Source organism: Lontra canadensis, unplaced genomic scaffold (genome assembly GCF_010015895.1).
Source record: "Lontra canadensis isolate GAN:19392208 unplaced genomic scaffold, GSC_riverotter_1.0 scaffold101, whole genome shotgun sequence".
Lineage (NCBI taxonomy): Eukaryota > Metazoa > Chordata > Mammalia > Carnivora > Mustelidae > Lontra > Lontra canadensis.
Window position 1 is genome coordinate 2,372,285 of NW_022631095.1, and position 288,358 is coordinate 2,660,642.

Here is a 288,358-nt window from a genome sequence, read left to right on the forward strand (position 1 = left end):
GAGGTTCACGTAATCATCCTCTTCTAGAAATGGTGTTCAACTGGATTGAGGGATAGTCAAGGACATCATTCATAGGACATTATATATTGCATCTGAAGAATATGATTTGGAACATTAATCCATTTGTCCAGTTTGTGTTTAGCATATACCAGAAAAACATCCTTGAATTATTCTTTCATATAAATTTAATAAGCTAGGTATAGTTGGTGTGCTTTTATTATTATAGCGCCTATTAGATTTTTTCTTCTGTTTTTTTTTTTAAACTTCTATTTTAAATATTTTTTTTCAGTTGAAAAGCTGGTGGGAGATATTGGTAGAACAAGCTCTTTGTGTTATAACATTACTAAAATAAGAATTTTTTTAAATGATGGATATCTAATGGGTTGTGCATGTCAGTAGACTCATAAGTCTAGATTTCTAAATTGGCTTGGGGGAAAACTAACTACAGTTAACCTTTGAACAACATGGATTTGAACTAAGCAGATCCACTTAAAATGGATTTTTAAAATAAATATAGTGCAATACTGCAAATGTATTTTCCTTATTACTTTCTTAATAATTTTTCTTTTCTCCAGCTTACTTAATTATAAGAATATAGTATATAATACATATAAAATATAAGGTATGTGTTAATCAACTGTTTATATTATCAGTAAGGCTTCCAGTCAACAGTAAACTATTAAGTAATTAAATTTTGTGGGAGTCAAAGTGTTATACGTGGATTCTGACTGTGTGGGGGTTGGCAACCTTAACTTCTGTGTTGTTCGGGGGTCAACCATATATTTAAGAAGTGTGTTTCACAGAGTAGTAGGAAAAACCTACTTTACATTCTGAAGATATAGCAGAGGTAAGGAAAGGATGGGAAGAGTAAAAGTATATCACTTATTACTGAATTATCTCACTAATCTTACTATCTATATTATTTTCTCTGTCAATAAACCTCACTAAATTTCTCTTTAATTTATTATTTTTTCTCTAATTCTTTTGGTTAGAGGATTAGAGATTAATCTATAGATATAAAAATTAGAAAAGGGTCCCAAGAATTTTATTTTGACTTTGGTAATAAAGAGTATAAACATAGACGTTTGGTAGATATTTCTTTCTTACTGTTATTTTGAAGGAAAGAGGAAGAAACTTTCATTAAAAATTAAAAAAAATAACTTTATCAGGTTGCATTTTATCAAAATGAAAGTATTATTTCCTTATTTACTTAGATCCAAATCACAGGAAAGCACCCCAAACACCTAACAGCAGGTAAGTACATTAGGAGCTGTCCCTAAAATTGAAACAAAATTTATAACCTATAATTAAATCCTAGGTATTTATTAGGTAGATGAATTAATTAAGTACTATATCAGAAACAATATATTAATCTTTACTAATCTTGCTATTAATGAGTATTTATTCATTTAGTCTTTTTTCTTCAGTTTAGTAAAGTTCTGTTGGGAACTTGCTCTTGTGGACAGAATGGAATTAAAGAGTTTGAATTCAATAAGATATCTAATAAGATATAAGATATAAATATGTAAATTAGTCTATAAAATAAATTCATAATCAAGGCCACTTTATCCATTAGGTATTATAGGCATAATATTTAAGGCCTATGAGTTTCTAGCTGCCAAAAACAAAACACTGTTTATAACATGAAAAACCAAATAGATTAGCTCCAATATATGGAAAAAGTAAAATTAATAATATATTTCAATTTCTAAAAAAATGCCAACTCTTAACGGTTACATTCATAAACACTGTATGTGGAAAAATGTAAGTTTTTCATTTGCAATACTTCTGATTAAATATGATGCTTCTCCAGAAATCGGGAAATTGTAGCATAAACATTAATCTCAGGCAAATAATTTCACAAGTAAATTGCAAAAAGTTTTTCTAGAATGCTTTTTTCAGACATTTGAATTTTTTTGCTTGGCAGTACCCCCAGTTGTTTGTATATTTTACAGTGGAGGGGAGTTTATTTCCTGTCGGTACCTTAAAAATATGTCTCTTTTCTTTTCCATAGTAACTAATAATTCCTTCAGAGGACAATGGATATTACAGAGTGTCGCACTGAAATGAAAATTCCACCTTTCCTCCCTTGGTCACAGTCAACGGAAACAATAAACTGCATGTGGAACTATTTGCATGTGCATCTGTATTTCTTTCTTCCTCTACCCTTGAGGCTTCAGTTCTGTCATATCAGGTCCCTTAACTGAAGATAGATCAACTCAAGCATCCCCATCCCAACCAGACTCACTGAGCTCTTTTTCCCAGCTCTCCTACCACCCACTGCTGCTTTCCTGCCTGGGGCCCCAGGTGCTGGAAATCTGCATCAACTTTTACTCAGGAAGAGCTCATGGGTGGTGGGTAGTCCATGGTCCTCCTCCTGGTATTTCTCACCAGACTTGACTGGGGCATACAGATCTCAGTTAATCCGATATATTCCCACCTTACCCCCCCAACAACCCCAGTCTAGGCTTCTGAAGGAAGCTGTGTTCACTTTGAGGATTGTACATTACCGTCCAGGATTCTTGCTCTACCCACCACCCTTCCCTTGTTCCTTGACTAGGTGATCCACAGGATGAATCCCAGAAAACAGAAGGACCCAGAGAGCTTGGACTTGGATCTCAGGGGTAAAGGTTAACCTCTATCAGAGTTTAGTGACAAAGTTGATGAACTGAGTTGGGAAAAGTTTCTGTCATTTTCCATTTTCTGAAAGGTTGTATGAGGTTGTTTCGTTTTCCAAATAAATATTTGATAAAATTCACCAAGGTAGCTGGAGTTTTCTTTGTGAGTAGATCTTAATTATGGATTCAATGTCTTTAATAGAGGACTATTCAGATTTTTTCTGCAATAGTTTTTTCAAATATTGTAATCTTAAAGGAGTTTACCCATTTCATTTAGTGGCTGATCTTTGGCATAAAGTTGTCCTTAATAACATTTTTTAGTGTCTGTAGTTATGTCCCCTCTTTCTTTCTTTCTTTCTTTCTTTCTTTCTTTCTTTCTTTCTTTCTTTCTTTCTTTCTTTCTTTCTTTCTTTCTTTCAAAAGATTTTATTTATTTATTTGACAGAGAGAGAGAAAGAGAGAGAGATCACAAGTAGGCAGAGAGCAGGCAGGGTGGTGGTGGGGGGAAGCCGAACCCCTGCTAAGCAGAGAACCCAGGGCGGGGCTTGATCCCAGGACCCTGAGATCATGACCTGAGCCGAAGGCAGAGGCTTAACCCACTGAGCCACCCAGGAGCCCCTATGTCCCTTCTTTCATTCCTAATCATAGTAATTGTAGTTCTTTTCTGATCAGTCTTGATAACAGAATTTTCACAATAACGAATCCCTTAATCCCTCAGACCACCTCTTGTCTTTTTTTTTTTTTAATTGCCTCTGTTTTCTGCTTCATTGATTTCTGCCTTTTTAAAAATTTGCTCTTTTCCTGGCTTTTGGAATTGGAAGTTTAGATAATTTATTTTAAACCTTTTCTAATTCCTTTAAAAGTATAAATTTGTTCTATGTACTTCTTTAGTTTCATTTTGTGAATTTTTATATGTTGTATTTTTATTATTCTTCAGGTCAAATTTTTTCCAGTTTCCACTTTGATCTCTGAATTATGGATTACTTAGAAGTGTGTTAACTTCCAAATATTTGGATATTTTCTGTTTAGTCTTTTCTTATTGATTTATAGTTAATTCAGTCATGGTCAGAGAATATACATACACAATTTCAATCTGTTGAAATTATTGTTTTGCTTATGGTCCAGCCCTATGGCCTATTTTGGTGAATGCTCCAGGTGCACTAAAAAATAATGTGGATTTTGCAGTTGTTTAATATATAAATGTCAAGTCAAGTTTATAACTAGGGTTTTTGAAATCTTTAAAATTTTTTTCTGTTATTTTTCTGTTATATTTCTGTTAATTTTTTCTGTTATTCCCTTAAAGAGATCTGTTAAAATTGCCTATTATTGTTGTTGATGTGTTGTTTTGGTATATTAGTGTTTCATGTATTTTCAAGTTATATTTAATGCATATATCTTTAGGACTGGTATGTTTCCCTGATGAACTGACCCTTTGTCATGATATAATTCTTATTATCTCTATTATATTCTTAGTTTTGAATTTTACTTTTTTCTGGTATTAATATAGCCATGCCAGCATTTTTACAGGTATTCTTTGCAAAGGATATCTTTTTTCATCCTTTAACTTTCAGTGTATCTTTCCTTAAATTTAAGATGTATCTGATGTAAACAACATAACATTTGAGTCTTGCATTTTTTTAAATCCAGGTGAATGTTTTTAAATTGAAGTGTTAAAAGCATTTACATTTAATATAATTTCTGATACTGTTGATTTTAAGTCTGACATTTTGTTATGTGTTTTCTATTTTTTCCACATTTCTTCATTCTTTCCCTCCACCTCTTTCTTTTAGGTTAATGGATACTTACTCTGTTTTTCTTCCCTATTGGCTCTTCTGGCTGTCCTTTTTACATTATTAATATTTTTGGTGGCTACCCCAGAGATTATATTATGCATCCTTCATTTATCATAGTCTACCTTGAATTAGTATTATGCTATTTAACAAACAACAAAATACTTTACAACAGTATAATTTTTGTTACCTCCTCCTGCCCTTAGTGTTACTATATTTAATTATACACATTTGACCTATTTGTCACTGTTATTTTCACATGAAAGAATAACATGAAATAATATTTTCAAAAAATTTAGGCTTTTATATTTATGCACATATTTAACCTTTTAGGTACTAGGTATAAGAGTTGTGCTTTCATATGAGATTACTTCTCACGCTTGAATAACTTTCTTTAGTATTCCTTGCAGTGTGCTACTGATGGTGACAAATTTGTTCACTTATTTTTTTGTTTGAAAAGTTTTTTTAATCTTCATTTTCTTAAGATATGTCTAATTGCACATAGAATTTTTAAATTGTCATTTTTTTTCTTTTAGCACTTTTTGTATATTTTCTTGTGGAATTCATTTTTTTTAAAAGATTTTATTTATTTGACAGACAGAGATCACAAGTAGGCAGGCAGGCAGAGAGAGGAAGAAGCAGGCTCCCTGCTGACTAGAGAGCCTGATGCGGGGCTTGATTCCAGGACCCTGGGATCACGACCTGAGCCAAAGGAAGAGGCTTTAACCCACTGAGCCACCCAGGTGCCCCATGGAATTCATTTTTTATTTAATTTTTATTTTTTATTTAAATTCAATTAACATGTAGTATATTATTAGTTTCAGACCTAGCTTTCAGTGTTTCATCAGTTGTGTATAATACCCAGTGTTCATTATATCTTATGCCCTCCTTAGTGTCCATCACTCAGTTACCTCATTCCACCATTCCTCTCCCCTCCAGCAATCCTCAGTTTTTTCCCTATGGTTAAGAGTCTCTTATGGTTGTCTCTGTCTTTGATTTCATCTTGTTTTATTTTTCCCTCCCTTCCCCTATGCTCCTCTGTTTTATTTCTTAAATTCCACATATGAGTGAATATGATAATTATCTTTCTCTGATTGACTTACTTCACTTAGCATAATATCCTCTAGTTCCATCCACATCATTATAATGGCAAGATTTCATCTTTATGATGGCTAATATTCCATTGTACGGGTATACCACATTTTCTTTATCCATTCATCCATTGGTGGTCATCTGGGCTCTTTCCATAGTTTGGCTATTGTGTACATTGCTGCTATAAACATTGGTGTGCAGGTGCCCCTTCAGATCACCACATTTTTATATTTGGGGTAAATACCTAATAGTAGTGCAATTGCTGTGTCATAGGGTAGCTCTATTTTCAACTTTTTGAGGAACCCCCAACTGTTTTCCAGAGTGGCTGGACCAGTGTTGCATTCCTACCAACAGTATAGGAGAGTTCCCCTCTCTCTGCATCTTCGACAACATCTGTCATTTTATGATTTGTTAAATTTAGCCATTCTGACAGATGTGAGGTGGTATCTCATTGTGGCTTTGATTTACACTTCCCCGATGCCGAGTGATGTTGAACATTATTTCATGTGTCTGTTAGCCGTTTGTATGTCTTCATTGGAGAAGTGTCTGTTTATGTATTTTGCCCATTCCTCAGTTGGATTATTTGCTCTTTGAGTGTTGGATTTGATAAATTCTATATAGACTTTGGATACTAGTTCTTTATCTGATAAGACATTTGTAAATATCTTATCCCATTCTGTAGGTTGTCTTTGGTTTTGTTGACTGTTTCCTTTGCTGAGCAAAATATTTTTATCTTGATGAGGTGCCTGTTTCCCTTGCCTTTGGAGATGTATCTAACAACATGTTGCTGTGGCTGAGGCCAAGGAGCTTGCTGCCTGTGTTCTTTAGGATTCTGGTGGATGCCTGTCTCACACTGAAGTCTTTTATCCAATTTGAGTTTGTTTTTGTGTATGGTATAAGGAAATGGTCCAGTTCCATTCTTCTGCCAATTTTCATTTTCTTTCTTCTTCCAATTTTCCCAACACCATTTGTTGAAGAGACTATCTTTTTTTTCCATTGTATATTCTTTCCTGCTTTGTTGAAGATTAGCTGACCATAGAGTTGAGGGTCCATTTCTGGGCTCTCTCTTCTGTTCCATTCATCTCTGTCTATTTTTGTGCCAGGGCCATACTGTCTTGATGATTACAGCTTTGTAATAGAGTTTGAAGTCTGGAATTGTGATGCTGCCAACTTTGTTTTGTTTTTGTTTTTGTTTTTCAACATTCCTCTGGCTTTCTGGGTCTTTTCTGGTTCCATATAAATTTTAATATTATTTGTTCCATTTCTTTGGAAAAAATTGATAGTATTTTCATAGGGATTGTGTTAAGTGTGTAGATTGCTTTAGGTAGCATAGACATTTTCATAATATTTGTTCTTCCATTCCATGAGCATGGAACATTTTTCCATTCTTTGTGTCTTCCTCAATATCTTTCATGAGTACTTTATAGTTTTCTGAAAACAGATTGTTTGCTCTATGGTTAGGTTTATTCCTTCGTATCTTATGGTTTTGGGTACAATTGTAAATGGGATTGACTCTTTCATTTCTCTTTCTTCTGTCTTGCTGTTGGTATATAGAAATGCAACTGATTTCTGTACATTGATTTTATATCCTGACACTTTACTGAATTCCTGTAGGAGTTCTAGCAGTTTCAGAATGGAGTCTTTTGGGTTTTCCACATAAAGTATCATATCATCTGCAAAGAGTGAGAGTTTGACTTCTTTGCCAATTCGGATGCTTTTATTTCCTCTTGTCTGATTGCTAAGAGGTACTATGTTGAATAGCAGTGGTGATAGTGGACAGCCCTGCTGTGTTCCTGACCTTAGGGGAAAAACTCTCAGTTCTTCCCCATTCAGAATGATATTTGCTGTGGGTTTTTCATAGATGGCTTTGATGACAGTGAGCTATGTACCCTCTATCCCTACACTGTGGAGAGTTTTGATCAAGAAAGAATGCTATATTTGTCAAGTGCTTTTTTGTATCTACTGAGAGTATCATATTGTTCTTGTTCTTTCTTTTATTAATATATTGTATCACATTGATTGATTTGTAGTTGTTGTACCAACCTTGCAGCCCAGGAATAAATTCCACTTGGTCGTGGTGAATAATCCTTTTAATGTACTTCTAGATCTTATTGGCTAGTATTTTGCTGAGAATTTTTGCATCTGTGTTCATCAAGGATATTGGCCTGAAATTCTCCTTTTTGAAGAAGTCTTTGTCTGGTTTTGGGATCAAGGTAATGCTGGCCTCATAAAATGAGTTTGGAAGCTTTCCTTCCATTTCTATTTTTTGAAACAGTTTCAGGAGAATAGGAGTTAATTCTTCTTTAAATGTTTGGTAGAATTCCCCTGGGAAGCTGTGTGGCCCTGGGCTCTTGTTTGTTTGGAGATTTTTGATGAGTGCTTCAATCTCCTCTGTGGTTATGGGTCTGTTCAGGTTTTCTATTTCTTCCTGGTTCAGTTGTGGTAGTTTATATGTTTCTAGGAATGCATCCATTTCTTCCAGATTGTCAAATTTGCTGGCGTATAGTTGCTCATAATATGTTCTTATAATTGTTTGTATTTCTTTGGTATTGGTTGTGATCTCTCCTCTTTCATTCATGATTTTATTTATTTGGGTCCTTTCTCTTTTCTTTTTGATAAGTCTGGTCAGGGATTTATCAATCTTATTAATTCTTTCAAAGAACCAGCTCCTACTTTCATTGATTTGTTCTACTGCTCTTTTGGTTTCTATTTAATTGGTTTCTGCTCTGATCTTTATTATTTCTCTTCTCTTGCTGGGTTTAGGCTTTCTTTGTTGTTCTTTCTCCAGCTCCTATAGGTGTATAGTTGAGTTGTATACTTGAGATCGTTCTTGCTTCTTGAGAAAGGCTTATATTACTATATACTTTCCTCTCAGGACCGCCTTTGCCATGTCCCAAAATTTTGAACAGCTGTGTTTTCATTTTCATGTGTTTCCATGAATCTTTTTAATTCTTTAATTTCCTGGTTGACCCATTCATTCTTTAGTAGGACGCTCTTTAGCGTCCATGTATTTGAGTTCTTTCCAACTTTCCTCTAGTGGTTGAGCTCTAGTTTCAAAGCATTGTGGTCTGAAAATATGCGGGGAATGATCCCAGTCTTTTGGTACCAGTTGAGACCTGATTTATGACCCAGGATGCGATCTATTCTGGAGAATGTTCCATGTGCACTAGAGAGGAATGTGTATTCTGTTGCTTTGGGATGGAATGTTCCGAATATATCTGTGATGTCCATCTGGTCCAGTATGTCATTTAAGGCCTTTATTTCCTTGTTGATCTTTTGCTTGGATGATCTGTCCATTTCAGTGAGGGGAGTGTTAAAGTCCCCTACTATTATTGTTATTATTGTCAATGTGTTTCTTTGATTTTGTTATTAATAGGTTTATATAGTTGGCTGCTCTCATGTTAGGGGCATAGATATTTAAAATTGTTGGATCTACTTGTTGGATGGACCCTTTAAGTATGATACAGTGTCCTTCTTCATCTCTTATTATAGTCTTTGGCTTAAAATCTAATTGATCTGATATAGGGATTGCCACCCCAGCTTTCTTCTGATGTCCATTAGCATGGTAAATGGTTTTCCATGCCCTACACTTTAAATCTGGAGGTGTCTCTGGATCTAAAATGAGTGTCTTGACGATAGGATATTGATGGGTCTTGTTTTTTTTTTTTTTTTTGTATCAATTCTGATACCCTGTGTCTTTGTATTGGGGCATTTAGCCCTTTTGCATTCAGGGTAACTATTGAAAGATATGAATTTAGTGCCATTTTATTGTTTTTAAGGTGAATGTTGCTCTATATTGTTTCTGTTCCTTTCTGGTCTGTTACTTTTAGGCTCTCTCTTTGCTTAGAGGACACCTTTCAGTATTTCCTGTCAGGCTGGTTTGGTGTTTGCAAATTCTTTTAATTTTTGTTTGTCCTGGAAACTTTTTATCTCTCCTTCTATTTTCAGTGACAGCCTAGCTGGATATAATATTCTTGGCTGCATATTTTTCTCTTTTATTGCTCTGACTATATCATCCTAGTCCTTTCCGGCCTGCCAGGTCTCTGTGGATAGGTCTTCTGCCAATCTAATATTTCTACCATTGCATGTTAAAGACATCTTGTCCCAAGCTGCTTTCAGGATTTTTGATTTGTTACTGAGACTTTGTAAGTTTTACTAGTACATGACGGCAGGTGGACCTATTCTTATTGATTTTGAGTGGGGGTTCTCTGCACCTCCTGGATTTTGATGCTTGTTCCCTTTACCACATTAGGGAAATTTTCTACTAATTTGCTCTAATATACCTTTTGTCCCCTTCTCTCTTTCTTCTTCTGGAATCCCAATCATTCTAATATTGTTTCATCTTATGGTATCACTTATGTCTCAAATTCTCCCCTCATGATCCAGTAGTTGTTTCTCTCTCTTTTTCTCAGCTTCTTTATTCTCCATCATTTGGTCTTCTATACTACTCATTCTTTCTTCTGCCTCATTTATCCTAGCAGTAAGAGTCTCCATTTTTGATCGTACCTCATTAATAGGTTTTTTTATTTCAACTTGGCTAGGTTTTAGTTCTTTTATTTCTCCAGAAAGGACTTTTATTTCTCCCGACAAGGTTTCTCTAATATCTTCCATGCCTTTTTTGAGCCCAGCTAGCACCTTGATAATCATTATTCTGAACTCTAGTTCTGACATCTTACTAATGTCAGTATTGATTAGGTCCCTAGCCATCAGTACTGCCTCTTGTTTTTTTTGTTTTGTTTTGTTTTGTTTTTTTGAGGTAAGCTTTTCCACCTTGTCATTTATCCAGATAAGAGTAGATGAATGAGAGAACAAAATACTAAAAGGGTAGCAGCAATCCCTGAAAAATATACACTAACCAAATTAGAAGAGACCTGAAATTAGGGAGAGAAGAAAGGAGAAAAAAAAAAAAAGAGAAAAATATATTTTAGATTGGTGAAGGGAACAGAGCCATGCACTTGATCACTTGAGTTTGGGTGTATTTTTGTGTGTTAGAAGAAACTGCTTCCCAAAATTTTAAAGAAAAACTTATATATACATACAAAAATAAGGGTAAATACGATGAAGGATGGAATATGGCTGTAAAAATGAAAATTAAAAAAGATTCTAAGAAAGGTGTTGATAAGATAAGAAGTTGGTCGGAAAACAAAAACAAAAACAAAAAAAAAAAAAAAGGAAGAAAGAATGTGATTAGGCTGGAGAGTAGAACAAAGCCATGCACTATATTTAGGGTATATTTTGATCTGTTAGAAGAAACTGAATCCCAAAATTTTAAAGAAAAAAAAATATGTGCAAAAAATAAGGTTAAATATAATGAAGGGATAGAATGTGAGTATAACAATGAAAATTTGAAAAGATATTTTAAAAAGATGTTGATAAGATAAAATACTTAAAAATGTTAAAATCAGAAAGGAAAAATTAAAAAAAATAGCATAAGAAAAAAATATAATTGAAAAAAAAATTAACTTTGAAAGACTAAAGAATCATGTGAAAGGAGCCATGAATTCTATGTGTTGCATTGCCCTAGCTCTGGAGTTCTATGGTTCCCATTGATTGGTGAACTTGGTCTTGGCTGGATGTTCTTGCTGATCTTCTGGGGGAAGGGGTCCATAGCAGTGATTCTCAAATGTCTTTGCCCGAGGCGAATTGCACCTCCCTTGCCAGGGACAAGGCTAAGTAATCTGCTCGGGTTCACTCTTGGGAATTTTTGTTCCCTGAATGCTTACCATAGCACTTTAGAGGACAGGAATGAAAATGGTGGTGGCCCAATCTCTAGCCCTATAGGAGCTGAGAGCTCAAACCCCCACTCCTCAGTATGCCCTCAGATAAAAGCAGTCAATCCTCCCATCTCCCTCATCTCTGGCTGCGCTCCATGGTCACCTAGCTTGTGACAGAACATTTCTATCTCTGGCACATGGCCCTGTTTGGAGTCTCCAAATCCAGCAGATTCCTGCAATGTGCTCCCATGCCACTCCCCCTGGGGGAGGCAGGTGGGGATCTCCCCAGATCTGCCACATTTGAGGTCCCTGCTTGGAGAGCAGTGCCTTGGATCATGGTTTAAGGTAACCTTGAGCTGAGAGTCCACTCCTTGTCTCCATCTTTGCAGCCGGCTTCCCTGCTCCAATACCTGGGAGCTCTGCCACACTAAGACATTCCTGGTCTTTTTGTGACCCCATGGATCCTGAGACCAGACTGTTCCTATGAGGGCTTCACCCCTTAGCCTCTGGAGCGACATCCCTCAGTGGAGCAGACGTCTAAAAGTTCCAATTTTGTGCTCCTCTGCTCTCTCACTTGCCGGGAGCTGGCCCCATCCCCTGTGGTCTCTATTCCCATATATCACCTCAGATTTACTTCTCTGCATGTCGTACCTTCCAGAAAGTTGTTGATTTTCTTTTCCTAGAATTGCTGCTCTTCTCTTATATCTCCTATTGAGTTTTTAGGTGTTCAGAATGGTTTAATAACTATCTAGCTGAACTCCTGGGACACGACAATATTCAGGGTCCTTTGCCATCTTGCTCCTCCCTCTGTAGGAAGAATTCTAAAGATGTTCCTCCAAAATTCCTGTCCCCTAATTATTCAATTAAACATTAATCTAGGTATTGCTGCAAAGGGACTTTGCAGATGAAACTAAGGTTGCTAATCAGGGAATATTAAGATTGAGAAATTATCCTGGGCACATTTTTTAATTCTAAAATAACCAGTAAAAGAAAAATGTAAAAAGTACATAGTTGTCATGACAATAAAAGAAAATGGAATAAGAAAGAATGATCAATCCAAAGGATGGCAAGAAAGGAGAAAAACTGGCATAAAAGGGACTAGGCAAGCAGAAAGTCAATAGGAAGATGATATGTGACAACCCAGCTATATTAATAATTTCAAGTTGACTAAAAGGCCCCCTTAAAATACAGAGATTATTAATATAATTGCAAATAAATATAAACCAAATGATATTCTTTGAAATTAGTTGGAATATTTTAAGGCCTAGGACATGATGATTTTGTTAATGTTTCATGAATGGTTGGGAAGAATGTTAAGTTCTCTATAGTCAATTTAGAATTGTATGGATGTTTAATGCGTCAAACTTATTTGAGTCATTCAGTTATCTTATATTTTTATTATATTTTGTCTGAATTTTGACCCATCAATAATTATAAAAGGTGTGTTCAAATTTCCAACTCTGGTGGTGCTTATGTCATTTTCCCCTACATTCCTATAATTTTTGTTGATATATTTTTAGTATACTTGGTTATATAAGCATGTGTTTAGAATGAAACTGAGGAAATTGTTATTTTGACATCTCCCCTCTTCAGGACTTCCATAATATTAATATTGGCAAATACTGTTAAGTTAAAATTTAATTCTGGGTTATTAGAAATACATACTGTCATTGTTTCATTTAGTCAATTTTTCCTACATTAAAAAAATCTTTCCCAAGATATTTGATTATGATTACTTCCAATGTCATTTACCAGTATCTCCTATTTCCCTTATCATTTGGTTGCTTCTGTGAAATACCTTTCCAATATGGATCTTGATGTCAAACCTTCTTTGAACTTATATACTTAATAAAAAATTTAATGGACAGCCACATGCAGCTACATGCAGAAGATTGAAACAAAACCTCTTTCTTACACCATATACAGAAATAAACTCAAATGGATGAAAGACCTAAATGGAGACAGAAATCCATCAAAATCCTAGAGGAGAGCACAGGCAGCAACCTCTTTGACCTCAGCCTCGGCAACTTCTTGCTAGACACATCTTCAAAGGCAAGGGAAACAAAAGCAAAAATGAACTACTGGGATTTCATCAAGAAGAAAAGCTTCTGCCACAGCCAAGGAAACAGTTGACAAAAAGGCAACCTACAGAATGGGAGAAGATATTTGCAAATGTCTTATTAGATAAAGGGCTAGTATTCAAAAATCTATAAAGAACTCATTAAACTCAACACCCAAAAAGCAAAAAAAAAAAAACCAAAAAAAAAAAACAAAACCCAGCTAAGAAATGGGCAGAAGACATAAACATTCTCCATAGAACATATACAAATGGTTAACAGACACATGAAACAATGCTCAACATCACTTAGCATTAGGGAAATACAAAAAACAAACAAACAAAAAAAAAACAAAACCCAGCTAAGAAATGGGCAGAAGACATGAACATTCTCCATAGAACATATACAAATGGCTAACAGACACATGAAACAATGCTCAACATCACTTGGCATTAGGGAAATACAAAAAACAAACAAACAAAAAAAAAACAAAACCCAGCTAAGAAATGGGCAGAAGACATGAACATTCTCCACAGAACATATACAAATGGCTAACAGACACATGAAACAATGCTCAACATCACTTGGCATTAGGGAAATACAAATCAAAACCACAATAAAATACCACCTCACACCTGTCAGAATGGCTAAAATTAACAACTCAAGAAACAACAGATGTTTGTAAGGATGTGGAGATAGGGGAACCCTCCTACACTGTTGGTGGGAATGCAAACTGGTACAGCCACTCTGGAAGACAGTATGGAGTTTCCTCAAAAAGTGAAAAGTAGAACTACCCTATAACCCAGAAATTGTACTAATAGGTATTTATCCAAAGGATACAAACACTGTGAGTTGAAGGGGCCCCTGCACCCCAATGTTTCTAGCAGCAATGTCTAAAACAGCAAAAATATGGAAAGAGTCCAGATGTCCATCAACAGATGAATGAAGAAAATGTGAAAAATATATACATAGTGGAATATTACTCAGCCATCAAAAATAATGAAATCTTGCCATTTGCAACGATGTGGGTGGAACTAGAGGGTCTTAGGCAAACCAAAATACGTCAGTATGAGACAAATACCATACGATTTCATTCAGATATGGACTTTAAGAAATAAAACAGATGGGGACGCCTGGGTGGCTCAGTTGGTTAGGCGGCTGCCTTCAGCTCAGGTCATGATCCCAGCATCCTGGGATCGAGTCCCATATTGGGCTCCTTGCTTGGCAGGGAACCTGCTTCTCCCTCTGTCTCTGCCTGCCTCTCTGCCTACTTGTGATCTCTCTCTCTCTGACAAATAAATAAATAAAATCTTAAAAAAAAATAAAACAGATGAATATAGGGGAAAAGAAGAGAAAATAAAAGACAGAGACAAACCATGAGAGTCTCTTAAGTATAGGAAATAAACAGGGTTGCTGGAGGGGAGGTGGGTGAGGGGATGGGGTAACTGGGTGATGGACATTTAGGAGGACACTTGATGGAATGAGCATTGTGTATTATATACAACTGATGAATCACTAAATTCTACCCCTGAAACTAATATATGTTAAATTGAATTTAAATAAAAAATTTAGAAAAGAAAAAAGTTTAATCATGTCCTGGCATTTGAATAATATTTCAAAGTTCTTTTCAGTCAACACTTTGAATAACCCACTGATTTCACCCATCCAGTATGGCTCTTGCTGTCAGTTGGGCTCTTTTTCCTTGATAGGTGATCTCTTGCAGATTCCAGAATTTTCTGTTCACTGTCATTTTCAATTTCGGATTTGCTTTTCCTTTAATGCCCCATTTTTAACATATGGGTCCTTTCTAAGGTCATTTTCTTATTTTTTTAAATCTTGAGAAACTTTCCTATTATCCTTTTAAATATTTTCTTCTATTTTAATTTTTCTCTCCTTCTGGAAATGCTAATATCTAGATAATGACAGTTCTACTCTTCAACCTCAATTTTATTATTTCACTTTCTATTTTTTTATTCTTTTTTATTCTTTCCTTGGAGAGTTTGTCAATCTGCTATTACAAGTTGCTAATTCATCAAGTAGTATATATCCATCCTGCTATTTTCCTATTTATTGTGACTTATTTCTTGTTCACGTGGTTCTTTTTAAAGATCATTTGTTACTGTTGTATTCTGCAAATAGCTTCCCTTAGTTTTTGGGATAGTGAAACAATTTTAAAGTGAATTTACAGACATGTTTTTGACATATATTAGAGCAAAATTGTACTTAGTGTGGGGTGTGGCTGTAATGTTTTTACTATCATGTGGGTTAGAATCTGTGAAGGAAAGAATGCCTATAGACTCCAAAAATCAAACTGTTCTTGCTCCTCATAAAGGCAGGATGCAGTAAGGTCTAATCAAAGGGGTAAAAACTAGGGGCTTCTGGAAAACTAGTGTGTCAATAATAATTAGAGATAGTAAAGGAGATTGTTTGGAAGAGTCTGTATTTGACAAGAGATTGTACTGGGGTCTTCTGTATTCAACAGCTGTCCCATAATGGCTTATCGAACCAATATGAGTTTATTAAAAGGCAACTTTTTTTTTTCCTCCAAATATAAACATTTCACTTGTTTGGATGATATGTATATGTAATAGCAAGAGACTAACTTGCTATCATTTTAATCTTTGTTCTTTCTCTTCGCTGAAGCTAGAAATTACTTCAAAAATCGTTGGTCTAACTACAATATATAAACGAAAGCCTCAATCAGGCACGACTCTAATCTGAGAATCGAAATTTTCAGTCTTTTCTTCCTTAACAGTAAGCCCAAAGAGTGTGGGCGTTAACAGTCGGTCCTTGAGCTCTCCCTGGTCGGCCGGCCGTTGCAGGTGACTGAGCTAAGCCACCTCCAGGGGCAGCAGAGCGAGCGGAGAGCCCTGGGCTTTACAGAGGCGCCGCAGGCGCTTCCCTCTCCGGGAGCGCACTGGCCCCCGCGCTCCGCCGTCCTGCGCGAGCTGCGCCTCCAGCTCCGCAACGCTTCAACTGTTGTTACAACGCCAGCCCGACTCCAAGACAGCGAAGCCATGTTCCTTCTTCTGGTCCTTCTCACCCGACTTGGAGAGCTGCACGCAGATCCCGGTAAATCCAGATGCTTGTTACCTCTTGCTAGCCAGGCTTGCGGGGGGCTGGGGGCGAGGGCGGGGGCGGGGCGGACTGCCTTCGCTTAGAGACTATATGCTTTAGTCCAGCCACAGGCCCAGACCTTACCCCGGCCCCACGCTATCCCTACCCACTTTCTTCTAGGCCCTCTTCGGCGTCTATGGCCAAAAAAGCAGAGGTAGCCTCCAGGCAGAAAATATTTTCACGACTCTGGGATGGTATTCTTGTCTATAAAACGGACAAAAATGAAATAATGGGGTCATTAACACAGACAGAATTTTGCTATTCTGGAAATAATTGAATCGCCATAAAAAACCTATTTGTTAGTGATTCCCTGATTTGGTGACTGCTGTCCTCCACCCGCTCCATTGAAAATTGCAGATGACTATTGCATTTGGTATCCTGTATCTTTACCCTGCAAACCATCCCATTTTCTTGAACCTGTGTTTCTCTTTTCCACACCTCTTTTACAATATCATAATTTGTTATTCGGTGTTACCTAGCCAAACTGTCAAAATTGCCTAACTGGGGGGTCTCTCTCTCTCTCTCTTTCTCTCTCTATGTGTGTGGGCCTATCTGTGTGTAGAGATTGAGAGAGAGAGAAAATAAAAACTTGACATCTTGACGAGGGCCAAGAAATTTGTGGGTAAGAACAACCAGATCAGAAATACAGTGGAAAAGAAGGGTAGATACATAGACTATACCAAAATATTTTGGTAATGTAGAAAAAAGAAATGTGGGATTGAATTTAGAAATGGATAATGTAGGAGTAGGTTGAAAATAACTGCCTATTTTTATTTTAGGTCCTCATAAAACATTTCTGCAGACCACAGTTCCAGAGAAGTTCTCATCATTTGGTACAAAAGGAAATCCAGAAAATAATGTAATTGGGAAATGTTTTTATATCTTAAATTGTGTTAAGTTGCCTTTACTATCAAGACCAAAGTTTCTGAATGGAGGCAGGAACAGAATTCTTGGAGGTAGAGCTGGCAGCTGGAACTTGGTTCACAACAAGGAGCAATTTGAAGTGTATGAATATGTGTGACTTTCTATGTGTGTGTTTCTGTAGATGTGAAGGATTTTAAGGATAGGATCCATCAGGGCCAGAATGAGGGAGAAGCAGACAAAGCACTTGACTCAGAAAATTTAAGGGAATGGCAAAAAATGAATTTCCCCAGGACCAGGATTAAGGTATAGCCAGTGGGGTAAGTCAGGGTCAGATACTGTCTTTCTTTAAAGCTTGATAACTAGTTCATCATGGATTTTTTTCCTCTAATTTTGATTGTCTAAAATATAGTATTGAAATAGTATTCTTTTTTTTTTTTTTTAATTGAGTTTTGCGGTCCTCTACTCCTAGCCCTCATGATTTCCTTCAACTATTTGCCTCAGCTTTCAGAGTCTGTGAGGAGCCTGAAAGATGATCTGTTAATTAGCTCATAGAGGAGCCTGGATATTATTCTTCTCTATTTCCCCAGGAAAATCTACTTCTCACATGGTTCCTTCTACCATAGGATAATCTAATGCTAGTCATAATTGCAGGTCCCCAAATTAATTTTTTTTCTTTTTCGTGGTTTTTAAAACCTTCTTTCTGTGTTTTACATAAGGATACACTGTATCAGGGTTCTCCCTCCCCTATTATCTCTAGTTCTCTGAAGGTAAAACTCTCCTCCCCATATTCTATTTCTTTACATTTTCTTTCTGAGTAGGGGGTTTTAATTACCACCCACCCTCCCCTGCCCCCACCTACCACCCACCAAGTGAATTCTCAGTCATGCAAAGTATATGAGTGCCACTCCAGGGGGTTTTGTGTTGTTGTTGTTGTTGTTGTTGTTGTTTGTTTTTTTTCTGATTGGAAAGAAGGAGCTCCATTGTACTTCTTGTTTAGTTTCCTTCTTCCTGTTATTAATAATCCCAACCTTCTCTCTCTTTTATTTATCACTGAGCACAGATGATCTTTGAGTTCACCACTTGTCCAATCTCTAGCATTTTTAAAAAGTAATTTAATAATATGAAAGTTCAATGTGTTTCTTTTAACTTTAACAATTTTAAAAGCTTCCTTTTAATATTTTTGCAACAGAAAAATATTCTTAATGTGGAATGTGATTGTATTTTAATATATTCAATATAATATGAGGGAGGACCTGCAAAAGTAAGAATGCCTGGAAGGCACTTAGAGACCTCCCAGATTTAAGAAATAAGAACATGGGTACCCAATTACTGAATTATTTCTAATTGCCTATGCATATGTACAAAAAGATAAAAAAGAAGTATTGCATGGGGCATACTAAATAATTTTAAATACTAAAAATTATTTGTTGTTCGTCTGAAACAAATTATAAGTATTGTTGATTAAGAAAAGAGGTGGAATTGAACCATAAGAAAAGCATTTATTTGGGGTCTCAGAATTGCATTTCAAGAAGCACAGATTCAGTAGCAACCCAAATTGTGTCCCCCCAGGGAACAACAAAAAAAGGGTTTTAAGACAAAAAGGGGTGCTCCTATATGTTGTTGACAAAGAATTTTGATTAGTGTTAATGACAGAAAACTAATCTTGGCTGAATAGAATTGGTTGCTAAGACCATCACTAAGCAAAGCCTCTTCCTACAGCAAGTGTTTGATCTGAGTTATTGGAATATCAGCAGTTTGGCCCTGTTCACAGCTGTGGCCTAGTTCAGACATTCATGGTTCCACCCTGTGAAGATATGCATAAATCCCATTTCCTTAATGTCTTCCTGGATCCATTTTAAAGCCCCTTGACATAAGTGACTCCATTTGATTTCACCTTTCACAGTATCTAAATATGTACTTCTTTCTTGAATTGTATTTCCCTGATGATTTGACTTGCCTTATCAGTTCCTTGTTTTACAGAATTTGCTTATAAAACTCCTTGAAATTATTCCATTTAAATTGTAACATAGTTTCTACAGTGGTCACATAAAATTTATTTCATTCTTTTTCTCAATGAACATTTAGTGGTAAACAAAACAAAACCCACTGGGCATTAGCACTGTGAAGTTAACAACTCTCATCATTGTTCTTAGCTTGCTTTTGCATTCTTCACCATTATGTTGTATCTCTTAATTTTAAGACAATCTTTTAAAATGTTGCCTATTGACAAAACCAGAATATTGTCATCAAATTTTATTGCCTTCTTCTTCAACACTACACAGGATGATTCTACTTCTTCCCATGCTGGAAAACTATTTAATAACATCCAGATAAAAGAACTGAGTCCTTCAAGGGATTAGAACATTTCCAAAGATAGAGCAAGTGCCGTACCAATTATCCACTTCAAGTTGGAGTTTCTCTTCCTATTCATAAAGAATATTTTCCCTTTTGAGAATAGACTTGACACCAGAGGGATGCATTTTGAGGACAGGGCTCAATTCTTTCTTCAGCACAATTTTATACAGGGGAACACTCCAGTATCACTGTTTGCTCTTCTTTCAGTTTGCGAAATCCTATTGCTAAAGAGATAACTCTGAACAAGAAGGACGTAGGCCTCACTCACTGAGAGATTATTTTAAAACTCAACAAGAATATTTTGGGCCTTGTTTTAGAATTAAAAGCATGATTTCAGTGCTTCAAATAAATCGAGGATTCTCCCAACTGCAATTGTTCAAGAGAGCCAACAGTTTTGGTTAATGCAAGAGAATTGAAGAATATTGAACATCAGCAAAATCATATCATAAAAACCTTTCACTAACTTCAAACAGCATAGATGATGAAGCAAGAGAGCAATATCTTGACAATAACCTCACTGTCAAGGGAAAGGGCATCAGGTGCTCTTTGATATGGCAAGGACAGACAGCACCTTAGAATCATTCATGTTTTCCTTCAGTTTCTCTCTCTCTCTCTTTTTTTTTTTAATTTATTTTTGCAAGAGAGAGAGAGAAAGAGAGAGCATGAGAGAGAGCACGAGTGAAGGGGAGGAGCAGAGGGAGAAGAAGACTCCCCGTCAAGCAGGGAGCCTGATGAAGGACTTAATCCCAGGACCCTTCCTCGGTCATGACCTGAACTGAAGGTAGATGCTTAACCAACTGAGCCACCCAGGTGCCCAGCTTCAGTTTCAAATAAACATTCTCTGCATATTTATACAAACACCCACAAAGTTGTTTTTTGTTTTTTTGTTTTTTTTTTACTTATATTACCTCCACAAAAGCAGTACAGTTTTTCTCATTAACTCAGTAAGGGAGTCTCAGCAACAAGTCTCAGCAACAAGTTTGCTCTTGTCTTTGAGTTCTTCTTTGGAAGGGATTTTACTTTCAAATAGCCTTATAAACAGGCTCTGTTATCCTTTGAAAAATCCTGCACAAGCAAAGGAAACATCTTTTCTGCATTGTAGTTACTTGCACCTGAGGCTGTGCCCTAACAATTAATGTGTGTAGATCTCTGATGACTTACATAATTGCATGGAAAGCCATTATAATTCTTTAATTATCACAGTGGATTTCAACTGGGCACCTGAAATTTTGCTTGCAATTTTGGAGTCAGAAAATACTTCTGGTAATTATACATTCAAATAGTCATCTAAGTAGATAGATTGATCATACACTGTGTGCAAAACCATTATAGTGTATGTTGCAATTCTTGTATCTTTCCAATTCTTAACCCTCAAAGAAGGTGTTGTATCACCTTCTTTGATACTATATTAGGAAATCACTCATCTCTTTTGCTTAGCCATTGGTATGTGTAGGTTTATATTTGACTTTCCACCATTTTTTATGTTAAACACACTTACGAAGAACTTCAAAGGGACCCTTTACCCCGTTGATAAAATTGTATAGAATTTTGGCATTTGGGATTTAAAATATACATGAAAAATAGATAATAGTCCAAGATATTTAAAAAAGAAATGAAAATATTGAATTTGATGATCTCACAGCTGTGCCAGTGAATCTGTCACAAGTCCAAATTCATAGCTAATCATAAACGAGTTGAACCATTGAAAGGGTTGCAAACTTGTAAAACAGACAATACACTGAACTTGATATGATTCAAAAAAATAATGAGCTTCCAGTTTACCTGTAAGGGCCAGTTGTAAACATAGCCTTCCTGAACAAACCCAGAGCTAATCTCACAGAAGGTTTGGAAAGGCTCATTTTCAGGGATTAGTGGGCTTTCAGAAGGGAGAATGTTTAGGTATGGACATGCTCTCAACTGTGTTAATGTACTTGGTGGAGTAAGGCTCTTGTTGATCACATCTTCAGGGGAGTGAGGCATTTACTGGATGCTTCCCTAGGGTCTAGGGCTCTTACTGATTTGCTGACTTCCAGAAGCTAGTTATTTGTGTGTGGCTGTTGGTGACTGGCTGGTTTTCTGATTGTGTGCTCTGCCCAATTCTAACAGTGTTTACTTGTCCACGACTTGGGACTTTGGCCAAAGAAAGCCTTTCTCTTTCTTGAATATGAAAAACAAATATTTTTAATTCTGAGTCTCTCCTTTTGGATTTCCCTCAGACAAGTCTACATGGAGAGTTGAGAGATCACATAGGTCTTTATTTCTGAAGGGATGATTTTTGGCTTGTATTGCCATTTAAATGATTTAAACACCAGATATTGTAGTGGAAAGATCTCAGACTATGAAAGTTTTATAATTTATTGAAAAAAGCTGAATATAGAATATTTCAGGTGCTCTGACAAGGTCAGTACAGAGCACAGGATAAAAATTGTTAAACTAAGGACATATCCATATGACAGGATGCCTTGCAACTCTAAACACACACCAAGTTCTATTTAGGAATGAAAAAGAAATAATTTACTTGCACACTTCTGAGTGTCCTAAATGATATCTTTGAGTTAGATAAAGGAATTAACGGCAGCCAAGGCTTGTTGTTGCAAATCCTCACATGATTTGATCAAATAGAACACTCATCACCAGCTGTTACACACACTAAAAAGGGGCCCACTTAGTTGAGTGGGCAAAGAAAGAAGTAATACTAAGTGCTTTTCCTTTTGTTTTTTCTTCCTTGGTTTCTGGGCTGAAAAGTACTAGGGTAAAACATTTTGCCCTAGAAACTTATATTAATAACAAATGTTGGTAAAATGATGATTCCTTTTAAAGCCCAACTTGACTGAGCCATGGGTATTTAAGGGAACATTGGAACAGTAAGGTAGAGTCGTAGGGTGTTCCCCAACATACCAAATGCACGCCAACCGAAGCTGCTCTTTACAGCCCCTTGGAACTTGATTTCTATTAATATTCTTTGGTGTTCATGTCCTGGTATCTTATAGGGGTGGTGTAGTGTTTACATGTTGCTGAGTTTTATTTACATAATAATGTTTGGATACTTATTCCCACCACAACCACCAGACTCCTTGTTCTATTTTAGATGAATTTTGTGAATGATGGTGATATACATAATTCCTTCCACAAGAACAACCAAAATGAATAATATGAAAAATCTTTTTCATCATTCCTGCAACTATAAGTTTTGATAATAGAGCAAACTAAAGAAAACATATCCATGTACAAAATATGACCTAGAATGTTTTTGAGATCCTTGCATCCCCCCAACCACCCTGCCCCCATATAAAAGAGTGAAGGTGGGAAATTCATTAATTTCTGCTTAGTTAGGAACAATTATCAGTGTGCTGCAGAATGTCTGCCAATTCCTTCTGGCAATGATGTAATATGTTCATAAGAGGGATTTATATTTCAGTTTCTGTGATTAATTTGATTGAAATTTAGTGTTTTTGAAATACTGCAGAGAGGATGTTTTAGTCCTTAGGCACAGATGTATACTACACTCCTTCAATTTCATAGCACACTGTGATTAATGGTCCCATCAAGCCCCTTATTAGTGTAATTTTTCCCTTATTCCTGGTCCCCCTTCCCATTTCCTTTTTCCATCTAATGATAACCATACCTGTGTATCTGATATATTTCTTTATATCTGTATATACATTTGTATTATATTGCAGTAGACAGAATTCTGAGATGTCCTTCAAGAGTCCTACTTCTTGATGTGCACCCTGTATAATTCCCTCCTCTTGAGGATCAGTGAGACCTGTAGATATGATAGGGTGGTCATTGCATTTGTTACTTTTTTTTTTTTTTTTTTGGTGGGAGCTTTATTTATTTATTTTTATTTGACAGACAGAGATCACAAGTAGGCAGAGAGGCAGGCAGAGAGAGAGGGGGAAGCTGGCTCCCCGCTGAGCATAGAGCCTGATGATGCGGGGCTCCATCCCAGGACCCTGGGATCATGACCCGGGCTGAAGGCAGAGGCTTCAACCCACTGGGCCACACAGGTGCCCCTTGTGGGAGCTTTATATTCCTTGTAACATTTAGACCGTGATCTATCTGGATTTTTTTTTTTCCTATCGTGAGATAGAGAAGTCAAAGTTCATTGTTTTTTCCGTATGGATACTGAGCAGCATGTATGGAAGAGTGTTTATCCTCCTCAGATTACAGTGGTGACTTTACTGAAGATCAGATAAATACATATTTGTGGCACTTTCAGGATTTTTTATTCTGTACCATTGGACTGTTGTTTAAAACTTTGGCCCATATTCCACTGCCTTAATTACTGTAGCTTTATTAAGTCCACACAGGTTGGTGTAGACACCTCTACTTTTTTTTTTTTAAATATATTTTTGTCTTGACTATTCTAAGCTCAGTTAACTTGTTCATATCCACAAGTGACCTGCTATGATTTTACTGAGTTTTCATTGAATCTATGGATCAACTTAGGGGAAATTGAACAATTTTGAGTCTTCTAATTCATGTACCTGTATATCTTTCCATATATTTTAGGTTTTCTTTCAATAAGTCTTAGTAGTTTTTGGTGTAGATGTCTTGAAAACCTTTTGTTATAGTTATTCTCAGGTTTTTTGGACATATTTTAATGCTGCGACAAATGGTGGTGTTTCTTTCATTATTTTCTAATTGCTATTTATCTATGAATATAAGCTGGATTATCAAAAGTTGATGAGAATTGTTTTATTATCCTTCATGTGAGATATTTTGATAAATGTTATATGTGCATTTGAATATTTATTTTTCATTGATTATGTGTAGTGTTGCATATATGTCAGAGAATATTAATTGACAGTGCTGTCCGAATCTTTGTAGCCCTACTGATATTTCTCTTGGTCCTTAACGTAACTGATGTAATTATAAAATCACATATACTTTTGAATTGAATATAATTTTTCTTAATTTCATCAGTTTTTGTTTTATATATTTTGGGGATATAATATTAATTGTGTGAAATGTTTAAGATATAGAATTTTAGCTTTTAATTAATGCTTTTGTCATTATAAAATGTCCACCTTTGTTTTTTATAATTCATTTTCAATTTTATTATTATATTGCTTGCTATTAATATAGCCACACTATCATTCTTTTGGGTATTGTTTGCATAGTAGAATTTTTAATCCTTTTATTTTCAGTCTTTTATGTTTAAAATGTCTCTATTTATGAAGTGTATAATAATAACAATTTTTTTAAAGGTTTGTTTTATTTATTTATTGGAGAGAGAGAGAAAGAAAGAGCAAATTGGAAGAGAGAGATCTCAAGCAGATTCTGTGCTGAGTGTGGAGCCCAGTGCAGGACTGGATTCCATGAGCCTGATATCATGACCCCAGCTGAAACTGAGTCACCTGCTTAACTGACTAAAACACAGAAGCATCCCATATAATTATTATTTTTAAACCCACTTTGTTTTTCTTAATTTTTCCTTTCCTCTGTTATTTATAATCCATGATGTGATTATTATCCTAATTTATCTTTTTAGGCTATTATTGATGCATTCTTTTATTATTCTTTTAATGACTACCCTTGTGATTAATAAATTTATATTTTTACCATTCCCTGAATAACTCATGGACCTTAAAACTTTACTCCTTATTTATGTTCTTTTTGTCATTTGTGCCATTATTATCTACTTTACAACTATGTATTTTTTTAATGCCAAAAGCGCTTATTATCACTATTTAAAACAAATGATATTCACTTAAATTTATTGGCAACTTATTTTCTCCTATGGTTTTCATTCTCTTACATTTTTCATGATTCTATCTTGAAGCAATTTCCTATTTATAAAAAGAACACAGTATTTTTAGTATTTCTTTCAGTGCAGGTGTGCTGGCAATGAATTCTCTCATTTTCTTTTTGAAGAAATATGTTTATTTTGCTTGCATATCTGCTGGGTATTTTTCCTGGATATAAGCTCTTGGTTGACTATCATTTTCTTTCAGGACTTTAAAGATGTCATTCCTTTGCCTGCTAGGTTCATTGTTTCTGTGGGAGACTTAGACATACTTATTTAAAAGTCTTTTGGAAATAATGTTCCCTTTCTCTCTTGTTGCTGTTTAAATATGTGCTTCTGTCTTTTTGTTTTAGTTGTTTGAGTATGATATGCCTAGGTTTGTTTTCTTTGTATTTTGGATTTGGATTAATAAGAGTAGGAGAGTGTGGGTTGATACCTTTCATAATAAGCTTTGGAAAATCTCGGGATTAATTCCTCAAATTTTTCTTTCCTGGTCTCTATCTTCTCTTGTTTTTCTTGGACTATAATTACATGAATGTTAGATGTTTTTAATGGGTTACACTTCTCTTATTTTCTTCTTGGTATTTTTTTCTTTGTACTTCAATCTGAGTATTTTCTACTTATTGGTATTCCTGTTTGCCAATTCTGTCTTCTACTCCATCTGATCTTCTGTCAAACCCTTTCTATTGAATTTTTAGTAGCAGGTATTACATTTTTTCTGCTCTAGAATTTCAGTTTGTTTATTAGATATTCTACCTTTCTGAAATTCTCCATATTTTTCTCGCAAGTCATGGTTAATATACATATTACCTGTAGCTTTGTTATAACTCCCTATTTTTTTTTTATTTGGTTTTTGGTAATTTGATCCTGTTATTGTGCATTTCTTATAATTTTTTATTGAAAATAGGTGTATTGCTTTCAAAGGAATGCTTAAAAAGTAACACAAGCCATGTGGCTTAATCAACAGAAATGTTATTGTCTCACAGTTCAACAAAAGAGGCTAGAAGTCCAAGATCAGAATGTTGGCAGGGTTGGTTCTTTCTGAAGACTGGGAGGAGGAATCTGCCTCAGGCATCTCTCCTTGGCTTATAGATAGAGTCTTCTCCCTGCAAATCTTCACATGGCATTCCCCTTTGTGTATGTCTGTGTTTAAATTTCCCCTCTTTATAAGGACACCAGTCATATTGGATTAAGACCCAACCTAGTAACCTAACTTAACTACTTCTATAAGGATGCTATCTTTGAATAAAATCATATTCCAAGGTCCTTGGTTAGGAATTCACAAATAAATTTGGAAGGAGGGCGACAATTCAACCCAAACATTTGGATGTTGTGTTTGAAACATTATAGAAGCTCTAGATGATGTCTTTGAAGTTTCTTTTCTCTTACTGACAATTGTTTTGTTTTGTTTTGTAAGCTATGTGGATTTAAAATTTTATTGATGCTATCATATTCCCTTTTATTTTTCATCATATTTGTTTAATAATGGTATTTTTAGAGGGGACAATTCTCAGGAACCTCACCAGATTTCTACAGTGTCATTCAAATTACTCTTCAGAATATTCATCTGTTGCAAAGAATCTTGTGGTGTTATAATACAAAGTTGAGGACCTGAAAACTTTTCAATGGCTATTTCTCTTGTTAAAATAATTTTTAAAAATTAACAAAATAAATAATTTTGTGAATCTTTTATTTTCTGTTGTCTTCTGGTGGGTTCTCTGGATATGTCTCTGCTCCTCCTCTTTCATCTCCTACATTCTATTCCAGAGGCATGCCATTACTTATGTGGATAAGCAAAGTGCAATGGTACTTTACTATGTTATATTGCTAGAGGTATAGTGCATTTCTTATAGTGCTATCTTTTAGGAGTATTTCTTCCATGGAGCAGTATTTCTTCCAATTTACTTTTTGGTAGGTCTGGGAGTAAACAAGTAATATGTTCTTTCAAGTGAGGTAGTATCTTTGGTATTTGCTTTGGGCATAGCGAAGGGTGATATATGTCTAAGCCAAAGGATAACAATCATCAGGCAAACTTTTCCCTCAGAAGTGTTAGGGTGAATAATAGGCCTGTGGGGACTAGTATGTAGTTCTCAATTTAGGGAAGCATATATAATGGTTATACAATAATTATTAATTTTATCAGTATTTTTTTAAAGCATAACTCAGAAAAAAACATTATTTGGGATAAATTATTTGCAAGTATTATTCTGATTTTTTGGATACTCATGTTACAGATTGCTTATATCATTACAATAAAAGGAAAGCCATATTTTGTCCATCTCACAAAACAGTAAGTAACTATTTTATCCTTTCAAATTTTAATTGTTTGGTTTCTTGATTTTTGAAAATAGGTATGAATAGAATCATTTCAATTCAAATGTGTACTGATATCTGTATATATGTGTTACTAATTGTATACTGATTTTTGGGTAAAAGCACAGGTATACAAAGGTAAACCATGGTTCACAGTGAATTTGCATATTCAGACAAACTAATGGAGAAAGGGGGAATTTTATTATAATATAGTATTGTAATAAATGTGTAAATAATATTCTTTGGAAATCAAGGAAGGTTTTTTGGAAAGAGGTAAAAGATAATTTGTAGCTTGACAGGAGATACCTTGTGAGCTCTGCAAAGAAATGAGGTAGTTTAGAGATTTCCTCTGTTTAGAGGAAATCATTTGCAAAACATGGGGGTTTGAGACAGTGAATTCTGTGGTGTGCAAGAAGTCCACATGAATTACTAAAGAGTGTATTTCTGGAGGATAGAAATAAGAGATTTTGGAAAATAGGCAGGAGCCAGGTTGTAGAAGATCTGTAATGCCATGATAAGGATATTGGAAGCCAAAAATGTTTTGAAGCATGTACTTTACAGTCTCATTGAGAGTTTAGGTGGTTTTTAAGGAAGCAGAAGTTGAGGTAGGTATCTGATTATAAACATGAGGGATGATGGTGGCTTGAACAATGGCATTGGTCATAGCACAGGAAAGAAAAATTCAGTAGACTTCAAAGGTGGATTTGTTAGAGTGATTGAGAAAAACTGTGGATAATTTAGTTGTTGCTTAAGAAAATGGGTAGTTTATAATTAATTAAATGAGAAACAAGTGAAATATATGTGTGAGGAAGGGGAGAGTTTGGTTTGCAGTGCCTTATAAGATATCCAAGCGGATTTTCTCCATTAACTATATGAATACAGGAATTTGAATCTCCGAGGAGAGGATGACAAAAGGATATAGATTTAGCAGTAATCAATAGTTTGGTTGTAATATAGAAAAAGAGTTTATAGAGTGCTTATAAATAGACTGGTGACTGAAGACTGAATCCTAAAAAACATCAATATTTCTGAGATAAGGATAATAAAAAAGAGTGGCCAACATGGAAGATCAAGCTGGAAGGGTTAGGGAGGTAAGAAGAGAAGCAGAAGAGTGACGTGTGATATAAATTAAGTGATTAGACTAACTGGTCAGAGTTTTCAAAATAATGGCTGAAGTCCAAGGCAATGATTTTAAAATTGCCTTTTGGATCTGACATTGTGGTGGCTTTGAATCTTTTCCAGAGTAGTTTCAGGGTGAATAAGAATTGATAAAGTGGAGAAACTATGTGTAGACTACTCTTTTGGTAGAATCCGTTGAGAATTGAAAATATATAAAAAACAGTGAGAGTAGGAAACAAGGTCAAGGGAGAATTATTTATGAAGGTAATGGTTTCATAATAAACTTTTTAATAGGATTAAAGTAAAAAAACAATAGAGAGGAATAGTTTGAAATAACAGGATTGGAAAAGTATATATTTTCAATATATGGCACAGATGGGATAGGTAGCACAAGTGTAAGGGTGTGCTTTCAACAACAGAAGTAGTTATCTTCTGGAAATAAAGAGAAGGAATGAGGATGGGTACAGGTGATCTGAAACCAAAGTGACTTGTAGGTTACATGGGATGATTGGCAGGAGAAGTGTCAAGATTCTGAATTGTTACTGAGGAGAATGAAGGAAAATCTGACAATGGTTATTGGGACCTTGGTACTTAGTTAAGCTTAGTGAATATGAATATATAGTAATGCCAAGAAAACCTTTTTATTTTTTTATTTTATTTTATTTTTTTATGTTGGAGCATTTTTTTTTCCTTTTTTAAAATTTAATTTTATTTTTTCAGTGTTCTAAGATTCAGTGATTATGCACCACACCCAGTGCTGCATGCAGTACCTGCCCTCCTTAATTCCCACCACCGGGTTTACCCATAACCCTCACCTTCCTCCCCTCCAAAGCCCTCAGTTTGTTTCAGAGTCCACAGTCTCTCATGGTTCCTCCTCCCCTCCTGATTACTCAAATTCACTTTTCCTTTCCTTCTCCTAATGTCCTCCATGTTATTCCTTATGCTCCACAAGTAAGTGAAACCATATGATAATTGACTCTCTCAGCTTAATTTTACTCAGCATAATCTCTTCCTGTCCCATCCATGTTGATACAAAAGTTGGGTATTCATCCTTTCTGATGGAGACATAATACTCCATTGTATATATGAACTATATCCTCTTTACCCATTCAACATTTGAAGGGCATCTTGGCTCTTCCCACAGTTTGGCGATTGTGGCCATTGCTGCTATGAACATTGAGGTACATATGGCCCTTCTTTTCACCAAATCTGTATCTTTGGGGTAAATTCCCAGTAGTGCGGTTGCAGGGCCTTGGGTAGCTCTATTTTTCATTTCTTAAGGAATCTCCAGACTGTTTTCCAAAGTGGCTGTGCCAAGTTGCATTCCCCCCAACAGTTTAAGAGGTTTTCCCTTTCTCCACATTCTCTTCAACACTTGTTTCTTGTCTTGTTAGTTTTGGCCATTCTAACTGGTATAAGGTTGTATCTCAGTGTGGTTTTGATTTGAATCTCCCTGATGGCTAAAGATGATGAACATTTTTTCACATGTCTGTTAGCCATTTGTATGTCCTTTTTGGAGAAGTTCCTGTTCATGTCTTCTGCCATTTTTTGACGTGATTATCTGTTTTGTGTGTGTTGAGTTTTAGGAGTTCTTTATAGATTTTGGATATCAGCCCTTTGTCTATAGTGTCATTTGCGAATCTCTTCTCCCATTCTGTGGGTGGCCTCTTTGTTTTGTTGGCTGTTTCCTTTGCTGTGCAGAAGCTTTTTATCTTCATTGAAGTCCCAAAAGTTCATTTTTGCTTTTGTTTCCTTTGCCTTTGGAGACATGTCTTGAAAAAGTTGCTGTGGCTGATGTTGAAGAGGTTATTGCCTATATTCTCCTCTAGGATTTTGATAGATTCCTGCCTCACATTGAGGTCTTTTATCCATTTCAAGTTTGTCTTTGTATATGGTGTAAGAGAATGGTTGAGTTTCTTTCTTCTATGCATAGCTGTCCAATTTCCCCAGCACCCTTTATTGAAGAGACTGTCTTTTTTCCACTGCATATTTTTTTCTGCTTTGTTGATTATTTGACCTTAGCATTGCGGGTCCATATCTGGGCTCTACTCTGTATTTTTGGTCTATGTGTCTGTTTCTGTGTCAGTACCATGCTGTCTTGGTGATCACAGCTTTGTAGTAAATCTTGAAACCAGGCAATGTGATGCCTCAGCTTTGTTTTTCTTTTTCACATTTCCTTATCAATTCAGAGTCTTTTATGGTTCCATACAAATTTTAGGATTATTTGTTCTAGCACTTTGAAAAATGCCAGTGGAATTTTGATCGGGATGGCATTGAAAGTATATATTGCTCTGGGCAGTATAGACATTTTAACAATATTTATTCTTCCAATCCATGAGCATAGAATACTTTTCCATCTTTTTTTTCTTTTTAAAAAATTTTTTCTATTTTTTTAAAAACATATAATGTATTATTAGCTTGCATTCCCACCAACAGTGTAGGAGGGTTCCCCTTTCTCCGCATCCTCGCCAGCATCTGTCATTTCCTGACTTGTTGATTTTAGCCATTCTGACTGGTGTGAGGTGGCATCTCATTGTGGTTTTGATTTCTATTTCCCTGATGCTGAGTGATATGGAGCACTTTTTCATGTGTCTGTTGGCCATCTGGATGTCTTCTTTGCAGAAATATCTGTTCATGTCCTCTGCCCATTTCTTGATTGGATTATTCTTTGGATGTTGAGATTGCTAAGCTCTTTATAGATTTTGAATACTAGCCCTTTATCTGATGTGTCATTTGCAAATATCTTCTCCCATTCTGTCAGTTGTCTTTTGGTTTTGTTAACTGTTTCCTTTGCTGTGCAAAAGCTTTTGATCTTGATGAAATCCCAATAGTTCATTTTTGCCCTTGTTTCCCTTGCCTTTGGCACTGTTCCTAGGAAGAAGTTGCTGTGGCTGAGGTCGAAGAGGTTGCTGCCTGTATTCTCCTCAAGGATTTTAATGGATTCCTTCCTCACATTGAGGTCCTTCATCCATTTTGAGTCTATTTTCATGTGTGGTGTAAGGAAATAGTCCAGTTTCATATTTCTGCATGTGGCTGTCCAATTTTCCCAACACCATTTGTTGAAGAGACTGTCTTTTTTCCATTGGACATTCTTTCCTGCTTTATCAAAGATTAGTTGACCATAGAGTTGAGGGTCTATTTCTGGGCTCACTCTCTATTCTGTTCCATTGATCTATGTGTCTGTTTTTGTGCAAGTACCATACTGTCTTGATGATGACAGCTTTGTAATAGAGCTTGAAGTCTGGAATTGTGATGCCACCATCTTTGGCTTTCTTTTTCAATATTCCTTTGGCTATTTGACGTCTTTTCTAGTTCCATATAAATTTAAGGATTATTTGTTCCATTTCTTTGAAAAAAATGGATGGTATTTTGATAGGGATTGCATTAAATGTGTAGATTGCTTTAGGTAGCCTAGACATTTTCACAATATTTGTTCTTCCAATCCAGGAGCATGGAACATTTTTCCATTTCTTTGTGTCTTCCTCAATTTCTTTCATGAGTACTTTATAGTTTGCCTCTTATTCCTAGGTATCTTATGGTTTTGCCTCTTATTCCTAGGTATCTTATGGTTTTGGGTGCAATTGTAAATGGGATGGACTCCCTAATTTCTCTTTCTTCTGTCTTGTTGTTGGCGTAAAGAAGTGCAACTGATTTCTGTGCATTGATTTTATATTCTGACACTTTATTGAATTCCTGTACAAGTTCTAGCAGTTTTGGAGTGGAGTCTTTTGTTGGGTTTTCCACATAATAGTATCATATCATCTGCAAAGAGGGATAGTTTGACTTCTTGTTTGCTGATTTGGATTTCTTTAATTTCTTTTTGTTGTCTGATTGCTGAGTCTAGGACTTCTAGTACTATGTTGAATAGCAGTGGTGATAATGGACATCCCTGCCGTGTTCCTGACATTAGCAGAAAAGCTTCCAGTTTTTCTCCATTGAGAATGATATTTGTGGTGGGTTTTTCATAGATGGCTTTTATAATATTGAGGTATGTGCCCTCTATCCCTACACTTTGAAGAGTTTTGATCAGGAAGGGATGCTGTACTTTGTCAAATGCTTTTTCAGCATCTATTGAGAGTATCATATGTTTCTTGTTCTTTCTTTTATTAATGTATTGTATCACATTGATTGATTTGTAGTTGTTGAACCAACCTTGCAGCCCAGGAATAAATCCCACTTGGTCGTGGTGAGTAATCCTTTTAATGTACTGTTGGATCCTATTGGTTATTATTTTGGTGAGAATTTTTGCATCCGTGTTCATCAAGGATATTGGTCTGTAATTCTCTTTTTTGATGGGATCCTTGTCTGGTTTTGGGATCAAGGTGATCCTGGCCTCATAAAATGAATTTGGAAGTTTTCCTTTTATTTCTATTTTTTGGAACAGTTTCAGGAGAATAGGAATTAATTCTTCTTTAAATGTTTGGTAGAATTCACCTGGGAAGCCATCTGGCCCTGGGCTTTTGTTTGTTTGGAGATTTTTGATGACTGTTTCAATCTCCTTACTGGTTATGGGTCCATTCAGGTTTTCTATTTCTTCCTGGTTCAGTTGTGGTAGCTTATATGTCTCTAGGAATGCATCCATTTCTTTGAGATTGTCAAATTTGTTGGTGTAGAGTTGCTCATAGTATGTTCTTATAATTGTTTGTATATATTTGGTGTTGGTTGTGATCTCTCCTCTTTCATTCATGATTTTATTAATTTGGGTCCTTTCTCTTTTCTTTTTGATAAGTCTGGCCAGGGGTTTATCAATCTTATTAATTCTTTCAAAGAACCAGCTCCTAGTTTCGTCGATTTGTTCTATTGTTTTTTTGGTTTCTATTTCATCAATTTCTGCTCTGGTCTGTATTATTTCTGTTCTCCTGCTGGGTTTAGGGTTTCTTTCTTGTTCTTTCTTCAGCTCCTTTAGGTGTAGGGTTAGGTTGTGTATTTGAGACCTTTCTTGTTTCTTGAGAAAGTCTTGTATCGCTATATATTTTCCTCTCAGGACTGCCTTTGCTGTGTCCCACAGATTTTGAACCATTGTGTTTTCATTATCATTTGTTTCCATAAATTTTTTCAATTTCCTGGTTGACCAATTCATTCTTTAGAAGGATGCTGTTTAGTCTCCATGTATTTGGGTTCTTTCCAAATTTCCTTGTGATTGAGTTCTAGCTTCAGAGCATTGTGGTCTGAAAATATGCAGGGAATGATCCCAAGCTTTTGATACTGGTTGAGACCTGATTCATGACCCAGGGTGTGATCTATTCTGGAGAATGTTCCATGTGCACTAGAGAAGAATGTGTATTCTGTTGCTTTGGGATGGAATGTTCTGAATATATCTGTGATGTCCATCTGGTCCAGTGTGTCATTTAAGGCCTTGATTTCCATGTTGATGTTTTGCTTGGATGATTGATTTCAGTGAGGGGAGTGTTGAAGTCCCCTACTATTATTTATTATTATCAATATGTTTCTTTGATTTTGTTATTAATAGGTTTATATAGTTGGCTTCTCCCATGTTAGGGGCAAGGATATTTAAAATTGTTAGATCTTCTTGTTGGACAGACCCTTTGAGTATGATATGGTGTCCTTCCTCATTTCTTATTATAGTCTTTGGCTTAAAATCTAATTGATCTGATATAAGGATTGCCATCCCAGATTTCTTTTGATGTCCATTAGCATGGTAAATTGTTTTCTACCTCCTCACTTTAAATCTGGAGGTGTCTTCGGATCTAAAATGAGTTTCTTGTAGGCAGCATATTGATGGGTTTTGTTTTTTTCTCCATTCTGATTCCCTGTGTCTTTTGATTGAGGCATTTAGCTCATTTACATTCAGGGTAACTATTAAGAGATATTAATTTAGTGCCATTGTATTGCCTGTAAGGTGACTGTTACTGTATATTGTCTCTGTTCCTTTCTGATCTGCTACTTTTAGTGTCTTTCTTTGCTTAGAGGATCGCTTGCAATGTTTCCTATAGAGCTGGTTTGGTGTTTGCAAATTCTTTCAGTTTTTGTTTGTCCTGGAAGCTTTTTACCTCTGTTGTATTTTCAATGATAGCCTAGCTGGATATAGTATTCTTGGCTGCATGTTTTCTTGTTTAGTGCTCTGAACATATCATGCCTGTTCTTTCTGGCCTGTCAGGTCTCTGTGGATAAGTCCGCTGCCAATCTAATATTTTTTTTAGTAGCACATTTACATTTTTTAAAAAATTTTATTTATTTATTTGACACAGAGGTCACAAGTAGGCAGAGAAGCAGGCAGAGAGAGAGAGAGAGAGGAAACAGGCTCCTCGATGAGCAGAGAGCCTGATGCGGGGCTCAATCCCAGGATCCTGGGATCATGACCTGAGCTGAAGGCAGACGCTTTAACCCACTGAGCCACCCAGGTGCCCCCTAATATTTTTACCATTGTATGTTACAGACTTCTTTTCCCAGGCTGCTTTCAGGATTTTCTCTTTGTTGCCAAGACTTGTAAATTTTACTATTAGGTGAAGGGGTGTGGACGTATTCTTATTGATTTTGAGGGGGGTTCTCTGCAGCTTCTGGATTTTGATGCCTGTTCCCTTTGCCATATTAGGGAAATTCTCTACAATAATTCTCTCCAGTATACCTTCTGCTCCCCTCTCTCTTTCTTCTTCTGGAATCCCAATTATTCTAATGTTTCGTCTTAAGATGTCACTTATTTCTCGAATTCTCCCCTCGTGGGTTAGTATTTGTTTGTCTCTCTTTTGCTCAGCTTCTTTATTCTCTGTCATTTGGTCTTCTATATCATTTATTCTTTCTTATGCCTCATTTATCCTAGCAGTAAGAGCCTCCATTTTTTTTTACTGCACCTCATTAATAGCTTTTTTGATTTCAACTTGGTTAGATTATAGTTCTTTTATTTCTCCAGAAAGGGCTTTTATCTCTCTGGAGAGGGTTTCTCTAATATCTTCCATGCCTTTTTCGAGCCTGGCTAGCACCTTGAGAATCATCATTCTGAACTCTAGATCTGACATATCACCAATGTCTATATTGATTAGGTCCCTAGCCTTTGGTACTGCCTCTTGTTCTTTTTTGTGGTAAGTTTTTCTGCCTTGTTATTTTATCCAGATAAGAATATATGAAGGAGCAAATAAAGTACTAAAAGGGTGGCAAAGACCCCAGGAAAATGTGCTTTAACCAAATCAGAAGAGACCCCAAATCATGGGGGGGGGGGAGAAAGGGGATAAAAATTTCAGAGGAAAATAAATTAAAAAAAGAAAACAAATAAAGGGAAAATATAAAAAAGAAAAAAATATATATATTAGACTGTTGACTAGAATAGGGTCACCCACTTAACTTTGGGAGAATTTTGGTCTCTTAGAAGAAACTACTTCCCAAAATTTTAAAGAATGAAAAACATATATAAGGATTAACACAATGAAGGGATAGAATATGCCTATAAAGATGGAAAAAAAAAAGTTTTTTTTTTAATTTTTAAAAAAGGAGTTGATAAAGTAAGTTGTTTGGGAGAATAAAGAAAAAGAAAATGGAGATAATTTGCTTGGGCTGGAGACTAGAACAATCCTTGAGCAAGATTTAGGGTATATTTTGATCTATTAGAAGAAGTTGTACCCCAAATTTTTTAGAAGAAAAAACCCTATGTGTATACAAAAAAGAAAGTTAGATACAATGAAAGATAAAATATGACTCTAAGAATGAAGGTTCAAAAAAGATTATTATTTTTTTTTATGAAAGGTATTGTAAAGATAAACTAGTTAAAAAGCATTACAAGAGGAAAGGGTAAAAGTTTAAAAAAATTAAGCAGAAGAAAAAAAATAAAATAAAATAAATTAACTGCAAGACTAAAGAATCACTGGGAGAAAGCCATGAATTCCATGCTTTGCTTTCTCCTCCTCTGGAATTCTGCTGTTCTCCTTGGTAAGTGAACTTGGTCTTGGCTGGATTTCTTGTTGATCTTCTGGGGGAGGGGCCTGTTGTAGTGATTCTCAAGCGTCTTTGCTGGAGGCAGAATTGCACCACCCTTACCAGGGGCCAGGCTAAGTAATCCGCTTGGGTTCGCTTTTGGGAACTTTTGTTCCCTGAACTCTTTCTGTAGAGTTCCGGGGGTAGGGAATGAAAATGGCAGCCTCCCAATCTCTGGTCCAGAGGAACCAAGACCTCGGGGCCCCACTCCTCAGTGCACCCTCAGAGAAAAGCGCTCAATCACTCCCGTCTCCTTGGCCTCCGGCCCCACTCCAAGCTCACCCAGCCTGTGACCAAGTGTCTTTGTCTCTGGCACACAGCTCCACCTCGAGTCTCTGAACTCCGCAAACCCCTGAGCTCTTCCAGGGTTGTCTCCCCAGATCTTGTGGGGACCCCACTCACAGAGCAGTGGCCTGTGCCACGGATTACAGCTCAAGGTAACCCCGAGTTGAGAGCTCACTCCTCAGCTCTGTCTCTATAGCTGGCTTCCATGCTCTAATACCTGCGAACTCTGTGACACTCAGACACCCCTGATCCTTCTGTGACCCCATGAGACCTGGAGCCATGCTGACCCCGCGTGGACTTCACCCCAGTTTAGCCTCTGGAGCGACGTCCCTCAGTGGAGCAGATTTTTAAAAGTCCTGATTTTGTGCTCCATTGTTCAGTCACTTGCCGGGAGCCGGCCCCTCCCCTTGTGGTCTATTTTCCAGTTGCTTTGGATTCACTTCTCTGCTGGTCCTTTCAGAAAGTGGTCAATTTTCTGTTTCTAGAATTGTTGCTCTTCTTCTCTTCAATCTCCTGTTGGATTTGTAGGTGTTTGCAATGGTTTGATAAGCTATCTAGCTGATCTCCTGCTACCTGATGTTGTCTCAGCCTACTTCTCTGCCATCTTGACTCCTCCTCCACTTTTCCATCTTTTTGTGTCTTCTTCAATTTCTTTCATGGGTGTTCTGTAGTTCCTTGAGTTCAGATCCTTTACCTCTTTGGTTAGGTTTATTCCCAGGTCTTATGGTTCTTGGTGCCATCATAAATAGAATAAATTCTCTCATTTCCCTTTCTACATTTTCTTTGTTAGTGTATAAGAAAGCAACTGGTTTCTGTGCCTTGATTTTGTATCCTGCCACATTAATGAATTGCTGTATGAATTCTAGTAGTTTGGAGGTGGAGTCTTTTGGGTTTTCCATATAAAGTATCATGTCATCTGTGAAGAGAGAGAGTTTGACTTCTTTGCCAATTTTCATACCTTTTATTTCTTTTTGTTGTCTGATTGCTGTTGCTAGGACTTCTAATACTATGTTAAGCAACAGTGGTGACAATAGTCATCCTTGTTGTGTTCCTGATCTCAAAAGGGAAAGGCTGTCAGCTTTTCCCCACTGAAAATGATATTCACTGTGGGTTTTTCATAGATAGATTTTATGATGCTGAGGAATGTTCCCTCGATCCCTGTACTTCAAAGAGTTTTAACCAGGAACGGGTGCTGCATTTTGTCAAATGCTTTTTATGCATCAGTTGAGAGGACCATGTGGTTATCCTCTCTTCTCTTATTGATTCTATCACATTGATTGATTTGCAAATGTTGAACCGCCCTTGCATCCAGGGTGCATGGTGGATAATCTTTTTAATGTACTGTTGGATCTTATTAGCTAGGATCTTCTTGAGAATCTTGGTATCCATATTTGTCAGGGATATTGGTCAGAAATTCTCCTTTTTGATGAGGTCTTTGCCTGGTTTGGGGATCCAGGTAATGCTAACTTCATAGAAAGAGTCTGGAAGTTTTCCTTCTGTTTCTTTTTTTGAAAGAGCTTCAGGAGAATAGGTATTATTTATTCTTTGAGTGTTTGATTGAATTCCCTAGGGAATCCATCTGGTCCTGGGCTCTTGTTTTTTGGGAGGTTTTTGATCACTGCTTCAATCTCGTTACTAGATATTGGTCTATTCAGGCTGCCAGCTTCTTCCTGTTTCAGTCTTGGAAATTTAGAGTTTTCCAGGAATGCATTCATTTCTTTTAGGTTGTTTAACTTATTGGCATATAACTGTTGATAATGATTTCTGATCATTCTTTCTATTTTCTTGGTGTTAGTCATGATCTCTCCCCTTTCATTCATAATTTTATTAATTTGGGTCCTCTCTCTTTTCTTTTGAATTAGTATGGCCAGTGGTTTATCTATCTTATTGATTCTTTTAAAGAACCAGCTCTAGTTTTGTTGATGTGTTGTACTATATCTCTAGTTTCTAACTCATTGATCTCTGCTCTAATCTTAATTATTTCTCTTCTAATGTGTGGGGCTGGCTTAATTTGTTGTTGATTTTCCAGTTCTTTCAGCTGTAAAGAGAGCTGGTATATTCTGGATTTTTCAATTTTTTTTGAGTGAGGCTTAGATGGCTATGTATTTCCCCCTTAGGACTGCTTTTGCTATATCACATAGGTTTTGGACTGATGTGTCTTCATTCTCATTGGTTTCCATGAATTGTTTAAGTTCTTCTTTGATTTCCTGGTTGAACCAAGCATTCTTGAGCAGGACGGTCTTTAGCTTCCAAGTGTTTGTATTCCTTCCAAACTTTTTTCTTCTGATTGAGTTCCAGTTTCAAAGCATCGTGATCTGAGAATATGCAGGGAATAATCCCAGTCTTTTGGTATCAACTGAGCCCTGATTTGTTACGCTGTATGTGGTCTATTCTGGAGAAAGCTCCATGAGCGCTTGAGAAGAATGAGTATTCTGTTGTTTTAGGGTGAAATGTTCTGTATATATATCTATGAGTTCCTTCTGGTCCAATGTGTTATTCAAAGCTTTTGTTTCTTTATTGATTTTCTGCTTAGATGATCTATTACTGAGAGTGGTGTGTTAAGATCTCCTACAATTAATGTATTCCTATCAATATGACTCTTTAATTAACAGTTGGCTTAGTAGTTGGCTGCTTTCATGTTGGGGGCATAAATATTTACAATTGTTAGATCTTCTTGGTGGATAGACCCTTTAAGAATGATGTAGTGTCCTTCGGTATCTCTTACTACAGTCTTTAGCTTAAAATCTAATTTATCTGATATGAGAATAGCTACTCCAGCTTTCTTTTGAGGCCCATTTGCATGAAGGATGCTTCTCCATCCCTTCACTTTCAGTCTGGATGTATCTTTAGGTTCCAAATGTGTCTCTTGTGGAAAGCATATGGACAGGTCCTGTCATTTTATCCAGTCTATAACCCTGTGCCTTTTTAGGGAGCATTTAGGCTGTTCACATTGAGAGTGATTATTGAAACATAAGTTTTTAGTGAGATCATGTTGCCTGAGAAGTCCTTGTTTCTATAGATTGTCTCTGTAAACTTCTGTTCTATGTCATTCTTGGGTTCTTTCTTCTTTTATTAAAAAACCCTTTAATATTTCTTGTAGTACCAGCTTGGTGGTCACAGACTTTTTTAAACCTTGCCTGTTTTGGAAGCTCTCTCTGTCTCCATCTATTCTGAATGTCAGCCTTGCTGGATAAAGTATTCTTGGCTGCATGTTCTTCTCATTTAGTGCCTTGAATATGTATTGCCAGCCCTTTCTGGCTTGCCAGGTTTCTGTGGGCAGGTCTGATGTTATTCTAATGGGACTTTCTCTGTATGTAAGGAATCTCTTCCCCTAGTTGCCCTTAAGACCTCTTGCCTAAAATTATGATTCATGAATTTAACAATTAAGTATCTGGATGTCTTTCTAGACTCATTGGTCTTGGGGGGTGTCCTTTCTGCCTCTAGGACATGAACACTTGTTCCATTCCCCAAATTGGGGAAATTTTCATCCAGAATTTGTTCACCTATATCTTCTAGTCTTCCCTCTTTCTCCACCTGCTCAGGGATCCCAATAATTCTGATGTTGGAATGTTGCATGGTGTCATTTATTTCCCTAATTCTATTTTCATGGCTTTTAAGCTGTTTATTCCAGGTGTCCTCCTGATCCTCCTTCTCTCAGTTTGTCTTCTAGATCACTAAGTTGATCTTCTGCCTCAGTTACGCTGGCTGTTAGAGTATTTAGATTCGATTGGATCTCATTTCTGCCCTTAGAGTTTCTATGTTGCCACTAATGGTCTTCTCCATCCTAGCCATTGCTTGGATAATTGTTACCCTGAATTCCCTTTGTGACATATGTTTATGTTCATATCCAGTAGTTTTGTGGCAGAGGGCACAGTCTCTGAATATTTACTGTGTTGGGTGTTCTTCCTTCTAGTCATTTTGGTGAGAGGTGTTTGAGGGGTTGTTTAGCTGAATATATCAACCACAATCTAGGCAAGGTGCACCCTGAAAAGTTTCAGAGTAATTGGAAGTCATCACCAAAAAGAAAGAAAAAAGAGAGAGAAAAATAGAAGAAAAAAAAGAGAAACCCAGCCAAAAGGATCTCCAAAAGTAAGATTTATAAGGTACATAAACAAAAATGAACAATTAAAAAGACTGACAAAAGTAAAAGACAAGAAAAAAAAAGGAAGAAAAATCCAGCCAAAAGGAACCCCAAGGATAATATTTATATAGTACAAAAACAAATACTAATACAGAGAAACACCCACAGAAGAATAAGATGGGAAGGTGGTTATAAACCCTTGATGTGAGCGAGGAAGGTTATTTTGGATCTTCCTGGATGAATATTGTTATCTTTGTTAAAGGACTCAACTTTCCATAGATACAGGGAAATTAAAACTGGTCTATATATAGAGGTAGTATTGAATAGGGAAAAATGATTACCTTGAAGCTTATGTCTATGTGTATTTAAAAAAAGGAAGAAAAACACAATATATGTATGAAAAAAGTTCAAGTTAAAAAGTTATTATGCAATGTGTTGTGTTAAACCTCTGGTTGTAATGGTAAGTAGGTTAAAAAAAATTAAAAGAAGTGTGAGAACTAATAAAAAAAAGAAGAAAAGTTGTATCTATGAATTATACAGCCATTGGGACAATACTGGGAGCTTAATTTATTGTTTTCCCCTGATGTTTGGGTGTTAACCATTTTATGGGGACCCTGTGGTTATTGTCTTCTTGTTCCTTTGGCTAGTTTTCTTGGGGAGGGGCCTGCCACATTGTTTTCCAGTCAGTACTGCTTGGCTTGAGTCACCCTGCCTGCTATCAAGGGACTGGGCTCTGTGGAAACTGCTTTTCAGGATTATGTTCTCTGGAGGGTTTTTTTCTTTGGTGGCTTTTTGTGACTTTTTGGCTTTTCAGAGGTTTAGTGGAAAACAAACTGTCCACCCCCAGATCTCTGCCTCAGAGAGAGGCCTCAGTCTGCTCCCCTCTGGATGGTCCAGAAAACACAGACTCCCTCTCTGCAAACTGTGCTAGACACCACAATCTCCCACTGGTTGTGCGCACCCAGCCACTCTCCCAGTGGTTGCCCAAGGCCCCTGCTTGTCTCTGCACCCTGGTGCCACTAAAACTGTGAGCAATATTGGTCTGGATGAGCCTGATTCCAGTTACTGCTGTTGCTGGGAATGCTATCTCCGGTCCATGCCAGGCAAGGTGCAGGTCGCCAAAGGCTGCAGGCTGAGAGACCCCAACCTGAGTTGGCACTGGGTTCTCTTAGGTGCGGGCTGGGTATGCTAAGACCCCGCGGTCACGAAGGTTGAGGAAGGCTGTAGGCCCAGAGGCCGCCCCCTGGTGCCCACACCAGGCTGTCTCAGGTGGGAGTGTGCCCAACCTGAGTGGTAGTGCAAGCAGCAGAAAGCCATGGGCTCAAGGGCCACAGATTGGTGGCCCCACCAGACTCTCTCTGGCATGGGTGGTCACCGGAGGTGACCGTCCTGGGCCCATGCCCTTGACCGCCAGATTCCACCAGTTGCCTCTTAAGATCTTTTGCTCTTTTTGAGTGCTTTTAACCAGACTCCAAGTTATTGTTTGTCCCCAATCACAGGGTACTTTCATATTGGGATTTTACTTTCTAATGTGTCCCTTCTGATGGCTCCCTCCTCTTCTGTTTATCCTCCAATATCAGTCCAAGCATTCCCACTCTGCTTTACCTCTTCACTGCTGTCTTCTGCCCCTGTAGAGATCCAGAAGTGTGTAATCTTACATCTCAGGCCGATTTCATGGGTGTTCAGAGTGTTCTGGTAGATATTTAGCTCACTTTAGGGGACCGGTTGAAACAGGGTCTCTTACTTCTCTGCCATCTTTCCCCTCCTCCTTAAGAAAATATTTTAAAATTTTGTTCTAACCCTTTAAGATTTAGGTTTAAGATCTGGAATCAGATTTAACACAATATTTTTAAACACTAAAATTTTTAAATTCTATGCTGGAACTTGGGACCTATATTATTTTACTATTTACTATTTCTAGCTGTTTTGGTTGTTCATTGACATGTATTTTAGTATTGTATGTTACTATAATTAAAATACTTTCTTCAGCACCTAGTTTATTGTAAAGGACAGAGAAGTATTTGGACGATTGACTATGTAAAGGTAATTGGCACTACAATTCCTCAGTGAAAGAAAAATTTGTATTATGAAGAATAATTTTTTCTGTGTTTTCTGTTTCACAACTTGAGCATGTTTTGTGATTTTTTGTCTAGATTATTTTTATCTTCAGTTTCTATTGTTTACTTTTATGACAACGATGACATCCAACATTCTCAGCCTTTGTTAGCGCAGGTAAGGCTGAGCTTTTTCTTACAGACTTCTTACTCTGGATTATCTTTAAAGATGTAAATATTCTGAAATTTCTAGAATATTATTTTACACATTCACTGAAATTGAATAACTTGGACTAATTCTTATTCCTACCTGGCAAAATTTCATTGGCTAATTGCCTATGCATGTTGAAGTACTAGGGTAGATAAAGTAATAAATACAAAGGATACAGGTGGGATGTCCATTTTAAAAATAAATTATCCATTTATTCTTGTATATTTTTTTTCAGGTGGATTGCAGTTATCATGGATATGTTGCAGGTTTTCCACATTCTCTTGTGTCACTCCATACTTGTTCAGGACTCAGGTTGTAACCTATTTAAAGATATTCCATTTGCCAGTATTGATCCTGTTAACCTGAGTTGATCCTCCGTTTATCTTTTCTAGTTCTATATTCAACTTTGTTATCTCAGTTCCCTAAGGAGTGACTCAGAATTACTGGCAAAATAAAATATGGGTCACCTTGGCAGCATTTGTCCCTGTTGGAAGACTACTTGTTGATTCTTTTTTTTTTTTTTTTTAATTTTTATTTTTTTATGTTAGTCACCATAATATACATGATGAGGTGGGGTTTTTTTGTTTGTTTGTTTGTTTTGTTTTGTTTTTAAGATTTTATATATTTATTTGACAGAAGGAGAGAGAGATCACAAGTAGGCAGAGAGGCAGGCAAAAAGAGAGGGGGAAGTAGGCACCCTGCCAAGCAGAGAGCCCAATGTGGGGCTCGATCCCAGGACTCTGAGTTCATGACCTGAGCTGAAGGCAGAGGCTTAACCCACTGAGCCACCCAGGTGCCCCACATCATGAGTTTTTGATGCAGTGTTTCACGATTCATTGTTTATGTACTTGTTGATTCTAACAGGATCTGTTGCTTGAGGCTTTGAGTGGCCTTGAGTGTAAAGGGTGTTTGTTGGTCTCTCCATACTTTAGTTTTTCTAGATTTTTAAAATTTTATTGATTTCTTAATTTCCTAGCATGGTTGAAAATTGTAGAATGCCTAGATCTGATAGGTATTTTAGCTCTGCTTCCAGTCATTTTTAGGCAGATAATATCTTCATTTAAGTCCACACAAAAAATGATGTGTGACATTAAGTCTCAGGGAAGAGTAGTTATCTCAAAAAGAAGAAAGGACCTAACACTAAGGAAGAGAGTGCCTAAAGATCTGACAAGCTGGCTTAGAAAATCTGTACTCTAGGAAGGGTTCCTAACCTGTTTAATCACATGGATCCATGCCACTTATATGCTTTCTTTAAGACAATAAAAATATTTCTCTTAGAATATTTGTAATATAAGGCAGTATGCATCCTGTGGTATTACTGGTTCAGTCTTGAGTTTAACACCTCAATGAATAAACTAGAGAAACCAAGGTGACTTTAAATGTAAGAAAGAATTTTTTTTTCTTTTTTTGCCAAAATTACTCCTTAGAATATTATAGTTTTGGTAGAATAATTTCAGATTTGTTTTGATTTTTTTAATACTCAGGGGAACATTACAGCTTAAAAACATCTCATACGGAATTGAACCAATGGAGGCTGTATCAGGATTTGTGCACATGATTTATGAAGAAAAATATGACATTGTTGTACCTCTCTTAGGAGAAACTAAGACTTACAGCTATAATAACATATATTATCATATCAGGAAAAGTTCAGAAGTAAGTGTTGACTTAAATTTAACTTATTCCTTATAATTTCATGAAATGAAAACTACTTTCAGAGCAAAATTTGATGACCTGCAGATTTAAGATTGTTTTCCTTTTTCATGAGGACCTTGCTTGACTTTTAAAATAGGTAAAGAATAAAATTAAGTTCCCCATTAAGCTTGTCATTAGATTAAAGTTTAGTAAAGACTTAGGTAATCAATCTTGGACACATGTGAATATAGGATTCCAGAAACCAAAAAATTAATTTTCGCATGTGGACATTTGAATAGCTAATGTAAATTACTCCTTTTCCTCAATTAGGCTGATAAATTAGGTGAAAATATCACATAATCTGCATTTCTAAGTTAAGTCTTTGTTTTAAGAGAGTTCAGAAATACTATTAGTGGCCTATATAAAGTACATGTAAAGCAATATGATGAATTCTTCTTCCACAAAGGCTAGTAAACTGCTTTAATGTCATAAATAGCATTCTTGGCTCCAGTGAACTGCCATTGGTTGTAAACTTCAGTAATATTTTTCTTAACTTTATTGTTTGCCAGAAGTAGTTTCCTAATAATTGGTAGCAGAAAATCTGTCCACATGGAAGACTACTATGAAAACTATCACAAGGGAAGAAAGAAAAGATTTATGTTGTAATCTTAAAATTTCCAATTGCAACTATTGCTAAAATCAACAGATACCTGGATTCTTATATAACTTGGGATCTCATTGAACACCTTTATTAACCACAGGAACTTTTTGGACTGGAATTTTCTGAATAGTACCTAAATTTTGTATTTGGATGCCGCTTTATTATGTAGTCAGTAGCACCACATCTCTCAGTTTCTGAATATAATTTCAATAGAAGGTAAATTTTTGGAAATTCCTCAGGACTCATGTTGTGTGTTTTCCAGAGAACTGAATTTTTCAAGTTACATCCTCAATATCTTGAAATATATATTGTTGTGGATAAAATTCTGGTAGGTCCTTTTTTATGTATTGCTATTTTAAAGTGATTTAACCTTTGTATTTAACTTGATTTCAATGATGTAATAAAAATTTTAAAACCATTTTTGATAAATATTTATTTTGTTTTTACAGTTAATAACTTCTTAAAAATTGTTCATAAGCCAAGTGAACATTTATTTTATATATGAATTTATATAAAACATTTATTTTATATGAGTTTCTCTACATGTCTTTGTAAAGCATTTTTTATATTTTTAAAGCTTGTCAGTCTATTTTTCTTTTTTTCAAAAGAACTACATCTGGGGCACCTGGGTGGCTCAGTGGGTTAAGCCTCTGCCTTCAGCTCAGGTCACGATCCCAGAGTTCTGGGATCGAGCCCCACATCGGGCTCTCTGCTCAGCGGGGAGACTGCTTCCCCCTCTCTGCCTGCCTCTCTCTCTGCCTGCTTGTGATCTGTCTGTCAAATAAATAAATAAAATCTTTAAAAAAAAAAAAAAAGAACTACATCCTCAGTGAAACCCTCAGGCCCCACATATAATGTTTAAATGCTTCAGCCTCATTGAAAGAATAGTCTACAAAACAAATATGCTACTTTTAAGTGAAGGGATAAAACAAGTTATCTGTTTTGTTCTCGATTTTAGATAAATGAAATAACAGAAAAACGAATAAAATTTTCATATTGAGGATTCATGATTATATTTCTGATCTTGTATGGGTTTAGGTTTTTAATTTGTACAACATGAGTAGTTAGGAGATTCTGAACTATGAGGCTACATTTATGCCTGGTTGGTAAGATCCAAGGGCACCTGTTGAAGGCAAAGAATATTTCTCTCTGTAGGAATGCACTTCAAGCAGGTATTCCCACAGATTATTTCCAGCCATATATGACTTCAAAATTCAAAAGAAAATTAGCTACCATAAACAATGGTTTGCAAAAAAATAAATAAATAAAGTAATAGATTTAGATATAGGAAACTTTCAGATATTAAAATTTTAAGATATGTTATAAAAATATTTCATTCCATAGGGTGTCTGTTGACTCCAGAAGAGGTGGGTATGAGGCAGGGAAGCTGAGCTAAGTATTAGCAGAGGTTACAAAAATTGAAGTCCATTGACTCACTAAAGAGTGGGAAGGTTTTTTTGTTTTTTGTTTTTTATACACATGGTTACGCTGACTTAGTACAATGCCAATACATATTCTAAAATCATATTCCTGTAAATTTACAAAGCAATTAGAAATAGGAAAACAGAATTTTAAGCATAATCAACAAAAATAAGTCAGTGAAGGGAAAAGAAAACATTATACATTAAATTTTTGTTTCATAGTAAGCTAAATTTAGCAGTTATAAGTACATAATTTGAAGTCAGAGAGATCTAGCATTGAATCTCAATTTCCTTCATTCTTTTTTTTATTGTGGTAAAAAGCATTTAGTATTAAATTTTCCATACTGACCATTTCTAAATGTATAGTTCAGTAGTGTTAAGTATTTAACAATTCACATTGTTGTTCAACAGATCTCTAGAATCTTTTCATCCTGAAAACCAACATTCTATGTCCATTGAACACTAATTTCCCCTCCCCCCTGCATCCCCTGCCCCACCCTTGGCAAATACCTTTCTACTTTCTGTTTCTATGATTCTGACTACTTTAGATAATACATATGAGTGGAATTATACAGAATTTGAACTTTTGTGACTGGCTTATTTTGCTTTGCATAATGTCCTCAGGTTTCATCCATACTGTAGCACACAACAGGATTATCTTCCTTTTTAAGTCTGTGACTATCCCATTGCATGTGAATATACCCATTGCATTTTCTTTACCCAGTCTTCTATTAACGGGCCTTTGGGTTTCTTCTACCTTCAGGCTATTGCGAATAATGCTCCAAGGAACATGAATGTGCAAATATCTCTTTGTGATCTTGCTTTGAATTTTTGGGATGTATACCCAGAAGCTGGATTGTTAGAACATATGTTAATTCTATGTTTAATTTTTTGAGGAACTGCTGTACTGTTTTTCATTATTAATATTTCTATTAATAAAGATTTTAAAGTTTTTTGTTGTTGTTAAGCTATAGGATTTCTTTTGTATATTCTACATATTAACTTCTTATCAGATATGTGGTTTGTAAATGCTTTCTCCCATTCTGTAAGCTGCCTTTTCACTCTGTTGATTGTTTTCTTTGATGCAGAAAAGTTAAGTTTAATGTAATCCCATTTGTTTATTTGTACTTTTGTTGCCTGTGTTTTTGGTGTCGTATCCAACAAGTGATTGCCGAATCCAATGTACTGAAGGTTTTTTCCTATGCTTTTTTCCAGGAGTTTCATAATTTTAGGTCTTACATTTATGCCAATTTTGAGTTAACTTTTGTATATGATTTAAAGTAAGAGTCCAACTTCATTCTTTGACATGTAGGTAGATGTAGATTTTCCAGTGCCATTTGTTGAAGACATTGATCATTTTCCACTGTGTATGCTGGCACCAGTGTTGAAAAACATCTGGCCATATATACTCAGGGCTTTATTTCTGGATGCTCTATTCTATTCCATTGTTCCATATATCTGTCTTTATGCTAATACCATATAGTTTTCATTACTATTGCTTTGTAGTATGTTTCAAAATTGGGAAATGAGGCACAGTAACATTTTTCTTTTAGGCTATTTTTTTCTATTTCTGAAAAATATGCCATTGGGATTCTAATAAAGATTGCAGTGAATCTGTAGATAGCTTCATCTGGTAGTATGGGCATTTTAACATTATTTTAACACTACAAAGTCTTCTAGTTAATGAGCATGAGATGTCTTTCCATTTGTCTGTATATTATTTGATTTCTTTTACCAATGCCTTCAGCTTTCAGTGTGCAAGACTTTCATCTCATTGGCTAAGTCTATTCTTAAGTATTTTATCCTTTTTGATACGATAGTAAAAGGGAGCATTTTCTTAATTCCCTTTTGTGATTGATCATGTTTGTGTACAGAAACAATTGATTTTTGTGTGTTGATTTTATAACTGCTGAAATTGTTTCCTAGCTCAAACAATTTTTTTTGGTGGAATCTGCAGGGTTTTCTGCATATGAAATCATTGGTTAACAGACATAATTTTACTTATTTCTCATTTCAATACCTTTTTTTCTTTTTGTTCTCTAAATCCTGTAGTTAGAATCTATAGTACTATGCCGAATAGTGTGGTGAGGGTGGACATGGTTGTCTTTTTTCCTGTGCTTAGAAAAAAAGAAGACAGTCTTTCATTGTTGAGTGTGATATTGTCTGTGATCATGTATGGCTTTTATTATGTTGAGGTACTTCTATTAGTTTGTTGGGTGTTTTTATGATATAAAGTGCTGAATTTTTGTTACTTTTTTGGGCATCAATTGAAATGATCATGTGGGGTTTTGTTGTCATTCATTTATTAATGTGTGGAACTACATTGATTGATTTTTTAATACGTTAAACCATTCTTATGTTCCAGGGATAAATCCCACTTGGTCATAATGTATGATCCCTTTAATGAACTTTTTGAATTCATTTTGCTATTATTTTATAAATGATTTTTGCATTAGTCATCACCAATGATAATTGATTTCTATTTTTCTTGTAGTGTCTTTATCTGGTTTTGGTATCAGGATAATGCTGACATCATAGAATGAGTTTGGAAGTGTTTTCTCCTATACAATTCTTAGTAAGAGCTTGAGGGAGATTAGTGTTAATTTTTCTTTAAATGTTTGGTTGAATTCTCCAGTGAATTCATTTGGTCCTGAGCTTTTCTGTATTGAGATGTTTTTGATTACTGATCCAATATCCTTCCTCTTTATTTGTCTGGTCACATTTTAAAAATTTCTTTGTGATTTAGTTTTGATATGCATTTAGTCTTGGTAGTAGTTTTTCTTTTCCTTCTTATAGGTATCCAATTTGTTGGCATATGATTATTCTTAGTAGTCTTATAATTCTTCTTATTTCTATGACATTAATTGAAATGTCCTCTCTTCATTCCTTTTCTTTCTTTCTCTTTTTTTTTTTTTTAAGATTTTATTTATCTGACAGAGAGGGAGAGAGCACAAACAGTGGGACAGTGGCAGGCAGAGGGATGGGGGGAAGCAGGCTTCCTGCTGACAGGGGAGCCTGATGTGGGGTTTCATCCCAGGACCCCGGAATCATGACATGTGCTGAAGGCAGGTGTTTAACTGACAGAGCCACCCAGGTGCCCCTATTTCTGTTTTATTTATCTGTTCCTTTTTTATTAGTCTAGCTAAGAATTTTTTTAAAGTTGTTAATCTTTTCAGAAAAACAACTCTTGTTTTCATTGATTTTAAAAATTGTTTTTCTGTTCTTTCATTTTTCTGTTATGTTCTTTATTATTTCCTTCCTCTGTTAAGTTTTGGTTTCAGATCTTCTTCAACTTACTGTGGAGCTATGGCATGATAAACCTATTGTAAGTTGAAAATGTAAGTAAAAAATGCATCTACTACACCTAACCTACCAAACGTCAGAGCTTACCCTAGCCTACCTTAAACATCTCAGATGGGCGAAATCATCAAACACAAAGCCTATTTTATAATAAAGTGTCTAATATCTCATGTAATTTATTAAATCTTGTACTAAAAGGGTAAAACAGAAAGACTGTATAGGTACAGAATGGCTATATATATGTATAAATTATTTACCCTTGTGATAACATGGCCGACTGGAAGCCATTGCTCACTGCCACTGCCTAGCATCACAGGGGAGTATGTATTCCCTAGAGCTAGCTTGGAAAAAGATCCACATTCAAAAATCAAAGTACAGTTTCTATTAAATATGTGTCACTTTTGCATCATTGTGAAGTAGAAAAATCGTTAGACAAACTGTCATAAATTGAGAATCATCTATAGTTTCTTTTTATGTTTTAGAGTTCCTCGAGGTAAAAAGATGGGTTATTGATTTGAGAACTTTATTATTTTTTAATGTAAGCATTTTCTCTATAAATATCCATATCAGTAGTGTTTTCACTGCATCCTTTAATTTTGGAATGTTGTGTTTTGCTTTCATTAACCTCCAGATATTTTCTTAGTCCCTTGTGATTTCTTCTTTGACCCACTGATTAGTTAAGAGTGAGTTAACTTCCATGTATTTGTGGATTTTTGTTTTCCTCCTGTTGATTTCTAGTTTCTTTTTATTGGGGTCAGAGGGGATACTTGGTATTTTTTCAGTCTTCTTAAATTTGTTGAGACTTGTTTTATGGCCCAACATGTAGGCTGTTTTGTAGATTGTTCCAAATGTCTTTTAGAAGAATGTATATGCTGCTGTTGAGTGTTCTGTATATGTTAGGTCAATTGGTTTATAGTGTATTCAGGTCTTCTGTTTCCTTATTAATTTCAGTCTGGTTGTTTTAGCTATAACTTGATCATGGTGAATGATATCTTAATGTGCTGCTGAATTCAGTTGCTAGTATTTTATTGTCAATTTTCCTTCAGTATTCATCAGGAATATTGGTGTGTACTTTCTTGTGGTGCCCTTTTCTGGTTTTGCTTTTGGAGTTCATAATGCTGGTTTTATAAAATGAATTTGAGAGTGGTCCAGCACCTTTTTTTTTTTTTTTTTTTTTTTTTTTTTTTTTTGGTGGAGTTTGAGAAGAACTGGTGTTAATTCTTCAACTATTTGGTAAAATTCACTAGTGAGGTCATCTAGTCTTGAGCTTTACTTCATTGGAACATTCTAAAAAATTATTAATTCAATTTCCTTTCTAGTAATTGCTTTATTCAGATATTTTATTTCTTCCTGATTAAGTCTTGATGGGTTGTATTTTTTTAATTGAAGTATAGTTGCCATACAATGCTATATTAATTTCAGGTGTACAACAGAGAGATTGGACAATTCTGTATGTTATACAGTGCTCACCATGGTAAGTATAGTGACCATCTGTCACCATACAAAGTTATTACGGTATTATTGACTAAATTCTCTAGGCTGTGCTTTTCATCCCCATGGATTATTTATTTTATAATGAGAATTTTATACCTCTTAATGCCCTTCACATATTTTCCCCATGTACTTTAACCTCCTCCTCTTTGGCAACTATCAGTTTTGTTCTCTGTATTTATGAGTCTGTTTCTATTTTTTGTTTGTTTTTTAATTTTTTTTTGATTCCTCATATGAATGAAATCTTGTAGATTTGTCTTTTTAATGTCTGACTTATTTCACTTGGAATAATACCCTGTAGATCTGCCCATGTTGTCATGAATGGCAAGATTTCATTGATTTTTATAACTAATATTCCATTGTTTATATATATATCACATCTTCTTATCCATTTATCTTTCAGTGGACACTTGGGTTACTTTCACAGCTTATCTATTTTAAATAATGCTTCAGTGAACATGAGTGCATTTATGTTTTCAAATTAGTGTTTTCATTTTCTCTGGGTAAATACCCAGCAGTGGAACTATTATGTGGTATTTCTGTTAATAAGTTTTTAAGGTTACAACCTCAATGTAAGCTGCTGCTTACATTCCTACCAACAGAGCATGAGGGCTCCCTCCACATCCCATAGCAAGCTAACACTTGCTATTTCTTATCTTTTTGATATTAGTCATTCTGACAGGTGTGAGGTGATATGTCATGGTGGTTTGATTTGCATTTCCCTGATGATTACTGATGTTGAGAATCTGCTCATTTATTTCTTGGCCATCAGTATGTCTTCTGTGGAGAAAAGTCTTTTCAGGTCCTCTGTCCATTTTTAAATCAGATTATCTGGTTTTTTTTGGTGTTGAGGTGCATGATTTCTTTATATATTTTGCATATTTACCCCTTATTGGATACATCATTGGAAATACCTTTTCCATTTGATAGGTTGCCTTTTGGGTTGTTTCCTGTGTTATGCAAAACCTTCTTATTTTGATGTGGTCCAAAAATTTATTTTTGCTTTTGTTTCACTTGCCTGGGGAGACAGATCTAGAAAAATATTGCTAAGGTTGATATCCTGGAGATTACTCCCTATGTTTCTTTCTTTTTTGTTTTTTTTAAGATTTTATTTATTTATTTGACAGACAGAGATCACAAGTAGCCAGAGAGGCAGGCAGAGAGAGAAAGAGGGGGAAGCAGGCTCCTGCTGAGCAGGGAGCCCGATGTGGGGCTTGATCCCAGGACCCTGGGATCATGACCTGAGCCAAAGGCAGAGGCTTTAACCCACTGAGCCACCCAGGCGCCTGCTATGTTCCCTATGTTTCTTTTTCTAGGAGTATTGTAATTGTACACCTTACATTTAAGTTTTTAATCTTTTTGAGTTTATTTCCATTTATTTTTATTTATGTGTATGGTATAAGAAGGTGGTCTAGTTTAATTCTTTTGCACATAGCTGTCCAGTTTTCCCAACATTATTGATTGAAGAGACTGTCTTTTCCCTCATTGCGTATTTTTTGCCTTTTTTGTTCCAGATTAATTGACCATATAATTGTAGGTTTTGGGTTTTCTGTTCTTTTTTTTTTCCCTTGCCCTACGTGTCATGTGTGTGTGTGTGTGTGTGTTTACCACAACCACAGTGTTTTGATTATTGTAGCTTTGTGGTACAGCTTGAAATCTGGTATTGTGATACTTCCAGCTTTGTCCTTTTTTCTCAAGATGGCTTTGGCTATTTGGAGTCTTCCATGGCTCTATACAAATATTAAGATAATTTGTTCTATTTTGTAAAAGATACTGTCAGTATTTTGATAGGGATTGCATTGAATTTATAGATTGCTTTAGGTGGTATGGACATTTTAACAATATTAATTCTTCCAACCCAAGAGCATGCTATAAGTTTCCATTTATTTCCTTTGTCTTCAATTTTTTTCATCAGTATATTATAGTTTTCAGAGTATGCAGGTTTTTCTTTTCTTTAATTAAATTTATTCTTAGGTAGTTATTTTTTTCAGGTTTTTATTTAAATTCCAATTAGTTAACATATAGTGTAATGTTAGTTTCAGGTAGAGAATTTAGTGACTCATCACTTACATACAATACTCAATGTTCATCACAACCAGTGCCCTCCTTAATACCCATCACCAGTTTAACCCATATCTCCCACTTCCCCTCCAGCATCCCTCAGTTTGTTGTCTATATTTAAGAGTTTGTTTTATGGTTTGCCTCTATTTCCCCCACCATGTTCATTTGTTTTGCTTGTTAAATTGCACATATGAGTGAAACCATACTTGTCTTACTCTATTTCATTTACCAAAGTACTCTCTAGCTCTATCCACATCATTGCAAATGGCAAGATTTCATTCTTTTTGATGGCTGAGTAATAGTTCAGTAGTCTGCTTTATCTACTCATTAGTTGATGGACATTTGGGCTCTTTCTATAATTTGGCTATTGTCAATAAAACTGCTATAAACATCAGGATGCAGTATCCCTTCAAATCAATATTTTTGTATATAATTGTATAAATACCTAGTAGTGCAATAGCTGAAGTGTAGGGTAGTTCTATTTTAACTTTTTGAGGAACCTCCATATTGTTTTCCAGAGTAGCTGCACCAGTTTGCATTCCCACCAACAGTGTGAGAGGGCATCTTACTCTGCATCTTGCCATCTGTTGTTTCCTGAGTTGTTCATTTTAGCCATTCTGATTGGCGTGAGGTGGTATCTCATTGTGGTTTTGATTTGTATTTCCCTGTTGATAATAGATGTTGACCATCTTTTCATGAGTCTGTTAGCCATCTGAATATCCTCTTTGGAACAATGTCTATTAATGTCTTCCCTTTTTTTAACTGGGTTATTCATTTTTGGGGTGTTGAATTTGGTAAGTTCTTTATAGATTTTGGGTACTTATGCTTTATCAGATATGTCATTTGCAAATATCTTCTCCTATTCTGGAAGTTGCCTTTTAGTTTTTTTGATTGTTTCCTTCATTGTGCAGAAGCTTTTTATTTTGATGAAGTATGAATAGTTCATTTTTGCTTTTATTTTCCTCACTTCTGGAGACATATCTAGTAAGAAGTTGCTGCAGCTGATGTCAGAGAGGTTGCTGCCTGTGTTTTCTTCTAGGATTTTGATGGTTTTCTGTCTCACATTTAGGTCTTTCATTTTGAATTTTTTTTTTTTTTTGGTATGGTGTAAGGAAGTGGTAGTTTCATTCTTTTGAGTGTTGCTGTCCTCTTCCCAGCACCACTGTTGAAGTTGTCTTTTTCCCATTAGATAATCTTTCCTTCTTTGTTGAATATTAGTTGATCATATAGTTGTAGGTCCATTTCTGGGTTTTGTAGTCTGTTCCATTGATCTCTGTGTCTATTTTTGTGCCAGTATCATGTTGTCTTGATGACTACAGCTTTGTAATATAACTTGAAGTCTGGAATTGTGGTGCTTCCAGCTTTGCTTTTATTTTTCAAGATTACTTTGGGTATTTAGGGTCTTCTGTGGTTCCATACAAATTTTGGGATTATTTTTACCAGCTGTGTGAAAAATGATGGTGGTATTTTGATAGGGATAGCATTAAATTTGTAGATTGCTTCGGGTACTATAGACATTTTAATATTTATTCTTCTAGTCTATGAGCATGGAATGTTTTTACACTTCTTTGTGTCATCTTGTTTCTTTCATAAGTTTTTAATTGTTTTCAGAGTATAGATATTTTCCTTCTTTGGTTAGGTTTATTCCTAAGTATCTTACAGTTTTTGGTGCAATTGTAAATGGGATTGATTCCTTGATTTCTCTTTCTGCTGCTTCATTATTGATTTATAGAGATGCAACAGATTTCTGTACATTGATTTTGTATCCTGGGACTTAAGCTGAATTTGCATATCAGTTCTAGTAATTTCTTGGTGGAGTCTATTGGGTTTTCTACATAGAGTATCTTGTCATCTGCAAACAGTGAAAGTTTTACTTCTTCCTTGCTGATTTGGATGCCTTTTATTTCTTTTTGTTGTCTGGTTGCAGAGGCTAGGACTTCCAGTATTATTTAAATAACAGTGGTGAAAGTGGACATCCCTGTCTTATTCCCAACTGCAGAGAAAGAGCTCTCAGTTTTTCACCATTGAAGATGATATTAGCTGTGGGTTTTTTGCATATGGCCTTTATGATCTTGAAGTATGTTCTTTATATCCCTATGTTGTTGGTGGTTTTCATCAAGAATGGATGTTGTACTTTGTCAAATGTTTTTTCTGCATCTATTGAGAGGATCATATGGTTCTTATCCTTTCTGTTACTGATGTGGAGTATCACATTGATTTGTGAATATTGAATCACCCCTGAAGCCCAGGAATAAATCCCACTTGACTGTGGTGAATGATTTTTTTTTTTTAATGTACTGTTGGATTCAATTTGCTAGTATTTTGCTGAGAATTTTTGCATCCATATTGTTCAGGGATATTGTTCTGCAGTTCTCTTTTTCAATGTAATCTTTGTCTGGTTTTGGAATCAGGGATTGAAAGTTGGAAGTTTTCCTTCTGCATTTATTATTTGGAATAGTTTGGGGGAAAATAGGTATTAACTCTTGTTTATATGATTGGTAGAATTCCCCTGTGAAACCATCTGGCTCTGTAATTTTTGTTTTTTAGGAGATTTTTGGTTACTGATTTGATTTCTTTGCTGGTTATCAGTCTGTTCAAATTTTCTAATTCTTGTTTCAGGTTTGGTAGCTTATATGTTTTTTAGGAATTGATCCATTTCTTCCTAATTGCTTAATTTTTTGTCATATAATTTTTCACAATATTCTCTTATAATTGTTTGTATTTCTGTGGTATTGATTGTGATTTCTCCTCTTTCATTCATGATTTTATTTATTTGCATTCTTTCTCTATTCTTTTTGATAAGGATGGCTAGGAGTTTATCAATTTCATTAATTTTTTCACAGAACTAGCTTCTGGTTTCTGTGATCTGTTCTTTTTTTTTGGTTGTTGTTGTTTTTTATATCACTTATTTTTGCTTTATTCTTTAATAGTTCCCTTCTTCTGCTGGCTTTAGCCTTTAATTTTTGTTCTTTTTCTAGCTCCTTTAAGTGTAAGATTAGATGGTGTATTTGAGATTTTTCTTAATTTTTGTGGTAGGCTTGGACCATGTTTTCTGCATCCCAAGTGTTTTGGACTGTTGTGTTTCCATTTTCATTTGTTTCCATGTTGTTGTTTTTTTTTTTTTTAATTTCTTCTTTAATTTCCTGGTTAACCCATTCATTGTTTAGTAGGATGTTCTTTAACCTTCATGTATTTATGGTCTTTCCAAAATTTTTCTTATGGTTGACTTTAAGTTTCATAGCACTGTAGTCTGATTTTATGCATGGGATGATCTCCATCTTTTTCTTGGACTTGCTGAGGGCTGAGTTTATGTCCTAGCATGTGATCTATTCTGGAGACTGTTCCATGTGCACTGGAAAAGAATGTATATTCTCTTGATTTAGGATGAAATGTTCTGAATGTATGTGTGAAGTCCACCTGGTCCCTTGTGTCATTCAAAACCTTTGTTTCCTTGTGGATTTTCTGCTTTGATGATCTGTCCATTGGATCAAGTGAGGTATTAATGTCCCCTACTACTATTGTATTATTATCAATGAGTTCACTTATTTGTTCCTCTGCTTCTTCCTTCCTTGTAGTCATTACATCCACTTGGTTTCAAATCTCAGTTACTGCATTTTTCATTTCAGCCTGACTAGTTTTTAGATGTTATATATCTCTAGTAAGGGACTCCCTGGTGTCCTGTATGCTTTTCTCAAGCCAAACTTGTATCCTTATGATTATTACTTTAAATTCTCCATCAGCCATATTACTTACATCTGTTTTGACTAGATCCCTGGCTGTGACCTTTTCTTCTTTCAGTCGGAGTGAATTCCTCTGTCTTGGCATTTTGTCTAGGTCTCTGTTTTTTGCTGTATATTAGGAAATCCTGCTATATTTCCTGCTACTAAGAATAATGGCTTTATGAAGAAGAGGTCATATACTGTCCAGGACCTGGCGCTTCAGGAAGTATCTCTGGTTTATGCTCTGTGCACTCTGCTGCTGTGTTTTGGCTGCTTTTTCCTTCAAGTCAGTTCTCTGCAGAGTTTTTCCTTATCTGCAGTGGGGAGTGTATGGACCTTATCCAGTATGTGGCAAGTTTAACTAGGTGTGCTTTGGTTTTGTTAAAGGAGACCTGATGCTATTTCCACTGGACCTGAAGCTTTGTAGAACCCTGTGGTCAGTAGACATGGTGCATGGGGGTGATTTGAGCCAGTCTGCTGGGGAAAGTTCTATGCTCTCCCACTGTGTTGGTTCTTATGCACACTTGCCCAAGAAAAGCAGCACCTGCAGAGTACAGGGGGGCAGGGCTGGTGTTACTGTTTTAGGCCACCACTCTTGTTATTGTGCTACTTACTAAAGTTAGTTTATACTGAGGGGCAAGGGATCGAAATGACACCAGTGTCTTTGTCTGTGGAGGGGAATTCATGCTCGCTGCTGTCTGGGAAGCCCTCCCAGAAGAGTGAACATTATCCCATTTTGTGTCCCAGGTGTCCCTCAGATCTCTGTCTTCACACTGTGTCTGGGCTACCTGCCTGCACAGTAATGCAGTACACCTTGGACTCTATCCCAGGCAGGCTAACTGAGTTTTCAAACTCCATTAGGGATCTGGCATGATGGTGACTGGCACTGGTCCTCTGGGGGACGATCTTGCCATCCTGGGACTGATACTGGTTTGCCCAAGAAGGGCAGTTGCACCAAAGCACAGAAGCATGGAGTTTGGAATAAAGCATAGCAAAAAGCCAGTGTCCAAGTTAGCTGCTGTCCGCAGATATTTCTGCACCTATGGGGATAGAAATGGCACTCACCAGCTCTTTTGTCCCCAGAAGGGCAATGCCACTTCTCTCAGTTGCATTCCAAGAAGAGAGAACCAACTCTCCTAGTGTGTCCCAGACATCCGTAGATCACACCATATGTCCCCAGGCAATCTGCATTCCTTCTCCACATAAGCACTGCGGCACCCTCAGGCCTCCACATTGGCCATGCTGTGGACCTATAAAACCCTAATCTTATAACCTCGCTGGTTGTAAAAACACAAAAATCAGCCCCTCTCATTTTCCCATTCAGTAACTTTGGGGAAGTGTTTGCTTTCTCCTGTCCCTGTGCCCTCCTTTCTCTTTCTCTAATTCTCTCTCACCTCTCTCAGTGACCAGGACTTCCTCCCTTCCACAGCACCTGTAATCCATCCCCCCCCCCCAGACCACATGTCTGCACCTCTTACCTTCCATGATGTGGCCTCTTCTCTCCCTCTAGTTGTGCAGTTTGTTCTGTCAGCCCTCAGATCAATTTTTTGGATATTCAGAATGATTTGATATTTATCTAGCTGTGTTCAAGGGTGGAGGCAAGCCTAGAGTACTCCTACAATGCCACAATCTTAGTCACCCACCCACCTGTATTTTGTTATTTTTGATGCAATTGTACATGGTTTTTTTTTGTTTTTTTTATTTGTTTTACATTTTTCCTTTTGTTACCTCATTATGAGTGTATAGAACTGCAACAGATTTTTGTATATTAATTTTATATCTTGCTGCTTTACTGAATTCACTTATTAATACTATTAGTTTGGTGGATCTTTAGAGTTTTCTGTAGACTATCATACCCTCTGCAAATAGAGTTTTACTTCTCACTTACCAGTTTGGATGCCTTTTATTTCTTTTTCTTGTCCAATTGCTATGACTAGGACTTCCAGTGTGCTGTTGATTAAAAGTGGCAAGAGTGGACATCCTTGTCTTGTCTCTGATGTTAGAAAAAGCTTTCAGTTTTTTGCCACTGAGTCTGCTATTAGCTGTGAGTTTTTTTTATGTATGACCTTTATTATGTTGAGGTATGTTCCTTCTATTCCCACTTTATTGAGAGTTTTAATCATCAACAGATGTTGAATTTTGTTAAATGTTTTTACTGTATCTATTGAAATATTTTTTGATTTTTACCTTACACTTTGTTAATGTGGTGTATCATGCTGATTGATTTGGTTTGTGGATCAACCATCCTTGCATCATGGAGTAAATCCCATTTGATTATGGTGAAAAATCCTTTTAATGTATAGTTGAATTCAGTTTGCTAATATTTGTTGAAGATTTTTGCATCTATGTTCACCAGGATATTGTCTGCAGTTTTCTATGTTTGTAATATCTTTGTCTGGTTTTGGTATTAGGGTAATATCAGCCTTCATGAATGAATTTAGAAACATCCTTTCTCTCCTTATTTTTAGAATAGTTTGAGAGAGTAAGGTATTATGTATGTCAATATTTGGTAGCATTCATCTGATCTCAGACTTTTGTCTGTTGGGAGTTTTTTCATTATCAGTCCAATTTTATCACTAGGAATTGGTTTATCAGATTTTATATTTCTTCCTATTTCAGTATCAGAAGATTATATTTCAAATTATTTATCCATTTTTTTCTAGGTTGTCGAATTTGTTGGTGCATAATTTTGTAGTAGTCTCTTATTATGCTTTGTATTTATGTGGTATAAGTTATTTCTCTTTTATTTTTTATTTTATTTGAGTCCTTTCTCTTTTTTTCTTCATGAGTTTGGCTAAAGATTTATCAATTTTGTTTCTTTATCAAACGTTAGTTTCATTGAGTTTTTCTTTTTCCTTTTGTAAGCCTTTATTTCATATATTTATGTTCTGATCTTTATTATTTTATTAGTTCATCTAACTTTGGGTTTTGTTCTTTTTTTTTGTAGTCCCTTTAGGTATAAGGTTAGGTTGTTTATTTGAGATTTTTCTTGCATCTTTAGTTATGACTGGATCACTATAAACTTCACTCTTTGTTTTGACTGTGCATGAAAGATTTTGAACCACTGTAATTCCATTTTCATTTGTCTCCAGGTATTTAAAAAAAATTTCCTCTGATTTCTTCATTGACACATTTGTTGTTTAACAGCAAGTTATTAAGCCTCTATGCATTTGTGTTTTTTTCTAGTAATTGATTTCAACTTTTACACCTTTGTGATCAAAAATAATACTTTATATTACTTCAGTCTTCTCAAGTTTATTAAGACTTATTTTATGCCATAACATGTGATTTATCTTGGAGAATGTTCCATGTATATGTATATGAACACATATATATGAAATACATATACATGGAACATTCTCCAAGATAAATCACATATATATACATGGAACATGTTCATATATATGAAATATATATGTGTTAATTTCTGTGTGTTATAAGTTATATGGTCAAATGTGTCATTCAGTCACTGTTCCTTTATTGATTTTCTGTCTGGATGGTCTACCCATTGATGTAAGGGGGTGTTCAAGTCTCCTATTACTTTTGTATTATTCTCAATTTATCCCCTTATATCTGTTAATATTTGCTTTATATATTTTTATTATTATGTCCAATTAGGGAACATATAGTACATGATTAATTTTTGATGTAGTGTTCAACAATTCATATATTTAGGTGCTCCTATGTTTAATGCATAGATTTTTACAATGGCTATATCCTTTTGTTGGATTGATACCTTTATCATTAAGTTAACACCCTTCTTTTTGTATAATTTCAGTCTTTGTTTGAATGTCTATTTTGTCTGATATATGTGTTGTGACCCAGCTTTTCTCTTACTTCCATTTGCATGGAATCCATCCCTTCTTTCAGTCTGCATATATCTTTAGATCTAATGTGAGTCTCTTCTAAGCAGCCTATAGATGGGTCTTTTTTTTTTTTTTTTATAAATTTTATTTTTTTTAAACATATAATGTATTTTTATCCCCAGGGGTACAAGTCTGTGAATCTCCAGGTTTACACATTTCACAGCACTCACCATAGCACATACCCTCCCCAATGACCATAACCCCAACCCCCTCTCCCAAACCCCCTCCCCCCAGCAACCCTCGTTTGATTTGTGAGATTAAGAGTCATTTATGGTTTGTCTCCCTCCCAATCCCATCTTGTTTCATTTACTCTTCTCCTACCCCCTTAAGCCCCCATGTTGCATCTCCTCTCCCTCATATCAGGGAGATCATATGATAATTGTCTTTCTCCCATTGACTTACTTTGCTAAGCATGATACCCTCTAGTTCCATCCACGTCATCGCAAATGGTAAGATTTCATTTCTTTTGATGGCTGCATAGTATTCCATTGTGTATATATACCACATCTTCTTTATCCATTCATCTGTTGATGGATATCTAGGTTCTTTCCATAGTTTGGCTATTATAGACATTGCTGCTATAAACATTCCGGTGCACGTGCCCCTTCGGATCACTATGTTTGTATCTTTAGGGTAAATACCCAGTAGTACAATTGCTGGGTCATAGGGTAGTTCTATTTTCAACATTTTGAGGAACCTCCATGCTATTTTCCAGAGTGGTTGCACCAGCTTGCATTCCCACCAACAGTGTAGGAGGGTTCCTAGATGGGTCTTGTTTTTTAAATCCATTCAGTTGCCCTATGTCTTTTGATTGGAGCAGTTAGATCATTTTCATTTAAAGTAATTATGGATAAGTATGTCCTTATTGCCATTTTGTTATTTGTTTTATGGTTGTTTTTGTAGTTCTTCTCTGTTATTTTTCCTTTGCTCTCTTTCCTTGTGACTTATGTCTTTCTTTAGTGTTATTATTTGGATTCCTTTCTCTCTCTCTTTTTTTTTGTATATCTATTATAGATATTTGATATGTGACTACCATTAGGTTCATATATAGCATCTTATGTAGGTGGTGGTCTATATTAAGTTGTTGGCTGCTTAAGTTCAACTACATTCTAAAAGCACTACATTTTTACTACTGCTCCATGTTTTATGTATATGATACATTTTACAGTTTTTTAAAAAAAAAATTTGTGAAGTCCCTTAACTAATTTTTGGATACACTTGATTGCACTACTTTAGTCTTTTACCCTTTATGCTGTCTTTTTAAGTGATTGTTCCACTACTTTTACCATATGTTTGCTTTTACTTGTGAAATACTTTTCTTTTATAATGTTCTAGCTTCTAGTTATGGCTTTTTCTTTTCCAATTAAAGAAGTCTTTTTAACATTTATTATAAAGGTAATTTATTGGTGATGACTATAACTTTTGTTTGTGTGGGAAACTCTTGATAGCTCCCTCAATTTTGAATGATAATCTTGCCAGGTAGAGTATTCTTGGTTGTAGGTTTTCTTCTTCCAGCATTTGGAATATATCATACCACTCTCTTCTGGCCTACAAAGTTACTGCTGAAAAATCAGCTAATAGCTTTATGAGGTTTCTCTTCTATGTAACTAGTTGCTTTTCTGTTGCTGCTTTTAAGATTCTGTTTTTATCTCTAATCTTTGAAATTTTAATTATTTCTTGATGTGGACCTCCTTGGGTTCATCTTGTTTGGGGTTCTCTGTAATTCCTGGAACTGTTTCTTCCCCAAGTTAAGAAAATTTTCACTTATTATATCTTTAAATAAGAGTTATGCTCCCTTTTCCTCTTTTCCACCTGTGACCTTTATAATGTGAAGGTTAGTGCATTAATGTCATCCCGAAATGTCCCTTAATTTACACTCATTTTTAAAAAATTCTTCCTTTTTACTCTTAAGCTTCATTGCTTCCCATTATCCTGTCTTCTGGATTGCTGATCCATTCTGCATCCTCTAATCTGCTGTGGATTCCCTCTAGTGTATTTTTCATTTCAGTTATTCTTCATCTCTGATTGATTCTTTTATTTTCTGTCTGTTTGCTGAAGTTCTCACTGAATTTGCTTATGTCCATTTGTTTAGTTCTTTTGATGAAGTGTTTTTTTTTTTCTTTTCTTTTTATTTTTTTTTTTTTATTTTTGGAGCACAGTCCTCTGTCTCCTCATTTTAGTTAATCTTGTGTGAATTAGGCAAAACAGCTACCTCTCTCAGTCTTGAAGGAATGGCCTTGTATGGGAATGTCCCCTGTATGGACTGCACTTGTCTAGCAGGTTTGGCTGCATTTCTGGACCTGTAGTGTATGGCTCATGGGATCTTGCAACTCTTTGCACTGGGACCACCCTGGCAGCATGGCTAGAAACTGATGGACATTTTACATGTAAAATTATGTTGTTTATTTGAGGTTTTTCAGTATTTTTGATGTATGCATTTATAGTTATAAACATCTGTCTTAGAACTGCTTTTACTACATCCCGTAATTGTGTTTCCATTTTTGTTTGCCTCAGGATACTTTTTACCCTCTTTATTTTTTTCTTTTATTTATTGATTGTTCAGGAGTGTTGTTTAATTTTCATGTTTATGAGTTTTACAGTTTTCTTCCTGTTTCTTCAAAACTAAAAACTCCTTTGGCTGAGAAAGTTTTTGGTATGATTTCAATTTTCTTGAATTCATTGAGGCTTATTTTGTGACCTAACATATGATCTGTCTTAGAGAATGTTTAATTTCTGTTTGAGAAGAATGTATATTTTGCTGCTATCAGAAAGAATATATTGTACATATCTATTAGATAGGTTTGGCCTATAGTTTTCAAATCTGAATTTCCTTATTGATTCTATGTCTGGATGGTTTTCCCATGGTTGAGAATGGGATATTAAAGTCCCCAGTTATTATTGTATTGCTGTTTACTTCCTTTAGTTCTTTAAGTATTTGTTTTATATATTAAGTACTCCAATGTTTGGTGCATAAATATTTAAAATTATTCTATTTTGTTTATAGATTGCCTCCTTTGTCATTATATGATGAACTTATTTGTCTGTTTTTACCATTTTTAGTTTAAATTCTATTTTGTCTGATATATGTTGATATCCCTGTTTGTGTTTTTTGTTACCATTAACTTCAAATTTATTTTTCTATCTTTTCAGTAGGTCTGTGTTTATAATGTAAAGCATATTTCTTGTAGGCAGCATATCGTTGGATCATTTAAAAAAAATCCATCAACCATTCCATTTCTTTTGATTGGAGAACTTGATTAAGTAATTATTTTTAGGTAAGGACTTACTATTGCCCATTTATTTATTGCATTCTGGCTATTTTGTGGATATACTATTCCTTATTTCTTATTTTCCTGTCTTCTTTTGTGATTTGATGACTTTTGATAAAAGTCCACTTTGACCTCTTGGTCATGTTCTTTTGTGTAACTACTACATATTTTTCCCTTGTGGTTACCAAGAGTTTACATAAAGTATATTAAAATTTTAACACCCTATTTTAAGCTGATAACAGCTTGATTTTGATAGCATTCCTAAACTTTACAGTTTTACTTTTCCCCTTCAAAGTTTAGGTTGTTGATGTTACACTTTACTCATTAAAAAAAAAAAAAAGATATATTTATTTATCTGATAGTGAGTAAGCCTGAGCAAGGGAGGGGCAGAGGGAGAGGAGAGAGAATCTCAAGCAGACTCTGGCTGAATGTGGAGCCTGACATTGAGGTCAATTCCACGAGCCATGAGATCATGATCTGAGCCAAAACCAAGTGTTAGATACTTAACCAACTGAGCCCTCCAGGTCCCCCACAGTTCACACATTTTAAATGCAGTATATCCTGTAATAGAGTATTTTAGTTATGCTTATATTTCATATATTTTTTTAATTTTTAAACTAAAGTTGTTAGTGATTACACTCCACCATTAACATGTTATGGAATCTGACTTTAAGGATATGTTTATCATTATCAGATAGTTTTATATTGCCTTTATATGTTTTAATGATGCTAATTAGTGTTCTTTCAATTGCACTCAAAGAACTCTTTAACCATTTCTTGTATGTCAGGTTTAGTTGTGAAGAATTCCCTCAGTTTTTGTTTGTTTAGGAAAGTCTTTATTGCTTCTTCATTTCTGAAAGACAGCTTGTCCAGTCATATTATTGGTTGATAGTTTTTTTCTTTCAATGTTTTGATTGTATCATTTCATTCTCTGCTGGCCTGCAAAGTTTCTATTGAATTATCTGCTATAGTCTTACAGAGCTTCTTTTGTATGTGATTTGTTGCTTTTATACTGCTTCTTTCAAAATTATTTCTTTGTGACTTTTTTTTTTTTAGTGTTCAGTGGTTCATTATTTCAATATAATACCCATTGCTCATTACAGCATATGCCCTCCTTAATACCCATCACCAGGTTATCCCATCCCCTTTCCCTCCTCCCCTCTGAAACCCTCAGATTGTTTCCCAGAGTCCATAGTCTCTCATGGTTTGTGTCCCCCTCTGAATTCCCCCCCTTCCTTCTCCTAATGTCCTCTGTGCTATTCCTTATGTTCCATGTATGAGTGAAACTTTATGATAATTGTCTTTCTCTATTTTACTTAGCATAATCCCCTCCAGTTCCATCCATGTCAGTGCCAATGTTGGGTATTCATCTTTTCTGATGGCTGAGTAATATTCCATCGTATAGATGAACCACATCTTCTTTATCCATTCATCTGTTGAAGGGCATCTCGGCTCCTTCCACAGTTTGGCTATTGTGGATATGACTTTTGACAATTTAATTATAATGTTTCTGGAGGTAACTCTATCTGGAGTCAACCATTTTTGCATCTTTTAGGCCTCATAGATCTGGATGTCCATTTTCCCAGATTTGGGATGTCTCAGCCATTATTGATTTAAATATATTTTCTGTCCTGTTTTCTTTAATCTTCTCCTTCTGGTTTCCTATATAAGCAGATATTTGTGTGTGTGTGTGTGTGTGTGTGTGTGTGTGTTTTAACTGTTCCCATAAATACTATAAGACTCTCTTCACTTTTTTCATTCTTTGTTTTTTTGCTCCTCTGGATAATTTAATATGCCCTATATTGTAGATAATTGTTTTTTTTTCCTTCATGGTCAAGTCTGCTCTTGGTGTTCTCTATTGAATTCTTCAGTTGTATTTTTCAGGTTGAAGACGTCTAATTTTTTTTTTTTTTGGATGGTTTCTTTTTGTTGAACTCCTCATTTTGTTAATGCTTTGTTTTTCTAATTTTATTTAATTATATGTTCTTGTGGTTCACTCAGCTTCTTTAAGGTGACTATTCTAAGTTCTCTTACAATTTATAGATCTCCATATCATTGTGGTTAGTTATTGGAGCTCTATTAGTTTCTTTTGGTGCTATCATGTTTTCCCAAATTCTTATGATCCTCAATTCTTTATGTCAACATCTGGCCATTTGAGTAAATAGTCTTTTTTTTCCAGGCATTACAGGTTTGCTTTGGCATAGATAGTCATTCACCATTTGGCTTAAATTGAGCTCTGCGTGTATCAGCTGGTAGCATTCTTGGGCAGGTAGTGTTCACTATCAGTGTCTATTTTTGGGTGAGGCTACTAACTGAGCTTTGAGGGTAGGTGCTGCTGGCTGAGAACAGTTGTATAGGAACACTGGCTTAGTTACTTGCCCAGGTGAAGCTTTAGGATAGGCTCTGCAGTTTCCTGGATTCTCTAATCAGACTTCCTAGATTTCAGGACTGGATATATTCTCAGTATTAGGCAAGGTTATGAATTAGGTTCTTGTCCTGGTGTGGCAGCAGAATGAGTCTCATGGCTTTTACAGCTCATGTTTGTGGACCCAAGTCAGGCAGCACTATGCCCTGGCCAGATTGGGCTACTTGTTTTGCTCTACAGATATGGAAGGCCAAAAGCCATGTTATGTTCTCTATTTAAGTGCTATTGTAAGCAGGGCTGTAGGATGGGTTATGTAGCATCTTGTGTGTTCTGGTAGATTCCTGGTTGGGTGGGATGAAGGCTGTATTCATCAGTGAGCTGGGATATGGATTAGTTTCCAGGTGTGGTAGTGTCCTAATACAGAACACAATTATGTTCTGCCTCTTGTTTGAGAATCAAATTAGACAGAAAAATGCACTAAATTCCCTGGCTTGATGGGCCACCATCCTAGCTATGCAGATGGGTAGGACCACAAGGTGGGCTCTCTGCTCAAGGGTTGTTCTAATTGGAATTGCAAGATGGGATACATGGATTCCTGGAGCTCCAATTATGTTTTATTCTCCGATGGGATGGAGACTGTATTCATATTTGGGGAGGGTGGTAAATTAGTTCCATGTCCAGTTTTGGCTGCAGACTCTGCAGGCTCTGTAGATGCAGAGGCACTTGCTGAGGTCTCTGTTCAAGTGTTGTTAATTGGGCCTGCAGGGTGGACTACCAAGATTTCTGGAAACTCTAGTTAGGATTTCTTTGTTAGCAGGGTTGTATGGAAGCTGTATTCAGTGATGGGTGGAACTACAGATTAGCTTCACTCTCTGGGAATATTATGTATTCAACATTAGATTTTAATATATAAATAATGTATTTGGTATTATTGAACTAATGTTTCTTGCACATGATAATGGTGTAGTGGGCAAACAGGTGAAAATCCTTATTTTTAGGAATGACATGCTGAAGTGTTTGCAACTTAATCTCAAAAAGTCCAGAAAAATGAACATTGTATGCCCAGATCTACCTCCATAGACAGATAAAGTTATGTATAAAGAAATGTGTCTAACATTAATAGTAGATTAATCTAACTGAATGATTTAGAGGTAGTCTTTTAATTTTAAGTTTTCTGTAGGTTGGGTTTTTTTCATCATAAAAAGTAAGTGGTATTTACCAAAATTAGTGACTTCTTAATGTAATCATATGTAAATTATACCTCAGTAAAGTTGATCTGAAATTTTTGGAGTATAGTAACGACAAATAGATATTTCAAAAAATCACTTACACGTATTCACTAAGTGAAAAAGAAAGAGAAAGAGAAAGACACTGCTACTCTAATCACTTGGCAGAGTGTGGTGTTGCCTCATTTTCATAGTCATAATCATCAAATTCCTAGTAAGAGTAATTAAGCATTTTAGAAAAAAAAAAAAAAAACAAAAACAGTTGAATCCTGTTAAGTCCTAGTCTGGAAATCTTTTATTTTTACCTCACAAGAAGTCTTGTGGAGGAGGGTCTTTTGGATAAAAATGGAGAAACTTGTTTTACAATATTTAAAAATATCTGAATATACAGTCTCAAATATGTAACTTTGAAATCAGTCCCCAAATATTCTCATAATAACAACAAAAAAGTCAAAAGGAAATACCATGAGGACATGAATAATAAAAAATCTATAGATCAGCTTCATTGATTACAGTAATGTGATTAGGTTATATATCTCTTTTAAAGTGCAAAGATTTTCAGAGTCTATGATATTTGTGTGAGAGCTTAAACAAAATGGCAGTGTTCAGTATAAAACTTTAAAATAAAACCATCAAAAATATGCCAGGATTGTTAAAAAGATGACCAAGATGGTATTACTAACAGATAAAGTAAAATTCAGGATACAAAGCCTAAAGTAGAAGAATGAGCTTATTTATGTAGAGAGACATAATTCATGTTGAAGATGCATTTCTAATAATGAACACTTAGTTAACAAGTGAGTTATGAAGAAACTATAAAAACAAAACCTCTGGATATGTTTAGAAGAAAGTAACAAAACCCAGAATTATAGTGGAGCACATTAAGGCATTTTTCTTAGCCTTTAACATATGGCAGAAAATGTTAACATATAAAGATCAAATTATTTATTACCCACTTTACTAACACTTATTTACCTTTGTATCTTCTGAACGGGTGCCACATATATTCAAGTATCTGAGGATGTCTATAGGCAATACATGCATGGGTAGTCATTTCCAGGTCACAAAGAAGACAACAGTAATTTTGTAAAAGTAAAAACCAATATGCCAAAACTCTATCATAATATACTAAAACAATAAGGAATAGAAAGAGATAAGGAAAAATAATAGAATAAAAAGTTTTAAATAAATACTGCCATGAATGAATTTTTCAAAGTAGAAACACAAAACTATAATTATAAGCTATTTAGAAATTAATGAATTCTATACAATAATTTAAAAACTTGAAGCATAAGTATTAATCACAGCAGGCTAGGTTGCACTATAATAAAAAATGATTTTTTTAAAAAAGTATTTATTACCTTTTTAATTTAACTTACTTAGTTAAAAATGTATATAACTTAATTTAATAATAGTTGTTTAAAAATTGGATTGAAAATTTAAAAATCAGCTGTAGTGAACCAGTACAAGCCTGCGATAGCATACTACTGGATCACTATAATGTCTCCTTTTTCTTTCCTGATTTTGGTAATTAATGTGGTCCTTTTATTTTTCTCTGCATTTTAAGAAATTATTTAAATTTTGTTAGTTAACACACAGTGCAATATTGGTTTCTAGAGCAGAATTCAGTAATTCATCATTTGCATGTAACACCTGGTGCTCATCACACTTTAATACCCATCATCCATCTAGCACATCCTCCACCACCTCGTTCCATCAATCCTCAGTTTGTTCTCTATCATTTGTTTCTTTTTTTTTTTTTTTTTTTTTTTCCTAAAAAGAGAGAACATGAGAGTCAGCACTAGTGTGGGGGAGAGGGGCTGGGCAAAGGGAGAAGGAGAAGCAGGCTGAGCAGAGAGCCTGCTGCGGGGTCAATCCCAGAACCCTGGGATCATAACCTGAGCTAAAGGCAGACATTTAACCAACTGAGCCACCAAGGCACCCCTTGTTCTCTATCATTAAGAGTCAGTTTTCAATTGTTTCCCTCTTTAATTTTTTTCTTTTCCCCCTTTCCATATGTTGATCTGTTTTCTTTCTTAAATTCCACATATGAGTAAGGTAACGTCTTTCTCTGACTGATTTAGCATAAATACACTCTAGCTCTAAAATACAGATTTGAAGGGGCACCTGCACCCCAATGTTTACAGCAGCATTATCAACAATAGCCAAACTGTGGAACAAGCCCAAATGTCCATCAACTGATAAATGGACATCTGAAAGAAGATGTGGTATATGTATACTATGGAATATTATTCAGACATCCAAAAGTAAAAAAAACAAAATCTTAATGCCTAAATACTGTTTATTTTTTATTCATGTGATGTTGGCCATGGATCTGGGTGACTCTCTAGGCAGCTGTCTTCCATGTGTTGGCTCAGCATTCCAAATGCTTAGGATTTTTGGTATTTCTATATTGATAGGTTTTCTCCCCCAAATTCTAAGCCCAGAGAAGAGCAGACCAGACAGGCATGAGTGACAGTAGAGAAACACTTCTTCTCAGAAGTGACATTTATCTCTGTCTTATTTCATTGTCCAAAGTGAATAAACTGGCCATGCCTATATTTAGAAAGAAAGGGCTCCTGAACTAGAATAGAGCTGGATATTGCTAAGTAGGGAGAATGCCTACCACAGAGGATAGTACCAAAACTAAGTTTTCATAAACAATAAGTAATGCCACAAACTGAGTGCATTAAACATTAAAATCATGTTATTAAATATTTTTATTTACTTCTTATATACATTAAGTTACAAATTGAGTTTATTAATTTTTATAAGTCATTATTTTACATCATTATTGATTTCCTAAATTTCAACTGGAATGTAGCCCTATGGCTATTTTAGAATATAGCACATTGTACATGTAAAGGGTATGTAGTATATTTTTGATGGCATCACTAGTTTCTAAAAATAATTATTCTTTTTCAGTTTGATTACATGGGCTCTGATGTAAAGGCTGTAACACGGAAGATTATTCAGATAATTGGTTTTGTTAACACCGTAAGTTTTTAAAAGGAATTTTGTTTATATATTTTGTAAAAGTATAGGTAATATGAATTGATGTGTATAGCATTTTGCTGTGCTGTTAAATTCTCATAATCAAATACTGAATTAAATATATGCATTTTTATGGACATTTAATAAAGTGTTCAAATTTATTTAAAATTTATTATTTTTTTTTAGATGTTTTCCCAGTTAAAACTGACTGTTGTAATATCTTCCATAGAAATCTGGTCAAATAAAAACAAAATTTCTACTACAGGGAATCCGAACAATATATTATCTAGATTTTTAGAATGGAAATACAAACATATCTTCCGACCTCATCAGGTTGCATACTTATTTGCGTGAGTACAGTATTGCATATTTGTGTAGCATTAAAGGAATAACACGGAATGATTTCATATGTTAGATATGAAAAATAAGCATTTAATGAATAAATACTATGTTCTATAAATTTGATAGATAGACACCACAGGATGGGAAAAACACATAAGTCAAAAGTCCTTGTCTTCAAGGAGCTAATGTTGGTCAATAGTTAAAAACTTTTGTCAACTGACATAAAATTACCTGATCTCAGTAAAACTGCATAAAAGTACTGAAAAAACTAAGGGAGATTAATTTTGAATGATATAATTTCTTTGATTTCCTTTGCTTAGAGAGTTATACTACTTGCTATCTCTACATTCTTGTCTCTCATCTGATTTTTTAATAACATGAATATATGGAATTGTTTCATGCTGTAGAATCTAATGCACAGAAAAATCTATTCATCTTTAATGAATAAGTGAATAAGGAAATCACAGAAAATTTAATTTTTAGGGCTGTAAATGGATAGGGAACCAGAATAAAAATGATAAGCATTAGTCCAATAGCCTTTTGCATAAATTATTAGACTTTATTCTTATTATACTTCCAGATGTTTATTAAATTTAAAATTTACAAAATATTGAAATACTTTTAACATTGATAGTTTGAGAAAAATGTATTTAGTTTAATTCGGAGTAGCATAAGGCTTAGGACACATTAATTGTTTAATGATGTTTGTTGCTATGAAAATGATTGTCATTAATTATATCACTCATGTAATTCTGAGGAAAATTATTATTTTTTAGCTTCAAGAAACATCCTAGTTTTTTAGGAGCCACATTTCCTGGAAAAATATGTAATAAAAATTTTGCAGTAGGAGTTGCTCTGGTATGTAATTATTTTCCAGTTCCTCATTATTTTAATGTTTCAGAATTTCCTAAATATTGTAGAGCATGAATAAATGTATTACTTATTCCACTTATCTTTTAATAGTTTTTTATATTACTAGTTTGGAGCATAAATATTAAACTGTATGCAACTGCTTTTAAAAATAGAACATTTAGGGGGCGCCTGAGTGGCTCAGTGGGTTAAAGCCTCTGCCTTCGGCTCAGGTCATGATCCCAGGGTCCTGGGATTGAGCCCCGCATCGGGCTCTCTGCTTAGCAGGGAACCTGCTTCCTCCTCTCTCTCCTGCCTGCCTCTGACTACTTGTGATCTCTGTCTATCAAATTAAAAAAAATAAATAACCAAAAAAAAAAAAAAAGAACATTTAGGGGCTCCTGGATAGCTCAGTCCATTAAGGTCTAACTCTTGATTTTGGCACAGGTAATGATCTCAGAGTTGTGAAATGGAGCCCCATGTTGGGCTCCAGGCTGTGAGGGGAGTCTGCTTGAGATTCCCCTCTCTCCATCTCCCTCTGCCCCCTCTTCCTCTCTCTCTCTAAAATAAATAAATAAATCTTAAAAAAGAAAAAAATTATAAATTGAATTGATTATGATGCCATATTTATTTTAAAAAACTTATTTGACCCACGTAAAAATTTAAGTGTTTTAAACAGTGACATGCTTGCATTCATATATATTGCATAACCAGTGTAATTTTAATGTTAATTATTAAACATATCAGCTTTTCTCCCAACATTAATAATTAGTATAAATTCATGTGCTTTTAAATTATGTAACTATTATTTTTTTCTATTTTAAGATAATTATTTTATTATTGCATTCAATACTGTATTATATGTTTGGGATGAGCAGACCATTGGAGGAAGAAACAGCCATTAAATATTCGTAATTACTATTTTCTGGCAAAACTGAGAATGAGCTTCTACTACAGAGTTATATTCCTTTTGCAACAATTTGTATAAATAGTAGGGAAAGGAACTAATTGAGGGTACTTGCAGAAAAAATGTCTGCACTTTTATTCTGAGCCAGGAATATAGTTGGTTGTGTTTTAGTAGCATGTACAATGAAGCAAATTGTTATTGACAGATTCAATATTTAAAATCAGTTCTAGTATGTGCTTGTTATGGTTCCTATAGACTACAAATTGATTGATTAGATAAATCCAAAACCAGTTCTGGGGATTATTACCATGGCTAGAGAACATCAGACATTTCATAGGGATTTGTTTTTATTATCAGTTCCTGCTTTTGGTCTTCCCTCAGCCAAAGTTTGAGGAAAGGCCATCAGAAATTGTCCAGGTCTTCATCACTGTTAATTCTTGAAACTACTGTTTCATTGTTGAGGACTAAGTTTTAGATCATGCCGTGTGTGTGTATGTGTTTGTGTATAAACAAATAAAGCAGGTTGTAAGAATTATTGAATATAAGTGGTTAGTATGTGTATTTTCCTGGTGACATCCTTAAGACTGGATCTTTATAATAGAAATTTATAATTATAAAAGATAAATATATGAGCTAAGCAAGAATACTGTAAAAATATCAGTATGAAATTAAAATACAAATGTAAAAATAAATTATTTTTGTTTATACCAGCAACAGTTTGAAGATTAGATTTCTGAAAGATAGCTACCAATCATAATATTCTAAGTGCTTTTTTTAAAGTGAAGAATTGAAAAAAATTAAAGAATTACTTCCTTGAATATGGTGGCTTTAGTAATATTAAATATCTTGAAGTCAAGATAGTTAAAGTCCTCCAACTTTGTTCTTTGTGAATATTATATTGTCTGTATATAACTTTGCATTCTCATATAGATTTTAAAATCAGATTTTCTGTTTATACGCAGACATACAAGCATATAGACACAGAGACCTACTTAAATTTTGATAGGGATGGTGTGTAATTTATGAATCAATTAGGGGAAAATTGTTATAACAACATTGGATCTTCCAGTGTCTACTAACATGATTTATCTCTCCATTTACTGATGTCTTTAAAAAGTTCTTTGTAGAGCTTTCACATCTCCTCCTAAATTTATTCATAGCTATTTTATATATCTTGATGTTATTGTGACTGCTATTGATTGTTAAAATTCATCCTCCAGTTTTTCACTGCTAGTGTATACATATGTGGTCTATTTATATATATTTTTGTATATATAACCTTGCTGAGTTTATATATGAGATCTATTATTTTTTCCAGATTTAATGAGATATAATTGACGTATAACATTGTTTAAAAGTACGGCATAATGATTGATATATGTGTTTGTTGTGAAATGTTTTCACAGTTAGGTTAGTGAACACATCCATCATCTCACACAGGTGCCGTTTGGGTGTGTGTGTGTGTGTGTATGTGATAAGAACCTTTAAGTTCTACTCTCTCAGCAGCTTTCAAATAGACAATACAATATTGTTAAGTACAGTCATTATGCTGTACATTGTATTCTCAGAAACTAGCAGATTGTACTCTTTAACCATTTTCACTCATTCCCACCCCTAGCAACCAACAATCTGTTCTCTGTTTCTTGGAGTTTGGTTGTGCTAGACTCCACATATAAGTGAGATCATATAGTACTTGTCCTTCTCTGCCAGACTAATTTGACTTAGTGTAATGCCCTCAAGATTCACCCATGTTGTCACAAATGGCAGGATTTCCTTCTTTTTTTGTGACTGAATATCACAATTCTTTATCCATTCATCTGTCAGTGGACACTTAGGTTTTTACTGTATCATATCTTGGCAATTGTGAATAGGGCTGCAGTGAACATGGGGTACAAATATAGCCTTGAGAGAGAGGTTTTATTTTTTTCCAGATATATATACCCAGAAGTGGAATTGATGATTCATATGATAGCTCTATTTTTAATTTTTTCAGGAATCTCCATAATGTTTTCCATAGTGGTGGTACCGATTTACATTCTTATCAGCAATGTACAAGGGTTCCATTTTCTCCACCAGCATGTATTATCTCTTGTCTCTTTGATAATAGTCATTCTAATAGGTGTGAGGTGATCTCTCTTGTGCAATGATTAGTGAGGTTGAGCATGTATCTCTCCATATATCTGTTGTCCATTTGGATATCCTCTTTAGAGGCATCTCTATTCAGGTCCTTTGAACATTTCTCTCTCTTTTTTTAAAGGTTTTATTTATTTGAGAGAGAGAGGGCTGGGGAGAAGCAGAGGGAGAAGGACAACCAGACTCCATGATAAGCACATCCAATATGGGGATTGATCTCACAACCCTGAGATCATGACCTGAGCTGAAATCAAGAGTTGGATGCCCAACTGACTGAGCCACCCAGGCCCTCCTTTTTGATAATTTCTTAATCAGTTGTGAGTTCCTAATATATTAAGAATTCTTAGTTGGTGTTTGGTAGTGAGTTATATGAGTTTCTAATATATTTGGGATATTAACCCCTTATCAGATCTATAGTTTAAAAATATTGTTTTCCTAATCTCTAGTTTGCCTTTTCATTTTGTTGATTGGTTCTTTTGCTGTACAAAACCTTTTTTAAAAAAAAGATTTTATTTATTTAGAGAGAGAGAGAATGAGAGAGAGCAAGTGAGCATGAGAAGGGGGAGGGCCAGAGGGAGAAGCAGACTTGCTGCTGATTAGGGAGCCCAATGCAGGACTCTATCCTGGGACTCCAGAATCATGACCTGAGCTGAAGGCAGTTGCCCAACCAGCTAAGACACCCAAGAGCCCCTGTACAAAACCTTGTATATTAATGAAGCTTTAGTTGTTTGTTGTTTTGGTGTCCTATACAAAAATCATTACCAAGACTAGTGTCAAAAGAGATTTTTTTCATTATGTTTTCTAAGATTTATGATTTTACTTCTTACATTTAAGTATTTAGTTCATTTTGAGTTCATTTTTGTTAAGTGGTACAAGATAGGACTCCAGTTTCATTATTTGCTTATTTTCAATACCATGTTAAATGAAAGTAGTAGGAATGGGACCCATGTGTTGTTTTTGATCTTAGAAGAAAAGCTCTCAGTTTTTCACCTTTGAGTATGTAAACTGTGGGTTTGTCAAATATGGCCTTTATAATATTAAGGTATGTTCCCTCTATATCCACTTTGTTGAGAGATTTTAATCATAAATGGATGTTGAATTTTGTCTATTTTCTATTCATTGTCCCTAGTTTCTTAGTTCTTTTTAAAATCTTCTCCTCTCTCTTTTTTTTTGCCTTCCGTATTTTAATTGTATTATCTCATAGTATTCCATTTCCTCTCCTTTCTTAGCATATCAATTATATTTTTAAAAAACTCCTTAAGCAGTTGTCCTAGAGTTTATAGTATACATTTACAACTAATTTAGTTGTAGTCTAGTTTGAATTAACTAGACTAATCTAACTGAATTAAAGTAGAACTAACCTAGTTTATTTTCATCAGGTATTGGAAGACATGCAGACATGGTATTGATTGTCATGCAGGAAGAAGTTTAACATATATTTCCCTAGAAACAGAAGGCATGTCTGCAGGGTCCATATGAGGGGTCATATGAGGGTTATTTAGGCAGCATAGGGAACATGGGGGAAACATGGACAAGAGCCTCTGTTATTTCTTTAGGGAGGGATTGGTAAGGCAAAGTAAGCTGTCTTAAGATTGGCTAGTTTGAATAATTTCAGCAAGCTTTCTTGCAAAGAGGCTGTACGTAGTTTTCTGGTACCTGTCTCTGATGTGATTTTGGCAAGTGGAGAGTGGCCTAGAGTATGTGAGCCTGATAAAAGGATGGTATGGCATATGGCTCTAGGTTGATTGGTTTGCATATAAAAGGCACACTTGATGGTAAGTTTTTATGATCTTAATTGGGTAACTCTGGGAGGGACAGACTAGCATTGGAAAGACCCTAGATATCAAAGCATCACAATATAGAAGATCAGAGGCATCATTAATACAATTAGCCCATTAATACAATTTGATTCATATTACCAAATTTTAGCGGTGATAAAAGAGGAGCTTTTACAGAGTAGGGCATAAGTTGTGCTAAACAACATAGAAAGCATTTTATTATGAGAGTAAAAGAAAGAAACTTAGAAGTATAAGGTATCCGTATAGGGCAGTACATAACTAAATTAAAGTACCTCATATATAGTGACTCTTTATATACAAGAAGCCAAGACATATCATGGATCATGGATGCCTTCTCTGAACTGTTTACTTTCCACCTGCTTACAGTGCTGAGCCTGGGTCATCAGGAATCTATCACTTTTTTAAAGACTTATTTTTTAAGAACAGTTTTAGGTTCACCACAAAACTGAAGGGAAGGTAAACAGATTACCCATATACTACCTGCCCCCACACATGAACAGCCTCCCCCATTATCCACATCCTTCACCAGAAGGATATATGTTTTACTAAGGATGAACCTACATTGACCCATCAAGATCACTCAAAATCCATAGTTTACCTTAGGGTTCAGTCTTGGTGTTATACATGAGTTTAGGCAAAAGATGATAGGTATCAATCATCATGGTATTATTTTATGAAATATTTTCACTGCCCTAAAAATCCTCTGTGTTCTGCCTATCAATTTCTCCCCTCCCTGCCTGCAACCATGGATATTTTTATGTCTTCACAAATTTGTTTTTTCTGGAATCTCTTGTATTTAGAATCATACAGTATGTAGCCTTGCCCTTTTCACTTAGTAATATGTTCTCAAGCTTTCTCCATTTCTTTTCATGACTTGATAGCTCATTTTTTTGTGTGCTGAATAATATTCCATTGTCTGAAATGTGCCACAGTTTATTTATCTGTTTACCTACTGAAGGATATCCTGGTTTCTTGCAAGTTTTGGGAATTAGGAATGAAGCTTCTATAAACATCTTTGTGTAGAAATTGGAAATGATCCAAAGGAAAACAGTAATACCTACTGAAAGTTATTAATTTTCTACTGCTATGTAACCAATTATACCAAAACTTAGCAGATGAAAACAACTCAGTTCTATGGGTAGGGAATCTAAGTGAGTGAAGTTAAGGTGTCAAGTAAGGCTATAGTTATCTCAGACTTCAATATGGAGAGAATTTGCTTTCAGACTTAGTCATTTGGCTGTGACAGACCTCCTAAAATCTGTTTCCAAACTTGTGCCCATGTGTCTCTCTACAGGCCTACTTCATGCTGTCATAGCTGGTTTCACCTAGAGAGCTTGAGTGAGACATAGAGTCCAAGAAGTCAGTCTTTCATTTTTTCTTTTAGTTTTTTTCTTCTACTACATCCCACAGGAAATTGAGAAGTCAGTCTTTTTATAATCCATTTTAGAAATGATGGCCATCTGTTTTGCTACATGTAGTTAATTAGAAGCAAGTCAATAAGTTCATCCTGTACAGAACGGAATAGGAATACCAAGAACATGAATGCCAGGAGGCAGATTCCTTGTGACCCATGCTAGAAGCTGCCTACTACAAAGAGAATATAAAATTGACTATTAAAACAGAAGGTTTAAGTCATTTTGTTTAAAATAACTCAAAGAAGCAATATAGTATGGTGTTTGAGACTATTAGATTAGTTAAAGTAGCTGGTATTGTCACTAAGTATTAGTATTTTGAAATTAAACTATTGTGTTCACTCATCCTTGTTTAATAATTCTATGATCCACATGCATGTACATAAGCTTCTTGGATGCCTTGATTTTAAAAAATGAGTTTTATGTACTAATTTTTTATTATAATATTATTTAGCATAGAATACACTAATTTTTTATTATAGTAAATTTATTATAGTATAGTTTGGGCTTCCTAGCTAACTCTTTTCTTCTTCCTTATATTTAGTATCCAGAGGGTTTATCCTTGGAGTCATACACTACCAGCATCGTGCAGTTGCTTGGCTTTAATCTGGGATTGAGTTACGATGATCCTGACACTTGCTATTGTTCAGGAGATGTTTGCACAATGTCACCTAAAGCAGTGTAAGATAATTTTCTTTGTTGTACCTATTCCTTTATTCTTTATTGTATCTATTCCTTTAAAAAGGTTTTTGTTTTGTTTTTGTTTTTGTTTTTTGGTTATGAGCTTTTATACTTCTATTAACTGAACTGAAGTAATTAAGCAATTACAGAACTCTATACCCAACAACTACAGAATACATTCTTTTCAAGTAAAATGGAATATGTGCCAAGATAGGTCCAACACTCTCCCGGTCCTCTCCACTGCTGGTGAAATTCTCTTCCCTCTTCCTGCATTCTGTAGTCTCGCTTCTATCTTTCTTCCCTGGCCAGATTAAAAGCAACCTGAAGGGGAAAAGCCGTATGAATTGTGTAATTTCAGTGACTTTGCATAAAGCTAAATGTTTTGATATTTGCATTTAAAACTGGCCTTGTACAATATAAGGATGGACAGTATAATTCATATTAATAATTAAATTTTTATTCAGAAAGACATTAAATTGTAAATAATTCCATGACCCATTGAGAGAGAGGCTGCTGAAGAAAGGCAAAAACTTTTTATTTTAGTGCCATAGTAATATATTTTACCCACTTTATAAATAGGGGGCCTATGTTTCCATTTTGCTTGGGTTCCCACAGATTATGTCACCAGTCCTGGTTATCCACACCAAGATTTGGTGGGCTCAGTATGTTCAATTTGAATAATTTTAATTGGTATGTAGTGTAGCCTTATATTGGTTTTACTCTGCATTTCCCTCTAAACTAATGATATTGAATGGTGTTGAACATATTTTCATGCTTAATAGCTTTGTATATCTTCTTTGAAGAACATCCTATTCAAAAATTTCCATTTTAAAAAATGAAAATAGAGAGTTTCACACTTTCACTGTGTTGTAAGAATTGTTTATATTTTCTGGCTATGAGTTCTTTACCAGATACATGATTTTCAAATATTTCTTCCTTATAGTGCCTTTTTTGAGAAAAAGTTTTAATTTTGATGAAGTATAGTTTATCAATTTTTTATGCATCATGGCTTAATAGCTCTTATATTCAGTTTTATGATACACTGTGAATTAATTTTTGTATATATATTTAAGTTCATTTTTATTTTTGCTATGTGGATTTCCAGTTATCCCTTGCAATTTTTTTTTATATAATTTTATTTTTTTATAAACATATATATATATATTTTTTTCCCCCAGGGGTACAGGTCTGTGAATCTCCACGTTTACAAACTTCACAGCACTCACCATAGCACATACCCTACCCAATGTCCATAACCGCCCCCACCAACCCCCCTCTGCCCAGCAACCCTCAGTTTGTTTTGTGAGATTAAGAGTCACTTATGGTTTGTCTCCCTCCCAATCCCAACTTGTTTCATTTACTCTTCTCCTACCACATTAACCCCCCATGTTGCATCTCCTCTCCCTCATATCAGGGAGATCATATGATAGTTGTCTTTCTCTGATTGACTTATTTTGCTAAGCATGATACCCTCTAGTTCCATCCACGTTGTCGCAAATGGCAAGATTTCATTTCTTTTGATGGCTGCATAGTATTCCATTGTATATATATACCACATCTTCTTTATCCATTCGTCTGTTGATGGACATCTAGGTTCTTTCCATAGTTTGGCTATTGTAGACATTGCTGCTATAAACATTCGGGTGCACGTGCCCCTTCGGATCACTACGTTTGTATCTTTAGGGTAAATACCCAGCAGTGCAATTGCTGGGTCATAGGGTAGTTCTATTTTCAACATTTTGAGGAACCTCCATGCTGTTTTCCAGAGTGGTTGCACCAGCTTGCATTCCCACCAACAGTGTAGGAGGGTTCCCCTTTCTCCGCATCCTCGCCAACATCTGTCATTTCCGGACTTGTTAATTTTAGCCATTCTGACTGGTGTGAGGTGGTATCTCATTATGGTTTTGATTTGTATTTCCCTGATGCCGAGTGATATGGAGCACTTTTTCATGTGTCTGTTGGCCATCTGGATGTCTTCTTTGCAGAAATGTCTGTTCATGTCTTCTGCCCATTTCTTGATTGGATTATTTGTTCTTTGGGTGTTGAGTTTGCTAAGTTCTTTATAGATTTTGGACACTAGCCCTTTATCTGATATGTCGTTTGCAAATATCTTCTCCCATTCTGTCAGTTGTCTTTTGGTTTTGTGAACTGGTTCCTTTGCTGTGCAAAAGCTTTTGATCTTGATAAAATCCCAATAGTTCATTTTTGCCCTTGCTTCCCTTGCCTTTGGCGATGTACCTAGGAAGATGTTGCTGCGGCTGAGGTCAAAGAGGTTGCTGCCTGTGTTCTCCTCAAGGATGTTGATGGATTCCTTTCTCACATTGAGGTCCTTCATCCATTTTGAGTCTATTTTCGTGTGTGGTGTAAGGAAATGATCCAATTTCATTTTTCTGCATGTGGCTGTCCAATTTTCCCAACACCATTTATTGAAGAGGCTGTCTTTTTTCCATTGGACATTCTTTCCTGCTTTGTCGAAGATTAGTTGACCATAGAGTTGAGGGTCTATTTCTGGGCTCTCTATTCTGTTCCATTGATCTATGTGTCTGTTTTTGTGCCAGTACCATGCTGTCTTGATGATGACAGCTTTGTAATAGAGTTTGAAGTCCGGAATTGTGATGCCACCAACTCTGGCTTTCTTTTTCAATATTCCTTTGGCTATTAGCAGTCTTTTCTGGTTCCATATAAATTTTAGGATTATTTGTTCCATTCCTTTGAAAAAAATGGATGGTACTTTGATAGGAATTGCATTAAATGTGTAGGTTGCTTTAGGTAGCATAGACATTTTCACAATATTTATTCTTCCAATCCAGGAGCATGGAACATTTTTCCATTTCTTTGTGTCTTCCTCAATTTCTTTCATGAGTACTTTATAGTTTTCTGTGTATAGATTCTTAGTCTCTTTGGTTAGGTTTATTCCTAGGTATCTTTTAGTTTTGGGTGCAATTGTAAATGGGATGGACTCCTTAATTTCTCTTTCTTCTGTCTTGTTGGTGTAGAGAAATGCAACTGATTTCTGTGCATTGATTTTATATCCTGACACATTACTGAATTCCTGTACAAGTTCTAGCAGTTTTGGAGTGGAGTCTTTTGGGTTTTCCACATATAGTATCATATCATCTGCGAAGAGTGATAGTTTGACTTCTTCTTTGCCGATTTGGATGCCTTTAATTTCTTTTTGTTGTCTGATTGCTGAGGCTAGGACTTCTAGTACTATGTTGAATAGCAGTGGTGATAACGGACATCCCTGCCGTGTTCCTGACCTTAGCGGAAAAGCTTTCAGTTTTTCTCCATTGAGAATGATATTTGCGATGGGTTTTTCATAGATGGCTTTGATAATATTGAGGTATGTGCCCTCTATCCCTACACTTTGAAGAGTTTTGATCAGGAAGGGATGCTGTACTTTGTCAAATGCTTTTTCAGCATCTATGGAGAGTATCATATGGTTCTTGTTCTTTCTTTTATTAATGTGTTGTATCACATTGATTGATTTGCGGATGTTGGACCAACCTTGCAGCCCTGGAATAAATCCCACTTGGTCGTGGTGAATAATCCTTTTAATGTACTGTTGAATCCTATTGGCTAGTATTTTGGTGAGAATTTTTGCATCTGTGTTCATCAAGGATATTGGTCTGTAGTTCTCTTTTTTGATGGGATCCTTGTCTGGTTTGGGGATCAAGGTGATTCTGGCCTCATAAAATGAGTTTGGAAGTTTTCCTTCCATTTCTATTTTTTGGAACAGTCTCAGGAGAATAGGAATTAGTTCTTCTTTAAATGTTTGGTAGAATTCCCCCGGGAAGCCATCTGGCCCTGGGCTTTTGTTTGTTTGGAGATTTTTGATGACTGTTTCAATCTCCTTACTGGTTATGGGTCTGTTCAGGCTTTCTATTTCTTCCTGGTTCAGTTGTGGTAGTTTATATGTCTCTAGGAATGCATCCATTTCTTCCAGATTGTCAAATTTGTTGGCATAAAGTTGCTCATAATATGTTCTTATAATTGTCTGTATTTCTTTGGTGTTAGTTGTGATCTCTCCTCTTTCATTCATGATTTTATTGATTTGGGTCCTTTCTCTTTTCTTTTTGATAAGTCTGGCCAGGGGCTTATCAATCTTATTAATTCTTTCAAAGAACCAGCTCCTAGTTTCGTTGATTTGTTCTATTGTTTTTTTGGTTTCTATTTCATTGATTTCTGCTCTGATCTTTATGATTTCTCTTCTCCTGCTGGGTTTAGGGTTTCTTTCTTGTTCTTTCTCCAGCTCCTTTAGGTGTAGGGTTAGGTTGTGTACCTGAGACCTTTCTTGTTTCTTGAGAAAGGCTTGTAACGCTATATATTTTCCTCTCAGGACTGCCTTTGTTGTGTCCCACAGATTTTGAACTGTTGTATTTTCATCATCATTTGTTTCCATGACTTTTTTCAATTCTTCTTTAATTTCCTGGTTGACCCATTCATTCTTTAGAAGGATGCTGTTTAGTCTCCATATATTTGGGTTCTTTCCAAATTTCCTCTTGCGATTGAGTTCTAGCTTCAGAGCATTGTGGTCTGAAAATATGCAGGGAATGATCCCAATTTTTTGATAACAGTTAAGACCTGATTTAGAACCAAGGATGTGATCTATTCTGGAGAATGTTCCATGTGCACTAGAGAAGAATGTGTATTCTGTTGCTTTGGGATGAAATGTTCTGAATATATCTGTGATGTCCATCTGGTCCAGTGTGTCATTGAAGGCCTTTATTTCCTTGTTGATCTTTTGCTTGGATGATCTGTCCATTTCAGTGAGGGGAGTGTTAAAGTCCCCTACTATTATTGTATGATGTCGATGTGTTTCTTTGATTTTGTTATTAATTGGTTTATATAGTTGGCTGCTCCCACGTTAGGGGCATAGATATTTACAATTGTTAGATCTTCTTGTTGGACAGATCCTTTGAGTAGGATATAGTGTCCATCTTCATCTCTTATTATAGTCTTTGGTTTAAAATCTAAGTGATCTAATATAAGGATTGCCACTCCTGCTTTCTTCTGATGTCCATTAGCATGGTAAATTCTTTTCCACCCCCTCACTTTAAATCTGAAAGTGTCTTCGGGTTTAAAATGAGTTTCTTGTAGGCAACATATAGATGGGTTTTGTTTTTTTATCCATTCTGATACCCTGTGTCTTTTGATTGGGGCATTTAGCCCATTAACATTCAGGGTAACTATTGAGAGATATGAATTTAGTGCCATTGTATTGCCTGTAAGGTGACTGCTATTGTATATTGTTTCTGTTCCTTTCTGATCTACTACTTTTAGGTTCTCTCTTTGCTTAGAGGACCCCTTTCAATATTTCCTGTAGAGCTGGCTTGGTGTTTGCAAATTCTTTCAGTTTTTGTTTGTCCTGGAAGCTTTTAATCTCTCCTTCTATTTTCAATGATAGCCTAGCTGGATATAGTATTCTTGGCTGCATTTTTTTCTCGTTTAGTACTCTGAATATTTCATGCCAGCTCTTTCTGGCCTGCCAGGTCTCTGTGGATAAGTCTGCTGCCAATCTAATATTTTTACCATTGTATGTTACAGACTTCTTCTCCCGGGCTGCTTTCAGGATTTTCTCTTTGTCACTAAGACTTGTAAATTTGACTATTAGGTGACGGGGTGTGGACCTATTCTTATTGATTTTGAGTGGGGTTCTCTGAACCTCCTGGATTTTGATGCTTGTTCCCTTTGCCATATTGGGGAAATTCTCTCCAATAATTCTCTCCAATATACCTTCTGCTCCCCTCTCTCTTTCTTCTTCTTCTGGAATCCCAATTATTCTAATGTTGTTTCATCTTATGGTGTCACTTATCTCTCGAATTCTGCCCTCGTGGTCCAGTAGTTGTTTGTCCCTCTTTTGTTCAGCTTCCTTATTCTCTGTCATTTGGTCTTCTATATCGCTAATTCTTTCTTCTGCCTCATTTATCCTAGCAGTGAGAGCCTCCATTTTTGATTGCACCTCATTAATAGCTTTTTTTATTTCAACTTGATTAGATTTTCGTTCTTTTATTTCTCCAGAAAGGGCTTTTATATCTCCAGACAGGGTTTCTCTAATATCTTCCATGCCTTTTTCGAGCCCGGCTAGAACCTTGAGAATCGTCATTCTGAACTCTAAATCTGACATATTACCAATGTCTGTATTGATTAGGTCCTTAGCCTTTGGTACTGCCTCTTGTTCTTTTTTTTGTGGTGAATTTTTCCGCCTTGTCATTTTGTCCAGATAAGAGTATATGAAGGAGTAAGTAAAATACTAAAAGGGTGGCAACAACCCCAGGAAAATATGCTTTAGCCAAATCAGAAGAGATCCCAAATCGTGAGGGGTTGGGGGGGAAGGGGATAAAAAGAGGTTCAGAAAGAAAAAAAAAAAAAAAGAAAGAAAAAAGAAAAAAGAAACAAAAAAAGAAAACCAATAATGAAAAATATATATATAGGAGAAAATATATATATATATTAGATAAACTAGTTAAAAAACGTTAAAAAAGAAAAGGGTAAAAGTTTAAAAAAATTTAGCAGAAGAAGAGAAAAAAATTGAAAAAAAAAATTAAATTAACTGCAAGGCTAAAGAATCATGGGGAGAAAGCCATGAGTTCCGTGCTTTGCTTTCTCCTCCTCTGGAATTCCGCTGCTCTCCTTGGTATTGAAACTGCACTCCTCGTAAGTGAACTTGGTCCTGGCTGGGTTTCTTGTTGATCTTCTGGGGGAGGGGCCTGTTGTAGTGATTCTCAAGTGTCTTTGCCCCAGGAGGAGTTGCACCGCCCTTACCAGGGGGCGGGCTGAGTAATCCGCTCGGGTTTGCTTTCGGGAGCTTTTGTTCCCTGAGCGCTTTCCATAGAGTCTGGAGGACGGGAATGAAGATGGCGGCCTCCCAGTCTCCGGCCCGGAGGAGCCGAGAGCTCGGGGTCCCACTCCTCAGTGCGCCCTCAGGGAACAGCGTCCAATTACTCCCGTCTGCCTGGCCTCCAGCCGCGCTCCGAGCTCACCGAGCCTGCGACCGGTTCAAGGTAAGCCCGAGCTGTGAGCTCACTCCTCGGCTCCGTCTCTGTAGCCGGCTTCCCCGTTCTAATACCTGCAAGCTCTGCGACACTCAGACACCCCGATCCTTCTGTGACCCTGCGGGACCTGAGGCCACACTGGCCCCGAGTGGGCTTCACCCCAGTTAAGCCTCTGGAGCGATGTCCCTCAGCAAAACAGACTTTTAAAAGTCCTGATTTTGTGCTCAGTTGCTCCGCCGCTTGCCGGGAGCTGGCCCCTCCCCCCGGGGTCTATCTTCCCGTCCCTTTGGATTCACTTCTCCGCCAGTCCTACCTTTCAGAAAGTGGTTGATTATCTGTTTCTAGAATTGCTGTTCTTCTTCTCTTCGATCTCCCGTTGGATTTGTAGGTGTTTGCAATCTTCAGATAAGCTATCTAGCTGATCTCCCGCAACCTGAAGTAGTCTCAGCTGCTACTTCTCCGCCATCTTGACTCCTCCCCTTCCCTTGCAATTTTTTGAAAAGAGCATTCTTTCCCCCACTTAATTGTCTTGGCAAATTTGTAAAAATCAATTGACCATAAATGTATGGATTTTTTATTGTAATTGCTATTTTATATCATTAATCTGTATGTCTACCCTTATGGGAAAGCATACAGTTTTTATTACAGTAGCTTTATACTGCATTTTGAAATGAAGTGCTGTTAAGTCCTCACATTTTTCATTTGTCCAATAATTGTTTTGGTTATTCTAGGTCTTTTGCATTTTCATATGCATTTTATTATTGGCTTTCTAATTTTTATGAAAGTTCCTGCTAAGATTTTTCTAAGTATTCCATTGTTTAATTGCATAGGTCAATAATGGGAGAATAGCCATCTAAACAATGTCAAGTATTTTGATCCTTGAATATGATATATTCTTCTATCTATATCTATCTATCTATATATGTATATATATAGATAATTAAAGAAGATATATATATATATCTGTATATCTTCTTTAATTTTTCTCAGCAGTGTATTTTTTTACAGGTTACATTTCTTGTTTTGTTAAATATATCCTTAAATTTTTTTTTTTTTTACTATTATGAATAGCATTGTCTTCTTAATTTAATTTTCAGATTTTTCATTGCTAGCTTATTTTCTGTATTGCCAATCAGTGGAAGTCTTTTCTGGTAGGCAAGTTACATTACTGTGTTCCTCTGTCAGTATTAGTCTGGCCCAATACCTAATCAATTCTGGGGTTACCTCTGAGAAGAATGTGAGGTGAAGCCAGAACAGTATAGGTTAACTTAAAATCCCTTTCTGCGGTTTTCCCGTCACCCAACTGTGTAATTTCTGGCCAGGGGTTCCAGGCTTTAAATAATTTGTGTTTAGTTTCTACACAACTTTACCATCTGCCAAGAATTTAAAAAGTCACATTCTGTGTTCAGCAGTTGATGCTGGGATCCATATTTAGTTTTATAAGCTTTTCCTTGTTTTAGTTTTGTTTTGAGTTTTTGGCTCATAAATTTTATTTGTTTGTTGATAAATTTAAGAGTGGATCTTTAATAAATTTCAGTTTAGTTCTGTAATGTCAAGAACTTAAAAATTAAGGGACTTGCGTGGCTCAGTTAGTTAAGCATCTGACTCTCAATTTTGGCTTGGGTCATGATCTCAGGATTGTGAGATTGACCCTGGTTCTATTCCACATTGGGTGTGGAGCTGCATAAGATTCTCTTTCTCTGGGGGAGGAGTCATTGTGTGTTTGTGGGGAGGAGTTAAGATGGCAGAGAAGTAGGGGGAACCTCAGGTAGTCTAATACCTCAAACATAGCTAGATAGTTACCAAATCATTCTGAACACCCAAGAAATCAATTGGAGTTCTGAGAGAAAAAAAATCTGCAAGCCTGTAAGTAGAAAAGTGACCACCTTTTGGAAGGTAGGAGGTGTATAAGTTCTTGGAGTAGATATAGCTGTGGATCCACCAGTGGAGAAGGATCCTACTTATGGCTGCTTTTGCAAAGTATTGGAAACTGCAGAGCGTAAAATCTGAACCTTTGGAAGTTTATTACTAACTAGAATGTACTTGGCTTAAATGTGCTCAGGTTGTGAAGATGGGTGGAATCCCAGGAGTAACAGTATGGTCTGAGGATCCTCTGGGTGACAGGAAGAGTGGGTGGTGCCAAGATGACGTGCTATTTCCAGGCATGGGAGCCAGGAAGCCAGAGGACAGCAGTTGGTCTTCGTGCTGGCTTTCTGCTATAATCTGAACTGCCTTACGGTCACATGACCACTTTCCTGGATTGGCCAGCAAGCATGGTGAGACCTTCCACAAGTGGAACAGTGCAGGTCCACACCACAGGAGTCCCTGAAATTTGGAGGTTTTTTTTTTTTCCTTTTTTTATATTGTGTTAGTCACCATACAGTACATCAGTAGTTTTTGATGTAGTGTTCCATAATTCATTGTTATGTATAAAACCCAGGGCTCCATGCAATATGTGCCCTCCTTAATACCCATCACCTGGCTAACCCATCACTTCACCCCCCTCCTCTCTAAAACCCTCAGTTTGTTTCTCAGAGTGCATAGTCTCTCATGGTTCATCTCCCCCTCCAATTCCCCCCACCGCCTTCATTTTTCCCTTCCTTCTCCTAATGTCCTCCATGCTATTCCTTATACCCCACAAATAAGTAAAACCATATGATAATTGACTTTCTCTGCTTGAGTTATTTCACTTAGTATAATTTCCAGCCCCATTCATGCTGATTCAAAAGTTGAATATTCATCCTTTCTGATGGCTGAGTAATATTCCATTGTATATATGGAGCATATCTTCTTTATCCTTCCATCTATTGAAGGGCATCTCAGCTCTTTCCAGTTTGGCCATTGTGAACATTGTTGCTATGAACATTGGGGAGCATGTGGCCCTTCTTTTCACTACATCTGTATCTTTGGGGTAAATGGTGCAATTGCTAGGTCATAGGGTATCTCTATTTTTTAATTTTTTGAGGAACCTCCATACTGTTTTCCAAAGTAGCTGTACCAAATTACATTTCCACCAACAGTGTAAGAGGATTCCCTTTTCTCCACAACCTCTGCAACCTTTGTTATCTCTCGCCTTGCCAATTTTTTCCATTCTAACTGATGTAAAATGGTGTCTCACTGTGGTTTTGATTTGAATTTCTGTGATAGCTAATGATGATGAACATATTTTTCATGTATCTGTTAGCCATTTGTATGTCATCTTTGGAAAAATGTCTGTTCATGTCCTCTGCCCAATTTTTGACTTGATTACTTGTTTTGTTGATGTGTTCTACTGTATTTCTGGTTTCTAGTTCACTGATCTCTAATCTTATTATTTTCCTTCTTGTACATGGGCTAGGCTTAATTTGTTGTTGATTTTCCAGTTCTTTAAGGTGTAAAGATAGTTTGTGTACTCAGGATTTTTGCATTTTTTTGAGTGAGGCTAGGATGGCTATGTATTTCCCACTTAGGGCTGCCTTTACTGTATCGCATAGGTTTTGGACCAAAGTGTTTTCATTCTCATTGGTTTCCATGAATTGTTTAAATTCTTCTTTAATTTCCTGGTTGAATCAAACATTCTTGAGCAGAATGATCTTTAGCTTCCAAGTGTTTGAATTTCTTCCAAACTTTTTCTTGTGATTGAGTTCCAGTTTCAGAGAACTGTGGTCTGAGAATATTCAGGGAATAATCTCTATCTTTTTGTATCAGTTGCGACTTTATTTGTGACCCAGTATGTGGTCTATTCTGGAGAAAGTTCCATGTGCACTGGAGAAGAATGAGTATTCTGTTGTTTTAGGGTCAAATGTTCTGGATATATCTATGAGGACCATCTGATCTAGTGTGTCATTCAGAACTCTTGTTTCTTTGTTGATTTTCTGCTTGGATGATCTGTCTATTGCTGAGAATGGTGTGTTAAGATTCCCTACAATTAATGTATTCTTGTCAATATTTTTTTATTATTTTGTTTAATAGTTGCCTTATGTAGTTGGCTGCTCTCATGTTGTGGGCATAGATATTTACAGTTGTTAGATCTTGTCGGATAGACCCTTTAAGACAACTGACAGAATGGGAGAAGATATTTGCAAACAACATATCAGATAAAGGGCTAGTATCCAAAATCTATAAAGAACTTATCAAACTCAACACCCAAAGAACAAATAATCCAATCAAGAAATGGGCAGAGGACATGAACAGACATTTCTGCAAAGAAGACATCCAGATGGCCAACAGACACATGAAAAAATGCTCCACATCACTCGGCATCAGGGAAATACAAATCAAAACCACAATGAGATACCACCTCAAACCAGTCAGAATGGCTAAAATTAACAAGTCAGGAAATGACAGATGCTGGCGAGGATGCGGAGAAAGGGGAACCCTCCTATACCATTGGTGGGAATGCAAACTGGTGCAACCACTCTGGAAAACAGCATGGAGGTTCCTCAAAAAGTTGAAAATAGAGCTACCCTACGACCCAGCAATTGCACCACTGGGTATTTACCCTAAAGATACAAACGTAGTGATCCAAAAGGGCACGTGCTCCTGAATGTTTATGGCAGCAATGTCCACAATAGCCAAACTATGGAAAGAACCTAGATGTCCATCAACAGATGAATGGATAAAGAAGATGTGCTGTGCGTATACACACACACACACACACGTACATACATACAATAGAATACTATGCAGCCATCAAAAGAAATGAAATCTTGCCATTTGCGATGACATGGATGGAACTAGAGGGTATTATGCTTAGTGAAATAAGTCAGAGAAGGACAATTATCATATGATCTCCCTGATATGAGGAAGTTTAGAGGCAACCTGGGGGATTTGGGGGGTAGGAAAAGAATAAATGAAACAAGGTAAGATTGGGAAGGAGACAAACTGTAAGAGACTCTTAATCTCACAAAACAAACTGAGGGTTGCCGGGGTTGGGGGGTCTAGGGAGAGGGTCGTTGGGTTATGGACATTGGGGAAGGCATGTGCTATGGTGAGTGCTATGAAGTGTGTAAACCTGGCGATTCACAGACCTGTACTCCTGGGGCAAATAATACATTATATGTTGATAAAAAATAAAAAATAAAAAAAGAATGATATGTTGTCCTTCTGTATCTCTAACTTCAGTCTTTAGCTTAAAATCTAATTTGTCTGATATGAGAATTGCTACCCCAGCTTTCTTTTGAGGTCCGTTTCCATGAAGGATGGTTCTCCATTCCTTCATTTTCAGTCTGGATGTATATTTAGGTTCAGAATGAGTCTCTTGGATTCAGCATATGGATGGGTCCTGTCTTTTTATCTAATCTGCAACCCCGTGCCATTTTATGGGAGCATTTAGGCCATTCACATTGAGAGTGATTATTGAAAGATATGATTTATTGTCATCATGTTGCCTGGGAAGTCCTTGTTTCTATAGATTACCCCTGTAAAGTTCTGTTCTATATCACTCTTGGGGCCTTTCTCCTTTTATAGAACCCCCCCTTAATATTTCTTGCAGGGCCAGCTTAGTGGTCACATATTTCAGTTTTTGCCTGTCCTGGAAGTTCTGTATCTCTCCATCCATTCTGAATGACAGCCTTGCCAGACAAAGTATTCTTGGCTGTATGTTCTTTTCATTTAATACACTGAGTATGTTTTGCTAGCTCTTTTTTGGCTTGCCGGGTCTCTGTGGATAGGTCTGACATTATTCTGGTATTCCTCCCTCTGTACGTAAGGAGTCTCCTCCCCCTGAATGCCATTAAGATGGTTTCCTTGGTTCTAAGATTTGCAAGTTTTACTATTACATGCCAGGGCATTGGTCTGTTCCCCATGCTCTTGGACAGGGGTCCTCTCTGCCTCTAGGACACAAATGTTTGTTTCATTCCCCTGATTAGAGAAATTCTCAGCTACAATTTGGTCAAATATATCTTCTAGTCGTCTCTCTCTCCACCCCCTCAGGGATCCCAATAATTCTGACATTGGAATGTTTCATGGTGTCATTTATTTCTCTAATTCTGTTTTTATGGGTTCTAAGCTGTTTGTTCCAGGCCTCCTTCTCATCCTTCTTTTCTATCAGTTTTTCTTCTAGATCACCTATTCGTTTTTCTGTCTCACTTACCCTAGCTGTCAGAGTACTAGATTAGAGTGGATCTCACTGATAGCATTTTCAAGTTCTGCCCCTTAGAGAATATATGTTGCCGTTAATGGTTTTCTCCATCCTAGCAATTGTCTGCATAACTGTTACTCTGAAATCTATTTCCAACATCTTGGTTATGTCCATATCCATTAGTTCTGTGGCAGAGGTCACAGTCTCTGAGTCTTTCCTATTTTTGGGGTTCCTCCTCTTCGTTGTTCTGTTGAGGGGTGGTTGAAGGAATGCACAGAATCCAAATTGTTGACCACACCCCAAGCAAAATGCAAGATGAGTTTTATAGGGATCTTAAGGTTGTTGACCTCTTGTTCTTCCAGCCTGTCTTTTAGGGGAGGGGCCTGCCACATTATTATTCAAGCAACCCTGTTTGGGCAGAATTGCCCTGTCCCTGTGGTGAGGGATGGGCTCAGTGAAAACTGGTTTTGGAGGCTTTTGTTCTCTGGCAGATTTCCCTGTCTCTTCCAAGAGTCAGAGCAGAAGTGGCCATATCCAGACCTTTGCCTCAGAACAGAGAGATCACAGTCTGTTCTTCAGTGAACTTTCCAGGCTACACTGTCTCTGTTACTGTCTGTGCTGCTAAAAACTACAGCATCCTGGGTTGTGTGCCCCACAGCAGCACACCCAGCTGTTGCTTCCAGGTCAAGGCACATCTCTGTCCTTTGTGCTTTTAAAACTGCCAGCCGCCCCCAGTTCACACGCATGCCCCCGCAGCTCCAGGTTTCAATATGGGGGGCTGTTCTTAAATGCTTTCCCCATCACTACTGGTTCAGGAGTCTGTACCTGGTCCCCAGCATGGGAGGGTTTTGTGCTCCCACAGCACAGGAACCTGGAGGCTCCCTCCCCCTTCCATTTATCTTCCGATATCTGCCCGCAGAATCATAGCTCCCTGCTTCATACCTTGAGATCAACTGCTGGAGATAATATTCTGTTTGTAGAGATCCAGATATATCTTCTTGCATCTCAGGTTGATTTGGGAGATTTGGGTGTTCAGAGTAGTCTGGTAGATATCCAGCTCAGTTCAGGGGACTGATTGAAGTAGGGTTTCCTACTCCTCTGCCATCTTTGCAACCTTCTGAAATTTGGAGTTTTGAAACTTGGTCACATGCCTGAGATAAAATGGCTTGGACATGGGAAACATGAGCATAAGGGTCAGATGGAAACAGAGGACACAAGTAGGGTGACTTATTGCTCTTCTATGGGGGTTCACTGAAGAGTAGGGGTGCAAACTTTCAGCTCAGAGGCTAGAGAACAGGGCACAGCAATTTTTATCCTGACCATCAGTGCTGAGAGCCTTCAGGGAAAAAAAACCCAACAACACAGCACCATCTAATGAAGGCTATGACCACATACACCTAGCCCTGCAGCCCCCTTGTGCCCTGGGGACACATTCCCACAGAAACAAGTCACCCTGAGAATCAGCATAGCAGGACTCTCCCCCAGAAGACCAGCACACCACCAATTAGCATGCACCAAAGTTATTAAACACAGAGTGCAGCAAGCTTTAGCTCTAGGGGAAATAGGATGTAGCTTTCTTTTTCCTTTTATTCCTTTATTGTTATTTTCATTTATTGCATTTTCCAATTCCTTTAAAAATCTTCTATTATTTATTAATATTTATATTTACATATGCATACAATTTTTTGTTTAATTTAATTTAATTTAATTTAATTTTTTTATTTTGGGACATAGTTTAACAAGCAAACCAAAACACATACTCAGTATTTTTTTCTTTTTTTGTTTTTGTTTTTCTTGCCCCCCCCCTTTTTGTTTTACTTTGTTGTTTTTATTTTTTGTTCTTTTTCCTCTCTTTTTTTTTCTTTTCTGGACAAAATGATGAGATGGTGGAATTCACCCCAAAAGAAAGAGCATGAGGTAGAACTCATGGTCAGAGATTTAATCAATACAGATATAAGATATCTGAACTATAATTTAAAACAACAGTTATATGGATACTAGCTGGGCTTGTAAACAACAGAGAAGAAACTAAAGAATCCCTTACTATAGAGATAAAAGAAGTAAAATCTAGACAGACCAAAATTAAAAATGCTAACCAAGATGTAGTCCCAAGTGGGGCCATAAACACAAGGATGGATGAAGCAGAAGAGTGAGTCAGTGACATAGAAGATAAAATTATAGAAAATAATGAAGCTGAAAAGAGGGGGTAGAGAAAACTATCAGATCATGGAGTTAGACTGGAATATTAGTTAGTGGAATATTACTCAGCCATCAAAAGAATGAAATTGCAAGTACATGAGTGGAACTAGAGGGTATTAAGCTAAGCGAAATACATCAGTCAGAGAAAGACAAATACATGACTTCACTCATATATGGAATTTAAGAAGCAAAACAGATGAGCATAGGGGAAGGAAGGAAAAAAAATTAAAATAAGATAAAAAAGAAGCAAACCATAAGAGACTCTTATCTATAGAGAAAAAACTGAGGATTGCTTGAGGGGCAGTGAGTAGGAGGATGGGGTAACTGCATGATGGACATTAAGGAGGGAACTTGATGGAATGAGGACTGGGTGTTATATGCAACTGATGAATTACTAAATTCTATCCCTGAAACAACACACTACATGGTAAATAACTTGAATTTAAATTTTAAAAATCATATTAAAAACACAACCCTCTCTCTCCTTCTCCCTCTGCCCCTCCCCTGCTTTCTCTCCCTTAGAAAAAAAAAAGAATTTAAAAATTAAAAAATGGATTGTTAACAAATACATGAAAGCATAATTCATAGTTCATGAAAGTATAATTCTTTTTTGTATATTGACTTTGTGTGGTACAAACTTGCTAAACTCATTAGAATTTTCCAATTCTATTTGTTGATTCCTTAAGAATTTCTCTAAACAAAATTTGTCATCCATGAAGAACACTTTTATTTTTCCTTTTAGTCTATTTGTATGTAATTGAATTTGGAATAATTTCAATAACTTTATTGATGTGAGAGTGGATATCTTTGTCTTGTTCCCAGTCTTAAGGGGAAAATGTTCAGTTTTTCATGAAAAGTATGATGTGAACTATAGTTTTTTTCTTTAATAAGCGTCTTTTCTTCCAAAGTAGTATCTTTTATTCCCTTGTATATTATGTTGGTTTTTTCCTATCATTTCACCATTCCAGTGTTTCATATATTTTTTTGCCTGATGTTCTTGCTTTTTGCCCCTACCAGGCATTTGGTCTACTTTTTACTATATACATTTTGCCTAGGAGAGTGCTCAGTAATTATCTTGTAAACAGTGACCAGATCAGCTAGTATATTTTCTCATTATTTCATTTTAGCCTTTGATTACTGATTCTATTTCTTTGCTGGTTGTGGGTCTGTTTAGGTTGTCTGTTTCTTTCTGTTTCGGTTTTGGTAGTTTATATATTTCTAGGAATGAATCCATTTCTTCCATACTGCCTAATTTCTTGGCATATAATTGCTCATAATATTCTCTTATAATTCTTTGTATTTCTTTAGTGTCAAACAACAGGTTTTTATTTCAAATGTTCAATTATGTTGAACAAAAGCCCTAAATTGTATTATTAAAATTAATATAAGCATGTTTATATTGTCATTAAAAGAATTTTATTATATAAAAATACAAAATATGTTAAATATTGAGGCTTAAAAAACTTAATATTCAATGGTCTGGCATTGGGAAAATAAATAAAATAAACACAGTTCTTATGTTTAAAGATTTAATGAAGTTCATAAGATAGATAAATAATAGGTCTTGTTTAAAACAGGATAGAATGTTATAAAAAGATTTTAGATTTTTTTATTACAAGAATTTTCTTGGTAAAATTTAAAAAGTATGGTTAATCATTAGTATGTTTTGCAATGCAATGAATATTTTTTTTAAATGTGCCTATTTTTTTCCATAATTCTTTTAAATCTCTTTTCAAAACCCATACATTAGCAGAAATGCAGAGATATACAGCAATAATTTTTGTCGTATTTTTAAAATATTTTAGGCAGTCTGGGGGTGTAAAGGAGTTTAGCACCTGTAGTTTGGATGACTTTAAATACTTAGCTTCACAATCTGGCTTTGAATGTCTTCAGAAAATCCTTCCTGAAATGCCAGTTTATAAAGAAGCACAAAGGAAAGTATGCGGCAATGGAAAATTGGAACATGGTGAAGAGTGTGATTGTGGCATTATAGAGGTTAGTAGAAATTTTTTTGGTTTTTATGTATGTGTTTATATGTATGTGTTTATAGATAAGAAGTATGTGTATATATCTGTATAATAGCTAAAAAAGGTGAGACTTTGTCTTTCAGAACAATAAATTTGAAAAAGACCTTTGGGGAAGATGGAAGCCTTTAAGTTTCCTAATTTTGCTATTTTTTGAAGTGGACAGCAAAAGCCTTTTAGATAATGTTTAACTTCAGAGATTGCCTTCTGACATTCTTTAGTGTACTATTTGGAGTGTCAACTCCAAACTCATAATTATTTACCACAAAGGTGGTCTAAGGAGCTAAAGAAATATGCCTTTAACAACAAGCAGGAACAAAAACAGGAAAATCTAAAGGCAACAGACTATTACCAGTGAAACAGCAAAATGCATTGCTTGCTGTATAAAGTGAAATGTTTTCTGTTGACAGGTGATGCCAATTAAAAGTGTTTTTTAACAAATCTATCACCTGTAGAAAATACAAAAATGTAGAACTAAGATCAAACCAAAAGAAAGATGAAAGATGATAGAGGAGCTATTGACAATAAAGTAAAGTAGTCACATGGAAACTCTCAAGAGATAGCAGTTGTAAAATATGAAACATTATTAAAAAATTAATATGTATTATTAAAATAAGTGATATACAAAGATATGTAATATACTATATATTATTATATTATAAATGTTATACATGTAAACATTTATATATAGATATATTATATATCTATATGTAAATAATAATTTATATATAATATATATAATATATATAATATATAATATAGAATAATATATAATAATTTATATATACACAATATATTACATACTATATATTATTCATATATAATATATAAATATAATAAATATATATTTATATATTATAAATATATTTTATAATATAAAAATATATGTTATATCTATATATAATGGAAAATATTTAAAAGAAGAAGCCAGAGGAGAGTTTACTCTTGAAAACTGCAGCTTCAATTAATAAGGATTGTGAGTTTATATCTTTCTAGCATAAGAGTGCTCCTCTAACTCCACAGCTGTGGCAGAATTAAATAGCTGTGGAAAACTGCAGCTCTACTGATTCAATGTGAAAGAGAACAGATTTCAGAGATGAGAACCACTGGAAATTTAAGGGGAAAACCCTGAAAGAGAGAGAATTGTGAAAGTGGTAAAACCTAAAATCTGATGATAAATTTTAAACACATTTGGCTGACTGCTAAAATATGCATGGCCTAGACATACCCTATAGGGCAAAAAATGTAGGGTGAGACCCTTGAAAGACACAGGTGTACCAGGTGAGCCCTGTGAGTTTGAGACTGGGACTGCAACTGGAAATTAAAGAGGAATCTTAAGAAACAAAGAAATTACACATAGTTTGTACTCTGAAATCTAAGTGCTATTTCTACCTAAATCCTTGGCTGAATGTCACATTATGGCAGGGAATCAGGCTAAAAATTCAGAGATTTGAAGACATATAAGTTGAGCAGAAATAGCTATGGCACACTATAGGGGAGATAAAGCTTACAGTTTATATCCCGGTTACTTAATTCCCTATAGGGGGGGAAAAAAAAAGCATCCAGAAAGATAGCTGAATACAGGCATTATATCATTGTATCTATAATGTTTAACTTACTAACCAAAAATTTACTAGACAGAGAATTATTACAGAAAATGTGAACCATATTTAGGAAAATAAGCAGTTAAGGAAAACTGATTCTGAAAAATCCAAGATATTGTATTTAGCAGATAAAGATTTCACAGTAGTTATTTTGAATATATTAGGAGCATTAAAGGAAATCATGCCGAAATAATTTAAGGAAAAATTATCCTAGTGAGATATATATATATATATATATATATATATATATAGAGAGAGAGAGAGAGAGAGAATCTCAACAGATATATGTTAAGCATAAAAAATATAAATTTAAAGTCTACAAGTGAAAAGTAATAAATGAAACAAAACAGAAGCAGAAGAATCAATGAACTTGAACAAAAGCAGAATAATCAATGAACTTGATCAGTGGAACAATAAGAACATATACTCTATGGAACAGAGAGAAAAAGAGTTGAAGAAAGATAACAAAACCTTAGATACCTGAGAAGAAATATTAAGTACCAAATGTAGGTGTAATTGGATTTCAAGATAAAGAAAAGAGAGAGTAGGTGGAAGAAAAAAAATCTGCATGAATAATGCTGATTATTTTCCAGATTTGAAGGAAAACATTTACTTACAGACCCAAGATGCTCAGCATTATAATCATAAGCAGATAGACACACACAAAAAACACACTTCTATATACAGTTCAATAAAACCTCCCAAAGTCCCAAGATAAAAAGAAAACTTAATTTCAGCCTAAAGACAGACACATTAGGTACATGATACAATGATACAAAATATAGCTGATTTCTTATAACCAATAATGGAGGTCAGTAGACTTTGAAATGACAAACTAAAAGTGCTGAAGGAAAGAAAGTCAAGAACCAGGACTCCTGGGTGGCTCAGTCATTGAGCATCTGCCTTCGGTTGGGGCTCAGGTTGTGGTCCAGCGGTCCTGGTATTGAGCCCCGTATCTGGCTCCACACTCAGCGGGGGGCCTGCTTTTCCCTCCCCCATTCCCCCTGCTTGTGTTCCCTCTCTGGCTGTCTCTCTCTCTGTCAAATAAATAAAATCCTAAAAAACAAAAACAAAAACAAAAACAAAAACCCTCTCTCTTTCAAAAGGCGAAAGATTTATGCCATCTGAAGAGAAACCAGAGTATAACCCTCTCTCTTTCAAAAAAAAAAAAAAAAAAAGAACCAAGCTATCTATATTCAAAGATATTATTCTTTAAAATGGAAATAAAGTTATTCTCAGTTAAGCAAAAGCAGAGAAAATATGTCATAGTAAGCTTGCACTACAGAAAACCTTAAGAACTTAAAATGTTTTAGACTGAAGGACCAGTGCAGTAGGTGATCAGTCTGAGCTATAAGAGGATGAACACAGGAATTGGTAAATATGTGAAGGGATATAAATAATTATTTGTATGCTTTTTCTTTTCTGCTCTTAATTTTACAAACAACATTGTATACATGCATAGATATGCAAATACACATACTTATTCACTATGCATTCATATATACATAATACATATATGAACATATAAATGCATATTTACATGTGTATATATTATGTACACACATATATGTATGGGTATGTATGTGTTTATGGATGCATATACATATGCATATAAATACAAATATACATACATATGCATGTGTGTATGTATGTGTATCTACATCTATACTATAACAACAACAGCATGAAATATGGAAGGGTACATTAAATAAGTTGTTGCAACGTTTCTATAACTTACCTGAAGAAAATCAGTATTAACTTTAAGTAGATTATAGTCTTATAGATACTTATTATAAATCCTAGAGCAAATATTGAAAAAGTATGCAGAGATACAACTACAAAAGGCAATAGAGGATTTATTGGCTAAACACTAAACGTATTTCACCAACAAAAAATAAGACAAGAAGGGAAGAATTGAGGAACAAAAACAAGATGAGATAGAAACAAACAACAAAATAACAAATTGAAATACATGTTAATTACATTAAATATAAAGAGGGCAGACACTCTAATCAAAAGGCCAAGGTTGTCAGACTAAATAAAAACTGAGAAATAATCACATGCTAAATCACATTCTAAAATCACGTTTTAACGCTAATACTCTGTATAATATAAAAATAATGGAATGGAAAAGGATATAACAGGCAAACAGTAAATACAAGGGAGCTATAGTGACTATACTAATATATAAAATAAAGATATAATACTTCATAATGAAAAAAGGATAAATACATAAGGAGGATATAATAATAAATATATAAATAAGTCTTCAAAATTTATGAGGCAATCACTGGCAGAACTAAAGGGAGAAACTGGCAAATCTACTATCATATTTGAGATTTATTTCACATCTCTCAGTAACTGATAGAACAACTAGACCAAAAATCATTAAGGATATGGAAGACCTGAACAATACCACCAATCACCTTAATATGATGATATTTATAGGCTACCATGTTTAACAGCCTAAATATAAAAATTCCTTTCAAGAGAACTTGGAATATTAATCAGGATAGAATATTTGAGGCATGAAATAAATCTCAATGTATTTATTTTGTGTTGAAAATTCAATCAGAAACCAAGAATAATAAAATAACTTGAAAAGTCCCCAAATATTTGGAAATTAAACTACTACTTCTAAATGGCCCTTAGCTCAAAGAAAAATTACAAAAACAATTTTAGGATATATTTTTCACAGTATGCAAATTTAAACATAACATCAAAATCTATGAGATTTGGTTAAAACAGTGTTATAAGGAAAATTTAAAGCTATAAATGCTTATATTAGAGAAGAAGACAGGTCTAATCAATTATTCAGAATGCTACTTAAGGTAACTAAAATATTAGTCTAAATTAAATCTAAAGTAAATAGAAGGAAATAATGATAAAGATATAGGTAGAAATCAATGAGATAGAGATCAGAGAATGAAAATCAATGAAAATGAAAGCCAGGGCTTTGGAAATAATCATATACTTGATAAGCTTCTTGCTGGGCTGGTGGAGAAATGAAAGAAAAAAGAAATTCCCAGTATTGGGAATGAAAGAGGGTACATTATTTACTATACATTCTATGTATGTTTAAAGAATATTAAAACAACTTTATGTAAATGAATTTGGCAATTTAGATGAAATTGGTAAGTTTCTTAAAAGACAAATTATCATAACGTATGTGAGAAAAGATACCATTTGAATTTGTCTCTTTGTTTACAGAATTGTACACATAAAGACTGCTGTGACGCTAGAATATGTCTAATGAAAAAGGGTAAACAATGTGGTTCTGGGGAATGCTGTACACTAGATTGCAAGGTAAGAGGCAATCTATTTTATAGTAGCTCAGCATTAAATTTCTTGAAATACTTGTTTCAAAGAGATGCAAAATATGTCAATGCCTTATCAGTATATCATTATATTATATCCAAGCACATTGGACACTTCTTACACTGCAGTGCATTCAGTAATCTGTCATTTCCAGGATTCTCATGTACTTAATGCCTAATGATTCTTCTCTCCTGACTTATACTCACTGAGATATTTCTGCAATCAACATACATTTGAAACAACCCTCTTAAGGTCTTCTTTTCTTTTTTTAAATTTAAATTTAGTTAGCCAACATATAGTACATTATTAGTTTCAGATGTAGAGTCCAGTCATTCATCAATTGCATATAACACCCAGGTCTTATTTTCTAACACCATACCTCACATGATGTCAGGAAATTAGATTAGTTTCTGTTGTTGTTAGCTAAATTCTCTTCATTATCTTCTGGTAAAGTCTGCTGTTCCTTTGCAATTCAGTTATTGTTACAATCAACCAATCTCTCTTTATTGAAAGTATTTAAAGAATTCCTGAGTAATTGCCCTGTACCCAGACAATTAATTGGAATCCTAATGAAAAAAGAAACTCCTGAACAAAGTAAATGGCAGATATTCATAAGACTGGAGTAAGAATATGTTTTTATCTTTCAAATTTTTCCCCAAACTTTATTGAGATATAATTGACATATAACATTGTGTAAGTTTAAGGTGTACAATGTAATAATTTCATATAATTGTGAAATGATTGCAATAAGGTTAGCACACTTTACATAGCAACATTTAATAAGAAAGTTTCAAGAATGCAATACATTATTAACTTTAGTCACCATGTTATACATTAGATCCCCAGACTGATATATTTTATAGCTGAAAATTCATACCCTTGACCAACATTTTTTCATTTCTCCCACAGTTTTATTTCTTTCTTTCTGGTTTGGATGCCTTTTAATTCTTTTTTCTTGCCTAATTGCTCTGGCTAGGACTTCTAATGTTAAGTAGGAGTGGTAAGAATGGACAACTTTGTCTTGTTTTTGATCTGATAGGTAAAGATCTCAGCTTTTTCCAATTGAAAATTGTTAGTTTAGGCTTGTCATATGTAGCTTTTATTATATTGATATATGTTTGTTCTATACCCAAACTGTTGAGAGATTTTGTCATGAAAGTGTGTTGGATTTTGTCACTTTAGAGGATTACATGAATTTTACCCCTATTTATATTAATGGGGTATATTACTTTTATTGATTCCTGTGTGTTGAATCATCCTTGCATCCCAGGAATAACTCTCACTTGATTATGGTACATGATACTTTTAATGTGCTATTGAATTTTTTGTGTGTGTGTGTGTGTGTTTTTTTTTAAGATTTTATTTATTTATTTGACAGAGATCACAAGTAGGCAGAAAGGCAGGCAGAGAGAGAGGAGGGAAGCAGTCTCCCTGCTGAGCAGAGAGCCTGATGTGGGGCTCAATTCCAGGACCCTGAGATCATGACCTGAGCCAAAGGCAGAGGCTTTAACCCACTGACCCACCCAGGTGCCCCTTTGTTGTGTATTTTGTTGAGAATGTTTGCATCTATATTCAGAGATACTGGCCTGTAATTTTCTTTTCTTGTTTCTTTCCTTATTTGTCTTTGGTATATGGGTAAAACTGGCATTATAAAATGAGTTTGGGAGTGTTCCCTCCTTTTTAATTTTTGGAAGAATTGAGAAATATTAACATTAATTCTTTAAATATTTCATAGAATTCACCTGTGAACCATCTATTTCAGGTCCTTTCTTTGTTAGGAGGTTTGATAACAAATTCAGTCTCTTGTGTTTGATTTGTTCAAGTTTTCTCTTTCTTCGTGATTCAGTCTTGATAGGTTGTCTTTTTCTAAGAATTTATCCATTTCTTCTAAAGTATTATGCAGTTTGTAGGTAGGTAGTTGTTATAGTAGCCTCTTATGATAATTTGTATTTCTATGGTACCAATTTTAGTGTCTCCTCTTTTTTCCATAATTTTATATTATTGCTTCCACTCTCTCTTTCTTGGTTAGTCTAGCTAAAGATTTGCCATTTTATTTATCTTTTCAAACCCAACTCTTGGTTTAATTGATTTTTTTTCCCTTTTTTCTCTTTGGTCTCTGTTTTATTTCTGCTCTGACTTTTTTTATTTCTTTCCTTCTACTAACTCGGGGCTTAGTTTATTTTCCCTTTTTAATTCCTTTAGGGATAAAGTTAGGTTATTTGAGATTTTTTAAATATAGGCATTTATTGCTGTAAACTTACCTCTTAGAACTGCTTTTCCTATGTCCCTATGTTTTGGTATATTGTTTTTTTGTTTTTATTATTGTTTATTTTAAGATACTTCTCTAATTTCCTTTTTTTTCTTCATTGGTCCATTGGTTTTTAAGGAGTATGGTGTTAAGTTGCATATTTTGTGAATTTTTCATTTTTTCCCCCTGAGGTTTTATACCATTGTGTATGGAAAAGATAATAGATATTATTTCAATTCCCTTAAATTTCATACGACTTGCTTTGTGAGCCACAATATGTTTTATTCTGGAGAATGTTCCATGTGTGCTTGAGGAGAGTGTGTATTTTGTTCCTGTTGGACATAAAATTCTATATATGTCTTTAAGGTCCGTTTGGTCTGTAGTTTTATTCAGGCCTGCTATTTTCTCCCTAATTTTCTTTCTGATTGATCTATCCAATGTTATTAGTATTAGTAGGGCACTGAAGTCCTTTAGTATTATTGAATTGGTTTTGAAGTTCAGGGATGTCATATTATTTTTAATCCTTCACTTTGTTAATGTGATGCATCACATTTATTAAATTACATATGTTCAAACATCCTTGATTCTTAGTGATAAATCTTAATTGATCATGATGTATGATCCTTTTAATGTGCTATTGAAATTGGTTTGCTAGTATTTTATTGAGAGTTATTATATTTATATTCATCAGGCCTGTTCTTCAGGTCAAAATTACATTAGCATATAGTTTTCTTTTCTTTTGGTATCTTGGTCTGACTTTGGTATTAGGATAATTCTGGCCTCATAAAATGAGTTTGGAAGTTTTTCTTCCTATTCAGTTTTTTGGAAGAGATTGAAAAGAATTAGAATTAAGTACTCCTTAAGTGTTTGGTAGAATTCATCTGTGAAGCCATCTGATCCTGGATTTTCTATGTTGGGAGGTTTTTAACTGATAACTGATTTGAACTCTTTACTCATTATTGGTTTGTTCAGATTTTTCTATTTTTTTTTCATGATTCAATCTTGATAGGTCATTTCTAGGAATTTTCTTTATTTATTTTGACAGAGAGAGATCACAAGTAGGCAGAGAGGCAGGCAGAGAGAGAAGGGGAAGCAGGCTCCCCACTGAGCAGAGAGCCTGATGTGGGGTCCGATCCCGGGACTCTGAGACCATGACCTGAGCTGAAGGCAGAGGCTTTAACCCACTGAGCCACCCAGGTGCCCCTATTGGTTATAGTGTTCTTTTAAAGATTTATTTCATTATTTTAGAGAGAGAGTGTGCACATGTGTGCGCCAATGTGGTGGCGAAGGGGCAGAAGGAAAGGGGTAGAGAGAGAATCTCAAGCAGATTCCCTGCTGAGCTCAGAGCCTGATACAGGGCTCCATCTCATGACCCTTGAGATCATAACCTGAACTGAAATCAAGAGTTGGACGCTTAAAAATAATATGACTCTTCTATTGAAGAGTTCTTTTGGCCTTATATACATTTTCCTCTCTAGATTTGGCAAATTGTCATTATCTCTTTAAATAAACTTTCTGCCCATTTCTCTTTCACTTTTTCTGGGACTCCCATAGCACATATGGTGTTTCTTTTGATGTGTGCTCTAAGTACCATAAGCTTTCTTTAATCTTTTTTATCCCCCTCTTAACTGGATTATTTTAAATTATTGCCCTTGAGTTCACTATTTCTTCTGCTTGATCAACTGTGCCCTTGAAGTTTTTTAATGGAATTTTTCAGTTCAGTTATTGTTTTCTTCAGATCTAGAATTTGTTTGGTTCTCTCTTACTTTAAAAAATAATTTCTTTGTGAAACTCATTTTGTTCATGTATCATTTTCCTTATTTTGTTTATTTATCTATGCTCTCTTATCTGAGCTTAAGGTGATTATTTTTAATTTATTTGTCAGGCATTTTGTACATTTCCATTTCTTTCATCTGTATTCCACAAGAGCTCTGTTTTACTCCTTTGTTGGCATCATGTTTCCTTGATTCTTTATGTTTTTTGAAGACTTGCATTGCTGCCCTCACATTTGAAGAAGTAGCCGTCTCTTCCAATGTTTACTGACTAGCCTTGGGAGAGAAAGAAGCCAGAGACCGGTCAGCCCAGCTGGAATTTGTGTGTGGGGGGGTCTCTCAGACTTTTTTTTAATGGGTGTGGTTGTTCCACTCCTCTTCTGGGGTTGTTCCACACCTCCTGAGGGGCGATGTGTGGCAGAGATTAGGATTAAACACCTACTCTTCATCCCAGAAAGCCAGTCTGGCTATGGAGAGCCTCTCATAAATTTTCCCTGATGCAGTGCCCTAAAGTGTTCAAAGTTGTGCAATTCAGCAGAATCAAGCCAGGTGTTGATATCCGTGTTGTCTACAGGATTGTGCCCATTTGTTGGAGGCTCATGTGTGCCATCTGCTGGGGAATTTTGGGTTCTGGCTACGGGGTGTGAGTGTGGAGAATGGGGTATTGACCGGCTATTTGTGGGCATCCTCAGGTGAGGCATCCTATTGTTTTATGGGTGAGGCTCTTGCTGAACTCTGTAAGGCAGTTAATTGGACACGTGGCTCATTATTGTGATCCACACACTGGTTTCTGTCAACCCCCATCTCTTTTCCCTATTCCTAGGTGTCCCCAGACTATTTAAGTATGCCAAGTCTCTCAGTGTTCTGAATGGAGTGAGATAAAAGTAGTCTCTTGCACAGTGTTTTGCAAGGCTGGGGAAACTGTGTTCTCATCCCTTTTATTTTCTCTGTCAGAGAAATCACCAGCCAAGACGGTCTCTCTTGGCGTTGAGCTGTGCTACCTTGGGGAGGGAATAATGTGGCTAAAGTGAAACTGTTCTTCTTACCATCTTCCAATGCATCTATTATCATATTTTTTGCTTGACCTGAGGACTGGAACCTTTCAGCCAGATTATCTCATTCATGGTAGTTGTTAAAATAGGCATTTCTATGTGGTTATGCAGCCAGGAATCTCTGATTCTCTCCTCTTCTTTTCCATTACTAGGCACAATTTAGTCATAGTTATTCTTATGAAGTGTAACTTTAAAAAAATTAAACAATGTATCAAACACAGCAGTATAACAGACTACCGAATTGCCCATCCTTGCTGCACCAAAAAGGAATAATTTAAACAAGATTCATGTATCAACAGAGATATGTGAACAACTGCTGTTGCAAATGGAGTAGTAGTAATGATTCTCACTAGTCCTTGGGCCTGGTTATCAAAATGGAATTGGCCCAAACTATAAGCTGTCTGATATATATAGTACTGTCTTTACTATGCAGTCAAGGCTGGTGTGGTGGTCAGAGGCATTAACTTAACCTACCCATTCCTCATTTAGTTGTGTAAAGGGACATAGTCCTGACAATGAATTGCACCTTAAATATAGACACTGACAGTCTTGGGAAGAATAAAAATGAATTACAAATAAAATAAAAAACACCCAAAAAGATTTTAGGAGAAAACAATCAGAAAAGGGAGTCACCCATTTTTAAGTTTTAGGGCCATTTTGGAATTAGGGAACCAAGTAGAGAAACATGAACACCTCTTAATAAAGGAGCAAGTAGGATGATATAACTTGGTTCAAAGAACATTTGAGGAACAAGGTATTTATAAATATTGAAAAAGAAGTTGGGTGAAAGAATCCAATCTGAAAAGATTACATATTGTATGATTCCAAATATATGACATTCTGGAAAAGGACTGTAAAAAGGTCAGTGGTTGCCAGGAACTAAAGGGGAGATGAATAAGCAGAGCATGAAGGATTTTTAGGGCAGTGAAAATACTCAGCCTGATACCATTACAATAGATACATGTCATTAAACATATGTTTAAGCCCATAAAATGCCTAACAATGAGAAAGAAATTTCTTGTAAACAATGGACTTTGACTGTTTATGATGTGTCATGTAAGTTCATCAGTTGTAACAAACGTACCACTCCAGGTGGAGATATTGATAAAGAGGAGGTTTTGTATGTGCAGTGCAAGGGTTTTATGGGAAATCTCTGTATTTACCCCTCATATTTTCTGTGACAATTAAACTACTATAAAAAATAGACAAAACAATAGAAGAAATTATAATGAATGTAATACTGCCATTTATACATATTTATAAAAGGAAGCATATTTTAAAGAAACTGATATCAATACCTTTTCATTATACTTATATATATTTTCCTTTAGAAATAATTTTGATCATTGGTTTTGAATGTTAACTACATAAGCTTGGGTGACTCAAGTATTATGTTTTGTCTTCCCACCCATCACTTGAAGAATTTGTGTTAGAATTGCTATATAAAAAATACTTGTTGACAACATGGAAAAATGTAAAGAGAAAACCCATTTTCAGGGGTGGTGAATGTTACAGAAGTTGGGCTTCTAGGACCTTTGAAAGCTAGAACAAATTTAACTTAGTTTGTGTAGGATAATGTTGATAGCCAGGAGGAACTGGGGCTTAGGTTGAGGAAAAGGGCTTGCAGTAATGCTATTTGGAAGTTTTATTGGCAAAGACAGGTATACAGAAAGCAAATCCTGGAAAGACTTGGCTAGACTAAGTGCTGAAGAGATCATAGATGTATTATGGGGAAAGCTATTTTTTTAAGTTGTTTGCAATGAGATATGTGAAATAAACCTTTTCCTGTGTGTCCTTAAATTACCTTACAAACTTTTTTCTGAATGTTTATGATGTATACTTATTATTTTGTAATGGTTGCTGGTTTCTGCTTGAAGGGACAGCATAGGAGAAACCAGAGGCTGTCCACATGAGCATAGCCATGATGGGTTGCAAGTAGTTTTTTAAAGTAATTTCTATATTAATTGCTTAGGTTTAGTTTTTATCTTTCTTTTTTTTCAATAATTATGGTAGTCTACTTTGAATTTCTCAATTCTCTTACAAGAACTACCCATTCTTTTATCCACAGTAAATTTAATTATTTAAACTAAATTTAATTATTTAAATTTCTATGCAATGCTCAAGTAGTTATTAAGACTTAATTTTCTCCTTGCCTTTAGCAACTTAAAAAAAAATGAAAAATTAAAGCCTGAAGGGAAAGACAATTTGAGTATCATTGGTGCATAATCTTTTCTTATGTTCCTTTTTCCCTTCTAGCTAAAACCAGTTGGTATACAGTGTAGGAAATCTTTGGACGAATGCGATTTCCCTGAGTATTGCAATGGGGTTTCCTCACACTGTGTGCCTGACACTTATGCACGTGATGGACAAAGTTGTGATTCGGGTGATGCCTACTGTTTTGGAGGACGATGTCGGATACATAACAAACAGTGTAAAGATTTGATTGGAGGAGGTAAGGACCAAAACTTTCTTCTTAGTTCCTAAATTCTGATTATACTACGCTTCATTATTCAATTCTATAGGACAAAACGTAAATATAATTTGTTAATGAGTAAAGTCTTGTCCCTTAGTGTTAAAGGAAATAAAGTTTTTTGGAAAAAAACCTTAATTTATATGGAATTCTTGTTTGTAAAGGAAGAAACCTCAAGTGGAAATGTAACTTCTCAGATTATATAGAATTGGTGGTGATGGTGTTTAGTTTAGGCTTAAATGAAACAAAGTTTTTACTAGAACAAAGCAGGACTAATAACTAATTGTGTGGATTTCAAGTGTGGGTGTGTTGGAAGGGGCTTGCTCATGAATGAATATTTCAGTTTATGACCGGTCTAGTTCAGTTTGATACCTTCCTATAAATGTGTAGATCATTAGCTTCACTGAAATATACAATTTTCTGAACATACAGTTCATGTTCTTTGAGAGAGTAAAATGTTTTATTCTCAGTCCTCCCTTAAGGCCTTCCTTTGCCAGGTCATAGATATTGTGTACCTACCTAAGTATTATGCAAATCTATATGAATGGCAGGAATTTAAGGAGGAGATGAGGTAGAGGTTTTGGTGATATTATAATTTTGTTCTGCTTTTCTATCAGAATCATAGTTATGTTGTCTAACAAGACAATGGTGACAATATTTAAAACATAATTGAGACACAAGCAAATGGCCAGTAAAGTTAGGAGAAACAAAATTACTTCAGATCCATGATTTAGTGTTTTCCCTAAGTAAAATAGGGAAACTAAATTGCAGTGCTAGTCAGATAAATGTAGATCCATATAGTGGGATGCCAACTAGGTATATATACCCCAAGTTATTTATCTTGTTTACTGTTTCTTTAGTATTAGCAGTGATTTTTAGTGATTTAAAGCTCTCTGTGAGAACTACAGGTATTTAAGTACAGTCGTCTTCTCCCAAAGTATTAAAAATTTGTTGGAGATAAGTATAACATCTAAAGCATCTTGATTTTGAAGAAATGTCTCTCCAGTCCTAGTGACTACTTGTGTTAATGCATTTAGGAAATGGTAAGTCTGGGCCCGACTAGCAATTAGCTTTTGTATTTATTTTTGAAAATCAATCAGATTTTGTGAGCCTTCTACAGAGCTTGGGGGCAAAAGGAAATTGAAAATTTTGGAGTTGAACATTTTTCCTCAACCATAACTGTATTTCAATCCAAATGAACTAAAATTCTTTGACTAGGTCATCTGTGATCTGCCATGGACACTGGTTAACCAGAATGTTCTTGAGTAGGGCTTAATAGAATTCTGAAGAAGTCATTAGCTTTCCAAGATAAGAGTGATACATGATTTATAGGTAACAGCCAATAAAATCTTATTCACAGACCTAACACATATCATTATGTGCCACTAAATTATTAGTTTCTGGCCAAAATATGCTTATAGGGTAAAATGTGTCCTTTTTTAAGTTCCTTAGCAAATTTTGTTTTTGTAGGAGTGTAGCTCCTGTGGTAGTCTCTTCAGTGTTATTTCTACACATGCAGAAACTTAGCATTTAGGTATAATATAAAATGATAAAGTTTTAGTATCATTAATTTGTGGTGATGTTTATCCTTTAAAAGGTAGGAGGTCTCATTAGTTGTAAAGTCACATACATTATTAGGGATATTTGTCACCAAATTAAGTTGGGTGCACCTAGAGGAATGTGGGTACAAACCCAACAGTCACATCAAAGTTTCTCAGTGGCAACAGTATTGATATTTTAGGCCAGATAATTCTTTGTTGTGAGAGGTGGGAATAAGGAAAATTGTTCTGTCCCTTGTAGTACATTTAGCAGAATTCATGACCATTGCTTACTAGACACAATGCCTGCAGACATTTTTGGTTTTTACAACTGGGGCAGAATTGTTACTGGCTTCTAGAAAGTAAAAGTCAGGTATTCTACTAAACATTCTACAATACACAGAACAGTTCCTAAAACAGAGTTATCTGGCTCCCCACAAGAGGCCATCTTATTAATTGCTTTCTGGATGTTTTGTAGTTTCATGGGAAGAAAATATTTATGAATCATGTATCTGATAAGAAATTAATATCCAGAATATATAGAAACTCCTAAAACTCAACAACAAAAAACAAATAGTTCAATTCAAAAATGGGCAAAGAATTTGAATAGGTATTTCTCCATATACCTATCTCTCAACATTACTAATCAGTAGGGAAGTGTAAATCAAAATCACAGTTTCACACTCATTAGGATGGCTACCAAAAAAACCCACACAAAACTCCACCCAAAAGATGGGTGAGTATGTAAAGGAATCGGAACCCTTGTGCACTGTTGGTGGGGATGGAAAATGATATAAGCTGCTGTGAAAAATAGATGGTTGTTCCTCTAAAATTAGAAATAGAATTACTATATGACCCAGCATTCCTATTTATGAGACTATAACCAAAAGAATTGAAAGCACTGTCTGGAAGAGATATTTGTACACCCATGTTCATAGCAGCATTATTGAGAATAGCTAAAATTTGGAAGTAACCCAAGTGTCCATCAATAGATGTATGGAAAAAGAAAAATGTGGTATATACAAACAATGGAATTTTATTCTGCATTAAAAAGGATAGAAATTTTGCAATATTCTACAACATGGATGAATCTCGAGGACAATTTTGCTAAGTGAAATAGCCAGTCACAAAAACACAAATACTCTATGAGTCTATTGATCTATCTGATAGTCAAAATCATAGATATAAAAAATATAATGGTATTTGGGAGGAGAAGGAATGGAGAGTTATTGTTTAATAAGTATAGCATTTCAGTTTTACGAGATGAAAAATTATGAATGGATGGTAGTGATGGCTACACAACATGAATGTATTTAATACCATTAAACTGTACACTTAAAAATGGTTAAGATGGTAAACTTTATTTTGTGTGTATTTTAACACAATAAAATTTGTGGAAAGAAAGAAAAACCAATTCATTTTATATGTAGACATTATCTATTTTTAATATTATTTAAAATAACTCAGCTAAAAAGCCTTTTTTTAAAAAGATTTTATTTTTATTTGAGGGAGAGAGTGAGAGAAAGCATGAGCCAGGGGAAGGGCAGAGGAGAGGGAAAGTAGACTCCCTGCTGAGCAGGGAACCCTACATGGAGCTCGACCCCAGAACCCTGAGATCGTGACTTGAGCCGAAGTCAGACACAGCCTACTGAGTCACTTAGGCAACACAGCTAAAAGATTTTTAAAGCTTCATTGCAGTATTTCCTTACTCTGAAGCCCATTAGCTCTTTTAACATCATGTTTTCTGTATTTACATCTAAATCTTTAATATCTTAAAGATTGGGAACCATTTTTCTCCATCTTCTGTTCTTCCTTGAGTGTCTAAAATTGACCTGGTATATAATAAATATATGTGGATTTTTTATTAGAAGGGAGGCACAAAAAGGATGGATTCCTTATGCACCATAGTGCTGGCAATACTGTCTTTAGCATTTTGTGGAAGGGAGGTCTAGTGGTCATGAACTCATTTAACTTTAGTCTGGAATGATTTTATCTCCCTTTAATTTCTGAAGGGCAGTTTTGCTTGATAGAGTATTCTTTGTTGGCGGCTTTTTCTTTCAGTGCTTTGAATATCATCCTGCTGCTTTCTGGACTATAAGATTTCTGCTGAAAATTCCCTCACAGACTTATGGGGGTTCCATTGTATGTAAGAACTCACTTTTTTCCCTACTGTCAAATTCTCTTCTTGTCTTTGAATTTCTACAATTTTATCATAATGTGTCTTGTTATGGATTTCTTTGGGCCCATGAGGTTCTTCGGTCTTTCTCCAGCTGGATATCCATTTCCTTCTTCCAACTGGGAAGTTCTTTAACCATTATTTCTTTGAAAATGCTTCCTGATCCTTTCCTTCTCTACTCCTCTCCTAGAACTCTCATAATGCATGTATTAGTGCCATTGATGGTGCCCCATAAGTCCCTTAAGTCACTCTCATTCTTTTATCTTGTTTGCTGTTTTTAATATTTTCCAGTAACCTCTTTTTGAGTTCACTGATCATTCCTTTGCTTGATCTAGTCTGTTATTGAACCCCTCTAGTGCATTTTTCAGTTGTTGGTGTGTTGTCAGCTTCATGATTTCTGTTTGGTACTTGGGGCTCTGGATGAATGGATCAAGTCTTTGCATCTCAAGGGGGAAGCTGAGAGCTCGGATTATTTATCCACTCACTTGGTGGTGAGCAGGAGGAGTACCACTGATGAGTACTAACTCAAGCTACCATCCCTATAGTGCCTGGACAGCCAGACATCATCAGAGCTACCAGAACTGGCAATATAGATTCCAGGTCTTTGGGTAGCCCCCTTGAAAATGTACCCATATTGGACCTCCAAGCAAATCCTTCTTTCCTGGGTGAAGAGAAAGCTAGATGGTCTCTTCCTGCTTGTAAGACTGCACTGTGGTAAGTTTGCTGATGAAAGGGTGTCTCGAGTCTGCCTACTGGCTTTGATGAGTCTGGTTTTGCATTCTCCCAGAGTAAGGAATTCTTTCATTTAATTTAGAGTTCATCACAAAACTAATCCATGAATTGAAGCTGAATCAGTGAATTTGTGAGTGTGAAGGAGAGTCCAGGGCTTCCTACACTGCCATGTTGCTTGTGTTTTTTTCTCTCTGATACATCTTTTCCCTCCAACATTATTAGGATATAATTGACATAAAATCCTGTGTAAGTTTAAGGCATGCAACATGTTGATTTGATACATTCATATATTGGAAAGTGATTATCACATGGCTTGGTTAAACCTCCATCCCGCCATATAATTGCCCTTTCTTTTTTGTGGTGAGAATTTTGAAGATTTATTTTCTCAGCAACTCTCAAGTATATAATATGGTATTTATTAGCTATAACCAACATATTGTACATTAGATCTCCAGAATGTATTACTATTATAACTGGAAGTTTGTACCCTTGACTAATATTTCACTATTTTTACTACACAAAGCCCCAAACTTCTCCCTGTTTGGCTTTTTAGATTCCACATATATTTATATCATATAAGATTTATTTTTCTCTGTCTGATATATTTCATTTAGCACAATGCCTTAAAGGTTTATCCAGATTGTCTCAGATGGCAGGAATTTCTGGTTTTCATGGTTGAATAATATATATCACATTTTATCACATTATATAACATTGAATAAGATATATCACATTTTCTTTTACATTTATTCCTTAATGGACACTTAGATTATTTAAATATTTTGGCAATTGTGAATAAGGCTGCAATGCATGTAGGAATGGACATACCTTTTTGAGATCATGATTCCAAATCCTTTGGGTAAATACCCAGAAGTGGAATTGCTGGATCATATGATAGTTCTATTTTTAAGATTTTGAGGAACTGTTTTCAATAGTGCCTGAACCAATTTACATTCCCAACTGTATACAAGGGTTCCTTTCTCTTGATTTTGACTCAGGTCATGATCTCAGGATTCTGGGATTGAGCCTTTGCCAGCACCATGCTATCTTGGTGATCACAACTTTGTAGTAAAGCTTGAAATCAGGCAACGTGATGCCCCCAGGTTTATTTTTCTTTTTCAACATTTCCTTAGTAATTCAGGGTATTTTCTGGTTCCATACAAATTTTAGGATTGTTTGTTCCACCTATTTGAAAATTGCTGGTGGAATTTTGATCAGAATGGCATTGAAAGTATAGATTTCTCTGGGCAGTATAGACATTTTAACAATGTTTATTCTTCTGATCCATGAGCATGGAATGGTTTTCCATCTTTTTGTGTCTTCTTCAATTCCTTTCATGGGTGTTCTGTAGTTTCTCGAGTACAGATCCTTTACCTCTTTGATTAGGTTTATTCCTAGGTATCTTATAGCTCTTGGTGCTATAGTAAATGGAATCAATTTTCTCTCTTCCCTTTCTATATTTTCATTGTTAGTGTATAAGAAAGCAACTGATTTCTGTGCATTGATTTTGTATCCTGCCACATTATTGAATTGCTGTGTGAGTTCTAGTAGTTTGGGGGTGGAGTCTTTTGGGTTTTCCGTATAAAGTATCATGTCATCTGTGAAGAGAGAGAGTTTGACTTCTTCTTTGCCAATTTGAATACATTTTATTTCTTTTTGTTGTCTGTCCGCTGAGGCTAGGACTTCTAGTACTATGTGGAACAATAGTGGCAAGAGTGTGCATCCTTGTCATGTTCCTGATCTTAACGGGAAGGTTGTCAGCTTTTCCCCATTGAGGATGATATTCACTGTGGGTTTCTCATAGAGAGATTTTATGAGGTTGAGGAATGTTCCCTCTATCCCTATACTTTGAAGTGTTTTAATCAGGAATGGTTGCTGTATCTTGTCAGATGCTTTTTCTGCATCAATTTTGAGGACCATGTGGTTCTTCTCTCTTCTCTTATTGATTTGTTCTATCACATTGATTGATTTGTGAGTGCTGAACCACACTTGCATCCCATGGATAAATCCCACCTGGTCATGATGGATAATCTTTTTTTTTTTTTTAAGATTTTATTTATTTATTTGACAGAGAGATCACAAGTAGGCAGAGAGAGAGGAGGAAGCAGGCTCCCCACTGAGCAGAGAGCCCAATGCGGGGCTCCATCCCAGGACACCAAGATCATGACCTGAGCTGAGGGCAGAGGCTCAACCCACGGAGCCACCCAGGCACCCTGATGGATAATCTTTTTAATGCACAGTTGGATCCTATTAGCTAGGATCTTGTTGAGAATCTTAGCATCCATATTCATCAGGGATATTGGTCGAAATTCTCTTTTTTGATGGGACTTGGCCTGGTTTGGGGATCAGGGTAATGCTGGGTTCATAGAAAGAGTCTGGGAGTTTTCCTTCTATTTCTATTTTTTAAAACAGCTTCAGGAGAGTAGGTATTATTTCTTTGAATGTTTGGTAGAATCCCCCAGGGAATTGGTCAGGTCCTGGGCTTTTGTTTCTTTTCAGTGTTCCAGAATTCATTGTTTATGCATCACACCCAGTGCTCCATGCAATACATGCCTTCCATAATACCAGGCTCACCCAACCTCCCACCCTTCTCCCCTCCAAAACCCTCAGTTTGTTTTTCAGAGTCCACAGTCTCTCATGGTATGTCTCCCTCTTCCAATTCCGCCCAACTTCTCCTTTCCATCTCCCCATGTCTCCATATTAATCCTTATGGTCCACGAATAAGTGAAACCATATGATAATTGACTCTCTCTGCTTGACTTATTTCACTCAGCATAATCTCTTCTAGTCCCGTCCATGTTGATACAAAAGTTGGGTATTCATCCTTTCTGATGGAGGCATAATATATGGACCATATCTTCTTTATCCATTTGTCTGTCGAAGGGCATCTTGGTTCTTTCCACACTTTGGCAACTGTGGCCATTGCTGCTATGAACATTGGGGTACAGATGGCCCTTCTCTTCACTACATCTGTATCTTTGGGGGTAAATACCCAATAGTCTAATTGCAGGGTCATAGGGAAGTTCTATTTTTAATTTCTTAAGGAATCTCCACACTGTTTTCCAAAGTGGCTGTACCAAGTTGCATTCCCCGCAACAGTGTAAGAGGGTTCCCCTTTCTCCACATTCCGAACACTTGTTGTTTACTGTATTGTTAATTTTGGCCATTCGAACTGGTGTAAGGTGGTATCTCAATGTGGTTTTGATTTGAGTCTCCCTGATGGCTAATGATGATGAACACTTTTTCATGTGTCTGTTAGCTATTTGTATGTCATGTTTTGGGAAGTGTCTCTTCATGTCTTCTGCCTGGGGTCTTGTTTTTTGGGAGGTTTTTGATCACTGCTTCAATCTCTTTACTAGATATTGGTCTATTTGTGTTGTCAGTTTCTTCCTCATTCAGTTTTGGAAATTAGGTTTCTAGGAATGCATCAATTTCATCTACGTTGCTTAACTTATTGGCATATAACTGTTGATAATAATTTCTGATGATTGTTTCTATTTCCTTGGTGTTAATCATGATCTCTGCCTTTTCATTCATAATTTTATTAATTTGGGTCCTCTGTCTTTTCTTTTGCATTAGTTTGGCCAATAGATCTTATGTTTCTGTCAAAAAAACAGCTTCTAGTTTCATTTATGTGTTATACTGTATTTCTAGTTTCTATCTCATTGATCTCTGCTCTAATCTTCATTATTTCCCTTCTTGTGCCTGGGGTTGGTTTAATTTGTTGTTGATTCTACAGTTCTTTAAGGTGTACAGAGAGCTGGTGCATTCTTGATTTTTCAATTTTTTTTTTTTGAGGGAGGCTTGGATGGCTATGTATTTCCCCTTTAGGACTGCCTTTGCTGTATCCCATAGGTTTTGGACTAAAGTGTCTTCATTCTCATTGGTTTCCATGAATTGTTTAAGTTTTTCTTTCATCTCCTGGTTGATCCAAGCATTCTTAAGCAAAGTGGTCTTTAGCTTCCAGGTGTTGGAGTTCCTTCTGAACTTTACCTTGTGATTGAGCTCCAGTTTCAAAGCATTGTGATCTGAGAATATGCAGGGAATAATCTCAGTCACTTGGTATTGGTTGAGCCCTGATTTGTGACCCAGTATGTGGTCTATTCTGGAGAAAGTTCCATGTGCACTTGAGAAGAATGAGTAGTTAGTCTGTTGTTTTAGGGTGGAATGTTCTTTATATGTCTATGAGGTCCATTTGGTCCAATGTATCTTTCCATGCTCTTGTTTCTTTATTGATTTTCTGCTTGGATGATCTGCCTATTACTGAGAATGTTGTATTAAGATCCTCTACTATTAATGTATTCATATCAATATGACTCTTTATCTTGATTAACAGTTGTCTTATGTAGTTGGCTGATCCCGTATTGGGGGCATAAATATTTACAATTGTTAGATCTTCTTGGTGGATAGACTCTTTAAGAATAATTTGTGTCCTTCTTTATCTCTGACTACAGTCTTTAGTTTAAAATCTAATTTATCTGATACGAGAATCGCTAGCCCAGCTTTCTTTTGAGGCCCATTGGCATAAAAGATGCTTCCGCATCCCTTCACTTTCAGTCTGGATGTATCCTTAGGTTCAAAATGGGTCTCTTGTAGACAACATATGGATGGGTCCTGTCATTTTATCCAATCTGCAACCTGTGCCTTTTTATGGGAGTATTTAGGCCATTCATGTTGAGTGATTATTGAAATATACAATTTTATTGACATCATGTTGCCTAAGAAGTCCTTGTTTCTCTATATTGTCTCTGTAAATTTCTGTTCTCTGGCACTCTTGGGTTCTTTCTTCTTTTATTAAAAAAAAACCAAAACCCTTAATAGTTCTTGTAGTGCTGGGTTGGTGGTCACATACTCTTTTAAACCTTGCCGGTCTTGGAAGCTCTTTATGTCTCCATCCATTCTGAATGTCAGTCTTGCTGGATAAAGTATTCTTGGCTGCATGTTCTTCTCATTTAGTGCCCTGAACATGTCTCCAGCCCTTTCTGGCTTGCCAGGTTTCTGTGAACAGATCTGACGTTATTCTGATGGACCTTCCTCTTTATCGCTTTCCGCTAGCTGCTTTCAAGAGCTCTTGTCTAAAGTTATGATTCATCAGTTTCAGAATCAAGTGTCTCGAGGTCTTTTTAGATTCTATGATCTTGAGGGGTGTCTTTTCTGCCTCTATAATAGGAACACTGGTTCCATTCCCCAGATTGGGAAAATTTTCATTGAGGATTTGTTCAACTATATCTTCTAGTCTTCTTTTTTTCTCCTCCCCATCAGGGATCCCAATAATTCTGACATTGGAACTTTTCATGGCATCATTTATTTCCCTAATTCTGTTTTCATGGCTTCTAAGCTGTTTGTTCCATGCCTCCTCCTGATACTTTTTCTCTATCAGTTTGTCCTCCAGATCACTAATTCTATCTTCTGCCTTGGTTACCCTAGCTGTTAGAGACTTTAGATTAGATGGGATCTCATTGATAGCATTTTTAACCTTTTCCCAGGTAGCTTTCACTTCTGCCCTAATCAATTCCATGTTGTCATTAATGGTTTTCTCCAACCTAGCCTTGCCTGGATAATTGTTACCCTGAATTCCCTTTCTGACATACTGTTTATGTCCATATCCAATAGCTCTGATGGAGAGGGCACAGTCTCTGAATTTTTCCTATATTGGGCATTCCTGCTCCTAGTCATTTTGGGGAGTGGTGGTCGAGGGGCTGTGTAGCTGAATATATCATCCGTGATCCAGGTAAGGTGCACCCTGGAACACTTCTGAGCAATCAGAAGTCACCATCAAAAAGAAAGGAAAAAAAGCAAAAAAGAGAGAGAGAAAGAGAGAGACAGGAAAAAAAAGAGAGAGAGAGAGAGAGAGAGAGAGAGAAGACCCAGCCAGAATGGGCCCCAAAGGTAAGATTTATGAGGTATACAAACAAAAATACAATGAAAGTAAAAGACAAGAAGAAGAAAAAAAGAACCCAGCCAAAATGAACCCCAAGTATAAAATTTATAAAATATCAGAACAAAAACAAATGCACAGAAACACTGACAGAAGAAAAAGATGGGAGGTTGGTTATACATCCTCAATGTGGGTGAGGAAAGTTATTTTGATTCTTCCTGGGTATATCTTGATATCTTTGTTAAAGGACGCAACTTTCCAGAGATAAAGGGAGATTAAAACTGGTATATATATAAGGGTAGTATTGATTAGAGAAAGAGGATTACTTTGAAGCTTATATCTGTATGTATATTAAGAAAAATAGAAAAGCAAAAGAAAAACACATGTATGTGTATGAAAAAGTTCAAGGTAAGAGGTTATTATGGAATATGTTGTATTGAACCTCTCGTTATAGTGGTAAATGGGTTAAGAAAATTAAAAAGAACAAGAATTGTGAGAACAAATTAAAAATAAGAGTTGTATCTATGAAATATGCAGGTTTTAGGGCGATACTGGGAGTTTAATATCTTGTTTTCCTCTGATATTGGGGTTTTAAAATGTTATGGAGACCCTGTGGTGATTGTCCTCTTGTTCTTTCAGCTGGCTATCTGGGGGAGGGGGCTGCCACGTTGTTTTTCAGTCAGTCTTGCTTGGGTTGAGTCCTGCTCCCTATCAAGGGGCTGGGCTCTGTGGAAACCAATTTTTTAGGCTTTTGTTCTCTGCAGGTTTTTGTTCTTTGGTGGCTTTTTGTGGCCTTTCAGAGGTTTAGTGGAAAGAAAACTGTACCCAAACTGTATCTCAGAGAGAAGCCTGAGTCTGCTCCTCTCTGGGTGGTCCAGAACACACAGACTCCCCCTCTGCAAACTCTGCTGATCTGTGCAACCTCCCATGGGCAGTGCATGTCCCCAGCCACTGTCTTTGAGGTTGCCCAAAGCACCTGCTTGTCCCCGCATCTCCGTGCCACTAAAACCACAAGCGATATTAGACAAGGGAGCCCTCTTCCAGTGGCTGCCTTTGCCGGGACTGCTGTCTGGGGTCCAGACCGCCCCAAGAGATCCCAACCAGAGATAGCGCGCTGAGATTTTCAAGCCTGGGCTGGGAGTGTTCAGACTCTTGGCTGGTCCTAGAGACCAGCAGCTAGTGTCCGCACAGAACTCTCTCAGGCACGGTTGGAGAGCATGGTTCAGACCCTGGTTACACAGTGCACGTGCAGAGTGCAAAAGGCTGTGGTTCCAGAGAGCACCAGTTGGCATCTACACCAGACTCCCTTACATGTGCCTGTGGGAGTGCACCTATCCCAGCGCTGGAGCTAGTAGTGGAAAGCCAGAGGCTCAGGGACCATGGTCTGGAGGCCTCGTTGTACTCTCTCTGGCACAGGTGGTCATTGGCAGTGGCCATCCTGGGTCTGTGGGCTTAGGCCTGTGCCCATGCCTGCCCAATTCCACCAACTGCCCCTTAAAGTCTTTTGCTGTTTTTGAGTGCTTTTAACCAGACTCCACGTTAATGCTGGTCCCCAATCACAGGGCACTCTCATATTGGGGTACTACTTTCTAATTGGTCACTACTTTCTAATTGGTGGCTCCATCCCCCTTCTATATTTTTAAATATAAAAAAGATATTTATGTTCCAATATCAGTCTGATCATTCTCAGTATGCTTTACCTCTTCACTGGAGTCTCCTAACCTAGTAGATATCCAGAAGTGTATAATTCTACATCTAAGGGTGATTTCATGGGTGTTCAGAGTGTTTTGGTAGATAATTAACTCACTTTAGGGGACTGGTTGAAACAGGGCCTCCTACTTCTCTGCCATCTTGTCCCATCTCCCTAAAATGTGGTATTTTGTTTATTGAATTTATCTGGCCATTAATTTTGATTTTTAAAAATATTGAGTTAAGGTATTATTTGATTATTGAATTTTTGCCCCTCTACCACCTTCAGTTTTGCACCATCCTAATCCTGGTGTTTGGACAGAATTTGGGGGAATCAAGAAGTTTAAATTAGATTTAATAAATCAAATCAAATCAGTAAATTGGGACAAAGTGAAAGGAAACTAATTACTTAGTGAGTTCAAGAGTAGACAGTTTTCAATAGACAGTTGCTGATTGTGGTGGATTCTGTTCACAAATCTATTTTGACTTGTTTTGTAGCATCTCTTATATGTATGGATTGTGTTGAGAGAGAATGAAGTTTATTGATCTTGTCCTCCAACTATGAAAATCTGTGAAATTGCTGACAGGAGCTCCTTTGCCAGTTAATAATGATGACAACAAAAGATCTCAGGTTTCATTACATGTGATTAACATGAGTAACACAATGCATCTCTAAATCACCAAGTCATACTGATAGGACAACTATTACTACATTTGAATTTTTTATGATTTTAAAATTAGACATAACTAAACATATAAAAGGGTGAAATAGATGATCATTGGTATCCTTACTGATTTTAAAATTCAATAGCTCTTTTTTTGTTATTGAAGTATAGTTGACACACAATGTTACTTTAGTTTCAGGTGTGTAACATAGTGATTCAACAACTCTATGCATTTTGCTATGCTCACCACAAGTGTAGCTATCATCTGTCACCATACAACGTTATTACAATATCAACTGTATTCCCTATGCTGTGGCTTTTATCCTCATGGTTATTCATTCGATATCTGGCAGTCTGTACCTCCGATTACCCTTCAGTCATTTGTCCACACCCACCCCACCACCCCCGGCAGCCATCAGTTTGTTCTCTGTATTTGTGTGTCTGTTTCTGCTTTTGTTTGTTTGTTAAAATGTTTTGTTTCTTAGATTCCCCATATAAGTGAAATCACATGATAGTGTCTTTCTCTGTCTTATTTCACTTAGCATAATACACTTTAGTCCATAAATGTCGGCACCAATGTCAAGATTTCATTACTTTTTATGACTCAGTAATATTCCATCACACACACACACACACACACACACACACACACACTTTCTCTCTCTCTATCTTCTTTAGATGTTCATCTATTGATGGACACTTGGGTTGCTTCCAATATTTTGGCTATGGTAAATAATGCTGCAATAGACATAGGAGTGCATATACCTTCTCAAAATTTTTTTGTCTTTTTTGGGGGGGTGGGGTTAATTATCCAGTAGTGGAATTACTAGATCATATGATATTTCTATTTTTACTTTCTCAAGGAAACTTCATACTGTTTTCAACAGGGGCTACACCAATTTATATTCCTACCAAAAGTACACAAGGTTTCCTTTATTCTCTACATCCTTGCCAACACTTACTTTTTGTTGTCTTTTTGATTATAGCCATTCTGAGAGGTGTAAGGTGATGTCTCATTTTGGTTTTTATTTGCATTTTCCTGATGATTAGTGATGAGTATCTTTTCAGGTGTCTATTAGCCAGCTGTAAGTCTTCTTTGGAAAATGTCTATTTAGGTCTTCTGCTCATTTTTTAAATTGGATTGGGTTTTTTTTTTTTTTTGGTTGAGTTTTATAAGTTCTTTACATAATTTGGATATTAACTCCTTATTAGGAGCAAATATCTTCTCCTATTTAGTAGGCTGCCTTTTTGTTTTGGTGATGGTTGCAAATATCTTCTCCTATTAGTAGGTTGCCTTTTTGCTTCGGTGATGGTTTGCTTTGCTATGCAAAAGCTTTTTATTTTGGTGTAGTCCCAATCATTTATTTTTGATTTTGTTTCCTTTGCCTGAGGAGATATATCTAGAAAAATGTTGCTATGACCAATAGCAAAGAAATTACTGCCTATGTTTTCTTGGAGGAGTTTTATGCATTTGTGCCTTATAGAGTTTATTTTTGTGTTGGTGTGAGAAGGTGGTCTGTGTTTATTCTTTTTCATGTAGCTGTCCAGTTTTTCCAGCACTATTTATTAAAGACACTATCTTTTCCCCAGTGTATGTTCTTGCCTCCTTTGTCATAGATTAATTGACAACATATGTGTGGGTTTATTGCTGGTCTATTATGTTCTATTGAGCAATGTGTCTATTTTTGTTCCAACACCATGCTGTTTTGATTACTACAGCTTTGCTAAACACCTTGAAATCTGGGACTCTGATACCTCCAGCTTTGTTTTTTTTTCCAGCATTGCTTTGGTTATTTCAGGTCTTTTGTGGTTCCATAAAAATATTATTTGTTCTAGTTCTGTGAAAAATGCTGTTGGTATTTTTTTTTTTTGCCAATGATAAAATCTGAGCTTTATTTTTTTTTATTATGTTCAGTTAGCCACTGTGTAGTACATAATTAATCCTCGATGCAGTGTTCAACTATTCATTAGTTAACTGTAACACCCAGTGCTCATCACAGCATGTGTCCTTCTCAAAACCCATCACCCTCTTACCTGCTGTTGGTATTTTGATAGGGATTTCATTGAATCTGTAGATTGCTTAGGAAAGTATGAACATTTTAATAATATTGATTTTTCTAATCCATGAGCATAGAATATCTTTTCATTAATTTGTGCCATATTCAACTTCTTTCATCAGTGTTTTATAGTTTTCAGAATACAGGTCTTTACTTTCTTGGTTAAGTTTATTCCTACGTATTTTATTATTTCTGGTGAAAATGTAAATGGAGTTCTTTTCTTAATTTCTCTTTCTGTTCCTTCATTACTAATGTACATAAATGGAACCAAATTTTGTGTATTAATTTTATATCCTACAACTTTATTGAATTTATTTATTACTTTTAATAATTCTTTTGATAGACTCTTTAGGGTTTTCTATATGCAGTATCATGTCCTCTACAAATAGTGACTTGTTTCTTTCTTATTAATTTGAATACATTTTATATCTTTTGTTGGCTAACTGCTCTGGCTAGAATTTCTAGTAATATGTTGAATAACAGTGGTGAGAGTGGGATATTCTTTTTTTTTTTTTAAAGACTTATTTTTATTTTTATTTATTTGACAGAGATCACAAGTAGGCAGAGATGTAGACACAGAGAGGAAGGAAGCAGGGTCCCTGCTGAGCAGTCAGCCCGATGCGGGCCTCCATCCCAGGACCCTGGAATCATGACCTGAGCTGAAGGCAGAGGCTTTAATCAACTGAGCAACCCAGGCACCCGAGAGTGGGATATTCTTGTCTTATTCCTGATCTTAGAGGAAAAGTTGCTCAGTGTTTCAACTAAGTATGAGGTTAGCTGTGGGTTTTTCAAATATGATCTTTATTGTGTTGGGATAGAGCCCCTCTAAACCCACTTTATGGAAGGTTTGTATCATGCATTAGTGTACTTTGTCAAATGTTTTTTCTTCACCTAATGAGATGACCATATGATTTTTGTTCCTCATTTTGTTAATGTGGTGTATCATATTGATTGATTTGTAAATAGCGAACCATCGCTGTATCCCTAGATGCACTTGATCATGATGAATGATCCTTTTCATATATTGTTGATTGTGATTTGCTGATACTTTGTTGAGGATTTTGCATGTATGTCCCCCAGAGATATTGACCTATAGTTTTCCTTTTTGTGGTGTGTTTATGTCGCTTTGGTATCAAGCTGATAATGGTTGCAATAGAGTGTATTTTAAGCTTTCCTTCTATTTTTTGGAAGTTTGAGGAAAATAGGTATTAACTCTTCTTTAAATGTTTGGTGAAATTCACCTATGAATCCTTCTAGATCCTGGATTTTTATGTTTTGGCAATTTTTTGAATACTGATTCAATTTTAAGTGTGTTCAGATTTTCTGTTTCTTCTTGATTCAGTATTTATTTATTTTTAACATCTAATGTATTATTTGTCCCAGGGGTACTGGTCTGTGAATCATCAGGCTTATACATTTCACAGCCCTCACCATAGCACATACCCTCCCCAATGTCCATAATCCACCATCCCATCCCTACCCCACAACCCAACAGCAACCCTTTTGTTTTGTGAGATTAGGAGTCTCTTATGATTGGTCTCCCTCCTTATCCCATCTTGTTTTATTTTTTCCTTTCCTACCCAACACAGCCCCCCACCCTGCCTCTCAAATTCCTCATATCAGAGAGCTCATATGATAATTGTCTTTCTCTGATTGACTTATTTTGCTCAGCATAATACCCTCTAGTTCCATCCATGTTGTTGCAAATGGCAAGATTTCATTTCTTTTGATGGCTGCATAGTATTCCATTGTATATATATATATACCACATCTTCTTTATCCATTCATCTGTTGATGGACATCTAGGTTCTTTCCATAGTTTGGCTATTGTGGACATTGCTGCTATAAACCTTCATGTGCATGTGTCCCTTCAGATCACTACATTTGTATCTTTAGGGTAAATACCCAGTAGTGTGATTGCTGGGTCATAGGGCAGGTCTATTTTCAACTTTTTGAGGAACCTCCGTACTGTTTTCCAGAGTGGCTACACCAGCTTGCATTCCCACCAATAGTATAGGAGGGTTCCCCTTTCTCCACATCCTTATCAACATCTGTCATTTCCTTATTTGTTAATTATAGCCATTCTGACTTGTGTGAGGTGGTATCTCATTGTGGTTTTGATTTGTATTTTCCTGATGTCGAGTGATGTGGAGCACCTTTTTATGTGTCTGTTAGCAGAAATGTCTGTTCATGTCTTCTGCTCAATTTTTGATTGGATTATTTGTTCTTTGGGTGTTGCGTTTGCTAAGTTCTTTATAGATTTTGGATACTAGCCCTTTATCTGATATGTCATTTACAAATATCTTCTCCCATTCTGTCAGTTGTCTTTTGGTTTTGTTAACTGTTTCCTTTGCTGTGCAAAAGCTTTTGATCTTGATTAAATCCCAATAGTTCATTTTTGCCCTTGCTTCCCTTGCCTTTGGCGATGTTCCTAGGAAGATGTTGCTGCGGTTGAGGTCAAAGAGGTTGCTGCCTGTGTTCTCCTCAAGGATTTTGATGGATTCCTTTCTCACATTGAGGTCCTTCATCCATTTTGAGTCTATTTTCGTGTGTGGTATAAGGAAATAGTCCAATTTCATTTTTCTGCATGTGGCTGTCCAATTTTCCCAACACCATTTGTTGAAGAGACTTTTTTCCATTGGACATTCTTTCCTGCTTTGTCAAAGATTAGTTGACCATAGGGTTGAGGGTCTATTTCTGGGCTCTCTATTCTGTTTATTGATCTATGTGTCTGTTTTTGTGCCAGTACCATGCTGTCTTGATGATGACAGCTTTGTAATAGAGCTTGAAGTCTGGAATTGTGGTGCCACCAACTTTGGCTTTCTTTTTCAATATTCCTTTGGCTATTTGAGGTGTTTTCTGGTTCCTCAATCATACCTTCTAATCATCTTTCTTTCTTTCTCCCCTCAGGGATCCCAATAACTCTGACATTGAAACATTTCATGGTATCATTGATCTTTCTAAGTCTGTTCTCACAGGCTTCTAGCCACCTGTCCCTCTCTTCTTCAGCTTCCTTCTTTTCTATCAACTTATCTGCTAGATCACTAATTTGTTCTTATGCCTCATTTACCTTGGATGTTAGAGTATCCAGTTTAGACTGCATCTAATTCATAGCATTTTCTAGTTTGGCCTGATTAGATTTCATTTCTGCCCTTAGAAATTCTATATTGTTACTAATGCTTTTCTCAAGCCTAACTATTGACTTCATAATTGCTACCCTGAAATCTATATCTGACATTTTAGTTATATCCATATCCATTAGATCTGTGGCAGAGGCCATTGTCTCTGTTTTTTTTCTTTGTTGGGAGATCCTCCTCTTAGTCTTTGTGTTGAGGGATGGTTAAGAGAATGTGCAGAGTTCAAAATATCAACCACAACCCAAGCAAGAGGCATCTTAGGAAAATCTGGAGTGGTCAGAAGTCACCACTGAAAAAGCAAAGCCAAAATAAAATACAAGAAATACAAGAATAAAATTTGTAAAATTTTAAATTAAAAAAAAAGTAAAAATTAAAAAAAAAAAAGAATAAAGGGGGCAATCTCTCAGTAAGGACAAAGTAGGGTATTTAAGTTGTTCCTGGGAGTATTTTGTTCTGTTTGTTAGAGTACACTACTTCCCAAAATTATAGGGAAAGTAAAACTTGTATATATACAAAGGTAATATTGAATAGGGAGAAAAGGGCTACGCTGAAGCATATATCTATTAAAAAATACAGATGTGGAAAAGTACAAGTTAAATAAAGCTACTATGAAATATAAGTTGATATATTGAACATGCAGTTGAAATGAGAAAAAGGTAAAAAAAAAAACAAGAAAAAGGTGGGATGTAGATTATATATTGCTAAGAATAAAAAGAAAAAGAAACTTGTATCTGAAAAATAAAGCAAGCCATGAGGCAACTACTGGAGCTCAATACACTATTTTCGCCAGTGTTGGGATTTTACAGTTTTATAGGGACACTATAATTGTCGTCCTCTTGTTCTTCCAGTAGGTCTTCTGGGGGCTGGGGGCTGGGGCTGGGGGTTGTTTTTCAGGCAACCTGCTTGGGGAGAGTTGTCCTGCCTCCTATTGGGAGGATGAGATCAGTGGAGACTGGTTTTTTGAGATTTTGTTCTCTCTGCTTCCGTGCCTCCTTGAGGGTCAGAGCAAAAATGGTCACACCCAAACCTCTGGCCCAGAGCAGAGAAATTAATGTTGGTTGTCTTCACTGTACCCTCCAGGACAAACCTTCTCTGTTTCTCTGTGTACTGCAGAAAGCTGCAGCCTCTCACATTTCATGCCCACAGTGATTCTCTGAGGTTAGGGCCTGGGAGTGTCCATGCCCTTTGTGTTTCTAAAACTGCCCAGGGCCCCAGGCTCATGCATGCACCTGCAGCTCCTGGATCCTGCCTGAGCACTGCACTAAAGCCCTTTCCCAGCCATTACTGCTGCCCAGACCCTGGCACAGGACACTTTTGTGCTCTGGTGTTATATCACTCTCCAGGAGCCAGTTTATGGAGGCTCCCTCACCCTTCTGTTTATCTTCCAATATCCCCCTGAAGCTTCATAACTCTGCTCTTCCTACCTTGCAACAGGCAGCGCTTTTCTGCTTTTAGAGATCTAGATATATATTCTTACATCTCAGGCTGATTTTGTGGATGTTCAGAATGGTTTGGTAGATATCCAGCTAAATTCAGGGGACTGATTGAAGTGGGGTCCTTACTCTTCTGTCATCTTGCCTCCCCCAAAGCTACCTGAGCAACCTTTTAATGCTAGGTAATTATAAACATCCTTAGCTGTACATTATTAATTTCCAAAGTGAGTTTATTTCTACAATGATTATTGGAATTATGTACTGTAATTTATAAAAGTTTTTTTTTCTTTTAGCTTCTAGAGGTGGTCCATTTGCTTGTTATGATGAAGTAAATACAAGAGGAGATAGATATGGAAACTGTGGCCGAGATTTTTGCAGTTATCCGTATGTATTTAGAAATTTATAATTTTGTTTGGGATATAGGTTATATATTGCTAAGATCCTAGAATATATGGCAGTTTATCACAGGTTTCTTTGTTTTATGATCTGAACTGAACAGTATTACCCATCGCCTACAAATGATATGTATTCAGTGCCTATAATGTTACAACAGTGATATTTGTAGTGAGAATTATTTATTTTATTTTACTAATGAAAGAATTGAAGACTGGTGATTTGCTCAAATTTAAGAAGCTAATATAAGACAGGCCAGGGCTGTCAGGTTGCAGGTATCATTAATATTTCCCTTAGCACATAGACTCACAGAACAAAAATGGCCACATCATACATAGATTAGTGTGCTCAGAAAGTTTTCTGAGAGAATATTGTTGACACCTGGAGTTAAATTTGTAAGACTTTTTTTTTTTTTTAAACTTAGGTGTATCAGGAATCTATGTTATTTCAGTAAATAATAAGAGAATTTTTTCTCTGCCCTATGATTCTAGTAATCTTCTATGTGGAAAATTAGTTTGTGCCTGGCCACACAAAACATTAATATCACGTGCAAATTTATCTGTGATTTATACACATGTCCAAGACGAAATATGTGTATCTACATTTCGACCCAATGAAAAGTTACCTAAAAATTCATGGACAACATATGAAAATCCTGAAGATAGAGATGATACATTTGTACAAGATGGCACTGTGTGTGGTCCTGAGATGGTAATTAGAACTACAAAATTTCAAGTGTTTTAACAATTATTTTTTACAATACACCAAGCAATTCACTGTTAAACAGCTTTGTTGAAATATTGTTTACTATAATAGTCATTCATGATATATACAATTCATTGCTTTTGATTAATGTATCACCACATCCAGTTTTAGAACATACTATAACTCTTGCCCATAAGCAACATATCCAATTTTCCCAGTTATTAACATCTAATAGTAATATGGTACATTTGTTATAGTTAATGAACTAACAATGTTTATATATTATATTAAATAAATTCCACACTTCATTCAGATTTCTTTTACCTAATGTCTTTTCCAGGATTCCACCCAAAATACCATATTACATTTATCAAATATGTATTCATAGACTTCTCTTGACAGTGACAGTTTCTCCTAATTTCTTTGTTTTTGATGGCCTTGATGGTTTCTAGAACTGGTCAGGTATTTTGTAGTATGTCCCTCATATTAAAATTTGTCTGCCATTTCTCTTATGATTAGACTGGGTTTATGTATTTTTGGGAGGAAGACCTCAGAGGTAAAGTATCTTTCATCATATCATTATCAAGTGTTGATGTTAACCTTGATCACCTGCCTGAGGTAATATTTGTCAAATTTCTCACTGTTAAGTTACTCTTTACTTCCCTTTCCATATTGTACTTCCCTGAAAGAAGTTACTTTGCATAGTCCATACTTAAGAAGTAGGAAGTTATATTTCACTTTCTTGGGGGCTCAGTAGTTACATAAATTATTTTTAATTCCTCTGCACCAAAGGTTTGTCTGTTCTCCATTTATTTATTCAGTCATTTATTTGTAACATTGTAGACTCTTGGATATTTATGTTATTATGCTCTGGGTTATAATCCAGTACTACTTTATTGATTTCGTTATTCAAGTTTTTCTAGCTTTGGCCAGTCAACTGGTGTCTCTTTGGCAAACTCTTAACACTGTGAGAGGTTTTTTTTTTTTTTCCTTTTTTCTTTTTGAGTGCTTCCTTACTTTCTAGAATCACAAGATGTTCTACATTGATACTGAATGTATCCTGCCCCAGTTCCTAAAATCAGCCATTCTCCAAGGAACCCTGGTTCATCGAAATGGGAAATAGTATTTAGAAACCAAGATCTAGGTATTAATTTTCCTTTCTGCTATTGGGAGTGTCACTTTTGGCCCCATCAATAGACAGAGCTAGGAAATGTCTATCTATATCTACATAGGATTCAAGCATATGAAAACATATAGATACATATACATGAATATATGTATATATGTATACATGTATATATACTCACACTCATATCTTGTATATATATTTCTATATATGCATATCTACATTACAAAGCACGAGGTCAAAATTATACTTTCAAATTGAATCCACAATATAGGTTTCATTCTAGCCTCGTATCTTTTCATATTTTTGACTCTTTTCTATGATAGTGATATACTTTGACACTTTCTTTGACAGTTATCTATATAAATTCCATCCTTGGATGTCTTTGGAATACACATTAAACTATCTCAGAATTGCTAGCTCATTCCACTGTGAAATTCTTCTTCCCCTTAGCCTGAAGTGTATGTAAAAATATTTTATTCAAGAATTATTTGGGGTTTATTCATTTTTCTTCTTAATGTGGTTAGATTGTTCATTTGAAAAACAGTAAGTTTTTTGGATTTCTCCCTGTCCTGTTCATTTTATTTTAGCTTAGTTTCTGATATGTGAAATATAAAATGATTTTTAAGATTGAAAACTATAAGGGCAACTGGGTGACTCTGTCAGTTAAGTGCCCAACCCTTGATTTTAGCTGAAGTTGAAATCTCTGGGTTGTGAGATTGAGCCTTGAGACTGGGTCTGTGCTCAGTATGAGTCTGCTTGTGTGTTTCCCTCTGTTCCTACCCCCCCACTACTATTCACATATGCCCTCTTTCTCCCAAATAAATAAAACCTTTAAAAAAATTTTTAAAAAGATTCAAAACTATATGTGGTTATACTCAGAGAATTATCCATTCCCATCCCTGTAAACCCTGTAAACCTTCTATCCATTCTCATTTCTCTCCCCTACTCCCAGTAGAGAAACAATTAGTTTTCATTATTAGTTTCTATTATTGTAGTTTTTTAGTTTTAGCTATCTTACCTTTTATTTGTTGCACAATGGAGCAGATATGTACATTTCTTATACCTCCTTTGTTAAACAAAAAGTAGTATTACATACTATAAATGCTTTTGCACTTTTTTTTTTTTTGCTTAACACATTTTGTGGTGATTAATTTACATCAGTTCTAAAGCGCTTGCTTATTTTATATTTTCTGGCTGAATTTTATTTGATTTATTAAAATTAATGCAATTTTTCATTTTGAAATAATACACACACATCAAAAATGACTGGAAAATACAAAAAAGGAAAAAAAATCATTCATAGTATTATCACCTAAAGATAAATTCTCTTTATATTTCAGAACATGTATTTCCAGTATTTTTTGTGTTTATAGCATTTTTTCACTGTCTTAATATTATGAAATTAATAGAAATATAAATTATAAAGATACTATATCTTTGAATAATTTTTGAAATGGAGAAAAATATAAAGAAGGAAAACCATTACACAGAATTTGTTTACACAGAATTAGTCACAGTTATTGGTGGTCTTTTTTTAAATTAAACTTTTTAATTTTGAAGTAACTATACTTTAATGGAAAATAAAATACGTTAGAGAGGTCCTGTCTATCCCAAATCCAGATTGTCTTAATATCTTTAACCTGTAAAATATAAAAAACAGGAAATTGACTTTGGTAGAAACCTTATTTAGATTAGAATGTGTATGTGTGTGTGTGTTGTCTGTGTGTAGTTCTGTGCAATTATATAACATGTATAACCATGGAACCACCATCACAGTCAAAATACAAAACTGTTCCATCCACCAAAATGGAATTCTGTCATGGATTCATTTTGTAGTCATACCTTTCCCTTGTACACCTAATGCTCTGTTCTAATCAGTTCTCTATCTCTATAATTCTGTCACTTGGAGAATGTTATATTAGTAGAATTATCTAAAAATCTCTAGAGATTAGTTTTTTTCAGCCAGCATGACATCCTTGGGATCTATCTAGAAAGCCACATGTATCAATGGTTTATATTTAGTGTTGAAATATTCCATTACACGAATACACCATAGTTTGCCTAACATTCGTTCTTTTTTTAGTGTAAGTTTTTATATTTTTATTTTATTATTATGTTCAGTTAGCCAACATATAGTAGTATATCATTACTTTTTGATGTAGTATTCGATTTATTAGTTGCATATAATGTCCAGTGCTCATCACAACATGTGCCCTCCTTAATACCCATCACCTCACTATCCCATCTCCCTACCCCCACCTATCTGAAATCCTCAGTTTATTTCTCAGGGTCCAGAGTCTCTCAAGATTTGTCTCCCTCACTGATTTCTTCCCCCTCAGTTTTTCCTCCTTTTCTCTATGGTCCTATGTGCTATCCACATATGAGTGAAACCATATGATAATTGTCTTTCTCTGCTTGACTTATTTCACTTAAAGAAATAGGTCTATGTTATCTTGGCTCAACTCAAAATCATAATGAATTGTTATTTGATTATTGTGCCATTTTTAAATATCTCCTATAAATTCTATGTTATAATTTTTTGGTCCTAAATTATTTCTTTTGTGTGTGTGCATGACTTTCTGACACCATAGAAATACAAAGGACTATAAAAGAATATTATGAAAAATTATATGTCAACAAACTGGACAACCTAGAAGAAAAAGATGAATTCCTAGAAACATATAAACTACCAAAGTTGAACCAGAAAGCCCACTGCCATGGTACTGGCACAAAAATAGACACCAGAAATAGCAAATTTGAACAACCTGATTGCCAGCAATGAAATTGAATCACTAGTCAAAAAAATCCCAAGAAACAAAAGCCCAAGACCAGATGGTGTTACAGGTGAATTCTACCAAACATTTAAAGAAAGTTTAATAACTAGGGGCACCTGGGTGGCTCAGTGGGTTAAAGCCTCTGCCTTTGGCTCTGGTCATGATCCCTGGGTCCTGGGATCGAGCCCCGCATCGGGCTCTTTGCTCAATGGGGAGCCTGCTTCCTCCTCTCTCTGTCTCTGCCTGCCACTCTGCCTACTTGTCTGTCAAATAAAAAAATAAAAAAAAGAAAGTTTAATACCTATACTTTTCAAAATTTTACAAAAAATAGAAATGGAAGGAAAATTTCCAAATTTATACTATGAGGCTGGCATTACCCTGATTCCAAAACCAGATAAAGACACTACAAAAGAACTATGGCCAATATTCCTGATGAACAACTCAACAAAGATCCTCAACAAAATGTTAGCAAACCAAATCAAACAATGCATTCACCATGATCACGTGGGATTTATTCCTGGGTTGCGAGGGTTTTTCAACATTGGCAAATCAATCAACATGATATATAACATCAATAAAATAAAAGATAAAACCCATACGATCATTTCAATAGATGCAGAAAAAGGATTTGATGACGTACAACTTCCATTCATGATAAAAACCCTTCACAAAGTGGGTTTAGAGGGAACATGACTCAACATAATAATGGCCACATCTGAAAAACTCACAGCTAATGTAATATAATTCTCAATGGGGAAAAACAGAGCTTTTCCTTTATGGTCAGGAAGAAGACAAGAATGTCCTTTCTCACTTTTATTTGACATAGTACTGGAAGTCCTAGCCACAGCAAACAGACAAGAGAAAGGAATAAAAGGCATCCAAATTGATAGGGAAGAAGTAAAACTTTCACTATTTGCAGATGACATGTTCTATATACTGGAAGAGATTATGCTAAATGAAATAAGTCAAGCAGAGAGAGTCAATTATCATATGGTTTCACTTATTTGTGGAGCATAACAAATAACATGGAGGACATGGGGAGATGGAGAGGAGAAGGGAGTTGAAGGAAATTGGAAGGGGAGGTGAACCATGAGAGACTATGGGCTCTGAAAAACAACCTGAGGGTTTTGAAGAGGCGGGGGGGGTGGGAGGTTGGGGGAGCCAGGTGGTGGGTATTAAGGAGGGCACGTATTGCATGGAGCACTGGGTGTGGTGCAAAAACAATGAATACTGTTACGCTGAAAAGAAATTAAAAAAAAAAAAGAAAAAAGAAAGCCCTGAAGACTCCACCAAAAAATTACTAGGGCTGATAAATGAATTCAGTGTGGTCACAGTAACAAAATCAATGTATAGAAGCCTGTTGCATTTCTAAACACTAATGATCAAGCAGTAGAAAAGAAATTAAAACAATCCCATTTACAGTAGCACCAGAAATAATAAAGTAGCTAGGAATAAACTTAACCAAAAAGGTGAAAACTTGTATTCTGAAAACTATAAAACACTGATGAAAGAAATTGAAGATGACACAAAGAAATGGAAAGACATTCCATGTTCATGGATTGGAAGAACAAATGCTGTTAAAATGTCTATACTATCCTAAGCAAATTACAGATTTAATGCAATCCCTATCAAAACAGCACTTTTTTTTTTTAACAGAACTAGAAAAAAACAGTCCTAAGATTTGTATGGAACCACAAAAGACCCTGAATAACCAAAACAATCTTGAAAAGGAAAAATAAAACTAGAGGTATAATTCAAGACTGCAAGTTTTATTACAAAGCTGTAGTGATCAAGACAACATGGTACTGGCACAAAAATAGACACTTAGATCAATGGAACAGTATAGAAGCCCAGAAGTAAACCCACAATTATATGGTGATCTTCCAACAAAGGAAGAAAGAATACCCAATGGGAAAAAGTCTCTTCAACAAACGGTCTTGGGAAAATTGGACAGCTATATGCAATAGAATGAAACTAGACCACTTTCTTACACCATGCACAGTATAAACTCAAAATTGATTAATGGCCTAAATGTGAGACAGGCACCATAAAAATCCTATAGGGGAGAACAGGCAATAATTTCTCTGACATTGGCCATAGCAACTTCTTTCTGGATATGTCTCCTGAGACATGAGAAACAAAAGCAAAAGTAAACTGTTGGGACTACATCAAAATTAAAAGCTTCTGCACAGTGAAGGAAACCAACTAAACTAAAAGTCAGCTATAGAATGGGAGAAGGTATTTGCAAATGACATATTTGTTAAAAGATTAGTACCCAAAATATGTAAAGTATTTATACAACTCAACACCTAAAAACCAATAATCCAGTTAAAAATGGGCAGAAGGCATAAATAGAAATTTCTCCAAAGAAGACATCCAGATGGGCAACAGACACATAAGAAGATGCTTAACATCAGAGATCATCAGGGAAATGCAAATCAAAACTACAATGAGATACAACCTCACACCTGTCAGAATGGCTAAAATAAAAAAAATTCAAGAAACAAGTGTTGGAGAGGATGTGGAGGAAAAGGAACACTTGTGCACTTTTGGTGGAAATGCAAACTGATGCAGCCACTCTGGAGAACAATATGGAGTTTTCTCAAGAAGTTAAAAATAGACCTAACTTATGGTCTCATAATCACAGTACTGTATATTTACCCAAAGAACATAAAAATATGAATTTAAAGGGATACATGCTCCCTAACATAGCAGCATTATCAACAATAGCCAAACTATGGAAGGAGCCCAAATGTCCATCAAATGATGAATGGATAAAAAAGATGTGGTAGATATGTAATGTAGAATATTATTCATCCATCAAAAAGAATGAAATCTTGCCATTTGCAATGACATGAGTGGAGGTATAGTGTATTATGCTAAGTGAAATAAGAAAAGTACAAGACAAGTTTATATGATTTCACTCATATGCGGAATTTAAAGAAGCAAAACAGATGAACATATGAAGGGGAGAAAAAAAAGGAAGGAAACAAACCATAAGAGACTCTTAAAGATAGAGAACAAACTGGGGATCGATGAATGGAAGTGGGTGGAGATTGGCTAGATGGGTGATGGGTAGTAGGAGGGCACTGGTTTTTTATTTTTCTTTTTAAGAGTTATTTATTTCAGAGAGAGAGAGAGAGAGAGAGAGAGAGACAGAGAGAGACTATGCATGTGAGTAGGGGTAGTGTGGAGGGAGCAAGGCAGAGGGAGAAAAGAAAGCCTGAGGCAGGACTTGATCCCGGGACCTGTGATCATGGCCTGAGCTGAAATAAAGAGTGGGACACTTAACTGACTGAGCCACTCATGCAGCCTCATAAGAGGGCATTCAGTATGATGAGCACTAGGTGTTGTATGTAAGTAATGAATCACTGAATTCTACTCCTGAAACCAATATTGCACTATATGTTAAGTAACTAGAATTTAAATAAAAATTTCAAAAGAAAGAAATAGGAAAACAGTATTAACACATAATATAGCATAAAATCATTTTTAGATTATTAGAAATTTCTGACATTTAGTAAAATAATATATCTGATAACAGCTTAATATTCTAATTAATTCTATGAACTATTAACTCCAAGAGCTACAATGGAAAGTTAACTAAAATATTTTTAAACTTTTTATTTTATTGTATTTTTAAATTCAAGTATAATTAACATAGAGTGTTACATTAGTTTCAGGTGTACATTCCCCCATTTCCCTTCCACACTTTTGGCATCAGGAGTTTGTTCTCTGTAAAAGGCTGTTTTTGGTTGTCTTTTTTCCCCTTTATTTTGTTTCTTAAATTCAACGAGTGAAAGCATATGATATTTGTCCTTTTCTGACATATCTTTTTGAGAGAAAGTCACAAGTTGTGCTTGCTAAATTCAAATTTATTTCTATATAATACATTTTAAAAATAGTACATGAAAAAAACCCAAAGTTTCTATCACATCTTGCTCATCTGGAAGCACATGGAATACAATTATGATCTGAGGTCTCTCTCCCCTTGAATTCTAAAGGATATATTGGCTCAAATCATTTTTTTCCAGGGTCCTGGTCCTTCTCTTTTTGCATACATGGTTGTTATTATGATCCAAAGACAAAATTCACTCAAAAAATAAAACTCTTCGACAAACTACTGAGTTTACTGATTTTTTTTTCAATAATTAGGAAAAAGGCACAAAGATTAATTTCATAAATTAGAGCAGTGTAAATTCACACATTAAATACTCTTTTTATTTGGCGGCCTTTTAGCCACCTCATAGTTGGGAGTCTCTCATTGCCTTATTACTGCATATAATTATCTTTTATTCTTGCTGTTCTCCTCATCATTTTTTTCTCATGGAATAGTAAGCTGTCTTCCTGTGCTACTCATACCCATGATTTTAAGACCCCAATCTCCCACCTCATAGTTCTCAACCTTAGTTGCTCCAATGATCATGTGGACCCTGCACCCAGAGATTTTGATAGAAATGTCTCACGTGGAGCCTGGGTATAGGTATTTTTAAAATGCTTCTTGGAGGGATGCCTGGGTGGCTCAGTCCGTTAAGGATCTGCCTTCAGCTTAGGTCATGATCCCATGATCCCATGATGCCATAGTTCTGGGATAGAGTTCCCCATCAGGCTCCCTGTTCAGCAGAGAGCCTGCTTCTCCCTCTGCTTGACACTCCCCCTGCTTGTGCTCTCTCTCTCTCTAGCAAGTAAATAAAATCTTTAAATGCTTGGATAGTTCTGGAATTCAGGAACTAGTCAAATTATTTTTCCAGATATTTCCCTTTTTAAGTGGACTACTAGTGCTAGGTGGTAAGAAAATAAAACTAACTTCTCACATATGGTTACGTCTTTAAAATATGAAGGCTTATAGCTTATTTCACATTTATTTCAATGTTTCAAATTATTACCTTATACTTTTTGTATTTTTATGCCAATTCTTGATAATATGAATTCTGAAACTCTCTTGAATTTTTCTTATGTATTATCTGTACACACAATCTGATTGTGTGACTATTCTTCATTTCCTTTTGCTTTTAGTATTGTGTCAAATTTGTGTGTGTAAAAGTTCAACACCAGATAACAGATGAGGAGTGCAACTCTACTTATTGCAATAGCCACGGAGTAAGTAATTTCAATTTTCATTTTAGCAAGATACTTTGAACGATGCTATAAAATGGTTTTGAGATTTAAAAAAAATTATTAAGATGATTTTCATGCTGCTTGGTGTCATCTAAGAGTCTATAATTTATAACTTCAATCTTATTTTCTTAAGAAATGTTGCTAAACTATTTATTAGAGAATATAAAGTAGAAACATTTAAGATGATTCTGGATGTATGAAGTGTTAGGTAAATATAAGGGGTACATGTGCTATATGCACCATGTATTGTTATATAACAAAAATGATCTTATTTTCACAGAAAGAAGGTAGAAACTGGTAAACAAAGGTCATTAGAAATTTTTTCTAGTCTTGCTTGTTAATTCAGAGTCTGGGCTGTTCTGTGAAACTGGCAACTAAATGATAATTAGTGGCATGTTACTGGTAATTGATAGTATTTGGGTCTGGTTATGGAAAGAGTTGAATTTTTTTTTTAAATTACTTTGTCAGCAGAAGCTAAATATACTTTCTAAAGTATGGACAATATTGAGAGAAAATTTGTGAAAATTTATTTGTCTATTTAAGTTAAATGAATAAATTCTCTGAAATAAATTCTCTGTTGAGTAAGTATAGAATATTCATTGGTCTCTAATGAAAACCGTCTTTGTCTCTAAAAAACAATTGTTCTATTTTCTGATTACTCCAGGTTTGCAACAATTTAAATCATTGCCAGTGTGAAAAGGGGTTTGATCCTCCTACATGCCTGCAGAAGAAGGGAGAATTTGGAAGTATTGATGATGGGCACAAGGCTCCATCTGGTTAGTGTCTTTCAAATTTTATTAATCAAAGATAATATGTAAGAGAAAAAATTAAAGTATAGGTTCCAAGCTAGGTTACAAAGGAACTGATACCAAAAACATGTTTTTGTTTTATTTGTAAAATTTTTAAAAATCTAAGACAGTAGAAGTTTTTTCTGTACTTTTTATATATCAACATTGACATTGGCATTTATATCAACGTTGACACAAAAAGTGTACCCAGATTAGGCAATATAAAAGAAATTCCAGTGCATAAAATTTGACTAGCTAATTTGGATTGTTCACTTTGGATTGTCTCATACATTTCTGGTTTAAAATAATGTTTGTTAGTAGTCATTGTTATATTAATGCCACCAGATTCTTTCAGGCTATCTTTTACTCTTTTTTGCTGCACTGTAAGGACTCCAGTCCAATCTTTTGAACTACCCTCTCTAGAATCTCTCCTGTGGGGTTCACGAGTACTATTTTGAGATTAAGCAGTCCTGGCTAGGACTGAGGCTACCTGGGGGATATTCCCTGGTTTTAGAAGATATTGGAGCCCACCTAGGATAACTTGGGAGCAGAGGCTCTCTACCCTCACCCCCTTTCCTTTTGGGGCATATAAATACTGAAACTCCTTGGCAGATTTACTTGAAGCTTGGATACTAGGGGGAAGGTGTAGCTAGGGACCAACTTTTTACAGAGTTAACACACAGCCATATTAGACTGTATATCAGACCAAAAAACAAACAAAAAAAGGAATAATAGTTTAACATGTAACATAATTTTAAACATATATTATTTTCACATAAATGTGTAAAACAGATATTTATTTAAAATTACATATTATGTATTAGTGATTTTTATTACATAAATACTATTATTTAAGTAAAACAACAATATTAGTTACCAGTGTGTACAACCAATTAAGAAAATAATATATATGAGCAAAAATGTAACAATAATTTATAATGACAGTATTTTTTAATATTTCCCTTGAAATAGCAATTTACATTTACCTCTTTTTAAAAAGTCTTTACTGGATATTTAAAGTTTGCAGGCTATCTTATTGTATATTATTCAGATTCATAAATGTAAGAATTTTCAAAAGGGGAATATAAATATAGGAAAAATTAAGCTTGCCCTATATTTAATAAAAAATAACAATGACAGTATTCTCTCTCTCCCTTCCTTCCTTCTTTCTTTTTCTTTCTTTCTCTCTCTCTTTCTTTCTTTTTACTAATGAATCATTGAATACTACATCAAAAACTAATGATGTACTATATGTTGGCTAACTGAACTTAATTTAAAAAATCTTTTTTTAATAAAACATGATTCTCTTTGTTTTATGATATGGTCAGATATATTTTTGGCCCTTTCTGTTTCATTTTCCAATTATACTTCTCTGTATTGCTTGCAGCCTTTCAGATATCCTTCCTTTAAGCAGCAGCAAAATGGAATAGAGCTAAATGTACAATTCCTTTTGTCTTGAAGCTCTGCTTTATCAAGCCACATTTCCTGAATTCAGGTGTCAGTCTATTGTGATGGCATCCACAAAGATCTCCTACAAAGCATTTGAACATGACATACCTGTTGTTGTTGTTGTTTTTTTTTTTAACTAGACACAGCAGGGTTTTAGGCTTGTAGAAATTATTTTGCAGATCTCCAAAAACATTCATTAGCTTTGTTTCTGTAGGTGTCTTCTAGTAGATCAGGTACCAAGCAGTCAGTTTCTTTTCATGTTTAATTCACCATATAGGCTGCCCATTTCAAAAATGCTCATCATTTTTAAAAAAATTTATTTATTTGTCAGAGAGAGAGAGAGAGAGAGAGAGAGAGAGCGAGCACACAGGCAGGCAGAAAGGCAGGCAGAGGCAGAGGGAGAAGCAGGCTCCCCGCCGAGCAAGGAGCCCGATGCGGGGTTCGATCCCAGGACCACGAGATCATGACCCGAGCTGAAGGCAGAGGTTTAACCCACTGAGCCACCCAGGTGCCCCAAAAATGCTCATTTTTAAGCACTCTAAATCACATTGGATGTCAGAAGTTGTATATTTTTTTTTCCTTAGGGAACATGGTTGAAAGCATAGAGGTAATTTGCACTTGTGAAATCTAAGTTGAATTACAAATAAATTTCAATTTTAATAAAGGTCTGAGAAGGTCCTGTTTCACTGCTTACCTTTTTCTAATTACATTTTTTGAGTTCTGAAGCAGTCTTTTTCCAAAAATATGAGTCATAGGTATAGTCAGTTCATTTTTTCCCCCTTAGATTCACAGATTAGCAAATTATTTCAGAGAAACAGCATGTAAATTCTCTTTTTACTGCAACCTTTCTATTTTCCTCTTCAATGTACTTAAAAATTAAAGAAGTACTTAAAAATTAAAGAAGTACATTCTTATTGTCCAGCCTTTCAAGAACAAGATTTTATGCCAGGCCAGTATTCTAACACATCTCATATAGCTTATAACACTAAGAACCATCTTGTATGCATCCATGTCTGAGGAAGCCATTGCCTTCCCATTTCATAAAGTTTTGAAAAATCCCAGGGTACCTGGGTAGCTCAGTTGGTTAGGCATCTGCTTTGAGCTGGGGTCATGATTCTGGAATCCTGGGACTGAGCCCCAGGTCGAGCTTCCTGCTCAGTGTGGAGCCTGCTTCTCTCTTTCTCTCTGCCCCTCCCCCCTGCTTGTGCTTTATCACACACTCTCTCTCTCTGTGAAATAAATTAATTAAAAAAAAAATCCCATTACCAGCTTCCATACCTTTTGAGGAAACTAAAAGTGACCAAAAGCTTTCATCAGGAAAGCCTGTATATCACAGGTAAGCATATCACACTCCATTCAGTGTTGTATCCATGGTGTGTAGGATGTTTAGTGGGTAAGTTCTTTTCCTTTTCTTTGAGAAGAAGCTTATAGACTGAATGGGATTTGCAGAAGTTTACATTTGGACTGCCTGCTAAATATGCGTATTGGTCAACAAAGTCTACTTTGGATTTGAGCAAGATAAAAATTTTTTTTCTGTAATTAAAATCTGTGTGGAAATTAAACTTATTTTAAAACTTCATTTTTAAAATCAAATTAAGAACTGGGGGAATATTTTGCTGCCTTATTCATTTGTTAAGATATGACAGTTATTGCTACACTTAAGGAGTCAGCAGATATTATAACAATTTTCACGTTTTTCTCCCGCAGGATATTTTTAATGCAATCTGTGAATCCAGAAATGTAACTTCATTTGGTTTTGTAAAACAATGAAGGGGATGAGTGATAGGGTAGTGCATGTTTGTTCCTATGGTATGCCAAAACTAATGCTAATTTGCTAGGTATTTTTGTCAGGACAAAATGGTGTCTTTCGGGGAGAGAAAAGAATTTTTTTAAATTGGGAAACAAAAAGATGCAGTTGATTTAAAAATACATGCTTATTTCATCCAAAAAATTTGTGATTCAACCTCCAAATATGCTTTCACAACACCTTTTCCACCATACCTATTCCAAATTCTTTTTTTTAATTGAGATATAATTGACATATTAGTTTCAGGTGTACCATATAATGATTCAATATTTGTATACTTTGTGAAATGGCTGCTGTAAGTCTAGTTAGCATCCATCACTGTACATAGTTACCTTTATTTTTTCTTATAATGAGAACTTTCAAGGTCTATTCTCTTAGCAACGTTCAAATATGTAATACAGTATTATTTACAATAGTTACCATGCTGTACATTGCCTTCCTAGGAATTACTGATTTTAAAACTGGAAGTTTGTATCTTTTAACCCCTTTCATCCATTTCACTCAGCCCTCCACACCACTGACAACCATCAGTATGTTTTCCACATCTGTAAGCTTGATTCCACATATAAATGAGATCATATAAATATATTGTCTTAGTGTCTGACTTATTTCACTTAACAGAAGGCTCTCAAGATCCATCCATGTCATTATGAATGGCAAGATTTCATTCCTTTTTATGGCTGAATAATATTCCATTGTCTACATATGACCACATTTTCTTTATCTCTTCATTTACTGGTGGACATTTAGGTTGTATCCATATCTTGGCTATTATAAATAATGCTGCAGTGAACATGGGTGGATCATATATAGTTCTGAGGTATGTGTTCATTTTCTTTGCCTATATACCCAGAAGTGGAATTGCTGGTTCATATGGTAGTTCTATTTGTAATTTTTTAACCTTGCCCTCCATACTGTTTTCCATAGGAGCTGCACAACTTTATATTTTTACCAATGGTGTTCAAGGGTTCTTTTTTCTCCATATTCTTGCCAACACTTGTTATTTCTTGTCTTTTTGAGAATAACCATTTTATTTTTTATTAAAAAAAATTATTTATTCATTTGAGAAATGAATGCATAAGAGGGCAAGAGGCAGAGAGAGGAAGTAGACTCTTTCCTGAGCTGGGAGCCCGATGCAAGGCTTGATCCCAGGACCTGGAGATCATGACCTGAGCCAAAGGCAGATGCCCAACCATCTGAGCCACCCAGGCACCCCATGATAATAATCATTTTAACATGTGTGAAGTTATATCTCTTTATGGTTTTTATTTGTATTTCCCTGATGATTAGTGATATTGAGTACCTTTTCATGTACACATTGGCCATTTGAATGTCTTTGGGAAAATTTCTATTCATTTCTTGTGCCCAGGATTATTTGGGGTTTTTTGCTAGTGAGTTAAATGAATTCTTAATATATTTTGGATATTAACCCCTCATCAGATATATTGTTGGCAAATATTTCCTCTCATTCATGGGGTTACTTTTAAATTTTGTTGATGATTCCATTGTTGTGCAGGTTTGTAGTTTGGTGTAGTCCCACTTGTTTGTTTTTGCTTTTGTTGCCTCTACATTAAGTGTCAGATTCAAAAAATCATCACCAAAATCAATATCAAGGAGCTTGCTACCTGTGTTTTCTTCTAGGAGTTTTATGGTTTCATGTACATTCAGGCCTTTAAAACATTTTAAGCTAATATTTGTTTATCATATAAAAAAGTCCCGTTTCATTCTTTAGCATGTGACTATCCAGTTTTTTCAATACCACTTATAAGGGACTGTCCTTTCTATCATTTTATATTCTTGGCTTCTTTGTTGTAATTGACCACATATGTGTGGGTTTATTTCTGCATCCAAAGTATTTTCATCATAATGTATAATATGCTCTCTTTAGTTACTTCTTTCTTTTTTTTTTTTTTGAAGATTTTATTTATTTATTTGACAGACAGAGATCACAAGTAGGCAGCGAGGCAGGCAGAGAGAGGAAGGGAAGCAGGCTCCCTGCTGAGCAGAGAGCCCGATGTGGGGCTCGATTCTAGGAGCCAGGGATCATGACCTGAGCCGAAGGCAGAGGCTTTAACCGACTGAGCCACCCAGATGCCCCTAGTTACTTATTTCTTAAATCCAGTTGTATGTGTCCTCCCATCTGTCATTAAAAATAGTAATTTAGTCTTCATGATCAGTGATGTCTGGGTCATAATGGTTAGTATTGTAATCATTCTGATTATCATTATCCTAGGAAACATGATTACAATATTTACAAAATGAAATATTAAATTAATACTCTTCTGACACAAGAGCACAATAGCCAATCCAAAGACTAAGTCAAAAATGGACTATTAATGAGGGTTCCTGGGTGGCTCAGTGGGTTAAGCTGCTGCCTTTGGCTCAGGTCATGATCTCAGGGTCCTGGGATTGAGTCCCACACCGGGCTCTCTGCTCAGCAGGGAGCCTGTTTCCCTCTCTCTGCCTTCCTCTCTGCCTACTTGTGATCTCTCTCTCTGTCAAATAAATAAATAAAATCTTAAAAAAAAAAAAGAATGAGTCCTCCTTAAAAAAAAAGAAAAAGATGGACTATTAATGATTTCAATACCCTTGGGTTGCACACTTAAGTCACATCACTCAGAATCAATCACAAATTAAAATTGTTGAGATCAGCTGTCAGAGTTAAAAACAGAAAGTACAGAAGGCAGGTAATTTATGCTTCATTCATTTAACACCAAAACAGTGCTGCTTTCACTCCTTATTTTTTTAAGCTTCCATATGGATTTTCTTCTTTTGCTTCAACCCTCCAAACGAGTTGCTGTAACTCAGAAAATTTCCCATCTCAGGAATGGATTATTCAGTATTTGAGACTTTGCATATGACAACTTGGATCATCCGAGGCAAATGTTCATGCTTCTTTTCCCAAGGTCACTCTGGGTCCTGATGTCAGTAGAATGGTGGTTCTTGAGCCTGGGATCAGAGGAAAACTTTCAATCCAGCTAGTTTCATTTAATCAGCTGCCGTAGAGTCTGTCTTCACCCATGTATTCTGGGGCTTGTAAGTGTACTCTGAAAGCCCCGGGCTGGTATGCCATCTGGCTGCATGCATTTTTTGTCCCCAATGGTTCTTCCTGGGGCCCTGTACCCGGACAAAGATGAGGCCTGGACTCAACAAGGGGGAAGCTCTTGTGATGTCAATGCGTTTTGGAGCATAAAGATGAGAGGGAAAATGATCTTTTTTTTTTTTAAAGTTTTATTGAGATATAATTTCATATACCGTACAGTTCACCTATTTAAAGTGTAGAATTGAGTGGTTTTTAGTATATTCTCAGATAGGCAAGCACTACCACAATTTTAGAACATTTCCATCATCTCAAAAAGAAGCTATCACCCCTTGTAACTTTTAGCTGTCACCCACCCTCCCCGGACCCCCATGCCCTCCTCCCTGAGGCAAGGTGATCTTAAGAAGCCCACTTTCTTTAACACTTTTATTCTATTTATTTTGTATATCACTGACTTAACAAAATATGACTTGGAAAAAACTAAAACTATGGAATTCATGATGGCTTTATTTGTAGTCAGTACATTATCAACTTTTGTTAATATTTCATGGGTATTATCAAAGAATATATAACCATTTTACAGCATGACATATATAGATATAAGAACAAAGATATACATATGTACATAATGGAATATATATGTGTTTATGTGTGTGTTGCCTGTTTGCACATTCTAGAATCTAAATTCTCCTATATTTTTGTCTACTTGTCTACTTAATATATAAAATCATAGAGTATATTTTAATTTCACATTATAATTGTTCTTTCAAAAATTTTTATGTAATCCTAACTCCAGAAATTACCACCAATAATACTATACATTATTCTTGATTTTCAGGGGTTATTATCAATCTTTTTAATCCATGACAAGCTCATAGTAAAAAGAAATTCATTTACATCTCTTTAATTTTCATGAAGCTTCCCATTTACCTATGATTATAGGAAATTTATAATTCTGCTGTGTATTGCTCTTTCATCATACTTGGCAATCTATTTTACTAATATTTTTGACCCTTTCTAACATACACACATTTAAATATGTATGTTTACTTGTAAAATACACATAACTTAAAATTTACCTTTTTAACCATTTTTAAGACTACGATTCAGTGGCATTAAGTCCATTGTTGTGCAACCACCATCCAACTTTAGAATTCTTAATCTTGCAGAACTGAAAGTATATATTCATTAAATGATAACTCCCCTTTCCCTTCTCCCCAGCTCCTTGGAAACCACTATTCTACTTTCTGTGTCTATGAATTTCACTACTTCTGAGACTCTGTATAAGTGAATCATACAGTATTTGTCATGTTGTAGCTGGCTTATTTTACTTAGTACAAAGTCCTCAAACTTCATGTTGGAACATGTGTTTTTAAAAAAAAATTTTTTGGGGGGGACACCTGAGTGGCTCAGTTGGTTAAGCAGCTGCCTTTGGCTCGGGTCATGGTCCCAGCATCCTGGGATCGAGTCCTTCATTGAGCTCCTTGCTCCACGGGGAGCCTGCTTCTCCCTCTGCCTCTGCTTGCCACTCTGCCTGCCTATGTGCTCTTTCTCTCTCTCTGACAAATAAATAAATAAATGATCTCTAAAAAAATTTTTTTAAAAATTTATTTGAGAGAGAGAGCGCATAAGCAGTGGGGAGGAGCAGAGGGAGAAGCAGACTCCCTGCTGAGCAGGAAGCCTGTTGAGGGTCTTGATTCCAGGACCCTGAGATCATGACCCTAGCTGAAAGCAGACAACTTAACCAACTGAGCCACCCAGGTACCATAATTCCCTTTCTATTTAAGGCTGTTAATATTCCATTATAGGTATATACTACATTTTGCTTATTCATTCATTTGTCAATGGATAATTGGGTTACTTCCAAGGTTTAGTGATTGTGACTAATGTTGCTATGAACTTGGGTGTATTAGTATCTGAGTCCATGCTTTCAATAATTTGGGGTATATACCTAGATGTGGAATTGCTAGGTTATATGGTAATTCTATGCTTAACTTTTTTGAAGAATCTCCATAGTGTTTTCCACAGAGGATGCATTATTTTGCATTCCCACCAACAGGGCACAAGGATTCCAGTTTCTCCACATCCTTGCCAAAACTTGTTATTTTCTGTTTTGTAAATTGTAGCCATCCTGACGGGTATAAGTTGATAACTCATTGTGGTTTAGATATCTTTATAGGTATAGAATGAAATATGGATCAGAAATTACCTTTTGCATTTAAAAAAATATCATTTTATTGAAAATTGTTGTCAGAAAGTCTTCCTGTCATTGTATTTTTAACTTGTTACTTTTTACATGTAGGAAGCCTACAAATTTTTGTGTGTACATTTTATCAATGGACTATCACTATTTTCAAGTCTTTTAGTTTTTAGGGCAGTTAAATGATGTAACTGTAATTAATAATTTTGCCACATGTTTTTAATAATAATTTTTCTTTCCTTTTCTTTAGTTAATCTCTACCCCCATCTCATAATTGCCTTGGGTAATCCATTCAGAATAAAAGGATATAATCACAAAAGAAGTGATCATTATTTTACTCCTAGGGAAACTTCCAATATTTTATCATGAAAAATAGCAGTGAGACAGGCATAGGATAGACATTCTCATTCTGAAGAAAGAAGTTGGAAGGAAGTGATAAAGGGATGACAGATCCCAGTAAATACAAAACCTAGCAAGCTAACTTGCATTAGAGTTTTAAGTTTCAAGAATATTCTCTTTGGCTTGATATTCTGTCCTCCAGGCCCACTGTAGTGACAGCATCATCCCATAGCCCTCAGTGATATCCACCCCTACCCTTTTGGCCCTGCCCACACAACAGTTTGCAGCCTCCCAGGCGCTGGGCTGGGGCAGCCTAGCTGAAGCCAAGGAGGGAAGCTCCTAGGGCTGTGATGGACAAGAAAACCCTGATCTCTGAATCACCTTTGGGGCATTCTTCTCTCTTCTTGAAGAATGAAGTATAACAGCAGTGAAATGACTACATTGTCCCATCCTGTTCCCTTCGGTTCAACCTGGCAGGGTTTCTGCCTTCATAATCTCATCCCTATTCCTTTCTTCTGCTGAGATGGCTGCTAAAATAGTTCACATGCAATAATCTCAATATCAAGTGACTTTCCAGCCACACATTGAGCATTTGGTTAGGTGAGAATTCTCCAAGTCTCTAAGTTCTGGTATCTCTTTGATTAACACTTCTTCAACTCATCAATCTACTCTCACATTTGCTCTGAACAGTTGGGAGGAGCTGGGCCTACCTTAAATATTTTGCTTAGAAATCTCAGCTAATTATCCAGTTTCATGGTTCACAAGTTTTATCTTGTGAAACACTGGGGCAGTTCTAAGAGGAACATATTGAGTCATGATCATGCATGACTATAGCTGGGGGGTAGCTCCTCCACCTGTCAACTTCCCCATTGCTTCATCTGGAAAACAACAAAAACAAAAACATGCCAATAAATTGTGGCTAAAACAGAGTTTGACACATTACAAACCCAGATAGGTGGCTGGTATGTACAAAGAGGTAAAAGTTGTGGAGCAACATAGATCAGATACTCAGGAATAAATACAGATGTCAGCTGAGAATGTGTAAGAACTGATGATGGGGTCACCTGGGTGGCTCAGTCGCTTAAGCATCAGACTCTTGATTTCAACTCAGGTTGTGATCTCAGGGTCTTGAGATCATGCCCTGTGTCAGCTCTGCACTCAGTGGGGAGATTGCTGGAGATTCTCTCTCTTTCTCTGCCTTCCCCCCCCGCCACCACTTGTGCACACATGGATGTGCTCACTCTCTCTCTCTCTCTCTCTCAAATAAATAAATCTTAAAGAACTGATGAGAAAAATGTAACATTAACATTAGTTGGACAGAAATGGGTCAAAGCCAGACTTAGCCATGCATTCTACAAAATAATTCTAGAGCCATTTTAACAATTTCCAGTTGCTGTATATTTGATTAAAGAACTTAGTTAAATATTTGTTATTTAGTGACTACTAATTTTTAATTATTAGTAAAATATTTAATAATGTGAGAGAGATTAAATGTCACACTTCCCAAATTTAATTCTTATATATAGGTACAGTCCCAACACTCTTTGTGGTATACATGTTTGAATTTTGGATAAGCTGTATCAGAAAGAAACTGAAGAAATGTTTGGAGGTATTAAACATGTGCTTATGAAAGATTATCTTCATTCAAATAAATCACTATATGATGCAATGTTGAGAACTTATAGACATCAATAAAGTACTAGTAACAGTCTGTTTTATATGTTAATTTATTATTTAATATTTATTATATTTATAATATATGTGACTGAAATGTTTACTGTTTGGGAATAGTGTTGGTAATGATATCCTTTCCACATTTTTGTCTGGTTAATACAATCTCTAACATAATTTGAAATGGCTATTTTCTATTATAGGAAAAAGCTACTTGAGCGAACAAAATACCACTCCTTCAAAACACCGATTAGTACTCATTTTCTACATTTCTCTACCTGTGCTTATCATCACTGCCACTGTTTTAATAAAACAGAATAAAATAAGGGAGCTGTGCTACAGAGAGGAAACTGAAAGTGAGAGGTATGTATATGTTTACTCCTATTAAATTCAATGAGTCAAGAAAAAAGTACTCCTGTTTCATCAGGAAAATCTAAGATTGTAAGTAGAACAATATGAGGCAATATGAGGAGAGGTCCAGGGATACATTTCAAACCAGTTTGATGTTCTCCATTTTTTCCCCTCATTTTACTCATGAGTATTTCTTTAAGAGGAGATATGATTGCTGAGGATAGTGGAGGTTTATTCAGCCTGATAGTCAGCCAAAACTGTCGAAATAGTCTTATTAAGAGTCTGTTGTCCAAAGGCTTCTGAGAATATATAACATTGCATTTCAAAGGAACTTTCAAAAGATAAATTTTTAGATACAGACTCTCAGACAACTCTATTAGAACAGCTCAACTAAAATGGTATTTATGAACCTGCTTCCAAAATATTATTCCAAAATATTATTTTCCTAAGTATTGACATTGCTAGTTTGTAAAGCCATTTCTTAATCAGAAATTACATGTGCAGTTCAAAACAGAGGCTAGGTAGGAGATGGGAGGCAGCATCATGAAATGGGGAAGAAATTACTTTCAGAAAACCTTGTTTTAACTCCTAAGTCTTGTATGCAGAAACTATGATACCTTGAGCAAGTGACTTAATCTTTGTGTTCTTAAAATTATTCTCTATAACTCTATAAAATGGGAGATAATAATAGCTTTCCAATGTATCATAAATTTTTGGGTATACCAAATCAGTAAGTGAAATCACATTATCTATAATCAGTTACATAAATATTTATACATAGTTATTAGGCCCCTTATTCATAATTTACTGTATTTTCCCACAGAAGTATTTATCTCTAGTTTTAACCTCCAGTAAATGACAGGAAGAGAAGACACAGATATATGTTATAAGAGAAAGAAAAAAATAGAAATCTATAGAAAAATTAGCTTAAATTTTTGACTGCTACTTTAAGGTTTTGGCTTAATTTGGCCTGAAGAGTTAGGGGTATCATAGAATCAGAGGGCATGTCTATACAAATATGGGCCCATAAATAATTGAGGAAATGTAAAATGAAGATGAGTTCATCAAAAAAGCAAGGTGGATGATGGCATTTCTTCTAATATTAAGATTCATCTTTAGATGAATGAATAAAGATGTGGTATATAAACACAACGGAATATTACTCAACCATAAAAGAATGACATCTTACCATTTGCAACAACATGAATGAACCTAGAGGGTATAATGCTAAGTGAAATAAATCAATTAGAGAAAGACAAATACCATATCATTTCATTCATATGAGGAATTTAAGAAACAGAAATTTTAAAAGACAAAAAAACAGATTCTTAAATACAGAAAACAAACTGGTTCCCAGAGGGGAGGTCAGTGAGTGGGGGATAGGTGAAAGAGATGAAGGGGATTAAGAGTACACTTACCTTGATGGGCACTGAGTAATGTATAAAATTGTTGAACCATTATATTGTACATCTGAAACTAATATAACACTCACTGCATATTAATCTATTCAAAAAGAAAAGGAAAAAAAGATCAGTATCTGTTTTAGTTTGTTGGAAGGAGACATTTTATTTAATGAATCACAATATTTAATGAATCATTATTTTTCTTTGAAAAATAATCTTCATTCAAATAGTCACTTAGTTGTTCAAGATTTTTGAATTTCTCCACTTAAGATAAATTTTGTCAATTTCACAGATCTGTGCCAGAAGAAAGCAGCAGTAACAGCAGGTTATCCCCCAGTGTAAGGTGAGTGTAGAACTATGTGATTAGCTATTGTGCATTGTAATTTTTTTTTCCTTTGGTGCATTGTGTGTTTTGATAATTGTTTAGGAGCACTGTAAAATTGTTAATTTGAAACCAAAACATTTGTTCATGATATTCCTTATGGTTTTCACTGTTATTTAGTGTTATAATAATAAACAATAAAACTTGCTCTCATGATATCTCAACCTCTCCTCCCAACCTACACTAAAGGAGTGATTTTTGTGTATACACACAAGCATCAATAAGCACATACTTTGTGGGATTTTTGTTTTGAGCATTGGTAAGGAACAATTATATCTTAATGACATCTTAATGACAAATACAAAGAGGACTGATAATATAAGGGATATCTTTTATGCTTATAGTTACACTATTACCTCAGTAAAAAATTACTGTTAGTAAGGTTAAAGCCTTGGAATATTCACTCATTTTACTGTCTTAACTTATCTGGAAAATTAAATTTAGAGATCAAACTATGGAGTCATCAAACAGAACATTTTATTAAATTATAAATTCCCCTTTATTTTCAGTGTATAAAAATTTCCCTTACGACATGATGGATAAAATATAAGAAGAGGTAATATAGAGCATCTCAGGTTGTTTTTCAAGTTACGTCTTCATCCTTGCAGTACAAAGTTGCATGCAATGATATTCATGTAAAAAATGTTGAAATAAATGTCTAAATTGAGGACATTTCTAATTCTAAGAGAAGCAATATAAATAAAATATTATTAAAAACAGAGAGGGAGGCAATAAGAGACTCTTAACTATAGGAAACAAAGTGAGGGTTAATGGAAGGGAGGTGGGTGTGGGATAGAGTAATTGGGTTATGGGCATTAAGGAGGGAACTTGATATAATGAGCATTGGGTGTTATAGGCAACCAATGAATCACTAAATTCGACCCCTGAAACTAATAATATACTATATGTTAACAACTGAATTTAAAAAATTAAAAAAATAAAAGCACAACTTCCTAATCTTATTGTCAAGGCAGACTATTTTAGGTTCTGCAAAAATTAGTCATATTGCTACTCTCAAGGCAAGACTATACTTCAACCCTCTAATCACAATGAAATGCATATTACAGGACATAGAACAATCTTTTTTTTATTATAATCTCTATCAAAAAGACACAAAAAGAAGAAATAATTGCACTTGAAGACAGTGGATGGGAAGAAATAATTAAGGAAGGAGCAGAAATGAATGAAAAGAAAAATGAACAGAAAAATAACAGAAAAAGTGAGCAAAGAGAGACTGATTCCTGAAAAGATCAATGTATGTAATTAAAACTGTACTGTGTATAAACCTTCTGTCAAGTAACATCTTTTTTCATTAAGCTATAAATGTATGTAAACTTAGGTCTAGAAAGATATTAGAATAGCTCTATGCTTAATTCATTGGAATGTGTATAATGTGTCCTTAACCTAACATCTTCTTTCATTAAGACAAGTGTTTATAAACATTATCTGTTGAAGCATATGGGAACAGAAAAAAAATTTATCCAGTAGTTCAAAATAAAAAGTAAGGTTATAAAATATCAATATCAGATAATAAAATTACATATTTTTAATCTTTTGGACATTAGAAGAAAAGAGAACACTGTTGATAACTTAAAATAAATTTAAATTTTTAGATGAAATGTATGGATTCCTCCAAAACCACATCCTTCCACCTTTCCCAAAATAGAATAGAGAAAAATTGAAAATATTGAATAAGTCTTCCATTAAAGACCTGAAAACTGTCATTTAAAACTTTCTCACAAAGTTAATACTAGGGCATATTGTTTTTGTGGCATGCTTCAGGAGCAAAAGAGCCCAGACAAATTGAGTCAGCACTTGCTTAATCACATCATCTTGTATTGCATTGAACAAACAAGTCACAGTATCAAACTCAACCATCAGTGAGTAGATGTGTATGATGTACTCTACCACTCTAATAGGAGATACTAAAAAGTCACATGGCAAAAAATATGGATGAATAATCATATACTAGGAAAAGAGTGAAGAATTGGGAAAGTAATTCAAACCATTACATCTTCCAAACATTTAAAAGAGGAAGTAATACCTATTTTACACATACTTATCTGGAAAATATAAAAAGAAGAAGCATTTCCTGTTTTTCTATGTGGCTAGTCTACCTTTATTTTTTTAAATTAAATTTAATTGGCCAATGTATAGTATATCATTAGTTTTTGATACAATGTTTAATGACTCATTAGTTGAGTGTATTGAATCTAACCTTAATACCAAAACTTGACAAAGGCAATACTAGAAAGAAAAAATTACAGATCAATTTTTGATTAAAGGTGCAGCAATTTTAAACAAAACATTTCCAACTGAATCTTGTTAGCATTGTAAAAGATAAATAAATAGCCATGGAAGGGAAGGGTGATCTAGGAATGAAAGGTTGCTTTAAAATTAGAAAGTTGATACAACATAATTCACCATATTAAGAGAAAACGAGAAAAAGAATATAATCATTTTTATATATGAAGAAAAAATATCCTTTCACTATAAAAGTTCCCACTTAGCTAGTGACAAGTTACTGAAATGTGATAAAGGAAATTTGAAGCAAGAAAACATAGTAAACATTCCAGTTAATGATGAAATTGTGAATGTTTCTTCCTGAGATCAGGAACATATTCATTTCATAATTGTATTCCTTTTCAACATTGTATGGATGATGCTAGCCAGGAAAATAAGGTTAAAAACAAAAGTAGAAAGATTGGAAATGAAGAATGAATGATGTCATTGTTTGTAGATGATATGGCTGTGTATATAGAAAATTCTAAGAAATTACAAACCAATTAGAATTAATAAATGAATGTAAGGTGCCTGGATACAAGGCCAATATATAATCAGTTTTAACTTCATACATATATATGCAACAAACAATTAGAAAATGATAATTGAAAAATATCACTATATATACTTGTGTGTGTGTGTGTTGTGTGTGTGTGTGTGTGTGTGTGAGAGCAACAGACAGGCAGGCAGACACATTGGTTTTAGGAATAGAATTTAACGATTCATCCCTTACATATAACACTCATTGTGCATTATAACAAATGCTCTCCTTAATACCCATTGCCCATTTAGCCCATCCCCATCCACCTGCCTCCATCAACCCTCAGTTTTTTTCTCTATCTTTAAGAGTCTCTTATGGGGGTGCTTTGCTGTCTCAGTTGGTTAAGTGTATGCCTTCCTCTAGGATCATGATCTCAGGTGCCTGGATCAAGCTCCACATCAGGCTCCCTGCTCAGTGGGGAGGCTGCTTCTCTCTCTCCCTCTGCTACTCTCCACCCCCTGCATTTCCATAATCAACCCAGGGGGCCCTCTTTTGTATCATGTCATTAGCAAATAATGAATGTTTGACTTCCTTATCAATTTGGATGCCTTTTATTTCTTTTACTTGTCTGATTGCTGAGGCTAAGACTTCCAGTACTATGTTAAATAGTAATGGTGAAAATGGACATCCCTGTCTTGTTCCTGATGGTAGAGAAAAAAGCTCTCAGTTTTTCCTCATTGAGGATGATATTAGCTGCGAGTCTTTCATAAATGGCTTTTATAATGTTGAGGTATGTACTCTCTATACTTACTTTGTTGAAGGTTTTATCAAGAATGGATGCTGTATTTTGTTAAATGCTTTTTCTGCATCTATCGAGAGGATAATATGGTTCTTACCCTTTGTTTTATTAATGTGGTATATCATGTTGATTGATCTGCAAATATTGAACCAGCCCCACAGTCCAAGATTAAGTCTCACTTGATCATGGTGAATAATTCTCTCAATGTACAGTTGGATTTGATTTGCTAGTATCTTGTTGAGAAATCGTGCATCCTTGTTCATCAGGGATATTGGCCTATATGTTTCCTTTGGGGGGGGGATCTTTGTCTGGTTTTGGAATCAAGGTAATGTTGACCTTGTTAGAATGACTATATATAAATACTGATACATTGTCTACACTAAAATTAAGAAGTTTTAGAGTTTTTAACAGTCAGCAGAAGAGGAAGCCCTGGGCCCTCTTTACTCCACAAGCACACCAATTCAACAATTCATGGACAGATTCCCTCTGTGAGAAATCTAGAAACTAGGAAAGAGGTTCTTGAATCCCAAATGAGTACAAAAGTCCTGATATCAGAGGCAGTAGGAAAATTCAAGACGCATTTCCATAATCCCAGCCCCTCACACAGTACCATATAATCAGGAGGCAACCTCCCATCTCCTAGCTTCCTGGGAAGGGAAAGAGGTAGGTCATTATATCCAATGTCCAAATTTTTCTGTGGGCTACCCAGAGGACTGGCTTTGGTCCAGCCTGTCTTGGAGCTCTGATGGGACCTGGCATAATGTAGCTGCCTGGAGCCAGTGAGAAAGAGATGGTGGTTTGGGCTGGCAGTTGTCATAGCCCCATAGCTTCTCTTCCTGATTCAGTACAGAGTGAGTGGATAAAAAAAATCCCAACTTTTCCCTGGGTAGGGTAAGGAATGTACCATGCCTCTAACACCTAAATTTTTCTGAAGGCTACACAGAGGACTAACTTCAGTCTAATTTATCTGGAATGCTGATAGGACCTGACACAAATTGGCTGTCTGAAGGCCAATGAGAATAGAGATGTCAGTTTGATTTAGCATGCAACTAGTCAATATAGTTGGCTATACTTATATTGGTAAAATAGACATTAAGTCAAACCTGTCACAAGAAACAAAATCATATACATTATTTATATTATATGATGATAAAAAGGATTAATTCACCAAAAATATATAATAATTATTAAGTGTACATGCACCCAATATCAGAGCACCTAAATATATAAAGCCAACATTGATAGAACTGAGTGGAGAAAGAAATAGACAGCAATACCTCACTTTAAAAAAAATGAACATAAAATGTATTATTTGTTTCAGGGGTACAAGTTTGTGATTCATCAATCTCACAAAATTCACAGTGGTCACCATAGCACATACCCTTTCTAGTGTCCATCACCCAGCCACCTCATTCCTCCCACCCCCTCCACTCCAGCAACCTTCAGTTTGTTTCTTGAGATTAAGATTAAGATCTCTCATGGTTTGTCTCCCTCTCTGATTTCATCCTGTTTCATTTTTTTCCTTTCTCCCACTATGATCTGTCTTGTTTCTCAAATTCCACTTATCAGTAAAATCACATGATAATTTTCTTCCTCTGATTGGCTTATTTTGTTTAGCATAATACCCTCTAGTTCCATCCATGTCATTGCAAATTGCAAGATTTCGTTTTTGTTTTTTTGTTTTTTGATGGCTGCATAATCCATTGTAGATATATACCACATCTTCTTTATCCATTCATCTGTTGATGTATAACTAAGCTTTTTCCATAGTTTGGCTATTGTGAACATTGCTGCTATGAACATTCATGTGCACGTGCCCCTTTGGATCACTACATTTGTATCTTTAGAGTAAATACCCAGTGGTGTGATTGCTGGGTCATAAGGTAGCTCTACTTATAAATTTTTAAGGAGCCTCCATACTGTTTCTCATAGTGGCTGTGCCAGTTGGCATTCCCACCAACAGTGTAGGAGGGTTCCCTTTTCTCCCCATCCTCGCCAACACCTGTAGTTTCCTGACTTTTAATTTTAGCAATTCTGACCGGTGTGAGGTAGTATCTCAGTGTGGTTTTGATTTGTATCTCCTTGATGCTCAGTGATGTTCAGCACTTTTCCATATTACCTGTTGGTGGTTTGGTTGTTTTCTTTGCAGAAATGTCTGTTCATGTCCTCTTCCCATTTCTTGATTAGATTTTTTCTTTGGGTATTGAGTTTGATAAGATCTTTATAGATTTTGGATACTAGCCCTTTATCTGATCTCTCATTTGCAAATATCTTCTCCCATTCTGTCAGTTGTCTTTTGGTTTTGTTGACAGTTTCCTTGCTGTGCAAAAGCTTTGATCTTGATGAAGTCCCAATAGTTCATTTTTGCCTTTGCTTCCCTTGCCTTTGGCAATGTGTATAGGAAGAAGTTGCTGCAGCCAAGGTCAAAGAGGCTGCTTACCTGTATTCTCCTCAAGGATTTTGGTGGATTCCCTTCTCACATTTAGGCCTTTCATCCATTTTGAGCCTATTGTTGTAGATGGTGTAAGGAAATGGTCCAGTTTCATTCTTCTGCATGTGGCTGTCCAATTTTCCCACCACCATTTGTTGGAGAGACTGTCTTTTCACTGGATACTCTTCCCTGCTTTGTTGAAGAGGAGTTGACCAAAGAGTTGAGGGTCCATTTCTGGGCTCTCTATTCTGTTCCACTGATCTATGTGTCTGTTTTTGTGCCAGTACCATACTGTCTTGATGATTACAGCTTTGTAATAGAGTTTGAATTCTGGGATTGTGATGCCACCAGTGTTGCTGTTCTTTTTCAACATTCCTCTGGCTATTCAGGTCTTTTATGGTTTCATGTAAATTTTAGGATTATTTGTTCCATTTATGTGAAAAAAGTTGATGGTATTTAGTAGAGATTACATTAAGTGTGTAGATTGCTCTACGTAACATAGACATTTTCACAGTATTTGTTCTTCCAATCCATAAGCATGGAATGTTTTTCCATTTCTTTGCATCTTCCTCAATTTCTTTCATGAGTACTATAAAGTTTTCTGAGTAAAGATTCTTTGCCTCTTTGGTTAGGTTTATTCCTCAGTATCTTATAGTTTTGGGTACAATTGTAAATGGGATCAACTCCTTAATTTCCTTCTTCTGTCTTGCTGTTGGTGTATAGAAATGCAACTGATTTCTGTGCATTGATTTTATATCCTGATACTTTACTGAATTCCTGCAGGAGTTCTAGTGGTTTTGGGGTGGACTCTTGGGTTTTCCACATTAAATATCGCATCATCTGCAAAAAGTGCGTTTGACTCCTTCTTTTCCAATTCAGATGCCTTTTACTTCTTTCTGTTGTCTGATTGCTGAGGTTAGACTTCTAGTACTGTGTTGAATAGCAGTGGTGATAGTGGCCATCCCTGCCGTGTTCCTGACCTTAGGGGAAAGGCTCTCAGTTTTTCCCCATTGAGAATGATATTCACTATGGATTTTTCATCAATGGCTTTGATGATATTGAGGTGTGTATGCTCTATCCCTACACTTCGAAGAGTTTTAATCAAGAAAGGAAGCTGTACTTTGTTAATGCTTTTTCTGCATCTATTTAGGATATCATATGGTTCTTGTTCTTTTATTAATGTATTGTATCACATTGTTCAACATTGGATGTTGAATCAACCTTACAGCCCATGAATAAATCCCACTTGGTCATGGCCAATAATCCTTCTAATGTACTGTTGGATCCTATTGGCTAGTATTTTGGTGAGGATTTTTGCATCCATGTTCATCAAGGATATTGGTTTGTAATTCTCCTTTTTGATGGGGTCTTTGTCTGGTTTTGGGATCAAGGTAATGCTCACCTCATAAAATGAGTTTGGAAGTTTTCCTTCCATTTCTAATTTTTGGAACAGTTTCAGAAGAATAGGTATTAGTTTTTCTTTAAATGTTTGGTAGAATTCCCCTGGGAATCCATCTGGTCCTGGGCTCTTGTTTGTTGGGAGATTTTTGATTACTGCTTCTATTTCCTTGGTGGTTATGGGTCTACTTAGGTTTTTTCATCCTGGTTCAGTTTTGGTAGTTTATGCATCTCTACGAATGCATCCATTTCTTCCAGATTGTCTAATTTGTTGGCATATATTTGCTTATGGTATGTTCTTATAATTGTTTGTATTTCTTTGCTGTTGGTTGTGATCTCTCCTCTTTCATTCATAATTTTATTAATTTGGGTCTTTTTTCTTTTTGATAAATGTGACCAGGCGTTTATCAATTTTATTAATTCTTTCAGAGAACCAGCTCCTAGTTTAGTTGATCAGTTCTACTGTTCTTTTGGCTTCTATTTCATTGATTTCTTTTCTGATCTTTATTATTTCTCTTCTCCTGCTGCATTTAGGCTTTATTTGCTGTTCTTTTTCCAGCTGCTATAGGTGTAGGATTAGGTTGTGTATTTGAGACCTTTCTTTTTTCTTATCAAAGGCTTTTATTGCTATATACTTCCCTGTTAGGACTGCCTTTGCTGCATTCCAAAGGTTCTGAACTGTCCAGTTTTCATTTTCATTTGTTTCCATGGATTTTTAAAAAATTCTTCTTTAATCTCTTATTGACCCATTCATTCTTTTTTTTTTTTATTAAAGATTTTATTTATTTATTTGACAAAGAGAGAGAATGAGAGAGGGAACACAAGCAGGGGAGTGGGAGAAGGAGAAGCAGGCTTCCCATAGAGCAGGGAGCCCAACACAGGGCTTGAACCCAGGACCCTGGGATCAGACCTGGGCTGAAGGCAGACGCTTGCTTAATGAGCCACCCAGGTGCCCTGACCCATTTATTCTTCAGTAGGATGCTCTTTAGCCTCCATGTACTTTAGTTCTTTCCAACTTTCCTCTTGTGGTTGAGTTCTAGTTTCAAAGCATTGTTATCTGAAAACATGCAGGGAATGATCCCAATCTTTTGGTACTGGTTGAGACCTGATTTGTGACCCAGGATGTGATCCATTCTGGAGAACATTCCATGTGCACTAGAGAAGAATGTGTATTCTGTTGCTTTAGAATGGAATGTTCTGAATAGATCTGTGAAGTCCATCTGGTCCAGTGTGTCATTTAAAGCCTGTATTCCTTGTTGATCTTTTGATTAGATGATCTGTCCATTTCAATGAGGGGGGTGTTAAAGTCCCCTCCTATTATTGTATTATTGTCAATGTGTTTCTTTGTTTTTGTTATTTATTGGCTTATATAATTGGCTGTTCCCATGTTAAGGGCATGAATATTTACAAGTTTTAGATCTTCTTGTTGGACAGACTCTTTAAGAATGCTATAGTGTCCTTACTCATCTCTTATTATAGTCTTTGGTTTAAAAACTAACTTGTCTGATATAACGATTGCTACCCCAGCTTTCTTTTGATGTCCATTAGCATGGTAAATGGTCTTCCATGCCCTCACTTTAAATCTGGAGGTGTCTTTGGGTTTAAAATGCGTGTCTTGCAGACAGCATATTGATGGGTCATTTTAAAAAAAATCAATCTGAGACCCTGTGACTTTTGATTGGGGCATTTAGACCATTTACATTCAGGGTAAATATTGAAAGATATGAATTTAGTGCCATTTTATTTGGTAAGGTAAGGTGACTGTTACCGTATATTGTTTCTGTTCCTTTCTGGTCTATGTTACTTTTAGGCACTCTTTGCTTAGAGGACCCCTTTCAATATTTCTTATAGGGCTGGTTTGGTGATTGCAAATTCTTTTAGTTTTCTGTTTGTCCTGTAAGATTTTTATCTCTCCTTCTATTTTCAATGACAGCCTAAGTGAATATAGTATTCTTGGCTGTATATTTGTCTTATATAGCACTCTGAATAGATCATGCCAGTCCTTTGTGGCCTGCCAGGTTTCTGTGGATAGGTTTGCTGCCAGTATAATATTTCCACCACTGTAGGTTAAAGACCTCTGTCCTGAGTGGCTTTCAGGATTTTCTCTTTGTCTCTGAGACTTTTAAGTTTTACTATTAGATGTTGGGGTGTTAACCTATTTTTATTGATTTTTTGAGGGGAAGTTCTCTGTGCCTTCTGGGTTTTGATGCCTAATTTCTTCCCCAGTTAGGGAAATTCTCTGGTATAATTAGCTGCAATATACCTTCTGCCCCTCTCTTCCTTTTTCTTTTGGGATCCCAATTATTTTAATATTGCTTTACTTTATGGTATCACTCATCTTTCAAATTCTCCCCTCATGATCGAGTAGTTGTTTATCTCTTTCTCAGCTTCTTTATTCTCAATCAGTTGGTTTTCTATATCACCAATTCTCTCTTCTGCCTTATTTATCCTAGCAGTTAGAGCCTCCATTTTTTATAACACCTCTTTAATAGCCTTTTTGATTTCAACTTGATTAGATTTTATTTATCCAGAAAGGGATTTTCTGGGATCTTCTATGCTTTTTACAAGCTCAGCTAGTATCTTTATAATTGTTATTCTGAACTCTAGTTCTGACATCTTATTAGTGTCCATGTTGATTAGGTCCATGGCAGTCACTACTGCCTCTTGTTCTTTTTTTGAGGTGAGTTTTTCCATTTTGTCATTTTATCCAGAAGAATAGATGAATGAGAGAACAAAATGCTAAGAGGGTAACAATGACCCCAGAAAAACATACACTAAAAAAATCAGAAGAGACCCCAAACTGGGGATAAAGGGGAAAAAAAAAAAGAATATTATCAGGCTGGTGAATAAAACAGAACCACATGCTACATTTTGGGTGTATTTTAGTCTGTGAGAAAAAACTATCTCCCAAAATTTTAAAGAAAGAAAAACACATACACAAAAATAAGGGTAAATACAATGAAGGGATGGAATGTGACTGTAAAAATGAAGATTAAATAAGATTTTAGAAATTGATAATGTGAAAAGTTGGTTGAAAAGAGAAAGAAGAAAAATTTTAAAAAATTAAATAGAAGAAAAAAAGAAAATTTAAAAAATTAACTTTGAAAGACTAAAGAATCATGGAGAAAAGGTCATGAATTCAATGTGTTGTATTGCCCTAGTGCTGTAGTTCTGCAGTTCTCATTGATAGGTAAATTTGGTCTTGGCTGGATGTTCTTGCCGATCTTCTGGTGGAGGGGCCTGCTGCAGTGATTCTCAAATATCTTTGACCCAGATGACATTGCACCAACCTTTCCAGGGTTTAGGCTATGTAATCTGCTCAGGTTTGCATTGGGTAGCCTTTGTTCCCTGAAGCTTTAGAGGATGAGAATGAAAATGGTGGTCTCTCAGTCTCTGGTCCCAGAGGACCCTAGAGCTCAGGGCCCCACTCCTCAATGTGCCCTCAGCAAAAACAGTCAATCCCTCCTTTCTCCCTGGTCTCTGGCTGCACTCTTTGCTCACCTGGCCTGTAACCAAGCATTTCTGTCTCAGACACATGACTCCATTTGGGGTCCAAACCAGAAGATTCCTTCAGCAGACTTCTGCACCTCTCCTTCTGGGTGAGGAAGGGGAGTCTCCCCAGATCTGCCACTCAGAGAGCAGGGGCCCAACTGTGCCACCGATCATGGTTTATGGCAACCCTGAATGGAGAGCCCACTCCTTGGCTTACTCTTTACAGTTGGTGTCCCTGCTCTGTTACCTGGGAGCTGTGGTGCACTCAGGCATGCTCAGTCCTTCTGTGACCCAGAGAGTCCTGGGACCACAATGTCCCAGTGAGGGTTCCACTCACTGCTTAGCCCGCTGGAGTGATGTCCCGCGCTGGAGCAGACTTCTAAAAGTTCTGATTTTTTGCTCTGCTCTTCTATCACTTGCCTGTAGCTGGCAGATGGAAGCTCTCTCCCCTGCATAGTATCTTCCCATACATTGCCTCAGATTCACTTCTCCACACATCCTGTCCTACCTTCCAGACAGGAGCCACTTTTCTGTTCATAGAGTTGCTGCTATTCTTTTCTTTGACCTTCCATTGAGGTCATAGGTGTTTAGAAAGATTTGATAACTAGCTAAATTCCTGGGACCCAATGAAATTTAGGTCTCCTAGTCCTCTGCCATCTCATTCTAGTCAGTAACTCACTTTCTATGATAGAACATCCACACAGACAATCAATTAGAAAACAACAGACTTGAGCAACATTATAGACCAAAGGGACCTAGCAGACATAAATGGAACAGTCTACCCAACAACAATAGAATATACATCTTAAATTCGCATGAAATATTCTTCAGGATAGATGATGTATTAGTTCAAGAAGTTCTAACAAATTTAAAAAAGATTTATATTATAACTGGTATCTTTTCTGACCACAATGGAATGAAACTAGGAATCAGAAGTTGAAGGAAAACTGGAACATTTACAAAAATGTAGAAATAAAACAGTTCTTTCTTTCTTTCTTTCTTTCTTTCTTTCTTTCTTCCTTTCTTTCATTCTTTCTTTCTTTTCAAAGATTTTGTTTATTTGAGAGACAGAGAAAGTTAGAAAATGAGCAGGGTCAGAGGAAGAAGCAGACTCCCTGCTGGGCAGGGAGTCCAACAAAGTGGGGCTCGATCCCAGAACTCTGGGATCATGACCTGAGCTGAAGGCAGATGCTTAACCAACTGAGCCCAGGTGCCCCTAAACAGTAGAAATCAAAAGATAAATTCTATAATCTTTTTAAAAACAAAACTTCTTGAGATAAGTGAAAATAGAAAAATAGCATAACAAAATTTACCGGATATGACAAAAGTTGTGCTTAGAAGGAAGTTTATATTAACAAAGGCTTACAGTTTTTTTTTTTTTTTAAAGTAGAGAAATCTCAAGTAACAACTAAATTTCAGACACCAAGAAATGAGAAAAAGAACAAACCAAAGCCCAAAGTTAGTAGAAGGAAGGAAATAATAAAAGTTAGAGCAGTTATGAACAAAATAAAGAATAGAAAAGGAACTGAAAAAAATCAGGAAAAGTAAGCACTGTTTTTTAAAAATGAAAATTAATAAAACTTTAGCTAGATAACACAAAGAGAAAAAAAGACTGATATGAATAAAAATCAGAAATGAGAGGGGAGACATTACAACTGATGCTACAAAAATGAAAAGGATCATGAAATATTATGAACAATTACATACCAACAAACTGGAAACTCTGAAAGAAATGAACAAACTTCCAAAAACATACAGCTTACCAAAGCTAAATTATGAAGAAATAGAAAGTGAGTAGATTAAAAAGCATTAAGAAGATTGAACCAGTAATCAAAAACCTCCCTACAAAAAAGCCCAGGACAGTTTGGCTTTACTGGTGAATTCTACCAAACATTTAAGGAAGAATTAATACCAATGTTCTTCAAATTCTTTCAAGAAATTGAAGAAAAGGGAAAACATTCTATCTCATTTTATTAACCAACATTACCCTGACACCAAAACCATAATGGACACCACAAGAAAAGAAAACTACAGGCTAATATCTATGACTGATATAGGTGCAGAAGTCCTCAACAAAATACTAGCAAATAAAGTTCAACAGCACATTGAAGGGATCATCCTCATGACAAAGTGATGGTTCAACATATAAAAAGTAATCAGTATGATACACCACATTATCAGAATGAAGAATAAAAATGGCAAGATCATCTTAATACATACAGAAAAGGCATTTGACAAAACTGATATATGATATAAACTTTGGACAAATCAGGAGTGGAAGATTACTTCATATAATAAAGGATGTATATGAAGAACTCACAGCTAATATTCTCAACAGTGAAAAACTTAAAGAGAAACAGTCTAACATCTAGAACAAGGTAAGTTTGCCCATTATCAACACGTCTTTTAATACTGGAAGTTCTAGCCAGGACAATTAAGCAACAAAAAGAAATAAAAGGCATTGAAGTCAGAAAGGAAGAAGTAAAATATTTCCTCTTTGCAGATGACATGATCTTATATGTCAAAACCCTAAAAGTGCAATAGGATCCTACAAAAATTAAATACTTAGGAATAAACTTAAATAAGATGGTTGAAGACTTGTGTATTGATAACTATTAGACATTGATGAAAGAAATTAAACAACACACAAATGGGAAGACATTCTGTATTCTTGATTGAAAGAACTCACACTGTTAAAATGTCCACACTAACCAAAGCTGTCTACAAATTCAATGAAATTTTAACAAAATTCCAATGGCATTTTTCACAGAAATAAAAACAAACAAAAAAAATTCACATGGAACCACAATGGATCCTGAATAGCCAAAACATCTTGAGAAAGAAGAACAAAAGCTGGAGACATCACACTTCCGAATCTCAAAATATACAGCTAACCCTTGAACAACATGAGTTTGAACTGCGTGTGTTCACTTATACACAATTTTTTTTATAAATATGGTATAATGCTGTAAATGTACTTTCTCTTTCTTGTAATTTTCTTAGTAATAATTTTCTCTAGCTTTATTGCAAGAATACAGTATATAACCTATACACAAAATATTTTTAATTGTTTATCTTATCAATAAGGCTTGGAGTCAACAGTAGGCTATTAGTTAAGTTTTAGGGAACTCAAAAGTTATACATAGATTTTTAACTGCTTGGGGGTTGGTGTATTGTTCCAGGGTCAACTCTATTGCAAAGCTACTGTAATCAAGACAGTATGATGCTGGTGTAGAGGCAGATACAGACAGATCAATGGAACAGAATAGAGGGCTCAGAAATCAACTCCTCTGTGTATGGTCAACTGATCTTTCATAAAAATTCCAAGAACACACCGTGGGGTAAACAGTCTCTTTGAGAAATGGTGTTGGGAAAATTAGATAACCACATGCAAAAGAATGAAATTTGACCCTTAATTTATACTATACACAAAAACAATTCAAAATGGATTAAACTCTCAAATATAAGACATGAAACTGTAAAACTCCTAGGCAAAACTTTGGGGAAAAGCTTCATGACATTAGCATTAGCAGTGATTTCTGGGATTAGCATCAAAATTACAGGAAGCAAAACCAAAAAAATAGACAAGTGGAATTATATCAAACTAAAAAGCTTCTACACAACAAGGGAAACACTCAATGGAGTGAAAGGAAAACCTATAGAATAGGAAAAGATATTTGTGAACATGTATTAGGTAAAGGGTTAATTAATAGGAACTCCTATCATCAATACCAAAAAACAAAAACAAAAAAAACATAAAGATAGTGGAGAAGTAGCAGGCTGAGACTACTTCAGGTTGCGGGAGATCAGCTAGATAGCTTATCTAAAGATTGCAAACACCTACAAATCCAACGGGAGATCAAAGAGAAGAACAGCAATTCTAGAAACAGAAAATCAACCACTTTCTGAAAGGTAGGACTGGCGGAGAAGTGAATCCAAAGCGACGGGAAGATAGACCGCGGGGGGAGGGGCCGGCTCCCGGCAAGCGGCGGAGCAACGGAGCACAAAATCAGGACTTTTAAAAGTCTGTTCCACTGAGAGACATCGCTCCAGAGGCTTAACTGGGGTGAAGCCCACGCGGGGCCAGTGTGGTCTCAGGTCCCGCAGGGTCACAGAAGGATCGGGGGTGTCTGAGTGTCGCAGAGCTTGCAGGTATTAGAACGGGGAAGCCAGCTACAGAGACAGAGCCAAGGACTGAGCTCTAAGCTCGGGTTTACCTTGAACTGGTCGCAGGCTTGGTCAGCTCAGAGCGCGGCCGGAGGCCAGGGTGACGGGAGCAATTGGGCGCTGTTCTCTGAGGGCACACTGAGGAGTGGGGCCCCAGACTCTCGGCTCCTCCGGGCCGGAGACCGGGAGGCCGCCATCTTCATTCCCGACTTCCGGAACTTTACGGAAAGCGCTCAGGGAACAAAAGCTGCCGAAAGCAAACCCGAGCAGATTACTCAGCCTGGCCCCTGGTAAGGGTGGTGCAACTCCGCCTGGGGCAAAGACACTTGAGAATCACTACAACAGGCCCCTCCACCAGAAGATCAACAAGAAACCCAGCCAGGACCAAGTTCACCTACCAAGGAGTGCAGTTTCAATACCAAGGAGAGCAGCGGAATTCCAGAGGGGGAGAAAGCAAAGCACGGAACTCATGGCTTTCTCCCCATGATTCTTTAGCCTTGCAGTTAATTTTTTTTCTTTTTCAATTTTTTTTCTCTTCTTCTGCTAAATTTTTTTAACTTTTACCCTTTTCTTTTTTAAAGTTTTTTAACTAGTTTATCTAATATATATATATATATTTTCTGTTTTAAATTTTTTCATTATTGGTTTTCTTTTTTTATTTGTTTCTTTTTTCTTTTTTTTTTTCTTTTTTTCTTTCTGAACCTCTTTATATCCCCTTTCCCCCCCCCCCCCCTGATTTGGGATCTCTTCTGATTTGGCTAAAGCATATTTTCCTGGGGTTGTTGCCACCCTTTTAGTATTTTACTTGTTCTTTCATATACTCTTATCTGGACAAAATGACAAGGCGGAAAAATTCACCACAAAAAAAAGAACAAGAGGCAGTACCAAAGGCTAGGGACCTAATCAATACAGACATTGGTAATATGTCAGATCTAGAGTTCAGAATGACAATTCTCAAGGTTCTAGTCGGGCTCGAAAAAGGCATGGAAGATATTAGAGAAACCCTCTCGGGAGATATAAAAGCCCTTTCTGGAGAAATAAAAGAACTAAAATCTAATCAAGTTGAAATCAAAAAAGCTATTAATGAGGTGCAATCAAAAATGGAGGCTCTCACTGCTAGGATAAATGAGGCAGAAGAAAGAATCAGCGATATAGAAGACCAAATGACAGAGAATAAAGAAGCTGAGCAAAAGAGGGACAAACAGCTACTGGACCACGAGGGCAGAATTCGAGAGATAAGTGACACCATAAGATGAAACAACATTAGAATAATTGGGATTCCAGAAGAAGAGGAAACAGAGGGGAGCAGAAGGTATATTGGAGAGAATTATTGGAGAGAATTTCCCCAATATGGCAAAGGGAACAAGCATCAAAATCCAGGAGGTTCAGAGAACCCCCCTCAAAATCAATAAGAATAGGTCCACACCCCGTCACCTAATAGTAAAATTTACAAGTCTTAGTGACAAAGAGAAAATCCTGAAAGCAGTCCGGGAAAAGAAGTCTGTAACATACAATGGTAAAAATATTAGATTGGCAGCAGACTTATCCACAGAGACCTGGCAGGCCAGAAAGAGCTGGCATGATATATTCAGAGTACTAAATGAGAAAAACATGCAGCCAAGAATACTATATCCAGCTAGGCTATCATTGAAAATAGAAGGAGAGATTAAAAGCTTCCAGGACAAACAAAAACTGAAAGAATTTGCAAACACCAAACCAGCTCTACAGGAAATATTGAAAGGGGTCCTCTAAGCAAAGAGAGACCCTAAAACTAGTAGATCAGAAAGGAACAGAAACAATATACAGTAACAGTCACCTTACAGGCAATACAATGGCACTAAATTCATATCTCTCAATAGTTACCCTGAATGTTAATGGGCTAAATGCCCCAATCAAAAGACACAGGGTATCAGAATGGATAAAAAAACAAAACCCATCTATATGTTGCCTACAAGAAACTCATTTTAAACCCGAAGACACCTTCAGATTTAAAGTGAGGGGGTGGAAAAGAATTTACCATGCTAATGGACATCAGAAGAAAGCAGGAGTGGCAATCCTTATATCAGATCAATTAGATTTTAAGCCAAAGAGTATAATAAGAGATGAGGAAGGACACTATATCATACTCAAAGGATCTGTCCAACAAGAAGATCTAACAATTGTAAATATCTATGCCCCTAACGTGGGAGCAGCCAACTATATAAACCAATTAATAACAAAATCAAAGAAACACATCAACAATAATACAATAATAGTAGGGGACTTCAACACTCCCCTCACTGAAATGGACAGATCATCCAAGCAAAAGATCAACAAGGAAATAAAGGCCTTCAATGACACACTGGACCAGATGGATATCACAGATATATTCAGAACATTTCATCCCAAAGCAACAGAATACACATTCTTCTCTAGTGCCCATGGAACATTCTCCAGAATAGATCACATCCTCAGTCCTAAATCAGGTCTCAACCGGTATCAAAAGATTGGGATCATTCCCTGCATATTTTCAGACCACAATGCTCTGAAGCTAGAACTCAATCGCAAGAGGAAATTTGGAAAGAACCCACATACATGGAGACTAAACAGCATCCTTCTAAAGAATGAATGGGTCAACCAGGAAATTAAAGAAGAATTGAAAAAATTCATGGAAACAAATGATAATGAAAATACAACAGTTCAAAATCTGTGGGACACAACAAAGGCAGTCCTGAGAGGAAAATATATAGCGGTACAAGCCTTTCTCAAGAAACAAGAAAGGTCTCAAGTACACAACCTAACCTACACCTAAAGGAGCTGGAGAAAGAACAAGAAAGAAACCCTAAACCCAGCAGGAGAAGAGAAATCATAAAGATCAGAGCAGAAATCAATGAAATAGAAACCAAAAAAAAAAAAAAAACAAAACAAAACAATAGAACAAATCAACGAAACTAGGAGCTGGTTCTTTGAAAGAATTAATAAGATTGATAAACCCCTGGCCAGACTTATCAAAAAGAGAAGAGAAAGGACCCAAATAAATAAAATCATGAATGAAAGAGGAGAGATCACAACTAACACCAAAGAAATACAGACAATTATAAGAACATATTATGTATGAGCAACTCTATGCCAACAAATTTGACAATCTGGAAGAAATGGATGCATTCCTAGAGACATATAAACTACCACAACTGAACCAGGAAGAAATAGAAAGCCTGAACAGACACATAACCAGTAAGGAGATTGAAACAGTCATCAAAAATCTCCAAACAAACAAAAGCCCAGGGCCAGACGGCTTCCCGGGGGAATTCTACCAAACATTTAAGGAAGAACTAATTCCTATTCTCCTGAAACTGTTCCAAAAAATAGAAATGGAAGGAAAACTTCCAAACTCATTTTATGAGGCCAGCATCACCTTGATCCCAAAACCAGACAAGGATCCCATCAAAAAAGAGAACTACAGACGAATATCCTTGATGAACACAGATGCAAAAATTCTCACCAAAATACTAGCCAGTAGGATTCAACAGTACATTAAAAGGATTATTCACTACGACCAAGTGGGATTTATTCCAGGGCTGCAAGGTTGGTTCAACATCCGCAAATCAATCAATGTGATACAACACATTAATAAAAGAAAGAACAAGAACCATATGATACTCTCCATAGATGCTGAAAAAGCATTTGACAAAGTACAGCATCCCTTCCTGATGAAAACTCTTCAAAGCGTAGGGATAGAGGGCACATACCTCAGTATTATCAAAGCCATCTATGAAAAACCCATCGCAAATATCATTCTCAATGGAGAAAAACTGAAAGCATTTCCGCTAAGGTCAGGAACACGGCAGGGATGTCCGTTATCACCACTGCTATTCAACATAGTACTAGAAGTCCTAGCCTCAGCAATCAGACAACAAAAGGAAATTAAAGGCATCCAAATCAGCAAAGAAGAAGTCAAACTATCACTCTTTGCAGATGATATGATACTATATGTGGAAAAGCCAAAAGACTCCACTCCAAAACTGCTAGAACTGGTACAGGAATTCAGTAAAGTGTCAGGATTTAAAATCAATGCACAGAAATCAGTTGCATTTCTCTACACCAACAACAAGACAGAAGAAAGAGAAATTAAGGAGTCCATCCCATTTACAATTGCACCCAAAACTATAAGATACCTAGGAATAAACCTAACCAAAGAGACTAAGAATCTATACACAGAAAACTATAAAGTACTCATGAAAGAAATTGAGGAAGACACAAAGAAATGGAAAAATGTTCCATGCTCCTGGATTGGAAGAATAAATATTGTGAAAATGTCTATGCTACCTAAAGCAACCTACACATTTAATGCAATTCCTATCAAAGTAGCATCCATTTTTTTCAAAGAAATGGAACAAATAATCCTAAAATTTATATGGAACCAGAAAAGACTGCGAATAGCCAACGGAATATTGAAAAAGAAAGCCAAAGTTGGTGGCACCACAATTCCAGACTTCAAGCTCTACTACAAAGCTGTCATCATCAAGACAGCATGGTACTGGCACAAAAACAGACACATAGATCAATGGAACAGAATAGAGAGCCCAGAAATATACCCTCAACTCTATGGTCAACTAATCTTCGACAAAGCAGGAAAGAATGTCCAATGGAAAAAAGACAGCCTCTTCAATAAATGGTGTTGGGAAAATTGGACAGCCACATGCAGAAAAATGAAATTGGACTATTTCCTTATAGCACACATGAAAATAGACTCAAAATGGATGAAGGACCTCAATGTGAGAAAGGAATCCATCAAAATCCTTGAGAGAACACAGGCAGCAACCTCTTTGACCTCAACCGCAGCAACATGTTCCTAGGAACATTGCCAACGGCAAGGGAAGCAAGGGCAAAAATGAACTATTGGGATTTAATCAAGATCAAAAGCTTTTGCACAGCAAAGGAAACAGTTAACAAAACCAAAAGACAACTGACAGAATGGGAGAAGATATTTGCAAACGACATATCAGATAAAGGGCTAGTGTCCAGAATCTATAAAGAACTTAGCAAACTCAACATCCAAAGAACAAAGAATCCAATCAAGAAATGGGCAGAAGACATGAACAGACATTTCTGCAAAGAAGACATCCAGATGGTCAACAGACACATGAAAAAGTGCTCCATATCACTCAGCATCAGGGAAATACAAATCAAAACCACAATGAGATACCACCTCACACCAGTCAGAATGGCTAAAATTAACAAGTCAGGAAATGACAGATGCTGGCGAGGATGCGGAGAAAGGGGAACCCTCCTACACTGTTGGTGGGAATGCAAGCTGGTGCAACCACTCTGGAAAACAGCATGGAGGTTCCTCAAAATGTTGAAAATAGAACTACCCTATGACCCAGCAATTGCACTGCTGGGTATTTACCCTAAAGATACAAACGTAGTGATCCGAAGGGGCACATGCACCCGAATGTTTATAGCAGCAATGTCTATAATAGCCAAACTATGGAAAGAACCTAGATGTCCATCAACAGACGAATGGATAAAGAAGATGTATATATACACAATGGGATACTATGCAGCCATCAAAGGAAATGAAATCTTGCCATTTGCGACGACGTGGATGGAACTAGAGGGTATCATGCTTAGCGAAATAAGTCAATGGGAGAAAGACAACTATCATATGATCTCCCTGATATGAGGGAGAGGAGATGCAACATGGGGGTTAAGGGGGTAGGAGAAGAGTAAATGCAGCAAGATGGGATTGGGAGGGAGACAAACCATAAGTGACTCTCAATCTCACAAAACAAACTGAGGTTTGCTGGGGGGAGGGGGGTTGGGGGGGTGGGGTTATGGAATTGAGTAGGGTATGTGCTATGGTGAGTGCGGTGAAGTGTGTAAACCTGGTGATTCACAGACCTGTACCCCTGGGGGAAAAATATATGATATGTTTATAAAAAATAAAATTAAAAAAAAAATAAAATAAAACATAAAACCCCTAATAACCTGACTAAAAAGTGAGTTTAAGACTTCAATAGACACTTCTCCTAAAATGCCATACTAATGGCCAATAGGCATATGAAAATATGGTCAATATCACTAATCATGGGGCGACTAGGGGCTCGGTTGATTGGGTGTCTGCCTTTGGCTCAGGTCATGGTCCTGGGAGCCTGCAATTGAGCCTGATGTAGGGCTCCCTACTTAGTGGAGAGTCTGGTTCTCTCTCTCTCTCCTGTCCTTCACCCTCAGCTCATGCTTTCTCATGTGTGTGCTCTCTTTCTTTCAAATAAATAAATAAAATCTTAAAAAAAAATCACTAATCATCAGGAAAATGCAAATCAAAACCACAATGAGGTATCACCTATTAGAATGGCTATTATTAAAAAAAAATAAGTCAACAAGTGTTGGCAAGGGTGTAGAAGAATTGTCCGCTGTTGGTGAGAATGCAAAATATTGCATCCAGTATGCAAAACTGTTGACCATTTCTCAAAAAAATTAAAAATAGAACTTCAATATGATCCAGTAATCCTACTTCTGGATATTTTCCCTGAAGAACTGAAATCAGGATCTCAAAGTGTTATTAGCATTCTCATGTTCATTGTAACACTATTTACAATAGTTAAGATGTGAATACAAACTAAATGTTCACCAGCTGATGAATGGGTATAGAAAATGTGGCATACGCATAAAATAGAATGTTGCTCCATCAGAAAAAAGAAGGAAATACTGCATATGTGACAACACAGGTGAATCTTGAGCACATTATACTAAGTAAAAAATAAGCTGGTGATAGAAGGACAAATAACTTTATGATTCCACTTAGATCCCAGGTGAACTATCTAAAACAGTGAAACTCATAGGAATGGAGAGTAGAATGGTGGTCACCTCAGTCTGGGAGGAAGGCATAATGGGTGTTGTTAATCAAGGAGAATAAAGTCTCAGTTATGCACAATGAATAAGCTCTAGAGATCTGATATACAACATTGTCCCTATTATTAACAATACTTAGAAATCTGTTAAGAAATCTTTAAGTGTTGTTACCACAATACAATAAAATTTTTAAAAATTTAAGATGTTTTGCTTCCCAAAAGACTTATTAAAGGGAAAAAGGAAGCTACAGTGTAGAAGATTTTTGTAACACATATTTCCAAAAAAGGACTTATATTCAGAATAGATACAAATTACTTACAAATCAATAACAAAAGGTGGGAGGATCTAATAGGCAAATAATTTTTTGCCTAATAGGTTAGAGGCTTCACAAAAGATAATAATGAAGGGGCTCAAAACATGAAAAGTTCTCAACATCATTATCAGAAAAAGACAAATTAAAAGAAATGTGAGTCTCCTAAACCCCTATAAAAGGGCTAAAATTAAAAGAACTGACAACATCAAGGGTTGCCGAGATTAGCAAACAATTAAGACTCTGATACATTGCTGGTAGGACTATATATTGGTACAGCACCCTTGTTATCACTGTTAAGTCATCTAGCATCTATTAGGTTTCAATTAAATTTTTATTATATTTTTTAAAGACTTATTTATTTTAGAGAGAGAGGAAGAGAGTGAGAAGAGGGGCAGAGGGAGAGGGAGAGAATTCCTTGCAGATTCCCCACTGAGCATGGAGCTGACTCAGGGCTCAGTCTCACCACCCTGAGATCATGACCTGAGCCAAAACCAAGAATCAGCCATTCAACTGACTGAACCACGCAGGTGCTCCAGTTTCAATAAAATTTATAAATCTTATTTTCATTTTTAAAACTGCATTTATCATACTTAAGTTTTATATTTACTTTCTATTATAATTGATACTTATTTTCCAGAATTTTGACAAAGATAATTCTGCATGCATTTTCAGTCTAATTAGCAAAAATATTTTCCTTCCCTTTCCAATTAACTTGAAGCTGATTTTCTTTACTTCTCCCTTTGCTATGCCTTTAAATCTTACCATCTTCTCTTCCACCACAGTAATCTAGGTGTATGTAGGTTTCTGTATATTTAACATAAACTCAATCAAAATATTTTTTATATACATGGATAGGGAGAATTGAGAAAAAGATTCTGAAATTCATATGAAAAGAAAATAATGATATCCAGATAAACTTTAGTATTAACCAACAATGAATAAAATACAGAGCTTTTGATTTTTCAAAAAACATCTTTCAGATTTTTAATGTAGTATCAAATATTAATTAAAATATCCCAGATACTTTGGTAGATATACATATTATGAAGTTTCTTATAATCACAATATCTAAAGAAAATTTCCATTAACAATATAGATGCATATCTTCTTAAATGTTTTTCTAAACAAAACAATAAAAACACTTTTTTTAATTTAAAAAGCATTATGTACAAGTTTACATATCTTAAAATATAGGCCCATGTCATAATTTTGTGACATATCACATTCAATTTATTTATTTATTATATATTTTTAGTATTCAATTTAAAAATGAAAAATAATTCATCTTAAAAAACCTATTACTATGAATATTTAGACTACTTCCAGTTTTTCATTGTTGCAAAGAGCCCATAGTAAACATCATTAGATAAACATTTTAGAGCACAATTGTTCAATTATAGTCTTCGGTTAAATCCCAGAAAAGAAAGTGCCCAAATCTAGCCTTGATTGTCCTTTCTTAATTCATTCAATAAATTATGTGTATGTGAGTGTGTGAACCATTCTGCATCTTATTACAATTATAACCAGAAATAAGTATTCATTTAAAAATACAGGTATGTAAAAGAATGAAATAATCATTAATATTAGCACTGAGGATGATCATTGCTAAAATATTTTAATATACAGGGGCGCCTGGGTGGCTCAGTGGGTTAAGCCTCTGCCTTCAGCTCAGGTCATGATCTCAGGGTCCTGGGATTGAGCCCCACATTGGGCTCTCTGCTCAGCAGGGAGCCTGCTTCCCCCTCTCTCTCTGCCTGCCTCTCGGCCTACTTGTGATCTCTCTGTCAAGTAAATAAATAAAATCATTAAAAAAATCTTTTAAAAAATATTTTAATATACAGATGTACACACATGGGTGTGTGCATGTATACTGGTGTTTTTATGTTTTACTTAGAATTACCACATTTTTTCTTTTTTATTCTAAATTAAAATTTTCATATACTTAGAATAGAAATCACAAGGCACCTAGTTTTAGTGACCTAAGTAGTTTCCAAATATAGACAAATGAACAGGTTAGGGAATTTTAGGAAGCCACTCCTATTACAAAACTAAGAATATTTGCTGTTGAGGTAACAGATAATTGTTTATTCTGGAATTAATTTTTATTTTCCTGATCCTTTCTCTTCAGTTAACCATGCCCTTTAAATCACCTATATTAGTGCTAAAAACAAAACAAAACAAACAACAAAAAAACCCAATACTGGCACTTTGTGTTGTGTTTTATTTTGTTTTCTCTTACAGCAACAGTCTCTAACAACTTTGGCCTGGAAGAAGGATATTGCCAAATAAATCATCAGAAACTGACCTAAACCATGAAGGGAAAGATAATTTCACCCTCATCTCTGTTGTTACTGCTGAGGGTTCAAAATATGAAATAATAAATCATCTGCACTTGAATCACCTAAATTATGTCTGATGTTTTCTCTGTATTTTCAGTCTCAACTTCCACCCTATCTACTGCAATTTGAATCCAGAAAAGGCTCTGAATCAGGTGAAAGCAGCTTAAGACCTCATCTCGTGATGCCAAGAGGGGCTGCTAGTTCAGTCTCATGACCCAAAGATAGATTGTCCCATTTTCCCTTATGCTCCTTAGGTTGACCTGAATCTTCTTCCCTTGGTCCAACCTCCCTCCTTCTCTTCAGAGCTCCTAGCTTTTGGCTAGCCTGTGACTCGCAGCAGTGGTATTTACTCAATCTCCTCTTGTTACTGCTTCTCCTCTTTGAAAACTGTATATCCACTTCAGCCTCTTGAGACACCTGTTTACCAAGAGTATATTTATCTTGGAGCTAAGGAAGCAAAAGCATCAGGGCCACTTACTTGAACAGAGTTCTTTTCAAAGTCAGGACCTTAAATTTTATATTCTTTTTCTTAGAGAGCATTCATCAAGTTTTATATAGTTTGGGACCTACAGAACCTGGATCTTCCTCTTGACCAGCAACCTTGGCAGTGGTATGCTGGAGCCAGTTCATACCAGCTGGCAAGAAATGTTGCTCTCATTAAAAAAAATAGACAAGTTTTGGTGAAGGTGTGGAGAAATTGGAACTGTTGCACACTGTTGTTGGGAATGCAAAATGGTGAAGCTGTTATAGAAAAATTATGATAGTTCCTCATAAAATCAGAACTCATAAAACTACCATATGTTCCATCAAAGATAGAGTAGAAATGTCTTGCAGGAAAATTATTTTTCTTTTGGATTTGAAAAGGAGATAGATGTACAGCTAGGAGGGTGCTGTTGAAATAAAATGTTTTGTCTCCTGGAGAAAACTTCTCTGTTACTCATAATTCCATACAAACTTTGTGAAGGGTCAGTGAAAATTTGGAAATCATGCAATTGTGTAATACTTTGAGGCTATCTATTCCTATTTAGGAAATGCAAGCCTTAGTAATTCTGTATCAGTCAAAATACGTGCTGTTATGCTGATACACCGACGTATAAACTCTTCATTTAGTAATAGTGTAAATTCTCAGAAATCAAAATGTAACACCATTTCCTCATGGCTTAGAGTCAATTGCAGGCAGGTTTTGATACCTGACAGTTTTCTGTAATTACTCTGGAAAAATAATCACTTACCTCTACAGTGTTAAATTCTATGATGATTTATGTCATCATGTGCAGGTACAGTATTTTTTCTGGGCAGCAGAGTCTGTCTTCTATTTGATGACTAGCCCTCCAGGCTTCTTCAGTCTTGCAGCTCTGTATTCCTAACACATGATTCCATAATTGCCAACAAAACTGAAGGAAAGGTGGAAAACACATACCTGTCCACTAACTGGCAGTAATAACAAATAATTCACTCTCATGGCACATTGGCTCAATTGAGTCATACAACCCTAACTTCAAAGGAGGCTGGGAAACATCAGGAGAACTTGTGGAATATTTGGTGAGATACTGTCCCTACCACATATAAGATGGAAAAAACAAAACGAAACAAAACAAAAACTAAGGTGGTCACATCTGTGACTCAACATAAGCCTGCCATAGTTCCCATAATGGAAGACCTTCTAAAGCACTCTATGACAAGGCTGTGGTCATTGATTTGGTTAAGCCTTCCCTCTTCTCCCCTCACTTACAGGTCCTCACAGAATCAGTTTGCTAGTTTCTGAGTTGGATGCTAAACAAATTTCTGAGGTACACTGACATTTGAAAAGTGCCATTGCCGCACTGACACGGCCTATAGCCATTTCTAAAAGTTGGACACCCTGGGCGCACATAAATACATGCAAAATTTGAGTGTCGTAAGTGATAGCCACAAGAATGTTCCTTGAAATCTTCCTATTACAAGCATCATGAGTGATAAAAGTTCTGAGCTGTTGCACATTTTTATTGCCACCTTGCCCATGATTGTAACCAATGGTAGAATCTTGATAGAGATACAAAGAAAGGCAATCCTGTATGACTCAGGACCCCTCTGACAGTTGCCTCTACCTTAAGACCTCCCCAACAGTCCTGCTGAAACTTTCCTACATTGAATAGATCCTCCTTAAACTGTGTGAGTCCTAGGCTGCTGCTATTCAATTTTCTCTCCCTCTCCCCTTCCCTGGGAGTTAGACTGACTGCACTCTCAGCCAGCTTTCTCAGCCTTTTCATATTTATCCCCATTTTTCACAGTGGCTTTCCTCCTAATAAAATCAATGCACGTTAGTCCTCTCCTGGCATCTGCTTCTCAGAAGATCCAGATTAAAACAAGTAATACTGAAAGTGTTATAAGTAAATTGGTTGTAAGATGTGGATTTGCCTTGGAAGCAAGGAGAACAGGATGCTTGTCAGGAAAAAGGGTGCAGACAATCCCTACCACAAGGTAGCAGTACAAGTCTAAACATTTTATAGGAAGAAGGAAAACTTGCCCACTAGAGGAGAATGTGGTGGTAGAGATGCAATCAAACAGGAATTAAAGTCAGTGGAGTAAGCTGATTACTGCTGAGTTTTGTTGATGCCCTGTAGAAGGATGATAAGAGATCAAGGGCTGTTGCCAAGCAGTTACTGCCTATGCTTGTGAGCCATAGAGTCTCAGTGGTACTTAAAAGAGGCCTTTATCAGCCACTGTTACATGTCAGACAAAGGTGAATGGCAGGCAGAGAATCTATTCGTTACACTTGCAAGTTCCAGAGACATCTAAATATTTAGCAAAAGGAGCTCTGTTAGGCTAAGGTCAGGGCACTGTGGGAAAAACCCAAGACCCTGAAAACATGAAGGAGGAGCGCTTGATGTATGACACTGAAGATGCTAATTCTCTTACACCCACCTCCTCTGCTCAGTGATTGGAAGCCACTGTGCTTGAAAAAGCTACAGTTTCCTCCCCACAAGGCGATAGGTGCCTCTACCTCTATCTGTAGGCGTTTCCCATCTCTTCTGACTCCCAGGCCAATAATTAGGATGAAATCCTATCTTAACACAGATGGTGATGTGCTGGCCAGGGGGTAGTGCTTAACTGCCAGAATCCAAGAGGCCATAATTACCATTGTGATCAGGATGGGTGGAGGAGCAGCCAAGGGGACTTGACCCACAGGTAGTTTTGCAGACAGTAAATAGAGAACTGAGGCTTTTTAGAGGCAAAATAGATTGCCAGCCAACTAGGGAGTTGCTTACATCAATAATGAAGAGAAAGAAAGAATAGCAGGAGACCAAGGATTGTCTCCCCAGTAAAAAATCACAATCCCTGAAGATGGCAGAGGAGTAGGGGACCCTATTTCAACCAGTCCACTGAATTGAGCTATATATCTGCCAGACTACTCTGAACACCCATGAAATCAGCCTGAGATGTAAGAAGATATATCAGGGTCTATACCAACAGAATATCCCCAGCAGCCAGTTTCAAGGTATGAAGTGGGGATCTGCGATTCTGCTGGAAGATATCGAAAATAAATGGAAGGGGGAGGGAGCCACCATAAGTGCTGTCACCAGGAAGGTGAAATTACACAAGAGCACAAATGTGTCCCATGCTGGGGCCTGGGCACAGACTCATAGACTGGTAGCCACGGGGAAGGGACTTTAGGGCAGCCTCCCAGGGTGAAACGTGGAGCTGCAGGGGTGCATGTGTGAACTGGGGGTGGATGGCAGTTTTAGAAGCACAAGGGGCAGAGACATGCCTGGACCTGAAAACAAGGGCTGGGAGTGCTGCTGTGGGGCACACAACCCAGGCTACTGCAGTTTTTAGCAGCACAGACAAAAATGGAGTCAATTTCACCTGGAGGGGCTTCTGGAGAACCATCTGTGAGCTTTCTGTTCTGAGACAGAAGTTTGGACACAGTCACTTCTGCTCTGACTCTTGGAAGGGACACAGAAACCCACCAGGGAAAGCTGTCAGCGAACAAAAGCCCCCCCCCCCCAAACCAGTTTATACTGAGCCTATCCCTCACCACAGGGGCAAGGCAACTCTGCCCAAACAGGGTTGCCTGAGTAACAGCTTGGCAGGCCCCTCCCCCCAGAAGATAGGCTGAAAGAACAAGAGGCCAAGAACTATAAAGTCCCTATAAAACAGGTGCATCTTGCTTGGATTGTGGTCTGTAGCTTGGACTCTGTACATTCCCTCAACCACCTCTCACCAGAATGACTAGGAGGAGGAACCCCCAACAGAAGAAAAATTCAGAGACTGTGACAGAACTATTGGATATGGACATAAGCAAGATGTCAGAAATAGAATTTAGGATAACAGTTATCCAGACAATGGCTAGGTTGGAGAAAACCGTTAGTGGAAACATAGGATCTCTAAGGGCAGAAGTGAGAGTGGATCTGGCAGAACTTAAAAATGCTATCAACAAGATCCAATCTAATCTAAATACAGTAGGGTAAATGGGACAGAAGATAGAATAAGTGATCTAGAAGACAAACTGATAGAAAAGAAGGATCAGGAGGAGGCCTGGAACAAACAACTTAGAATGCATGAAAACAGAATTAGGGAAATAAATGATGCCATGAAACATTCCAATGATCCCTGAGGGGGTGGAGAGAGAGAGAGAGGACTAGAAGATACAGTTGGAAAAGTCCTAGATGAGAATTTCCCTAATCTGGGGAATGGAACAAGTGTTCGTGTCCTAGAGGCAGAGAGGACACCCCTCAAGATCAATGAGACTACAAAGACCACCAGACATGTGATTGTGAAATTCACGAATCTGTAAATTCAGAGAAAATGTCTTAAAGGCAGCTAGGGGAAGAGATTCCTTACATACAGAGGGAGGAACATCAGAATAATGTCAGATCTGTCCACAGAAACCTGGCAAGCCAGAAAGGGCTGGCAAGACATATTTAGGGCACTAAATGAGAAGAACATGCAGCCAAGAATACTTTATCTGGCAAGGCTGACATTCAGAATGGATGGAAGGATAAAGAGCTTCCAAGACCAACAAAGACTAAAAGATTATGTGACTACCAAGCCAGCACTACAGGAAATATTAAGGGGGTTCTATAAAAGAAGAAAGATCCCAAGAGTGATATAGAACAGAAATTTACAGAGACATTCTATAGAAACAAGGACTTCACAGTCAACATGATGACAATAAAATCTTATCTTTCAATAATTACTCTGAACATGAATGGCCTAAATGCTCCCATAAAATGTCACAGGGTTGCAGTTTGGATAAAAAGACAGGACCCAACCATATGTGGTCTACTAGAGACACATGTTGAACCTAAAGATACATCCAGACTGAAAGTGAAGGAATGGAGAACCCTCTTCCATGGCAATGGGACTCAAAGCTGAGGTAGAGATTCTCATATCAGACAAATTAGATTTTAAGCTAAAGATTGTAGTCAGAGATACAGAAGGACACTACATCATTCTTAAAGGGTCTATCCAACAGAGGACCTAACAATTGTAAATATGCCCCCAACAAGAAAACAGCCAACTACATAAGCCAATGTTAATCAAAGTAAAAAGACATGGTGATAAGAATACGTTCATTGTAGGGGATCTTAATATGCCACTCTCAGCAAAAGACAGATCATCTAAGCAGAAAATCAACAAAGAAACAAGAGCTTTGAATGACACACTGGACCAGATGGATCTCATAGATATACACAGAACATTCTACCCTAAAACAACAGAATACTCATTCTTCTTGAGGCACATGGAACCTTCTCCAGAATAGACCACATCCTAGGTCACAAATCAGGTCTCAAACGATATCAAAAGATTGAGATTATTCCCTGCATAGTCTCAGACCATGGTATTTTGAAACAGGAACTCAATCACAAGAAAAAATATGGAACAAATTCAAACACTTGGAAGCTAAAGACCATCCTGCTCAAGAATGTTTGGATCAACCAGGAAATCGAAGAACTTAAACAATTCATGGAAACCAGTGAGAATGAAAACACTTTGGTCCAAAACCTATGGGATATGGCAAAGGTGATTCTAAGGGGGAAAACATAGCCATCCAACCCTCAATAAAAAAAAAAAATCTGGAATACACAAACTTTCTTTACACTTTAAAGAACTTGATGATCAATAACAAATTAAGCCAACCCCACACACAAGAAGGGAAATAATTAAGATTTGAATGGAGATCAATGAATTAGAAACTAGAGATACAGCAGAGCACATCAACACAATTAGAAGCTAGTTCTTTGAAAACAAAGAAAAGGTATTCAAACTGGCAAAGAAGTCAAACTCTCCTTTCACAGAAGACATGATATTTTATGTGGAAAACCCAAAAGCCTCTACTCCTAAATTACTGGAACTCATACAGCAATTCAGTAATGTGGCAGGATACAAAATCAATGCACAGAAATCAATTGCTTTCTTATACGCTAATAATGAAACTGTAGAAAGAGAATTGATTTCATTTACAATAGCACCAAAAACTATAAGGTACCTTGGAATAAACCCAACCAAAGAGGTAAAGGATCTATACTCAAGGAACTACAGAATACTCTTCAAAACACTCATCAAAGAAATTGAAGAAGACACAAAAAAATTGAAAAGCATTCCATGCTCACGGATTGAAAGAATAAACATTGTTAAAATGTTATGCTGGCCAGAGCAGCCTATACTTTCAACACCATCCTGATCAAAATACCACTGACATTTTTCAAAGTACTGGGACAATCCTAAAATTGGTATGGAACCAGAAGAGACCCCGAATTGCCAAGGAAATGTTGAAAAAGAAAAATAAAGCTGGGGGCATCATGTTGCCTGATTTCAAGCTTTTCTACAAAGCTGTGATCACCAAGACCGCATAGTACCAGCACAAAAACAGACCCATAGACCAATGGAACAGAGTAGAGAGCCCAGATATGGACCCTCAACTCTATGTTCAAATAATCTTCGACAAAGCAGGAAAAAATATGCGGTAGAAAAAAGACAGTCTCTTCAGTAATTGGTGCTGGGCAAATTGGACAGCCACATGAAGAAAATGAAACTCAACCATTCCCCTACACCATATACAAAGATAAACTCTAAATGGATGAAAAGACCTCAATGTGAGACAGGAATCCATCAAAATCCTACAGGAGAACATAAGCAGTATCCTCTTCGACATCAGCCACAACAACTTCTTTCAAGACATGTCTCCAAAAGTAAGGGAAACAAAAGTAAAAATGAACTTTTGGGACTTCATCAAGATAAAAAACTTCTGCACAGCAAAGGAAACAGTCAATAAAACAAAGAGGCAACCCACGGAATGGGAGAAGATATTCACAAATGACACTACAGACAGAGGGCTGATATCCAAGAACTTCTCAAACTCAACACCGCCCCCCAAAAAAAAGATAATCAAGTGAAAAAATGGGCAGAGGACATGAACAGTCACTTCTCCAAAGAAGACATACAAATGGCTCGCAGATACATGAAAACATGTTCATCATTAGCTATCAGGGACATTCAAATCAAAACCACATTGAGATACCACCTTATACCAGTTAGAATGGCAAAAATTAACATGGCAGGAAACAACTAATGTTAGAGAGGATGTGGAGAAAGGGGAACCCTCTTACACTGTTGGTGGGAATACAAGTTGGTGCAGCCACTTTGGGAAACAGTTTGGAGATTCCTTAAGAAATTAAAAATAGAGCTCCCTATGACCCTGCAATTGCCCTACTGGGTATTTGCCCTGAAGATACAGATGTGAAAAGAAGGGGCATCTGTACCCCAATGTTCATAGCAGCAATTGCCACAGTCACCAAACTGTAGAAAGAGCCAAGATGCCCTTCAATAGATGAATAGATAAAGAAGATATGGTCCATATATACAATGGAATATTACTCAGCCATGAGAAAGGGTGAATAACCAACTTTGCATCAACATGGATGGGACCAGAGGAGATTATACTGAGTAAAATAAGTCAAGCAGAGACAGTCAATTATCTTATGGTTTCACTTGCTTGGAAAGGAAAGGAAAAGTGAATTGGGGGAAATCAGAGGGGGAGACAAACCAAGAGAGACTGTGGACCCCGAGAAACAAACTGAGGGTTTAAGAGGGGAGGGGGTGGGGGGATGGGTGAGCTTGGTGGTGGGTATTAAGGAGGGCATGTATTGCCTGGACCACTTGGGTGATATATGTAAACAATGAATCTTGGAACACTACATCAAAAAGTAATGATGTATTGTATGGTGACTAACATAACACAATTAGAAAAAAAAATGTCACAATCACTGAGTTTCAATTCCCAGACCCGAACCAGTTTTTAGTTCTGAAGCCCATCAACTGAGAATATGGCTGGATTCCTTGTTGGACAGATCCTCTACCTCCATTGAAATATAAATGTTATTGTTCCTCCCGTCTTTCCCTAAAGGAACCTACTACCAATTACTCAAGTGTTTGTACACTAGCAGAAGGGGATTGGCAATATATTTTAAGGACAATTGACACAAATTATGGGTTGATTTTGATACTCAACGTATCATTGTCATCACTGTTGGATTTGAGCCTAGTTCTCCATGACAACTAGGAGAACCAGGTAATAAATTGGTTATTGGCTGAACTTGGTTCACAGTTGCCTCCTGGGTCTATAGATCCCTCCAGTGTTCACTTCCCCAATTCTCTATTGCATACCTGGAATTGATATACAGTTAGAGTAATCCCACACTGAATCTCTGACCTGTGGAGTAATAGCTATCCTAGTAGGAAAGACCAAAAGTAAACCTCTTACGCCATCCCCCCTGGCCAAGATAGTAAATCAAAAAGAACATATCTCGTATGGTGACAGATGGTAGCTACACCTGTGAGCATAGCATGACACACAGAGTTGCTGAATCACCATGTTGTACACCTGAAACTAATATAATATTCTGTGTCAACTGTACTCAAAAACCAAAACCCAAACCTAAACATATCTTAAGAACAGGAGGTAGTGGAAATCAGTATCAGTGTTAAAATGCAGGGGTGGTAGTATCCATCATATTTTTATTTAATTTGTCAGGCTGGTCCCTGCAGAAACCATATGGAAACTGATAAATGATCAGACTGTTGCCATATCTAACAGTACAGCTCACCCTTGAAGAACCCAGGGTTTAGGGATGCTGAAACCTCCTCCCTCCCTTATGGTTAAAAATCCACGTGGAACTTTTTTGACTCCCCCATAATTTAACTACTAATAGCCTACTGCTGACCAGAAGCCTTACTTATAACATGAACACTTGGCTAATATGTATTTTGGATGTTATATGTGTTATAAACTGTATTATTCCAATAAAACTAGAGAAAAAAATATTAAGTAAATCATAGGAGAAGATACATTTACACTACTATACATATATTTATTGAAAAAAATCTGCTTATCAGTGGACCTGAGAAGTTCAAACTTGTATTGCTCAACGGTCAACTGTAGATGTAGTGTCATTTCTGGAAGTGATTAATAAAATCTCAAGCACATGGTATGTACCCACTGATTTGGGGAACATATTATTTTTCATTCACAACAGTAATAGTTTTCAACCATGTTCACATTCCCTGACACTACTAATTCCCTATGAAGCAGGAATAGGCAAAAGTAAAACACAATACACTTGAGGAATTGCTTCTTTCCTTACTGTGCCTTTTGGTGTCCTCTAATGGCAAGGTTTAGCGTCACCCTCACTTGTAATGGATAAAATATTTAGAATTCAATTCATTATTGCAGAACAGATATTGAATAGTGAATTCAAATCTGTGAGACAATAAATAACCTGGACTTCTGGTTATGGGCTTGAAAAGTACTAAAGCATTGGAGACAAGGAGGTCTGGTGTAGAGGCATGTAGCTACTCCCACATATGGAAGTAGGTACAAAGTGTTAATATTTTTGTATCACATATTAATACCTACTAGAAAACATTTATTACTAGAAAGGTACTAATAACCTAGTTTCCCAGGAATGTCATGATGGGCATATAAATGGCATAGCCATGTTAGCTATGTATAGGACTAATACTTATATTTCCACTTACTAAAGCAAATACAGTTACTGCTGCCTCTAAATGTCATACTTGTCAGAGGCAGAGACCAATATTAAGCTCCAATTTAGCACTTTTGTGTGTGTGTGTGTGGGGCCAACTTAGTGGCAAGTTGATTATGTTAGAACTTCTTCTCTACTGGAAAAGCCAGAGGTCTGTTCTATTAATTTTGTTCAATTATTTGTTCACCTTTCCGACCTATAGAGCCTTAGTTGGTGCTACTGTATATGGGATTACTGATATAACTAGTAATATAATGGAACCCATTGGCATAGACTCCCACTTTGCTTAGCATCTGACCAAAGCAACCACTTCACAGTGAAGAAGGTGCGGGAAGGAGCCCATGACCATGAGACCCAGTGTTTCTCATAATGCGCAACTTAGCCTCAAAGACCTCTTGAACGACTTCCTAAAAGTGAAATTGAAGCACCAGATTGAAGGAAGTATTCTAAAATAATGTGTTGATTTTTGTGGTGATTGATTTTATGTGTCAACTTGATGAGGCTGTAAGATGCCCATAGGTAGTAAAACATTATTCCTAGGTATCTGAAAGAACAAAAAGCTAGAAGAGGATGAATTTGCCCTGTGCTTGAGCTGAACACACCCATCTTTTCCTGCCATTGGACATCAGTAATCCTTCTTCTTAAGGACTCAGATAAAGGGCTTACATCATTAGCACCTGATTATCAGGTCTTCAGAGTCATGAGACATTGATAATACCACCAGCTTTCCTGCTTCTCCAGTTTGCAGATGGCTGATCAGGCCACTTTTCAGCCCCCATAATTACATTAGACAATTCTAAAATAAATCTCATATGTATCTCAGGGCACCTGGGTGGCTCAGTCAGTTAAGCATGTGCCCTCAGCTCAGGTCATAATCCCAGGGTCCTGGGATTGAGCCCTGCATCAGGCTTCCTGCTCAGTGGTAAGTCTGCTTCTCCCTCTCCTTCTCTGCCTGCTTCTTCCTCTGCTTGTGCTCTCTCTGTCAAGTAAATAAATGAAATCTTTTAAAAAAAATCCATGTATCTTTATGTAGGTATATAGATATCTTATTAGTTTGGTTTCTGAAAAGACCCATGACTAATACAAAATCATTTGGATGCAATATATTTATTAACCCAGAATTCCTAATTTGTCACTAATAGGAAAGACTATAGAATGTGAATATAGGGGTGGAAGTAGGAGTGGCCCTACCTACCTTTTCTCCCAAGGCCCAAATGGGGGACTTTTTGGCTTCTGCCTCACATTCTGGGATTTTTGGGTAGGAGGCCAAAGGAGGTAGGCTCTTTCCAGAAGAAATAGCAAAGTTCTAACTTTCTAATTAAAATACAAGGATAGCTGCTAACGACATTTTTAACTTGTTGCCAGTGACAAAAAAACAAACAACCGAAAAAATAAGAGTCATTATACTGGCAGGGATAATGGATTCTTATTAGCAGTAAGAATTGGGAGTGTTTTTACCTAAGGGGGAGGCAGGGGGGAATATGGGTGGAACCCATGTGATATAGACCTGAGTGTGTCCTATTGTAACTGTGATTGGACATGTCCAACAATGTTGGAATAAGAAACATTTGATTATTAAGGGTTCTGGCACTTCAGGATAAAGTTTTGGTTATATCATCAGGAAGCCATGGAGATTTTCCAGGAGATAGACGAATAGGAGTGGGATTTAGAATGAACAATAGGTATCAAGGGTTAGGACTTCAACATTTTTTTTTTTATTGTGGTAAAAAACACATAACTTAAAATCTGGCCTCTCAAAATTCTTAGTGGAACAGTATTGTTAACCAGAAATACAATGTTATATACAGATCTCCAGAGATTATTTTGCATGACTGAAATTATAAATCCAATAAGCAGCAACTCATTGAGCCCTGGCAACAACCACCCCTGGCAACAACCACCACCATTCTACTTTGTCCTTCTGAGTTTGACTACTGTAGATACCTGATACATAACTGTAACCATGCAGTATATGTCCTTCTGTGATTTGCTAATTTCAGTTAGCATAATGTGCTCAAGGTTGATCCATATTGTACCATGTGACAGAATTTCTATTTTATGGCTAAATAGTACTCCATTATATGTATATATCACAGTTTTTTAATCCATTAATCTGTTGACAGACATGTAGATTGTACCATTACTTTACCCTTATTAATATTGCTGCAATGAAAATGGAATGCAAGTATCTATTTGAGATCCTGATTTCAATTGTTTTGAATAAATAACCTGGAAAGGGGATGGCTGGGCCATATAGTTGTTCAATTTTTAATCTGAGGAAATTCCCCAGTTTTCCATAGCAGCTGCACCACTTTACATTCCCACCAAAAGTGTGTAATGGGGTTCTAATTTCTCCACATCCTCATCACCACTCATTATTTGCCAGGTGTTTTTTTTTTTTTTTCCTTTTTTGTAATGGCCACCATATGCATGTGAAGTAACACTGTGGTTTTTATTTACACTTCTCTGATGATTTCTGATGCTGAACATCACTATTTTGCTACTGAGTTATAGGAGATTCTTGAAAATTTTAGATATTAATCTTTTATCAGATACAGAGTTCACAAATATTTTCTCTCACTTTGTACTTCATCTATTCTTTCTTTCCCCTTCATCCCTCCATACCTCCTTTCTCCTTCCTTCCTTTCTTCCAAAGCTTGTTAGTTTAATATAGTCTCACTTGTTTATTTTTGCTTTTGTTGACTGTGCTTTTGGTGTCATAGCCAGGACTGCTGTTATGAAGTTAGAAGCATACAATTTCAGCTCTTGCAATTAAGTATTTAAGTATTTGTAGATATCCAGTTTTCCAAACACTATTTGTTGATGACACTATCTTTACAACAATGGGTATTCTTGGTTCTTTTTCCAAAGATTAGTTGACTGTATATGTGTGAGATGACTTCTGTGCTCTCTCTTCTGTGTTGTTGGTTTATGTGTCTGTCATTATGCCAGTAGCATATTGTTCAATTACTGTAGCTTTTTAATGTTTTCAAATCAGGAAGCATGAGGCCTCCTGCTTTGTTCCTATTTCTCAAGATTGCTTTGGCTCCTAAAGGTCATTTTTGGTTCTATATGAATTTTAGGATTGTTTTTTCTATTTTTGTAAAAAAAAAAAACAGCATTAGAATTTTGATAGGAATTGTGTTGAATCTGTAGATCACTTTGGGTAGTATGGATATTTACCTCTTTACTATGTTAAATGTTCCAACTCATGAACACATCTTTCCATCTATTTAGATTTTATTTCTTTAATCAGCATTTTTAAATTTCCTGCATATAGATGTCAAAGAACATATTAATTTTCCTAGAAATTATAAACTGAAATGCACTTTAATATCTATTTTCACACATTTGTCGTTAGTAGAGATGCAACCATATGACATTGTTGAAAGAAATTGAAGAGAACATACACAAAAAAATGGAAATACACTGAAGACATATTCTTTGTTTCTTTTTTACTCTCTTGCTTTCTTCCCCAGTAATTTGATGATTTCTTATACTGGTATGCTTCAACTACTTTCTCTAAACCAACCCAGCAAGAAATATCATAGGTAACTCAGTGGAAAGGAGAGGTCAAAGTGATAACTCTAGACATAATGACAAAACAAGAATGAAATGGTAATAAATGCATATCTGTCACCAGTTACTTTGAATGTAGAGACTAAATTCTCTAGTCAGAAGATATAGGGTGTCAGAATGGATTAAAAAAACAAACAAACAAGACCCATCTATATGCTATCTACAAGAGATTCATTTTAGACCTAAAGACCCCTAAAGATTGAAAATGAGAGGATGGAGAAACATTTATCATGCAAATTGATGTCAAAAGGAAGCTCAAGTAACAATACTCATCTCATAAAAACTAGACTTTAAAACAAAGACTGTAACAAGAGATAAAGAAGTGCCCTTTATAAACATAAAAGAGACAATCCAACATGAAGATGTAACAATTGTAAATATTAATGCCCCCAACATGGGAACACCAAAATATATACAATGACTAAGAACAAACATAAAGGAACTCATTGAATATAATACAACAATAGTAGGGGAATTTAATACCCTGCTTACATCAATGGACAGATCTAAGTAGAAAATAAACCAAGAGGGGCGCCTGGGTGGCTCAGTGGGTTAAAGCCTCTGCCTTCGGCTCAGGTCATGGTCCCAGGGTCCTGGGATCGAGCCCCGCATCGGGCTCTCTGCTTGGTGGGGAGCCTGCTTTCTCCTCTCTCTCTGCCTGCCTCTCTGCCTACTTGTGATCTCTGTCTGTCGAATAAATAAATAAAATCTTAAAAAAAAAAAAGAAAATAAACCAAGAAACAATGGCTTTAAATGACACACTGGAAAAATGGACTTAACAGATATATTTAGAACATTCCATCCTAAAACAGAGGAATATACATTCTTTTCATGTGCACATGGAACATTCTCCACAATACATCACACATTAGGTCATGAAACAGGGCTCAACAAATGCAAAAAGATTGGGGTCATACTATGCATCTTTTCTGACCACAATGTTATGAAACTAGAAGTCAACCACAAGAAAAAATTTGGGAAGACCACAAATGTATGGACGTTAAACAACATACTACTAAACAATGAAATTAAAAAAGTACATGGAAAAAATGAAAATGAAAACACTGTAGTCCAAAACCTTTGAAATGCAGCAAAATGGTCTTAAGAGGGATAGCGATACAGGCCTACCTCAAGAAGCAAGAAAAATCTCAAACAAACAACCTAGTCTTATACCTAAAGGAGATAGCCTAAAGCCAGCAGAAGGAAAAAAATAATAATTAGAGCAGAATAAATGATAGAGAAACTAAAGAAAACAATAGAGCAGTTCAATGAAACCTGGAGCTGGTCTTTGGAAAAAATTAATAAAATTTATAAACCTCTTACCAGGCTTATCAAAAAGAAAAGAGGGGTGCCAGGGCAGCTCAGGCAGTTAAACATCTGGCTCTTGGTTTCAGCTCAGGTCATGATCTCAGGAGCATGAGATCAAGCCCTGCACTGGGCTCCATGCTCTGCCTGGAGTCTGCTTGGGACCTTTCCTCTCTCCTTTGCCCCTTCTCACCCTGTGTTCTCTCTATCTCTCCAATAAATAAATAAAATCTTAAAAAAAAAAAGAAAGAAAAGAGAAAGGCCCCAAATATATAAAATCACAAATGAGAGAAGAGAAGTAACAACCAACATCACAGAAATACAATTACAAGAGAATTTTTTTAAAAAGATTATTTTTTAAAGACATTTTTTAAAGATTTAAAGATTATTTAATTATCTATTTTGGAGAACGACAGTGTATGAGTTGGGGGAGGAGTAGAGTTGGGGGAGAGGGAGAGAATCTCAAGCATACTTCCACCCTGAGCATAGAATGTGACATGGTGCTCAATTTCATTACCCGTAGATCATGACCTGAGCTAAAACCAAGAGTCAGTCACTTAAAAGACTGAGCCACCCAGGTGCTCCCAATTATAAGAAAATATTATAAAAACTATATGCCAATAAATTGGACAAACTGTAGGAAATGGATAAATTCCTAGAAACCTATAAGCTACCAAAACGGAAACAAGAAGAGATAGGAAACTTGAACAGACCAATAACCAGCAAAGAAATTAAATCAAGTAATCAAAAACTTCCCAATAAATAAAAGTCTAAGGCCAGAGAGCTTCACAGAGGAAATCTATCAAACATTTAAAGAAGAGTTAATGTCTGTTCTTCTCAAACAATTCCAAAAAATAGAAGAGGAAGGAAAATTCCCACTTCATGTTATGAGGCCAGCATAATGCCTGATTCCTAAACCAGAAAAAGACTCCACTAAAAATGAGAACTACATGCCAATACCCCTGATGAAAATGGATGCAAAAACAATACATTAAAAAAAATCATTCACCGTGATCAAATAGGATTTATTCCTGGGCTGCAAGGGTAGTTTTATATTCACAAATCAATTAATGTGAAATACCATATTAATAAAAGGCTAAGAACGATATGATCCTCTTAATAGATACAGAAAAAATATTTGACAAAGTACTATATCCATTCACGATAAAAACCCTGAACAAAGGAGGTTTAGACGGAACATACCTCAACGTAATAAAGGCCATCCCTGAAAGATCCACTGCTAATATCATTCTTAATGGGGAAAAACAGAACTTTTCCTCAATAGTCAGGAATAAGACAAGAATGTCCTCTCTCACAACTGTTATTTAACATAGTACTGCAAGTCCTAGCCTCAACAATCAGAAAACAAAAAGAAATAAAAGGCATCCAAGTCAGCAAGGAAGAAGTAAAACTTTCTCTATTTCCAGATGACATGATACTGTATGTAGAGAATCCTAAAGAGTCTATCAAAAAATTGCTAGAACTGATAAATTCAGTAAAGTTGCAAAATACAAAATCAACATACAGAAATCTGTTGCATTTCTATATATCAATAATGAAGAAGCAGAAAAAGAATATAATTAGTCCCATTTAGAACTGCATCAAAAACCATCAGACACCTAGGAATAAACCTAATCAAAGAGGTGAAAGACCTGTACTCTTAAAATTATAAAACACTGATGAAAGTAATTGAAGATGTCACAAAGGAAAGGAAAGACATTCCTTGCTCATGGATTGAAATAACAAGTATTGTTAAAATGTCTACATTACCCAAAGCAAACTACACACTTAATGCAATCCCTATCAAAATACCAACAGCATTTTTCACAGAGCTAGAACAAACTACAAAAGACCCCAAATAGCCAAAGCAATCCAGAAAAAGAAAAACAAAACTGAAGTATCACAATTCTGGATTTCAAGTTATATCACAAAGCTGTAGTCATCAAGAGGGTATGGTACTTGCAGAAAAATAGACACACAGACCAATGAACAAAATAGAAAACCAAGAAATTAAATCACAACTATATGGTCAATTAATCTTCAACCAAGCAGGAAAAAACATCCAATGGGGAAAAGACAGTCTTTTCAACAAATGGTGTTGGGAAAACAAGACAGCAACACGCAAAAGAATGAAACTGGAGTATTTTCTTATACTACACAGAAAAATAAATTCAAAATGGACTAAGGACCTGAATTTGAGACAGGAAACCATTAAAATCCTAGAGAAGAACATAGGCAGTAACTTCTTTGACAGTGGCCTTAATAACATCTTTCTAGGTATGTTTCCTGAGGCAAGGGAAACAAAAGCAAAAATAAAAAAAAGGGACTACATCAATATCAAAAGCTTTTGCACAGTGAAAGAAACAGTCAACAAAACCAGAAGGCAACCTATGGAATGGGAGAAGATATTTGCTAATTACATATCTGATAAAGGATTAGTATCCAAAATATATAAATTATACAATTCAACACCCTAAGAATGAAGAATCCAATTAAAAAATGGGCAGAAGACATGAATAGACATTTTTACAAAGAAGACCTACAGATAGATGGCCAACAGACACATGAAAAGATGCTCAACATCAAAGATCATTAGGGAAATGCAAATCGAAACTACAGTTAGATATCACCTCACACCAGTTAGAATGACAAAAATCAACAGCACAGAAACAATAGGTGTTTCTTGTGCAAGGATGTGGAGAAAGCAAACCCTCTTTGCACTGCTGGTGGGAATGCAAATTGGTGCAGCCACTATGGGAAACACTGTGGAGGTTCCTCAAAAAAGTAAGCATAGAAGTACTTTATGATCTAGAAATTACATACTAAGTATTTACCCAAAGAATACAAAAATACGAATTCAAAGGAATTAATGTACCCTAATGTTATAGCAGCATTATTTATAATAGCCAATCTATGGAAACAGCTCGCCATTGACTGATGAATAGATAAAGAAGAAGTGGTCTTGGAATAATACTCAGCCATTAAAAAGAATGAAATCTTGTAATTTGCAAGAGCATAATGCTAAGTGAAATATGTCAATCTGTGGACAAGAAATACCATATGCTTTTACTTGTATGTGGAATTTAAGAAACAAAACAAATGAGCAGAGGGGAAAAAAGAGAGAGGCAAGGCAAGAAAGAGACTCTTAACTATAGGTGATGGTTACCAGAATGTGGGGAATGGGGGGATAGGTGAAATAGGTGATGGAGATTAGGGAAAGCACTTGTGATAAAGACTGGGTATTGTGTGAAAGTGTTGAATCGCTATATTTTACATCTGAAACTAATGTTACAGTATATGTTAACTAACTGGGACTTTGTTTAAATAAAAGTTAAATTTAAATATAAACAAAAATCATAACTGAAGATAATTTTCTGAAAAGTTATAGGTAAGGCCATAAAAAAAATAAAATTGGTGCCCCTCTAAGTTCAGTGCCTTAGTCTTCTCAAACATTTCAACAACCTCCACATTAAATTATTCAACAAGCTGATTTTTCTTCCTAAATATCTCTCAGGTATTTTTACTACTTTTGTTTCTCTTCCCACTCTAATCCTGAGTTTGTAGACATTTTTGGCCTAAACTATGTAAAATTCCCTTCAATGAGCCTATTGTTTCTAGTCCTCATTATTTCAATCCCACCACCCCCAAACTATTATGTTACCATTCTAACACAAAAATCCATTATTTATTTGCCCTAAAGCTCTTGGACAAATTTAAGTTATTTAAGAATAAAGTCCTAAAATTCACTAACATCCATATAAATCTATATGGCTCACAGGTTCACTTTGATATCTATAAAGAAAACAAAATTATATTAGCTGTATTCCCAGAGAATTTTAAATATCCCTCTAACACAGATTTTTAAATTTCTAGCTGTGGCATCTCTTGTACATGTTCAGTTTTCTGTTACTTTCTGAGGTACTGGGAGACAGGGAGGTTGTCACACATATTTTGGTATCTGTCTGGTTTCAGCCTTATACTAAGCATGTAAAAAATAATTATTGAATTAAATTCGGATGATGTGAGCGCCTGTAAATTATGCCCAGCAAAAAAAAATGAGCATTCAATAACAACAGTGCAAACACAATAATGAATTTAGATAATAAATATATATTTTTCTTTTTGGTTACCTGACTGAACAACAGAGATTTTTAGTAGAACCATGAACAATCTTCTAATACTTACCATCCCTTCAATAACATATATACTAGACTTCAAAAGTTTGATCAGGTTATAGACAATCACGAAGAAAGTTTAAGAACAACATAATTTTCATATGTTAATCCCATCAATTTTCATATAATTTGGCAAAAAAGATAAAAATACTAACTTTAAGATACATAGAAATATTCTAATTAAATACACTATACAACATAGATTGCAACCAAACTAAATGATTAGCCTAAAAATACTTCAGTGAAATATGCAGAATTGGCTATTTTAAAAAAGATTTTATTTATTTATCTGATAGAGATCACAAGCAGGCAGAGGCAGGCAGAGAGAGAGGAGGAAGCAGGCTCTCTGCTGAGCAGAGAGCCCAGTGTGGGGCTCCATCCCAGGACCCTGAGATCATGACCCGAGCTGAAGGCAGAGGCTTTAACCCACTGAACCACTCAGGCACCCAAAAGAATTGGCTATTTTTAAGTTAAGTTCCTTCTGTTATCATTTGTTACCTATACCAATATTTTCTTGATAAATAGACACTAAAATTAGATTCAGGAAAATCATTACATAGGAATATATATATGGCTAGCCTTCTCCATTTCTTTTTATTTTTTCCATTTATAAACTGAGAAAACAATCATTTGATTTTGTGCATAAATATGTAAGGAGTGTATGTAATGAATGTAAGTCTAAGTGTTCCATGGAAGGAGTACTTAAGAATTGTCTTGCAAAAAAGTCCTTGCAAACTGAAATTATGCAAGTCACAACATGCATATTTACCCAGAAAATTAATGCTCTTACCAAGTTATTCCCTTCCCATGTGTGAATGCCATACAGATGGGAAAAAAAGGTTTACATTTAATCTTTTACTAGCCAGATCATCCTAAGCTAAGTTACACACAGTGGAATAAATAAATAATGGGAAAATAAAGTTGTTCTTTCAGGATCATTTCATAGCTGTGATTTCTTTTTCTTTTTTTCTTTTTTTGGCCTAATACTTAAATTACAAAACCATACTGAGGCAGTAGAACACACAGACACACCCATCCCATATTTACCTTTTCATTTAGTTTCCTAAACCAAAGAGTTTTCTAAGAAACAAAGTTATCTATGATTGAAGAATTTAGATACCTTTTTTTCCCTCTTCGTGCGTGCATGTATGTTTATTTTGACCTGAGGCTGAAATTATAAATTCAGAGGTAGATACGGTTAAAACGCAACTGTCTGCTACCAAACATATGGTGAATTACCATTTTCTGTTTTCCTTCCCCACAGTAATTCAGTCATTGTGCCAGAAAACTACGACGTGGACTATTAACATTGCCAAGGACTTCACCAGCAAATAGCCCCTGGGCAGAAGATGCACTTTCGACCCTCACGTCATCCCTGAATGTGTTTCCAATGTCCGCGTTTTGAAAAATAAAACTCAAGCCCGCGAGGGAAGCAGGATATTCCGGCGGGTGCATCCCCTGAACCGTCTCTCCGCGGATCGTGCGGTGGGTGGGCGCCCTGGACTGCGACTGCGGCTGCGCGGGCAAGTCCGCCGAGAGGGAGGGGGTGGCCGAAGCAGACGCGCCCCGCCCTCCCCCCCACTGCCTCGCCTCAGACCTTGCGGACCCTAGCCCCACCTGCCGCGAACGCAGGGCGCCGCGCGAGCCGCGGCCGCGGTTTCACAGCCAACCGCCATCACCGTGGCAAGGCCGGCAGGCCCCGCAATGCTGTCTCTCCTGCTGATCCTCTCAGGCCTGGGCCGGCTGACCTCCAAGGGCCACCGTGAGTGAAGGACCCTGCCCCATAAAGGGCCACCTGTCGCAGAGCCTCTGGGCTTTGGCGGGCCCCAGAACTTTGCTTCCAGAACCCCGGGTCCGACTGGGGAGAGCCCGGTGTCTTGTCAGAGCCGGCTTAGAGTCAGCATCCTGGCCTGCTGCTGATGTACAAAGTCTGACTTTGCGTGCCTGTGTGCGTGTTTGGGGGTGTGCTTGGAAGTTCAAAGAGTGATGGGATGTGACGGGGCACGGGAAGAAGGATGCTGCCAGGCACCAGGCAGCGCTCACACACGCTTTCCTTACTGTAGATCTTGAACCATCGCTTCTACAAATTACAGTGCCACGGAAGATTGAGACAAATACCAGTGATGGTGAAGTTTCAGAAACGCAGGTAAGTAAGAAATTACTTTTTAAATTTGTATTTATTTATGAGACAGAGAGAGAGAGAGTGTGTGTGTGCGAGTGGGGTTAGAGGCAGAGGCAGAGGAAAAGAGAGAATTGGAAGCAGGCTCCCCACTGAGGGAAGAAGTTGATGGGGGGGAGGCTCCAACTCTTGAAGGGAAATTAAGACTGAGACGAAATCAAGAGTCGGGGGCTCAACCAACTGAGCCACCCAGACATCCTGTGGAAATCACTTTTTTAAAATGAGTGCTTTATTTTTATTGGACTACATGACCCACATCAATTCATGCAGATCCCTTTGAAATTTTTTGTTCCAGTTACTGTGTTAAAGAGTCATTTTGTCTCAATGAAAGTAAGAGTTTTGATTTTTCTTTTCATTTTCCAATGAATATTATGAAACATTTTAAAAACTGACTGAGAAAAAAGTACCCCACATTCCTATCACACGAAATGATATATAGATCTACGGGACTTTTTTCCTAGAAAGTATGTACGTTTAAATATTTATTCTGTGTTAATGAGGTCACACTAATATTGACCTTGTAACGTGATTTTTAAAATGACTGTATATAACTTCTTCATGCCTTTATTTGCATATATAGGCATATATAACCCTGTTAATGTAGTATTTTTAATCTGGTTAAAAAGTATAGCATGTACATTGTAAAGTTAAATCTAGAGAGCGCAAAGAGTTAAGAAAGTTAATGTCTGCCTCGGTTTCTATTTGAACTGAATTTGAACTGAATGAAATTTTAGAGACATGCACTCTCCTACACGTATATTTTTAATAATAACATATGAGTGTGCTAATTGGCTTTTAATTTATTTATAAAGTTAGAATTTACTTTTATGATCATAAATACAGCTTTGTCATTTTTTATAAGTGCACAATTATCTCATTATATAGCTATAACATCATTCTTTGTCAAATTTAAAAATGTAGTTTTTAAAGATTGTATTTATTTGAGAGAGAGAGAGAGAGCAAGAGCGGAGGAAGGGGTAAAAGGAAGGGGCAGAGGGAGGGGGATTAGCAGACTCCCTGATGAGCAAAAAGATTGATGATCCAGGGCTGGATCCCAGGACCTTGGGATGAGGACCTGAACTGAGCAGAAGGCAGACACTTAACCCACTGAGCCACCCAGGCACCCAAACATGTAGTTTTATAAGTCTTCTTGAATAGTCATCTTCATAGGATCAATGGGCAGGTCATTAAAGAAAAATGATAAATATCACAAAATGTCTTTCATTAAAGTTGTGTAAGTTGACTCCCACTAACAAAGAAAAGAATTATGACACTTATTTTCTAGAGGGCTTGCCAAGCTTCATTCAGGCTTCTCATTTCTGTTAATGTGAGCATGAAAATGAATACTTCACTTTTAACTGGCATTTTTTTTTTTTTTTTACTAAGTCTTAAGATAACATGCCTTTATATATATTGCCTATTTGAATCTTTTCTTTCTTGTTAATTTCTTACTGATTTTGCCCCTTTTTATAGGAATTAGAAGTTTTGGTTAGGACACTTTGTTTTCAAGAAAGAAGTGTTAGGGCGCCTGGGTGGCTCAGTGGGTTAAAACCTCTGCCTTCGGCTCAGGTCATGATCCCAGGGTCCTGGGATCAAGCTTCGCTTCCCCCCTCTCTCTGCCTGCCTCTTTGCCTACGTGTGATCTCTATCAGAAAAAAAAAAAAAAGAAAGAAAAAAAAAAGAAAGAAGTGTTGATGTAAAGACACACAGGGATCTGATAGGAATCCAAGGATTGGAACCTCAGTGGCCACATCTCAGAGGAGTGTTGAATTGCTAACTGGAAAATTGTTAGACATGGGGGCAGGTTTTATAGACTGGGTGGTCTGTTTGCCTTTATGGCACCAAAAAAATCCAGCGATTATGTATTCATAAAAGCCATTATACCAAAAATAAATATCCAGAGAGTTTAAACTGTTTAAAGGAGCATGACATATACTGGGAAAATGCTAACCAAAAGCAAACACAAGTATCCATGAGAAAAAAAATCAACATTTAGAACACACATCCATACACCATTATGAGGGATAAACATTACTTAATAAATATTCAGTTCACTAAGAACATATAAAAATTCTAAATTTGGATATATTTAAAAATGTTCTTGAGGAAATGGATAAAAATAAGTTTTGCAGCAGTCAGACTAGCAATATCCTTGGATTTCCTGGTTCTCATATCTTTTATCGATTGGTATAAATGAGCAGTCAATATAAAAAAATGCTCTCAGCATATATAAGAATTGATTGCACTAGAGGGACAAATTTTCAAATCCACTTTCATATATCTTTCAAAAATGTTGGTTTACAAATTCATAAAAGGATTCAGAAAGATAAAGACAATTTGAGCAATAAGTTATTTTATTTGATGGTTTTACACAGAAGTGAACCCATCACAGTGAATATATTGTTTTCTCCTCTCTGCTGTTCACTAGGACTCACTAGACTCTACAGGGTATAACCGTGAGGCTTTTTTGTAATGACAAAGCATATGATGCAGCAAGAGAAAGAGAATTCAGGCAAATATCAGGAATTCAAGAAACATCCGTATGAACCCAAACTCTGTGTTTCTGGAACAAGCCAAGTCTTTGCTTGAAGTAACAAGACTTAGTTGGGGAGGGGTGGATTTTGGCTTTTGGAGAACTCCTTAAAAAGCTTCCAGTGACTCTCTCAGTAGCCAAGCCAGCCTCATCAAACTAGGTAGGGAAACACTAAAGAAGCTATCCTTGGCCAAGAGAATTTTTGAACCCTAAAAAGTACCTTACAAATCTCACTGCCTTTGTCTTAGCTGGGAGTCAGAAACATCTAAACTTCTAGACAACCCCGAAGTAAAGATAGTGTTTTTCTAATCCAGCTATAATTTACCTTTATTTCTATAGTTACAATACACATTCTTCTTGGGAATAAGCAGATTATTCAACAAAACTGACAAAAGGAAAAACATTAAAAATCAAATATTGACAATATGGTATCTATAACAATTCAATTAAATCTTTTTTTTAAGGTTTTATTTATTTATTTGATAGAGAGAGAGATCACAATAGGCAGAGCAGCAGGCAGAGAGAGAGGAGGAAGCAGGCTCCCTACTGAGCAGAGAGTCTGATGTGGGGCTCGATCCCAGGACCCTGGGATCATGACCTGAGCTGAAGGCAAAGGCTTAACCCATTGAGCCACCCAGGCGCCTCTCAATTAATTTAAATCTTAAAAAGTTTTAAAAATGTGTATGGGAATATAAAAATATACTTCTACATTATTCATGGATTGAAGAAGAAATCCTCAGTCATAACGCATATTAAGTGATAATGGATGAAATTGAAGAAATTACAACCCCAAAGTTGAGTCATATTCTGAAGATGACATTGAGGCATACTTTATAATTGTTTGCAATTTTGCTAATTTTACTCTTGTTTGCACCCAACAACCAAGATTCAAAATATGTAATGAAGAAAACTGTAGATTAAGAGGAGAAAGAAATAATATCACAATAATTTGGGGAGAAGTTGACACATTTTTGTAAAAGATTTATTTATTTATTTTATAGAAGGGGAAGGAAAAAAGGGAGAGAGAGTTAAGCAGACTGCACTGAGCGGGGAGCCAGATGTGAGGCTCCATTTCACAACTCAGATCATGACCCTTAGATCATGACCTGAGCCAACATTAAGACCCAGACTCTTAACTAACTATGCCACTCATATGGCCCAATACACTTTTTTCAATAGCTGTAAGCTTGCAGAAGACTGAACATGAGACGTTTAAAATGACTTCTGCAGAAAACAGTATGCAATGACAAAATCCACATTCTTTGCAAATGTGGAAAATTTACCCACATTGACCATGTGCTATGCCATGAAGAATGTGTATGTTTTATGATGATGTCACAGATTGGGTTCTTTAGGATGCAATCTTTGAGAAGATTCATGTGAAGACTGTTTATTAGGTTATGCTCTTGTGATGAACCTCTGTGGAAGGGGAGGGGAGGAAGAGGGAAGGGGGAGATGGAGACTCAACTGACTCTCAAAGAAATGTGAAGCTAGCATGGCCCTTCAATATCTTGAGTTGGGATGAGGGGGTTCTCGTTAAATGTGGGCCGTTGTGACTCGTTGTGAGGTGACCCTCTGTAGCTGAGGCAATTCCTAAAGAGGACTGGGAGATGAAGAGTGTTCTTACAGTTAGGGATACTTTCTTTAATCTTAAAAGGGAACCTGTGTTGTATCTTTAATTTTTAAATTTACTTGGGGTAGAAATTGCAAAGTAGAAAAAAGATAATAAAATTCAAGTTCTTTCAAATATTACTCAACATTTTTAAATGTAACCATTTTAAATTGAAATTTTATGGCTAATGTTCTTAGTTTTGAAATAAATTGAGATTCTTTGATTTTTATTTAAATTTAATTATGATCAATTCTGTCATACATTCCAAAATTGAAGGAAGATTACAATCATGTCTATATTATATATATATATATATATATATATATATATATATATATATATAATTCTGAGACGTGTGATATAATCTGTGTCTCAAAAAAAAAATAAATACATTTTAAGAAGTTATGGCTTTTGATTTTTAAGAATTCAGAATTTCTTTTTTTTTTTTTAAAGATTTTATTTATTTATTTGTCAGAGAGAGAGAGGGAGAGAGAGTGAGCACAGGCAGACAGAATGGCAGGCAGAGGCAGAGGGAGAAGCAGGCTCCCCGCCAAGCAAGGAGCCCGATGTGGGACTCGATCCCACGATGCTGGGATCATGACCTGAGCCGAAGGCAGCTGCTTAACCAACTGAGCCACCCAGACGTCCAAGAATTCAGAATTTCTAATAATTACATTCTTCTTGAATACTTTGCTGTAGGTCACTTATGCCATCAAAATTGATCAGAAAATATACACTCTCCATCTTGAAAAGCAGTAAGTGGACATTCTTCTTTTCATACTGTTGTTTTAGTTTCTGAAATTTTATTCACTACCCTAAGTTGAGCCTAAATAAGAGCATGACTATTATATTTAATGTGTTACATCTTTGTGATTAAAGTCAGACTAGAATTCCAAGTCTTCATCTTGAGATTTTTAAATCGAATCAAATTTTAATTTCATGATGCAAAATTAATGTATGCCAGATAAGTGAAAATTAGTCTCTGTAACTCTTTAAAATATAGCCACAACTGTAATGATCAAGACAATAATTTTATTTTTCCATGTTTAATTTTGTTCCTCATGTCATTTTATACATTTATATTTTAAACAATTTACTTGATATTATATAACATTTTTTTAATATCTTAAATTTTCACTCTGTGAGGAAACCATTATTAATAACCTTGTATCTATCTTTCCACCATTTTACCAATTTCACCTTTCCTTTAAATTTGTAGAAACCTACCAAAAAGTTTTGTTTTTAGAGAAATGGAAATACTGTTTTGCTATTGGGAGGTCTTGTTTAATAATGGTATTCATTTTCTTCCTCTATGTATATATCTTAACTCATTCTTTAACAGGTAACAGTCTGTAGTATGGCACGTAATAATAAGGTAATAAAAGTTATTTCCAAGGATTGTCACTATAGAGTCCTGCAATAAACATCCTTATATGTATATTCTTATGCAATAGATATTTTGTTTTGTAGGCTTAATACCAAGCAATGAGTTTCTGAATCAAAAAGTATAAATAATAGTAATAATAGAGATAATAATAATAACAACCCAAACAACAAAAGTAACAGACATTCATAGATCACATACCAATTGCCAGGCATATTTCCAAGCAATTTGTATGTAGTAACTGATTTAATTTTCACAACAACCTTCCTTATTAGTCACATTTTGCATTAGGATTTTTGAGAGATATTGCCAGTTTCTGAAGAGACAGTAGCAGTTTAGATTTTCAAAAGCATTCAAGATGTACTAAAATATTATACCACATCTTTGTGTCAATTTATATTTCTCTAAAAAACTTCCCCAAATAATTACTGGCTATTTGCCTTTTCCTGTTTCCTGCTTCCAAATTAATATTTATTTTTTAGATTAGTTTTAGGTTCACAGCAAAATTGAGTGGAAGGTACAGGAAGTTTCTGTATGGCCCCTGCCTCCACACATGTGCAATCTCTCCCATTATCAATGCACCCCACCAGAGTGATATGTTATAACTGATGATCCTACACATCATTATTACACAAAAGCCATAGTTTTTTTAGTTTAATATTTTTTATATTGGCCTCATCATTCCCTAGATCAGCCAACATTCATCTGAATCTCAAACCATTGGGCAGTCCTGGCCACCATTAGCAGAATTACTATGGCTACTTACTCATGACAGTACTTACTATGTGGTTCTGGTTTTGTAGTTGTGCTTGTTGTGCAACAGTTTGCAGTTTGTATAACTTTTTTTTTTTTTTCCAAGCCAGAGGAAGAGAGAAAGAGAGAGCGAGAGAGAGGGAAACTGTGGGAAGTTGATGGGGGTGAGAGGCAGAGGGAAAGGGAGAGAAAGAATCTTAAGCAGGCTCCATGCCCAATGCTGAGCCCTAGTGGGGCTCAAGCTCATGACCCTGAGATCATGACTGTTAGGGTCCGTAATCAAAGGAGCGAGACTGATACAAAGTGAAGGTCAAGCAAAGCTTTATTTCGTACCAAGCATCAAGAATCATACTGACCGGTCAGGGCCGTCTCTTGCAAAGAGGCGACCCCTCCCAGCCTCACAGACTAACTTTTATAGAGGTAGTTTAGCCGGGCTATACACAGGTGGCCAATGAGATTGCAAGACACAGAGAAAACTGCACAGTCGTGCTAAGTCTGCCACACACAGAAAAAACTGCTAGGTAACACACGGGTGGCCAATTGAATTTCAATTTACCCTAGTAGATATATGTGTGCCCCACTGATTGGATGTCTTCACCTGGCCTGACCTGCCTTTGTATCTAGGCTTTGCAAGTAAGTTCCTCTGGGAGGGGCAGGGTCAATCTAAGTTTACTGCAACAAAATGGCTCCCTCTGACTGAGTAAGCCCTTACAATGACCTTAGGCAAAAACCAAGAGTTGGATGCTTAACCGATTGAGTCACCCAGACACCCCACATAACATTTTTATCTGAGAGTCTTTCATACCAATTTGTGCAGAATGAGTTCATTGATTGTAAATACATATGTAGCTATCTAATATATATCTCATTTATTGTTTTTAAAAATATTTTATTTATTTATTCATTTATTTAAATTAACATATAATGTATTATTAGCCCCAGCGGCACAGGTCTGTGAATTGTCAGACTTACACACATCCCAGCACTTACCATAGCACATACCCTCCCCAATGTTCATAACCCAACGACCCTCTCCCTACCCCCCTCCTTCTGCAACCCTCCTTTTGTTTTGTGAGATTAAGAGTCTCATATAGTTTGTATCTCATTTATTATTTATTCTCCTATATATTTATAGTAAGAAAAGCCATATTATAGATGTCTTCGGGCATCATGTTCTCGGCACCAGTGAAATTGATGGATTATCAGTGATACAATTCTCAAGAGTGCTATATTCTACTAATTTTTACTTCAGAGGGTTTATCCCAGTTTTCACTCAGACCAATAATTCAAAAACATTTCTGTTCTCTACATTCTCAATTAAAACAGTATCTGCACTCACTTATTTTTGTTAATGCATAAGAAATGCTATTTTATTGTTATTTTAATATGTACTTCCCTGATTATTAATAATATATAGTATCTTTTCAAGTGTTTACTGACTATTCTAATTGAATTGCTTCTGTGAAGCTTCTGGTTTTCCTTTTCAGTTTTCCTTTTTATTCATTTGTTTTGGGTCATTTATTTTCAATCTATGGCTTACCATTTCTGCTTTTCTTTCTTTTTTTCCCCATGACCAGTTTGTGGGAATTTTTGTTCATTGTAGATATTAATTCTTTATCTCTTCTATATGTTGCAAACATGCTATCTAACCTATTGATTGTCTTCTTCCTTTGTTTGTGGGATTTATTGCTATAAAAATGAAATATTTATATAACCATTATACTAATACTTGATTCCTCACTGTGTCTATCACATCCTGAATTTGTATAATATTCCTATAGTATTTTTAAAATTCTTTTTACATTTAAGATGTAAATCTTATGCTTTCACTTTACTTATTTAACAACTGTATTGTATTTTCCAAGTTTTTTTTACTGCTTCCTTTGTATTTTTTCCTTTTATTGCGATTTTATGTTGATGTAGGTATTGTTTAGATTATTTTCAGATCATTTTCTTCAGATGGCATGTTTTCTGAATCTGTGCGTACCTAAAAATGTCCCTTTTCTTCTCACAATTGCATAAATCCCTTAATTTTTCATTTTGGTTTTAAATCACTCACATTTTTAAAAGTTTTACAGAAATCTATGATTTCATCCTGAGTCTTATGGACCTTCCCTCTATAGTATAGATTTTCCTCCAACTATTTTCAAATCTTTATTTTGACCGTGTTTTTTTACTAGCAAAATGTGTCCTTTTTTTTGGTTAGGACTCTAATTCTGTTCTCTGCAAACAAATTCTCTTTAACACAGTTACTGAATTATTTATTTTAGTTTCAGATTCATCATTTGGTTTCAGGGTATCTTTTTCCTTGAAACAATCTTCTCTGAAAGTTTATCAACTTTTTAACTTATTAACTTTCCTTGAAATAGTGATTATTTTCTTTAACCAAATTCTTGGTTCAGTTTCATTAGGAACTTGCTTTTAAGTTTTTCCTTCTACGCTTTTGTTCATTTTCCTTACATTTTTTTTTTTTTTTTTCCATTGAGTGGACCTGTGTATTTCTATTAATTCACTGATTAAGGCAGACTTTTTGTTGTTTTGTGTAAAAGAAAAAGGGACCCAGGGTGAATGAACTTGCAAAACTAAAGTTTTATCCTTTAAATTATGCTCGTCAAAAACCTGTTGAATTTTCCTGGCAGATGCTTCTGGATTCCCATTTCCACCACCTCCATTGTCTTGCTTAGTTACTAAAACGTGGCTCTGCCCTTGGGCCAGAATCTGTGTTCCAGGTACTTGCACCTAAAGCAACACAGGCCATTTGGCATTGCCCTTGAATATATGTGGAATATGAGCTGATAAATATGTTCTGTTTTGTCTGGGAAGCTCTCTACTTTTCTTATTTGACTTGAGGAAAGGAAGAGCTGTCAGGAATGAGAGAAGATGAAGCAGGATTGGAATGTACACACTCCATGAATGCTCTGGTCCCTCTTTGATTCTGGCCTTGAACTCCCCCTTGGTGTTGGAGTCCTTGGGAAACCGTAGTCTCCCGGCAATAATTACTGTGGTCTCCGAGCAGTAAATACCGTGGTCAGATTGTTCCATAACAATCACTATATTCTCTGTGGGAAGATTACACTTTGGTACCATTTAGATGAGGCTTGTCTGTAGAATTCATGCAGCTTATGAAATCTGAGCAAAACACTAGTCTTCTGCTTCTAAACAAAGGCTTTAAGAACTATCGTATGCTTCTACAATTTCTTTTCTCCTTTTGATACAAGAAAGATAGGTTCCATGGGGTAGGAGGTATGTCTTTTTCCAGGTTCCAGAATGAAGTTTTTGTGGAGCTGAACCTGCAATAAACTTGTGAAGAACATTCATTGTTGTTTCGAAGCATTGAGAATTTGGGGGTTGTTTTCACCACAGTATAATTTCATAAAAATAATGGAAAAAGTGTATGTATTTTTTGTTTCTTATCAATCTGTGGCTACTTCTTAGAAAATACTAATAAATTAGCAAATATTTATGCTATGAGATTTATTGATTGTTGAATCTAAAAGAAGACTTTGCCATGTGAATCTGCAAGTCCTGGTTTCTAGTATACATAAATCTATGTCATTATGGTGTCCCTACTGCTATAGATTATATTGCTTAGTATTTTTTCTTATATAAAATATGCTATCAGAAGGCAATGAGCTAATGGAAAGAGGAGTCCATTTAATTTTTGGATATTTGAATGTGTAATATTGAAAGTGAATTTTAATTTCATGATTCTGTTTCTGTTAATGTTACTATTACAATGAAGTGTTATTACTTTGGTTGGATTAGGTCATTTTTAGACCCTCATTTCCTGGTGTATGCATACAACAAATCAGGAACATTGTATCCACATTCTTCATTTATAAAGGTAAGTTTTCTTTTATGCTCTGTAGATTTACGTTTTTTGTATCATTAAGGTGCAATTGGCAGGAAGAAGAAGAATGCCTTCCGCCCCACGGAATTATTGGGCAAACAGATCAGAAGCCCAAATGTAAAGTGGCAATTACTATGAAGGCAGATTGAATAGAATAACTACTTTTCAAATTTGGAACTCCAGAATCTCTTATCCAAAAATGTTGTTTAAAGTATTAACAGGGGTCTGAGAGGAAAAGAAAGTGGGTTAAGGAGCTAAGAATAAGACCCTAAATACAGAGTCATTTTAATTGAGATGTCATAAGACCTCAGCAGTGGAGGAAGTGGTGGAAATTACAATTATCATATGGCTTCACTCACAGGTAGAGCATAAGAAATAGTGCAGAGAACAATAGGAAAAGGGAGAGAAAACTGGGAAAAAATTAAATAAATTTAAATTAAAAATATGCATTTAAATAAAAGAAATTAAATTTCTAAACAATCACATTCCCAACAAAAAAACATCAGGTCTACATGTTCTCACACTTTATGCCCAGGAATATGATTGCTAGGTCATATGGAAAGTATATATTTATCTTTTTAAAAGAAATTTTCAACTATTTTCCAGTGTGTCTGTACCATTTTACATTTCCACTGGCAATGTAGAAAAGATAGAGGGTCTGAATGTTTGCCACTATTTGATCAGTATTCAAAATCTTTTAAAATTTTAGTCATTTTGATAGATGTGTAGTAATATCTCCTGTAATTTTTAATTTGCATTTCCCTAGTGCCCAGTGATGTTGAATATATTTTCATGACATGAAATATCTATTAATGTCCTTTACCTATTTTCTAATTTGATTGGTTGTTTGTTTGTTTGTTTTAAGATTTTATTGATTTATTAGACAGAGAGAGACACAGTGAGAGAGGGAACACAAGCAGGGGGAGTGAGAGAGGGAGATGCAGGGTTCCGGCTAAGCAGGGAGCCCGATGTGGGGCTTGAACCCAAGACCCTGTGATCATGACCAGAGCCGAAGCAGATGCTTAACCAACTGAGCCACGAGGTGTCCCTGATTGGTTGTTTTTTTATTGTGATTTTTAAGCAGTTTATATATTCCAAATACAAGTCCTTTGCCAGATATGTGTTTTGTCAACATTTATTCCTAGTCTGTAATTTGTCTTTTCATCTTTTTCATAAGGTCACTCATTGATTATAAATTTTTAATTTTGATGAGAGTTAATTTATCAACTTTTTCTTTTATGAATGGAGGTTTGGTACCAAACTTAAGAACTCCATTTATTCCTAATTCCTGAAGATTCTACATTTTTTTTCCCTAAAAGTTTTACAGTTTTATTTACATTTAATTTTATGTCCACTTTGAGATAATTTTGTGTACGGTATGAGATTTGGATCAGGGTTTATATTTTTGACTGAGGATGTGCATTTATTTGTTTCAACATTATTGATAGAAAAGGCTGTTCTTCACTGAATTGTTCTTGCATCTTTGTCAAAAAGTTAGTGGGGCATATTTTTGTGAATATATTTCTGGGTTCTTATTCTGTTCAGTTCTTCTATGTGTCTGTACTTCTGCAACTATCATGCTGTCTTCCATACTTTACTTGTAAATTAAGCATTTATATGGACTGCAGTGATTCCTCCTACTTTATTTCTCAAGATTTTAGACTATCATAGGTATTTTGCTTGTTCATATAAATTTCAGACTAAATGACTTCATAGATACAAACATAAAGATAAAATATTTATTCTTCCTTCATTGAGGATAATGTTAGCTTGTAGGTTTGTTTTTTCTAAATATATTACTTACAAATTGGAGGAAATTTTCTATTTCTAGATTGCTAATCTAGAAAACCCCCCATCAAGGGGTATGTGTTCAATTGTATCAGTGACTTTTCTGTATCAGTTGATATGATTATATGACTTTTCTTTTTTAGCCTCTTGATATGACAGATTACACTGATTGATTTTCAGATATTAAAATAGTGCTGCATATCTAGAAAAGGTACAACTTGGTCCTGCGGATAATTCTTTTTATCCAGACTGGGTTTGATTTGCTAAAATATTCTTGAGGATTTTTTTTTTGTCAAATTTCATGAGAAATATTGGTCTGGTTTTCTTTTTTTGTACTGACTTTGTCTAATTTTGCTAGTAGAGTAATACTGGCCTCATAAAATAAATCTGGAGGTGTTATTTCCTGTTTATTTTCTGGAAGATGTTGTATAAAGAACATGCTAATTTTTAAGCTGTTTGGTAAAGTTCTTTACTAGGCCTGGGTCTGTGTGTGTATGTGTGTGTGCGTGCACGTGTGTGAGAGAGAGAGAGAGAGAGAGAGAGATTTTTAATTACTGACTCAGTTTATTTAATTGTTATAGGAATATCTTGTTTATCTGTTTCACATGTATTATTTTGGTGGTTTGTATTTTTTTAAGGAATTGCTCCATTCTATCTCAGGTGTGGAATTTAGGGGTATAATTGTGTCATTGCCCTTATTATCCTTTTAATGATTACAGGACTGTTTTATTTCTGACATCAATGATGGCTCTCTTTTCTCTTCTTTGTCAGTCCTGCTGGAGATTTTCCAGCTTACTGAACTTATTGAAGAACTAGATTTTTCTTGCTTTTTCCATATTGTTGTCTTATTTTCAATGTCATAAAATTTAGCTCTTACATTTATTATTGTGTCCCTTATACCTTTGAGTTTCTTTTTTCTAGTTTGTTGAGGGCAAAATGTATTATCAATTTGTGACCTTTCTTCTTTTCTGTCGTAAGCATTTTAGTACAAAAATTTCCTGTTCAGCACTGCTCAACTTCAGCTTATAATAGTATGTTTTATTTTCATTATGATACAGTTATATATATTTTTAAAATTTCCTTTGAGGCTTCTTGTTTGACCTATGGAGTTGTAAGAAGTGTGTTGTTCAGTTTCCAAATGTTTGGAGATTTTTCCTGTTGTCCTTATCTGGTGATTTCTTATTTGATTCCTTTATGGTTAGAAAATATATCCTATATTTCAGTTCTTTTAAATTTGTGAAGGTTTGCTTTATGATCCAGTATATTATATGTGTCAATAAATGCTCTTGGATACTTGGAAAATATGTGTATTCTGCTCTTGGTTTGGAATCGTCCATAAATGTTATATAGATCATATTGATTGATGTTATTGTTCAATTCTGTATTTTTACTGATTTTCTGCCTAATATTATCGATAGCTGAATGATACATATTGAATTCATTATTTATTATTGTGGTTTTTTTTTTTGTCTTTCAGTTTTATCAATGTTTGCTTCATGTATTTTGAAGCTCTGTTTTTTGATGCCTAATACATTTAGAATTGCAGTGTCTTCTGGATAGATTGATGCTTTTATGATTAAGTAATGATTCTCTTTGTCCCAAGTAGATTTTTTTTTACCAGTAAGTCCACTTTGTGTGAAATTAATAAAGCTGCTTTGCTTTATTTTTATGAATACTCACATGATGTATATTTGTCCATTCTTTCAATTTCAGTCTACCTATGTTATGTTTGAGATGAGTTTCTTAAAAGAGTATTTAGTTGAGCCATAGTATGTTTCTTTTTCTCCCATTTACCCTGACTCACAGTATTTAAAGTAATTATTGATATATTAGGATTTTTGTTTGCCATAACCCTAATGGCTTGGTTTTTTTTTTTTTTTCTATATTTCTCATTCCTTTGTTCATCTCTTCTTGCCTTCTTCTGGGTATTTGGACTTTTTTTTAGGATTGCATCATGATTTATTTATGGTGTTTTAAAGTATTTTCCTTATTATAGTTTCCTTAGTGTTTGCTGTAGGTATTACAATATACATATAAAACTTATAATAAAGCTTACTATTGTGTAGTACTTTTTACTACTTAAGTAAAATATTGAAACCATAACTTCTGTTTGGGTTCCTTTATCCTTTGCACTTTTATTTTTTTATTTTTTATTTTTTTTTAATTTTTTATTTCTTTTCAGCGTAACAGTATTCATTGTTTCCGCATCACACCCGGTGCTCCATGCAATCTGTGCCCTCACTAATGCCCACCACCTAGTTCCCCCAACCTCCCATACCCCGCCCCTTCAAAACCCTCAGATTGTTTTTCAGAGTCCATAGTCTCTCATGGTTCACCTCCCCTTCCAATTTCCCTCAACTCCCTTCTCCTCTCCATCTCCCCTTGTCCTCCATGCTATTTGTTATGCTCCACAAATAAGTGAAACCATATGATAATTGACTCTCCCTGCTTGACTTATTTCACTCAGCATAATCTCTTCCAGTCCCGTCCATGTTGCTACAAAAGTTGGGTATTCATCCTTTCTGATGGAGGCATAATACTCCATAGTGTATATGGACCACATCTTCCTTATCCATTCGTCCATTGAAGGGCATCTTGGTTCTTTCCACAGTTTGGTGATCGTGGCCATTGCTGCTATGAACATTGGGGTACAGATGGCCCTTCTTTTCACTACATCTGTATCTTTGGGGTAAATACCCAGTAGTGCAATGGCAGGGTCCTAGGGAAGCTCTATTTTTAATTTCTTGAGGAATCTCCACATTGTTCTCCAAAGAGGCTGCACCAACTTGCATTCCCACCAACAGTGTAAGAGGGTTCCCCTTTCTCCACATCCTTTCCAACACATGTTGTTTCCGTCTTGCTAATTTTGGCCATTCTAAGTGGTGTAAGGTGGTATCTCAATGTGGTTTTCATTTGAATCTCCCTGATGGCTAGTGATGATGAACATTTTTTCATGTGTCTGATAGCCATTTGTATGTCTTCATTGTCCTTTGCACTTTTAAAATACAATTGATTAAAAATTCCTTTACATATATTAAGTATCATATGATATTGTATGATTTTTGTGTCAACCACCAAATGTGATTTAGGGAACTCATGAAGTAAAAGATTGCCTGTTATATTTACCACTACTTTAATCCATTCTGTTTTTCCCAATTCCTTATGATGCTCCAGACCTTCATGTGATATTACTACCTTTGTTTTTTGGAGTTTCTTTTTGACATTCTTTAGTGGTATGTGTGCTGGTGATAAAATCTCGTTTTCCTTTTTTTTTTTTTTTTTTTTTTGAGAAAGTCTCTTTTCTCTTTCTCCATTCTTAAAAGGTGAATTTGCCAGATATAGAGTTCATGTTTGTACTTTTAGCAGTTGAAAATTGCTGTGGTATATCTTCTTAGTCTTTATTTCTTCGGATGTGAGATCTGTTGTCATTCAAGTTGGTGTTCCCCTATAGGTTAGGTGACATTGCTTTCTGGTTACTCAGAAGATATTTTTATTGATTTTATTTTAATTATGATAACTGATTTATTGTGGGTTACTTTGGGCCCATTCTTTTTGCAGTTTGCTTAGCTTCTGGAATCTAAATGTTTATATGTCATCCATCATCGTTGTGAAGTTTTCAGTATTCTTTTTTCTTATTTTTAATTTGTATTTCATTTTCTTGTGGTAAAAATACTTAAATGTGAGCTCTACCATAAAAAATTTTTAAGTATATATTTTTGTTAATTATAGTATGGTGTTTTACAGAAGACCCTAGAGCTTACTCATCTTGCTTGACTGAAATGTTATGTCTATTAGTTAGTACTCCTCATTTCTCCCTCTCTCCAACTGATGGCAACCACCATTCCACTCTCTGATGGTATGAATCTATTTTAGATGTCTCTTATAAATGAAATCATACAGTATTTGTCTTTCTGTGACTGACTTCTGAGACTAAAATCTCTTAGCTTGATGTCCTCAGGGTTCGTCCATGTTATCACATGTTACAGAATTTGCTTCTTTTTAAGACTGAAGAGTATTCCATTGAATGTGCGCTGCATTTTTTTTTTTTTAATCTACTCATCTGCTGATGTCTGGTTAAGTTGTTCCCACATTTTGGGTATTATGGTTAGTGAGTGGGGCAGTGAACATAGGAGATCTAATATCTCCTTGAGGTCCTCATTCCAATCCTTTTGGTAACTACCCAGAAGTGACATCTCAAGATCACAAGGTAGTTTTATTTTTGGTTTTTAGAGGAGTCTCTCTACTGTTTTCATTAGCAACTGCACCATGTTGTATTTCCACTAACAGTGTGCAATAATTCCACTTTCTCTGCATCCTCACTAACACTTGTAGTTATTTGTATGATAATAGCCATCCTAAGTGGTGGGAGGTGATTTTACTGTGCATTGACACTTTGAACATTATAAAATGTCCTTATTTGATTCTTGTGACAGTTTTGACATAATGTCTATTTTATCTGATACCAGTATAACCACTTCTGCTCCCTTTTGGTTGTCATTTGCTTGGAATATCTTTTTTTTTTATGCCTTCCCTTGCAGCCTATATGTGCCCTTAAATCTGAAGTGAGTTTCTTTCAGACTGCTTATAGTTGGATACTGCCTTTTTTTCCATTCAACACTCTTACTATGTCTTTTGATTGTATTGTTTAATCCATTTGCATTTAAAGTTATTATTGATAAGGAGGTTATTTACTATTATCACTTGTTAATTGTCTGGTATTTGTTTTGTAGTTGTTTTGTCTGTCTTTTCTTCTCTTGCTCTCTTCTATTGTGTTTAATTGAAAATTTTTTAAGTATGTTTTGATATTTTGGCCTTTTTCTTTTGTGTAAGTTATATTGGTATTTTCATTTTGGTTACCATGGTGCTTATGTGAAATGTTGTATGGCTATAATAGTGTATTAAAAGCTGATAAAAACTTCAACCACGTACAAAAATTTGCAATTTTATTACTCTCCCTCACATTCATTTTGTGTTTTTGATGTCACAACTTATATCATTTCATATTGTGTATCTTCTAACATTTTAGTTATGTTTATTTTTAATATTTTTGTCTTAACTTTTATACCTGAATTAAAGTGATTTACACACTATCATCATATTAATTTAGTATTCAGCATTTTCTATATATTTACCTTTACTAGCAGTTTTCATTCTTATATGCTTATGTCACTGCTTAGTGCCCTTTTCTTTCAACTTGAAGAACTCCTATTCATATTTCTTGTAATGCAGATATAGTAGTAAGATTACCTCAGTTTTTGCTAGGAAAGTCTTCATCTCTCCGTTTTTTAAAGGACCTATTTTTTACCTCCCAAAAAACAAAAGCCCAGGACCTGACGGATTCCCTGGGGAATTCTACCAAACTTTCAAAGAAGAAATAATACCTATTCTCCTGAAGCTGTCTCAAAAAATTGAAGGAGAAGGAAAATTTCCAGACTCTTATTATGAAGCCAGCATTACTCTGATCCCAGGCAAAAATCCCACCAAAGGGGAGAATTTCAGGCTAATATCCCTGATGAATATGGATGCTAAGATGCTCAACAAGATCCTTGCTAATAGGATCCAACAGTACATTAAAAAGATTATCCACCATGACCAGGTGGGATTTATCCATGGGATACAAGGGTGGTTCAACATTTGCAAATCAATGTGATAGAACAAGAAGAGAAGAGAGAAGAACCACATGATCCTTGCAATTGATGCAGAAAAAGCATTTGACAAGATATGGCATCTGTTCCTGATTAAAAGGCTTCAAATTATAGGGATAGAGGGAACATTCCTCAACTTCATAAAACCTCTCTATGAAAAACCCACAGCAAATATCATCCTCAATGGGGAAAAGCTCACAGCCTTCCCTCTGAGATCAGGAACACGACAAAGATGCCCACTCTCACCACTCTTGTTCAACATAGTATTAGAAGTCCTAGCAACAGCAATCAGACAACAAAGAGAAATAAAAGGTATTCAGATTGACAATGAAGAAGTCAAACTCTCTGTCTTTGCAGATGACATGATGCTTTATGTGGAAAACCCAAAAGACTCCACCCCCAAACTACTAAAACTCATACAGGAATTCAGTAATGTGGTAGGATACAAAATCAATGCACAGCAATCAGTTGCTTTCTTATACACTAACATCGAAAATATAGAGAGGGTAATGAGAGAATCGATTCCATTTACTATAGCACCAAGAACCATAAGATATCTGGAAATAAACTTAACCAAAGTGGTAAAGGATCTGTACTCAAGGAACTATAGAACCCCCATGAAAGAAATTGAAGAAGACACAAAAAGATGGAAGACCATTCCATGCTCATGGATCAGAAGAATAAACATTGTTAAAATGTCTATACTGCCTAGAGCAATCTATACTTTCAATGCCATTCTGATCAAAATTCTAGGCATTTTTCAAAGAGCTGGAGCAAACAATCCTAAAATTTGTATGGAATCAGAAAAGACCCCAAATTGCTAAGGAAATATTGAAAAAGAAAAACAAATCTGAGGGCCTCACGTTGCCTGATTTCAAGCTTTACTACAAAGCTGTGATCACCAAGACAGCATGGTACTGGCATAAAAACAGACACATAGACCAGTGGAACAGAGTAGAGAGCCCAGATATGGACCCTCAACTCTATGGTCAAATAATCTTTGACAAAACAGGAAAAAATATCCAGTGGAAAAAAGACAGTCTTTTCAGTAATTGGTGCTGGGAAAATCCGACCGCTATGTGTAGAAGAATGAAACTCAACCATTCTCTTACACTGTACACAAAGATAAACTCAAAATGGGTAAAAGACCTCAATGTGAGGCAGGAATCCATCAGAATCCTAGAGGAGAACATAGGCAGTAACCTCCTTGACATTAGCCACAGCAAATTCAAGATATGTCTCCAAAGGCAAAGGAAACAAAAGCGAAAATGAATTTTTGGGACTTCAAGATCAAAAGCTTCTGCACAGCAAAGGAAACAGTCAACAAAACAAAGAGGCAGCCCACAGAATGGGAGAAGATATTCGCAAATGACACTACAGACAAAGGGCTCATATCCAAGATCTACAAAGAACTCTTCAAACTCAACACACACAAAACAGATAAACAGGTCAAAAAGTGGACAGAAGACATAAACAGACACTTCTCCAAAGAAGATATACAAATGGCTAACAGACACATGAAAAAATGTTCATCATCATGAGCCATCAGGGAGATTCAAATCAAAACCACATTGAGATACCACCTTACACCAGTTAGAATGACCAAAATCACCAAGACAGTAAACAACAGGGTTGGAGAGGTTGTGGAGAAAGGGGAACCCTCTTACACTGTTGGTGGGAATGCAACTTGGTGCAGCCACTTTGGGAAACAGTTTGGAGATTCCTTAAGAAATTAAAGATAGAGCTTCCCTATGGCCCTGCAATTGCACTAGTGGGTATTTGCCCCAAAGATACAGATGGAGTGACAAGAAGGGCTGTCTGTACCCCCGTGTTCATAGCAGCAATGGCCACAGTCAACAAACTGTGGCAAGAAACAAGATGCCCTTCAATGGATGAATGGATAAAGAAGATATGGTCCATATATACTATGGAGTATTATGCCTCCATCAGAAAGGATGAATACCCAACTTTTGAATCAACATGGACAGGATTGGAACAGATTATGCTGAGTGAAATAAGTCAAGCAGAGAGAGTCAATTATCATATGATTTCGCTTATTTGTGGAGCATAAGGAATTACATGGAGGACATGGGGAGATGGAAAGAAGTGAGTTGGGGGAATTTGGAGGGGGAGTCAAACCATGAGAGACTGTGGACTCTGAGAAACAAACTGAGGGTTCCAGAGGTGTGGGGGGTGGGAGGTTGGGTGAGCCTGGTAGTGGGTATTAAGGAGGGGCACATATTGCATGGAGAATGGGTGTGGTGCATAAACAATGAATTCTGGAACACTGAAAAGAAATAAAAAAATAAAAATTAAGAAAAAATAAAAGGCCTAATTTTTCTTTTTTATGAACAGTTTTGGGTTGACAGCAAAATTAAGAGGAAGGTACAGACATTTTTTAAATATCCCCTGGACCCACATGTTCATAACCTCTGCTGTTAGTGACATCCCCAGCCACAGTGGTATATTTATTACAATTAGCTGCATGATCATGTCACAATTACCCGGAGTCCACAGTTTAAATTATGGTTTAACTTTGGTTTTGCACATTTCATGGGTTTGTGCAAACATATGATGTGTGTCACCATTTTAACATCATGCAGAATAGTTTCACTGCCCTCAACATCCTATGTGCTCCACCTGTTCAACCTTCTGTCCTGCCCTCACCCTGAGAACTACTCATCTTTTTACTCTCTCCATAGTTTTGCCTTTTCCAGAATCTCATATAGTTGGAATCATACCATAAAAAGGCTTTCAGATTGGCTTCCTTCACATGATAGTGTGCATTTAAGATTCCTCCATATATTATCATGGCTTGATAGCTCATTATTATTAGGACTGAAGCATAATCCATTGTTTGGATGTACCACAGTTTATTAATCCATTTACCTACTGAAGGACGTCTGTATTGCTTCTGAGTTTTGACAATTATGAATAAAGCTGCTATAAGCCAGGTTTGCAGGTTTTTGTGTGAACCTAACTTTTCAGCTCTTTTTGGTAAATAAAAGGAGCAAGATTGCTGGATCATATGTTGAGTGTGTTTATCTTTGTAAGTAGCTCTCCAAATTCTTTTCAGAATGACTCTGCCATTTTGCATTCCTGCTAGCAACAGATGAGAGTTTTTGTTGCTCCACATACTTGCCAGGACTTGTGGTTATCAGTTCTTCAGATTTTGGACAATTTAATAATTGTATAATAATTGTATAGTGGTATTTATTTTTAAAGATTTTATTTGTTTATTTGACAGAGAGAGAGAGACAGCAAAAGAGGGAACACAAGCAGGGGGAGTGGGAGAGGGAGAAGTAGGCTTCCTGCCGAGCAGGGAGCCCAATGTGGGGCTCCACCCTAGGACCGTGGGATTATGACCTGAGCCGAAGGCAGACACTTAACCATTGAGCCATCCAGGCATGCCTGTAAAGTGGTACTTCATTTATGTTTTAATTTTTTAAAATTTAAATTAAAATTTGTTTAGCTTTGTGATGTATGATTTACAAATAAAATTGTGTGTATCTGAAATGTACAAATATGGTTCACATACATACACTTTGTGTGTGTGTGTGTGTGTGTGTGTGTGTGTTGAAAACACTTAAGGTTTACTCTCAGTAAATTTCAGGTATATAACACAGTATTATTAACTGTAGCTACCATACCATACATTAGATCCCCAGAGCTTATTCATCGTGTAACTGAAGGCTTTGACTAGCATTTCTCCATTTTCCCCATCCCCACCACTGGGTAACCACCATTCTACTCTGTTTTGATGAGTTCAACTTTTTGTTTTTAGATTCCACATATTAGTGAGATCATATAACATTTGTATTCTGGCTAATTACACTTAGTAGAATGTCCTCTGGGTCCATCCATGGTGTTGCAAATGGCAAGATTTCTTTCTCTCTCATAGGTGAATAATATTCATATATATCACATTTTCTATACCCATTAATCCATCCTTGAACACTCAAGTTGTTTCCATATATTGAGTATTGTGAATAATCCTGCAATGAATATATGAGTTCAGATGTCTCTTTGAGATACTGTTTTCCTTTTTTCTGGATATGTATCCAGAAGTGGGATTGCTGAATCATTTTAGTTCTATTTTTCATTTTTTGAGGGATCTCCGTATTGTTTTCCATAATGACTATACTCATTTACATTCTTAAAACTGACCATGTACAGTGGTTCCTTTTTCTTCACATCCATGCCAATACTTGTTATCTCTTGTCTTTTTGATAAAAAGCCATCCTATTGGGTGTGAAGTGATACTTCATTGTGATTTTGATTTGAATTTCCTGATGATTAGTGATGTTGAGCATCTGTCTGTTGGCCATTTATGTATCTTCTTTGGAAAATATCTTTTCGGGTCCTTTGCTCATTTTGTGTTTGGATTATTTGTTTTTCTGCTATTGAATTATATATGTTTCTCTTATGTTTTGGTTAACCCCTCATCAAATAAGTGGTTTGCACATATTTCTCCTGCTACATAGATTGCCTTTTTGATGTGTTGATTGTTTCCTTTGCTGTGCAGAAGCTTTTTAGTTTGATGCTGTTCCATTTAAAAATTTTGCTTTTGGTTTCAAATCCTCAATCCAAAAAAATGATTACCAAGACCTACATCAAAGAGGTTTTTCCTATGTTTCTTCTAGTTTTATGGTTTCACATCTTATATTTAAGTCTTTACTCCATTTCAAGTTAATTTTTTCAAGTGGTGTTATTTTGCTTGTGGATATTTAGGTTTTTTGCACCATTTATTAAAGAGACTATCTTTCCCCATTGTGTATTTTTGGCATCCCTGTGAAAGATTATTTGATGTTATATGTGTAGGTATGTGTCTTGGCTCTTAATTCTGTTCTATTGGTCTATCTGCTGGCTTTTAAGCCGATATCATACTTTCCTAATTATTATAAATTTGTCTTAGAGTTTGAAATCAGGAATTGTGATACCTCAGCTTTTCTCCAGATTGCTTTGGCTATTTGGGGTCTTACGTGGCTCCATAAGTATTTTGAGATTTTTTTTTCTCATTCTGTGAAAAATGCCAGTGAATTAGGGGTTTCGCTGGATTTGTAAATTGCTTTAGGTAACACGGACACTTAATAATATTAATTTTTCCAGTCTGTGAATGCAGGATGTCTTACTATTGTGTCTTCATCAATTTCTTTCATCATTGTATTATAGTGTTTAATGTATACATCTTTTCACCTCCCTTATTAAATTTGTTCTTTTATTCTTTTGGCTGCTGTTAAATAGGATTTCTTTTCTAATTTCTCAGATACTTACTGTATAGAATCACAACTGATTTTTATATGTTTATTTTTTTTCCTAAAACATTACTGATTTTACTGATTTTTCTTTTTTAACCTGTTGCTGTGATTGCTTACATTACTTCATTTTTGAATGTTGAACCAGCTTTGAGATAAATCCAAGTTAGTTGTGATTTATAATTCTTTTTATTCATTGTTGGACTTGATGTGCTAATTTTGTTGAGGATTTGTGCATATATATTCATGAGAGATATTGGTCTGAACTTTTCTTCTAATATGGTCCCATTTTGGTATTAGGATAATCCTGTCCCCAGAGAATAGGTTAGGAAATATTCCCTCTGGGTCTATACTCTGAAGGAATGTGTAAAGAATTGGTATAATTTCTTCCTTAAATGTTTGGAAGAATTCAACAATGAACCCATCTGATCATTGTGCTTTCTACTTTGGAAGATTATTAATTTTTTATTTGATTTCTCTAATAAATATAGACCCATTCAGGTTGTATATTTCTTTTTAAAAAAATATTTTATTTATTTGACAGAGAGAAAGAGAGAGAGAGGGAAGGAGAACACATAGGGAAAGTGAGAGGGAGAAGCAGACTACCTGCTGAGCAGAGAGCTTGATGTAGGACTTGATTCCAGGACCCTGGGATCATGACCTGAGCCAAAGGCAGAAGCTTAACTGACTGACCCACCCAGTCACCCCACATTTCATCTTGTATGAAGGATGACAAATAGGTCCATTTCTTTTTTTTTTTTTTTTTTTTAAGATTTTATCTATTTATTTGACAGACAGAGATCACAAGTAGGCAGAGAGAGAGAGAGGAGGAAGCAGGCTCCCTGTAGAGCAGAGAGCCTGATGTGGGGCTCGATCCCAAGACCCTGGGATCCTGACCTGAGCTGAAGGCAGAGACTTTAACCCACTGAGCCACCCAGGCGTCCCAAATAGGTCCATTTCATCTACATTTTCAAGTATCTGTGTGTGGAGTTGTTCATCATATTCTTTTATTGTCTTTTTAATATTTATGGGAACTGTAGTTATGCCAACTTTTTAATTCTGATATTAGTAATTAGTGTTCTTATTTTTACTTAGTTTCCTGGCTAAAGACATGTTGATTTTATTGATATTTTCAAAGAACCAGCTTTTGGTTTCATTCATTTTCCTATTTTCAGTGTCATTGGTTTCTACACTAATTCTTATAATTCTTTTTCTTCAGTTTACTTTGTATTTAATTTGCTCTTCTTTTTTTAGTTATGTAAGGTGGAGACTTAGATTGTTGATTTTAGGTATTTCTTCTTTTTTAATATATGTATTAAATGCTATAAACCTCCCCCTAAGCACTATTTTTGCTGCATCTCACAAATTTTGAAAAGCTGTATTTTATTTCCATTAGTTAAAAATATTTTAAAATTACTTTTGAGATTTCTTTTTTGATCTATGTTTCCTTTAGAAGCATGTCTTTAATCTCCTGTGTTTGAGATTTTCCAGCTATCTTCTTGTTATTGATTTATAGTTTAATTCCACAGTGGTCTGAGAGCAGACATTGTATGATTTCTATTCTTTGATGTTTGTTCAGGTTTTTTTTATGACTCAGAATGTCTGTCTTGGTGAATGTTCCATATGGACTTGAGAAAAATGTGTATTCTGCTATTGGTGGATGAGGTAGTCTGTAGCTGTCAGTTATACCCAGTTGATTGATGATGTTGCTGAGTTCAACTGTGTCCACTTTAAAGTAACTCTAGAGCATATCATAGGTAGTGTGAGCCCTTTGCAATAAAAAGTAATCCTAGTTTTTCCCTTCCATCCCTTCTATCATTGCTGCTTATATATAAGCAAATATATATATATGTGAAGTATGATATATAATTTCACATATATATAAATATATGAGTACATATAAGCATATATAAATACATATAAATATGTAATACAATTTTACATTTATATGTTAAATATGTAATATAAAATGTATATCTTTTACATATGGTATCTGCATAAGCATATGTAGTTAAATACATTGTTGCTATTATTTGAACAATTATTATATCAGCTAAACATAAGAAAAATAAAAGTTTTTATTTTACTGTTATATTCCTTATGGAGATTCAAGTTTCTGACCTATATCATTTTCCTTTTCTATACAGAATTTTTTTTTTTTTTTTTTAAAGATTTTATTTATTTATTTGTCAGAGACAGAGGGAGAGAGAGTGAGCGAGCACAGGCAGACAGAGAGGCAGGCAGAGGCAGAGGGAGAAGCAGGCTCCCTGCCGAGCAAGGAGCCCGATGTGGGACTCGATCCCAGGACGCCGGGATCATGACCTGAGCCGAAGGCAGCCGCCCAACCAACTGAGCCACCCAGGCGTCCCGATATACAGAATTTTTTCAAAAATTTTCTTGCAAACAAATCTACTAGGAACAAATTCCCTCAAGTTTTGTCTCATAAAATCTTTACTTCTTCCCTTTTAAAGGATAATTTTGCAGGGTATAGAATTCTAGGTTGGTATTTTTTTTTTTTCTCCCCTCTCAATGCTTTAAATATTTCCTTCTGGTCCTTTCTTGTATACATGATTTATGAAGAGAAATCTTATGATTCTTAACTATTGTTCCTCTTTAGGCAAGGTTCCCCCCCCTCTGGCTTCTTTTAAGATTTTTTTAATCTTTGATTTTCTATAATTTGAAATGATATACCAAAATATAGTTTTTTTTTTTAATTTATTCTGTTTAGTGTTCTATGAGCTTTCTGCATGTGATTTGGTGTCTGACATTAATTTGGGGAAATTGTCAGGATTATTGTATCAAATATTTCATTCCGTTCTCTTTTTCTCCTCTTTCTGATATTCCAATCATGTGTATGCTACACCTTTTGTAGTGTCCCATATATATTCTTCTGTTTTGTTCTGTCCGTGTTTTCTTGCTTTTTAGATTTTAAAGTTACTGTTGATATATCCTCAAGTTCAGATATTCTTACCCCAGCCACTTCTATCTACCAGACCATGAAAGGCACTCTTCATTTCTGTTATAGTATTTCTTTTTTTAATTTTATCTCTAGCATTTGTTTTGGGTTCTTTCTCAGCATTTCTATCTCTATGATTACATTGCTCATCTGTTCTTGCATGACGCCTAATGTATCCATTAGAGCCTTTAGCATAACAATAATTAGTGGTTGTTTTAAATTCTCGATCTGATAATTCCAACATTCTTGCCATGTCTCATTTTGATGCTAGCTCTATCTTTCCAAATTGTGTTTTTTTCCTTTGACATTTTTTGGATAGTTGGACATGATGTACCAGGTAAAAGGAACTGCTATAAATATGCTTTCAGTAATGTAGTTGTGAGGTATGGTGAGAGAGGATATGTTCTGTAATCCTATGATTAAGCCTCAAATTTTTACTTGGCCAATGCCTCTGGACTATGCACAACACAAGACTTTCTAAGTTTTTTTTTTTTTTTCCTTTCTCTCTGGGTGGGACAGAATGGCCTGAGTGGGCTGGATTTGGGTATTTCCCTTCCCCATGTCAGTTAGGCTTTGATAATTTTCCAGCAAGTTAGTCTTTATTTAAATGATACCACTGAAATCAGGCCTTGTTAAGGACAGAATGCTTTGATGTATTTCAAAATGGTCCCTTTTCTCATCCCCTTACTGAAAGCATGAGGGATTTTTCTCTGATATTTACTATGGCATGTTGGTCAAACTTCTGGATGTAAATGTTACAAACTCTGGGGACCTTGTTAGGGGTTCTCTGAAATTTTTATTTCTCAGGGTTGTCCACACTGATTGTCTAGCATTTCTTCAATAACTGTGAGGATTAAATACCCTAGCACAATTCCCAGCAGCATTTCTTACTACTTCTGCTTCAGTAAACTGTAACTCCCTGTGTTCTCCTGCCCACCTCCCCAGTCTTGGTGTCTGTGGTTTGCTCTGTGTCCTCACCCCATTCCAGAGCTAAGAAATGTTGATTTTTCAGTCTGTTAAGCTTTTTACCTATAGGTAGCATGGAGTGGTAGCTTCCAAATTCCTTATATGTGTAACTATAAACCAATCTCTTCATTTCTTAGTTTTGCAGGACATAATATTTTTGGTTGACTTTTTTTTTCTCTCTGTCAGCACTTTGATTATATTATCTAACTTCCTCCAGGCTTGCCAGGTCTCTGCTGAAAATTCCATGGAAATTCTTAAGGCTGTTCCACCATAGGTGACAAATCAATTCCTCCTGATGCTCTCAAAATTCTCTATTTACATTTGACTTAACAATTTGATTATGTTATATCTGAATGTGGATTTTTTTAGAACCATTTTATTTGGTGTTTTGAGCTCTTGGAAATGGATATCCATTTCCTTGTATAGGTTTGGGGAGCTTTAGCCATTATTTATTTGAACAAGCTGTTTTTGAAATTGAGATTTATTAACAGGTAATATTGTATAACTTTAAGGTGTACAGTGTGTTGATTTGATGCATTTATATGTTGCAATATGATTACCACTTTAGCATTAGCTAACACCTCTGTTATGTCATAGAGTTATTTATTCCTTTCTTTCTCCTTCCTTTCCTTCTGAGACTTCCATAATGTGGATAGTTTTCCTGGTAGTGTTCCAAGTCTCTTAAGCTTTTTTTCACTTTTTCAGTCTCTTCTCTTTTTGCTACTCAGACTTGTCGAGTTCAGTTATTTTTTCTTATGCTTGATCTTGTCTGCTATTGAAACTTGTTAGTATTATAAATATACTATAAATATAGTACTATGAAGGTACTATAAATATGCTACTTATAGTATTTTTCTCTTTTTGAAATTCTCACTTGGTTTGTGCATTGTTTTCTTCACCTCAGTGAGTATCTTTATGAGAGTTTTTTCTTTATTGAGGTATAATTGACATTAACTTTATATTCATTTCATATGTTCAACATGATTCAGTATTTGTATATATTGTGAAATGATCACAGTCTAGTTAGCATCCCTCACCATACAGTTACTGAATTTTAAGATATATTCTCTTAGCAACTTTCAAATATGCGATGCAGTATTATTAACTATAGTTGCTGTATTGTATATTACATCCCATTACTTATTATTTTATAGTTAGAAGTTTGTGAGAGTTATTTTTAATTCTCCAGACAGTAAATCATTGAAGTTTATTTCAATAAGTTCACTTTCTGGAGATTTATCTTGTTTCTTTGTTTAAAACATCTTTCCTTGATTCTTCATTTTACTTGACTCACTGTTTTGTTGTTGGCTCGTAGTCAAAGCAGTCAGTTCTCCCAGTCTTCACCAACTGGCCTTGTGCAGAAATGGATTCCCCAGATCAGCCTTGCCATTGATTTTGGGGGCTTCTACTAACTTTTTATCTCTTCAGGGAGAAGCAGATACCTATGTTTTTTTTTCCTGCTTTCTCTGTGTTAGATAGGAGGGAGGATCAATAGTATCTACCATTCCAAGCTGCTGCCTCTGGTCTGTTTCAGGCAATTAGATTCTGCCAGATCTATCAGTGCTCCAGGATTCATGAGACAAATGCTAATTCTATGGGCAGTTTTGGAGGCACTACACGCATGGATCAACTTTTTCCTTTTCCAGTGACAAGCAGAAAGCTAGGGTTTTTCATTCACTCACTCCATGCTGAGTTGTGGGGGTTGCAAATCAATGATTTGTACTAGACCAAATCAATACCTCTATTTTACTTGGGTGGCTGACTGTGCTGAACTTATCAGGACTCAGGTGACAGACTGGTGATACAGATACTAGTTTTTGGCTAGACCTCTCAGAACAGTTGGGGCAATTGACATATCAACAAACACCTTTCCTTCCCTGGTCAAGCTGGCAAGCTGGGAGCCAGGGAGTCTGTTTGTGATTATATGGCAGTGCTCTGGGCAGTGTCCCTGATGAAAAGTACACCAAATCTTCTTATTGGCTTTGGTGAGTTTGATTTTGCATTCTCCTAGGGTGTGCTTTTCAAGTAATTTCTGATTAATCATGAAAGGAATTTGTCTATGAATTATTGCTGAATTGGTAAATCAGTTCCATGATGGAGGGCCCAGGGCTTCTTACTCCATTCTTCCTGACCAGAAATTCAGCCTTTCTTTCTTTCGTTCTCTCTCTTTTTTTTTTTTTTTTTTTTTTTTTTAAAGATTTTTATTTGAGAAAGGGAGAGAGAGAGCACATGAGCTGGGTGGGGAAGTGGCAGTGGGAGAGGGTGAAGCACACTTCCCGTCCTGCTAGCCTGATCCCAGGACCCCAAGATCATGACCTGAGCTGACTGAATGAGCCACCCAGGCACCCCTCAGCCTTTGTTTCCTTAACTACTTTTCAAATCCACATTCTTTGTTATTTTTCGTGGATTCTGATATATATTTTATATCTGGTATTGTTCCATAGTTTATTGAGGTTCTATGTCTTTTATTAGCTCATTTTTCTCTGTTTTATATATTGAGTAAATTCTACTTATCTGACCTCAAGTTCACTGATTCTATCACTTGTCATCTCCAGTCTACTTTTGAGCCCCTCCAGAGGTTTGTTTTATGTATATATATTTTCTAGTTCTAATACTTGGTTTTTTATGGCTTTTATTTCTATTCTGTCATTTGTTTCAAGATTATTTATAATTGTTCATTGAGAGATTTTCCATGGCTGCTTTAAAATCTTTCTCTGATAGTTCCAGCATGTGGCTTATCTCAATATTGGCATCAGTTGGTTGTCTTTTCTCATTTTTATTATGATTTTTTTGTTTCATGGTATAGTTGGTGTGATATTTACTTGTACCCTTGGTGTATAAATCTTGTTTTTGAAGCAGTTTTTGAAGCAGTCACCCCGTTTAAGTTTAGTGTGGTGTGTTGTTCCAATGACAATGTAGCTTTCTTATAACTTTTTTTTTTTAAGATTTTATTTATTTATTTGACAGGTCACAAGTAGGCAGAGAGGCAGGCAGAGAGAGGGGGAAGCAGGCTCCCTGCTGAGCAGAGAGCCTGATGCGGGGCTCGATCCCAGGAGCCTGAGATCATGACCTGAGCCGAAGGCAGAGGCCTAAGCCACTGAGCCACCCAGGCTCACCCCTCTTATAACTTTAAATGTTGTTCTGTTTAGCTTTGTTCTTCTGGCTCTACTGGACTTCTGCTGTTGCAGCCTGTGGTGGTAAGAGATACGTGGGCCACCTTGTCCTGCTAGATGGGGTCAGATAATGAAGGATCAGTGAGATGGACAACATTTCTTCTGGCTGTACTCTAGCCACTGGATGTCAGTGCGCCTCTCACTCTATTTTTGCTAGTTCCCTTTCAGTAAGGAAATTTACTATCTGGAGCTGATGGAAATAATATGTATCACAGCTAATATTATATAATATTAACATAGAAACAAATTCATAGGAAAGAATGTGATGAAGCTAAAGTTTTCATAGGGCAGCATTAGTAAAGGAACAGGGCTGACTGTAGATATCACTAGACTTTTAAGAGAAAAGAATATTTACCAAAAAAGATTATTAGGGGAGAACCTGGGAATATTAATGCTGTGAAAAAAAGTCCATGGGGAGGAGAGCTTGAACTAAGGTTGATCAACTTGGTGAGATACTAAAGAGAAAAAAAATGAAGAAATTTCAGTTAAGATACTTTTGGGTAACTTGGGAAAAAAAAAAACAAGTGAAATGTTCATATTGAAGTCAAATTAATGCTGTGAATTAAATCAAGTTAGTAGTTATAAACTGTACATTTAAGAAATGTAGCTGAGAGAGAAAAGATACAGATAAGGAAGTTGTTTGTCAAATATTTAAAATTAAAGCAGGAATTATTTGGGGAAGGATAGGGGTCATGACTATTCTTAGGCAAATATGTTCACGAGGAAGAGATTATAGATAATGGAATATCTGGTAGATAATTATGGTAATGGTAATGGTTAAATCTAAATGCTTGATGATATATAAGAAATAAGGATAAACCAAAAAGTTTATTTACAAATCATTCATGCACTTTTTGTGATGAGCACCAGGTGTTGAATGGAAGTGTTGAATGACTGTGTTGTGCACCTGAAGCTAATATTATACTGTGTGCTTAACTAACTGGAATTTAAATAAAAACAAAAAAAAACCCCAAATAACTCATGAGTGTATCTTTGTATACTCCTGTTTAGGGCCATTGTCTTTATCAAGGATATGCTGCAGAGGTTCCAAAATCAGTTGTGACACTTAGCACCTGTTCTGGACTCAGGTAATAGTATGTTCTAGAGATGTACATGATCAAAAATCCTGTGTGACCCTTTAATTTTTAGAAACATCTTGAAGGATAGAGCAAAGACAAAGAAAATAGAGAATTTGTGTTTCTTCTCATATACTTTCCTTTTCTCCTCCTCACTTTATCATTTTTCCTATTCTCTTTGTCTCCATCCTAGGCTGGCAGTCATAAAACTTATGCAGGAAAATCTCCCACTAGTATGAAGAATGTTCACATGTCTTAGCCACACTAGCACCACAATGACTTCTAAATCCCATAATAGAGAGAAGAAGCTATAAAATTGTGTTTCAAAGTTTACCCAAGTAAGAAGAAATGATTCTTAGATATTAGGCCACAAAGACCACTGTAAAATTCCTATAAAATGTTTTTTATTTAATGTTGATTTACATTTCTCAGCAGGTAGTCTATATTAATTATCTTTTAATTTCTTTTTTATGTGTTTAAATACCTAGGGGATTATTGCTGTTGCAGAATGTCAGTTATGGCATTGAGCCATTGGAATCTGCAGCCGCATATGAGCATATGCTTTATCAAATAAAGAATAATGAAATTAATTTTTCCCCTGTACAAGAAAATTATCCTATGACTGAACAGGTAGATCAGTCCTACAGGATTCTTGTGAAATCAGAAGTAAGTAACCACTTCTATGTTATCTTCACTTGTGTTATCTTCAATAAATTTATTCACATTGGAATTGTTACATTTGGAAAACAAATGTAAATGATATTGATTATATTAAAAGCTTCTGTTACAATATATTTATTTTAAATATATTTTTATGTTTAGTAATATGGTATATAGAAAATATAATAGATATAAACACATAATTAAAAAATAAAAATTCTCACATTTTCCTAATTGCAAGTATGTTGATGCTCATAGACATATTTACACTGTTTTTTGAATTAACATTCTACTATTATAACGTTACACAGTTCTTGTGGCTAAAACTTGGGCTAGTAACGTAACTTTTCTGTGTGTAATTTTCTTATTTCTAAAAAAATAAAAATAATACCTAATATACAGTTATTTCAAAGATTAACTACATTTATAAATGGAAATTACTTAGCATAGTATGTAGACAAATAAAAAAGTGATCAGTAAAAAAGTTATCATTTGCTTACCATATCTTCTAATGTAGTGGAACAAAGTAATTGGAAGTCATTATGGAAAGTTTGGGTACAAAACAAAATGTAATAATGAAGTAAATAGAAACAAAAACTTCAAAACCAGAGAGGAACACAGGGATGTCATTGCAGGAATGGAGATAAGTCAGTATTTGTCAATTTTATATCTTTCATGAAGTAACTTGAAAATTGCTTTTCATCCTGAATTTGATAAGCTTAGATCTATAGGTTTAGTTAAGCATGTAATCACATACTTATCACAGGCATGAATAAAGGGAATGATTATCTTCAATATATCAGATTTTTAAAAAGAACAGAAAAAAATAACAAAGACATATTTTAGGCATATTTTTACATTCATGAAATTAAACACAAAGAAACTTATAAACAAAGTGAACATTATATTCAGAGTTGAAAAGTAGAACAGAAACCAAACAAAATACAATAAAGGGCTTATCTATTGAAAGCATATTAAACACATGCATTTATCCCTCTTGTCCTTTTAAAAAACCACTAAATGAAAGGGGATTTTTAAAATGACATAAACATACAAACAGAACCAGAGAGGAGAAAAACAATGGACATTAAACATCAGATAGCTGATTTAGCCCCTCAAAAGCAGAATCCTAAACTGATAATGTTAGGAGTTAGTTGGATAATTAGGTAGTCAGAGCCAGGGTCCCTGACAAGAAAACAGGGAGCCAGGACAGCTAAGGCAAAACTGGACTACCAACCTGTTTTATAGTTTAGACAAGTCTGCAATGGTATCCCTTTTTACACTTCTGTAAAAGTGACTTTTGCAAGGCATCCTGAGATGCAAAAATTGACCATAAAACATTTGTCACTATCACAAGCTGAGGCAGTTAAGACATAAGTCTCCAGATGTCAGCCCCAAAAGACCATCAGCATGTAAACATTAACCTGATAGGTAGACAGGTGCATGATAGAAACCCTGATTGGCATGACTTAGCAGCCAAAACTTATGGAGTTTTGGCTGCATAAGGGCGCACACTCTGTTTACTTAAAGTAGTTCTTTCTGCAAGAAAGCTTATAAGAACCCCTTGATTTGAATGCCAAAATGGCAACCCTTTTGGGTCCCCTCCCTCTTTGGGAGCTTTCTACTATCGCTCAATAAACTTTGCTTTGCTCCCCACCACTCTTTGGTCTACCTCTTCATTCTTTGAAGTGGTGTGACCAAGAATCCCAGGCACCAAAGGAAAAGAAATCATGAAATACTAATTGGAATAGGCTATGGGAAACTTGACATGTACTGCAGTAGTATTCAAGTGTTTCTGAATTGCAATAGGATGGGATTTGAAAGGTGGACTTAAGATAATTGGTTGAAATAAGTTGTGTATTTAGCAATCCTGTTTTCCTGTGCTAATGAATTGTTTCTGTTGTAGACTGAAGGTCATTGAAGGCTGTTTTCTTTGGGGAGTCTGTGAAACAGGGACACCAGTAACAGATGTGCTATTGTATTTCCCAATAGAAGGGGAATACCATATTGAAACTAGTGTGTTTAATTTAAACTTGGCACATTGGATCCTGGGAACCAGACTTACACATTCTAAGAAGTATATTGAAAGACCCCTCTTCAGGAAGCAATTAAGCCAGCCGAAAGAATAAAAACTGTTCATGTTGACAGCCTTTTCTCAATCAACAACCCAGACACATTGTTTTCTCTGAAGATAATAGCCTGTAAATCCATATATGGTCATAGAGATGTTGAAATAAGCTGTTAAATATTCAGTTACTAATATGAAGGGGCACTAGACATATGATGAAACAATTTAATATGGAAGATAGAGACATGAAAAAAATCAAGTTTTTAAAGTTTGAGGTGCCAAAGAATACAGAGGGTGAAGAAAACAAAATGGCAATATCCTCTGAGGAGCTAGAGAAAATATTTCATCCACAAATTTAACAATAAGGTGCTATTTAAAAAATAACACTCAACAGTTAAGTAATAGTTCTAGAAATTTAAAAGTATGATAATAAAAATGAAAAAAAAAAGGAAAATAGGAAGTTCACAAGATAAAATTCCAGAAATCATACAGAAAGTAAAATACAATGACAAATGATGGAAGTTTGAGAGATAAGAAATTTAAATTAAATAAGAGTTTAGGTAATACAGTAGGGGTTCTCAGTATGAGTAAACAGGAAATTGAATTGAATAAATCACAAAATAATCCAAGAAAAATTCTCAGAATTATTTAAGGTGAGTTTCTGAATGGATATTTTAAAAATCTGGTTTCTTATATATGGTCAAGATGCAGAATAGCATGGAATTTCCCAGCAGCAATACTAGAATTTGAAAGGCAATACCACAGTTACTTAAAGTAAGGCAAAGTAATTTCCAGTCTATAATTCTATACAAAGCCAGAACTACATAACTGAGATTTTTAAGTTTTTATAATCTCTTTTCTTCCTAATGTAAAATGTTCTTGCCCCCAAATAAAAAAAAAAACAATTGAACAGGAAAAAAAGAGACTTTACTTTCATCCTGATTGAAGATAGTATCCAGATGCAATCACAACCAGATTCCCAAACAATAGTTGCTTGACCAACAAAATCTGGTGAACTTTCAACCAAATGAAAAGATGGAAGAACTGTATAAGCAGCTGTCCTCAATCTGTATTTTTCATGAGAATCTCTATTAGGTCAAATCCCATCAGATGTTGAAGCAAACAATTTCAACTGTCAGTGACTTAACAGGTTTATGTCTTGCTCATGAAAATACCAAAGTGGATGAAACTCTCCTGGTTGATTCCTTTCATGAATCTGACTTGGGGACTGTAAGAGTCCCCTACTAGATTATTTGAATTTAGTTAGAATAAGAGGAAAAAGGTGTGTGCATCCCCCTCTTGATACACTTGAGCCTGGATAGGTGTCTCACCGACATCTCTTGTCTTGGAGAAGGGTAAAAACATTCTTAGATAATTGACCATTTCTTACAATAAAAGTCACTAATCCCCCTCCATTGTTCAAGAATGGTTTGACTTGAAAGAACTATATATATTCTAAAATAATAGTAATTAGGAAAAAATAAATATGGAGTATATGAAATACAAATGTAAAATGTAAGAAGATCACAAAATCCAAAGTGAATGAAAAACTTGTATATATTCACGTACTACCTCATAGTTGCCTTATATTGTAAATAGAGCTTTACATATACCCTATCTTTCCAGTTTTTTTTTTTTTTTTTAATAATTCTAAAAGTTAGTATGTTTGTTTCCCTTTTCAGATTAGGAAACAGATTTAGGGAATTTAAATTATCCTGGGGTACCTGGGTGGCTCAGTTGGTAAGGTGTCTGCCTTCAGCTTGGGTCATGATCCCAAGGTCCAGGGATTGAGCCCCACATTGGGCTCCCTGCTCATTGGGGAGCCTGCTTCTTCCTCTCCCTCTGCCTGCTGGTCTTCCTGCTGTGCTGCCTCTCTTCTCTCTCTCTCTCTCTCTCTCTCTCCGTGTGTTAAATGAATGGATAAAATCTTTAAAACAAACAAAGAAATAAATATCTTGGGAAATTCTCTGTTAAGGTATAACATTAAAACTCATGCCCAAGGGGCACCTGGGTGGTTCAGTGGGTTAAGCCTCTGCCTTCAGCTCAGGTCATTATCTCAGGGTATTGGGATCGAGCCCCCTGTTGGGCTCTCAGCTCAGCAGGGAGCCTGTTTCCCCTCTCTCTTCCTGCTTGTGATTTCTCTCTGTCAAATAAGTAGATAAAATCTTAAAAACAACAACAACAACAAACTCAAGCCCAGGTAATATGATCCCAGGAGATATGTTCTGTAGCAGTCCAATGGTCTACCTTTATGTGGTCTGATAAAAGATCCTTGGAAGAGCTCAGGAAATAAATGTAGGGGAAAAATGAAACCATTTTAAAAATAAAAGCCATTGATAAGATGCCTAATGAATAATAGAATAGACACTGTGGTAAACCCCAATATGTGATATTATAGTCAGATTTGATAATAGAGAGCAATTATATAAGAAAACAGTGGTAGAGAAAAACCTAAGAATGTGTGATGGTGAATTTTATGTGTCAGCTTGGCTGGGACATATTGCTTAGATGATCAAATTTTGTGGGCGTTTTTGTGAGGCTGTCTTTGAACAAGATTAACATCTAAATCAATGGACTTTGAATAAAACAGAAATGTTATCCAGTCAGTTGATGTCCTAAATAGGATGAAAGGATGGACCTTCCCACAGAGTTGTCCAGCCAACAGCCTTCAGATTGGAAGTGCAGCATAAGCTCTCTCTGGGTTTCCAGCCTACTGGCCCACTCTGCAGGTTTTGGACTTGCCAGCCTCTATAATTATGTGAGCCAATTCCTTATAATAAATCTAATTATAACAAATTATAATAAATGTTCTATTTTTCTGGGGAATTCTGACTAATGGAGTATGAAAAGATTGCTAAGAGAAATTTAAGATAATTAAAATTGCCATTCATGAACAAAATAGCACCCAAAATATTCCAGGTTATTAAAGAATAAAACTTTTGAAGAAAAGTGTCCTGAATTTGAAAATTTTCTCAAGAAACCTTGGTAAAAACTGGCAACACCAAGATATAATGTGGTTAATATGCTGGATTTCATAACTAATGAATAATTCTATAGGAATCTTGGCATCACGTAAAGTCAACCTCAAAAGTGCAAAAACTCAGACTGGCTTTAGTCTTTGCCAAAATGAAGTGCTTATAAGATAGTCAAGAATATCTGTCTAGAGGATGTAGAAAATGGCTTCTTTAGGGGGTATATAATACTGTTACATTTTTTTTTTTTTTCCTAGTCCAGTTGCCATTATGGTATAAAAACATCCTTTCCTTTTTAAGAATTCTGACTATGGGATTTTGAGACATTATTACTTAAATCAGTACAAGAAAAGAGGAATTAAATACAACAGCTCAACATGTTTATGTAGAAAACCATAAGACCTAATCAGTAGTACCAGAAATTTCATTTGACAAAATTCAATACCCAATTGTGATAAAAACTAGGAATAAGAAACTTCTTTGATCTAATTAAGAACATCTATGAGTATCTGCAGCTAACATAATGAATATAAATGACTGAATGTTTTGCCCTTGTTATGGACTGAATGCTGTGTTCCCTAAATTCATGTGTTAAAACTCTAACCTCCAGTAGAATTGCATAGGGGGAGGTCTTTGAAAAAATAATTAGGGTTAAATTAGGTCATTTGTGAACATAGGGCCCTCATGATGGAATTAATGCTTTTACTAAAAGGAAAAGACACAGATCTCTCTCTCTGCTTTGTTGTGTGAGCATACCAAAGGAAGATAGCCATTTGCAAACTAGGAAGAGTGCTCTCACCAGACACCACATCTGCTGATGCGTTCATCTTGAACTTCCCAGCCTCCAGAACTATGAGAAATAAGTGTTCGTTATTTAAACCACTTAGTCTCTGGTATATTTGCTATAGCCTGAACTGACTAAAACAGACCCTAAATTAGGAATGATTCAAGGCTCTCTGCCCTCACTATTTCCAGTCAATGTTTTACTAGAGTCTATGGACAATACAATAGGAAAAAGAATAATAATAAATGGCATAAATTTTTTTTTAAAGTTTTGCTTTCTTTTTTTTTTTTAAAGATTTTATTTATTTATTTGACAGACAGAGATCACAAGTAGGCAGAGAGGCAGGCAGAGAGAGAGGAAGAAGCAGGCTCCCCGCTGAGCAGAGAGCCTGATGCGGGGCTCAATCTCAGGACCCTGGGATCATGACTTGAGCTGAAGGCAGAGGCTTTAAACCACTGAGCCACCCAGGCACCCCTGGCATACATTTTAAGGAAAATATAACCTTATGTTTTTAGTAACCCAAATCTGTGTGTAGATCATAAGGAAGATCTTCCAAAGCTATCAGGACTTTAAGAGTGTCTAGAAAAGTCACAGGAAACAGAGATATTGACATTGCTAAGATGTTCATTTCCCCCAGTTAATCTGTAGATTTAGTGTAATCCCAATTTTGATAATTCCAGGAAACATGTTCATAGATACTGGTTTTCAAATTCATAAGGAAATGTAAAAATCTTAGAATAGTCAAACAATTTTAAAAAGAACAAAATGGAGAACTTACATTACTTTTTTTTTTTTTAAAGGTCAGATAGTATGTATTTCAGTCTTGAGAGGTAAATGATCTGTTACAGCTACTTCACTCTAGCTTTGTAGCATGAAAGCAGCATCAACAATATATAAACAAATGGGTGTGGTTTTATTCCAGTAAGATATTATTTAAAAAACAGGTGGCCATATCGTGGGTCATTGTTTGCTGACCTCTGCTCTAGATATATGTACTGTGTTATTGGTCTAAGTATAGACATATTGGTCTAAGTATAGACGTATAGATCATATATTGGTCTAAGTATATACATATAGATCAGTGGAACAGAATAGATCAGAAGTAGACCCACATGCTATCAGTTGATTGATTTTCCATAAAGGTGCTAGGGACTTTAAAAGGTTAAAGGATGATCTCTTCAGTAAATGTTGCCGGAAGACTGGACATCTGTAGGGAATAAAATGAATCTTGACCCTTATTCACAAAACTGTATTAGAGTGTAGACTTAAATGTCAAAGCTAAACATAAAATTTCTAGTAGGGAACTTAGGAGAAACCAAAATAATGAACATGTAAAAGCTGTTCCACATTAATCATCAGGGAATTGCAAATTAAAACCTCAGTAAGATATCAGCATAGACCAACAAGAATGGAAACAATGGAAAAGACAATACCAAATATAGGCAAAAATGCAGAGCAGTTGGCACTCATTAATTCTTGGCAACAATGCAGAACAATCAAACTATTTTAGAAAACAATCTGGTACTTTTGTATTACTTTACACACCCACAATTATATGATTCAGGTATCCTAAATATTTCCTAGGAACAATGAATCTTAACTCCACAAAGATCTGTACATGGATACTCATAGCAGCTTTGTTTATGGTAGCTAAGATGTCTAAATCATCCAAAATATCATTGTCAACAGAAAAACTGAAATAAAACAAAAGCATTTATTGGGATCTCAGAATTACAATTCAGTGAGCACAGATTTCCATAGCAACCCAACTGTATCCCACTAGGGAACAAAAGTGAGGGTTTTATTTTAAAGACAAAAGGGGATGCTTGCATTTTTTTTTTTTTTTACAAAGATTTTGATAGTTGTTGGCAGAAAAGTAAACTAGGCTAAACATAATTGATTCGTAAGGCTGTCATTAAAACAAAAATTTGTTACTATAGCAAGTCACAGATAAGTTTGCATAGAGTCCTAGGAATATTAAAGTTGGGCCCTATTCACAAGTTCATGATTCTACCCAGTGATGATGTGCATATGGCCTAACTCTTTAATGGTCTCCCAGATCCATTTTAAAACCCTTTGACAAAAATGTCCCCATTTTATTCCACCTTTCACATCATTGACAGCTAAATGCATAAATAAAATTTGGTATATTTCTAAAATGGCATTCTACTTAGCAGTAAAAACTAATAAATTACTAATAATCACAACAACATGGGGGAATGACAAGTACAAAATGTCAGGTATAAAAGAGTACACCCTATATGATTCCAGTTATATAAAACTCTGGAATAGATTATTCTAAGCTATGTTAAGAGAAAGCAGATCCTGGGTTGCTTTCAGCCATGTAGGCAATGGACTTGGAAGAGCAAGATAGAAATGATCTCTCTTACTTTAGGAAATTGTCACATGGGTATTCACATTAGTACCAATTCATGTAACTGCATTTTTTAATTGTGTTATATTAGTCACCATACAGTACATCATTAGTTTTTGATATAGTGTTCCATGATCCATTGTTTGCGTATAACACCCAGTCCTCCATGCAATCCATGCTCTCCTTATGACATTTGCAAATGACAGGCTCACCCATCCCCCCACCACCCTCCCTTCTAAAACCCTCCCATTTGTTTCCAAGAGTCCATAGTCTCTCATGGTTCATCTCCCACTCCAATTTCTCCCCTTCATTTTTGCCTTCTAATGTCCTCCATTCTATTCTTTATATTCCACAAATAAGTGAAACCATATGATAATTGACTTTCTCCATTTGACTTATTTCACTTAACATAATCTCCTCCAATCCCATCCATGTTGATGCAAAAGTTGGGTATTCATCCTTTCTGATGGCTGAGTAATATTTCATTGTGTATATGGAACACATCTTTTTTATCCATTCATCTGTTGAAGGGCATCTTGGCTCTTTCCACAGTTTGGCTATTGTGAACATTGCTGTTATGAACATTGGGGTGCATATGGCCCTTCTTTTCACTACATCTTTATCTTTGGGGTAAATACCCAGTAGTCCAATTGCAGGGTCATAGAGTAGATATATTTTTAACTTTTTGAAGAAACTTCACACTGTTTTCCATAGTGCCTATACCAACTTACATTCCCACCAACAGTGTAAGAGAGTTCCCCTTTCTCCCCAACCTCTCCAACATTCGTTGTTTCTTGCCTTGTCAATTTTTGCCTTTCAAACTGGTGTAAGGTTGTATCTCAGTGTGGTTTTTGATTTGAATTTCCCTGATCGTTAATGATGATGAACATTTTTTCATGTGTCTGTTAGTCATTTGTATGTCTTCTTTGGATAAATGTCTGCTCATGTCTTCTGCCCATTTTTTGACTAGATTATCTGTGTTTTAGGTGTTGAGTTTGAGAAGTTCTTTATAGATCTTAGAGATCAGCCCTTTGTCTGTAGTGTCATTTGCAAATATCTTCTCCCATTCTGTGGGTTGCCTTTTTGTTTTGTTGACTGTTTCCTTTGCTATGCAGAAGTTTTTTATCTTGATGAAGTCCCAAAAGTTCATTTTCGCTTTTGTTTCCCTTGCCTTTGGGCATGTGTCTTGAAAGAATTTGCTGTGCTGATGTCAAAGAGGTTACTGCCTATGTTCTCCTCTAGGATTTTGATGGGTTCTGGTCTCACATTGAGGTCTTTCATCCATTTAGAGTTTATCTTTGTGTATGGTGTAAAAGAATTGTCAGGTTTCATTCTTCTGTGTATAGCTGTCCAACTTTCGCAGCACCAGTTATTGAATATATGTAATATTGAAGAGACTATCTTTCTTCCATTGGATATTTTTTCCTGCTTTGTTGAAGATTAGTTGACCATAGAGTTGAGAGTCCATATTTGGGCTCTCTACTCTGTTCCATTGGTCTATGGATCTGTTTTTGTGCCAGTACCATGCTATCTTGGTGATCACAGCTTTGTAACATATAACTGTATTTTTTAAATGGATGCATTCCATTTGGTGTAAGCCACAAGTTAATACAGACTTAAAATAATGAGAAAAAAGAGGCAACATTTCGAGGACAGTTGATGAGAGTTTATTTATGTTGGGGGACGGTCTTGGAAGAAGGTTTTGAGAGGAAAGAAACATGGGTTCTCCTTCTAGTAACTTTTGAGGATTCTAATTATTAGGAATATAAGTAAAATCTTCTGATTTTTTTCCCTAAAACTTGTATTTGGAATCTGCTTATTTATTCAGTGTGCATTTATTCTCTTATTATTATCTATATCTTGATGAATCTGTGTCTGTTTCTCTATGTATCTATACTTTTCTTTGGGTATGCATGTATATATGTATGTATACATATATATGTATATAATCTTGATGATTACAAACGTAAGAATTTTAAAAATGTTTTATTTAACTCATGCTCTCTCTTCCACAGGAAAAGTCAGATGCTGCACTATTGAAAAGAGTTCTGAAAATACAAATTGTTATGGATAAAGCCTTGGTATGTATTATTGGTATATGTCATCATATATTTCTCTTGTGTTTAAGTTCAAAGGGAATATGAAAAAGAAACTTGTCTTGTTTGCACTGTAGGTATTTCACACTGTTCGTAATATGTACCTCAGGATAGCAAGACAGAATAAAAATGTCGGTTGCTTTTACATTGATGTGCAGGGGCCAATATTTATGGTATTGATTTCCAAATCAGTATAGAATTCTAACAATAATGTATAACTGTATGTATGAAAGGATCTACTACACTATAATCTATTGGATTACAATTAGCTATAGATATTTCTGATTCACTCCATATCATGGTGAACTCTTTTCCTTAAATTGATTTCCATTTTAAAACAAGCTATTTTGTTTATTACTCAATTAGAGATCCTTGTTGTTAAATATTATCTTTTATGAGATTATCTTATGCTGTATAATTGCTTGAGTTCTCTAGTGGAAGTTCTATATTTCAAAAATGAGATTTATTCGTGGGAATATCCATTTAGTTATGGAAATTCTTATTTATATAGTCAGTGAGCAGTCATATGAGCAGCAAGTTAAAAAATCAGATTTGTCTATTATCACTGATATTTTTTTATAAAGTGTCTCAATGAGTGCCATAATGTCATGATTTTGTTCATAAAAGGAAATGTTTTAAAAAAAGGAAATATTTAGATCTTTAAATAACTAAAAAAATCAGTAACAGTAAAGAATAGACAGACAAAAATAATAAAGAAAAAATGCACATAGTTTTATAATCAGGGGATAGATTTTATGCAGACATGTCCTGTTTTTAATGTATACATGTATATATTCATATACCTTTGTTTTATATATGCTATTTTGTAAATTATCTTATAATGTTTTCCCACATATTAATGGAATATATTATTTCAATTTAATTTTGAAGTTCACATAGTGTCCAATTAATATATTTAATATAATTTAATTTACTAACTAATTTACTAGCTATCTGTGTGCCTTTCTAGTCTTTGTTGCTCTTGGTCTCTGTCTCCCCGCTGAAAGAGTCCCCCTTAGTATCTCTTGCAGGACTAGTTTAGTGGTCACGAACTCCTTTAGTTTTTATGTGACTGGGAAACTATCTTTCCTTTTCTGAATGACAGTCTCGCTGGATAAAGTATACTTGACTACATATTCTTCCCATTCAGCACATTGAATATATCCTGCCATTCATATCTGGCCTGACAAATTTCTGTGGACAAATCCGCTGTGAACCTGAGCTGTCTTCCCTTGTAGATTAAAGGACTTTTTTTTCACCTCCTTGCTTCTTTCAGGATTCTTTCTCTATCCCTTCACTTTCAAACTGCAGGTTTCTTTAGGTTTAAAATAAGTCTCCTCTAGGCAGCATAGAAATGGGTGTTGTTTTTTATCCATTCTGACACTCTGTGTCTTTTGATTGGAGCATTTATTCCATTTACATTCAGAGTGATAATTAAATAGATATGAATTTAATGCCATTGTATTACATGTTAAGTCATTGTTTCTGGAGATTTCCTCTGTTCCTTTCTAGTCTTTGTCACTTTTGGTCTTTTATTTCCACTCTTAGAGTCAGCTTTAAGGTTTCTTTTAGGGTGGTTTCATGGTCTTTTAGTTTTTGGTTGTCTGGGAAACTCTATTTCTTCTTCTACTCTGAATGATACTTTTCTTCCCTGCATATTTTTCCCATTCATCACACTGAATATATCCTACCACTGTCCTCTGACTTGCCACGTTTCTGTAATAGATAGATCTATCCTTACTGGTCGTCTCCTGCAAGTTAGGAATTTATTTTTCCTTACTGTTTTTAGGATTTTTTTCCCCTGTCTGTATATATTTTCCCCTATCTCCATACTATAGTATTTCTTGGTGTTGGCCTGCTTTTGTTGATTTTGATAGAAGTTCTTTGTGTCTCTTAGATTTGGATATCTGTTTCCTTCCCTAATTAGGGATGTTTAGTTATTATTTCTTCAAATAAACTTTCTGCCTTTTCCCCTCTCTTCTTCTGGTACTTATATGATGTTAATGTTATTACACTTTATGAAGTCACAGAGTTCCCTACGTCTACATTCATGATCCAATATTTTTCTTTCCCTCTTCTTTTTAATTTAATTTAATTTTATTTTATTTACATCATAGATACAACCTTTATTTTTAATTCATTCCCACTATTCTCATTCTTTTCAAAAATTTTTTTAACAATCATTTTTTTTTTTCAGCATAACAGTATTCCTTGTTTTTGCACCACACCCAGTGCTCCATGCAATCCATGCCCTCTCTAATACCCACCACCTGGTTCCCCCAACCTCCCACTCCCCACCGCTTCAAACCCCTCAGATTGTTTTTCAGAGTCCATAGTCTCTCATGGTTCAACTCCCCTTCCAATTTCCCCCAACTCTCTTCTTCTCTCTAACTCCCCTTGTCCTCCATGCTATTTGTTATGCTCCACAAATAAGTGAAACCATATAATTGACTCTCTCTGCTTGACTTATTTCACTCAGCATAATCTCTTCCAGTCCCGTCCATGTTGCTACAAAAGTTGGGTATTCATCCTTTCTGATGGAGGCATAATACTCCATAGTGTATATGGACCACATCTTCCTTATCCATTTGTCCGTTGAAGGGCATCTTGGTTCTTTCCACAGTTTGGTGACTGTGGCCATTGCTGCTATAAACATTGGGGTACAGATGGCCCTTCTTTTCACTACCTCTGTATCTTTGGGGTAAATACCCAGTAGTGCAATTGCAGGGTCATAGGGAAGCTCTATTTTTAATTTCTTAAGGAATCTCCACACTGTTCTCCAAAGTGGCTGCACCAACTTGCATTCCCACCCACAGTGTAAGAGGGTTCCCCTTTCTCCACATCCCCTCCCAACACATGTTGTTTCCTGTCTTGCTAATTTTAGCCATTCTAACTGGTGTAAGGTGATATCTCAATGTGGTTTTAATTTGAATCTCCCTGATGGCTAGTGATGATGAACATTTTTTCATGTGTCTGATAGCCACATGTCTTCATTGGAGAAATGTCTGTTCATATCTTCTGCCCATTTTTTGATATGATTATCTGTTTTGTGTGTGTTGAGTTTGAGGAGTTCTTTATAGATCCTGGATATCAACCTTTTGTCTGTACTGTCATTTGCAAATATCTTCTCTCATTCCGTGGGTTGCCTCTTTGTTTTCTTGACTGTTTCCTTTGCTGTGCAGAACTTTTGATTTTGATGAAGTCCCAAAAGCTTATTTTGGCTTTTGTTTCCTTTGCCTTTGGAGACATATCTTAAAAGAAGTTGCTGTGGCTGATTTCGAAGAGATTACTGCCTATGTTCTCCTCTAGGATTCTGATGGATTCCTGTCTCACGTTGAGGTCTTTTATCCATTTTGAGTTTATCTTTGTGTACGGTGTAAGAGAATGGTCGAGTTTCATTCTTCTACATATAGCTGTCCAATTTTCCCAGCACCATTTATTGAAGAGACTGTCTTTTGTCCACTGTATATTTTTTCCTGTTTTGTCGAAGATTATTTGACCATAGAGATGAGGGTCCATATCTGGGCTCTCTACTCTGTTCCACTGGTCTATGTGTCTGTTTTTATGCCAATACCATGCTGTCTTGGTGATCACAGCTTTGTAGTAAAGCTTGAAATCAGGTAACGTGATGCCCCCAGTTTTATTTTTGTTTTTCAACATTTCCTTAGTGATTCGGGGTCTCTTCTGGTTCCATACAAATTTTAGGATTATTTGCTCCAGCTCTTTGAAAAATACCGGTGGCATTTTGATCGGAATGGCATTAAAAGTATAGATTGCTCTAGGCAGTATAGACATTTTAACAATGTTTATTCTTCCAATCCAAGAGCATGGAATGGTCTTCCATCTTTTTGTGTCTTCTTCAATTTCTTTCGTGAGTGTTCTGTAGTTCCTCGAGTACAGATCCTTTGCCTCTTTGGTTAGGTTTATTCCCAGGTATCTTATGGTTCTTGGTGCTATAGTAAATGGAATCGATTCTCTAATTTCCCTTTCTGTATTTTCATTGTTAGTGTATACGAAAGCCACTAATTTCTGTACATTGACTTTGTATCCTGCCACGTTACTGAATTGCTGTATGAGTTCTAGTAGTTTGGGGGTGGGGTCTTTTGGGTTTTCCATATAAAGAATCATGTCATCTGCAAAGAGAGAGAGTTTGACTTCTTCATTGCCAATGTGGATACCTTTTATTTCTCTTTGTTGTCTGATTGCTGTTGCTAGGACTTCTAATACTATGTTGAACAAGAGTGGTGAGAGTGGGCATCCTTGTCGTGTTCCTGATCTCAACGGGAAGGCTGCAAGCTTTTTCACATTGAGGATGATATTTGCTGTGGGTTTTCATAGATAGATTTGGTGAAGTTCAGGAATGTTCCCTCTATCCCTATACTTTGAAGCGTTTTAATCAGGAATGGATGCTGGATTTTGTCAAATGCTTTTTCTGCATCAATTGAGAGGACCATGTGGTTCTTCTCTCTTCTCTTATTAATTTGTTCTATCACATTGATTGATTTGCGAATGTTGAACCATCCTTGTAGCCCAGGAATGAATCCCACCTGGTCATGGTGGATAATCTATTTAATGTGCTGTTGGATCCTGTTTGCTAGGATCTTGTTGAGAATCTTAACATCCATATTCATCAGTGATATTGGTCTGAAATTCTCCTTTTTGGTAGGGTCTTTGCCTGGTTTGGGGGTCAGGGTAATGCTGGATTCATAGAAAGAGTCTGGAAGTTTTCCTTCTGCTTCATTTTTTTGAAACAGCTTCAGGAGAATAGGTGTTATTTCTTCTTTGAAAGTTTGGTAGAATTCCCCAGGGAATCCATCAGGTCCTGGGGTCTTGTTTTTTGGGAGGTTTTTGATCACTGCTTCAATCTCGTTACTGGATATCGGTCTATTCAGGTTGTCAATTTCTTCCTGGTTCAATTTTGGGAGTTTATAGTTTTCCAGGAATGCATCCATTTCATCTAGGTTACTTAGCTTATTGGCATATAACTGTTGATAATAACTTCTGATGACTGTTTCTACTTCCTTGGTGTTAGTTGTGATCTCTCCCTTTTCATTCATAATTTTATGAATTTGGGCTTTCTCTCTTTTCTTTTGGAGTAGTGTGGCCAATGGTTTATCAATCTTATTGATTCTTTCAAAAAACCAGCTTCTAGTTTCATTGATATGTTCTACTGTATCTCTGGTTTCTACCTCATTGATCTCAGCTCTAATATTGATTATTTCCCTTCTTATGTGTGGAGTTGGTTTGATTTGTTCTTGATTCTCCAGTTCTTTAAGGTGTAGAGACAGCTGGTGTGTTCTGGATTTTTCAGTTTTTTTGAGGGAGGCTTGGATGGCTATGTATTTCCCCCTTAGGACCACCTTTGCTGTATCCCATAGGTTTTGGACCGAAGTGTCTTCATTCTCATTGGTTTCCATGAATTGTTTCAGTTCTTCTTTGATCTCCTGGTTGATCCAAGCATTCTTAAGCAAGGTGGTCTTTAGCTTCCAGGTGTTTGAGTTCCTTCTGAACTTTTCCTTGTGATTGAGTTCCAGTTTCAAAGCATTGTGATCTGAGAATATGCAGGGAATCATCTCAGTCTTTTGGTATCGGTTGAGTCCTGATTTGTGACCCAGTATGTGGTCTGTTGTTGAGAAGGTTGCATGTGCACTTGAGAAGAATGACTTCTGTTGTTTTAGGGTGGAATGTTTTGTATATATCTATGAGGTCCATCTGGTCCAATGTGTCATTCAATGCTCTTGTTTCTTTATTGATTTTCTGCTTCAATGATCTGTCTATTTCTGAGAGAGGTGTGTTAAGAACTCCTACTATTAATGTATTCATATCAATATGACTCTTTATCTTGATTAACAGTTTTCTTATATAATTGGCTGCTCCCATATTGGGGGCATAGATATTTACAATTGTTAGATCATCTTGGCCGATAGTCCCTTTAAGAATTATGTAGTGTCCTAGAGGCACCTGGGTGGCTCAGTGGGCTAAGCCTCTGCCTTTGGCTCAGGTCATGATCCCAGGGTCCTGGGATTGAGCCCTGACTCAGACTCTCTGCTCAGCGGGAAGCCTGCTTCCTCCTTTCTCTCTGCCTGCCTCTCTGCCTACTTGTGATCTCTGTCAAATAAATAAATAATATCTTAAAAAAAAAAGAATTATGTAGTGTCCTTCTGTATCTCTGACTACAGTCTTTAGTTTAAAATCTAATTTATCTGATATGAGAATCGCTACCCCGGCCTTCTTTTAAGGCCCATTGGCATGAAAGATGCTTCTCCAACCCTTAACTTTCAGCCTGGGTCTATCTTTAGGTTCAAAATGGGTCTCTTGTAGACAACATATGGATGGGTCCTGTCGTTTTATCCAATCTGCAACCCTGTGCCATTTTATGGGCGCATTTAGGCCATTCACATTGAGAGTGATTATTGATAGATACGTTTTTATTGACATCGTGTTACCTTTGAAGTCTTTCTTTCTGTAGATTGTCTCTATATTTCTGTTCAATGCTATTCTTAGGATTTTTCCTCTTTTATAGAACCCCCCTTAATATTTCCTTCAGTGTTGGCTTGGTGGTTGCATAGTCTTTTAAGCCTTGCCGGTCTTGGAAACTCTTTATCTCTCCATCCATTTTGAATGTCAGTCTTGCTGGATAAAGTATTCTTGGCTGCATGTTCTTCTCATTTAGTGCCCTGAATATATCTTGCCAGCCCTTTCTGGCTTGCCAGGTCTTTGTGGACAGGTCTGATGTTATTCTGATGGGCTTTTCTCTGTAAGTAAGGAGCCTCTTTGTCCTAGCGGCTTTCAAGAGATTATATCTACAATTATGATTCCTCAATTTGACTATCAGGTGCTTTGATTTTTTTTTTTGGAATCTATAATCTTGGGTGGAGACTGTTCGGCCTCTAGTACATGAACGCTGGTTCCATTTGCGAGATTGGGAAAATTTTCATGAAGAACTTGTTCCACTATGTCTTCTAGACTTCTTTCTTTCTTCTCCCCTTCAGGGATTCCAATAATTCTGATGTTGGTACGTTTCATGGCATCATTTATTTCCCTGATTCTGTTTTTATGGCTTCTAAGCTTTTTGTTCCAGGCTTCCTCCTGATCCTTTCTATCTGTTTGTCCTCCAGATCACTAATTCTATATTCTGTCTCAGTTACCCTAGCTTTGAGGGAATTTAGATTAGATTGGAACTCATTGAGAGCATTGTGAACCTCATCCCTCGTAGCTTTTAGCTCTGCCCTAACATTGTGAACATCATCTCTGGTCGATTTCAGTTCGGCCCTAATCAATTCCGTTTGGTCCTCCATGGCTTTCTCCAACCAAGCTATTGCCTGGATAATTGTTAGCCTGAATTCTCTTTCCAACATATTGTCTATGTTGATAGCCGTTAGCTATGTTGCAGAAGGTCCATCCTGTGTATTTTTCTTCTGTTGGGCATTCCTCCTCCTAGTCATTTTGGTGAGAGATGACTGAACAGATGTAGCTGGATGTATCGACCGTGGTGCAGTCAAGGTGTACCCTGGAACACTTTTGAGCAATCAGGATTCCCCACCCAAACGAGAGAAAAAAGAAAAGAAAAAGAAAAAAAGAGAGAGAGAGAGAGAGAGACAGGAAAGAAAGGGAAGATAAAAGAGAAGGTTCAGCCCAAATGGTCCCCAAGGTAAGATTTATGAAGTATAAAAACAAAAAGAGACAAACAAAAAGACTGATAAAAGTATATGACAAGAGAAATAAAAAAAAATATATATATATATAAGCAAATAAAGGAAGAACCTCGTCAAAAAGAACCCCAAGTGTAAGATTTATATACTATCAGGACAAACACAAAAACACAGAAACACTGGTGGAAGAAAAGGGTGGGAGAGTGGTTATAAATTCTCAGTGTGGGCGAGGAAGGTTGTTTTTATTCTTCCTGGATGTATCTTGATATCTTTGTTAAAGGACTCAACTTTCCTAAGATAAAGGGGGATTAAAAATTGGTTTATGTCTAGGGGTCGTATTGATTGGGAAAAAGGGATTACTTTGAAGTTTAACTCTATATGAATATTAGAAAATAAAAATAAAAAAGGAATAAACTAGACTAAACTAAACTAAAATTAAAAAAAAAGAAATTTAAAAAATAGAAATGTAAAAGAAAAACACAGGTGTATGTATCAAAAAGTTCAGGTTAGAAGGTTATTATGGAATTTGATGTACTGGACAGCTCACTGTGATGGTAAATAGGTTAAAAAATTTATCTATATAAAAAAATGAGCCAAAATAGTGGGAACAAATTAAAAATAAAAGTTGTCCTATGAAGTAGTGGTGGTTGTTCTCTTGTTGTCTTTTTTTTTTTTTTTCTTTCTTGGTTGGTTTTCTGGGGGAGGGGCCCGCCACGTGGGTTTTTAGTCAATGCTGTTCCCTGAGTTGAGTCCTGCCTCCCTCAAGGGGGTGGGCTCTGAGGAAACCGGTTTTTTCAGGCTTTTGTTCTCTGGAGGTTTTTATGTTTGTTCACTTTTTTTTTTCTCTCTCGCCTTGACCGCTTTTGATGGTTTTTGTAGGTTTAGAGGAAAGCAAACTTTCCTCTAAAAGCACCAAAAAGCACTTTCCAAAAGCACCCTGACCTCCCTCTCAGAGAGAAGCCTCAGTCTGGCTGCAAGCCCATATAAATTCCCCCTTGGCAGTTGGCAGAGCAGGTTCCGAGTCGCGGTCCCTGGGGACGCAGGATCTTCTGCTTGTACCCAAAACCAGGGCAGCGGCGGCTGTCTGGGCGGCTCCAGACCGCCAGAGAGGTTCCAAGCAGCGATCGCACACTGAGATTTTCCTGCTGGCCCGGGCTGGGTGAGCCTGGTCTTTCTGGGTCTAAGAGCGCCCAGCTTGCGCGCACCTCTCTCAGGGGAGGGTGTGGGTCGAGCACGCATCTCAGGCTCTGAGTGCGGGGTGCAGGTCCGAAAGCACCAGGGTGGGCCTTCGCGCACCTCTCTCAGGGGAGAGTTTGGGGTGCGCGTCTCAGGGTCTGAAACAATGGCGCGGGTCTAAGAGCGCCGGGTGGGCCTTTGTACACCTCTCTCAGGGGAGGGTGAGGGGCGCGCGTGTCTTAGGCTCTGTAGCAGGGCTCGGCATTCTGCTGTCTGGCGTGGCTCCCAGCCCCTCACAGGGGCCAGAACCCATGCAGTCTCGGGCGCGCTGGAGGCTCAGGGACCAAGACCTTGTTTCTCCGCCGCACTCTCTCTGGCTCAGTGCCAGGGGAGACTGTCCTGGGTCCGGGGACTTAAGCCCCTGTCCCTAGCCGCCCTGATTCCCACAATTTCCCCCTTGTGATCCTTTGCTCTTTTGGAGTGCTTTCAACCAGTCTCCAAGTTAATGCTGGTCCCCAGATGCAGGGCACTCTAGTATTAGGGGTATTACTTTCCAATCAGTCGCCTCTGGTGGCTCCCTCCCCCTTTTGTTTATCTTCCGATATCAGTCTGATGTTCCCACTCTGCTTTACCTGCCCACTGGCATCTTCTGCCCCTGTAGAGATCCAGACGTGTATAATTCTGATCTCAGGCTGATTTCATGAGTGATTGGAGTTCATTGGGTACAGGTTGAAAAGGTGCCTCCTCCTACTTCCCCGCCATCTTGTCTCCCCCTCTTTCCCTCTTCTTTTCAACTTCATAATTTTCCATTATTCTATCCTCTATATAACTTATTCATTCTTCTGATTCTTCCAACCTTGTGGTCATTACGTCCAATTGGGTTTGCATTTAGGTTATAGCATTTTTTATTTTGGCCTGACTAGTTTTAAGATCTTTTTTCTCTGTGGAAAGGTACTCCCTGATGTCTTCTATGCTTTCCTCAAGCTCAGCTAGTATCCTTATAATTGTTGCTTTAAATTCTGGGCCAGGCATATTTCTTATATCTGTTTTGATTAGATCGCACGACCTTTCCTTTTTTTTTTTATTTTGGGATGAAATCCTCCATCTTGGTATTTTATCTAGGTTTCTGTCATTTTCTCTGTGTTAAAAAAGCATGTTGTGCTTCCTGCTCGTAGGACCACTCCTGGTTTTATTAGGAAGAGGTCATATACTGTTCCTGGCCTGGTGCTTTAGGAAGTGTCTCTGGTATATGCTGTGTGCACTCTGCTGCTGTGTTTTGACTGCTCTTTCCCTCAGATTAGTCCTCTGCAGTTTCTTCTTGCCTACAAGTGGGGAATGTTTGGACCTTCTCCAGAGTGTGGCCAGTTTTAACTAGGTGTACTAGTTAAAAGAGACCTGATATTTCCACTAGAGCTGAAGCTGTACAGCACTATGGTCAGCAGACTGGTGCATATGGAGGTTTTTGCTGGGATTGGGGGACAATTGTTCTCAGGCACACTTGCCCTAGTTAAGAAGCACCTACAGAATGTAAGCAGGCATGACTTGTTGTAATTGGCTCAGGCTTCCATTGTTGATGGGCTATGCTTCTCACCGAAGTCAGTCTGTGCTGATAGCTTTGGAAGAAAAGCCTCACTGGACTTGTTCCTTGTCTCCAAGATGTGAGTTCATACCACTGCTGTCTAGGAAGCCCTCACAGAAGAGCAAACTCTCCTCCTGTGTCAGAGGCATCCCTCAGATCCCTGCCTTCTCCCTGTCTGTGTCTGGTCTGGGTTGTTTGCCTGCCAGGCAGTGCAGTGCATCTGTGTTTTATCTCAGACACACTGGATGAATTTCAGAATTCCAAGCTTTAGGAACCTTTTGTGGTGTGGACCTCTGCTGGTCCTCTGGGATTGGGAATTGCTGGGCTGGGGCTTGTGTTGGTTTGTCCCAAAGGGGGAGTCACACCAATGCACAGGAGCTGGAAGTTTAGAGTAATATACAGCAAAAATCCCGAGTCCAGGTTAGCCACCCTTGGCAGGTGTCTGTGCTCCTATACTTAAGGGGCAGAGGGGAACACAATGGCACCAACCAGCTCTTTTGTCTCTGACAGGCAAAGCCACCTCTCCCAGATACACTCCAAAAATGGGGAACATTTCTCCCAGTGCATCCCTGGAGATCTTCAGATCTTCAGATCACACCATCAGCCCCTGGCATCTACCTTCCTTCTCCAGAAGAGCACTGCAGCACCCACTGGGCTCCCTACCACCCACAATACAGAACTATGAAACTCCAGTCTTTGAGATTCACTGGTTGTAAACACTTAAGATAATCAGCCTCTCTTGTTTTCCCAGTCAGTGACTTTGGGGAAGAGTTTTCTGTCTGTGATCCTCCGTGCACTGCTCTCTCTCCTTCTCTTTCTGTATCTCTATCTCTGTTTCTTCCCTCCCCTTTCCTCATGGTCAGGACTCCTTTCCCTTTTCCCATGATTCTTTTCTCCCCAAAATCATGTCCCCACACCTCTGACCCTCCATGATGTGACCTGTTTCCCCCCCCGCCCAGTTGTGCAGTTTGTTTTGTCAGTCCTCAGATCCATTTCTTGGGTGTTTAGAACAATCCAATATTTATTTAGCTGTGTTCCAGGAATGAGGCAAACATAGGGTCCTCCTATTACTCTGCCATCTTAACTGACCCCATGGGCATTTAGATTTCGATATTTATTGTTACATGGGGAATAATACTATTTGGCCTAAAACTAAGATCACAAGTAGTGGAATTATGCTTTGCCATAGCCACTCCCATGAGGTTCCTAACATTAAATCTAGATCGCCTATTTTCCTCTCTCCACTTAGCTGGATACTTTCAAGAAACCCAAAACAATGACTAAAAACTTCAAGAGTTCCTTAAAATATGCTATGATTAGTATTTCTTCTTTTATGTTTAGTTTATCTGTCTTCACTTTTAAAGTATGGTTCTGTAAACAGAATACTGATAGGCCTTTTTTCCTATTTAGTCAGATAATCTCTGCCTTTTCATTAGAACATTCAGTTGAATTATATATACACCAAAATTACTGATAACTATGGATGTAGGTTAAGTGCTGCTTTCTTGTTAGTGTTCTATTTATCCCATCAATGATTTCCTCCTCTGTTCCTCCTTTGTTACCCTTAGATTTGTGGGCTATTTTCAGCATTTTTTTTTATACCTTGTTTTTGTTTTTGTTTTTGTTTTTTCTGCTATACCTCTTTATCCCCCACCTCTTATCCCAGTGGTTTCTCTGGTGGTTTCAGTGAGCATTCCTAACTTTTTACAATCTAGAATTAATGTTATACCCCTTCACATACAACACAAGAACCTTAAACTGTAAAGTTCCATAGAACCCCTTTGTGATGGTAGTGTAATACATTATTACTTCTTCATATGTTATAAACCATAAGATGAATTTTTAAAAATTATTCAAGTGTTTAAAGAAATTAAGGAAAGGAAAAAGCATTTCATTTTTTCCCAATGTTTTAACATTTCCAAGATAAAATTTTTCATTCCATCTTGTATGTCTATGTTTCTGATATTTTTATTAGCCTGTTGATGAAATCTCTTCAGTTTTTGTTTATATGAAATTATCTTTGTTTTATATTCATTTTAAAAAAAAATATTTTATTTATTTGAGAGAGAGAGTGCACAAGCAGGGGGAGGCTCAAAGGGAGAGGGAGAAACCGACTCCCCTGCTGAGCAGGGAAGCCCAATGCTTGATCCCAGGACCCTGAGATCATGACTTGAGCTAAAGGTAGATGCTTAACCGATTGAGCAACCCAGGTGTTCCTTATCTTCATTTTTTTAAACAGCTTACTTAGAAATATTTTCAAGCTTTCATAAAAGTTGTAAGAATGACAATAATGAAAGAACACCTATATTCTCTTTACTTGTATTTATTGTTTAACATTATATCCCAGTATCACCTGTGCTCTCTGTATTTGGAAGTAAGTTGTAAATTGCATCATGGAACTTTTATAGTTACCTGTGCAAGTAAAAATAACATCATTAAAATACTTTTTATCAAGTATTACTATAAGTATTTTTTATCAAATAACACTAAGTATTACTGTACTTGAATTGCATCATGGTTGGACAATGTGATATGTATGATATGTTTTATAGTCAACTGTTTTATGGCGTTAATATAAGTCAATTTATGTAAAACCTCCATGTATATTTGAAAAAAAACTCATTGTTTTATGTAAGCTTTACATATACATATTATACCTAAATTTTGTTTTAACCTGAACACTCATATTTATTGTTAATTTGCTTGATTGATTAATGATTGAGAGAACTATGTAAAAATCCCTCACTATAACAGTTAATTTCTACTTATAATTTTGTTAAATTTTGCTTAAGACATTTTGTTGCTAAGCTGTTAGTTATAGTGAAGTTTAGAATGCTTCCATCTTTCTTAATAATTGAATATTTTATTAATGCACTGTGATATTATTTTTGCTTTTAAGCTTTTTTCACATTAATGTAATTATAATGTAGTATATATTTTATCTGTTATTTTCCTGATGTATATTTTCATGCTTTGACTCAATAACTCTATGTACTCATAATTTAGAGGTTTTTATTTTAATTTGCATATAGTGGATTTTTAAAAAAGTTTCTGTCATTTAACTAGTATTTGGTCTGTTGATAATTTGTGATTATTGACATGCAAGGATTTATTTCCATAGTCATGTTTTTATATTCTTTTGTCTTGCTTTTCATGTATTCAGTTTTGCAAAGGATCACCTTCATTCCTCTCACACATGCTGTATTGTGTTGGGAAAGGTTACATACAGAGAAATAGCAAAGTATGAATAGTCTCTAAGGACCTAGGAGGATAACATCTTTTTTTGTCCAAATCAGAGAACAGTATCCATTACATTTTATTTTCTGTTAGTAGTTTTCAGCAGACTTGTTGAAGATTACTGATGATACAAAGTTGCTGCTTTTTATGTTTTCTGCTAACACTTAGAAATTTGTACATACAAATAATTAGAAATATTTAGAGAAAATATTATGATTTCTATTCCTTTGAATTAAGACATATTCTTGACATTACTGGCTATAATGGTCCTCAGAGCTCTGTGTTTAGAAAGTTCACTATTTATCCGGGATATATAGTCATCTTTTAGTGGGATGAAGACATATGATGGCAGCATACTATAGAAAAACAAAGAAGACTTAGTTATTTTTTTTCTTTAAAGATTTTATTTATTTATTTGATAGAGAGATCACAAGTAGGCAGAGAAGCAGGCAGAGAGAGGGAGGGAAGCAGGCTCCCCACTGAGCAGAGAGCCCGATGTGGGGCTCAATCCCAGGACTCTGAGATCGTGACCTGAGCTGAAGGCAGAGGCTTAACCCAATGAGCCACCCAGGAGCCCCAAGACTTAGTAGTTTAGTTAGTTGGGAACTTGAGGTCTGTTTTGTTTTTTTTTTTTTTAAGATTTTATTTATTTATTTGACAGACAGAGATCACAAGTAGGCAGAGAGGCAGGCAGAGAGAGAGAGGGGGCAGGGAGCAGGCTCCCTGTTGAGCAGAGAGCCCGATGCAGGGCTCCATCCCAGGACCCTGGGATCATGACCTGAGCCAAAAGCAGAGGCTTTAACCCACTGAGCCACCCAGGCACCCCATTGAGGTTTTTATCCTCAGTAGTTCTGTGATCTTGTAAACTTAAATTTTTGCTTTTACTTTCTGTGTGTGTGAAGAGGAAGTTAATGACAACCTTCTTATTTTAAGATTATTGATTAATATATAGAGTCTCTAGGTTTATACCTAAAACTTACTAAGTACTTGGTAAATCTTAATTTATTTTTCTTTCACTTGAGCACTGCATTATTTTAACATTTTATATCCATTTAAAATGTGATAATTCAGTAATTTTCACCAGTGATTAAGAAACAAAATTTGTCTTTCAGTACGATTATATGGGCTCTGAAGTGGCAGTTGCAGCTGAGAAAGTTGTCCATATCTTTGGTGTAATCAACACTGTAAGTATTTATGTTTTATTTAAGTAAGAAACATTCCTATTAATGCAATAATATTGTTTGTATTAAAGCATATCCAGTTTGTAAAAACTGCAATCCTACCAACTGCTTTCATCCATCAATGAATACATTTCATCTCTAAAAAAGAGTAAATTGAATATATTAGCATTATGTGTAGAATGTTATATTTATGATTGCCTAAAAACTATATATTATGTAACTTCTGTTTTCAGATGTTTTCCCAGCTCAACATAACTATTATACTAACTTCTTTGGAACTCTGGTCAGATCAAAATAAGATTTCACTTAGTGGGGATGCTAATGAAGTACTACAAAGATTTGTGTCATGGAAAGAAAAATTTTTATTTCAAAGATCCCATGATATGGCATACTTATTAATGTAAGTGCCTTATTTGTATTGACATAAGGTTTGTCAAATTATTTTATATGTTAGCTATCAAGATTATATATATGTGTTATATGTAATGACAAGACACTTCAAAAAAGGATTATATGCACATTATGTTGACATATTGCAAAATACAAAATTCTGAAAACAATGTAATACACTAAGTCATAGTAAGTCGTTATTCTCCACTAGGCTTTTTTATCTATGGAAATATAAGAAACTTGAAAATTTGGAAAGCCTTGAGATAAAGAGGGGGCCTCAATGATTTAAAGATTTTCACAGAGATAAATAATTGAAACTATCATTTGAACTTTAAGTATAATATAAATTAGTTAACAGAATGCAATAATTGTATATAATGTTAGTTAAAATATGTCAAATTAATAATATGGTTACCATCTTGTATAGCTATACTGACCCAAGGTGTAGCTATTTAACTAACTTGCATTATTTTTTTCAAGAGTCTTTTTATATAGGTTTCTGTTAACACTTTGATTGTTGAGATGGAAATAATAAAAATTCTGAAGATCTGAATAATATGCAATAGATTTATAAATCTATTGGTGTTTCCTGTGGAATTTAGGGTCAGGTTTGGAGGCTCAGGAGCTACAATAACTAAGGATTGAAATATATGAGGACATTTGCTACACTGTAGATCTTCTTTTCTTGATGAGTCTACTGAGTATTCTGTCTCTTTGTCTCCCGGTCCTCCAATCCAACATTTTTTACATGCTTTAGGGGTTCGCTATGTGCAAATCATGGCAGTAAGCTATCCTGACTTGTACATATATCAAATTATATATATGCCAGCAACAGTGGTGGTTAATACTTTGGGAGGATTAGGAACCACTGGGTTTTGGGCTGTGTATCATAAAATGTTAAAGTAGACTTTAAAACTTTGTAGGAACTGTGGGAGATTACCCAAATACAAAATGATTGAAAGCATGAGATGTGACATGTAATATTTTGTATTTAAAAAAAAATAGCTTTACTGAGAAATCCAATTTGTAAAATGTCATTAAGTTAGTAATAATTTAAGGTGAATTTATTCAGAAGAAAAATTTTATTATTTAGTTATAGGGACCATCTTGATTATGTGGGAGCAACATATCATGGAATGGCATGCAATCCAAATTTTGCTGCAGGAATTGCTCTGGTATGCATTTTATTTCCATCTATTCAGTAAATTCTATATGTTTTGAAACATCCACTTCAAGGAACAAAATATGTATAGTATATTTGTCATGATGATTTGACAAATTTTTCTTAGTATCCTTTTTTTCTTTTAGATTTTGAAACTCAAATGTTATAATTTTAAAAGTTTTTTGGTATTGTAAAATGCAAATAACATAAAATGTACTATTTTTACTAGCTTTAAATGTATAATTCAGTAGTGCCAAGTATGTTCACATTGTTGTGAAACAGATCTCCAGAAGTTTTTATCTTGCATAAATGAATATTTGTATTTTTTTTTTTTTACCAATTTGCCCCATTTTCCACACAATCTAGCCTCTGGAATCCACCATTCTATTCTGTTTCTGTGAGTATGACATTTTTAAATTCTGCATATAAGAGAGATCATATAACATTTATCTTTTTATGTCCAGCTTGTTTCACTTAACATAATTTCATCCACATTCATCCATGTTGTTGCAAATGGCAGGATTTTATTCTTTTTATGGCTGAATAATGTTCATATATATATGTGAATTTAATATATATATATTAAATATATATGTGTGTATATATGTACATATATACACACATATATGACTTTTTTAATCCATTTATCTGTCAGTTCTATTTTTAATATCATGAAGAACCATCATACTTATTTTCAGACTGTTTGCTCCATTTTATAATCCTACCAGCAGTTTACATTTTATATTCATCATATCTTTACTAACATGTTATTTTCTGTTATTGTTTTTTTTTTAAGATTTTATTTATTTATTTGACAGACAGAGATCACAAGTAGGCAGAGAGGCAAGCAGAGAGAGAGAGAGAGAGGAGGAAGCAGGCTCCCTGCAGAGCAGAGAGCCCGATGCATGACCTGAGCTGAAGGCAGAGGCTTTAACCCACTGAGCCACCCAGGCTCCCCTTATTGTTGTTTTTTAATAGCAACTATCCTAAGTAGTATGAGGTGATAGTTCATCGTGGTTTCAATGTGCACTTCTATAATTACTAGTGCTACTGAACATCTTTTCATACACTTTTTGCTTTTTGTGTATTATCTCTGGAAAAAGTATCTATTCAAGTTCTTAGGTTTTTTTTTTTTTCTTTAAGTATATAATCAGATAGTTGTCCTCTTCAGCATTTCCCAAATGAGTTGAATACTTATATTCACACAAAAACCTGCATGAATGTTTATAGGAGCTATTCATAATTTACAAAGATTGGGAGCAAACAAGATATTCTTTAACAGATGAATGGATAAACAAACTGGAGTAAATTGATATAAAAGAATACTATCCAATGACTTTTTTTTTTAAGTGAGGCATCAAGCCATGAAAACACATGGAAAAAACTTACATGCATAGTGATTAGTGAGAAAAGCCAATCTGAAAAGGCTACATACTGTATGAGTGCAACTATATGACCTGAAAAAAAGGAAAACTGTGGGGATAGTAAAAAGATTATACTTTACCAGGGATTTGTGTCTTGCTGCCCTTATTACTTCCCATTTTTTTTAATACAAAAATGCTACTTATAAAGTGTTATAGTATTCTGCCTTTAAAAAAAATTAATTTGGCTCTCTCCCTAAACAATTTCTGAAGTAAAAACTGATTGCAAATTCAACCCTTTAGAATCTTTATATTTTTTCTGTTTCTTAAAAAATAATATAATTACTGAAACAGTGCATATTCCTCTCAAAAAACTTTTAAAGCTTATTGGAATTTAATACGTAATAAAAGCATATGATAACATTAATCTTATTTTGGTTTATGTCAGTCCCATTTGGATTAAAAATACAGTAACTCAAAAATAAAAACAAAATTTACCTATTTTTTCCTTATTTTCCATATCCCTAAGAAAATAATGAGCATAGTAGTTTCTTAAATTTGTGTTTGCACTTAGGTAATATGGCCAAAAAGAAAAGATCAAAGAGGCGAAATAATTTAGGCAACAATTCTGTTTTTTTGTTTTGTTTTGTTTTTTTTTGCATTTAGTATCCACAGATGATAACTTTAGATGCATTTTCAGTTGTTATGGTACAGTTGCTTGCAGTTAATCTGGGATTAACATACGATGATATCTACAATTGTTACTGTCCAGGAACTACATGCATAATGAATTCTGAAGCAATGTAAGATTTTATTTTTATCAAATCTGTGTCTTCTTCTGAGAAATGTTTGTAGCAGTCACTTGTATAATATCTTGCAATACAACTTGAGTTGGAATATTTTTACTAAATAAATAATGTACTTGTTTATTTATTTTAATTTTTATTTAAATTCAATTTAGTTAACATATGCTGTATTAATAGTTTCAAGGGTAGAATTTAGTGATTCATCAGTTGCATATAACACCCATCCTCATTACATCAGGTGCCCCCCTTAGTGCCTCATTCCCCAACCCAGCTCCTCTCCAGCAACCCTCAGTTTGTTTCTTAGACTTAAGAGTCTGTGGTTTGCTTCCCTCTCTCTTTTTGTCTTATTTAAAGAGGAGTATTTGATATCGCAGAAAATGTGCTTAATATTTCTACATTCAATGTTACAGAGAAAGTGAATGTTGATGATGACTTTCTGGGGGTTAACTAGAGTCTTCAGGTGATTTTAATTCATTCTAAAAATATGTAATAAGCATCTACTGCTTTGCAGGATTGTGTTAGTCTTATAAATGGCTAGCAAGATAGATATGTCATAAATATCTTAACCTATCAGGGTCTGAAAATTTAAAAGTAGGCCTAAGAACAAAGTATAAACAGTGTATGATAGGTGCCAAGAAGGAAATAAATAGGGAATACACGGGGAGAAGAATTTTTTTTTTTAAGATTTTATTTACTTATTTGACAGAGAAAGAGAGCACAAGTAGGCACAGCAGCAGGCAAAGGAGAGGGAGAAGCAGGCTTCCCGCTAAGCAGAGAGCCTGATGCAGGGCTCAATCCCAGTACTCTGGGACCGTGACCTGAGTTAAGGGCAGCTGCTTAACCAACTAAGCCACCTAGGTGTCCCGAGAAGAAACTTTCTGATAAAGGAAAGTTTTCTGAGGAAATAGTTATGAGAGATGTGAATTTGCTCATGTAAAGGGCTTGTTGAAAACTTGTCAAGCCAGCAAATGAAGTGATGCTTAAATAAGAAGTTTGAAAAGCTCAACAGACTAGACTAAGAATATCGAGAGAAGGATAAAAATGAAAAAAAAAAAAAATATCTGGGACTATAAGGAAGAATGTTTTGGACATAAGGTAAAGAAAGTAAAATGCAGTGAGGCTAAAGCATAAGTCAGGAGAAGAAGGCCAGGTGATTCAGGAATGTGTATGAAAGAGTCTAATTGTGCAGTCATGAGGCAAGAGTTGGACTTTTGTGATAAATGTTAACCAAATACATTTTAAGTTGATTTATGCAGTATGGATAGTAAAAATTATCTTAAAATGAATGTAAAATATATCAGAGGGAACAGTAAGATAGTTAATATTTTGGAGATGATTCTCATAATAATCTATAACAGTTGATTAAGATTGAGATAAAAAGGAGATGTGAAGAAGTATTTGTAGACTTTTTGATATCATAATTATTAAAAAAGGCAAATATTTTAGGAAAGCAGAAAATTGAGGAGAAGACTTGGGGGTAGTTTATATTAATTTGGGGATTCTGAGTCATGCATTAGAATTAAGTGCACAGTTATATAGGTCCTGACCTGAAGACAAGGAATTTAAAATGTGTGAGTTTTTATTGGTGGAAGTTAAAACCATGAACAGGTCATTTAGAAAGAAGTTGAGAGTGATAAGTGTACTTCTTATATTTATGGGATGAATAATTGAGGAGAAACCAGTGACATACCGTGAGAAGAAACAGAAGGAAGAAAATATTAGAAACATGGACCAAGATAGTATGGAGTCTTACCTAGGGAGGTATATGTTTTAAGAATAAGAGAGAGGGTGGAAATCAAATGGTAAAAGTATCAGTATTGTATTCTAGCTTCCCCTAATTCTCCCACAAAATACAGAACGAAACTAGGAAAGCAAACAAAAAAGCAAAAGCATATTTCTCAAGTTTCCCAAACTGAAATGCACCAAAAATACCAGTAGATGGGACCAATCCACTAACAAAAAACTAAGTAGCATGAAGTAAGTAGCTGTGTAACAGGAACTAAAATAGGAGGACACTAAGAACTTTAAAATCTTACTCACCTTAGAAATAACTGGCTAAACCATACCCTGGGAAGATGTCCCTACTGAGACTGAAATATCAGTAAGCTGCAGGATCCAGAACTGGGGAGGATATAGCAAACTGTAGATAAGAGCAAAGGAGCTGTGAACATTAATTAAGATGCTAGCATTGCCTTGATCTCAGCTCTTAAAAAAAATATCTAGTAACAATAGCACATATATCACCCAGATCATGTTTTAAAAATACAAAAATACTGTTCCTCACTAAAAAGACCTGGGGCACTTTGGAGGAATGATTGATTCCAGTTCTAAACTGAAGAAAATAAAAATGAGCTTGGAACATGTTGTATGAGAAAATTAGGAAGTATTTAAAGAATTATGGAGACCTAGCAAAGGGACACAAAAGCCAGGTCCCAATAGTCAAATATGTGGGAATGTGAATCTTATAAATCATAGTGATAGTAATGGATTATAATCCATTTAGCATGATAGGAAAACATGATTCCATATTCATATAAATATATGAATAATTAGTTGAAAACATAATAAGGGAATGGGATATTAACATAAAAGCAAGGTATTTCTCTCCAGATAATTATTAACTAATAAGAAGAGAAAATTAATTTTAGAGTGAAGACTAGCACCTTAATCAACTAATCAAAATGACTATCATCAATAATATAACAAATTGAAATTCTGTGCTATTTGTTTGAATGCAATGAAACAGACTCAGCAACACTGCTGTGATAATGTTGCCAAGATACATAACCTCAGTTTAATTATGAGGAAACATTTTATAATCCTAAACTGAGAGACATTCTACCAAATAATCAGTCTATAATCACAAAACTCTCCATGACTGTGTAACCCAACAACAACAACAACAACAACAACAAAATTGTAGGTAACTAAACTTAGGAGACGTGAGAATTAAATGCAATGTTTGAGGAGGAGCTAAAATGGCAGCATACCAAGAAGACCCTAGGCTTGTCAAGTAGCTGGAACACAACTAGGTAACTATCAAAGCACTGTGAACGCCCAAGAAGTCAACCTGACAACTGACAGAACAAACTGCACAACTACAGGGAGAGAAGAGGCCACATGGAGGATGGTAGGAGAGACCTGGATTGGGGAAGAAATGGATTCCAGGTGCTGCAGAGAGGGAGTCATGGTAGCAGATAAAGGAGGGGTAGGGAATGTGCCGGGAAACAAACAGAAAGAACACTTCCCCAAATCCACTGGCTGAAAAAACAAGAGGGGCTGATTTTTGTAAGCTTTTGCAACCAGCGGGGCTCAAAGACTGAAATTTAAAAGGATGGCCAGTGTAGCTGGGATAAAGCCCTGAGGGCCTACCCTGCTTGTGGGGAAAAGGCAAGCCAGCACTCTGGCGGCAGATAGCAAATGATCAGGAGGATCACCTAAAGGTGCACATGGGAAAGACTGCTTACTCTTCCCGGAACTCTTCTGTGAGAGGTGGTAGTCACAGAGATGACCCTCTGGGGGCAAAAGAGCTGGGAGGCACCATTTCCTACACCAACCCCAACTCCACCTCCCCATGCTTCCATCTCCCCACCCCTGCATAGGCACAGAGACACCTGCTGGGGGAGGCTAACCCTGATGGACTCTGACTATTTAGCCTGCTTGTTCCAAATCCCATGTCCCTGCACTCTGGTGTGACTGCCCTTCTCAGTCAAAACTGCATCCATCCCAGCAGGGTCAGAGCCTCCCCCAAAAGATCAGCACAAGCCCCCACCATAGCATATCCCAAAAGTTTGGAGTTTTAAAAGTCAGTAGGCTTTACTGGGACAGAACCCAAAAGGCACTGTGCTACTTGAGGCAGGCAAACAACCCAGGGACAGTGTGAAAATAGCAATCTGAAAAACACCTGGCATTTGAAAGGGGAGATGATTTGCTCTTCTGGGAGTGCTTCCCTGAGAGCAAGCATGGAGACCCCTCTCTGGGGACAAAGGAGCTGGCTGGTGCCATTTCCCTTCCCTGCCCTACAGCATAAACCAGCTTCAGTAAATAGCACAGCACTGACACTGACTGCCTAAGCTGCTTACACCAAGTCCCGTCCACCTGTGCTCTGCTTTTCTCAGGCAAGTGTGCCTTTGTCCCAGCCCAGTGGGCCCTTTCCCAGAAAACCAGCAGAAACCCCTGCATGCACCAAGTCTCCTGAACAGAGTTCTGCAGGGCTTTGGTCCTAGTGGAAGTAGCATCAGGTCTTAGTTACCAAGCAGACCAGAGCACACCTTGTTAAAACTCACCACACTCTGGACAAGGTTCAAACACTTCCCACTCCCACCAAGGACAGCCTCTGCAAATGAATTCCTAAAGGATAGAGCAGCCAAAACACAGAAGCAGAGTACATGCAGCCCACACCAGAGACACTCTTTGAAGCGCCAGGTTCTGGACACTATATGACCTCTTCTTCATAAGGCCATTACTCTCAGGAGCAGGAAACATAACAGGCTTTCGTAATGCACAGAAGAAGAAAAGAGACTTAGACAAAATGCCAAGACAGAGGAATTCTTCTCAAAAGAGAATAAGAAAAGGTCACAACCAGATATCTAAGTGAAACAGTTGTAAGTAAAATGCCTGATGGAGAATTTAAAGAACAATTGTAAGGATACTTGCTGGCTTGAGAAAAGAATGGAAGACTTCAGGGAGGTCCTCACCACAGAGATAAAAGCATTAAAAAAACAATCAGAAATGAAAAATGCCATAACCAAGACTCAAAACAAACTGGATGTAATGACCAGAAAGATGGAAGAAGCAGAGGAACGAATAAGTGATAAGGAAGAGAGAAAAATGGGGAAAAATGAAGCTGAACAAAAGAGAGAAAGAATAATTATGGATTATGAGATAGACCTAGGGAAATCAATGACTCCACCAAGTATAGTAACATTCATATCATAGGAGTCCCAGAGAAAGAATAGACAGAAAAGGGGCCAGAAAGTTTATTTGAGGAAATAATAGCTGAAAACTTCCCTAACCTGGAATCCAAATCCAGGAGGCACAGATAACTCCCATTAAAATCAACAAAAGCAAGGCAATACTAAGACATACTGTAGTTAAATTTGCAAAATATGGTGATAAAAAATCCTAAAGCAGCAAGACAAAAGAATGCCCTAACTTAAAAGGGAAGACCCATAGGGCTAGCTGCAGATCTTTCCACAGGAATGTGGCAAGCTAGAAGGAAGTGCCACGATATATTCAACAAGCTGAGTGGAAAAAAATTGCAGCCACAAATATTCTATTCAACAAGGCTATAATTCAGAATAGAAGAGGAGAGTTTTCCAGAGAAACAAAAACTGAAGGAGTTCTTGACCACTAACTAGTCCTGCAAGTAATATTAAAGGGGACTTTTTGAGTGGGAAGGAAAGACCAAAGGTGACAAAGACTAGAAAGGAACAGAGAAAATCTCCAAAAGCAATGACAAAAACAAATAATAAAATGGCACTAAATACATATCTATCAACAATACTTTGTAAATGGATTGAACACTGTAATCACAAGGCAGGGTGTTAGAATGGATAAAAAACGAGACGCATCTATATGCTACCTACAAGAGATTCATTTTTAACCTAAAAACATCTGCAGATTGTGAGCGGATGGCAAACCATTTATCATGCCAACAGATGTTAAAAGAAATCCAGAGTAGTAAGACTTCTATCAGAAAAAAATAGATTTTAAACTGAATCTATAGCAAGAGATGAAGAAGGGCAGTGTATCCTAAGAAAGGGGACTATCCAACAAGAAGATCTAACAAAGGTAGATCTATATTTCTCCAACATGGGGGCGCATGAATAAGTAAATAACAAACATGAAAGAAACTCATTAATAATAATACAATAATAATAGGGGATGCCAACACCCCCACTTACACCAATGAACAGATCTAAACAGAAAATCAACAAGCAAACAATGGCTTTGAATGACACACTGGATCAGATGGACTTCAAAACATTTCATCCTAAAGCAGCAGAATATACATTCTTTTTGAGTGCGCATGAGACAGTTTCCAGGATAGATCGCATGCTGGGTCAGCCTTCAGCAAGCACAAAAACATTGAGATCATAGCATGCATATGTTCTGACCACAGCTCTATGAAATTTGAAGTCTACCACAAGAAAAAATTGGAAAAGACCACAAATACATGGAGGTTAAAAAACATGCTACTAAAGAATGAATAAGTTAACCAGGAAATTAAAGAAGAAATAAGAAAATGCATGAAAATGAAAGCACGATGGTCCAGAACCTTTGGGATGCAGCAAAAGTGGTCATGAGAGGGAAATATATAGCAATATAGGCCTACCTCAAGAAGCAAGAAAAATCTCAAGCAAGCAACTTACTCTTACACATACAGGAGCTGGAAAAAGAACAGCAAATGAAGCTTAAAGCTGATGGAAGAAGGGAGAATATTAAAAATTAGAGCAGAAAAAAATGATATAGAAATTTAAAAAATAAACAAATGAAACTAAGGGGTAGTTCCTTGAAAAAATTAATGAAATTGATAACCCCCTAGCAAGACTTACCAAGAAAAAAATAGAAAGGACACAAATTAAAAAAAAAAAAAATCACAAATGAAAGAGAAGAAATAACCAATACCACAACTATACAAACAATTATAAGAGAATATTATGAAAAAGTATATGCCAATGAATTGAACAATCTGCAAAAAATGGATAAATTCCTACAAACATACAAACTACCCAAACTGAAACATGAAGAAATAGAAAACTAAAACAACTAAAAGCAAGCAAAGAAATTGAACCAGTAATCAAAAATCTCCCAACAAACAAAAGTCCAGGGCCAGTTGGCTTCAAAGGTGAATTCTACCAAACATTTAAGGAAGAATTAAAACCTATTCTTTTCAAACTATACCAAAAAATAGAAATGAAACAAAAACATTCACATTTATTATATGAGGCCAGCATTACCCCCATTCCAAAACCAGACAAAGATTACACTAAAAAGGAGAACTATAGGCCAATATCCCCGATGAACATGGATGCCAAAATTCTCAACAGGATACTAGCTAATCAGATTTAACAGTTCATTAAAAGAATTATTCACCACCACCAAGTGGGACCTGGGCTGCCGGGGTAGTTTGACATAGACAAAGCAATCAATGTGACACACCACACTGATAAAAGAAAGGAGAAGAACAATATGATCCTCTCAGTAGATGCAGAAGAATCATTTGACAAAGTACAACATCCATTCTTGATAGAGGGAACATACCTCAAAATCATAATGGCCATATACAAAAAGCCCACCGCTAATTTCACCCTCAATGGGGAAAAATTAAGAGCTTTTCTTCTATGATCGAGAACAAGACAGGAATGTCCTCTCTCAACAGTTACTTAACGTAGTACTGGAAGTCCTAACCTCAGCAATCAGACAACAAAAAGAAATAAAAAGCATCCAAATAATGAAGGAAGCATCCACTATTTGCAAACAGCATTATAGCTCTATAAGAAAAACCAAGACCCCACCAAAAAATTGCCAGAACTGATACATATATTTAATAAAGTGGCAGGATACAAATTAATATATGGAAATCTGTTGCATTTCTATACACGAATAATGAAGCAGCAGAAAGAGAAATCAAGGAACCAATTTCATTTATAATTTCACCAGAAACCATAAGATACCTAGGAATAAACCTAACCAAAGAGGGAAAATATCTGTATTCTGAAAACTCTAAAACACTGATGAAAGAAATTGAAGATGACAAAGAAGTGGAAGAACAGTCCATGCTCATGGACCGGAGTAACAAAATGCTAAAATGTCTATAACAAATGACAGTTGTTCAAATGTCTATACTCTCCAAAGCAATCTACATATTTAATGTAATCCCTATGAAACACCAACAGTCTTTTTCACAAAAATAGAACAAACAGTCCTGAAATTTGTATGGAACCACAAAAGACCCTGAATAGCCAAAGCAATCCTGAAAAAGAAAAGTAAACCTGGAGGTATCTCAATTCTGGACTTTAAACTGTGTTACAAAGCTGTAATCATCAGGATAGTATGGTACTGGCACAAAAACAGATACAGAGATCAATGGGAACAGAATAGAAAACCCAGAAATGGACCCACAACTATATGGTCAACTAATCTTTGACAAAGCAGGGAAGAATATCGAATGGAAAGAATTTCTTCAACAAATGGTGCTGGGAAAACTGGACAGTAATATGCAGAAGTTTGACACTGGACCACTTTCTTATACCGTACACAAAAGTAAATTCAAAATGAACGAAAGACCTAAATGTGAGACCTGAAACCATCAAAATACTAGAGAACACAGGCAGAAACTTCTTTGACCTCAGCCATAGCAGCTTCTTACTAGACACCTTGCTGGAGGCAAGGGAAATAAAAGCAAAAATGAACTGGGATTTCATCAAGATAAATAAAACCTTCTGCACAGTGAAGGAAACAATCAACAAAACTAAAAGTCAGACTTCAGAATGGGCAAAGATGTTTGCAAAAGGCATATCTGATAAAAGGTTAGTATTCAAAAATATAAAGTACCTATCAGTGAACTCAACACATAAAAAACAAATAATCTAGTCAAAGAATGGACAGAAGACATGAACAGACACTTTTCCAAAGATGACATCCAGATGGCTAATGGACACATGAAAATATGCTCAACATCACTCATCACCAGGGAAATATAAATCAAAACAACAATTAGATATCACCTCACACCTGTCAGAATGGCTAAAATTGACAACACAAGAAAACAGGTGTTGGCAAAGATGCAGAGAATGGGGAACCCTCTTACACTGTTGATGGGACTGCAAACTGCTGCAGCCAATCTGGAGAACAGTATGGAGTTTCCTCAAAAAGTTAAAAATAAAACTACCCTTTGATGCAGCAGCTGCATAATGAGTATTTACCCAAAAGATACAAAAATACTGATTTGATGGGATACATGCACTTCGAGGTTTAAATAGCATTATCCACAGTGGCCACATTATGGAGAGAGCCCAATGACCACTGACTGATGAATGGATAAAGAAGCTGTGGTATATATACACAATGGGATATTACTCAGCCATTAAAAGAATGAAATCTTGCCATTTGCAATGGTGTAGATGGATCTAGAGAGTAGTATTCTATACCAAATAAGTCATCAGAAAAAGACAAATGCCATATGATTTCCTTTGCATGTAGAATTTAAGAAAACAGTGAACTTAGGGGGGGAAACAGGCAAACCATAAAAGAGATTCTTAACTGTAGAAAATAAACTGAGGTTTGCTGGAGGGGAGGTTTGGGGGGTAATGGGTTAAATGGGTGTTGAATATCAAGGAGGGCATTGTTGTGATGACCACTGGGTGTTTCATGTAAGAGATGAATCATTAAATTCTGTGCCAGAAAGCAATGTTACACTGCATGTTAACTACCTGAAATTTAAATAAAAATTTGGAGAAAAAATTTGAAAAAAAAAATGCAATGGTTGACTCTCAATTGGATCTTTTTGCTGTAAAGTGTCAATATTGTGATGATGGTGAAATCTGGATAACATCTGAAGATCAGGTATTTGTACTGTACGAATGTTTCCCAATTTTGAAGGGTCTTTTTTGGAATTAATGTCTATGCAGTAATTATATGTTAAAATATTTAGAGTTATTAGAATCATGTTTGACAACTTATTCTTCATTGTTTTGGGAAAAATTTATTCTTTGGTCTATTTTCATGCCATTTCTCTAAGTTTTAGATTGTTACAAAATTAAATAAAAATTCATTAAATAGTACATGTAGAAGTACAGAAATATTTCAAAAGGTAACAAAATAAAAGGAACCCTAGTTTTATATGTTTTATATAATCAATATTGAGATATTTTAATCAATTTTGTTATCAAAATGCAAACAATTCTGGTTTTTCTTGTGACACTATCAACCATTGTTATTTCTTCAGTTTTCCACATAAATTTTCTAGTGTGTTTCATTTTCTTATAATTAGTGCTTATAATAATGCTTATAATTGTGATGTTGGCAATCATAATGAAAATAATAATAGGACATATTTAAAGAGAGGTATTTTTTATGTGGCGATCATTATATGTGTTTTAATATATTTTAGCTCATGTCACCTTAACTCCCTCTACTTACTAGATGTCTTGTATTGAATTACAATAGAAATAAACCTATTGTTTTTATTTACAACTTGTATTAAAGATAAAAATCCTCTCCCTTCCTTCTTGGCTCCTCTGTAAGTGCAGTATTACAGAATTTTTGATACTTGTCAGTACTTCACAGAGTGTTGCTTTAATAGTGATTTTATTCCATTTATCTGAGGAATATCATTTATTTTTAGACATTCCCATGGTGTCAAGTTTTTTAGCAGTTGCAACATGGATGAATTTAAACGTATGGCTTCACAGCCTGAATTTGAGTGTCTTCAGAATAAAACAGTTTCAGAAGTGGTTTACCAAGGAAGAGTTGTGGCAGCTTGTGGCAATGGAATTTTGGAACCTCCTGAACAATGTGATTGTGGCCTTGCAGAGGTTAGTGACAAACATTTCTAACTCATCTAAAGATTTGTTTTTCTGTTTCTCATGTAGTCTTCTCAATAGAGATGTAATACAGGAGGACTGTTGAAATGCGGCTACCATTTAATTAAACATCTAAGATACAGGGATATGGGGCATGTGATAACTGTCTCATCCTGAATTTGAAGCCTTTGAAAAGTTTAAGTAAAGTGTAACTGTAGCATGGATTGCAGAGGCAGATTTTTTTTACGGTGTAACCATTAATACTAATACCCACCTTCTTGTATCATAAACATTGGTAATATTAATCCTGTAATTATCACCTCAAGCATGTGAATTCCTTGAAGTGCCTGCCCTGGTTCACTATGTTATTACATGTATGTTGTTGTATACCTAATTTCCATCCTTGCATCTGAAGGAATGTCATTTAACTTGACTTCCCAGAATTATATTAGTAATAATCCTTGGTTTGTTATTGTTATATTTAGCTTTTTGCTGTTACTCCTTTTTTAGTTGTGCTTGGTAAGATGGCTAATCACCACATTTTTGTTGTGCCTGTTTTCATACACTTAAGCATGATATTGGGAATGTTCCATGTTCACTTGAGAAAATGCAAACTCTTGTTAGAAACAAAATTTTATACAACTTGATTACATGATAATTTTTCAGTGATGCCTCAAATCTTCTGTATTTTTATGAATTTTATTTGCCTGAACTCTTAGTACCTGAGAGATAATATTGATACCCACAGCTTTGCTGTTGGATTTGCCTAATTCTCACTATACATTATTCAGTTTTTTGCTTTGTTTTTTGAAGCTGTTTTATACAGTGGAGACTTAAAATATGATTGTTATATCTTACTAGAAATTTAACTTTAATTTTCAAATACTGGGTCTCTTTACCTCTAATGTTGCTTTCTGTTTTAAAGTCTATTTGGAAAAAAAAATAAGCTCTATTTGGTTTGACATATCTGTATATCTATTTACATACTAGCTTCTCTTCATCAGTATTTCCCTGATATTTCTTCCTTCTCATGTAGTTTTTCTGTACTCGTAACTTCACGATCTACATTTACTATCCAGTCTATCTTTGATTTATCAGATTATCCTCTTAAACATTATTGTGAGTAATATTTTTGCATATTTTTATTTAACTGAAGTCCATACTTTATTCAGATTTATTTTCTTTTCACCAAACAGCCTCTTTCTGTACTAGGATCTTCTCTAGGATACCTCATTACATTTAACAGTTATGACTCCTTATAGTCCTCTACATTGCATATGTTTTTAAGTTTAGTTGTCTCACAATTTTCTTATTTTCTATGTTCATTTTGCCACATTTGTTTTTTAATTGGATTTTTGTTCACTTCTTTTTGAATCTGCATGCTTTTTCTTTCTTCCACCATTTATTGCAACAATTATTGGATCTGTACTTTTTATTTTCCTATAGTGATTATTCTTACATTCTTAGCATACATATTTAAGTTATAACCATATCTAGGCCACCTCTAAAATAATGGGATTTAACTTACATAAAATTCTTGTAAATATTGCATTTCTGTCACTTCTGTGCTTTACATTAGAAAATACCCTAAAGATTTTATTCTGAAAATACTTTCTTTATTTTACCTGTTCCTTTTGGTCATTAGTATTTCTTTGCATGTCACAGTAGCATTCTGAAAGAATTACATTTAAATTATATTCTCTTTCTTAAAATATACTTTAGTATATTTTAGTTCTCTTGAAAGGAAGTTCTCTGCCCACTTGAACAATAAATATTTATGTCATACTTATCATTTCATTGTGATATAAAATACACAGGAAGTATATGTGTGAAAGACGAATTAAGTCTGTATGGATAGATACTTAACAAGCACCCGAATAATTTGCACTCAGGCCTCATCAAATAAGTTTGAATATGATCCCTCCTCTTCAGTTTTTAGGAAGAGTTCAGGAAAGTAAGTATTAAACCTTTTGTGAATGTTTGGAAGAATTCACCAGTGAAGTCATCTGGTCTTGGTCTTATGATTCTTGGGAGGGTTTTGATTGCTGGCAGTCTATTCATATTTTCATTTCCTCATGATTCAGTTTTGGAATATTTATTTCTAGGAATTTACCCATTTCTACTAAGTTTTTCAATTGATGGTCATATAATTGTTCATAGTAATCTCTTATGAACACTTGTTTTCTTGGTATCAGTTGTAACCTCTTATTTTCCATTTCTGATTTTATTTATGAAAACTCTCATTTTCTTGGTGAGTCAAGCTGAAAGTTGGTTATATTTTTAATCTTTTGAAAGAATTGGCTTAGTTTCATTGATCTTTTCTATTGGGTTTTCAGTATCCATTTAATTTATTTCCATTTGATTTTTAAATTTTTCTCTACTAACTCTGGTCTTCTTTTTCTACCTCCTTTGTAACTATAAAGTCAGATTGGTTTGAGATATTTTTTGTTTCTTGAGATAAGCTATAGTGCTACGTATGTCCCACTTGGAATAGCTTTTGCTATATCACAGACATTTTTCTGTGTTGCATTTAAATTTTCATTTCTCTCAAGGTATATTTTGATTTTTTAAAAAAATTTCTTCATTGATTCCTTGGTTATTCACTAACATATTGTTTTACCACCACATATTTGTAGTTTTTCCAGATTTCTTCTTGCAACTGATTTCTTCTTTCATACCTTTGTCAGAAAAGACATTTGACAAGATTTTAGACTTCTTAAAACTACTAAGTCTTTTTTTGTGGACAACACATGATCTAAAATGGAAAATGTTTCATGTGCACTTGAAAAATATGTATTTTTCTGCTTTTGAAAGAAATGTTGATCTATTAGTTCATCTGGTCAAATGTGTGTTTTTATTTTCTATTCTTAGAAAATTAAAATAGTTCTGAAATTCCAAAATCTACATTAATATTTTGTTAAAACTGTGTGAAATTGTTATTTTTTCCTCTCCAAATTGTCCTATAAATTTCAGTTAGTTAACGGCATTATAATATTAGTTTCAGTAGTAGAATTTAGTGATTCATCACTTACGTATAACACCCAGTGCTCATCACAAGTGCCCTCCTTAATACCCATCACCCATTTAAACCATCCCCTTCCCACCTCACCTCCATAAACCCTGTCTGTTTTCTATAGTTCAAGAGTCTCTTTTATGGTTTGCCTCTCTGTTTTTCCCCTGAGTTCACTGTTTTATTTCTTAAATTCTACATGTGAGGGAAATCATATGGTATTGTCTTTCTCTGACTGACTTGTTTCTCATAGCTTAATACTATCTAGATCCATCCACATCATTGCAAATGGCAAGATTTATCTTTTTACATCTTTATCCATTCATCAGTCAGTGGATCCTTGGGCTCTCTCCATAATTTAGCTACTGCTAATAATGCTGCTATAAACCTTGGGGTGCAATGTATCCCATCAAATGAGTATTTTGTATCCTTGGGTTATTACCCAGTATGTTACTGCTGGATCATAGGGTAGTTCTTTTTTTTAATTATTTGTCCCATTGTCACTGAAGACATCAGTGCCCAATTCTGCTTCTGCCTGCCATACCTAGCCAAATGATCGGTAGAAATCTGTGTTGTATTGACAACGGCATTATGACCTTATCTTTGGTTTTCAACAAAAAAGACTTATGATTATCTAGGTGGTCTTCATTATATTTATATAATGAAGTGTTTATTCATAAAGTTATTAATGAACATTTAGGTTATTTTCATTTGTAACTATTATGAAAAATATTTCCAAAGAATATTCATGTTCAAATCTTTGTTGACTTATGTTTTCATTTCTGTTGGGTAAATATCTAGGAGTGAGATTGATGAGTCATAATGTTAATTTACTATTAAATCTATAATAAAATGTCAAACTTCTTTCCCAAATATTGTATTATTTTACATTCCAAACATCTTGTGTATGAGTGGTAGCTATTCCTTATCCTCATCAACATTTATTATTGCCAGTCTTTTTCATTTTAGTCATTTGCATGTGTGCATTGTGGTTTTAATTTGTATTTCCTTGATGACTAATTATATTGGGCAGTGTTACATATGATTATGGGACATTCATATTTCTCCTTTTTAAAGTGTCTGTTCAAACATTTTGCTCATATTTATAGGGTTGTTTTTCTAAAATGTAGTTATAGAAATTCTTCATATAAACTATATACAAGTCTTTTGTAAAATTTTCTCCCAGTATGTGGCTTGGCTTTGTATTTTCTTGATGATATCTTTTAAAAAGTCAAAGTTTTTAATTGGGTCAAGTTCAGTTTATCATTTTTTTTTGTTTTATGCATTATGCTATTTGTGCCTTATGTATCCCAAGATTTTAAAGATTTTTCATAAGTATTATTCAAGAAGTTTATTGATTTTAGCTTTTATGTATATATCTATGATCCATTTTAAGTAATATTTGTAAGTTAAGTATCAGGGCATTTTTTTTCTGTATGTATTTCCAACTGTTCTAGACCCATTTGTTGAAAAATCATCTTTTTCTTGGTATCTATATTGAAAAGCAGTATATCACATACTTTGTGTTCCATTATTCCGTATATCTATCCTTATACCAACACCAGATTTCCTTACCCTAATTCATAAAATCAGGTAAAATGCATCTTCATATTTTGTATTTCTTTATCAATACAGGTTTTGTGATTTTAGGTTTTCGCATTTCTATGTAAAATTTAGAATCAACTTGTCTATTTCTACTCACACCCCCTAAAGAAAAAAATAATCCTCCTGAAAGTTTGATTGGGATTTTAAAAAAATCTATAGAATTTGTGGAGAATGAACATATTCATAATTTTATGATTTTCAAACTATAAACATGACATATTGTTCCATTTATTTAGGTATCTTTAACTCTTAAAGTTAACCCTTTCATGTTTTTGAATGTTACTGTAAAGTGACTACTTGTAAAAATTTTAATTCTCAGTATCCTTTGCAGGCATATAGAAATAAAATTAAATCATGAAATTTGTTCACTCCTCCTATTAATGTTATTTTGAATGACTGATTTATATTTTGAAAAATAGTTACAAAATAGCTGAATCAGAATTATCAACAGAAATGAGTATATGAAAAACAATATGCTTCTGGAGTTTATTCCAAAATTAGAGGAACATTTCAGTATTTTTCAACATATACTATTACATTTATAAAGAGAGAAAAGTTGTAAAATACTGCATATTGAAGAGAATTTGATAATGGCTTGGACAACCAGGAGAAAAGAAAATGTCCTTTTCATTCTCAGATTTCTCAATGATGAACCTTGGCTACCTAGTTTATAAAGTTTTGGCTTCCAGTCCCATGATGGAATTTTATTCCTAAAGCACAAGTGTCCTTACAAGTCAACTTCTAAGCCAGGCATTTAGTCTAGATTTATACTATTCATTGAGTATTGTGAAAATTTACTCTCTACTATAGGCTCTTCTTTGATACTAGCCTTGGAATTCCCTGTGATGTCATTGATTTTTGCTCCCCCCACATTAATATTTAGTGTGTATTTGATCCCCTATCTTCCCTAAATACTCCTGATAATTTTTCATTAAAATATTTATATTGTGAAGCATAACATACTTTTGTTAATATTGAAATATAAAAATGAAAAAAGAATATCATCTGACTCCTATAAAATTAAAACATGTTATATAGTAATAAAGATTTGCTATATTTTAATAATACACTAACTTTGTATTAATGTATTGAAGACACAGTATCTAATTTTATATAAAATATTACATGATAAACCAGGTGTTACAAAAATTCAGGAATAAATTGTTGTTTTATAAAGGTACCTGATAAGTTTATCTACTATTTTGGATGAAAGATCTCTCATTACAGCTTCTCTTACAACATACCACTCAAAACAATTCCATGTATGGGGCGCCTGGGTGGCTCAGTGGGTTAAGCCGCTGCCTTCGGCTCAGGTCATGATCTCAGGGTCCTGGGATCGAGTCCCGCATCGGGCTCTCTGCTCATCAGGGAGCCTGCTTCCCTCTCTCTCTCTGCCTGCCTCTCTGTCTACTTGTGATCTCTGTCTGTCAAATAAATAAATAAAATCTTTAAAAAAAAAAAAAAAAAAAAAAAAAAAAAAAAAAAAAAAAAAAAAACAATTCCATGTATTATAGTTTTCAGAGTACAGATTTATTCTTAGGTTTTGTTTTTCTTTTTCTTTTTCTTTTTTGGTGCAGTTATAAATGGTGTTTTAAAATTTTTCTTTCTGCTAGCTTGTTATTAGCATATAGAAACACTACTGATTTCTCGGTATTAATTTTGTATCCTGCAACTTTATTGAATTCATTTATTACTTCTAGTAGTTATTTGGTGGAATTTTTAGGATTTGGTGGTATTATGTTATCTGCAAATAGAGACAGGTGGTATGCAAATATTATGTTATCTGCTCTACTTATTTACCAATATGGATGCCTCTTATTTCTTGTCTGATTGCTGTGGCTAGAATTTCTAGCACTATATTGAATAAATTGGTAAGAGTGGACATCCTTGTCTTGTGTTTGATCTCAGAAGAAAATCTCTCAGTTTTTCCACTTTGAGTATGATATTAGATGTACTGGAAGATCTATATTCTGAAAACTGAAACAACATTGATGAAAGAAATTGAAGATTACACAAACAAATGGGAAGATATTCCATGATCATGGATTGGAAAAATTCATATTGTGAAAGTTTTCATATTACCCAAAGCAATCCACAGATTTTCAGCACAATTCCTATCAAAATACCAACAACATTTTTCACAGAACTAACACAAATGACACTAAAATTTATATGGAATCACAGAAGACCCTGAATATGAGTCAATACACCAGAGAGTGATCTTAAGACTGGCAGAAAAAGCTCCACAAATAAATGTAGGGGAGAAGCCAAATCTGGGAGGTTAGAAAAGGCAGGAACAGTGGTTGGGACCTGCCTGCAGGAGGGAGTTGCAGGCATGGAAAGTGGAAAGCACCAGTAAGCATCATGGAGAAAAAGAGTCCCTGTAATGTCTGGCCTTGAAAACCAGAGGGACTGAACTCTCTGTTTGCATAACCAGGAGGACTTGGAGCCTAGAGCTTTGAAAGTCAGCCTGGAGGGCAAGTGAAGCTGAGTCCCCACCCTTAAAAAGACAACAGCTTGCGGAGAGGCAATATAGATTGGACAGTTTGTACAACACCTGGGACAAATTGGAGAGATATCCCTGTATAAGGATTGTAGAGCATGTTGGGGTCTTTTCTAGGAACAAAGGAGCTGGCATCTGCCATTTTCCTCCTCAACCCCTAGCATAAACACAGAGCAGAGCCGCCTGCGAAGGTGGTGCTACATATACGCTTGCTGCCTGATCTGCTAACCCTGTGCCCCACGCACTGATGACTGGCCCAGTCCAAGATTTCTAACCTCAGAAATGGACTTTGTGTGAATTATTTTAATGCTGTACACCTTCCCTAACAGCTGCCTCCAGGCACTGCATCCCCCGTGGGGTGGCCATCGCTTAGGGGACCCAGTTTAGGACTAATGGCTCAGCTCAAATTTTGCTAACTGCTTTGTGTGCCCCACCCACCTACCACAGAGCCTCAACTTCTTCCACAATTCACACCCAGCTACCAGGGACACAGACATCACATGTCCCAGGTTGTCACCACTGCAGCATGCCACCTGTAGAGGTTACTTTTAGGTAGTCTCGAGCAATGGAATGTAGAAAGGGCCCACAGTGACCACCTGGCTGAAAACACAGTCCCATCAGGCGACCCACCTCAGAATATCCATAGACCCTAACTAACCAATGGGCTACTTAAAACTAGGCACAGTTACCAAAATACTACCTCACCTTTTCACTTTAAATATGGCCTCTAACCACTTTAAATATAACCCCTGTCTCATTGCAGACAGCCTCTCCTTTGCTGTGAATTCCTCCCTTCCCCATTCCCTTGCAGTGTATTCAATAAACTTCTGACTCCTTTGTTGGGTGAATCCTTTCACTGCCTCATCATTGGCTTTCACCCAATCATTGCCCCACACTTTGGAGGTCTCCATCTGATTGAGAGACATAACACATTGCATCCCCCTATCTGCTCCTGCTAACATGCACTATGCCTCTGACTACTACCCTGCTTTGGGGGACCCAAATTAAGACTACTGATTCAGCACAAATTTCTCCAATGCTGTGAGTGAAATATCCAGCCACCACCTTGCCCCATGCCAAGCCCCTGTGCTCACAGATGCCTTGCACTGCAGCCAGCCACCGCATGATCCTGGTCACCTTGGCAGCCACCCACACTGCGCCCTGGCTGCTGCCACTTACATGTGCCATGCCCTGGCCACTGCTGCACTTTGGGGGATCCAGGCTACTAGCAGCTCACTGCAAATTTTGCTAAGATCACCACCTACTGTGAGCCCTCCTGAAGTTTTGTCCCCTGAGAGCTAGCCTACCTGGGTTTCATTAATACCACAAAGGGCACACAACAGCCCACAACAGGCGGAGGTTTAGCACAGAAGTCTAGACTGAAAGGAAAAGATACTCAGAAATAATAGCAGGATGGAAGCAACACACAGGAGACTCCTCTAAAGAGCCCAGGTTCTGGTGAACAGATTTTAGTATAGTGCACTGCAGGGCACTACAGGACCTCTTCTTCATAAAGCCACTACTTTCAAAAACAAAGGATGTAGATGACTTTCCTAACACACAGAAACAGAGGTAGACAAAATGAGGTAGAGGAAGTTGTTGCAAATGAAAGAACATGGCAAAATCATAGCAGGAGATCCAAGTGAAACAGAAATAAGTAATATGCCTGATAGAGAATTTAATGATTATAAAGATACTCACTGGACTTTAGAAGAAAGTGGAAGACATCAATGAGACCCTAGATGAAAGAATAAAATATATCAGAAATGAAGAACTCAATAAATGAAATTAAAATACAATGGATGGGTTAAATAGTAGGTTGCAGGTAGCAGAGGAATATATCAATGGAAAACAATCAAGCTGAACAAGGGAGAGACGAACAAAAGTTGAATAGTAAGAATACACCCAGAGAACTCAGTGACTCAATCAAGCATAATCATATTCACATTTTAGAGATCCCAGAGGGAAAGAGAGGAAAAAGGGGGCTGAAAATGTACTTGAAGAAATAATAGCTGAGAACTTACCAAATCTGGGGCGGGAGACAGACATCCAGTTTCAGGAGGCACAGAGAGCCCTTGACAAATTCAACCTAAAGAGGTCTACACCAAGACACATAGAAATTAAAATGGCAAAAAATTGTGATAAAGAATTTTAAAGGTTATAAGAGAATTAAAGATAGATACATACAAAGGAAACCCCATAAGGCTATAAGGTTATTTTCCAGAAAGGAGTGGCATGAAGTATCCAAAGTGTTGAGGGAAAAATCTGTATCCAAGAATACTCTATCCAGTAAGGCTATTATTCAGAATAGAAGGAGAGGTAGTGTCTCGAGCAATCAAAAACTAAAAGATTTAATAACCACTGAACTAGCTCTATAAGAAATATTAACAGGGTTCCTTTCAATGGAAAGGAAAGACCATAAGTGAGAATATGAAAAATAGAAAACACAAAAGCAGTAAAAATAAGTGTTTCTGTAAAAGTCAATCAAGACATTCATAAAATAAGAGGATATAAAATATACCAAATATCTAAAATGTAAAGGGGAGAGGAGTAAAGAATGAGTTCAAAATGAAGTGACCAGCAGTTTAATATAGACTGCTATATGCAGAAGATGTTATATATAAATAATAATAACTAATAACAATAATAGTAACTGCAAATCAAAAAAACAGGAACAGATATGCAAAAAATAGAATAAGGTATTCAAGTATATCACTGAAGAAAACCAACAAGCCATGGAAGAGATAAAGAGAATAAAAGATCAGAGAAAAGCTGCAAAAACAACCATATATCAACTAACAAAATGGCAATAAATATGTACCTATCAATAATTATTTTGAATATAAGTGGACTAAACACTCCAAGAAACACAGTGGATTAAAAAAGACTCATCCACATGCTGCTTACAAGGGACTAATTTCAGACCTAAAGATACTTGTAGATTGAAAGTGAGGGGATAGAGAAACACTAACCATGCAAATGGAATGCAGAAGAAACCCAGAGTAGCAACACCTGCATCAGACAAAATGACTTTTTAAAAAAAATTAAATTCCAGTCAATACATAGTGTAATATTATTTTCAGTTGTACAAAACAATGATTCAACAATTCTATACATCACCCAGTGCTCATCAAAATAAGTGTAGTCCTTAACTCCACCACATACTTAACACATCACCTTACCCACCTTCCTTCTGGTAACTGTCAGTTTATTCTCTGTAGCCTGTTTCTTGGTTTGCCTCTCTCTCTCTTCACCCCCGCTTTGCTCATTTGCTTTGTTTCTTAAATTCCACAAATAAGCAAAACCTTTTATTTTTCTTTCTCTGACTGACTTGTTTCGCTTAGCATAATACTCTAGATCTGTCTATATCATTGAAATTGGCAAGATTAATACTTTTTTATGACTTAGCAATATTCTATCATAAATATATGCCACACATCTTTATCTATTCATACATCAATGGCTGCTTCCATAATTTGGCTATTGTAGATAACACTGCTATGAACATTGGGTGCATGAATCCCTTGGAATTAGTATTTTTGTATTGTTTGGGTAAATACCTCATAATATAATTGCCAGGTCATAGGCTAGTTCTATTTTTAACTTTTTGAAGAACCTCCATACTGTTTTCCAGAGTGGCTGCACCAGTTTGCATTTCGCCTTTCTCCACATCCTTGTAAACCAAGAAATAGACTCTTAACTATATAGAAAAAACACATGTTTACCAGAGGGGAGGTAGGTGGGGCATGAGTTAAATAGGTGATGGGCATTAAGGAGTGCACCTGTCATGATGTGTACTCTGTGATGTATGGAATCTGAAATAATAAAACACTGTATGTTAACTACACTGGAATTAAAATAAAATAAAGAAAAAAGATTAAAAGGCAACCTATTCAATGGGACAAGATATTTGCAAATGGTATATCTGAAAATGGGTTAATATCCAAAATATATATAGAATTTATATAAACACCAAAAAAAATCTGACTTAAAGTTGAATAGACATTTTCCCAAAGAAGACATCCAGATGGCAAATGGACAATTAAAAAGATGCTCGACATCATTAATCATTAGGGAAATGCAAATCAAAGTCACAATGACACATTATGCCAGAAAGAATGGGTAACAATCAAAAGGACAAGAAATAACAAGTATTAGTGAGGATGTGGAGAAAAAGGTACACTTGTACACTGTTGGTGGGAATTTAAATTGGTGCAGCCATTGTGAAGTACACTGTGGAGTTTCCTCAAAAAATTGAAAATAAAAATTCATATGATCCAATAATTCCACTACTGTTATTTATCTAAACAAAACAAAAAGACTAATTCAAAAAGATACATGCACCCCTACATTTATTGCAACATTATTTACAATAGCCAATATATGGAAGCTATTTAAGTGTCCATCAATGCATGAATGGATAAGGGAAAACGGTGTACACACACACACACACACACACACACACACACACACTGGAATATTACGCACCTGTAGAAAAGGTTGAGATTCTTCCATTTGAGGCAACATGGATACACCTAGAGGGTATTTTTCTAAGTGAAATCAGTCAGACTGAGAAAGACAAATGCCATATGATTACACTCATAAGTGGAATAAAAAAAATGCCAAATGTATAAACAAACAAAGCAAAATCAGATCTATAAATACAGAGAACAATCTGATGGTTCCCAGAGGGGTGGATGGTGAGTGGTTGGACAAAATGGGTGAAGGGGAGAGAAAGATACAGATTTCCAGTTATGGAATGAATAAGTTACAGGAATAAAAGGTATAGCATAAGGAATATAGTCAACGATTTTTTAGAATGATGTGTGAGGACTGTTGGTAGCTATACTTATTTACCTAGCATAATGTATAAACTTGTCAAAGCACAAAATTGTAAACCTGAAACTAGTGTAACATTCTGTGAACTATATGCAAGTAAAAAAATTCACCGTAAAATGAAAATAAATCAATACATATATATAACACTAACATTTTACACACATACTATAAATTCACACATTTAGTGGGGTTAGGTGGAGTAAAGCTTTATCCATAAACTTAAAGAACAAACCAGATAAAAAAGATTATGGTTCTCAGATTTTATGAGTTTGCAATTTTACAGTATCATAATATCAAGAAGTTACCAGGAAAAAAATAAAAATAAAAGTAAATTATCATGACAAATTTTAAAATATAGTGATAATATGTCAGTGGCTAGGAGTTAATGTTATTAATATAATGCTTATAAATAAAGAAAATATGTGTCCTACTTAATACCCACCACCAGTCTCACCTAACTCCCCATGCTTTTCCCCTCCCAGACCCTCAGCTTGTTTCTCAGAGCACTGAGTGTGGTGCATAAACAATGAATCTTGGAACACTGAAAAGATAAAATAAATTTTTTAAAAAAGAAAAGACTGTAAATAAATAAAGGAAATAAACAGAAATTCATCAACAGAAATATAGACACAAAAATATAAAATAAACCATAATGTGCAGATATGTAAAATTTTTAGCACATAGGTAATAAAAATAATAATATTGAAGTAAATATAAACAGCTATTTGTGCCTATCCACTTTACTAATTTTTAAATATTACTATCAGTCTTGTGAAACATCTCTCTTACTATGTAGAAAGAAGAAAGTAGTATATTATGAGGAGTCATTACTATTTGTGCTCTACTATGTAATAATTTATAGAATTAATGTTTAATATAGGGGCTAAGAGTTAAAAAGATATTGACAAACTTTTTTCTTTGAAACATTATTTAGTATAATAAAATGTTATAATTTAGCATCTCTATTCTGTCACATCCATAAATTGTTATATATTCCCAAGATGATATCTTGAGGAGGTTTGGTAAAATAGAAAAGTATTACTCAAATAATTAACTTGGTGAAATATTTTGTATATTTTGACAATAAATACAATTATTTATTTGATTGAAAATTCCTATTATTTAACTCTTATATTCGTTTGTAGGAATGCAGTCATAAAAAATGTTGTAATCCTTTAGATTGTACTCTGATTGGATATGCAGAGTGTGGCAATGGACCATGCTGTGATAGAAAAACATGTCAGGTAAGCTTTCAAAATACTACATGATTTCCTTCCATAATTTTTTGTGTTCTTGTGCATTCATTTTTATAGTATTTTTTAAACTGTTTATTTTACACAACTTTCAAATATGTAACTTTATATACCTGATTCATACACTGTTGATTTCCACATTCTGAGGATGTCTTTTGACTTTTTTCAACCTCCTTAACTGTGCCTCTCACTGCACTGTTTTTAATCTACCCAGGCCCCATCCAGTTATTATTTAATATTTATTCCAGATTATTTGGACAGTATGAACTCCTCTTGGTCATACCTGAATTAAGCTCTTCATGATCACGCAACTTATGACAAAATTACAAATAAGCCACCCAAAACATGGTTGACATACAATGTTTGAATAAACGAACAATAATAGTAATCTCATTTTGAGAATAGCAGAAAAGAAGTCCATGTAAAATAGTTGGCAACATGTAGCATGTCTAATATCTAATACTGAAGTTTAACTTTGCAAGGACTCCTGGTCCCAAAGATTCCCAGATTGAATCTTTGACTTCCCTTAGGAAGTTGTCCATTCAATTTTCCTTTGTAGCCACACGTGAAAGGAGACTGAGTAAGATTCGTTTTTGGGGATCACTTCATTGTAGTGTCTTGTCTTTTCTGTGCCAATTTCAGGAGTCAATGACAATTATAGAAGCTGATTAATTAGAGATCTTGATTGCCAGATTTCAGATTAGCCAGGTTCTCTGTCAATGAAAGCTCTTCTAACATCATCCTACTTTGTTCTATGTGTGTTCTTTTTCATTCTATGTGCTTCTTTCACTCTGTAATTAAAGCCAATGGTCACTTGTCTTCAAGGAGTATAAATATAGAGGCAAGCCTCGAGTTTCTACCACTTAGCAATAAATCTTGTCACTCTTCCCGTCACCAGAGCGCTCATCTTGGCCTTTGTCTCCAAATCAGCAGGATTGAGCAATAAGGCTTTTCTACAACAGTCCCTTGCCTTTCTTTTGCACATGGAGCTGATTGCTACATATGGTAGAGCCTTTAAAAACATTAAGGTGAAAAGGACGTTCCATAACATTTGCCACTTACAGGCGAACAATTTAGTGGCATTTACTACATTCATAATATTGTGCAACTGCCACTTCTATCTAGTTCCAAAACATGTTCCTTACTCAATCAGGAGACTCATAGACCTTGAAGCCGTTGTTCTCCTTTCTCTCTCCCCCTCAGTCCCTAGCCTCCACCAATTTGTGTTCTGTCTGGAGTAACCTATTCTGGATATTTCATATAAGTAGAAGCATAGAATGTATGACCTTTTGTGGTGGCTTTCTTTACTTAAGATAGTGTGGAAGTTTCATCCACCTTGTAGCATATATATCTGTTCTCCTTTATATGACTGAAAATATTCCATTGTATGAATATACCATGATATGTTAATATACTCACCCATTGATGGACATTTGGGTTTTTTCCAATCTATTTTACTTAAGAGTAAATTGATAGTTCATAATTTGACCTTAAGTACTGAAAAAAGTAATAATAATGGAAGTGACAGAAATACACTGCTCTTGTTAAAGTTTTTTTTTTTTTACATTTTTGGTTTACTACTTTAAAAAAAAGGCTGATTTTTCTTTGTCTCACAGATAGCCGAAAGAGGACGCTTATGTAGGAAAATGACAGATCCATGTGATTTTCCAGAATATTGCAATGGATCATCTATATTTTGTGTACCTGATGTGAAATCTGCTGATTTAGAACCATGCAATAATAAGACTGCTTATTGCTTTAAAGGAGTCTGCCAAGATCCAGATATGCAATGTGAAAAATTATTTGGCAAATGTAATAGATGTATCTTTTTTTCTGGGGCTCATTTTCAAACTGTGTTTTTCTAAAGACAGTAATCTATCCAATAGCCTTCATAAGAGGTACTGTTTGTATAAATTCAAATTTGAAAATAAAATTGTGAATCAGTGTGACTTTGAACTATGTAAAGAGGCAAAATAGACCTAATAAGTATAGGAAAAAAAACAAAACAAAAAGGTATTAATTAAGTTTCAGATGATTGGTGCAAAGAAGAGTAGAATATTAGGATTGTAGATAAGAGAGCAAATGACTGCTTTCTTAGTCATTTCTGCCTATCAAAATTTTCCTATTCTCAAGTGGGTAATTTTTAGTGTTTCTCCTTTTGTTTCCGGGAGATGACACTAAATATTTATAGTAGATGACACTGAAGGGCATGGCTATTGTCTAGATATCTCTATATTAATTTTTTAAAGAGTAATTATAACCTTATATTTTCAGTCGCTAAGGTTTCTACTTATTTATGTACACAAGAAGTGAATTTTCAAGCAGATAATTTTGGAAATTGTGGAAAATCAACTTGTAATTTTGGGTGTGTATTCAGATAACTATAATTTTTCAAATGTGTGTGTGTGTGTGTGTGTGCATGCACGTGCAAAAATAATGCCAATGAGAGATGGACCTAGTATATACAGATGAATTTATTTGTTATACTTCATAAGATGATATATGTTCTGAATAACTTTGATGTTATGAGCTGAGAAACATTTTGAATTATTTTCATGTTTTGAACTGTTAATTACTTAATACAGGGTGTCTCTAAGTGACATATGAGCTTTTTTTCTGCCTTCTATTGACAGGAGTATCCTTTGTGGAAAGGTAGTTTGTCACTGGACACATTCAGAAATAGTACCAATAAAAGCTTATGATGTTCAATATACTTACCTTGGAGGCCATATCTGTTTGTCGGCATATTTAAGAAATGAAACACACACTTCAGGTCGTGATATTACCTTAATGAACAGTGGCACTATGTGTGGAGTAAATAAGGTAAATAAAAATTTTACTCGATTTCCATATATGTGTGCATCTGAGTGTCTGTGTATGTTCATGAGAGAGATAGAGAAAAAAGAGAGGATAAGGTTCAAGATGTGAGTCTGGAAAAACCCTGAACTCACTTCCTCCCTGGACATACTGAATCTACATACCACTGAGATATAGAACTGTTCCTCCTGGAGAGAGAAAGAGAGAGAGACTTAAAGATTTTTTCATTTATAATTAATGTTATAAATTTTGGTTACTCTATCATGATCTTAAGATTCAAATCTCAGAATTTCTATTAGTCAAAGGAACACTTGCTAGTGGACTATCATTGTTTTATTATAAATTTCTCTATAGATATTTAAACTTGTTTTCTCACACTTGAGAATCTAAAACTCTTTGTTAGGCTAGGATCTGAACTTCAAAAAATTTGTGTAAACAAAGAACAAAAAAGAACAGATAATACACCAAAAAAGTAGGTCAGAACAACCTAATAACAACAACAAAAAAAAGCCAAAAAAAAAAAAGCCAAGAATTTAATCTTTCTAAAATTGACAAGGAGAATTACTTTCATTATAGTGAAACTAAAACATTTATTTGCTCATAGACCAACTTGCCTAATTCTTCCTCTAAAATCACAACATATATATGTTAAAAATTTAGCCTTTCTACAAGACACAATAATAAAAGAGTTTAAGCTTTGTTTATTTTTTTTCTTAAAAATTTTGAGAAATAGAACAAAATATTTTTAAACTGGTACAATTAAAAAATTAGTTGACCAAAGGAATAACACTGCACAATTATCTCACATTTTAATTAAAATATTTTACATTGATATATAATATTTTAAGATATGCATAATATATACATATACTGAGATATACATACATATTATGATATACATATATATTATGTAGTGTTTTCTTTGACACGAGCTGGGTGTCCAACAATTCCAAGTAATTCAATGCCGACACTATTTGGAGATAAAATCACATCTCACAATTTAAAAATTCAGTGCCATAATACTGTCCCCATTTTAGAGACCAGATGCAAATCCCAGACCACCCATACTTCTGACCATCTGGCTATAAATACTGGAGGTTACCATGGCCCCCTCCTTGGGTTTGATAATTTGCTCATTTGGGTCACAGAACTCAAGAAAACATTTTACTTATGTTTACCAGTTTATTATAAAGGATACAATTCAGCAACAGCTAAATGGAAGAAATGCATTGAGAAAGGTATATTGGGGGTTAGGGGGCAAGGAGAATGTCATAGTGTCCAGGACACCTCTCACATCTCATCATTGCCACAAGTTGAAAGTCTTTGAATCTCAATGTTCAGAAGTTTTTATCAAGTTCAATTTCTAGCCACACCACTTTTCCTACTTAGAGGTCTGTGACTGGGGCTGAAAGTTCCAACTCCCTAATCATTTGGTCTTTTTAATAACCAGCCCCACCCAAAAGCAATCTAGAAGCTCCACCCTAAGTCACCCCATAAACATAAACTCAGGTTTGGTTGGAAGCAGACTAATAACAGAAAACATTCTTATCACATAGGAAGTTCCAAGGGGATTTATATGCTCTGTGCCAGAAACCAGGGACAAAGACTGAAGTATTGTTATGTGTTATACCACACACACACACACACACACACTCAAACACTATTTTGTGTATATTAATGAGTGATTAAATAAGTTAGTAAATTTATGTATTTACTCCATCATATTTACAGTAAATATTTTTCAGTTTAAATTATTTTTTAAAGGGTGACATATTAGTTTATAATGTAGTCAGTACTAGTATGTTCCTTTGCAACTTCATCATTGTTTTTATGTCAGAATAAAATTATCTCAAGTTTACTAGTCACTTCCATTTTTCTCTTAATTTTCATTTCTTAAAATATGATATCTCAATGATGAATCTGATACCATCAAGAATCAAACTCTCAGCAGGTTTTTATTTCTTTTTTTTTTTTTTTTTTGGTAGGGGTGGGATGTCCTGCTGGTGGAGATTGAAAAACTGACTTAAAGGTTTATATAAAAATGCAAAGGACAGAAGACATACAAATGGCTAACAGACACATGAAAAAATGTTCATCATCTTTAGCCATCAGGGAGATTCAAATCAAAACCACATTGAGATACCACCTTACACCAGTTAGAATGGCCAAAATTAACAAGATGGTAAACAACAAGTGTTGGAGAGGATGTGGAGAAAGGGGAAACCTCTTACACTTTTGGTGGGATTGCAAGTTGGGGCAACCACTTTGGAAAACAGTGCAAAGATTCCTTAAGAAATGAAAAATAGAGTTACCCTATGACCCTGCAATTGCACTACTGGGTATTTGCCCCAAAGATACAGATGTAGTGAAAAGAGGGGCCATCTGTACCCCAATGTTCATAGCAGCAATGGCCCAGTCATCAAACTGTGGAAAGAACCAAGATGCCCTTCGGTGGATGAATGGATAAAGAAGATATGGTCCAGGGACACCTGGGTGGCTCAGTGGGTTAAGCCTTTGCCTTCGGCTCAGGTCATGATCTCAGAGTCCTGGGATCGAGCCCCGCATCAGGCTCTCTGCTCGGCAGGGAGCCTGCTTCCTCCCTCCTCTCTCTGCCTGCCTCTCTGCCTACTTGTGATCTCTGCCAAATAAATAAATAAAATCCTTAAAAAAAAAAAAAGAAGATATGGTCCATATACACTATGGAAAGGATGAATACCCAACTTTTGTATCAACATGGACAGGACTGGAAGAGAATATGCTAAGTGAAATAAGACAAGGAGTGAGAGAGGAAGGTAAGGGAAGGAGAGGAAAAGGGCAGGAATAGAAAGAGAAGGGAAGGAAGGGACTGAGATATGGAGGGAGGGAGACTGGCTTTTCCTACTTGGTTCAGTAGGAGCTATAAATTGGCATGATGTTTTACGCCCACGTTATTTTTAATTAAAAAAATAAAAACACAAAACTGGCAGCCTTTTCCATGTGACAAGGATTTGTCAAATGACAGTCTCATTTGGGAACCAGCCATTTAGGTCGTGGTACTTCCAAAACGTTAAATGGATAGTGATTCTCCTAAAGGACAGACCACTTGCAAAGTCCAAAATCTATAGTCACCATTAATTCAATTGCTTTAGGAAACAAAATACCTTCCTTAATTTTCCCCTTTGGGATAAAGTTGTTTTGTGGAATGCATTTTATAATTGAGAGAATGGAGAGGTTAGTAGTGAATATGAGAGCTAACTGCTTCTGTGGTTTTGTGGACACTTCTGTGGATAATTCCACATTTTGGCCCTCCTGTCCAAACTGCATTTTTGGCTCCTCTTCCTTTGCTTTTCCTTATTACTCTGAGGCTGCAGATCCTCCAAGCATTGTAGGCTGGTCAACCAAGGCTCTCTCCTTGACCATTGTATGTGATGTGGTTGATCCTCAATCATTTTACCCAT

General features: G+C 35.8%; 3 protein-coding genes across 3 annotated transcripts in view; all 3 read left to right on the forward strand.

The window, feature by feature from the left end:
* Positions 1-2,125, forward strand: part of ADAM32 (ADAM metallopeptidase domain 32) — a 185,621-nt gene extending 183,496 nt beyond the window's left edge. Inside the window, exon 23 of the mRNA XM_032838058.1 lies at positions 2,015-2,125. Coding sequence (XP_032693949.1) covers positions 2,015-2,021 — 7 coding nt within the window. The 3' untranslated portion in view covers positions 2,022-2,125. The remainder of the gene's footprint in view (positions 1-2,014) is intronic.
* A 12,816-nt stretch (positions 2,126-14,941) lies between these two features.
* LOC116855364 (disintegrin and metalloproteinase domain-containing protein 5-like) lies at positions 14,942-176,668 on the forward strand. Its single transcript, XM_032838070.1, has 22 exons — positions 14,942-14,953; positions 16,055-16,343; positions 17,168-17,247; positions 27,594-27,649; positions 43,234-43,312; positions 43,581-43,657; positions 44,830-45,001; positions 45,904-45,969; positions 71,285-71,356; positions 71,540-71,703; positions 72,472-72,553; positions 79,340-79,476; positions 96,537-96,726; positions 101,570-101,665; positions 109,006-109,201; positions 128,818-128,908; positions 129,409-129,628; positions 138,542-138,625; positions 139,308-139,419; positions 150,141-150,300; positions 151,984-152,034; positions 176,513-176,668. Exons 1-22 carry the CDS (start codon positions 14,942-14,944, stop codon positions 176,523-176,525), a joined length of 2,499 nt encoding a protein of 832 aa, XP_032693961.1. The 3' UTR covers positions 176,526-176,668.
* A 20,682-nt stretch (positions 176,669-197,350) lies between these two features.
* Positions 197,351-288,358, forward strand: part of LOC116855373 (A disintegrin and metallopeptidase domain 3-like) — a 113,404-nt gene continuing 22,396 nt past the window's right edge. The window contains exons 1-16 of the mRNA XM_032838080.1: positions 197,351-197,459; positions 197,761-197,843; positions 202,721-202,776; positions 207,924-208,002; positions 228,803-228,879; positions 229,356-229,533; positions 239,741-239,806; positions 254,578-254,649; positions 254,880-255,046; positions 256,130-256,211; positions 258,226-258,362; positions 268,717-268,906; positions 281,997-282,095; positions 283,721-283,916; positions 284,379-284,469; positions 284,738-284,927. Coding sequence (XP_032693971.1) covers positions 197,402-197,459; positions 197,761-197,843; positions 202,721-202,776; positions 207,924-208,002; positions 228,803-228,879; positions 229,356-229,533; positions 239,741-239,806; positions 254,578-254,649; positions 254,880-255,046; positions 256,130-256,211; positions 258,226-258,362; positions 268,717-268,906; positions 281,997-282,095; positions 283,721-283,916; positions 284,379-284,469; positions 284,738-284,927 — 1,821 coding nt within the window. The 5' untranslated portion in view covers positions 197,351-197,401. The remainder of the gene's footprint in view (positions 197,460-197,760; positions 197,844-202,720; positions 202,777-207,923; positions 208,003-228,802; positions 228,880-229,355; positions 229,534-239,740; positions 239,807-254,577; positions 254,650-254,879; positions 255,047-256,129; positions 256,212-258,225; positions 258,363-268,716; positions 268,907-281,996; positions 282,096-283,720; positions 283,917-284,378; positions 284,470-284,737; positions 284,928-288,358) is intronic.

Coding starts and splice junctions, on each gene's coding strand:
- LOC116855364 (XM_032838070.1), top strand. Junction 71,357..71,539: donor TAATTGGTTTTGTTAACACC/GTAAGTTTTTAA, acceptor ATTTTTTTTTAG/ATGTTTTCCCAGTTAAAACT. Junction 71,704..72,471: donor CAGGTTGCATACTTATTTGC/GTGAGTACAGTA, acceptor ATTATTTTTTAG/CTTCAAGAAACATCCTAGTT.